This window comes from Ruditapes philippinarum, unplaced genomic scaffold, assembly GCF_026571515.1.
Source record: "Ruditapes philippinarum isolate M1 unplaced genomic scaffold, ASM2657151v2 ctg623_1_1_1_1, whole genome shotgun sequence".
In the NCBI taxonomy this organism is placed as follows: domain Eukaryota; kingdom Metazoa; phylum Mollusca; class Bivalvia; order Venerida; family Veneridae; genus Ruditapes; species Ruditapes philippinarum.
In genome coordinates this window covers 249,012-466,969 of record NW_026856414.1, presented here as the reverse complement: position 1 = coordinate 466,969, position 217,958 = coordinate 249,012, and the positions used below count along the sequence as shown (strand labels likewise).

At 32.2% G+C, this 217,958-nt stretch overlaps 5 protein-coding genes across 13 annotated transcripts; 3 read left to right on the top strand and 2 right to left on the bottom strand.

Moving 5' to 3' along the window:
* Nucleotides 1–877: 877 nt before the first annotated feature.
* On the top strand, nt 878–3,120 carry LOC132746443 (uncharacterized). The gene is made up of 2 exons (XM_060735590.1): nt 878–2,621; nt 2,789–3,120. The coding sequence occupies exons 1-2, from the start codon at nt 878–880 to the stop codon at nt 3,118–3,120; spliced, it is 2,076 nt and encodes a 691-aa protein (XP_060591573.1).
* Nucleotides 3,121–7,661: 4,541 nt separating this feature from the next.
* Nucleotides 7,662–48,353, bottom strand: LOC132746440 (protein fantom-like; the record flags this gene model as incomplete). Of its 5 annotated transcripts, none has more annotated exon segments than XM_060735584.1 (35): nt 7,662–7,735; nt 8,744–8,877; nt 9,552–9,569; nt 9,869–9,953; nt 10,145–10,334; nt 10,832–11,010; nt 11,573–11,645; nt 11,903–11,928; nt 18,732–18,897; nt 19,286–19,468; nt 19,913–20,137; nt 20,538–20,692; nt 21,175–21,334; nt 23,193–23,417; nt 26,322–26,391; nt 26,651–26,844; nt 27,576–27,650; nt 28,035–28,136; nt 28,457–28,575; nt 29,025–29,142; nt 29,726–29,832; nt 30,663–30,802; nt 31,264–31,337; nt 32,069–32,215; nt 34,765–34,870; nt 36,531–36,601; nt 38,891–38,963; nt 40,412–40,489; nt 42,813–42,892; nt 43,825–43,905; nt 44,527–44,624; nt 45,543–45,622; nt 46,132–46,273; nt 46,620–46,693; nt 48,278–48,353. In XM_060735584.1, coding segments are annotated over 34 exon segments (3,894 nt in total), but the record flags the coding sequence as incomplete, so codon positions are not given.
* Nucleotides 48,354–55,584: 7,231 nt separating this feature from the next.
* On the top strand, nt 55,585–70,442 carry LOC132746439 (uncharacterized). Its single transcript, XM_060735583.1, has 3 exons — nt 55,585–55,732; nt 60,894–61,756; nt 66,243–70,442. The coding sequence occupies exons 2-3, from the start codon at nt 60,903–60,905 to the stop codon at nt 68,815–68,817; spliced, it is 3,429 nt and encodes a 1,142-aa protein (XP_060591566.1). The 5' UTR covers nt 55,585–55,732; nt 60,894–60,902; the 3' UTR covers nt 68,818–70,442.
* Nucleotides 70,443–89,474: 19,032 nt separating this feature from the next.
* LOC132746437 (uncharacterized) lies at nt 89,475–103,301 on the bottom strand. Its single transcript, XM_060735576.1, has 4 exons — nt 103,196–103,301; nt 97,426–98,393; nt 90,876–96,460; nt 89,475–90,388 (listed from the first exon to the last, which is right to left on the bottom strand). The coding sequence occupies exons 2-3, from the start codon at nt 98,373–98,375 to the stop codon at nt 92,968–92,970; spliced, it is 4,443 nt and encodes a 1,480-aa protein (XP_060591559.1). The 5' UTR covers nt 98,376–98,393; nt 103,196–103,301; the 3' UTR covers nt 89,475–90,388; nt 90,876–92,967.
* Nucleotides 103,302–103,331: 30 nt separating this feature from the next.
* LOC132746438 (teashirt homolog 2-like) lies at nt 103,332–216,486 on the top strand. 5 transcript variants are annotated; one of them, XM_060735577.1, is made up of 2 exons: nt 103,332–103,476; nt 206,564–216,486. In XM_060735577.1, exons 1-2 carry the CDS (start codon nt 103,437–103,439, stop codon nt 210,202–210,204), a joined length of 3,681 nt encoding a protein of 1,226 aa, XP_060591560.1. In that variant the 5' UTR covers nt 103,332–103,436; the 3' UTR covers nt 210,205–216,486. The 5 variants fall into 5 exon arrangements, with proteins under 5 accessions (XP_060591560.1, XP_060591565.1, XP_060591563.1 ...); XM_060735582.1 differs by lacking the exon at nt 103,332–103,476 and adding an exon at nt 153,257–153,422; XM_060735580.1 differs by lacking the exon at nt 103,332–103,476 and adding an exon at nt 169,144–169,634.
* The last annotated feature ends 1,472 nt before the right edge of the window (nt 216,487–217,958 follow it).

Here is a 217,958-nt window from a genome sequence, read left to right as displayed (position 1 = left end):
TCAGTTTTGTCTTACAATACTGCGGGGAAAAATGTAGTATAAGCGTACATTTTAACAGAAAGTTCTTAGTTTCTTTGTGTCAGTGTTCTTAATGAAAACTTTTGTTTCTCTTTATCTATGGATTTCTACCTGTATATTTCAGACATAGTCATGTGACAAGAGAAGATGATAAAAAGTGGCTGGACTTCCTAGTGAAAGCTAACTCACATAACCTTACAAAACTTACAAGTTTAATGCCCCCTTCTTAAAAAAATGCGCACGCAACTTTCTCTTACGGATGTCTAAATTCTCCAGGACCGTTTTTTTCCCTTATTTCTTTCTTATTTTCCTTCTTGGCTGACCCAGATAGGCACGTAAATACATCAGATAGAGCGTACTAGTGACCTGCCAGAGCGATCTCATAACAAACATCTCCTTCACGTCTAGAACAGCATTTTTCTACATTTTTCAACTACTTACCTACCTTGTACCAAGCTGTAACCTTTTTTAATCTGAATGTCAATATTGAATAATACTGCTTAGAATTATGATAGATCTACCTCATAAGATTGATATCATCCAGAACCAAAAGAGCATTGATCTACATCAGCTTATCTTTTTGATTTAGAGACTGTTTTTTTAGAGAGTATTTCTCTTACCTTGTACCTAGGGTAATGTAAACAAACCTATCTCGTACCCTGCAAAAAGCCAGCAGACGCATGGTCGACAATCAAGGGGAATTAGAGCCAATGTTGTAAGTTTTTATCTACTACCATCGATTGATATATTAAATATATTATTATGCCTACTTGAATAAAAAGGTTGTACTAAAATGATATAAACAAGACTGCATAGACCACATAAGTGACACAACTTGAAATAACTCTTAGTACCTGAAATGAAAATAATTGAAGGCCTACCACTACTTTGGTACACCTGCTTTGTACTTGCTGTTGTATTAAGATATCTTCCACAGAATCCTCATGTATCTGATAGCATTCAAGCTCTGCTCAACATCAAAGCTGACTCCAAGACATGCAGTGACATTACAAACTACCACTCAACACACCTTCTACTGAGTACCTGCAAACAGAAACCTACCAGTACCAGCAATAAACCCTGCAACAAGAAGACCTTCCTGGTATATATAACTCTTTTACTTCTTGCTAATTCAAATGATGTCCAACTAAACCCTGGACCCCCACTAAACGACAGTACTGTCTACCCATGCGGCACCTGTGACCAACCAGTAACATGGGATCACCGGGCAGTTGTCTGCGACACCTGCGACCAATGGTACCACTTAAATTGCCAAGATGTTCATTCTAGAACCTATAGTATTTTAAATGAAGATAGTGCTATACGCTGGGATTGCCTAATCTGCAACAACCCAAACTACAGTACTCTGTGTTTTGACCTTCACTCGCTATCAACGTCAAATCCATTTGAATTACTATCGCTTTCAAGCACAAGTCTACAAAGCCCTAAGACACAGTTAAAACCTCTTCACTCATTAACTCCAGAAAGAAGTGCAAACCCAAAGAAGAAACCACCAAAAAAGCTACCACTTAGAATCCTGAATGTCAACTGCCAGTCCATTAAGAAAAAGCAAGACAGAATAGAGAGCACAAAACCAGATATCATCATTGCCACAGAAACATGGCTGGACCCCTCTATCACCGACAACCAAGTCTTCCCAGACAACTTCAAACTTTGGCGAAATGATCGCAAGACAGGCACAGGCGGAGGAGTACTTATCGCAGTCAAGGATTCAATGTTCAGCACAGACATCCCAGAACTCCAAACAGACTGTGAGATAGTCTGGGCCAAGGTCAACATTGTTGGAGCCAAATCATTGCTTATTTGCTCATTCTACCATCCTAAAACATCAGATGAACACAGCCTACTTCAATTCCAAGAATCTGTTAGCCGTGCAACATCAATTAAAGACTCTGTTCTACTCATTGCGGGAGACTTTAACCTCCCAGGCTGGGACTGGAAATCAAAAACACTGAAAACAGGCACAGCCCATGCACGCCTCCACTATCAGTTCTCAGACTGCCTAGATGACAATGGACTTATCCAAATTGTTGAAGATACAACAAGAAATAACAACACTCTTGACCTTGTAATAACAAACCTCCCTAGCAAAGTACAGCAAGTAACTACAATGCCCGGCATATCTGACCATGACACTGTCTTCGTTGAGCTTGACCTCAGCCCTGTCACCCATACCCAAACACCCCGGAAGATCCCACTGTACAAGAAGGCTAGATGGGATAGCATGAAGGAAGACATGGCAACACTCCACCAAACAATCAAGTCTATGGCGGAAAACAACACCGACATCAACACTATCTGGGACAAATTTACAACTACACTGAAAACAAGTATACAACAACATATCCCCCACAAAACTGCTAGGCCAAGAGAAACATCGCCATGGATTGACAAAAGCATCAAAAGACTTATTCGAAAACGTGACCGTCTTGATAAGAAAATGAAAAAATCTCAAGACAAACAACATCAAAGAAATTACAAGAACTGCAAACACTTAGTGCAGAAGAAACTCCGACAAGCCTACTGGACATATGTTGACAGTATTGTAACACCGCAGCCTTCAGATCCAAACATTCACAGCTGTCAGAAACGTTTCTGGACCTTCATAAAACACAAGAAGAAATGCGCAGGAGAGTAAAGAAGAAAGACAATCAAACAATTACTGGACTAAAAGAACATGGACAACTCCACTCTGATCCTAAGTCCAAAGCTAACATTCTAAATCGGCAATTCAAATCTGTATTCACAGACAACATCAAGAGCACTGCTGATGACTTCAAGAAGGGGGACTACGTCAATCCACAGTCAACACATCCTGTAGCCCCTGAAATATCAATAACCACAAACGGAATCACCAAACTCCTTCTCGCACTGAACCCACATAAAGCTGCAGGACCCGACACCATAAGTCCTCGCATCCTCAAGGAATTGGCAACTGACATCGCTTCAATACTCAACACCATCTCCACTCTGTCACTTGAAAATAGCACCATCCCTAATGACTGGAAGAAAGCCAATGTATCCCCGGTCTACAAGAAAGGCAGCAGATATAACCAGAAAACTATCGCCCTGTCTCCCTAACGTGCATCTGCTGCAAGCTCCTAGAACACATTGTCACCAGCCACATCATGAATCATGCCGAAAAACAGAAGATTCTCTATCCTCTCCAACACGGCTTCAGAAAAGGCAGATCCTGTGAAACACAGCTTCTTGAATTCACAGCAGGGTTGCCAGCGGACTTGAAAAGTCAGGGAAATTGGGTATTTTTTCAAGGTCAGGGAATTGTCAGGGAATTTTGAAATTTGGTCAGTGAAAAATGAAATTCCTGAAAAGTCAGTGAAAAGTCAGGGAAAAATTATTTCAAAGGTCGAGAAATATACGCACTGAAGGTCTATCTTGGCCATGGCAGTCTTTAGGCATTTAATATTTGACTTTATCACTCTTACAGTTAAGCATTAAATTCAAATAACAGTAAACTGTGATATTAAGAAGCATTATATGTTAACTTTGTGATTATAATACCCATTATTTACCTTAGAACATCACTCAGTCTAAAGACTGAAAGGCTTTGCAACCCTTGCTATTTCTGTGCATGATCACTAGAAGTGCTTTTACCTACTAGCAATATCTAGTCACTTCACTGTATTCCGTATTGGTCTAGCTATTTCTGTGCATGATCACTAGAAGGGCTTTTAATTACTAACAAAATCTAGTCAGTATACATGTATACCAAACTACCATATTGGCATATAACCTGCTTTGCTTTTTGCTTTGACACTAAGAAATTGTACAAGAGGATTTGTCTTGCAAACATGATGGAAACTGGTTAAATTATGCAATGCACTAACTTTTTTTCACACTAACTTACTTCACTCATTCAAAGTCTTTAATTTTACAGTGATTATTTCATGATATGCCAAAATGAGCCCTATGTTCTTGTTTTCACAATCAGTGGAGTTTATCATGATGCCTTATACAAGTAACTGTGTTAAATGTTTATTGTTCTTATAGTTTAGAGATGTTTAAATTTTAAGTTTTGTCATACAAGTATTTCTCTTATAGTCTTGGTGTTTTATGTGTTACTACTAGGAAGGAAAGAGTGACTTATGTGATTTCTAATACAGATGCTTTTATATTATGATTCTTCTGATTTTTATGTCATATGTTTCACTGACCAACAGTCACACTGTGTTTGAATAGAAATAGTTAAGAATAGTAGAACACAATGTTTGAATCATTACTTTGATGTAAATGATTTTTGTTTTGGAAAATGAATACAATTTTACATGCAAAAATATAATGGGAGGATTGGACGGGTGTAGGGGAGGTCAGGAGACGATTTTGGTCAGTGAAAAACATGAATTGGTCAGTGAAAAGTCAGGGAAAAGTCAGGGAATTTTATTTCACCAAAGTGCTGGCAACCCTGCACAGATGACATAACCCGGAACATGGAAAATTGCAAACAGACTGATGTTCTCATCATGGACTTCGCCAAGGCCTTCGACAAAGTATGTCACAGCCTTTTATCCCACAAACTGGAGCACTACGGCATCATAGGCAAGACCAACCTGTGGATTCAGGCTTTCTTAAGCAACCGATCCCAATCTGTAGTCTTGGAAGGGGTTACCTCAGATACAGTATCTGTAGAATCCGGCGTCCCACAGGGCTCAGTCCTTGGCCCGAGTCTGTTCCTTTTCTACATAAATGACATCCCAGAGAGTCTCAACGCAGTCGTCCGACTATTTGCAGATGATACGCTGGCCTATCTTGCCATCACAAACAAGTCTGACTGTTCCACCCTACAAGCTGACCTCGACAAACTAGCTGTCTGGGAAGAGAAATGGAAAATGTCATTCCATCCAGACAAATGCCAAGTCCTCACCATCTCCAAGAAAAGAAGCCCCATCTGCCATAACTACACTCTTCATGGTCATACTCTAGAGCACGTCACATCAGCTAAATACCTTGGATGCACCCTGAATAACAACCTAGACTGGGGCCAACATATACATAACATTTGTAACAAAGCCAACCGTACCACCAGCTTCCTGCGAAGAAACCTCAACATCGCCTCTACTTCCACCAAAGAAACGGCCTACAAAGCTCTAGTCCGCCCCACAGTGGAGTATGCGAGCACTGTCTTGGACCTCCACGAGAAGGGAGACATACACCGTCTAGACATAGTCCAACGACGTGCTGCACGGTATGTTAAAAACAAGTACCGCAACAGGTCCAGCGTCACAGACATGCTTGCAGACCTTGAATGGAAATCATTACAAGAACGTCGAAAGGAGGCTAGACTGATCATGCTCTACAAAGTCATCAACAACAAGGTCACTCTAGACAATTCAAAACTCATACCCTCCAATTCTACATCTACAAGAAATTCACACAACCTATCCTACAAGATACCCTACTGCCGTACACAATACCGTCAACAATCCTTCTTCCCACGTACCATCAAAGACTGGAACAGCCTACCTCCGGACGCTACGTCAGCCGGTACAGTTGAGTCATTCCGTACTCATCTGTCCCAACTCTATATCTAAACCACACTCTTGTCCGTTTTTAACCTGCACTGTATATATATTCCTCACTATTTTTACTCTTTCTTTCCGTCTTGCGCATTAACCTGGCAGTAAACTTCAGTTAGTTGAAGGTGGCCAGTATATTGGAAGAAGAAGAAGAAGAAAATCTATTCATTACTTTTAAGTTTTTAAATAAAACAGGAAGTTAACAACTTGTTTTTGTTATGTTTCCAGTACAGGAATTATTTCATGTATAGTGTTTTAGCTTGACTATTGGAAGAAAACTGGGGCTATTCCACTCACTCTGTTGTCAGCCAAATGTTGTGGAGTTTACCCATAAAACTTCACACATAACATGAGCATACTTTAAGGTCACTATCAAAAATTCAAAATTTTAGTACGAATTTATGAATTACATGTATAACATTTTATGAACGAAAAAAAATTCTAAAATTCCTCATTAAATTTTGCATGCAATTTCTGTTCACAACCGTAATGGATATTAACTTTTGCCTTGACATATTTTCTAGGTACTATCCTATACAATTAACACATTTGTTATCACTAAATAATTCCCCTTTACCATTTAAAAAAATCCTCCATTAAATACTAGTAACCCAAGCTCAAGTTTTGACTTTCATAGAGTTCAGTTGGACATGTTGATCAGCTGGTATCTTCTTCACACTGATCTTTTAACAAAGATCCTTAATTACAATACATCAGGAAGAAACTTAACAAATACTTGCCAATTAAAATTTTATCCATTGTCTTCAATGAAGGATGTTCAGCTTCATAATTTTCTTTAGATCTATGTTTCAATAATGACTAATTTAAATATTAAAGAACAATTATATTTTTTTCATCTTTTATTTTTCTACATTAATGTTTACATTTACATACAATGTATATACTTCTTCGTATACCTAAGAAAATACCTGACATATAGTGGCTGCACACATACATTGTAGCAAGCTCATATTACAGGCATTCTATACTAATCATATTTCTACAAATTTTATTATTAATATCACTGGTTCATAATTCCAAGAAATTGACCACAGAAATAAATTAAGTTGATTCCAATATACAATTTTAAATAAATATAAATTTATATTAAGCATGGCTTACTTGCTAGGTAAGCTTGCAGATCAAAACTGAACTAAACAATGATATTTAAGCTCGAGAAATAAACATGGTCACAAAATTGGGTTACAGAATGATTTTTTTTTCATTTTACTTATAGAATCTTAAGACAAAACTTTTGACATGTACACATATGTTAACAATTACACTTGAAATCAACATGAGCCAATATTATTTGCATTTATATTTAAATAAGAGAAAGAGGTATTTGTCTTTCTGTTCACCAATACTGGTAACAGGTTATCTGAGACTGGCAATATTTCCAGTCAGGTCATCTGATAATCTGAGACAAGGAATATTTCCAGTCAAATCATCGGATAATCTTAGTTGAGGAATATTTCAGAGTTAAACAGACTAAGATTAAACATTTCAATAAAATTTTTCACTATAATAAAAACACTATCACAGTCAGCATATAAAACATTGTGTAAAAATTTGTATAAATAATTTATATGATATGTACAATAAAATCATTAAGGGACGGACACTAAGAAATACATATTTTAAGAGAGACACTTTAAAATATATTCTAAGAGTTTTGAGATTACTTTTAAAATATTTGCGTCTTAAGTAAAAGGCACAGTGCTTATACAGTAATGGTTTTAACAAGACCAGAGATATGGTAACTTGACAATCAACTTTTGAACAGTTAACTTTCTTATTTTACTATTTATCAAACAAATATAGAATGGAACATTCATTAGTTTAAAGTACTACATTCTTTGTTCCTCTTTAAATTAACAGTTCTGACCAATTCATTTCTGTAAATTAAGTCATTTTTTCTTTAAAATAGTAAGAAAGCAAAAGTTTGTAAACTTTTTTTTAAAAAGCACATGATTTCTATGCGAACACTTCCCTATTGGCACTGTTTAATATCGTCATATTGTACAATATGTTATGGTATTGACAGAGTTAATATGTGCCTTCTACTTTCATTTCTTTCTCAACTGAATCAAGTGCATTAAGACATTGTACTGTCAGATTCATACTGCCAATAACTGTCTTCTCATCTGCAACATCCAAAACTGAAAAAAATAATGTGACCATGTTAACTTTGTATAGACATTATAAACATTTGTCATATCATATTACAATCATATTTTGTTAGGTATATGCAATGCCAAACTATCAAAACTGAAAGATAATGTGATTATGATTTTGTTGAGTTTTTTTAATAACATTAACTTATATGGTCATCATACTTTGTTTGTTTGACTAAGTTTTATGTTGCACTGTCACAGAATAGGTCTTTTGGCAACTTTCCAGCTTAACCGGAGGAGGAAGACCTCAGGTGCCCTTCCTTGCATTACTTCAGGCACAAATGGGCACCTGAGAAGAACCACCGATGTTGGTAAGCTAGCTGGATAACTTCCCCACATGAAGGAACCTAAAGTCCCAGTTGGTATTCAAACCCAAAGCGGTGAGAGGCAAGTGGTTTAAAGTCAACAACCATAACCACTCGGCCACAAACGCCCCCCTCATCACACTTTGTTAGAAATGATTAGAAACAGTGTCAAAATTGTAGAGAACTGGATATAGATTTTAATAAATGCCAAATAAAGTTACTGCCATAATTGTTCTTTTTTGTCAGACAAACATATTAAAAATAAGTCATTATTTTATATTTTTCAGAGTACAAATTTTTCAGTCCAACTAATCATTTCTGCAATTTTTTTCACACTGAGTTGTTTTGTGATAAGGCTATCTTAAATGAAATTCAGCATTAACTGAGAATGAGAAACTTTAAACCATTCAGGAACGAAATGCCTATTGGTTTATATGTTAACATCTCAACCAAGGCATTGAGGATTGAGACTTTCAGTAAATCATGACCATATTTCATCTTGTGATGCCAATTCTGGTTTGTCCAGAAAACTTCATTATGAATGATTTAAGTATGCTCTAAGTTTTCGCTAGTCAGGTTTTTATCAATATGCCTAATGTAAACAATATACTGAAAATTCAATTTTTATCACCATTCATTTAGTAGATGAAAACCTAATAAAGAAATAGCCGACAAGAATAAAACTTACTGTCTATATCTTCCTCAACAACATCTTTTCTATTACGTAGAATATCTCGAACATTTACGAGAGCAACACCAACATCCTCACAGTCACCGTCTTGTTCATCTTCAGGTGGCTCACTCACTAATGTAAACCGGATTCTGTAACATTTCATTAATAATTTTTACCATAAGTTAATCAATATTTCATGTATATATTTAAGTTAATTGACACATTTTTAACTGCTCAGTAAAACATGTATTCTTTATAGATATTGTATACTTTTTTGTATGGTTTTTAATTTAACGATCAAAAATACAAATATAGATATAAAAAGATTATTCCTTTAACTTCTTTTTCACAGTTGGAACAAATTTTGATTTAAATTATAACCATTGCATAATAACAGTATGCACATAAAGAAGTATATGAGGATTAAATTAATAATATAGTAGTGCAGTTAAACACACATTAAATACATGTACATTTAACTTCATGAACAAAATTCAAACATGCTATGTTTTAACTTGTAACCTTAACATGTGAGCTGATGAAATATTACTTTCATTTTCTTGGTTTAAAGGGTTATCTTTGGTTACCAGATATATATGACAAGCAATTAATTCTTTTTCAACATGATGAATAAATTATTGGTTATACTAGAAATGAGATGAAATAAATAAAAAAAAAAAACTCGTGCAGAATTATTAATTTGTATTAAATTGATTATTGTATAATTACTGATACCGCAAAAACATTTTGTATCACCATGCATGCTATCAACCTTCACATGACAATTAAAAATGATTTTTTTTGTTTTTTAAGAGAAACTTACAAGTTGTGCTCATTGACACTGAAAACATGTAAAAAAAACTTTTAACAGTTATTTTGCAAAAAGTCCAATGATTACATTTTGCAGAAAGTTAAATAGTTCCATTTTGCAAAAATTTCAATACTTTCATATCGCAAAAAAGTCAAATAGTTTCATTTTGAAAAAAGTTTAACAATTTATTATTGCAAAGAAGTCAAATAGTTCCATTGTGCAAAAACTTCAGCATATTTTAAGTACATTTTTACAAAAGTGCTAAGTCACATTAAAATGAATAAAAAATAAGTATGATTTGTTTATACAAATGTAATATAATATCATACCTTCCATCATCAGGATCTGAGGGTAACAACATACTGGCTAGGTACTGTCTTCTCTGATAATTCTTCTCAAAATCTACATGGAATGCTGTAAATATCGAGATTTGTATATATTATAATTTATAAACAAAACAACATGAAACTATATCCTAACTGATATGTTACAGGCAATCTATAAATCATAATAAAAACAAATCCAATTAGTTATCAATTACCATTATCAATAAGGTTCCATTACATACATGTATTATAAAAAAAAACAAATACAGCACAACTTACTTTTACTGAAGTTAAACTGTATATTATGATATGGTTTAGGTTTTGGCAGTGAGAATGGTGTCTCGGTCTCTTGTGGGTCAATACCGAGAAATTTATACTCTACAAATAACTGACGTATACTCGGGTTGTTCATGGCGTCAGCGTCTTCCTCTAGTGACACATGGTTGATGGCAACAGTCACAGAGTTACCCTGTATATATATATACACCTTTACATTATAAAAATAAGTCCAAGAAATATTACAGTACTATCTAAATTTATTCCAAATGTTTAGAAATGTTTAAAGATCACAACTTTCAAGCTTTACTATTGGAGGATGACCTCAGGCATGAGCTTGCACCTCAGAAAAACCACTAACCCTCTGTAAGCTATCTGAATAGCTTCCTCACATGAAAATATCCAAAGTCCAGGGATGGATTTGAACTTACAGCAGCAAGGACCAAGTAGTTTGAAGTCAATGACCTTAACCACTAGACTGCAGACACCACAAGCGATTATATAGAAGTAACAATCTCTTTATGGAAATTAGTTAAAAGCTAAACTGTATAAAAGAATTTGCATAAATCTGTATGTTCTCAACTTCTGTAACTGATACATATAATTATATTCAAACAATATTGCTGGTTGTTAAAACAACAATGTATGGTTGTAGTGTTAAAAACTAAAGTTGCTATTAAAACGACTTACAGGTTTGGACTCTGGTTTCTGTTTACGTTTGGACGGTCTTGGTGCCATTACTAGACCCTCACTATCTGATTCTATGGGCGGAGTTTCAGACTCCTCCTCCTCTGTCTCAGGCCGCACCTCCTCATCTCTAAATGTGCTACGCTGACTTGGTTCTGGTGAAATGTCTTCACTTATCTCCTCTGTAAACAATTAACATATTTATTGTATGTCATTAATTTATAAAATATTAACTTTACCTGAAGTACAATATAAGTCTACAAACATTTTCCTTTACAGCCACTTTTCTAAATGTATTTAACTTACATTCTCCTATCTAACGAAAGGCAATAGATGTATCAAATCAAACCATATAAATACATGTGTGGCAGCATGGCCGAGTGGTTTTCGCGTCAGACCAGTAATATAAGGATTGCTGGCTGCTTGGGTTCAAAACCCTGTCAGGGGCAAGCCCTTGTTTCTATGAGCAAGAAACTTTACACTCCTTGCTTAATTCTGGTTGGTTTCAGGAACGGATTTGACAATGTTCTAATAAGCTTATAGCTTCCAACACAATCAAACTAAAATAAACTAGTACAAACTAAATACAATCATTAATATCTACAAGTACTGTTACTGAAGTAAATTTTTTCCAGAACACAGGAAATTCTAAAACAACAGAATGACCAAAAGTTTCTTACCAATACATTTACTAAACTTCTATATAAAACAAAAATATTAGAAAAACAAATATGACATCATTACCTGTGACAGATTCTCTGGAGGCCTCATCACCAAACATGGTATCAGACTTTACCGTAGATTTTAATGTCTCATCCTGGAAAAAAAGAGAATCAAATAATTAATGTCAATGAAATATTATATAAGCTAATATCAATGAAATATTATACAAGCCCTTTTGATCACATCAAACCTGCAAAGATAACTTGTAACATACTCGTAAATTTATGTGTATATTGACATTTATAACTCCACTATTGTTTATTTGAAAAATATTATATTCAAACAGATAACAATATATTTATATAATGTGAAATGGTTATTTTATTTATTGTTTTTTATTAGTTAACTTACCAGTGTTCCTTTCTGTTCATGTGAACCTGAAATAGCAAAGATAACAATATACTTATAGTATACCTAATGTGTTTCCTATCAAATTACATGTACCATACAAATTTTGTCTGAATATTCAATATTTTAATTAAACCTACTTTGTTAATCAATTATCGTAAACTAGCATATTAGATAAATAATGCCAGCTAATTGTCATCTACTGTAAATTATAAACACATGAATCTATTTACGCAATGAAATTTGTCTGAATTGTTAAACAAGAGAATAATTTAGGGGGAAAAAACAACAGAATAATTATAAGCATAAGATTTGTTTATAATAAGATTAAAACATCTTCTAAAACTTTGCATCAATATTATAGATATATGTATAGAAATAATAACTGCCACAATTCTTATAATATTGATTAATATATTCTATTTCTTAAAACATATCCAAACTTTTATTTTTAATTGTACAGTTCTGAAACTTGACTCATTTTACAAGAAGTAAACATCCTAAGAAATGTATGTAAAATTTCAATAACAAAATAACAATGATAACTGAAATGAACATATTCAAGCTGCATTACTTTATTTTTTATGTCAATTTTTACACATTTTCGGTCATATCTTGGGAGTCAACCCACCTAATTGTCTATCCTGGATATTTAAACAGTAGTTACCAATTTCTTCACAAGTTATGATTTAACAATGAAATTTATAATCCAAAAACACATGCAATTATGGTGAAAACTTGATAAAATACCTGACATGTTACAATTTAAACTGTCAATAATAATGAAGTGGGTAGAACAATCAAAACAAAAACAAAACAAAAGTGGTTGCTGTGCAAGCTTTTTTTAAAAAAGAAAAAAATTCAAACGGACGGCCAATTGTTTGAGGTAAGCAGGCCAATGAAACTGTCAACTGATCTCATCAAACAAACCAAGAACAAACAGCTTAAATGTACATGAAACATATAAACAACAGACACAATGTAAATGTAACATAACTATCTCTCAGCATGTATTGATGCTAGTAGTATAGAAACAGGACAATGTGCACATTTTTGTACAATCTATTTAAATGATATGATAGGTTCAACTTTGATATTGAAATATTGATGGACAGTTCCAAAGTCAAAGTTAGAGTAAGTGGATGAAAAGTTAACCAAAGTTACTGGAAACCACAGGTATGAAGCAGGTATAAAGCAAGAGTAATGCTTTTATCTATGATATAAATGGTTGAAGAAAAAAAACAAATATGACATTTTACAACTCTTACATTACAGTCACTTACACCTACATATACAATATACATGTACAGTGTACAAACAAAAGTTACATTGAGAAATATAAATCATTTGCAATTAAGTGCATCATGTTGGACCAGTAATTTTAGAGTCATAAGAATGTGCTTAACAGTACATGTATGTATTTCCATGATTAATTTTTTAAACTTCTTACTATCCAGGTTTCCTTTTTAAATCTAAAATATTAAGTTATGTGGATGGCATTCCACAACTTTAACGAATGAAAAAATTGAAGTCTCTATGAATCCACAAATTCTGCTGTAACTTAAACCATTATCTGTTTTAAGAGTAAAAGGTATATTTTCATGCTGGGTTAAGTGACACATATGTATATTATTGTTTCATGCAAGGTATAGGATACTGGATTTACACTATTCATTAAGTAAAGCATATATAGTATTCTTCAGCATAATATGTCTCGGACAGGATACAGGTAAAACAAATTGGAGCATTATCATTTATTACAAGTTGCAGTCCATAATTTAAAAATATTCTAAAGTTGCTAAATAACGCTCTAAGGACAGATTGCTGAAACACACCCCTATATTTTAAACATAGAATCACACTTAACCCCGATGTAAATAACTAAAGATAAGGAATTATCATGCTGAAATAAAACTATATACATGTATATGACCTATACCATGCTGTATTGTTAACAGAGGGAGAGGGTGGAGTTATAACCTATTCCAATTACTATATATTCTGTGACTGTAATTTGTGTTTAATTGAAATATAAGAAATGTTCATGATCATTATAACACAGATATATTGACACATGCAAGGTATGAAGTAGGAAATCAGTGCATTCATGTATGTACAAAATATATGCCACGTATTACATATGGTAGTATCATATACATGCCAGTTTTACCTGACCAATCAAATGTGTTTCTCTTTCTAGGTTGGTTTTGGTGACTGATACATATCTACAATATTTTTCATTAAAAATATATTAATTAATTAATTAATTAACTACAAGTTTGTCTAGAACATGTACCTGTTCTTGTATCTGAAGCCATTTTGTTTTCATCTGTAATACAACTTTAATAGAAAATATTCCAGCCGATGCTCTCATTTATTTACAAAACAGCAAAGTTTTGTTCTCGGCATTTACTATAGGCATTGCATATACAAATACACACAATGCTATAAACCTTACCAGTCTGATATTAGGTCTAAATCAAGCATATTTTATGTCTTTTAGTTGTGATTTTCTTTCATTTCAACACAGGTTTTGCAACGTTGATTTTAGTTTTGTATTAAGCTTTTATCTACAAGATAACATTTTTAATTCTATCTAGATTTCTAATACATCACTCAGAAACAGATACAAATATATATAACACACTGGAAAGATACATGTTAGTAAATACAAACAAACGTCATACTTTATAATGCAAACCAATGGTAAATTATAGCGTGTGAAGGCCAAAAAAGTTTTATTGAAGAAGTGAAAAGCCAAACTAAAGATTTTATGTATGTGAGTAAAACACTTCTTTCTTACACTAAGTAAGTTCTTTAATATAATAAATATCTTAAAGTGTTGGTCAAGTTCTTTTATTATAAAAAATATACAAAAAAAGTGTTTTACTGTTAAATATTTATAATTCAAAAATTTCAAACTTAGAATTAAAGTGAAGAGGACAAACTTTTACTGGCATGGCTGAATTTTGAAAAAAAAAAAAATCTCTTTTAAAACATAAAAAAAGGATTTTAATCCATAGCCCTGTGATTGTTTTAAAATAATCATGCTGTTTTTTCCAATCATAATTTTTCATGTTGAAAGATAGCTTATGCAATTAGCCATGCTAATAAAATTTTAGAAACTTTTACATGTAAGAATCATATCTTTTTCACTGTTTTTTTTTAGTTAAGTTACAATTCAAACACCTTGAAAATGAAAACTATATTAGTACAGTGAAATAAGATGAAATGATAAGTGAAGATAACACAGAAAGAGCTAGTGTTTTCTGGAGGGAAGTTGGGATAGGTGTGGAGTGGCAGCTGTACCTCTACGCTGACTGGTTCTGCTTTGCCCTGCTTGCATGACTACTGGCCCTACTGCTGGCCCTAACTGCTGGCCTCTACTGCTGGCTTTACTACTTGGCGTGACTCCCTAACTGAGCCACGATCGGACTGTACTTCTTCCTCGACCTCCTCCGCAATTTCCCTCGTTAATGTTATATTCTGGCTTGGAACTTCTTAAAATCGGGACAATTTGAAATAATTAGATACTGTATAAAAATTGACTCTATTTGCTTCCACTTTATATAAACTATCATACATCTCTGATCTTTTAAAATTTATCACTGTTACTGTTTGTAAAGATTAACAATTTCTAATCCAATATAGCTCCTCTAATTATATTCAAATGCCATTTGAAACCACTGTTTTTCATGGACCGTTTTTGCCAGACATTTAATTTCATTTTAATTTAAACCTGGGCAAACTGAAAACAAATATTTTTCTCAAGCTCACCCAAATGATTCTAATACTAACACCTTCTCATATTACTCCCTGTAGTTTTTTCTTTCTTAAAGGAACTCCACTGAGGTCCAAAAACCCTTACATAAATTTTTGAAATTTTTTTAGCTGAATCATCTGAGGCATTTAAACACACTGAATGATATGTAAAAGATAATTAAAAAAATATACCCTGAAATAAATAAAAAATCATATTTTTGTGCTTTTTTTCCAGCCCTGATAATGATTTTGAAGGTCTTTTTTCACAACTAGAATAATTTATTCTAAAAAAATCTGAGTGAATGAATGATCTGAAATTTTAGATAAATGATCTAGACCTACATCAAATGTAGCATTAATCTCGAAGAATTATTTTCAGTCCTCTCATGTCAAAAGACCTCAGTGGAGTCCCTTTAACAGTTAATGTTTTCGAAACAAATATTTTAATTGCATGTGATCTCCTAGGTGTAATATTAAATGTTCTATGCTCAAATCTTCAGGTGAAGCTGAAATATTTCTTTAACTTCATTTTTATGAAAACATCAGTCTAACAGGCCTTCTGTTTCCCAGATGTAATGAATATATGTATTAGACAGAACAACCAAAATGTGTTACTTTCAAACACAAATATTTAACCAAAGCATTGTTATAACATAAAAATTTTCATTGCCTTACCTTCATCATAGGACTGGTGGTGGCCGTTTGAGTCACATTTTCTTCGGATCTTCCTGAAACTTTGGTGAAGGTAATGAAACAATGATTATGAAGCAAATAGCTAGCAAGTTACAAATAACTGGTACTAATATCATAGCAAAATAAGTCAAACTACTATGTTAAATTCTAACACCTGTACTTTGCCTACGGTCAAGTAAATGCAAAAACCCTTTGAATAGTGATCTCTGTAGGCAAAGAGCTTGTTAATTCAGGGCCAAATAGGGACATAACTGGGGAATTTAAAATGGGTAATTACCATATTTGTGGGGACATTATGCATAAAATGAGATAAAGCTACATGATATACATCTAAGGCCAGATGACTTGTTAAAAATATAGTGCAAATAAAAAGCAATTTGTTGGCCAAAAAGCAATATTTAAAGCATTATTAAGACATTTAAAAGACACTCCCTACCTCCCTATAGTCACACTGGGTGTATCAATTTGAGCCATTTAAACAATAATAATTGCCACTATCTTATAGCCTACGATACAAACAAGAGAAAACCAAACATAACAAGGCAACTTTATACAAACCTTTCCTACGCCTAACTTTTAAAATGCTTTTCATCTTTTTTCCTTTCTTAGCTAGAAGTATTTTCATATATTTTTTTTCAAATACATTTTCAAAGTTGAATTCAAAAGGCGGTTGCTTGATAACATGATTTTTTTACAGTAAAAGTGATTTGCTTGAAATATTAACAGAAAACTAGAAATGTGTCCATAGGACACGGGTGCCCCCACCGCGCCACTGTTCTGTCAATCTTTTTACTAAGTCAAGGGAAATAACTCTACAAATACTGGATAAATCCACAAGTGAAACCCCAGGTGCAAATCTAAATATGCTGAGCAACCTGCCCATAAGGTTTAATGACTATGTCAAATCCTTTTTGAGTTACATGTACATGTACATGCGACACAAGTTGAAAATTGCAAAAAATTCTTAGTCAAGGGCAATAACTCTGAAAATACTAAATAAATCCAGACGAAAATGTTTGGTGCACAACTGCACATCTGATCAATATTCCTGTAAAGTTACATGACTCTAGTCAAATACTTTTTGAGTTACGTGCGACACAATGTTGAAAATTGCAAATTTTACTAAGTCAAGGGCAATAACTCTGAAAATATATCTAAAAACATCCACACGAAAATACCCAGGTGCACAACTACACATGCTGATCAACATTCCTGTAAAGTTTCATGACTCTAGGTCAAATACTTTTTGAGTTACATGGGACACAAGTTGAAAATTGCAAAATTTTACTCAGTCAAGGGCAATAACTCTGAAAATACTAAAAATATCCAGAGGAAAATACCCAGGTGCACAACAACACATGCTGATCAACATTCCTGTAAAGTTTCATGACTCTAGGTCAAATACTTTTTGAGTTACATGCGACACAAGTTAAAAATTGCAAAATTTTACTAAGTCAAGGGCAATAACTCTGAAAATACTAATAATTTCCAGAAAAAAATACCCAGGTGCACAACAACACATGCTGATCAACATTCCTGTAAAGTTTCATGACTCTAGGTCAAATACTTTTTGAGTTACATGCGACACAAGTTGAAAATTGCAAAATTTTACTAAGTCAAGGGCAATTACTCTGAAAATACTAAAAATATCCAGATGAAAATACCCAGGTGCACAACTACACATGCTGATCAACATTCCTGTAAAGTTCCATGACTCTAGGTCAAATACTTTTTGATTTACATGCGACACAGAAGTGAACGGACGGACGGAAGGACGGACGGACAGACGTTCTCACAGGACAGTAATTATGTGGCTACTCTATTGTTCTCTCTATTGTTCTTTTTAGCCACACAAAAGAAAATAGATACATAAAGGCATTACGGAAAGAATGACATCAAAGAGAAAGAACAGTTACCTATTGTCCCTCTAGCCACATAATTACTCTCCTGTGAGTGCGGACAGACGGACGGACGGACAAGGGTAAATCTAAATGCCTGCCACTAACGTGGGGGCACAAAAAACTAATGAATGGTCATGTAATGCCAATTTCCTAAATAAATAAGGTATACTGCATAATAACCAGTACAATCATGTTTTAAATAAAAAAATTATAAGTTCAATTCTGTTCAAATGCAAGGTAAGAGTTATGGCCCTTAAACTTCTAACAAACACAATGAACATATTTATACAAATCTAAAAAAACGGTTAAACATATATTAGGAATACTTCACAAACATCTCAACTACAGCTGCTTAATTTTGTACATGTATTGAGAATGCCTTGTAAAAAAAAATAAACAAAAAACAAAGTTATCTAAAAGTTAATTGCATAGCAGGTGCTAAAAATCACAAAAATTAGCAGAAATTATGTAAATACCTGGTGTTTGAGTCTCGTTTAGTGTTGTCATGGTATCCATTCCAGACGGCATGATGTTAGACACGGCACGTGACACAGCCTCGTGTACCGTGGCATCACGTTGTAACGTGGTAGGTTCAATACTGTCTTCCTCTGCCTCACTGCTTGATGATGGTAGCAACTGTCTCTGTAATATTATAATACATATAATGATTAAAATCTCAAATTAACCAATATGATGCTTGTGATTAGAGTCTTACTTATTACTTAAGCTTAAGAACATATTTATTTAAGCTTGATTGCAAAAACAAGTTCTTGCTGCAACTTACATTAATCACTCTCGAGTCCGGTTCGTGGAACCAACCAGTACTGGTGTTATATGTAGAAACATGGTCACGACCCAATTAGGGCTGGAACCCATGATCCCTGGCTTGAGAGGCAGACACCTTAACCACTAGGCCACTTATTTAAGTCACATAAAAGAAGAAAATTATTTATCGGATTTTCGCTATAGACATAATATTATGTTTTATGAGCTTTAAAGTTTGAATAAACTTCATAATTATCTATTTTACCTTTGGAGGTTGTCTAGGTTGCCGTGGTTTCGGTTCTTCCTGGGATTTTGGCATTGGTGTTGATGTGGCTGAAGGACCTGGGAACCTGGCAGCCAGTCTGGGAGCAGCCTGGGTTTGAACTTGAGTCTCATCTTGGAAGGCTACGAGTTTCTCAGGAGGTTCATGTGGAGCTGCCTCCATCTGCTTTATAAATATAAACAAATTAGTTCATCAAAAATTTATTTCATAATAAAATAAATATTATTTGTATAAGAAACTGACATCAATTTTGTAGATAACACTATAAGTTCTTATGTTTTAAAGTATAAATTCTTATTATAACATCAACAAATCAGTTAAAGAGCATTCTCTCTATTCCAAACGTAAACAACAATACAACTCTGTAAATGAAGATGGTTCTCTATGTGCTCTAAACAATCTTTTAGTTATACAAGTATGTGTATAAAGAAGACATACAGAATTTATAGATGATATTGAATGAGTGTAGGTTCAATACTGAATTTATTGAACGAAACAGTACTGGTGAGATCTATATACTTCAAAGTCAGCATCCAAAATACTAATCAGAAATTGTGTTATTGTAACACTAGGGTAGGAAATAAACAAAAAGAAGTGAATAAAAGATACCTCGTGTCTTTGAGCTGTAGATTTCAATGCTGAAGGTGGCATGTATGTAAACTGCCAGCGTAGTTCCACCTCAATACAGCCGTTTATTCTACCGTTAGCAGCCTTCAGTTCAAATATACCTTGTACACCTTTATCATGAGCTAATGGTATCAATGGAATATCTGCTATACCCAGGTAGGCCGTCTGCTCAGGATCTGTATCGTCAAACACAAATATCTTCAATGGCTGAAAAACAAAAATCATCTCATTAAATTTCACACTAAATTTCAAATTTTACACAGTTGCAGCCAATAAAAATCTCAAACAAGAACAATTCAATCTCCTCACATTGTTAGAGACAAGAATTCTACAATGATTACTTCATCAAAATAAATCACAATCTGTTACATTTTGTAGTATTGTTTAATGTAGTCCCAGGTGTTTATGTTCAGCAATACATCTAAATCACTTACTCTAACAAATACTAGAATCATTTACATTAGTTCAGATTCATATTTGCATATACGTTAGCATAAAAATTTTTTGACAAGTCAAGTAAGTGTTGTTCCAGAAAGATAATACTTTAAATGTGTGTGTGTGAAATAAAAATTTGAATATAAACATGATAGTGTAAGTAAAGTTTTACCATGGTTTTCAGATATTGATCCAGATCGCCTGTCATTGGTACAGGGTATGTCTTGATGTCGTTAAACTCTGGATTATTTGAGCTGTTTATTATCACTGTATCATGATCATTGTAGTCAAAGAACTGGTACACACAATATGGCGACGGCTGTACATCTATAAAATATCACACAAAATCTATATTTAGAAATCATTTCAACTAATTCACTACAAAAATCATAATATCACAATGTTAACATCTGTATTGTCTCTTTATTCAAATGAATAAGCTGGACATGGTTAAATCAACACTTGAAACAATTAGTGATACCTGTTACCAACCATCAACTAATCATACTGTAGTCCAATGACATATTCATGGCCTATACTTCAGATAATAAAACATACATGGTGCCCTTAAATATGCAAGGTAACGCAAATTTACCAAAAGAAAAATAAACACAACAAAATATCTTTACTCTACTTATTCAAAAATACCTATTTAAACAAATAAGATATATGAAATATTAAAGATATAAATAATCAAAATGAATGATAAAATCAAAATCAATACATGAAACTAATAATCAATAAACATCGAAAAGTTTAATTTTCTGATATTCTGAGAATCTAAGATTTACAAAGTTTAAATATCTTACTATCTCTCCTAGCTTTAAGTCCTGAACATCGTGTAATTTTGATATGTAATTCATTAACATTATCTGGTGGTCTTCTAGCAGCCTCCTCATCCATAGCTTGTAAACTCTCGTTTGCTGCCCGAATATTTGTACTCATATATCCTAGAGCTTTTGTTCTCTCCTGTAACAGTATGTATGTATATAAATTTAGTAAGTATACTGTTTAAACAACAATGAAAAATTCACATTCTTCACCTTTCCTGTTGTCAAAACTTGATAAAGTTAAAATGCTACAGGTGTCCAATGAAATTCAAAAAGAATTATTGAACACTATAACAAATTATCTAAAGCTGGAGAACTTGCAATCAATTATATCATGTAATAAACCTTCTAACTAAGAGCATGTGATCACTTTAAACAAGTGTATCCAAGTAAAATAAAGGCCTTCATTATTCATAATTCTAACACAAACTGCATTTTTTCCTTATAAACATATATCACCCTCATGATATAATTCCTCCCATTGAAACTCCAAATAGTGATTTTATTTAGCGATAAAATAAATGTTGGGGATATATTAATTCTTAAATGATTCAAGTAAGTTATGATGAAAAAAAAAAATCTTTGTATTGATATCATTTTTAGTAATCTCTTAGACTCTACATTAATATTACTGTGATTTTATATATTTGTCATAATATATGATAGAACTAACCTTGTAAAGTATAGTAACAATAATATACAAGAAACATGGCAATGCCATGAAACCAGGTTTTCAATTATCACCATTGTAGATAAATATGTTGTATTTGAAATACAAATACAAGCAACAAACAATGTAACTATGTGCAATGTAAAACATGAATAATGTAGGAGGAATTGCCACTGAAGAAGTGTTCACTATAATATTATGTATAAGGAAAAAAACAAAGGGCCATAATTAGGTCAAAAACTATCCAATCACAAAACCCCGACAATATGTGCCAGGGTGCTTGATGACAAAGCTTCTGTGAAAGTTTGAACAAAATCCGTTGAGAAATGTAGGACGAGTTCAGCACAGAAGAATTTGTTCACTATAATTATATTGATAATTCTGTATAATGAAAAACAAGTTACAAAGTAGACATGAAATAATATATCATATCTTTTTTAAATTACCTCCAAAGATGATATGACCTTTGACTGCCAAATCAAGTTAAAATCATGTAAACAGGATTTTCAATGTTAATGTCACTGTGACCTTGACCTTGGAGCCAGCCATGCGGAACATGCGTTCTGCACTGTGACCTTGACCTTGGAGCCAGCCATGCGGAACATGCGTTCTGCACGTCATCTTGATGTGGTAAACATTTGTCTGAAGTTTCATCAAAATTCTTCAAAGGGTTGAAGAGTTACAGAGCGGACAGGATTTTCAATGTTAATGTCACTGTGACCTTGACCTTGGAGCCAGCCATGCGGAACATGCGTTCTGCACGTCATCTTGATGTGGTAAACATTTGTCTGAAGTTTCATCAAAATTCTTCAAAGGGTTGAAGAGTTACAGAGCGGACAGGATTTTCAATGTTAATGTCACTGTGACCTTGACCTTGGAGCCAGCCATGCGGAACATGCGTTCTGCACGTCATCTTGATGTGGTAAACATTTGTCTGAAGTTTCATCAAAATTCTTCAAAGGGTTGAAGAGTTACAGAGCGGACAGGATTTTCAATGTTAATGTCACTGTGACCTTGACCTTGGAGCCAGCCATGCGGAACATGCGTTCTGCACGTCATCTTGATGTGGTAAACATTTGTCTGAAGTTTCATCAAAATTCTTCAAAGGGTTGAAGAGTTACAGAGCGGACACAATTTCGTTTGACGCCCGCCCATCCGCCCAGCCGCCCATCCGCCCATCCGCCCGCCATACCCCAATCTAATAACCAGGATTTTCAAAATTGAAAACCTGGTTAACAAGAGAACTAACCTTGTAAAGTATAGTAACAATAATATACAAGAGAACTAACCTTGTAAAGTATAGTAACAATAATATACCAGAACTAACCTTATATAGTCTAAGAGCCTGATCCATAGGTACCCTCAGTCTTACCCAGTATTCTACAGTACCAAACCCAATACCTGTACCATTACCAGTAACACCTGTCAATGTGGCCGTACCGTGTATACGACCATATGTCTTATCAAATATCTCTCGAAAAACAAGTTGACAAGCTGCAATAGTGTTAAAATCCTGGCCAAATGATTGGTGGAGCTCCAATGTACAGGATTCCTGAAATAAATGAATACAGAATATGTACAACCACTATCATATTATCATTTATTCACCTAGCATAAATTGACTATAGTTTGTATATTATTAACATATCAAACTAGAACTATCACTAAATGTGATTAATACCCCCACAAGTCTGCTTCGGAAATGAGGATGTTACTAGTAACAGAATACCTTGTAAAAGAATTGAAACATAGAGTTATGGTTGTGGGCAATTAAAGATAATTGTGGTTCATGTATGTTGCATTTCCTTTCAATGTGGTTGGCCATTGATGAAGTTTAATTGAATTACTCTGTAATAAGTCCAGAAAGACAAAGAAAAAGAACAAAGGGTAATAACTCTATAAATACTGAAGATAGAGTTATAGTTCTTGTGCACTGCACTTCCTCTTATTGTGCTTGACAATTGTATGAAGTTGTTTTGAATTCCAACCAGTACGTTTTAAGTTATGCTCCGGACAAGGAAAAGTATCAAAGGGCAGTAACTCTGTATTTTGTCAAAATGGAGTTATGGCTCTTGTGCACTGCACTTCCTTTGAATGTCCTTGACAACTGTATGAAGTTGTACTGAATTCCAAACAGTAGTTCTCAAGTTATGCTCTGGACAAGGAAAAGTAACAAAGGGCAATAACTTTGTAATTAGTCAAGATGGAGTTATGGTTCTTGTGCATTGCACTTCCCCTTATTGTGCTTGACCATTGTATTAAGTTGTTTTGAATTCCAACCAGTAGTTTTCAAGTCATGCTCTGGACAAGGAAAAGTAACAAAGGGCAGTAACTCTGTAATTAGTCAAGATGGAGTTATGGTTCTTATGCACTGCACTTCCTCTCAATGTGCTTGTCCACTGTATGAAGTTATAATGAATTCCAACAATAAGTCTTCAAGTTATGGTCCGGACAAAAGAAAGCAATGGAAAAGTAACAAAGGGCAATAACTCTGTAATTAGTCAAGATGGAGTTATGGTTCTTGTGCACTGCACTTACCCTTATTGTGCTTGACCATTGTAAGAAGTTGTTTTGAATTCTAACCAGTAGTTTTAAAGTCATGCTCTGGACAAGGAAAAGAAACAAAGGGCAGTAACTCTGTAATAAGTCAAAATGGAGTTATGGTTCTTGTGCACTGCACTTCCTCTCAATGTGCTGGACCATTGTATGAATTTATAATGAATTCTAACAATTAGTCTTCAAGTTATGGTCCGGACAAAAGAAAACAATGGAAAAGTAATAAAGGGCAATAACTCTGTAATTACTTTAGATAAAGTTATGGTTCTTATGCACTGCACTTCCTCTCAATGTGCTTGACCATTGTATCTAGTTATATTGAATTCCAACCATTAGTCTTCAAGTTATGCTCCGGACAAAAAAAAGAAGGCAATTGAAAATCAACAAAGGGCAATAACTCTGTAATTACTTTAGATAGAGTTATGGTTCTTGTGCACTGCACTTCCCCTTATTGTGTTTGACAATTGTATGAAGTTGTTTTGAATTCCAACCAGTAGTTTTCAAGTTATGCCCCGGACAAGGAAAAGTAACAAAGGGCAATAACTCTGTAATAAGTCAAGATAGAGTTATGTTTCTTACGCACTGCACTTCCTCTCAATGTGCTTGACCATTGTATGTAGTTATATTGAATTCCAACCATAAGTCTTCAAGTTATGCTCCGGACAAGGAAAATGCAACGGACAAAAAAAAAAGCAATGGAAAAGCAACAAAGGGCAATAACTCTGTAATTACTTTAGAAAGAGTTATGGTTCTTGTGCATTGCACTTCCCCTTTTTGTGTTTGACAATTGTATGAAGTTGTTTTGAATTCCAACCAGTAGTTTTCAAGTTATGCCCCGGACAAGGAAAAGTAACAAAGGGCAATAACTCTGTAATTAGTCAAGATAGAGTTATGGTTCTTGTGCACTGCACTTCCTCTCAATGTGCTTGACCATTGTATGTAGTTATATTGAATTCCAACCATAAGTTTTCAAGTTATGCTCCGGACAAGGAAAATGCAACGGACGTCTGGACCGCCCGACCGACCACCGGGTGACTCCTATATACCCCCCCAAACTTCGTTTTTGGGGGTATAAATATATGGCTAAGAAATAGTAAATCCTTGGTACATTTTTTTACCTTAAATGCTTTTATTCTTTAACAAGAGCTGTCGGTAGGACAGCAAAGCTCGACTATTCTTAGTGCTTGATAGTAAAAAAAATGCTTGATACAGTTACCTCCTCCTGTTTACAGGTTGGGGTCATGATGGTGAACAAGTGTGCAAAGTTTCAAAGCCATATGTCAATGGACTTTGAAAATATTTGAACTATTACAAAAACTTTAACGTAAATTCTAAGTCGAAAAAGGGGCATAATTTTGTCAAAATGCTTGATAGAGTTACCTCCTCCTGTCTACAGGTTGGGGTCATGATGGTAAACAAGTGTGCAAAATTTCAAAGCCATATGTCAATGGACTTTGAAAATATTTGAACTATTACAAAAACTTTAACGTAAATTCTAAGTCGAAAAAGGGGCATAATTCTGTCAAAATGCTAGATAGAGTTACCTCCTCCTGTCTACAGGTTGGGGTCTTGATGGTGAACAAGTGTGCAAAGTTTCAAAGCCATATGTCAATGGACTTTGAAAATATTTGAACTATTACAAAAACTTTAACATAAGTGGTTACGCCGACGCAGACGCCGACACTGACGCCGACGCTCGGGTGACTACAATAGCTCTACTTATTCTTATCGAATAGTCGAGCTAAAAATCATATATTGGCATTTTATTTTGTACATGATCATATGCATAAAGAAGAAGAGTTCAAACAGATCTCAAACAAGTTGAAAAATTGAATAAATAAAAGAAGAGATAAGGATTTATTTATCAAGCTATCAATTATAAATGAAATAAACATCGTACCTTTTGTAGATAGTGTAGGAAGAAATCATCCACTTTCACCACATACTGTGAAGTGAAGTCAAATTCTGGACTGAAAAACAACAGAACAATCAATCAGAAATTCAGATTGGTTTAATTTCATGCCATCAAAAAATACAACTATTTTTTATCATACTATAATAAATCTATGACAATGATAATACTTTCATTTAAAAACACAATCACTTTATATTACTTTTATTAATGAAATCTTCCTCTTTTCAAGTCATTGTAAGGCAAATAAAATATAAGAAAACATGAACTTTTAATTTCAAATCCAAATTTTTGTGATATTTATTTTTCATGCTTACTTGCTGCCCCTCATCACTGGGGTACTCTGTATTTCATATTCAAAGAATTCCCAGGTACAGAACAATGATGGTTCTTCATCACCAAGGAGACGGATGGCCTCGGAAGATAATGATAACTTGGTAACATGTATCTCAAACAAGTTCTGACCACGCTCCAGATGAATTGTCTCATCAAACTGTACTACATCATCATCCTTAAATCATAGAAAATATATGAGCCACGTCATGACAAAACCAACATAATGGGTTTGCGACCAGCATGGATCCAGACCAGCCTGCGCATCCGCACAGTCTGATCAAGACCCATGCTGTTCACTATCAGTTTCTCTACTTGTTATAGGGTTTGTAAGCGAACAGCATGGATCCTGATCAGACTGCGCGGATGCGCAGGCTGGTCTGGATCTATGCTGGTCGCAAACCCATTATGTTGGTTTTGTCATGACGCGGCTCAATTATGATCATTAACGTGGCCTTATGTCCATCCAAGTGTAAGTGGTGAGAGCAAATGTAAAAGTCAAAATAACTTTACACTGCCATAATTGTGTTCAATTTGATATTTTACTATACAAATATAATCAATAATCCATGTGACCTACAGACATTTCTATAAATATTGTTAGGAATGTATTGGTATCATTCAATTTTTAGAGTTGGGGATTCTTTGCATTTGTGTTATTCACTCTATATTGTTTGAGTTTTATGTTGCACTAAAACAGTATAGGTCATATGGCGTTCGTTACTAAATACAAATGTTTTTCTACTCCGATCATTCAAATATGTTCCAAAGCAAATTTAAAATTTGTTCCAAAGAAAATTTTAACATCTCTTCAATTAACCAAATTGAAATTTAAATCTGGAGCATTAAGATGTGTGAAAAAAGTACCACCTCTGCTAGGACAATCTATTTAAGTTTTAAAACACATACCATATCATCAGTAGGTGGCATTATCTTGTATTGTTTTGTTCCATAAGCTACATCTCTCAATTGTGACTCCAATTTCTGTAAATAAAAATATTTTACTGAATAACTGTTGATATTTTAGTAAATAACTGTTAGAAATAAGTACTTTGGTCTATAACTTACCTAATCAATCAAAAAAAAAGAAGAAAATTTAACTACATATATTAACTAGAAATGTGTCCAACACAAAATGAATCAATCATCACAAGATGAATCAATCATCACAAGATGAATCAATCATCACAAGATGAATCAATCATCAAAAGATGAATCAATCATCACAAGATGAATCAATCATCAAAAGATGAATCAATCATCAAAAGATGAATCAATCATCTGACAGGAATCCATAGATTTATAGTATAACTATAGAGTACAAAGTTAAACACTCACTGAGTGTATGGTATCTTTAGATATAATTACCTTAATTCTAGCCTGTCTCATGTCCAACATTCTAGCGTATTCATCCAGTCTCAACTCATACTCCTTCTTTACCTCATCTATCTTACCAGTTGCCAGGGTAACCTAGTAGAAATTAAACCAATGTCAGTGTTTAAACAAAATCAAAATAATTATCATATATTGATACAGGCAATGTCATTGAAATAAAACTTTTTTCATAAATTCAAGTAAAAATATAAGTCAAAGATATATCAAGAAAGTCAATTTACAAAATTTTACTTCAAGTTCAAGGTCATAACAAATGAAATAAAAGACTCAAATAAACTTTACATACACACAGGTGAACAGGCAATTTAAATCTATTAAAACTTTCTCAGGTATGCATATATATTGTATATATGATAATAAGTATAAAATGTATGATCAAGAAAACACAAATGTACCTCTTGTTGATAATCTTTGTTTATTTTATGTTGTACAACAAGCATGTTACGTGTTTTCTCCAGCTCATGTACTGTCTCAGCATATTCTGCTTGTAAATCTAATAACCTTCTCTGAGCATCTACAAATACAAAATATATCTCAAATTATCTTACAATACAACCACTTTTACTATACATGTATATCTGCATGTAATTGTAAAACATAGCTTCCAAAAATGTACAAAGATTAAAAGATTGAACACACTCGGTAACTCAGCAGTTGGTCAAAGAATATTGTCATGGTTAACTTACTGTATAAGCGGATATTTCCGTGTTGAAAAGTTAGCGAATTTATAATTCCAGACATTTCGCATAAGAAAATATTAGTGAATAGCCAATTTCAGAGTCGCATGAAAATTGAAAACAGGTTGGTTGATATTTACGCCAGAGGAAATTATAGAAATTGTTGTCAAATCGCGAAATTCACAATTATTTCCACATTGCTATCTTAACCACTTATACAGTATGTAAATTATTTATATAGATACATGTTTCAGACTTAAGTTATATAACAGATAAGTAAACATACCTTTATCTAGCTCATCATCAACTCTCTGTAAGAATTCAGGATGCGCCTGTAGTTGTTGTTTCTTCTGTTTAACTAGCACCAATGCTTCCTCAATTTCTGTGAAATCTACAGCACTCTCCTGTCATAATATAATAATAAATCAGTGTAAAATACTTGCCATTTCATCTCATAACCTTACAAAGAGACAATTTGAGAAGTGTATTACTTGAACTTAGAATTCTCACTATAAATTCATCATCAGCAAAAGACTATATAACAGGCTTTATGTGATTTCTTTTTGGTGTATAGGGGGATCTTGGTCTTATATTTTCCTAAGTCAGGGTCACGGCAGGCACTGAAATACTGAGTGTGACCTGTTATAGTAAAATCCCTGACAGCAAAATACAAGAAATAGGTCTAACAATGATGTATTTATTATGTACATCATTGTATTTATACTAGATATTCAACATTAAGCCAGCAATGTCATTCTGGATCATACTTGTTATCAAAATAGATTTTCTCCCCTTATGGTCTTATATTGTGCATGTGATAAAGGTAACAAAATAAGAAGAAAATGGAGAAGTACAACACGTCAACACCAGAGCTGGTTTAGGTTATGTTATGAAGTTAATAAAAAAAATTTGAATTTACACAAATAAATGTATATTATTTCTTAACCTATGTCATGTAAATCAATGATAATAAGAGTGCCATCTCACCTTTGTAAAGAATTTCATTTTTTCTACTAGATCATCATATTTCTCCTTTAAGGAGTAATGGTTCAGCTGCATTTCTCTATATTCTGCTGCCATGGTGTCATACTGATCTATAAAATAAAGCAAATTAAAGTTTAAATTACTGATACTTGCAGGTAATGTTAAGTAGCCTCTCAACAAAACTTATTTTTATCACATAAGCAATGGCGCAGAAGTGTAACAAAGTCAATTAATAATATTAACAATATTTCACTAGTGTAATAACACTCTGCTGTGACATCATTTGCCATATATACAAACATAGTGTTAAAGCGCATGTTTAGTATTACACTAAAAACGTGTTTCAATGAAAAATGACTTTTTTAAACTCCTAATCGTTTTTTTGGATATGTGATAAATAGAATATTATATTTGTGCAGATTTAATACTAAATTTATTGAATTCATTGAATAAAACAATATTATGCTTGCCAGAGGCTCACATAATATCATTTTATCCAACTAATTCAATAAATTTAGTATTAAATCTACTCTCATTCATTATCTTCTATTTCAGTCAAACTGACCCTTCCATTATTTCAAGTACAAGCTTGCATGTAGGAGGGATACTGATTTTTTCATAGTGGTAATTGTAAGTATATTGTGTTTGTAAAAAAAAACTTGAAGCATACAAGTCTCTACTTCTGATAAAGACTGATACCCAACAAACTTTCCAAAATATTTGTTTAGAAAATTATTAGTAAATGTAAATGATATATAAATGACAAGCATAAAATATTTAAACTTCTATGTCCATGTGATAGTCTTGATTATTTATTTCAAGATTACATTATTAGGAAAAGAAATGGTATCTCCAAAATGTTAGTTTATTATGTTGCAGGAATATCCCATTTATGCTTTACAAAACATTACAAATTCAAGAAATAATATAGAAAAAATACCTTTTTCAATAGCCAGTTTGTCCAGTATTCCACCCTTCTCCCCGAGATCAGCTTTTAGTGTAGCCTCAAGTTGTGCTATCTGAACTTTGAGGGCATTTTCTCTCTGCCTCCACTCTCGTTCTCTCTCCATATCAAATGCACTAAAACACACAATTGAAAAAAAAAATATAATTTTTATCAAAATTCAGAATAAATATTAATATTACATCTGAGAATAAATATTTATATTACAAATTCTTGCATAGATCAAGTGAAGCAGTTTTATGGGATAATCTACAAAGGAAATAAAGAAATAAACTCAGAATTAAATTTGACCATCGATTTTTGTGTGCATTTCTTAGCAACACTTTTCATTTTTATGTCAATTTACGCAATAAAAATGATTATTGTGGAAAAACAGGACAAGAGAATGATCTAAAAATCAGCATACAATTTATTGGTTCGCACCTACATGGCACACAAATCTCGGAAAAATATTTCCAGTCCTGTCATACCAAAAACCCTCAGTTGAGTCCCTTTAAGAAGGTAAGGTGCTACTCAACATTAAGCATTTGATCATTAATCATGTTGGATATTTTTATGTTGGCATACACATACATACCTGCTAACAAGTTTTTCATTGGCATCTTTTAGTACAGCTATCTCTTTGTTTAAACTGCTCACCTGTTCTTGCATCTATAATATAAACAAGGCATGTTTACAAACAAATGTTTCACGACATTGTTTCAAACATTTGAGAGATTATGAAAAGTATATTCAACTAGTATTAAAATCAGGTAAGCCTTTATATAAAGTGTAGTTTGACCAAGGGTTAGAACTAGGGTTCTGTTAGCAGCTTATTTTTACTTTCTTTATATATATTAATATATTCCTAAAATTCAAAGGAAGATAAATACTTCACCCAACTTCAGTTTGTTTGTTTGGGTATTACTTCCCACCAACACAGTATAGATCATATGGCAGCGTTACAGCTTTACTGGTGGAGGAAGACCTCGGGTGCCATTCTGTGCATTATTTCAGGCATGTAAGGGCACCTGAGTAGAACCACCATCGTTCTGTAAGCTAGCTTGATAACTTCCTCACATACAAAAAAATCCGAAGTCCCTATTGGGATTCAAACCCACAGCGGTGAGGAGCAAGTGGTTTGAAGGCAACAACCCTAACTACTCGGCATTGGCCCAACTTCAGCATGAAAAGACTTTACTTTCCACAAAAAACAGAACCTAAGACAAATCTTGTATACTTTATGAATAAAATAGTTAAAGGGAAAGGTCTGTATGCTAAGATTTGCAGAACAAAAACTTAATCTAAGATGCAAAGAATCTGTCCAAACAGAAGTTGAAAACCCTGCATATCACCCTTCTGTTCTGCAAACAATACATACCTCAATATAATGCAATACAAACCTCAATAAGTTTATGTTGGTTACTAGAGCCAAGTTTCAGTTCATTATGTAAAGCTAGATTTCTGTTCTGTTCTTCCTTATACTGCATGTTTATATTCTCCATTTCCATCAATAATGTGTCATGGCTTCTTTTTACACTTCGTAAATTCTAAAATATATCATACACACGATTTGAGAATATTTAACAATTTAACAACATGCACTGAAAAAATCTTATAGTATAAATATGTTACAAAAAAATCACATTTTAGGTAAAAGTTACAAATATTGTTGATGATAAGTTTCTATCATCGTGATAACATTGTTCTTCGACTTTACATGTTTATATTCTTCAGAAAATCTTGAATCAATTTTCCACAAGAGTTAACAGCTAAATGCAATGCCATTGATAAGTTTGCAAGTGTAACTTAATCATTGCTAACTTTTTGGAAAAACATTGTGATTCCATACATTGTAACATATGTGTAAACAATATGTCATGACATAATGTTATACTAGATAGAAAAGGGCATATATAACAAGAGCTGTCGGTAGGACAGCACGCTCGACTATTCTAAGTGCTTGATAGTAAAAGAGCCTTGATAACGTAAAATTTAGAGCTTGATAATGTTAAATTTTCTAAGTTCACAAAAGGGCTAATTTTTTTTTATAAATTCATGTTAAAGGCCTTAGAGACAGTCTAAGTATACAGTATTGGCTTGACTATTCGGAAGGTAATGTCACAAGGGTGTTTCATTGAGTATAATAATACTAATTACCTATGAATACATAAAATTGACAGAAAAGGTAAAAAAGGCATGTTATTAAGATGTTTTATCAAGTAAATCACTGCTTTATTATTATGAATGCATATAATTGTCCCAAAAAAGGCACAAACCCTTCAGTAATTATAGAGATAACAGCTTACAAGCAAAACTTTACCATGAATTTCTAAGTTGAAAAAGGGGAGAAAAATCAGCCTAAATGCAAGATAGAATTATGGATCTTTGTCAGTGACCTACAATTATGACCCTAAATGCATATGTGAAGTTTTAAATAAATATCTTTAATAGTTATTGAGATATGTAAAACTTGCATGTAAACATTAACCAAGAGAATAAGTAGAAAAGGGGATATGAATCAGCCTTAATGCAGGATAGAGTTGTGGAACTTGGTCAGTGACATACAATTATGACCCTCAAATTATGACCCTCAGTACATGTGTAAAGTTTCAAGTAAATACCTTTGAAGACCTTTAACCTTTAACCAAAATTGCTAAGTTTCAAATGGGGCAAATAATTCTGCAAATATTGCAGGCAGAGTTATGCAATTTTGCAAACTGATGTACATTGTTACTATAAAAAAGTATTTTAAATTTCAATTGAATATCTCAAGCAATAATTGAGATATTTGACTTTACAAAAAAACTTTAACCAAAATTTCTAAGTTAAAAAGGGGCATAATTCTGTCAATATTGTAGGCAGAGTTATCCAACTTGTCAATCTGATGTACCTTGTTACTATAAATAAGTATTGTAAGTTTCAATTGAATATCTCAAGAAATAATTGAGATATTTGACTTTACAAAAAACTTTAACCAAAATTTCTAAGTTAAAAAGGGGCATAATTCTGTCAATATTGTAGGCAGAGTTATCCAACTTGTCAATCTGATGTACCTTGTTACTATAAATAAGTATTGTAAGTTTCAATTGAATATCTCAAGCAATAATCGAGATATTTGACTTTACAAAAAACTTTAACCAACGCAGACGCCGACGCGGACGCCGACGCCGGGGCGACTACAATAGCTCTCATATTCTTCGAATGGTCGAGCTAAAAATTTCATGTGCATATATATACAGAAAACACATACATGTAATTGTAACATAAACATTTTACAAAAAAATCAAAGTAACTTATCTTGACATGCAAATAAATAACAATAACATTAGAATAGGGGAGCTGAATGTATCAAAATATAATTTTCCTGTACATTATCAGGAATTCAAACTTGCCTCTGTTATTAAGTCTTTCAATCCGAGTCTAGATATTTGCTGACAAAAACATATGATTTTATCCATGATATGAAGTTATAGTTTATTTTGTTTATATGTTACTAAATTAACTGCTAGGGAGGGCAACTAAGACTGTATTATTTATGCTTAAACCAAATGACTGTATTATCCATGCTTAAACCAAATACAATGTCTATACATAAATTTTAGCTTTATTTCTACACTGTGTATCATACATTACTAGAAAACAATTATTTATATTAACTTCTGGTATAAAATGTGTTGCCTTATTACATAAAACAGGAAGCCAATAAAATAATTTTAATGCTAAACACATCTTTCAAAATAAACTTATATCTTAATATACTGAGGTCAAGCAAGTGAGACCAATATTAAACAACTGCCTGGTTTAAGTCGTGACTTAAGACTTCTCAAATAATCATAATTGAGCCGCGTCACGACAAAACCAACATAGTGGGTTTGCAACCAGCATGGATCCAGACCAGCCTGCGCATCCGCGCAGTCTGATCAGGATCCATGCTGTTCGCTTAAAAACCCTATAACAAGTAGAGAAACTGATAGCGAACAGCATGGATCCTGATCAGACTGAGTGGATGCGCAGGCTGGTCTGGATCCATGCTGGTCGCAAACCAACTATGTTGGTTTTGTCTTGACGCGGCTCATATTAATCTAGACAAACCTACCTCTTCTAACATGCTATATTTCTCTTGTAACATGAGGAACTTCGTTGATTTTTCTTTAACTTCTCTCTGAAGTTTTATCATGTCAATATTTTCCTGAACATTTGTCCTGAAACAAACCACATCATATCAATATAATTAATTTAAAACCCTGGGTAATTGTCATGATAATGGAGTATAGTATCAAGCCAGCCAATACATATATCCAGTTTACTATTGACTGTTAACAGGTACCTTTTGGTTGCTAACATCAACACATGTTATTCTAAATTAAAGACGACCCATGAACAATACAAAATATTAGCAAATATTTGTTGAATATTGAAAAATGCTCTTTTCCACTTTGACTTTTTTGTTTAAATAAAATGACTTGAATTTTTTCGATTGGACTGGTTTTTTTTAAAAGTTAAGACCAGATGTTAGGTAGTTTTAAACATAACTGCACAAAACAATGGACAAAATAACAACTATAAAACTGTTAACATACTAAAATCACCGATTGTAATGTTTGAAACATCTAATATGACAAAGTGCTTTATTAATAACCATCATTAATGTAATCATAAAGACCCAGATATCAAACATAGTACAGGGCTCATGCTGTCGGTCGCCATAGTTGCCATTTGCGATTATTTTATAAGATTGGCGATTATTTTTGCATTTTGGCTACAAAATCTGGCAATTATTTTTTACTTCCAACAGTGTTTATATAAGGTGTAAAAATCAATAAAGAATGCAGTAGACCCAATTAACACCAGCGGGGTGGATTTAATTGAGTGTCAACTTTTTATCGGTCACGTGCTGCTTACCATATTGCCCGAGGTTATAAAAATACATGCAAGATGTAAAAGTGTATTAGTACTTTAAAGATATTGTCCAGCATTATAATAGCCATCAAATATCTGTCAATTAGCCACAAAAAAATCGTCTTAAAATTGATAAACTGGATATTGACCAACCGAAAATTTACCGTAAATTGCAGTAATGGCAAATTTTGATTTTTTTGTTTGTTTTAAGCTGCTTGACTAAATCGCCAGTGGAAAACAATGATAAAATATTTAAAAAGTATTAACTTCCAAACAACTATTTTCACAACAACCAAAATTGTGAATATTTCTTCAGAAAACAGGAAAAAGTCTGATTGTCACATATTTTCGCGACACCGATAATTTTGATATTTTTTAAAGGTGAAAATAGGCTATGTTCTGTTTAAAAATCTTTACTATCATGGCAGAAAAATTGTATTACATTGGTGATGATGACATTTTTCAGTAACTTATTAAGATAAAACGCTGCATTCTGTGACTGAGTTTGCAAGTGTTATTTCTATAGGCTAATATGACCTAAATCTACTCCAGTTCTGTGTGAAATGTGGAAATTGACAGGGGTTATAGCTGACAAAATTTGATTGGAACAAAAAAAAGAAATTGTATGATAATAGCATTATGTAAATTCATAATGGATCTTTAATATTATTGATATACAGTAATTATACTATATGACATTTTTATTCTGTTCTTTAATAACAATTAAAGTTGTGGTATGAGTTTGCAAGTGTTTAAGTTATCAATATACACAAATGACTATCAGTTTATTTGAGAATCCTTCAGTTTTATATGTTATGTTTATTTAATAAACTGCTTATGTTGTTAATCGCTAAATCGTGAATAGTCCGCTTAACTTTTGGCTATTATTATTTTAAGTTAAAAATATTGGCTATTATTTTATTTGAGCCAGTGTGAGCCCCGACAGTATATCACAGGTATTACCTTTGTTCAGCTGTAATTTGATGTTTTATCTTTGTTAAATCTTCCTCATATTCTTTTTCTTTCAGATGTACCTAAAATAAATGTAATGCTTTTTAATCAAATGCTTTCACTGTAATAACCAAACTTCTTTATACTTAATAAGTTTGATATAAACAATAATATTTTCATCGACCCTATGATAAGTCAATGCCTAAATAGCAAATATCATTTTACAAATGGGGGCTCAAAACAGTGAATTCTACAATTTTCTGTTTTTGCTTTATAATTGCATGTGATTATATTTTCCATATCAAACTAGAAATGTGTACATAGGACACGGATGCCCCCACACGCCACTGTTCTGTCAATCTTATGACTCTAGGTCAAATATTTTTTGGACTACATGTGCCGCAAGTTGAAAACTAAAAATCAACAAAGGGCCATGAAAAAATCAACAAAGGGCCATAATTCTGTTAAATTTGGTCGCAGCAAAAATTCCTTCCTTAACTACCATCTACACATTAAGGTTGTTAATCCCTGTAAGTTTAAGCAAAATCTGCCATCCGGTTTAAGAGGAGTTGTGTTCACAAAATTTCTACATAGTATATAATGAAAAAATCAACAAATGGCCATAATTCTGTTAAATTTGGTTGCAGCAAAAATTCCTTCCTTTACTGCCATCTACACAATAAGGTTGTTCATCCCTGTAAGTTTAAGCAAAATCTGCCATCCGGTTTAAGATGAGTTGCATTCACAAAATTTCTACATAGTATATAGTGAAAAAATCAACAAAGGGCAATAATTCTGTAAAATTTGGTCGCAGCGAAAATTCCTTCCTTTACTACCATCTACACCTTAAGGTTGTTCATCCCTGTAAGTTTAAGCAAAATCTGCCATCCGGTTTAAGAGGAGTTGCGTTCACAAAATTTCTACATAGTATATAGTGAAAAAATCAACAAAGGGCCATAATTCTGTAAAATTTGGTCGCAGCAAAAATTCCTTCCTTTACTACCATCTACACATTAAGGTTGTTCATCCCTGTAAGTTTAAGCAAAATCTGCCATCCGGTTTAAGAGGAGTTGCGTTCACAAAATTTCTAAATAGTATATACACTTCAGCCTCATTAAAACGCTCATGTTGGGGTCCAATGTCTCTACACCTCGTTCTAACGAGGCTCTCATTAGAACGCTCATTGCGAAATTACCGCATTACCCCACCCACTGCATATATATTTAACGCTGATTTTTTTACTTACTGTTCAATGAATATCGACATTATCTTTTTCTAAAACCATTCAATGATGTAAACATATATAATATTCACAAATAATACTAATTATATTTAAAAGAAAGGAAAAACTTTCGAAAGAAAATTATAAATCATGAATGTAGTGTAAAACAGGTAGCCATTACTGTAATGACGTTTGATTAACTAGGGGACACAACTGAAGCTGGACTGTAAATAACACTGTAATTTACAGTCCAGCTTTAGTTGTGTCCCCTAGTAAATCAAACGCCAATTACTTCCTGTCATGGCCGCTCTATTTACAGTGCAGGATTTCAAATTGATTTTGGGCTTGTGGGTTATTTAATTCAGCGAGGTTTACATGTCAAAGATATGTGTGTGAATTTTAGTTTATTTATACTCACCACCGAATGCCAATGTAACAGTTATGATATGAATTTGAGATTTTGGAAACAATTTGAAGACAGGTAAAACAACAAAAGAGCGGATAAACGCTTACCTGGGCATGTTTTTCACACCTTTGGCGATCATAAATGTCCTAATAACAATTGTTTATTGTACTTGGCTATCAAATTGAGCAAGCGTTATAGCGCGCTATAAATCTTAGTCTACTTAAAAAAAAAAATTTTTTTGGGGGGAAGTTGTTTTTTTTTTGTTTTTTTTCGGAGCCAAGGTCTATGAGCGCTCTACTGAGATTAGCGTTGATAGTGAAGAGCGAGTTATCGAGGCTACAGTGTAGTGAAAAAATCAACAAAGGGCCATAATTCTGTTAAATTTGGTCGCAGTGAAAATTCCTTCCTTTACTACCATCTACACATTAAGGTTGTTCATCCCTGTAAGTTTAAGCAATATCTGCCATCCGGTTTAAGAGGAGTTGCGTTCACAAGATTTCGGGACGTACGGACGGACTGACGGACTGACTGACGGACAGTCTGATCAGGATCCATGCTGTTCGCTTACAAACCCTATTACAAGTAGAGAAACTGATAGGGAACAGCATGGATCCTGATCAGACTGCGCGGATGCTGGTCGCAAACCCGTTATGTTGGTTTTGTCATGACGCGGCTCATTTGTCTCTTGTTTCAACATAAATATACCAGTTAAATAGAATTTATAATAATGTAATTATAACATACCTGTTCTCTCAGCTGCCTCATTTCTAGCTCATACATATTTAATTGTTCTTGTTGCTGAGCAACCAAGTTCTCTCTGAAACAACACAACAACTTTATTGTCAAATATGAAAATGGAAATAGTAACAGTAAACATACTATAACTTAAAGTATTTCTAATAAAAGCAAAAAAATTACATTGACAATTTAAAATAAGCAACAATTGTTAAGCAAAATGACATTTTTTATATGGCATTATCAACCCTAACAGAAACTAGAAATGTGTCCATAGGACACAGATGCCCCCACACGCCACTGTTCTGTCAATCTTATGACTCTAGGTCAAATATTTTTTGGACTACATGTGCCACAAATTGAAAACTAAAAATCAACAAAGGGCCATAATTCTGTTAAATTTGGTCGCAGCAAAAATTCCTACCTTTACTACCATCTACACATTAAGGTTGTTAATCCCTGGAAGTTTAAGCAAAATCTGCCATCCGGTTTAAGAGGAGTTGTGTTCACAAAATTTCTACATAGTATATAATGAAAAAAACAACAAAGGGCCATAATTCTGTTAAATTTGGTTGCAGCAAAAATTCCTTCCTTTACTGCCATCTACACATAAAGGTTGTTCATCCTTGGAAGTTTAAGCAAAATCTGCCATCCGGTTTAAGAGGAGTTGCATTCACAAAATTTCTATATAGTATATAGTGAAAAAATCAACAAAGGGCCATAATTCTATAAAATTTGGTCGCAGCAAAAATTCCTTCCTTTAATACCATCTTCACCTTAAGGTTGTTCATCCCTGTAAGTTTAAGCAAAATCTGCCATGCGGTTTAAGAGGAGTTGCGTTCACAAAATTTCTACATAGTATATAGTGAAAAAATCAACAAAGGGCCATAATTCTGTTAAATTTGGTCGCAGCAAAAATTCCTTCCTTTACTACCATCTACACATTAAGGTTGTTCATCCCTGTAAGTTTAAGCAAAATCTGCCATGCGGTTTAAGAGGAGTTGCGTTCACAAAATTTCTACATAGTATATAGTGAAAAAATCAACAAAGGGCCATAATTCTGTTAAATTTGGTCGCAGCAAAAATTCCTTCCTTTACTACCATCTACACATTAAGGTTGTTCATCCCTGTAAGTTTAAGCAAAATCTGCCATGCGGTTTAAGAGGAGTTGCGTTCACAAAATTTCTACATAGTATCTAGTGAAAAAATCAACAAAGGGCCATAATTCTGTTAAATTTGGTCGCAGCGAAAATTCCTTCCTTTACTACCATCTACACATTGAGGTTGTTCATCCCTGTAAGTTTAAGCAAAATCTGCCATCCGGTTTAAGAGGAGTTGCGTTCACAAGATTTCGGGACGTACGGACGGACTGACGGACGGACGGACGGACAAGTGCAACGCTATATGCTCCCACATTGTGGGGGCATAAAAATTGGGGCACCTCAAACTGAAACCTCAAAGCTGAAAACAATATCTTGGAATATATCAAAAAATGCCTTCACATACTATAAGCTATACACACAAACTTACAGTTTCTGGTTTTCTATTCTTGTGTCTTCAAATACACTATGATTTTGTCTGTGCATTGTTGGACTAGGGTGGCCTCCCCTGAAACAAGAGAATAATAAAATAATTCTCTATCAATATACATGCTTGAGTTAAGTATCTAACTTCATGTCTCTTTCATACAGTTTATAATTTTAATATCTTATCTCACTGATATATCATTTCTGGGCTAAAATTCATTTGCCTGAATCTAAAATTCATGCTTCAATGTTTTGAATATTTTTATACAACATCTTTAAATTTTATATCAGGCCACTCTTAAAAAATTATCTGTTTGCTATTGCCGGCCGACCCAGCGAGAATGCCCCGACTCAAAAGTTTTTTTCAGCTTAAAAAATCAGATTATTTTTTATTTCCGCCAAATCAGCCAGGGCATTCCACCTAAAAAATTCCCTCGAAAACAAAAATAAAATCGGAGGAAAATCACACATTTAATATGTAAAGTAACGAGTGATCATTCATGAGGGCATTCTGTGCGTTACTATTTAAAGTATTTACATAAATAGCAACCAACCAGGGAAGGATATTTTCCGTACGTCACGCAGTACTGCATGCGCGCGGCAATTAAGTCGAATTAACTAATAATAGAATGTATCAAATTAAGGTGTGGAAACGGGATTAAAAATAATGTTTGTTCAGTTAATGAATATTTGTAAAGCATTTATATGGTCACTAGTTTACCATGTGGTAATTTTAATGTGCTTTGGAGTACATGTTCGTTGTTTATGACTGCCGACACAGATTAAATACTTAGCCCATGCAAATAAAACATTTCTCTGGTAGCAGCGGGGATTCTGTCAGTAAAATTTACCGAAAAAATAATTTTTTGGAAGCTGTGGTCATTTCATATGCATTATTGTTTTTGATAGCAGACACAAGTATTGCAAAATATCTTCAAGATCATAAAAATGTAAATAAAATATCACAATCAAAGTCACAGATTTACATACGTCTAATTAAACTCCATGTCAAAAATGCACTTACGATTAATAATATGTCAATAATTGACACGATAAATATCCAACATTTTTTACTTGAGCAATAATTAAACATGTGTAATCATTCCTTGACAAAAAGAAATGACAGTTTTTTTTCTGATATATAAAAAAGGAGTGGAAGTCAATTGAGTGTCGGCATTTCTTTGATGATTCGGCAACAACTACAGGTGTGTAAACATCAAAGATTCACAGATTCTTCAGAAGAGCCGACCAGTCATTTGTCAGAGGTCATTTCGTGTGTAAATTTTTTGTCAATTTATATTAACAATGGAAACATTATATTCCTTTTATTTATGGATGCTACTTTTTGCGCGAGTGTTTTTGAGTCTTTTAGCGCTATGGAATTTTCAACAATCTGCGATAATTTTCGGTAACTTACAATGAAATATTTTAACGATCCGCCATTCAGAAATTATAGGCAGACAAATCTTGCGTGTGTTATTTTTTTTACAGACGTGTAATAAATTGAGTAATGATCATGCATCCGTAGAACGAAATGTCCTGGTGAACCACTATAATTTTTCCATTTCGTACGGAATTTTACGCAGGATTAGTTTATCACATCGGTAATTTGACCATGCTTGAATTTTATGTCTTACATAGTCATTTTTTTTATTTCATGTTATGATTACTAGTGAACATGTTTTTTATTGTTTTTGACTGTCTTTTACATGTTATTTTTTTTGCCGATGATGATAGTGTAGCCCAAATTTCCACAATCTGTTACAAACGTACTAAGCGTATTAACTTACGTTCAGTAAAAATTATATATCAAAAAAAAAAAAAAAAAAAGCCTAACCTACCGACCCACTCCTTATAAACTCTGGGTCGGCAATAGCAAACATATATATTATTAAGGATGGCCTCATGTAATTATATCTTTTTTTTTTTTTTGGTTTGAGACTTGGCATTTACACTATTCAGGGCATTTACACTGACCAAGAAGGAAAGGAGAAATTTTTTGAGTTGATTTTTACACATTATGAAGGTTTCATGGCAATCGAAAGAACTTCTCATTTCTTATTTCAGGTCCTTAGAGGCACCTGGATAAAACCACATGTTTTTTATAATCTGACTGAAAGCTCCCTCACAGGAAAAGTGTTCAGTGTTTCCACTTCAGATTCCATTGCTATGTGATTACCCTTTTTGTTTTCTATGCATTTTTCTAAATTTATTACAAACTCCAATGTTGTTCATGTATACATGTAAATTGCATAATCTGTTTTGCTCATGTTCTTATTCCTCAATTTAAATGTTTAAATAAAGAATGTGTCACCTTCATCAAAGGAGATTTGAGCAAACAGAATACAGTAAGGCAATAAATAAAAGTTCAGTGACAAGAGGGGGGATATAAATTGGGTACAAACCTTGTTCTCTGTTCATGCGGAGGTCCCATAACTCTCATATTCTTTGCTAGTCTTGTATCTGGCATTGTTTTATGGATTCCCTGTAAAATATATCATATATTCAATACCTTGACAGCATCAATTCATGACTCTAAATCATGAATCTATACGAAAACTTATATAGACAGAAAATTGTTGGAGCATAACCCCCTGAACAAATGCAGTGATAAGAACTAGCCTATGTCACCAGTATAGGGAGGGTCATGTCAATCTAAACCTGCCTATCCATTCAGTTCAATGTTAGTGATTTTATTTTTCTTATTGAAATCGGCCACTGACAAGAGCTTTTTACCTTCTATATAATGGTGGCCTATAAGTAAGGAAGTAAATTTTATTAGAGTGACATTATCTTATGTACGATATAAAAAACATACATATAACAAATTACAACACCCGGCCACATTGGGCCTATAAGTCACTTTAAACTGTATACACTCTATAAAAGGCCCCTTCAAAATCCAAAATTTCACTTATTTTCAGAGGAAAAAAATTCACAATTCCTTGCAGATTTCGCAAATAATCATACTTTGATTTAGATATTAGATTGTTTTTGTATACTTTATAAATCCAATAGGATATGGATAAATGTTTTGACCAATTGAATCAGTGAGTTAAAATATTTAAAGCAATCTTCCCTTTAATTTGTTCAAAATTAACTTTTCACAATTGTCCTGTTTACCGTGCTATTTTTTCACAAAATGACCAGGCCAAGGCCCCTTCACAATTTTGGCAAGAAAGGCCCTGCTGACAATTCTAAATTAAAAGCAAAGTAAGGCTATGTAACATGGTAAAAGTTAAACAAGAGCTGTCAATGAAGTATGTGCTAGCCTGTTTAAAACCTTGAAAAGAGACAATGAGCCTGACTGTTTATATTGATAAAGGCATTGTGCTTGATTACATGATACTTTAATATACAATTATTTTAATATACAATTACACCATTTCATTAAAGCTGAAAAGATATTCTACTTACAGTGTTTATTCTGGAGGTAGCGTGTGGGTACTGTTGAGGCCGCTTACTGGCTGATGATAATTGTTGCTTAGCAAGCACTAACTGTAACACAAATTAAACATTAATTCATTAGCATTATTTTGACCAAGTTCTATAAGACACAGACATGGTTAAGATCATATATATGGTGATAACAAAGTAAACATCACATTTGTTCAGTGTATTATTTCAGTCATATCATAGCACTTGGATAGAAAATCTGCTTCCACAATGACAGAATTCAACATCAAATGTGGAAAATCAACTCCTAGTTCTTCAACATAAAATATGTAAAACAACTATTAAATACCAGTTAAGGTCATTTTTACCTTGTGAAGGCAAATATAAAATTAAATAGTATTTATGTTATCTTAAGACTGATATTTTAGCCATAGACAACAAGTAGCACGGCATTTAACTGAGTAGATAGTTTAAACATAAAACTCTGATGTACCTAACAGACACAAATTTCATATAAAAGCTGAAAGAACAATTGGAATAATATTTATTTTAAATTTAAACTTTACTATGCACTTTGTGAGATGTTTCAAAATTCTCCACAAATACATTTATGATAAAGAAATTCACATCAGTATCACATCAATTATATTAAAGTAAATTTGCAACAACATTAAATAACTTTTGTCTGTATTATATTATATATGTTTAAAATTCCCAGTTTACCTTTTCCCTGTATTGGTGATTCTGCTTTTCAAGGTCTCTAATCTTATCTTGTAATTCTTCCATTTTCTCTTCTGTCTCTACATCTCTAATTCTTTTACCTAACAAATATACAGACAAATTTAATGGTGAATTTTGGTAATTAAGAGTGAATTGTGGTAATTTATTGTTAATTATGATAATAACTTTAGAACTACATGTAGAAGAAATAATGTCCATAAATGGAAGAAGTAAACAAGAATTATGTATTATAAGATAATGAAAAAATATGAATGAATTTCATCAGTATTTCTCTTATGTAATAAAATAAATTTGTAAGCTATCAACTAAAATTACAAACATGTCAACAAGAACCTAACTCATTTACATAATAAATCAAAGCACAGAAGGCACTGAATTTGTTTGGGTCTCAGAATGTCAGAAAGGTGAAGGTTGTGAGATTATTACCCAATTTGTTTTTGTATGCCACCAATGCTTTCCAGCGTTTTAATTGTAGTAAATTGGCTATAAGACTAATTGCAGCACTGATATTCAATCCAATGTTTATTTGACTTAAACAATTTGAAAAAAAAAATGAGTTGCATTAACTGGGATTTGAACTCCAGACCTCTCGCTTCCTAAGCGAGCGCGCAAACCCCTCGGCCACGGTGAATTTATATGTTAACGGCCTGAAGAAAACCATATTATTCTAAATTAGGTTTGTAACGACGCTAACTGTTGTTTAACACAGATGTAAATAATCATGGAGCTTACTATAAGCATGTATACCTATAAAGAATAAAACAATATTAGAAATTTTCGACCATTCAGGAATTATTTTGCATGAAAATTAATGCGCCTGTCATTTGATCATCTTTACGCAGTGATCTCCCCTGAATTTTTCGGCGTTAGTGTGCATATAAAGGGAAGTAACCGCTTCAAAAATGCGGACTACTTTCGGCAATTGCAATTAACAGCATTAGAGTCTGAAATTTCGCTACCATTCTGACGACCCAAACAAATAAAAACAATAAACATACCACCCCCTCCTCCAACATGGCCTTCTGTGTCCGCAGTTTTCTTTTTATCATTTACCAGACGTAACAACTTTGTTGCCATCCTGAAATAAATTCAATATCTTTTGTAAAAGACATTTTTTAAATTTTCTTCATAAACAGCTAACACAGAAAGTGACACAGACATTGAAATTACATTGAATTAACAATGGACAAATAAAGTGCAAGCTGGACACATACATCATAGATTTTCAGTTAAATTAAGACTAGTTACATAATCAAACCGAAATAAAAATAAGAGCTATCTGCAAGCCTTGACAGTAAGTAAAAAGGCATAACTTCTACGAACTATATAGAAAATAATGGCTTTTACCGATTTTCTGCGCAACAGAAATAGGAACACTGCAAAAAATAATTTCTATTGAACTCCTTTTTCTTTTGAAATGATATAACTGATGCTGAATTCACATTTTGTAAAAATATCATGACGTTTTTCTTAGCCAAAGAAAACATACAGTCATACTCCATGATAACACTTGCCTTTACAAATTAAAAACAGTGAATCAATGACTTTTGATCAAACTGGAATAATTTTTCAGTTAGCAAAACATACCTTTTAATTTTATCTTCCTGTTTGCGGGCATGTTTTTTCAGAATGATGTTTTCCTCGGAAAGACGAAGGTATTTATCTTCAAGCTCACTTCTATCCCATTTGCTCACCATCCGTCTTTGCTGGGCAGCCCTCTGTTCCAGACCTAGAAATTAATTCATTATAACACTTACAGTATTATTCTCAACATTCCACAAGCAAATTAACTAATGGGAGAATATTACAGCAAATATCTATAATACAAGTAATCATTTGATAAAGAAAATAGATATTTAAATTAACTATAAAAACTATCCTGATGACTGTCAGAGTATTAAAACAGGCAGTTCAATAAATTAAAACTGTCAAACTTACAATGGTGTCAATTTAAAGTGTAGTTTCACTATTAAAATTTTATTATTGTATTATAGAATATATAGAGGCAAGAAAAATTTTTTTTAGAGACATAATTTCATGTTTTCAAAACTACATGTATGTAAAAAGTTACTTACCACCAATATTGGTGTCCTTCACAGGTATATGGTCTACATCTGTCATACTGGCATTAGGTACATCTGTAAACCACCTGTAACAGGAAAATAAAACTTTGGTTCACATTACAAGAAAAATTTAACACTTCATTAATAATTAATTAATTGATAAATCAGGACAAAGTTGTTTATGTTTGACTGGATAACTGATTAATTCACAAGGCAACTCTGTACAATCAACAAGAAAGGGTGGAAGTTATATGTTTGTCTTTTTTTTTTTTAAAATGCGTTTATTTAAGGTTGCTGCCGGAAAGCCCATATGGGAGACCATACACTCAAGTCGGGCCATCCTAGAGCGTCCCGCCGAGATTTTTCATCGATTTTTTCCTGCTTTATTGGTGGAGGAAGACCCCAGGTGCCCCTCCGGCCATTATTTCAGGCACGAGCGGGCACCTTGGTAGAACCACCGACCTTCCATAAGCCAGCTAAATGGCTTCCTCACATGAAAGATGTCGACCCAAGTGAGGATCGAACCTACAGCGGTGAGGGACCTGTGATCTCAAGTCAGCGACCGATATGTTTGTCTGTTACAATGTTTATTAATTTATAATGGGGTAAAACTTAAATCAAATATAAAATGTAGACATGTTACATCGTAAAATGGATGTGTTACAATTACATTGTAAAATTGATGTGTGAGTTTGTAGATCTTTTATACACAACACAAATCACATCTGATTTTCATTTAATTAACATGCACTAGCTGCATACCATGATAGCATTAAGAAACGGTTCTGTGATTAACTAACAGGGGTTTGATTTCAAACAAAAAAAAATATGGCAGGTGGCCAAAAAAATTTCAAAAATGTACGACAAAAGTTGCTCAACCAAAGCCCTAAGTTGATCTACACAAAATGGTGGTCATGCTTGACAGTTTGAGTTTTAATTTCGACATGATCTACTGCCTTATAAAATTTGTAGAATGTTTCCTCAAACTGCAGAAATTATTGTTTTTACATAGGGAAATCTGATCACACCTTACTATCAAAGGACACTGTTGCCCTCCCAATATCTTTCATTAAAACATATGGCCAATGTTTTTTTAAATTGGCGGGTAAAGTTAAGCTGTGAACTAGATTCTAGTAAAAATTTCAGCCAAACATGTCCACGGACCCGTAAGTGGCAAAAATTATATTTCCACACCCCTGCAAAGAAGTTTGACAAAAAAGGAAAAATGTTTGACAATCATCCTTTCATGTCATAGGAAGAATCTTACTTCTAATGATCATAAACTAAGCTTATCATGAGAACTATGATGAATAAAACATGTTCAAACCTGTTCTTGCATAGAAATAATAATTCAAATAGTACATAATTTCAAAGACAACATGAGTGCAGGAGGAAAAATAGGAATGATATCATAAACGTTATCATACAAGTATCGAAAGTAGTTGCTAAAGCAGCAAAAATAAACCTCAATATTACGAAAACACAATTTTGACAACCGGAAGTAGTTGCTGCTAATGTAAACTAAAACATTTATAGATGATTAATTTCTATTTATATCTTTATATGAAATATTCCTGCCTTGGAAATAGATCTATTATAATGTGCAAAACTTGTGTATTGAAATTATTGCACATCAAACTACACTAAATGCAGTAATTCTATGCATTTACCTTTAAATTTTCAATTTGGAGGAATTGTAAGATGCGCACGCAAAGTGCAGGTAAAGAACCCAACGAAATAATAAAACAATAAAAGTTAAAAATTATCGTAATGTGTGTGTACCTTTCAATTTCTATATGATTTCTGCTCTGTTGGTATATTTTTGCTACGTAACAAAATATTTTTATTAAAAACGGACAATATGGTAACCTGCACAGGTACTCAGGGTGACTTCTGTCGGGGGCTGCGTTCTTTAAATACCTACTTCCTTTCAATCTTAGATAGAGGGTATTGAATGAGTGTAAGATTAATACATGTACAAGTTGAATAAAGTTATGTTATGCGAGCATCTGGCGAGTTCAAAAAATTTAGTAGTGAACTTACACGATAATATTCTATTTATCACATATCTAAGATAAAGAGTGTTTGAAGTGAAAAAGAATCATTTTTCTATGACGCGCCTTTAGTGAATAAATAGAAAAGAATAGAATAACTTTGATTTCTAAACAAACTATGTTACATGACATGTAAATCACAATAATAATAATGAGATCAAAGATCAAATAAAGACGTTAAAGAAACCAAAACTTGATTTGTATTATAGTAACAACAATGATCTTAAAGAAAAACAAAACAAACAAACACAGTAAATGACAGAGTTTCGCTAACTATTAGAATTAAACATCATAATTATATATATATATATATATATATATATATATATATATATATATATATATATATATATATATATATATATATATATATATATATATATATATATATATATATATATATATATATATATATATATATATATATATATACAAAAAATGAAAACAAGTGCCGGAAAAAAAGTCACATATAAATAAAACAAAAAACACAGTCCATGAGTTAACTTATTTAATTATTTGCCAAACCGGTTTCTCTTATGATCATCAGGGCAAATGTGACGTCGTCGCATAGTAACGACGACGTTTTTGTGTACACATGTGTACGCATAATCTAAAAATAGTAACTTCATTATACGTTACTATTTTTAGATTATGCGTACACATGTGTACACAAAAACGTCGTCGTTACTATGCGACGACGTCACATTTGCCTGATGATCATAAGAGAAACCGGTTGGCAAATAATTAAATAAGTTAACTCATGGACTGTGTTTTTTGTTTTATTTATATATATATATATATATATATATATATATATATATATATATATATATATATATATATATATATATATATATATATATATATATATATATATATATATATATATATATATATATGAAAGAAAGAAAGTCATGAGCGTGAAATTATACATAGAAAAATCGCACGAAAAATCGGCACGCCGCAGCCGGGACTCGAACCATACTGGACCGGCAATCCAGAGACCCGTGGTTCGAGTCCCGGCTGCGGCGTGCCGATTTTTCGTGCGATTTTTATATATATATATATATATATATATTATATATATATATATATATATATATATATATATATATATATATATATATATATATATATATATATATATATATATATGTGTGTGTGTGTGTGTGTGTGTGTGTGTGTGTATGAATTAATAATGACATTATGTCTTTAGTATTCTTCCGAATAACATTCAACTAACACAAAAAGTAAGCCTATACCTGTTTTGTAACAACACTTTACAATACACATGTCCCTCAAAAACCACAAATACCAAGTTAAATTAATTTATGTTTTCTCATTATCATTTCTGAGTTTAAAACAAGTAAAAATAAAATCTACAAATTGTTTTATGATTTTTTCATAACCAAATGAAATTGCTTATTTCAGACATTTTTTAGAAGCTTAAATTCTTATGTTTTATTTCATAATATAAAATGCTGCGTTGACTAGTAAAAGCATTGCAAGCAGTAACAAAATGTAGCTCGTCTTCAACTGCATTTGAGTTGCATACTTCACAAAATATTTTATCAGACTTGATTTTTTATATCTCCCGATCTCTATTTGTAATTTGTGAGAACTTATCCTTAACTTTGTAAAACAAGCTCTAATATTTTTATCTTTGATTACTGCTTAATAAAGTTCCCTACAAAAATTTGTTTTAAACAGTGCATAAGTACGTAGTTTTCCATTATTGTCTACCGCATTTTTCAATTTATCCATATATTGAAGTTTAAAAGTACTCAACAGTAGTTTTCGTACAACAAAATATAGATTCTTATCACTATATTGACTTTCGGGTATTTCAAAATATTTTAGTATAAAGAATACAGTGGATAACCAACTATTTTTTTTTTTGTTGTTGTTTTTAATTGTACAAAGTTTCACTTTCAACACGCTAATATATAGCGCGTCTTACAAAGCCATGCAGATTCATTGCTAATTCTACATCTAGCACAACAATTAAACTTTCTATTTTATTAACGTCTTGTTTGACTGCCATTAAAACGCATGTAATTAGATACTGTGATAAAGTGTACGAAAATACCGGTAAACATCTATTTTGGTCCATTAAGAATTCCGGTGAAATTCTGGATAAATTAAAACTTAAGAACTATCAGGCTTCAACTGTCAGTACATACGATTTTTCTACCCTTTACACTACACTGCCACATAATTTAATTAATGATAAATTAATTTCCCTTATTCAGAAAACCTTTGCACGGGAAAAAGTTACATTTCTTGCATGTAACTCTCAAAAAGCCTTCTTTACAAACTGTATTGTAAAACAGTATACTGTGTGGACCTGTGACGAAGTTTGTTGAGCACCCTCTTTTCTTTTAGACAATATTTATGTCAGGTTTGGTAATACCCTATTCAAACAAATAATAGGAATTCCTATGGGTACTAATTGTGCACCCCTGGTCGCTGATTTGTTTTTATATTGCTATGAAAGAGACTTTATGTTGAGTCTCTCTGAAAATACACAACAAGAGGTTATATCAGCATTTAATAACACTTCCAGATACCTTGATGACATTTTTAATTTAGATAATTCTTATTTTGATCAAATAAAATTTATCCTACTGAGCTACAACTTAATAAAACAAATTCTTGAAATTTAACAACATCATTTTTGGATCTTCATATCACTATCAAAAACAATTCTATTCACACGAAAATCTATGATAAAAGAGATGACTTTGATTTTAGTATAGTAAATTATCCTCATTTGGATGGAGACGTACCGAATGCAACATCTTACGGGGTTTATATATCTCAGTTAATTAGATTCGCTAGGGCTTGTAGCAACGTAAGGGATTTTAACTAGCGAAATATTTTCATTACCGGTAAGCTACTCAAACAGGGCTACCGCTATTATAAATTACGTAAATATTTTACAAAATTTTACTATCGTAACTTTGATTTAATTTCAAAATTCAATAGTGATCTAAAAACACTTCTGCGACAAGGGATTAGCCAGCCTGATTTTTACGGGGATGTTGTTTACAAACTTCGTAAAATCTTGGGTCATTGTAATTTTTCTGTTGTGTTTACTAAATTAATTAAACGTTTTATTAAAAGGGGTTATGACCCTACTATTTTAAGACATACCGCATGCTTAGTGTTCATACCATTTACAGTTGGACGCTACGCTTTCCTCTTTTGATTACGGACCAAGTAGGAGACTCTATGATGTACAGTTCTTAAAGCCCTTTGGGACTGAATTGCCTTAATGTTTGTCTTCTGTCTTTCTTCGTCGGGCCCTTGTAGGTGATTTTCTTGTTGCTCTGTCTTCCTTTAAGACATCGAGTACTTTTGTTATGGTCATTGGGTTTACTTTTATATGTTTCTACATGATCATTTTAGTGTTTTACTTATTTAACCTTTTGTAACCATAACAACTGTTAGAATTTCACTTGGCGGGGATTCATTTTATTTACACTGTCTTGTTTATAGGAACATGGTGGGGCTAAGAGCGAGGTTTGGTGCACCATTAACCGGTTTAAACTCCCCAGCAGTATTTATGCTGCTGACCGTTCCAAGGCGGCGCCCCTCTGTGTTCCTTAGATGTCTGTCTATGTTGTTTGATACTGTTTCGGTGACACGTTTGTGTCTCTTGTTGTTTTCTCGTCTACGGTAAGTATCTTCCCCCTTTGCCCCTATTTTTATTTATTCTATTTATACACTATTTATATACTAATCAAGCTAAAATAATATAGGTCATGTCATACAAGATACAAGAGACTTTATTTCAAGTCGGTTTACAAATTACTAGAAACATTAGCTAATAAGCTATTTACCGACAATGACAGAGACATAACATAATTACTAACATATAACAGATTTGAAAAGTAAAAACATTTAAAGCTAGAAGCATCTGTAGGCATGAAATAAAGGTAGCAACATTGAGAAGAACTATACAATAAGATGAAAGATTAAAGCACAGTATGAAGACATGCATAGCACATATTGAATTTCAAGGGACAACAGTTTATACATAATTATAAGATTTTCTAAAATATGACTTACTTAAAAAGTACATAAAAGTTTTGTGATAAAGAAAAAACGTTAAATAAAGCACATACAGGATAACAAACAAAGTTAACTTAAATAAAGTTGCATGCTCAGCATAATGGAAGGAAAATCAGGAATTTTAATAAAAACAAACATATATAAGCCAGACAGCAAGGATACAACTAACATAAAAATACGGGGTTTAAAGGAAAAATAACATACAGCATTTAATCTAAGCAAAATAAAATGGGTGCACAAAAAAAACTAAAAACAAAAGTGAACAATCAAACAAGCATTCTAAGCATACATGCACCCACCTTGCTCCGCCTTTTAAAAAAGTTGCTGTCAATTAATAAAAAATAAAGTTGCCAAGCTCATGATGCAATAGATGACCGAAATGAAATCATGCATCCAAATATTGTTACTTAAGATGAATTGTACGTGATGTTCATGATACTTTTCATGCTATCTGTTTTTTTTTTATTTCTCTTGCTTTTCCCAACATACTATGAAACTATAGGGATATACCAGCTGTCTATCAAATAGATGAATGTCTATGAGTTTAATGCATGTTTTTTATTCAAATTTTGAATGATATTGTATTTGCCATTTTTTCCCTATGATTTTGTTAATGGCAAGTTCTTATTCTTTCCCAGAACAGTTTTCTAATAGAACAGCTACCACCTAACATTTCTTCAATGCCCACATCTAAGAAGTTTAATGTGGCTGTTCGTCTTTTCGAATTGGCTTGATGAGCCAATTGTCTAAATCCCGAAGTCTCGGTGAGGAGTTTGACCATTTGACAGAAAAGGAAAAATGTTAGATGATCATCTTTTCGTACCATAGGAAAAATCTTACTTCAAATCAATATGTGGTTTGACCATAATTACACATCCATGGTTAATATATGATGAACAAAAACAAATGCCGTCATTCTTTCCAACCCGCCGAGGAAATGCATTTATATGTTTTTGACTTGTTTTCAAATCCTCTTCCGAATTTAATTAAATTATAAAGTCATTCAATGTCTTCTGGTTGTAATTTATGAATCTATGTTAGAAATTTTTGGAAATATAAATTGTTTAAACTAACAAAACATGTTCAAACCTGTTCTTGCATAAAAATAATTATTCAAATTGTACATAATTTCAAAGACAACATAAGTGAAGAAGGAAAAACTTTGCCATAGAAGTATCGAAAGTAGCTGCTACACCATCTAGAATATGGGGAAGTATTGTGAAATTGGTAAATGCATGATCTATAGACGACATTTATCATATATTGAAAATATATTAGTTAAGACTTTTATTTACTTTTAAAAAAAGCTCGAATTTACTCATTTTGTAACTTTCGCGAAAATTAATATGAAAATTTTCATATCGTTTGAAGTAGTCTCTGTGACATCATTAAGACTTGATCTTAATTTCAATAAAATATCTTAGTACGTAATTATGATATTTTTTTTAAAAATATTCATAATCTTCCAAAAATTATTTTACTTTGACAAAAGAAAATCAAACGCAGTGAATAGATGAAGTTTCATGATATCTTAATTACAGGTACTTATTTTTATCCGTTCTTTCTATTGTAACAAAAATACATTAACTAAAAGGTATATCTTATGAACAAGAGTGGCACAAACTAAAGGTATACCTTATGAACAAGGGTGGCACAAACTCCTGTTAAAGTGTTACACTTTAAACTACATGTATTTGTCTTGAAAAGACATACAAATATATAAGAATTAATTATTTAACATTTACAGATTCCAGAAATATCCAAACACCATTAAATACTGATTCTAAGAAGCATATTAATATTTTCTTATTAACTTACCTAACTAATGATTTTTTTCCTGGGACTTAATATGGACACTATTCTTATTTGCCTAGTGTTAAAATATTTGAAACCGACAAATTTTGCAATTTCGCCATAAATATGATACCACAGATATACATACACTAATTAATCTCCATGATGATACACAAAATCAACCAGTTCAATGAACGCAATCCGGCAAGGAACGAAGGAGAACCCCAAACAAAAACAGGACAGGACACAACACAGAGCACGAACAGGATAATCACTTAAATGATACTTATGAGGAAATAATAATAACCAACAAGGATATATAAAACGACATTGCATGTAGAGATATAACACAAATTATACATTTTTCAATGGACCTTTTCTAATTGTTCTGACAACATAAAGCATCGTAATTCTCAAAATAGTTTCAGTGCTTCTACATCCAAATATAACTTCTTTATTCTTGATTTTTGTTTCAATGTAATCAATATCAGAAAAAATTATTACATATATAAAGCTCTATGTCAATACTTACAAAAAAGTGGTGACAATAATTGAGGTATATGTGTGTGTCGGGGGTGGGGTCAGGAAAGCTTGTCAGGAAAAAAAAACTGTGTTAAATATAGACATGTACATGTAGATATCAGTTTGCAGACAAAAGAATGCAATATTTTTTTGTGTTTGTTACCTCAGAGGTGATTGTATATTGATGCAATGCCATGGTAACTTCGTGGTAGTTGGCAGTGAATATGGTAAGGTAAGTTTTCCTGGTGATTCTATCCACCTTCCACTTGTCCAGTCTGTGAATTAAAATACATATATGTGATATTGACACTAATTAAAGTGAAATTAAATTTAAATTGAAGGGGCCAGTTAACCTTACAAAATGTAAATTTACATGTGTTCCTTTTATTTCATTCTGGTCATCATATTTGTACTTTTTTAAACCGTAGATAATTATATACACGTTGTTCATGTGAAACACATTACAAATGTAAGTTACACGATTTATCAAATTTATGTAACTTAATCCAACATTACTTAACATTAAAATACTTTCCGTACTTTAGGTTCCGAATGATGCTAGATTGAAACGATATTTTAAAGAAGTTATTCGTGCACGGCATAATATGAATGAACATTTTTAACAATTTGCAATTTAACAATTAGGGCTAATTAATTCCACTGATATTGAACTGTGAAGTAAGTTATATTTGCTCAAACAAAGTAATTGAGGGTTTTGACCAAGTATTGCTGCTTTTTGCATGTATTATTGCAGGTGAAGGAGTCGGCATCCAGATTCCTGTCACTTGCCCAACACTCGCCACCTCATAAATTTCAGCTTTTGTTAGTTCAACACAAATGAGACAATTGTGTCAGTCATAAAATTGTTTGATTCAATTTCCACGTAAATTATTTTTTTAGCATTAACATCTCTGAATTTAGTAAAAATGCATACAAAATTGTCACAACACAACCAAACACCAAGAAACTGCCTCCTCAAGCATTCAAAACAAGATTCAGCATGGCTTCCACTCTTTTAAATGGAAAAGAGTCAACTCGGCCCTATACCAACTCGGCACGGGTCAACTCGGCACGGGTCAACTCGGCCCACTTTACAAAAATATATAGGCCTATAACGCATTTACTTTGCTTTGCATGTTGTTAAGGTAAATGAATAATAAGAAATATATTATTATTATTATATAATTATACATTGTACCTCTGCTGAAATAAAGTATATTTAGAAAAAAAAGTTATTTATTTGTCTTGCAGATTCGATAAAATTAATAAAGACACAGGCAAGATTATCGAACCTGGGAAGAAAAAATATGAACATATTGATAAAATAACTTCATATTTTTTTCTTCCCAGGTCCGATACTTGTGCCTGTGAATATAGATATAATAAAAATGTGTTTCCTTAGACGCATTTTGTTTGTAAAGTAATTTTCAAAAAAATATGAAACAAAAACATGTTTACTTAATAGCATAAGCTTCTAATTAATTGCAGGTGGTCACTAATCAAATTTGAATGAATGAGTCAATCATAATTATCACCTGATTAATCGGTATCTTTAACATACACATTGATTGATAATAATAGCCCGTGACAATAGGAGTCCTTTGATGTCCTTTACCCATTAAAGTGGGCCGAGTTGACCCGTGCCGAGTTGGAATAGGGCCGAGCTGACTCGGGGGCCGAGTATGTTTTAGGGCCGAGCTGACCCGGATTCTTTTAAATTTCCCAACAAACTTTACCACAACACAGAATCAAAAGAAAATTTACTAATTCAGCAATTTCAAGTAAGTCCCCTTCTAATTGGAAAAAAGATTAAATACCACTTTAAATCTAATCTTGACTCATTCTGTAAAATGAATTTCAAGGACATATGTCATCGGGTACCCTAACAGTGATTTTCCTGCTTATATAACAGACTCTGATAAATGGCCTCTTCCCAATTGAAATTTTCTTTAAAATCATGCAGTTTTCCCAAATATCTGAACTTAAACCTGCTTTTTTACTTCCCAAATTAGCAATTTTAGCGATAATTTTTCCCAAAATCAAGTGACTAAGGACTCATCCCCATTAAGTGAGAAAAATCACTGCCAAAATTCATCTCTGCGCTAGACTCAATATCGTAGGGTGCCCTAAATTTGTCCCTGTCCTAGACTAAACACACTGTAATATCGTCGTGGGTGCCCTAAATTTGTCCCTCTCGTAGACTAAACACTACTGTGTATGTCAAAAAGTCTCAACAAATGTTTGTTAAGTAAGAAAACAGTTGGATATTTTTAAACAACAAAGTAAATTTAATGTATCTCCAAATTTCTTCAACATAAAACGCTTGGATCATTACAAATATAGTTTATTTAACTAGCACTGTAAAATGCTTTGGCTATAACGAATCATGGCCACCCATGGTTATGACGCAAATCCTGTGCCACAACCTGAAGTCAAGAAAGAGCAACACTAAAGAATGCCTAACATCTTAATAAGTGCCAATAGCAAAGAAAAACTTATAGTCAACATAACCCCACAAAGCAAGTGCCGGTGAGAAGATAAAGTCAATTATATGTATCCTTAAAACAATGACATCTGAACGTCGCAAATGTAGCCCCAATCTACAAGAAGGCCACAGATCAAACCTAGTTAACTACAAGCCAATTACCCTGACGTGTATGCTGTCAAACTCTCAAACACATTGCTGCCTCATCACTCACAAAGTGACGTACAGACGTAATTTACACACTTACTAATCCATACAAAGTATATGATCTGGGCAAGTTACATAACTATGGCTTCCATTTGCACCAAGTAATGGCCCTTTTCAGCACTTAGAAAATGAATAATGGTTATCAGGTTAACCTAAACCGGCAAGTTGGAAATATCTTATGTTCTTTCTGAACTAATGGCTTAATAATTTTCACACTTACTTATCAATACAATGTACATGATATTGCCAAGTTATATAAATGTGCCATCCATTTTCCCAGTAATTTCCCTTTTTATCACTTTGAAAATAGGGCTTGTATGGTTAACCTATTCCGCCAAGTTGGATTTATCAAAAAAATTCACCTAATTACTTAATTTATTTAATGATATCTTTCATATTTGGTAGGTGGATACCTTTAACGGTCCTCTATTTTTTTGTGGCGTTAGGCATCTCTAGGTCAAGGTCACTTATGTAAAAAAAATAAATCTAAGCATTTCTGCTCATACAGCCATTATTTTTGTGTCGCCTCTACGTAGTAGTGGCGACATTCCGTCGTCTGTCTGTCCGTCACAAAACTTGTCCGGACTACTCCTCATAAACTACTGATGCAATTTCATCCAAACTTTACAGGAATGATCAGTACCAAGTCTAGTTGTGCATATTGTCAGCATTTTCTGGTTCAATGATTTTTGTCAGAGTTATGGCCCTTTAATAATTTTTATTTTTAAAGTTTGTCTGGACTACTTCTCTTATACCACTAATGCAATTTCAATGAAACTTTACAGGATTGATCTGTAGCTCAAGTCCTTGCGCATATTGCACGGGTTTTCCGGTTAAATGATTTTTGGCCGAGTTATGGCCCTTTGATAAAAAGGTGATTTTTTAGCTCACCTGTCACAAAGTGACAGGGTGAGCTTTTGTGATCGCTTTTCGTCCGGCGTCCATCCGGCGTCCGTAAACTTTTACTTTAAATGACATCTCCTCATAAACCATTAAGCCAATTTCATCCAAACTTCACAGGAATGTTCCTTTGGTGGTCACATTTGAAAATTGTTCAAATAATTTAATTCCATGCAGAACACTAGTTGCCATGGCAACCAAAAGAAAAAACTTAAAATATCTTCTTCAAAAAAACCCAAAGAGCTAGAGCTTAGATTTTTGGCATGAAACATCTTCTGATGAATGTCTACCAAGTTTGTTCAAATAAAAGCCCTGGGGTCAAAATTGGCCCCGCCCCAGGGGGTCATTGATTTTCCCTATATACATATAGTAAAAACTTAAAAAATCTTCTTTTAAAGAACCCAAAGAGCTAGAGCTAAGATATTTAGCATGAAACATCTTCTAATGGGTTTCTACGAAGTTTGTTCAAATAAAAGCCCTGGGGTCAAAATTTGCCCGGCCCTGGGGGTCATTGATTTTCCAAATTTCCTTTTATGTGTATAGGAAAAACTTAAAAAATCTTCTTTGGAAAAAACCAAATAGCTAGAGTTTAGATATTAATCATGAAACATCTTCTAGTGATTGTCTACAAAGTTTGTTCAAATAAAAGCCCTGGGGTCAAAATTAGCCCCACCCCGGAGGTCATTCATTTTCCCTATATGTGTAAAACTATAGCAAAAATTGCAAAATCTTCTTTGAAAAAATTCAAATAGCTAGAGTTTAGATATTAAGCACGAGGCATCTTCTAGTGAGTGTCTTCAAAGTTTGTTCAAATAAAAGCCCTGGAGTCAAAATTGGCCCCGCCCCGGGGGACATTGATTTTCCTTATACAAGTATAGCAAAAACTTAAAAATCTTCTTTGAAAAAACCCGAATAGCTAAAGTTTATATATTAAGCATTAAACATTTTCTAGTAAGTGTCTACAAAGATTGTTAAAATAAAAGCCCTGGGGTCAAAACTGGCCCTGCCCCAGGTGTGTCATTGTTTTTAACTATATGTGTAAAGAAAAAACTTTAAAAAATCTTCTTTTAAAAATCCCAACGAGCTAGACCTTAAATGTTTAGCATGAAACATCTTCTAATGGTTGTCTACAAAGTTTGTTCAAATAAAAGCCCCGGGCTTTAAACTGGCCCCGCTCCGGGGGCCTATATACAGGTGAGCGACTTCAGGGCCATCATGGCCCTCTTGTTCTGTGTGTTGCCAGATACACAAAAGCTTGTCCGGACTACTCCTCATAAACTACTTGTGCAATTTCATCCAAACTTTACAGGAATGATCAGTACCAAGTCTAGTTGTGCACTGTCCGTCTGTCTGTCTGTCTGTCACAAAACTTGTCCCAACATGAAATTGGCCATCATGAGGCGACACATGTGATCACTGATCGCTCTTGTTAAGTTAATGTCTTTCATGTTTATAATAGTCATACCAAGGGAAGTCCTCTTCCTTTTCCTTTAGTAAGGGGTCATTTGGGTCAAGGTCACCAATGTCAAAAATAGATTTTTTACACTTTTACAGGTGTATTAACCTTATTCTATCGACAGATGTCTTGTATATTTTGTAGGAACATAAAATTGAGGTATTCTCATTTGGATGGAGGTAGGGGTCTGTTGGGTCAAGGTCACCAGTGCTAAAAATAGATTTTACACTTTTGCTCGTACAGCCTTTACTTATTGACAGATTTGTATTATAATTGGTAGGAAGATAACTTACATGGTATTCTTCCTTTGGATGGAGTAAGGGGTCAGTTGGGTCAAGGTCAACAGTGCTAAAAATAGTTTTTTTACACTTTTGCCCATACAGCCTTTATTTATTGACAGATTTATTTCATATTTGGTAGGAAAATAACTTGCATGATATTCTTCCTATTGATGGAGGTAGGGGTCAGTTGGTCAAGATCAAGGGTGCCAATTACAGATTTCTACACATAATTGGTTTTCTTCCATACAAATTAGCTACTTCACTCTCTAAAGTTAAATTATTGACAACAGTGAGCGCTGGGGCATTTGTGTTTATCAAACACAGATTCTTGTTTAAATTTAGCAACTTGTGTATTTAAGTGTGTGAGATCAAAATTTGAGCATGTATTATTACTATAAATGTGAGCCAGTTAATCAGTTAACAGCTTTTTCTAGGAATTGATCTCAGGAGAGCCATTATGGTCCTCCTGTTTTCATGTATTTATATACATGTATATATTGTTAATTTCAGGACGCTATAATGGATGATGACGATAGGCACCTCTGTATTGTTTGTAACCAGACCATTTCCGGATTACTTAATTATGTACTCCATAGAAAAAGTAACTGCTCCGACCAGAAAATCTCTGGGAACAAGGATTATTCCCCCGAGGAGGCAGTTAAAGTAGAAGTTAAGCATATTGAAGACCAAAGACATAACATCTTTCAAAACAAAGCTAATGAGTCTTTGTTGAATGAACAACAAACTGAAAATCAGACAATAATTCTTCAGGATAACTCATTTGATCAGTTACAGTCTGGGCATTCCAGTGTGTTGATAGAAAATAATGGGAGAACTGGATTAGTTCAAGGAAGACAGAAGGAAACAATAAGACAAGGAGAAACCAGTCTGCTTGGTTCTGGTTATGATTACAATGTTAATGTTGTGCCTAACTCTAACAAAGATGGCTATGTCTATACTGTAGATAGTACAAATGAAGATTACAGTGATGGTGATGATGAAAAGTTAAGTTATGCAGACACTTACAGTGCCCAGTGTAATGACAATACACAGTCTAATAAAATTATTGATGATCGGTCAATTGAACAACCTTGTGCTGAAAATAACAAAGAAACAGCTTTACTTTATTCAGTAGAACCTGGAGTTAAAGAAAGTGGATCTGACAGTAAAGAATGGAAAATTAAAGCTGATTTGAATGGACCAGATGATTCTCCTGTCGTATCTGAATTTGGAATTCTAAGTTTTAATGTGAACGGCTCATCCAAGAAAATTTTGGGCCTTGATATCAAAGAAGGCATAACAGATCCAAATTTTGGGGACAAAATAAAAGAAGAAACTAACGGCAATAATAAAAGAAAAACAGGAAGTAAAAGGTAAATTAACATTAATTCTTTTAAAGGAAAACCTGTCCTTGCTAACAGTGATAATGACACGCTTATGTCTCCAGTGTAAAACCATGTCAGCCTACTTTATAGAGTTTGAGTGGACTGTATTCTGCTTAAAATTGCAATTTGATCATGAAATCTCTTAAAGTAGCAGCAGATATGTTCATTTAGTTTACCAGGGCTACAGATAACATTTTGTGATCTATTGGGTTTTTATGCACCCCGAAAAATTTCGGGGGAGCATATAGTCGCCGCCTTGTCCATCCGTCTTTCCGTCCGTCCCCTTTTCTTGTCCGGGACATAACTTTGAAACAACAAGAGGTATCAACATGAAACTTTGTAGGTAGATAGATCTCATTGAGTAGGGGACAAGAACCGTAACTCTGCCTTGCCTAATTTTTGAATTACAGTGGAACCTGTCTAATCCGAACTCGTCCGGACCAGAAGAAAAGTTCGGATTAGAAAGGTTTCCGGATTAGAAAGGTTTCAGGATTAGAAGGTTTTTTACATGTTTGTTCATGTTATTGGCAGAATAGTTTAAGGAAAGAAAACGGGAATGCATTTGAAATTGCAATAAAATTATTTATTTTTGCAATCTCTTATCGTTCATTTTAATACATGTGAATACAAAAAATAAATAGATAAATAAAAGTAAATAAATAAGCAAAAATGTTATATTCTCAAGGGTAAGTTAATCTACGATGTTAAACAGAAGGCTGAAACATGATTAAATATTTGTACCAGCATTTGTCAATTGTTGTTTACTCTTATCCGATTTAGTGATTATCCGAATTCACTGACATTTCCATCAATTTTCATTACTTAATCACATGTCATTAAATCCATTACAGAAGATAAAAAGATATTTCTATTGCATTATATCAAAATTTTTATTGAAGGTGACGATAAACAATCAATTAAGCAATTATAGTAGATATCAAGGCAAGCTCAGTGTAATTTTCACACCTTCGCAAATAAAACGTTTCACCCATTAATCAAGCAAAATTACTCTTAACAATTTGGTGTTGTTTATACACCTGCACGATGTGCGAGTTTTTGATATTTTGAATGTAGGTGTGACATTTTGCAAAATCTGTTCGGATCCCAGAGGTTAATTTTAGAGTAAAATAAGAACAAAAATTTACAAAATCGTCCGGAATACGGAGTAGACAGGTTCCGGATCCGAAAGGTTTTTTACTATTGAAAATAGAATTAATAAAATCGGGACCGGACACTTTGTTCGGATAAGAAAGGATTCCGGATTAGAAGGGTTCGGATTAGCAAGGCTCCACTGTATTCCCCTTTGTTTATTTTTACACTTTGAACTTTGTCCGGGACATAACTCTTAAAGTATAAGAGGTATCAACATGAAACTTTGTAGGTAGATAGATCTCATTGAGTAGGTGTGCAGTGCACGAGAACTGTAACTCTGCCTTGCCTAGTTTTTGAATTATCCCCCTTTGTTTATTTTACACTTTGAAATTTGACCGGGACATAACTCTAAAACTATAAGAGGTATCAACACGAAACTTTGTAGGTAGATAGATCTCATTGAGTAGGTGTGTAGTGCACAAGAACCGTAACTCTGCTTAGCCTAATTTTTGAATTATCCCCCTTTGTTTATTTTACACTTTGAACATTGTCCAGGACATAACTCTAAAACTATAATAGGTATCAACATCAAACTTTGTTGGTAGATAGATCTCATCGAGTAGGTGTGCAGTGAACAAGAACCTTAACTCTGCCTTGCCTACTTTTTTAATTATCCCCCTTTGTTTATTTTTAGCTCACCTGTCACAAAGTGACAGGGTGAGCTTTTGTGATCGCTTTTCGTCCGTCCGTCGTCCGTCCGTCGTCCGTCCATCGTCTGTCCGTAAACTTTTACTTTAAATGACATCTCCTCATAAACCACTAAGCCAATTTCATCCAAACTTCACAGGAATGTTCCTTTGGTGGTCACCTTTAAAAATTGTTCAAAGAATTTAATTCCATGCAGAACTCTGGTTGCCATGGCAACCGAAAGAAAAAACTTTAAATATCTTCTTTTAAAAAACCATAAGAGCTAGAGCTTAGATATTTGGCATGAAACATCTTCTAGTGAGTGTCTACCAAGTTTGTTCAAATAAAAGCCCTGGGGTCAAAATTGGCCCCGCCCCGGGGGGTCATTGATTTTCCCTATATGCATATAGTAAAAACTTAAAAAATCTTCTTTTAAAGAACCCAAAGAGCTAGAGCTAAGATATTTAGCATGAAACATGTTCTAATGGGTGTCTACCAAGTTTGTTCAAATAAAAGCCCTGGGGTCAAAATTGGCCCCGCCCCAGGGGCTCATTGATTTTCCCTATATGAATATAGTAAAAACTTAAAAAATCTTCTTTTAAAGAACCAAAAGAGTTAGAGCTAAGATATTTAGCATGAAACATGTTCTTATAAGTGTCTACCAAGTTTGTTCAAATAAAAGCCCTGGGGTCAAAATTGGCCCCGCCCCGGGGGGTCATTGATTTTCCCTATATGCATATAGTAAAAACTTAAAAAATCTTCTTTTAAAGAACCCAAAGAGCTAGAGCTAAGATATTTAGCATGAAACATGTTCTAATGGGTGTCTACCAAGTTTGTTCAAATAAAAGCCCTGGGGTCAAAATTGGCCCCGCCCCAGGGGGTCATTGATTTTCCCTATATGAATATAGTAAAAACTTAAAAATCTTCTTTTAAAGAACCAAAAGAGTTAGTGCTAAGATATTTAGCATGAAACATGTTCTAATAAGTGTCTACCAAGTTTGTTCAAATAAAAGCCCTGGGGTCAAAATTGGCCCTGCCCCGGGGGGTCATTGATTTTCCCTATATGCATATAGTAAAAACTTAAAAAATCTTCTTTTAAAAAACTCAAAGAGCTATGGCTAAGATATTGAGCATCAAACATGTTCTAATAAGTGTCTACCAAGTTTGTTCAAATAAAAGCCCTGGGGTCAAAACTGGCCCGGCCCCAGGGGTGTCATTGTTTTTAACTACATGTATATGTGTATAGTAAAAACTTAAAAAAATTCTTCTTTTAAAAAGCCCAATGAGCTAGAGCTTAGATGTTTAGCATGAAACATCTTCTTATGGGTGTCTACCAAGTTTGTGCAAATAGAAGCCCTTGGGTTAAAATTGGCCCTGCAACGTTGGGGGGGGGTGTGGGTGGGGGTTTGGGGGGGGCCTATATACAGGTGAGCGACCTCAGGGCCATCATGGCCCTCTTGTTACACTTTGAACTTTGTCCGGGACATAACTCTAAATGTATAAGAGATATCAACATGAAACTTTGTAGGTAGATAGATCTCATTGAGTAAGTTTGCAGTGCACAACTTACAGTCTCATTGGGTGGAAGTGCAGTGCTTAAGAATCATTACTCTGCCTTGCCTTATTTTGAAGTAATTGCCCTTTGTTTATTTTTACTTTTTGACTTTTGTCTGGGACATAACTTTAAAACTATTAGAGATATCAACATGAAACTTTGTAGGTAGCTAGATATAATTGGATAGAACTGCAATGCTTAAAGAACCTAAACAAAGCCTGGTCTAATTTTGGAGTTATTGCCCTTTGTTCATTTTTACACTTTGAATTTTACCCGGGACATAACTATGATATCATCAGGAAACTTAATAGATAGATAGATCTCATTGAATAGAAGTGCAGTGCAAAAAAACATAACTCCGCTTTGCCTAATTTTGGAGTTTTTGCCCTTTGTTCATTTTTTTATACTTTCCTGTGTCCAGAACCTTCTCGGGGAGCATCGCCCGGTTCAACCGGTTCTTGTTTCAATTTTCTTTGAGTTATTTCTGTATTTTTTACCCTACCCCCTCTAACCAATTTGGGTTATAAAGCACAAGTTCATGTATTTTACCCAAAATTTCTGACCTACATTGTAGACTGTTGTAGGTTTTGTATGGTTATAAAAAAGCTACTTACTACTTTGCTTTATGGTTTATTGGCCTAGGAGATTTCCAAGCTGCCTGATATAATTTAAAGGTTAGAACAGTCTGAAACAGTATGATCTGCCTGATGTACGCGTTAAGTAATAATTTACGTCATTACGCACCAGTTCAAATGTAGTTTGCATAAATAAGAATTCATTTACTTTTTTTTACCCTTAGTTATTATTTCTATTGGGTTTTTAGACATTTTAATTGGGTAATAAAGCAAATACGCATGTTATCTGCAGCCCTGGTTTACTTACTATGATGTGAATGCATGACTGATTTCCACCTTTTATGTATTTTGTTGAAATGTAAAGGAGCCTAAACTGTGTGCTTATTATTTTACAATATAAGATGTCAATTAGTTACATTATCACATGTATGACAATAACAATGTATATCAAGCTTAACTACATGTAAATGTAATTTTTAGTTAAGGTGAATTTCAAACTTGCTTAGAGACTTTTTTTTTGCACTAGTCCCCTGTCTTGACTTACTTGATTTTATGCTTATTTCAGAAATGGTGAAAAGGCTCCCAAACGGAGAAGAAAATCTAAAAAAATTGATGCAGTCCAGACATGCATTGGAGATAAGCAAACAAGGTCTAAAAAAGTCAAAGGAAATACAACAGAAGGAACCAAAACTATTGAGGTTAATATGTTTGTTGATTCAAATGAGGCTGTAGGAAATGATTCATGCCCTAGTGTTAAAGATACAGAGCTTGATGGTGAAGAAGTACATGTAGACTTTAATTCATTGAGAGATAATGGAACTCCTGATAAAGATACAATTGGAGGGAATGTCTTTTCAAGGCATGTTGAACCTGATGAGGGTAGCTTCAGCGTTAATGTTCAGATTGAAAAGAAAGGGTTAGATGATGTTACTAAGTTTGGAAGAGATGGACTTGCAGTTAATGGATCCCATCTTTGTACAGTATGTTATCAATTGTTTCCAAGCAAACAAAAGTTACTGAACCATCTGCTGACAGAATGTCAACAGTCGGGGGCTGGTGATCTGAACGATGAACAGTTTAGTTTAACGGAGACAAACCAGAAGGCCATCATAAGCAAAAGTGCATTCCGCTGTGATATGTGTATGTTTTATTTTAACAGCAGTGTTTATCTTGAACAACATCTAAAAAGCAAAACTCATAGAGAAAATCTGGCAACTGCTGATGGATACGCCATGTGCTCTGTGTGTAAATTTATTGCTAAAAGCAATTTGCAAATGATCAATCATTTTCATGGTCCCAGCCATATGGAGAAAGCCAAACAGAACAATCAGAATTGTGTGATTCAAGTTTGTAAAATGCAGAATAAAAAAATAAAAGTTTGCAAAATATGCCCATCAGAGTTAAGTAAAACCTCTTCATCCAAGCAACACTTTAAAACTGCTGAACATATTAGACGAGAATTAGCATTGAACACTGAGAGCGAATCACTACAAAAGGTTGAAGAAGAAGACTGTGATGAAAATATTAAAGCAGAATTTACTAATGATGATGACCAGGTCAAGAGGAACGAATATTTTGAGCTAGAAACTAACAACCATCATAAAAACATTCAAAATGGGCAAAGTGTAGATTTTGATATTGATGTGATCAAGAAAAATGGAGAACTTGCTGTGAATAATAATTCAACAAATTTGTTGGATGATGATAATAATGAAATGGTAAAGACGAGTACAGATATGCCTGCAAATCAGAAAAAAGTTAGACTATCTGTGTGTAAATTTTGTGCATTTGAGACTAGAAACTACAATGAGATGAGAATGCATTATATGAAAGAACATTCCAAAATGGTAAAAATTTGTGAAGTATGTGACATAGTGTTTCCACATGGAAGAGGTTACAAATTACATATTAACAGCAAGGATCATCAGGAAAATCTTGAAAAGTTTGGTGACAAGAACTTGTATCAGTGTCACGTCTGTCAGAAAAAATTTGCAGAAGAATCGTACGCAAAATTTCATACGGCATACTATCATTACCACCTGAACTCGGAGGAGGGCTTGTTGAGACAGGGTGTGGAAAGTGTAACAAGGACAAAATATGCAGACTTTCTTGAAAGCATAAAGGGAAAGGGAAAAAATTGCCAGGTTTCTTGTCCTGAATGTGGTGTTTCTTTGAGGCAAGTTAACATGATTGGTCATTTACGTTTACATACAGGCGAAAAACCTTTCAAATGCAATCTTTGTTCCGAGATATTTTATAATACCTTTACTTTAAGGAGGCATCTAGTCTTGCATTTTGAGTGTTGGGAAAAATCATGTGAGGTTTGCGGAGAAAGTTTCAAATGTCCAGGAACATATAACTGTCATATGAACATTCACAAGGCAAAGGTCACAGGGTCTGGAAAAACAAATGTATGTCATATATGTGGAGATGCTTTCTACGTTAAAAGGCAACTTCAAGAACATATGGTGAGCCATGTTGAAAAAAGTTTACAGTGTGATTTTCAAGGTTGTTTATGGACTTTCTCAACAAGTAATGCTTTAAAACGACACAAGTTAACACATACAAATGAAAATCCGTTTATCTGTCCAACTTGTGGATATTCAACAAAGTCAGACAAATATTTAAAGAAACATGAACAGATACATACGAAAGAGAAACAGTTTGTTTGTGAACACTGTCCGTACAAGGCCATGACAAGGACTCATTTGAGGCGCCATATGAGAATCCATCTAGGTGTAAAACCTTTTAAATGCCCGTATTGTTCGTATGCTTGTAATACACATGATAATATCCGTAAACATATACTTGAGACCAGTTTTCACAAAGGGTTAAAAGTGTATCCATGTATACTATGTTCATATTCAACAAACTGTACGAAAGATTACCGGACACATATCCTTTTGAACCACAAAGAAATCCCGGAGGAAAATTTACGAGGCAGCTCATTGGCTGCTTTGTCTGGACTCTTCAACAAGGAGGAAGAAACAAAAGCAATTACTGACTGCACGGAAATATTCCCATGTAAAGAGAGAAAACCATCGAAAAAGAAACCTTTGAATGTGGATAATAAAGAAACTCTACAACAGGAAGTTGTTATTGACCAAGAGATTATTTTTGAAGAAGTGGAAAATTTGTAAAGATTACATTTCCAACTTAAGTAATAGAAGCTAATGTATTTATTCAAGAGTTGTGAAAATTAGCTTTGATAATGTTGTGTAATATCTTTACAGGGTTTTAATTGTTAACAGATTGGCAATCCATATCTGATATCATTGGATAAATGCTGTCAGCTGTATTTTCAGCCTGTATGTTAAAATATCACCCTTGACCCTTGGCCAATTAGGCTGTTTTCATTGGCGCATGTTTCATCTCAGATAAAAAGTGAAAACCCTGCATTTATTATCAAAATTCATTGTATTGTGTACTTCAACCTTACACCTGCTGAAGTTGCATAATGGATTTGTCTAGCCTTGAATTTGGAACAATCCATTTGAAATTTAAGGGATTTTGATACCAAAATACAAAAATTAAGCTTTCAGCAGTTAGACTGCACAGATGTTTTCACAGATATATAAATGCAAGCTGGTCTTGCTCTATACTGATGACAGAGGCTAATCATTTCAGTTTCAGTAAGCTAAGGGTTATGATATATTTAAAGCTGCATGCCTCCAGATGAGCCAAAATATTTCAAGAAAATCAAACTTGAGAAAAATGTACTAGAGGTTTTAAGAAAAGTAAAAAGCTCAAGATTCTACAAATGATTTCCACTTTATTATATTTACATTGTATTACCATATTTCTACTGCGTTACTAACGCTGTTACGGGTAATTTTGCATATTTTGACCTCTCTTTGGTAATTAAGTGAATTATAATGGTATTTGCAATGTGCAAAATACTTTCTTTGTTCACTTCACAATATTTTACTTTTAAATACTTTTTCAATATTTCCATAAAAATTATTATGAATTTGGAGGCATGCTGCTTTAATATTGGGGTAATGAAGAATACTGAAATCTCATATACTGTATACTCTGGACAAAGTAGGGAAATATTATCATTGAATACTCATTATCACATTGCCATGCTGCTTTTAGGACTCGCATAAAAGGGTATTGAATAACCATGCATAAATTTGTGTACAAACAGTGTAGATACTACATTTTATCATTGCACTATGAGCATGTTGAATGAAAAATGATTTATTTTTACTATAAACAGTTCTTATTTTATTGTATGAGATCAATGTACAATATTATATATGTAAATGAATTGAACTCATCAAATAAAGTAATATAATAACTTTATTTATCTGGTTTAATAAATTCAGTATTGAACCTACAAAAGTAGTGATCCTGCACTCATTCAATATCTTTTATATATCCTTTATTTATCATTTAGTTTGATGGATTTCCGGGGGGGGTCATGGTTGTGTAATAAAAGACTTTTTTTAAACATATATCATATTACATGTATGTTCTACTGTTATCTATTGTATTGTGAGTGTGGAAAGACTATAGATTCCAGCTCTTATATAACTGTTTCCATGGTAACTTCAAAAATTGTCTAAATATGGGGGAAAATAACTGATACCATGCAAACTGAATATTTTCAGCTAGAAAAATATTAGTAGTTATAACAGTACATGTATATAATTACATTTATTAATATCATTTTACATGTTTGAGCAACAACCAAGCAGTGTCTTCATGTAAAAAGTGTTATGATTTCATTAAAAAGTAAAGAATTAAAAATACACAAAAATTGTATTCTGTTATGATTTATGGCACTTGTCATGATGTTACATTGTAAATAAACATGTAACTACATATTTTTTTGCCCATAGTTAAAAAGTGGGGGCAAATCAATAACTAGAGAAAGATTTGGCCTACAGTCCTAAAATTTAGTATGGATAGTAGATGACCCCTATTGAATTTGAGGTCAAAAGATCAAGGTCACTGTTACCTAGACCACTAAAACCTTAGTACGCTTTGGTCTACTGTCCTAAGATTAAGTGTGGCGTTTGATTATGATAAGTAGATGACCCCTATTGAATTTGAGGTCAAAAGATCAAGGTCATCTTTGATTAGACCACTAAAAATTTGTCCCACCAATAACTAGGGAACACTGGCCTACAGTCGTTCGATTTGGTGTGGAGGATGGTGATACATTGTATGTAAATGACCTTTATTGACCTCTAACCATGGCCTTGACCATTGACCCTCAAAATAGAGGTCATTTACATATGACCATCAGCAGTTTGTCTGATCAAAAACTAGAAAGTACTTTGGCTTACACTACATTTCTAAGTTTTGATTGTGAAGGTTTGTCCTGACTAGTGGATACCAAAAATTGAATTTGAGGTCATTAGGTCACTGTTGCCTTGACCACTTAAGGCTTGTCCTACCTAAACATGTAAATAAAGAATGCATGGAGGTTAGTCATGACTTAAATATGACCCCTAGAATAATTTATTTAAACTGAACGGAGTATAAAATTTTATTTTGCATAGATAATGAAATAAACTGCATTCTGTTTACAAAGGGAGGTAACCAGTTTGCAATTTAATATTTTTAGCTAAATGCATTATCTCCCTTTTAACCAATTTTTTTTTAAAATTGTTCTTTATGTTTTAGTTTATTTTCAGTCATCTGTATCTGTTATAATATATATAGTGGCTCACAGTATATAAACCAGTGTCGCAAGAAAGGTACAAGTTTGGCTCCGAGCTCAGAATGAACTGTGCTTCTAATTGAAAGACAATGACTATAAGCTCACAATACAGGGTACACTGATTTCCTTCATATATAAGAGGCTTGTTTTGGTTACCATCCCACTTATTTTGTTGTTAATCATCAATGTATGCTGATTGTAGAAAAATCTGGAAAAAGTGATCCTTGTTCAGAAGCATTTAAATCACAACAAAACGACATGAAAATTGCAGACTCATTTTGATTGAGTCTGTACTTTAGGGACTATGAAAAAGTGCAACATCTCTCACGCCCCCTAGCACCGGCTTAAGCAATACTCAATGTCAACACTAAAAAGTGTTGGAATCTATGATCACCGAATGACCAGAAAAATATAACAACACTGATAAGTGAAGTAGGGGCAACTATTTACAGCTGCCACACAGCACTTGACACCTGCTGTTGTGAAGTATAAAAATCTGGAAAAAGTGTGATCCCTTGGAAGCATTCATAACAACAAAATAACATTGAAGACTCGTTCAGCACTTGTTCAGATTTATTGTAATGTATTTGTAAAATAGGATCCCTTCTTTGATATTTTATCAAATCTTTGAGGACTTTGGTTTCAACTTTTATATGTCATGCTGGACTTACAGTGATCATGCTTATATGATAAATAGCCTCACCCTGAATTGACTCTAAGGTTTGATAGAGCTTAATTGTTTTGCATTCCTTTTTCTTAAGCTTAAAAGTTAAGTTTTGCTTAGTGCTATACTGATTTCTGAACTTTCTGATAATGTTTGGACAGTATGATTTAGACTATTTTTTATATCTTAGGTCTTAGTTTAGTTTATACAAATTTAATTTAGTTTGATTGTGTTGGAAGTTATAAGCTTATTGAAACACTCTCGAATTCGTTCCTGGAACCAACCAGTACTAAGCAATGACTGTTCAAGTTTCCTGCTCAAGGAAACAACGGCTTGCCCCTGACAGGGTTTGAACCCACGCGGTCAGCAATCCTTAGATTACAAGTCTAACACGTTCACCACTCGGCCACGCCGCCTTAGGTCTGGTCTTTTAATCCATTTTTTTTTAATCCAATTGTCACAGTTTCTGCAGATGGTGTTACTCCAAAATAGTTCATTTTTTACAGTGGATATTTTTTATAGAATAAAACAAGAGAAAATGGAAATGTCATTGATAGATGATTTTATATTTGGAGGCTCATTGATCTGACAGTATCCTCTATGTTGTGATTGAAACATCATTATTCATCAGGTTCCCTGTTAAAAGTTACATTTCACACTTGAAACATGTCACATGCTAGCAACATATCAATCTTAGAGAAAGAATAACAAAAACTTGAAATGTCATCAGTCATGTTTTTTTTAAGTTTCCCTAAAATGGGCACTATCAACTATTCAGAATTTCATAGAGCAATTTTAAGTTAACATTGTCAAGTAAATATGAAGGATTATACAGCACTTTAGCTATTTAGTTGTAATGACCAAAACTCAAATACCTTCCTAACCAGTAAAATATATATATAAATTTGAGTTCTTTTACAAAATAAGACTATGGCAGTATATCTGGAATAAAGATGATAATGCAAGAGTGCAGTGATAATAAGGAATAGTAGGACAATGATAACAAGAATAGTACAATGTTAATTATGTGATAGTGATGATAATAAAAGAACAGTACAGTGATGATAACATGATAGAACAGTGAAGAATGACAAATAGTAACTACCAGCAAGACTTTATAGTCAACTACAAGACTTTATAGTCAGCTATAAGACTTTGTAGTCAACAACAAGACTTTATAGTCAAATACAAGACTTTATAGTAAACTACAAGACTTTGTAGTCAACAACAAGACTTTATAGTCAACTACAAGACTTTATAGTCAACTGCAAGACTTTGTAGTCAACAACAAGACTTTATAGTCAACTACAAGACTTTATAGTCAACTACAAGACTCTATAGTCAACTACAAGACTTTATAGTCAACTACAAGACTAGTCAACTACAAGAATTTATAGTCAACTACAAGACTGAATAGTCAACTACAAGACTTTATAGTCAACTACAAGACTTTATAGTCAACTACAAGACTCTAGTCAACTACAAGACTTTATAGTCAACTTCAAGACTGAATAGTCAACAATAAGACTTAATAGTCATCTACAAGACTTTATAGTCAACTACAAAAAGGAATAGTCAACTACAAAAAGGAATAGTTAACTACAAACTGAACAGTCATGTACAAGACTAACTAGTTAATTACAAGACTGAATAGTCAACTACAAGAATGAATAGTAAACTTCTTGATTGAATTGTCAATTACAAGACTGAATAATTAACTTCTAAACTGAATAGTCAACAAAAAGACTGTGTAGTCAACTACAAAACTTTATTATACAGTAATTCAAGACAGCATTGTCTTGGTGCATAACATCATTAATTTCACTGTCAACGTTTTTTTTGACCAGTTTTGCAATGTCTTAAACAAATGATTATAAAAATTTGAGAGTTAAAACCATAGACTAAAATTTTCACCTGTGTTAACAGTGCAAGTTAGAGATGTTCTCTTTTCTGTTATCAATCATTGTAATGTACTGTAATACATGTATTTCTCATAGTGACAATTTTAATATTTGTCTGGATTTCTTAAAAAAAAGGAAAAAAAACAACAACAACAAAAACAGCTGATAAACATTCAAAATACATTTTACAGTAATTCACTTATGATTGGCTGAAGGACATAATGACTGACTGAATATCATATTTATTGCTTGAGGGAAGTTAAGATTGGCTGAAGATTCTTATAATGTCTTGAAAGTCTAATTCATAATATATTGGCTGAAGATCTTTATAATTGGTTAAAAACCTTTGATTGCTGGAAATGACTGGCTGAAGTTTTATAATTGCTTGAAAGTTGTTCGTATATTTTTGCTGAAGATCTTTACAATAAGGTGAATAGCTGAAGAGCTTTATGATTGGCTGAAGATCTTTATGATTGGCTGAAGATCGTTATGACATAGCAAATAGCTAAATATCAATAAGATTAGCTAAAGGTTATAAAAATTGTTACAACATTGATAGACAGTAATTTCAAAAGGTTGTCAGTATGATTTAAGGTTGAAATTTTATTGTTGAATGAATTTTCTGCATTGCCTTTCTCTTTAAGTCTTCTAATGTAAAATTACAAAGTGTAGAACTTATATAATTTTGTATGCTGTATTGCCAATCATATACATAAATCATGCCCTGGGGTAAAAAAGGCTTTTCCCTTGGAGTCACTTAATTTACATAGTCTTACATGGTAAATATGTCTTATTCTTCTCTTTGAAACTACAATCCCCAGAATGTAGATATTTTTCATGTAGTATTACACTGAGTCCTCTTTTAAATGTTATTTAAATCATGTCCCCGGGGTCTTAATTGGCCACATCCTGGGGGGTCATTCACATTTATAAAATTATATACTTTTTGAGAGAAAAAAAAACATTAAATATTCTCAGGTGAACATTCTGTAGCCACCAGGGCCTTCTATTTTCTGAAGTGATTATTTTTAGACAATCTTTCTTATGAACCAGTTACATTTAAACTAGCATTAATGTATATATGCAAAGAAATTTTAGTAATGGAACATAATCTCTTCTTTTAGACTGTGAATGTGCTTTCATATAAGTCTGTAAAATTGTTTTATAGTTCTTTGGTGCCAACAAATGTCATGTTTTATACTGTTTTGCAATTAATTTGTGATGCATTCTTTTTTAATGCTAGCTAAAAATTAATATGGTAATATTTTAAGATTCTTTAAATCTCATTTTACAGTCTTTATTCACAAAACTTTAATTGGTTAAACATTGTTCTGATATGATGTACAACTGTAAATTGACTAACACAGCTTTTATTTCATCTTGTATATCTGATAAAAGTATTAATTAAACATCTTGTTTTAAATATTGAGCTGGATCATAAATATACCATATTTCAATTAACAAATAATCAGAAAATTCCTTATAGTCTGTCAATTGTTTAATTGCTAGTTGAAGATGAGAATGTTATCAAACTGTAATGTGAGGTGTGATTTATTTCTTAAATTGCAATTAACAATATAGGGTACCGCTTTTCTTGGGTTCAAGCATAATATTCCAAACTTTCTGCCAATAAATAATACAGATAAAAAAACATAGCTTTAATAATTTATTGGTTCAAGTCAATTGATAATTAATATAAAATTATTTTAAACATTGCCTTACAATAAGGGTCAGTAGAAGGTTCTTTGCAAGAGATAGTGCAGCAAATTTCATATATAATCATATAGATATACATGTATAATCATATAGACAAATAATCATACAGATGTACAATAATACAGATATATAATCATACAGATATATAATCATATAGATAAATAATCATACAGACATATAATCATATAAATATATAATCATACTGATATACAATCATATAGTCAATATATAATCATATAGATATATAACCATACAGACATATAATCATATAGATATATAATCATACAAATATACAATCATATAGTCAATATATAATCAATATAACCATACATACATATAATCATATAGATATACAATCATATATCTTTATAATCATATCAATATATAATTATCCAGATATATAATAAATATATAGATATATAATCATATAGATATATAATCATACAGACATATAATTATATAGATAAATAATCATTCAGATATTTAATCATATAGATATATAATTTTACAGATATACAATCATAGAGCTATACAATCATATAACTATATAATCACATACAGATATATAATTACACAGATATATAATCATACAGATATATAATCATACAGATATAAAATCATGTAGATATACATGTATCTCTGAATACAATATATAAATAACATGTCATTTTGAATTTCCATTCAAACAATTTTAATTGAGAAACTGCCCGTTATCAAATAAATGTCACATCTAAATCCTACATTTAACGAAAATGATCAGAAATTTTCAATATTACTTTCTTTTGACGTCTTTAACATTTTGATGATTGAAAATTTTCATAAGGAACAAATACATTGAAAATTGTAACTATTGTTGATAAAGTGTCAGTGACAACCATTTCAATAAGACCCTGAGTTTTGTACAAGAAAATTACTGGTAAATGAAATGCCAATTTTATTGGCAATGAAACCGCATGACTTGGATAAAAGACACAGCAAAAAATTCTAAAAATAGCCCCAATTCAGGTAAATTTTTGTGTCTGGGAATATTTATTTTCAAATCTGTACATATTTTCTTCAATTACAGTGTATAAAGCCCCTACATATGAAGAACTTTTGTCATTTGTTGTTTAATATTATGTAATGTCTCACTCTAATTTTTCATTGTATTTTCCTACTGAATTGTCATTGACTACATTAGTTTGAAAAGTTTATGGTAAATCAAAGAGACTAACAAAGTTGATTATAACTGAAGGAAGTTACTATGTATGCTGAGGTTTATGAATTTTATTTGAAGAAAATCTATTCTGATTGAAAAAAAAAGATATTTACAAAAAAAAAAAACAACAAAAAAAACTATCCTTCCTGCATTGGAGCTATTTTAATATGTTTTCGCTGTGTAAGTCTTTATTAAAAAACATGTGGGTTTACCGGACCATGATTGTATATAATACAAATACATCAATTTTGTTTTCATTATCACTTCAAAAATGAAAATCTATTAATGTGTAAATAATAATAAGATATGAAAGATAGTGTTATAATGAAGACATTAGTTACCAGTTTTATTCTAATTAAATATTATATCCTCGTTATATTTGTAAATTTATAGTTACACTTTAACCATACAGTCATTAAACAGTTATTATTAACAGTATTTTGATTTGTGATGTCTTCTAATTATTGTTCTCATTTCATTTTCTTCTATTTTGTGAAAATTGTTAATTTAAGTGTGAGATTTGAAAGACCTTTCAAAGAAAATTAATTTAAATCATTTTTAACAATTGTCATAAATATCCAAGCCTTTGTTAACTAGATTTGTCCATTGTTATAAAGATTTGTGGGAATTTTTTTTCTAGATGCTGTCCTTTATAAGAAAAGCAATTTAAATAATTAATGAAAACAGGACCATCTTGAAACTTGTTTCAGTGATATATTTCAGGAAACAATTTTAAACCACCAAATGACTAATTTGTCTCTCAGTCTGTCCTTCAGTCTGTCTGTCTGTTACACTAACTATAATTATTGATTCTTATTTCACTTACCCTGAAATAGAGAATATTTGTTTGTTTTGCATGTAAAATTGAAATTTATCACATAAACCGCGGCACAAGAGTTTAATAAAGCCATTTAATAAAAACGATATCACACTAGTGTAATAACACTTTGACGTGACGTCATTTGTGCTATATAGAAACATAGCGTTTAAGTACGCTAATGTTAGTGTTGCACTTAAGGCGCGTCATGAAAAAATACTCATTTTAACAGTTTACTGTTCTGATTTTATATATGTGATAAATAGAATATTATATTCGTGTAGATTGCATACTAAATTTATTGAACGAGTTGAATAAAATTATATTATGCGAGCCAGAGGCTCGCATAATATAATTTTATTCAACTCGTGCAATAAATTTAGTAATGAACTTACACGAATTTAATATTCTATTTATCACACACCCAAAATAGAAGACCGTTTGAAGTGAAATAAGAGTCATTTTTCATTGACGCGCCTATTGTATAACGCTAACATTGAGCGCGTCTTTACACTAAGTTTGTATATCGCTAATGATGTCACGTCAAAATATATGCATGGCCGTCCAATACTATTTTAACGGAGTCGCAACTTCATCTATTTGTTTTAATCATGATTATCTTTAATCATGCAAGTTTCAATAAAATTCTATGAACTGTTAAAAAAATTTGACTTCTCTCAGAAACATTTTTAAATGTTCAAATTGAGAGTATGGAAATATCATTGATAGATGATTTTATATTTGGAGGCTCATTGATCTGACAGTCTCCTCTATGTTGTGATGGAAACATCATTATTCATCAGGTTTCCTGTTAAAAGTTACATTTCACACTTGAAACATGTCACATGCTAGCAACATATCAATCTTTGAGAAAGAATAACAAAAAACTTGAAATGTCATCAGTCATGTTTTTTTTTTATCTTACAAAGGAGCGCCATCAATATGGCTGCAAAGAATGAAACTTTGTCAATATTTAGAGAAATTTAAGATTCACATATAAAACTTTTTATATAATATTTTTCTATATGACCATAAGTTTTGAATGATAAATATGAAAATGAAAAGTGGTCATTCTTAATTGTCTAGTTGTACAATTTCAAGCTGCAAGTTATTTGACTTATGCTGTTATCTTTTTCACCTTAGTCATTATAAAAATGTTCTTGCCAGTTGTTTTTAAACCTTAGAATCGATAATTGTATTTACAGAATAAAAGCAATTATAATTAGGAGCCAGTTCAAACCAACCATTTGAATAATGCATTTTCAAAAGTCAATCCCTGTTATATTGTTATATTTTATCCCTTTTCTGATGAAAAAATGATATTTTCAGAAGGTAGTAGTAAATATTATAATATACTACCAAATATATGAAAGACATTGGAAAAATTGTTTTTTCTGGAAAACATTTTGTTTTGGAAACATCTTTGAAAAACAATAATTGTTTAAGAAATTGAATACACTGCTGCATTAGAATATGGCAATTTTGTTTGTGTCTTATAAATTAATCTTTTGTGAGAAAATATGGCAAAAAAAATTAAATTTCAGAATATGGAAATACATGAATTGTCTGAATAATATGGCAATACATGTTGTTGTTTCTGAATAATATGGCAATTATATGGAAGTGTCTGAAAAATATGTCAATACTGTTGTGTCTGAAGAAAATGGAAACACCATTTGTTTCTAAAGAATATGACAATACATTATGTATCTGAAAGAATATGGCATATTGTTGTGTCGAATAATATATGCAAATTACAATGTTTTGTTTCTGAATAATATGGCAATTTGTTGTGTCTGAAAAATATGTCAATACTTGTTGTGTCTGAAGAATCATGGGCAATACATGTTTGTGTCTGAAAAATATGGCAATACTTGTTGTGGTCTGAAGAATGTGGAATAACTTGTTGGTGCTGAAGAAGTGTGCAATACATTTGGTGTGTCTTGAAGAAAATGGCAATTACATGTTGTTTGTTTCTGAAAGAATATTGGCAATAATTGTTTGCGTCTGAAGAATATGGCAATTACAATGCTGCGTCTGAAGAATATGACAAATTATATGATGGGTCTATGAAATATGGTAGATACTTGTTGTTTGAGAAGAATATGGCAAACATGAATGTATCTCCAAGAATATTGGAAATACATGATGTGTCTGAATAATATTGGCAATACATGATGTTGTTGTTTCTGAATAATATGGCAATATATGTTGTGTCTGAAAAATATGTCAATACTTGTTGTGTCTGAAGAAAATGGAAACACATGTTGTGTCTAAAGAATATGACAATACATATGTATCTGAAGAATATGGCAATACTTGTTGTGTTTGAATAATATGGCAATACATGTTGTTGTTTCTGAGCTGTGTCTGAAGAATATGGCAATAGTTGTTGTGTCTGAATAATATGGCAATAAATGTTGTTTCTGAAGAATATGGCAATACTTGTTGTGTCTGAAGAATATGGCAATACATGTTGTATCTGAAGAATATGGCAATACTTGTTGTGTCTGAATAATATGGCAATACATGTTGTTGTTTCTGAATAATATGGCAATATATGTTGTGTCTGAAAAATATGTCAATACTTGTTGTGTCTGAAGAATATGGCAATACATGTTGTGTCTGAATAATATGGCAATACATTTTGTGTTTGAAAAATATGGCAATACATGTTGGGTCTGAAGAATATGATAATACATGTTGTATCTGAAGAATATAGCAATACATGTTGTGTATGAAGAATATGGCAAAACATGTTGTGTCTGAAGAATATGGCTATACTTGTTGTGTCTGAAGAATATGGAAATACATGTTGTGTCTGAAGAATATGGCAATACATGTTGTGTCTGAAAAATATGGCAATACATGTTGTTGTATGACAATCTGAAGAATATGGTAATACTTGTTGTGTCTGAAGAATATGGCAATACATGCTGTGTCTGAAGAATATGGCAATACATGTTGTGTCTGAAGAATATGGCAATACATGTTGTGTCTGAAGAATATGGTAATACTTGTTGTGTCTGAAGAATATGGCAATACATATTGTGTCTGAAGAATATGGTTACACTTGTTGTGTCTGAATAATATGGTAATACATGTTGTGTCTGAAGAATATGGCAATATATGTTGTGCCTAAAGAATATGGCAATACATGCTGTGTCTGAAGAATATGGCAATACTTGTTGTGTCTGAAGAATATGGCAATACATGTTGTGTCTGAAGAATATGGCAATCAAGAGTATGGAAATACATGCTGTGTCTGAAGAATATGGCAATACATGTTTTTGTTTTTTTTTCTGAAGAATATGGCAACACATGCTCTTTTTGCAGAATATGGCAATATATATTGTGTCTTAAAGTGATGGCAATACATGTTTTCAGAAAAATGGATTTTTGTAATAATTTTAGGAAATCATATGGACTAGATGCATGTGACATGACATGCATGACGGTAAGGTGGAAAGAGGAAAGAACTCATACCAGTATTAAATCAAGGGTAATTAATGACAAAAGCATGATACCAGGTAATTTAGTGTAATGTTTTGTTTAGGAGACCAGGCAGCAATTTTCATCTTGAAAAATGAATATATATATAATAAATATGGGACATAAATAAATATGCCAACTTTGTGATTATGTTTTTATTAAGCTATGGCAGTAGAAAAGATATGCCATTGATTTACCTGACAAGAACAGTTTACTAAACAGGCTGGTGAAAAATTTTGTCATTTTGAAATCAGTTCACAGGTTTTGAAATGTGTTTCCTTACACGATCTGTGGTAAAAGAAATAGTTTTATGACAATCCCTTTTTTTCTTAATTATGATAATTGTTAATATCAAGAAAAAAATCCCACAAATCTTTATAACAATGGACAAATCTAGTTAACAAAGGCTTGGATATTTATGACAATTGTTAAAAATGATTTAAATTAATTTTCTTTGAAAGGTCTTTCAAATCTCACACTTAAATTAACAATTTTCACAAAATAGAAGAAAATGAAATGAGAACAATAATTAGAAGACATCACAAATCAAAATACTGTTAATAATAACTGTTTTATGACTGTATGGTTAAAATGTAACTATAAATTTACAAATATAACGAGGATATAATATTTAATTAGAATAAAACTGGTAACTAACGTCTTCATTATAACACTATCTTTAATGTCTTATTATTATTTACTCACTAATAGATTTCCATTTTAGAAGTGATTATGAAAACAAAATTGATACATTTGTATATAAAATTGCCTTTCTGTAGGTTTCCTTTGACGACAAAATCAGCATCTTATTTATATAGCTTGTCACGATATTTTTTAATAAAGTAACAATTTACAAAGATTTCAATTTTTGTGTATGAAAATCTCGATATTCAAGATGTCAGGTGAAGTTTAAGAAAAAAAAATTAAATACATTTTTGTTGGAGGTATCTTACATACAGATACATTCAGATCTTGTATGTCTCACAAACAGTGCTTGTTTTACTGTCTCATGAACAGTGTTGTTGTGTTGTCTTACAAACAGCTCTTGTCACATCTTTTGTTGTGCCATCTTACGGGGAGCTTTTGTGCTGCCTTACAGACAGTTCTTTTTGTGCTTTCTTACAGACAGTTCTTTGTGCTTTCTTACAGACAGTTCTTTTTGTGCTGCCTTACAGACAGTTCTTTTTGTGCTGTCTTACAGACAGTTCTTTTTGTGCCGCCTTACAGACAGTTCTTTTTGTGCTGCCTTACAGACAGTTCTTTTTGTGCTGCCTTACAGACAGTTCTTTTTGTGCTGTCTTACAGACAGTTCTTTTTGTGCCGCCTTACAGACAGTTCTTTTTGTGCTGCCTTACAGACAGTTCTTTTTGTGCTGCCTTACAAACAGTTCTTTGTGCTGTCTTACAGACAATTCTTTTTGTGCTGTCTTACAGGCAGTTCTTTGTGCTGTCTTACGGAAAGTACTTGTTGTGCTGTCTTATTGACAGTTGTGCTCTCTTATTGACAGCTTTTGTTTGCTGTCTTATGAACAGTGCTTGTTATGCTGTTATGGACAACTCTTGTTGTGCTGTCTTATGAACAAAGCTTTTTGTGCTGTTACACACACATCATGTTATGCTCACAAAGAGTGCTTTTGTTCTGTTATGAACAGCTCTTGTTGTGCTGTCTTATGGAGAGTTTTTGTTGTGCTGTCTTATGGAGAGCTCTTGTTATACTGTGTTATGAACAGCTCTTGTTGCACTGTCTTATGAAAAGCTCTTTTGCTGTCTCATGGACAGCTCATTTTGTGCTGTCTTATGAACAAAGCTTTTTGTTCTGTTACAGAAATCTCATTTTATGCTGTCTCACAAACAGTGCATTTGTTCTGTTATGAACAGTTCTTATTGTCCTGTCTTATGGACACCTCATGGTGTGCTGTCTCACAGAAATTTCTTGTTGTGTGAACTTTGGGACAATTCTTGTTGTGCTGTCTTAATGACAACTCTTGTTCAGTTATTGCAATTAAAGAAATAAATCACTGGCACCTCATATTACAATTTTATCAGCTCCTCATCTTCAACAAAGAGTATAATACTGACTAAAATAAAGGAATGTTTATATCATTTGTTAATTGAAATATGGTATAATTATGTGCCTGTTAAATATTTAAATATGAGATGTTAATTTAAACTTTTAACTGATATATGGGATGAAATAGGATTTTTGCTTTACATATTTCTCAGGAATTATATATTTAAACAATTACTCTTTTAAGAATAAATTTTATGAAAACTGAGAAAGAAACTGATAATTCATATCTAGCATTTAAACCAAGCATTTTATTTCTTTAATAACTGCTAAATATTTTGAAAAGTAATGAGCATTGAACAAATTGTCATACTCAAACAGCTTGATTTACTATGTACATGTATGAAGAAAAAGATTGCTATGAAAAAATTTATTTTTTCAAGGAAGACACTTTATTTTATAAACATTTTTTCTCAAGCTTTCTTTTCTTTAATTGGCAGAGTTCATTTGTTTTCCTGTTATTTTGGCAAACAATTTTTTCTCAAATTTTATTTTGTTTAGTTTGCTGAGTTCAATAGTTTTTCTGTTTTATAAGGCCAAATTTATTACATATTTTGGTCATTATCTTAGTGTTTGATACACCTAACCAGACTTTTGTTAACTAATAAGTATTAATTACCAATTCCTCCACAAGTGAACAGCTACTAAATCCCATGTGATTTCTGAATCAGCGGTGAGAGAAAATAACCATTAGACTAAATGCCTGGGATCAGTTATCAAGGACAAATTACGCCTCAACCAAGGATCAAACTTAAGCAACCCCTAGCTTACTAATCAAATTATCTCCCTGTTGAACTATCTTAACCTTTACCATGCCAAATATCTTAAATGAACTTACATGGAGAAATGGACAATTGACAATACCTCCAAACATATTAGAGGTTATTTTGAATATAATTGAGCCGTGCCATGACAAAACCAACATAGTGCGTTTGCGACCAACATGGATCCAGATCAGCCTGCAATCCATGCTATACGCTATCAGTTTCTCTACTTGTAGTAGGGTTTGTTAGCGAACAGCACGGATCCTGATCAGACTGTGCGGATGCTCAGGCTGGTCTGGAGCCATGCTGGTCGCAAACGCACTATGTTGGTTTTTTTCATGGCATGGCTCATATATCGACTGAATTTGGGAACAGCACAGACCATTATCAGACAGCAGAAGATGGTCTGGGTTGCCAGGTTTAAATATGTTGCCGCAAACAGGCAAAGGGTTTTCTGTTGTTTTTTTTCCCACCCTTGTGGCTGAGGAGTTACCATTACGGGTTTAGGCATCAGAATTGCAGCCACTGTTTATTCTTGCGTGATCACAAGAGGCACATAAATGGGTTCAAATTACTAGAGTCTATGTATCTCTTTGCTTAGGCAGGCAAGGTGGTTTGTAACACCCTTGTTTAGCCAAAATCATCTTCCCTGTTTTGGTGCCATATGACCTAAATTGTGCTGGCGTTCCGTATAACCAAACAAACAAACAAACAAACTATTTTTCCTTGGGTGGTAGGTATGAGGAAACATTGGAACCACACTATAACCGGTCTTGCTGCAAAGTAAAAATTGCAGCAGATCTAAATTGAACTGGTTTTTTTATTTGTTAAATATCATAGTTAATTTGATCACTTAACCAGTAATACTATTTTTAAACTTAAATAAATCTTTGTCAATAAACCAATATGTAAACATAAACTTATGAACGTGATAATAGTACGACAACAAGAAAGTGTTATCATGAAACTGCCATGTCCATATATATCATCACTGAATTATGATGTAATTATCACTGTACTATTGCATTATCATCTCTGAACTATTGCAATATAATCTCTGAACTATTAAGTTTTTTATCATCACTGTCCTATTGTGTAATCATCACTGAACTATCATTTTATTATCATCATAGTAACTATTGCATTATCATCACTGAACTATTGCAATATAATCACTGAAAATCAAGTTATCATCACTGTCCTATTGTATTATCATCACTGAACTATCATTTTATTATCATCATAGTTACTCATCATAGTTACTATTGCATTATCATTACTGAACTATTGCAATATAATCACTGAACTATCAAGTTATCATCACTGTCCTATTGTGTTATCATCACTGAACTATCATTTTATTATCATCATAGTTACTATTGCATAATCATCACTGAACTATTGCATTATAATCACTGAACTATCAAGTAATCATCACTGAACTATCAAGTAGTCATCACTGAACTATTGAGTTATCATCACTGAACTATCATTTTATTATCATCATACTATTGTGTTATCATCACCAAACAATCAAGTTATCATCAGCATATTTATTGCATTATTATCACCATACCATACAATTGTGTTATCATCACCGTTCTATTGTGTTACCATCACCATTCTATTGTTTATTGTCACAGTTTTTTTTTGCTTTTTTTTTCATCATCATCATCAATTTTATCCTGTTATCATCACTATTACATCATCAGCAGTAAACTTTACGAGTTATCATTGTCATACTGCAATGCTTTCCCACCAAAAAAATTCCAAACATCGGCCAAAAACGTATGATTAAATTGATCGTTTCTGGAACATTATTTTTCACAATCTTCAGTACCAATAATTTTTAACCATTTACAACCGGAATTTAGTATATAGCAATAAAGGATGAATGATTTAAATAATCTAATGCCCAATATTTAAAAAAAAATAAAAAATAATAATAATGTTCCGGAAATAACCAATTTGCTATGATATTAGCCGATGTTAGAATTGTTTCGGCGGGAAAGCATTACAGTAAGACTACCTTAACTATTGTGTAATCACTATACCAAATATACTGCCATAGTCTAATTTTGTAAAAGAACTTGTCAATAAAAGCACATTTTTATATATAATTTAGCTGGTTCAGAAACTATTTGAATTTTGATCATGCCTAAAGTGCTGTGTTAAACCTTCATATTAACTTGACAAATGTTAACTTTAATTTCTCTATGAAATTCTGAACAGTTGATGGCTCCCATTTGTAAGAAGCTAAAAAAAACATGACTGATGACATTTCAATTTTTTTGTTATTCTTTCTCAAAGATTGATATGTTGCTAGCATGTGACATGTTTCAAGTGTGAAATGTAACTTTTAACAGGAAACCTGATGAATAATGATGTTTCCATCACAACATAGAGGAGACTGTCAGATCAATGAGCCTCCAAATATAAAATCATCTATCAATGACATTTCCTCTTTCTCTTATTCCATACTCTAAAAAATTTCTCTCCAATATTTCTATTAAGAAACAAAAAGCACATCAAGACAGGAGGAAAAGATAAATTTGAAGTATTCTTTTTTCTTAGTTCTTCTATGCTTGACAAAACTGGTGCGAGATTTTTAATAATGATATACTTCTTAACCTTTATTATAGTAAACCTTTTTAGTTATAAATCTGGAATTGTTACTATTAATGTTAAGCCTGATGGTGAGAACATCAACACATGCTGTCTGATCTCAATCCAGTGATAACATGTTTTTAAATTTTCCCTAAAAATCATGATTGGATATGTGGATAATGCCGAGCTTGAAAGATGGACAAGTACATAAGTGTGGTAAGTAACAGAGCATTGAAACATGAGGCTTTCTGATTTGTACCAGGGGGAGGGGGCGTAGACCAGATACTGCTGGATTAAGTTATTGTATTCAGAGAGTAATTATAATAACACATGCACATGTAAAACATGTGTATCCGACCATATAAAAAAAAAAAAAAAAAAATGTTGAAAGCGCTTTTATTCTTACCAAATATAACATATTCCTATATTAAGGAGTGAAGTTCAGTGAATGAAAGATTCTCTATATACAAACGAAATATAAAATAATACACAAAACAAACGCAAGGTTATCCATGTATATACATCATTTAATACTATTGATTTGATGAACAGACTTAACCATTTAAATCTTACAAAAACATCAAAAAAACTTGAAAGCTTACAATCAATGATAATAAGTACAAAAGAATGGTTTACCTAAAAATGTGTCCATAGGACACAGGTGTCACCACACTCCACTGTTGACCCTAGGTCAAATATCTTTTGTGATACACCTGCTACAAGTTGAAAACTAAAAATCTTTTAATAAGTGCAAGAACTTTACAAATACTGAATAAATCCACAAACAAACCCAATGTGTATAAGTACACATGCTGACCCAACATTCTTGTAAACTTTTAGGCCTACAGGTCAAATTCTTTTTGAGCTATGCATGAACAAGTTGAAAATTGCAAATATTTACTAAGTCAAGGGCAATGACTCTAACAAATCTGAAAAAATCCAGGTGCACAGCTTCACAGTGACTTTGATCATTATTCCTGTAAAGTTGATTGATTCTAACTCTCAAGTTCTCAAGGAAAACATAACCCAACATAATAGAAACGGTTTTTACCAAGTCAAGTGAGATAACTCTAGAAAAATTGGATAAATCCACAATTGAAACCCCAGGTGCACAACTTCACATGCTGACCAATATTCCTGTTAAGTTTCATGACTCTAGGTTAAATACTTTTTGAGCTAGCACAGCACAGTTGAAAACTTTTACTAAGTCAAGGGCAATAATTCTGACAAAACAGAATAAATCCACAAGTAAAACCCAAGGCGCACATGTTCACATGCTGATCAACATTACTGTAAAATTTCATGACCCTAGGTCAAATACTTTTTGATTCCTGTACAGTTTTATGACTCTAGGTCAAATACTTTTTGAGCTATGTGCCACACAAGTTGAAATTTGCAAATTTTTACAAAGTCAAAGACAATAACTCTGACAAAACAGAATAAATCCACAAACAAAACCCCAGGTGCACAACTGCACATGCTGAGCTAAAGTTAAATGTCTCTAGGTCAAACACTTTTTGAGCTAGCTACATGCAACACAAGTTGAAAATTGCAAATTTTTACTAAGTCAAGGGCAGTAACTGTACAAATACTGAATAAATCCATAAGCAAATACCCAGATGCACAACTAGACATGCTGTGCAATGTTCCTGTAAAGTTTCATGACTTTAGGTCAAATACATTATCAGCTATGTGCGACACAAGTTGAAAATTGCAAATTTTTGCTAAATCAAGGGCCGCAGATGGACGAACAAGGGTAAATCTGAATGCCCCCCCTCCTCCCACAGTGGAGGCACAAAAACATCTTAGAATGCATTCTTTAAAACTAATCAATAAACAAAATGCTCAGCAGAACTGCCCCTCTAACCTGCTGAACTTCTTACATGAACTTGCCCAGCTCCCAATTTTTGGAACGGTCCATTATCAATTTTGAGAAAATTAATCAGCCAACAGTAGAAAGATAGAACATTTATTGCAAAACTCTGTAAGTTCACAAAGGGGTAAAACTCAGTCAAAAAGCAATGCTAGAGTTATGGCTGATGAACAGTGACCTACAATTATGAGCCTAAATACACATGTGAAGTTTCAAGTTTAAAAAAAATCATTGGTAATTGAGAATGCAAAACATAAACAAAATGTTTGTAAGTAATCTTCAAATAGTCGCACTTAAAATAATCAAATGATACAGATACTCACACCTATCAGCAAAATGCATGTGTATTTTATATAATAGTATACCATGATATGATTCAAGTACTTAATTATAACAAGAATTTGTAACAGAGTTACCAACGTCCCCCGCCTCGGGGAAGTTTTATATGAAGCATAAAATTGTGCTATTTCAAAAGATTTAGTTATGGATTTCAGGACTTCCAGTCCAAAATTATGATCAATGCTAGATCTGCAAATGCAACAATAAATTTATTAAAGAAATACTAGTAAAATGAAACACGGAATTTAAAATTCTATCATGTTAACCTTTGACCTCTAAGTGTGACCTTGACCTTGGAGGTAGGGGTGCAGGTGTTGTGCATGACATATCGTCTTATTAATATTACTATTTGTGCCAAGTATTTTCAAAATCCCTTGAACTATGTAGAAGTTATAGATCGGACACAAAATATACCCTATAACACACTATGTCAATCTTTGACCTCTAAGTGTGACCTTGGAGGTAGGGACCCATGTTTTGCGCCTGACATATTATCTTATTATTGTGATTATTTGTGCAAAGTATTTTTAAAATCCCAGGTTATGGACTGGACACAAAATATACCCTATATCAGACTATGTAAATCTCTATGTGTGACCTTCACCTTGGAGGTAGGGACACATGTGTAACGCATGACATATCATCATTGTGACTATTTGTACCAAGTATTTTTAAAATCCCTTGATCTATGAAGAAGTAATAGACAGGACACAAAATAAACCATATAACAGACTCTGTTAACCTTTGACCTCTAAGTGTGACCTTGACCTTGGAGGTAGGGGTGCAGGTGTTGTACCTGACATATTGTCTTATTATTGTGACTATTTGTGCCTAGTTATTTCAAAATCCTGAAGAAGTACAAAATATACCCTAAAACAGACTATGTTAACATTTGACATTTGACCTCTAAGTGTGACCTTGAACCTGGAGGTAGGGATGCAGGTGTTGTGCATGACACATTGTCTTATCATAGTGACTATTTGTGGCAAGTATTTACAAAATCCTTTCATCAATAAAAAAGATATGGACCGGACACAAAATATACCCTGTAATAGACTATGTTAATCTTTGACCTCCAAGTGTAACCTTGACCTTGGAGGTAGGTGACCGGTTGTTGCGCATGACACATCGTCTCATTATTGTGAACAATTGTGGCAAGTATTTACAAAATCCCTTCAGAGATAAGAAAGTTATGGACCGGACACAACATATACCATCAAATAGACAATGTTGACCTTGAATGAGCAAGTGCGACCTTGACCCTGGAGGTAGGGGTGTGGTTGTTGCGCATGACACATCGTCTTATTATAACAAACATTTGTGCCAAGTTATTTCAGATTCCTTTGATAAATGAAAAAGTTATGGACCTGACACAAAATATACCCTGTAATAGACTATGTTAATCTTTGACCTCCAAGTGTGACCTTCACCTTTGAGGTAGGTGACCGGTTGTTGTGCATGACACATCGTCTCATTATTGTTACTATTTGTGGCAAGTATTTACAAAATCCTTCGATCTATAAAAATGTTATGGACTGGACACTAAATATACCCTGTAATAGACTATGTTAATCTTTGACCTCCAAGTGTGACCTTGACCTTGCAGGTAGGTAACCGGTTGTTGCTATGACACATCATGTCATTATTGTTACTATTTGTGGCAAGTGTTTACAAAATCCTTCGATCTATAAAAATGTTATGGACCGGACACGAAATATACCCTGTAATAGACTATGTTAATCTTTGACCTCCAAGTGTGACCTTGACCTTGGAGGTAGGTGACCGGTTGTTGCGCATGACACATCGTCTCATTATTGTGAACAATTGTGGCAACTATTTACAAAATCCCTTCAAAGATAAGAAAGTTATGGACCGGACACGACATATACCATCAAATAGACAATGTTGACCTTGAATGAGCAAGTGAGACCTTGACCCTGAAGGAAGGGGTGTGGTTGTTGCGCATGACACATCGTCTTATTATAAAAAACATTTGTGCCAAGTTATTTCAGATTCCTTTGATAAATGAAAAAGTTATGGACCGGACACAAAATATACCCTGTAATAGACTATGTTAATCTTTGACCTTGGAGGTAGGTGACCGGTTGTTGCGCATGACACATCGTCTGATTATTGTGAACAATTATGGCAAGTATTTACAAAATCCCTTCATAGATAAGAAAGTTATGGACCGGACACGACATATATCATCAAATAGACAATGTTGACCTTGAATGAGCAAGTGTGACCTTGACCTTGGAGTTAGGGGTCTGATTGTTGCGCATGACACATCGTCTTATTATAACAAACATTTGTGCCAAGTTATTTCAGATTCCTTTGATAAATGACAAAGTTATGGACCGGACACGAAAGTGTGACGGACGGACGGACAGACGGACAGAGCCTATTACTATATCCCCCTTTTTTCTTCGAAACAGCGGGGGACAAAAATTGTAATATACATTCTTTCATTCAATTAATATAGTCAATTTCAAGATACAGTCAAATGTGTATTATATGACTGTGCAAGGGAAACGCTTAATCCAACGGTCTTTTAAGACGAAGCATGAGATTTAAGTCAAAATTTATTTATGATATCTTTCCCTTGCAAAGGGTGTGTTTTTCAACTACATTTATATAAATTATTATAATTGACTTCCATATTTTGGAACTTATTGGAAGCCCTCAGATTTGCTTAGCTTTAAATTTAGAACAACAGTATGTTTAAAGTTTTATGGATTTCAAAATCACAATACAAAAATGAAGCTACGCACAGTATAGAAGATGATGATGCATAAATAATAAATAACAATATACATGTACAAACTGAAAAAAACCCATAAAATTATATCAAAATGTTAATGGTTTTTGAGTTTCAACAAAAGTTCTGACAAAAACAAAAATACATACAATGTATATCAACAATAATGAAGATCAAATGACTACAAAATTTACATTCTTAGACGCTTCACACTTTTCCCTATTAAACAGATTGATTCATTATTACACGATATATGCATAGCATAAAAAAGGAATGCTTACACGTTATATGACATCAAATATGACTTCAATAAACCAAATGATGTTAGAAAAATTTACAAATTAGGAATATTTATCGATATATCGCCAATATTTGTCATCCGATATCAATGTATCATCAATATGCTTTGTACTTAATCAATGACAGCTCTAACACCAGTACTACCCTTATGTCTGCATGTAACTATCAAATCATACGCTTAACCAAATTGTCAAAGATATACCTTGCAATCTTATTCCTAGGTTTTTTTTTAGATATTTTCTTTTAATTGAAATAAAGAGACCTAACATTTTCATGAGATAATGATGGCAAATATTTTGACACACATGCATTTTCTTATACTTCTTAAAAGCAAAAATAATTAATACAATGATTAAGTGTTCACATAATGTACAAAATTAACAAATTGAATACATTTAATACACTGTTACCATTCTTTAACACTTAATTCCTCAATTTGCATAATCAACTTGCCTTGCTTTTTGTACAGGAGCAGTCCATTCAAAGTTTAGCGCATTTCAAAATCAAAGTTCCTAAGTTGAGCAGTCAACAGTACAGACCCTGGGTTTTGTTGGTTATTGTCTGTTTTTTATGCTGATTTTAACACATTTTTCATGTTTGACTTCAATTGTCACAGAGAATATTCCTCAAGGATAGAACCAGCTTCCCCTTGATTACCAATCTGATGCTCTCCCTATTCAGCTAAGTAGGCAGACCCTGGTCAGATGGCATGGATGTGCTCCACATGAAAGTTGGTATGATCACATATGTATGTTATTATAGCTAAGTGCAAATACATGTAAATTGAGAATATTGAATAAATGTAGGTTCAAAACCGAATTTATTGAACAAGTTGAATAATATTATATTAAGTGAGCCTATAGCCAGCAAAATATTATTTAATTCAACAAGTTCATTAAATTCAGTAATACACCTACACAAATATAATATATGTTATTTAAAAAGCAAAAGAATAATTTTTCATTGACGCGCCTATTGTGTAACGCTATCATTTAGCGCGTCTTTACACTATGTTTGTGTAACACAAATGATGTCACATCAAAATATATGCACTGCCATGCACTTTTACGGACTTGCAAAATCGGCACTGGTATCTGATAAAGAATTTTATTTCTTCTCATTGATGTGACTGGAAGTTCAGGTCAATTACTAGGTTGCCTGATTCTGTATCTTCTCTATTCCTTGACAATCCAAACTTGTTAGAATAATCATGGTACTGCATAATTTCTTCTTGGTTTGCTTTCATAAATTCCTGCTCATGGTATTGTCCAGGTAAACCAGATACTGGGTTTTGAACTTGTTGGGAACCCTGCTGAACATGTCTTATTCCAAGGTCAAGAGCTGAATTCACACCAAGCTGGGCACTTGCACTTACACCAATATGCGCGTTTACAAGTCCTTGATATCTTTGGTAAGGCTCTGAAATGTTCGTTACATATGTTGAACTAGGAGATGGTGTTTGCCTTTGCAGAACTAAACCTGTTGAATAAGGTTGAGTCATTTGGTCAAAATCATTCTTGACAATATCTGGTTGTTGAAAAGACATTCTCCTATCCTTCATTGATAAATCATATGCATGATGAACTTCCTGGTTTTCCATAACATGGTCAGAAGTTTCAAATTTCCTTTTTCCTTTTTCTTTCTTGACGCCAGGCCGATTCCTTCCTGTCCAGTCATCATGATCGCTCACTGAGACTTCATTCAATTTTCCACTTGGTTTTTTCTTTATTTTTCTTTCCTTGCAGGGAAGAACTTTCGTTCCCTCGGCAGGTTTGTCGATATCTTCCTGCTTCTGGAAGAGTCCGGTAAACACGGAAAGGGGCATCTGTCTAGCACCATCATCAGACTCTTTCGGGTGATTGGACATCAAATGACCTCTAAACTCTTTACTTACGTTGGTCCCAAAATCACAAAACTTGCATGGATAAACTTTTAAACCCTCATGCTTTTTTGTTTCTAAAATGTGTTTTCTTATGTTTTCGTGTGTATTACAGGCAAAACTACAGTATGGACATTTAAAGGGTTTCGAACCAATATGAATCCTCATATGGCGTTTTAAATGCGTTCTGTTACCAGCCTTGTACGTGCAATATTCACAGTGAAACTTCCGTTCATTCTTATGAATTTTTTCATGCCTTCGTAGATGATACTTTTCAAATGCAGCAAATCCACATGTGTCACACAAATATTTCCTTTCATTGTTATGGGTGCGTCTATGTGCATTCAACTCGTGCCTAAACGCAAATTTCCAATGACAACCAGGGTGGTCACATTTCATATCCTTCGTTCGATGTCTACGTAAATGAACGGCTAACTGCTTCTCAACATAAAATGCCTGACCACAAACATCACATATGTGAGACTTTTCTTTATTAGCTTTCTGTAAAGCATGAAGCTCCATATGCTCTTCATAGTTAGACGGCTTGTTGAAATGCTTACCACAAATGTCACAATTTCTCTCCAAGCAACCAAAATGCTTCAGCAAATGTTTACGAAGTGTGTAATTTGATTTGAAGGTATTTGGACAAATTTTGCAGAGAAATGGCCTTTCATCAGTATGATTTCTCAAGTGAACCATCAAGTTATTCTTCTTGATAACTGTATCGCATTCTGGACACTGCAATTGTTCTTTATAGCCAACATTTTCTACTGTTTTAAGAAAACCCGCAAACTTCTCTCTTGTAATACTTTTATAACCGTTCTGCTTATATACTTCTTGTTCTGTTGTACTGTGAAAGTGCTGATAAGCTGTATGGAACTTACAGTATTTCTCATCAGTGAATTTCTTTTTACACACATCACACTGAAAATATTGATCAGTACTTGTTTTAGTATCCCCAGACAATTCAATATTAGCTTGATGTTCTTTACTCAACACATGTAACTTTAATGCTTTTTCTGACAAGAAAACTGTATCACAAAGCTCACAAATTCTGATTTTAGCTGAATGTTCCTTCATGTAATGTGGTCTTAAATCATCATAATCTGTCACAGTAAAAGAGCAATGATTACACTTAATACTCTTTTTATCTTTTGGAGAATATCCATATGGATCTGCCTTTTTCCTTGACCTCCGTTCTCTTTTCTTTCTTTCTGTTGTCCTTGACCCCCATTCTTTACCAGTACTGCTATCAAGGTCAGTGACAAGGTGAAGGTTATCTCCCTCAAAGTACTCTTGACGTACATCCAATTCATCAATCTGTACTTGTGAAGATTTTGAATTATCACCTTCATCTCCTGATGTTTCTTTCCTAACATTGTCTAAATCTTTAGGTTCTTCTCTATCACTTTCATCTTTTCTTGTTTTTATTTCATTTTCTGTTCTTTCACTTTCTTTTTTTTCAGCTTCATTTGATTCAAATTTCAGCTTGTTACGGTTGTGCAGTGCAGATTTCAGATGCAATTTGTAGCTATGTTTGTCAGCAAAGGCTCTGCAACAAATGTCGCACTTGTATGGCTTTTCTGCCAGATGCCGACGTCGCATATGAATCAACAGCGAACTTATTGAGGATGATTGGTAATTACATTCAGCACATTTTGGTCTGTTCCTCACACCTATCTCCCTCTTTAGAACTCCTGTAACAACTTTGCCATCAGCATGTTTCAGTTTAATATGCCTCTGTAAACGCTCATAAGAGTGCATCTTTAGTCCACAGAACTTGCAAATGCAACCTGCATGACATTCTTTAATGATACAAATTTTGTTGCGTTTTCCGATTTTTTCGATATGTTCAGTGGAATCAAAATGTTCAGCAATTTCTTCTCTTGAGTGAGTCTTAAAATGACAAAGCGTGCACTGTATCTCCCCTACAAGATCTTCACAATTTTCCTTATGATCTTCACTTTTCAAATGCTTTACAAAATCTTCATTACTATTGAAATAAAAGCGACATATACTGCACTGGAATGGACTTAGACGAACAATACACTTGTGATATTTTTTAACTAACTCATTGTGACCTTCTTTATCGGCTAATGAACGGTTGCTATGAAACTTCGTCAAAAGATGTCGTGCTAACATGTACTTATTATGAAACTTTTTATCACACACAGTACAAATATGAAGCTGAACTGCCACCTCTACATATTTCATTTCCTCTTTTGAATCTGTGTCATTTATATTTGTTGATTTGTCTTTTTCTATATCATCAATATTCATCTTATCATTATGTTCATCAAAGTACTCATCTGTTAGATGACTATCTTCATCATCTTTTACATCTTCTTCCCTGTCTTCTCCAATAACTTCATCATGACTCAAATTTTGCTGACTTTCCAATTCTGGCTCAGCATCAACAACAGTTTTACTATCATTTTCAGGATTTTGTTCAAGATTATCTCTGTTACCAAAAACATTTTCTTTATGGAGTTTTGAGCCACAATGATTGGAATATTGAAAACGATTCACAAATGTAATGTTACAAAAATTACAGATAAAAATCTTGTTTCCTGCACTTTTGTTTGCAGCTTTCTTGTCTTTCTTAATATGCCTAGGTTTATGTCCTGGTATGAGGGCGATGTTCTTCCCCCTGCTTAGTGGGCCTCGCCTACCTCGTATAGCCGTTTGAGGGGGTCTTTCACCTGGCGGCCACTTCCCACGATACCCATGTCTGAAAAATAATAAGACACTACATTGCAAAACATTTAACAACCAACAAAATATAACAAATTGTATTAACAAAATGATTAAATATTTACCCTATCAGCTAATGTATAAAAATTGATGTTTTTGCATTAACTTAAAATAATAAATGTAGGTCACTTAGAGAACATGACAGAATGGTTGTAACTCAGTGACCACCCAGAAAAAGGCTACCAAGTATATCATGTAAAATATGGACTATATATATATAATAATAAATCTATTTATTGACCATAGGCTGTTTTCGTTTTACTGCAGTGGTTATTTACAAGCATCTTCTGCTCTAGGAAAATTCTTTAAAATCCTCGAGTTTTTCCCTGAAATTCAATTTACATCAAGTTTTTACACCTTTTTGAAAAAAATACTGTGCTTTTCCCCTGGAAATTCAAGGGAACTGGTTCTTTTCCTACCAGGTAGAAGCAAAATCATTTTACAATGGTAAAATATAGCATGAAGTAAGAAATTGTTTCAAAAATCAATAAAGTTAAATGATGGCAAATATCCAAAACTTTTCCATTATCTCTGCAAATCAATTTCTGCAAAGTTGTTCCATACATTTGGTGACAAAATAGTTTAACAAAATTAACCTTGACATTTGTTAAATACCTCTGCTTTGCGTCATCATAAAAATATTAAAACTATTTCCATTTGATTAATTCATTTAGGTCATATCAAAATAAAATTTTCTCTAGATTTCTATTTGATGTTATAAAAAAAGAGTCTTGGTTTAATGCATGTCACAGCATCCACATATAAAAAACTACAAAGTATGAAGGCCCTTTTATTTTAAATGAAGATGTTATAGCCATGGATAAGAATTAAACAAACCATAATGAGATGCCAAGGGAAATAAATATAACTATCAATACAGATTGACAAAAAAATAGTCTGGTAAACCTAACTGACCTGGAAATTATATTTTTCTGACCATACCTGTATTTCCTATATGCCAAAGGTTTTTCTCCAGGTTTCCACTTGCCACCAGTATGATTACCAGGTGGCGCTCTAACATCCTCACCATCAGATAAACTATCCAGAGACATGTCATCCCCAAAATCAAAACCCAAATCCTCATCATCACTGAATGTAAGGTTATTCAGTATATTAGATATAGGTAATTGTGTGAAGTTGGAACTCTTGTCCGCTCTTGGATCAGATTTGCTCATAAGTTCCAGTGATTGAAAGAAATCATCTACTTGGTCACAGTCTCCTTTAGTAATTTGATCTTCATTTGGTAATTCATTGACCTTGACCTTATGATGACCTTCAGGCTTGAAATGTCCTTGGACAGGGATATTGTTTCTGTTTCCAGAGACACTTGCGCTTAGCAGACCGAAATCTTCAGTGAGTGATGGTAAATATGAACCTCTTGTATTCCCGGCTGTTGAGAATATTGGACTGAGACTACAAGATAAGGTATTAGTATCTATGGTTACAACAGACGTATCAGGTAAGTTCAACTGTGTTGAAATGAAAATACTCTCTTGATTGGTTGTTTGTGTTGTACAAGTCAAAATGTTCTTATAATCATCAGGGGTTGTCTCAAGTTGATTATCAGCTGTAACAATTGTTCCAGAGCTTAAAAAAGAGCTTTGATCATGAAAGGCAGAACTTGGACTGGTTGTAGTAAAAGCACCATAACTGTCTGTTTGATAAGACTGGTTCAAGTGTTGTTCATCTTGTTTACTCAAATCTGGAAAGGACTGGTTCTCAAATTTATCAGGTCCATCAATGCTGACTGTATTTTGTAAACTGGTATCCGGCTTAACTTTGCTCTTCCTTCCAGGACACTCATTCTTTTTATGGTTTATATAATTAACAAGCCCGGACACAGTTTTGTTGCATATGAGGCAGTAGTGAATATCTTCATCATCATCATCCATTTTGTGTTATGTCACTGTCTGAAATATAGAAAACAGCACTTTAACTTTTTAATATGTAGAAAATGCTGTCATTTTAAGGTCATGAAAGTTTGTATACAACTGTTTTGAATTTATACCAGAACCTGAACATGTTTTCTTTTGAAGCTAAAAAAAGAAAAGAAAAGATTTTGATTTCTTAAATTAATGATTATGACATCTTAAATAAACCAATGAAATACAGTAAACTCTGCTTATATGGATGTTCAGGAGACCACCCAAATTTATATTGTTATATCAAGATATTGCTATATCTGAGAGACAACCAAGGCAACAGCATCGTTATAAGCAGTATATTTTTATAAGTGATACCTTTTTAATAAGTGGAGTTTATTGTATGATGAACAAGGCAGTCTGAAGGACAGCTAAATCCCATTCCACAGTGAACATGAATGTATACTTCTTGACATTTTACCAACCATGACCTTGATGTTGTGCCATGCATATCATAGTTTCACGATGGTGATTATTTGTGCAAAGTTATTTAAAATCTTCCACAAAGTCAAAATGTTATGGAGAACATATTACCTTGACCTAAAGGGTGGCAACTTGGATGTTGTGGTCTGCAGATTGTGTCATGGTGGGGATCATTTGTGCCAAGTAATTTTAAAACCTTCGAATTGTCAATAAGTTATAGAGCCGACATGAAAAAGAGATGTTTTCACATTGGAACTTTGAGTGTGACCCTGTCCTTGAGGGTTGTGCTTATGTGATTATTGTGCTCTGCCAAAAGTGTCATAATAGTGATCATTTCTGCCAAGTTAATTTAAAAACATTGCAGCAGTTTAAATGTTATGGCATGGACTTTGTGTGACTTTGACCTTGGTAGTAGGAACCAAATTATTGTGCTCTGCACATCCTCTCATAATGGTGGTCACTTGTGACGAGATATTTTGAAAACTTTTCAGCGGTTTAAAAGTTACAATGTATAGAGCTGACACAAAACATAGACTTTTTTACATTTGACCTTTAAGTGTGACCTTGACCTTGGGGACAGCAACCTAATTATTGCGCTCTGCACATCACCTCATAATGGTGATCAATTGTGCCAAGTTATTCAAAAATTTTTTTTAAAAATTATTGAGCGAACAAGAATTGTAGAGTTTTTAACATTTGACCTTAAAGTGTGTCCTTGGGGGTTGCAACCAAATTATTGTGCTCTGCACATCGTCTCATAATGGTGATCACTTGTGCCAAGATATTTTGAAAACTTTTTAGTGGTTTAAAAGTTATGGAGTGGACACGACATGTAGACTTTTTAACACCTGACCTTTAATTGTGACCTTGACCTTAGAGGTAGCAACCAACTTATTGGGCTCTGCACATTGTCTCATTATGGTGATCACTTGTGCCAAGTTATTTCAAAATTACTTTTTTTAAGTTATTAAGCGGATACAAAAGTGATAGGACGGACAGACGGATCGACAGACGGAGGCCATTCCTTTAATCCCCTCCCCACTATGCTGAAGAGGATTAAAAAACTGCAGCAGCACATAAGTGAACATGTTAGTCAAATAGGATAATTCAATAACATATTTATTATATGTAGAAACAAAAGTAATGCACATATGTTTGCTAAGATCAGAAAAATAGGTGACAAATGCTTCTTGTTAATATAACAACATTATTATAAAGAGTATTAATTGAATAATTATTTCTTTGTAAGTTATACAAATAGCATTAATTACAATACTAAAAGTAAATTTCTATTTGAGAAAGATATATGGTTTATGTAACATGTACAATATACCAGCAAACACGGCACCTCTTTACTTAGATTTATCTTATCTTTGTTGGACCTTAAGTCCTTTAAGTGTCATGATGCCACTGTTATTCTTGCATATCAGACAGGATTATCTACTGTTTACACCGGTGCTAGAAAAACCTGTCTTACACCCCTCATGTAAGACAAGTTGCGTGTTCTGAATGACGTCATTCCCACGCGCATTTTATGAATGAAGTACATTCTTAGGATGACGTCAATGTGCCGTTAAGAATGAAGCAATATGCAAGAAAAAGAATAAAACACCGTCTTCCGTAACAGACCGGAATATCTAGCTCTAGGGTAACTGTTTAACGGAAACTCTGCAGAGCCTCGTTACTGCAGTAAACAGTTATCCTCGAGCTAGATATTCCGGACTGTACCGGCATCCGGTGTAAGATTGTTAAAAGATCAAATGGCATCAGTTTACTGATGACATACCACAAAAATTTATAAAATTTCACATTTGATGAGAATTGTTTTTATTACAATATACCAATAGAACAATAAACAGAAAACAGATGAAATGATTATCATTGAGGCTCATAGGGAAGACTGGGCTTGCCTAACTATGTTGCCTCTTTAAATAAAGCCTTTATTATTATAATTATTATCATATACATGTATATCTATCAATCTTAGAATAATGTAAAAACCCTGTCATTGGAACTTAAACATGTTTCCCATCTAAAAAAAAAATAACATGAAAGTTAAAAAAATATTGATAAAAAATGATAAAGGAAGTAAAGTTAAGATGTGAGGGCTTGTCAACTATCCCAAGACATGTTCAGTGGTAGATAGTAGTCTTAAGTTGCCATCAATTTAAATTTTAAACAACTGAAATTGCACATATTTGATAAATATTTTAATAGATAACAAGGGGGGGCCATAGATCCCAAGTAGCTCACAAAGCTATCTGTTACCTATAACAAGGTTATTATATTAAAGTTAACAGGACCTACTGTCCCGTGATTCAAATTCACAATGACTGTTCATGAATATCTAATGCAATTGCAAAGATTAGCTAGAATTTGCTATATAAGTTCATGTGCCTCAGGGCAGGGCTGATTTTGACCACAAGGGCTTAACAGTTTAGGTAAAAGACCGATAGATGATACTACATCATACCACTTATGATGGCTTTAAGCCTCATGGTTTTTTAAACTGCAAGAAAAAATTCCCTATCTAAATCTATGTAATTAATTTTGGTATTGGTAATGGACGCTTAGGAATTAGGAAATTAGGAAATTTGATAATGCAAAATTTCCTGAAATAGGATAGGGGCTTCCCCCAAATCATGTTTAAAAATAAAAAGGCGTACAAGATTTTGAAATTCCTGCTTTCTGTTCAGTGAGCTACTTTTGCAATCCATCCAAACCACTTGAACAACTGTGTTACGGGCCCACTAAAAGATCCTTTTACATGAAGTTTGATCAAAATTTAGAATTTGGTTTCAAATAAGATGTTGTTTCAAGATATTTTTGACAAGGGCTCAAAGTAGCTTATCTTTAGCATGGTGCGGTCATGTGAGCTAATATTGTCCAACAATATTGACCTGGCACTTCATTAACTTTCGTAAAGGTCATTTGAATAAACACTGACCAGTATCTATTGAATATATCTATATCGATATATTTCTTAACTTCACTCTTCAGTGAGATGTGGTGTATTGGTATAGATGTCAGACTACCGATCTGAAGGTCTCTGGTTCGATTCCTTACCAACACCATGTTATGATTTTTTTTTAAAAATTACTTGCAAGATTTAATTTCAAATCGTTTATCTACACCTGGTTTTACAATACCTTTTAAGTGGTTTTTTTTATACACAAATGTATTTTTTATTTCATTACAGTATCTTTCAACAGTTCACTTTGTGACATTAGCGTATACACACTATAAAGGCAGTAATTAAAAATGCTACACATATAGTACACACATCAAAAAGGTTTGCAATATTTTCAAGAGAATGGCAATTTCAAAATTAAATTAAAAATGAAATCGCTGATAAAGGATTCGAACCTACCGGTTTACGTCTACATTCTTCAAGGGCAACCCCTTTAGCAACTGTGCTAAGAGGGATGTTTAATTTACACTATTTTAACAATTGGATATTTACATTCGTAGATAGTAATGTTTACGAAATATACTGACTACAGGGTCAAATGCAAGAGTACCAGGTCAATGTTGTTGGACAATAACAAACCTTATTTTTAATGTTTCTTCACCTACAGTAACATATAATATAAATTCCAAACAAATGTGATAACTGTTGAAATAGTTTTATAGATTTCTAATAAAAAATTAAAGATCAGCTGCATTCCTTTAAGCTCCACTGAGATCAAAAGACTCAAAACATAAAGTTTGAAATTCTCCCACAGATCAAGTAATATACTGAAAATGGAAAAATCTGCAAAAGATAATAAGGAAATATACTAAACTGAATTCAATGTTTTTACATGATTTTTAGCCTGGTTTGAGTGAAAACAGGGTCTTTCAATGGTGAAAAGCATTGCAACACTTTCCATTTTTTTGTCATTTTGCAAAATAAAAATAATCATTCAAAGAAAACAGAGAAGTTATTAGTCCAGACTTTTATATAAAAAACCCAATTTTACAATTTCAATGTTGAAATAGATCTATACAGTATCTTATAAGCAATGTTAAAGCAGAATGAAAAATACAAGATCTTTATATTTTAGGTCATTATTTCTTATTTACTATCATGTCATTTGTTTATCATTTATCATGTAGATTCTATATACAGAAGCCAACCAAACATGGAGGGATATTTATTTAGAAGTTTATCCAACTATGTACCTTTAAAGTCTTTAGGTAATCCATTCGCATCAAGGGGGGTAATCCAACTTAAACCTTGCTTCCAAAGTTAGTGCCACTTACAGACCACCATACCACGTCATAATTTTCGTGTATTGCATCGTAATTAGAGTAATTTAACAGATGTGAATTAAGACAGTATAATGTTCGTATATTTATTTAACGCAAGGCATGAATAACATTACCTGTTTAAGCGCAGAAATCCTGAAATTGGAAGATAAAAATCTTTGTTCCTGCTAGTACTTCGTGATTTCCGACACAGGTGCTTGGTGCGAATGCGCATGCGTTAAGTCAGTAACCTCATTGTTATTACTTCCTGTGTCATGTCAAGTAAGAAGCAGAGCAGATGAAAAACAGAAATGTCACGATCAGTTCTCAATTTGATAAACGATAATTAAGAAAGAAAACAAGTTTCTATGTGGAAGAATGACAAGAAGGAAACAGTTCCAACCGAAGCGGTTAACATGTAAGTGCTGTCTTTTGTTATTTTATACTGAAAAAAGAGTTTTAAAACATGTGTATTGGATTTTGTCATGGTCAATTAGGCGCTTGTTTGTTTACAATTTAAATGTAACGGCAAGTTACTGTTTTATTGGGATTTGATTGAGAGGAAATCAAATCTGTAGCATCAATGCACTGGATAAAGTGTTCTATTATTTCTTTTTTTCTTACATTACTGTGTTGCTATAAACAGTTTAACATCTGCTGCATGGTTGAAAACTGGCATCAATCAAGAATTTCATAGCCATACTGTCAATCATTTGTCACCCGGGCTTTGTTCAGTCTAGTACGATCAATCTAGGTGTACATCAATCAAACACGGGTATTATTGTTTGGGCATTTGTTTAAGAAAGCAAACAAAAACCCAGGCAGGCTTTCAGCTGACATTAGCAGAAGATTTATGAATTTATGTCCCCACTGTTCATGGTTATTGAATTCAGGGTGGACTCTAAATGTTTTAGGCTATTGTCCTAAATTTCATCTGAGAAGGTGCTGTGCAACTGTTCACAAGTTCTAATTATATGCCTGAAACAGTTGATTCATGTAATGTTGCACAGAAGCTGCTATTTTTCTTGCATTTGAAGGAATATATTAGTCATACGAATAGTGAAACGAGAGATGCTAATAGATTACTGATTGATGGCTTCTTTTGTAACTCGCAGCACAACGGGAATAATGTCATTTATTACTTGTGTGCCAAGGTATGAAATCCATAAATAACGATTTTAATGGTGAAAACACATCAGACAAACCAAGTGGGGTAGGGTAATGATCGTGTATGTTTAATCAAATAAATTCTTTTATAAAGATTTAGATTGACATATGTTTCATGTTGACACTGAAGGATGGGAAAGGCCGATTTCATGAAAAGAGAAGTTGATGAGATGTAAATTTCACTGAAATTAGAGGTCTTAATATAAGATGCTTATTAAAGTTTAAGCAAGGCCAAACTGATATTAATGTTGAAATTTGATAGATTTGTTAATATTGTTTGAAATATTTTTTATGAGTGCAGATGATATGTATATCATGAAGTTTTTTTTTTTACTAGATTTTTTTTATGTAAAAAAATTAAATACAGTAAAACCCTTTTTAAAAAAAGCTTATGAATGGTATATATTAAGTGAAACTGCTTGTTTTGTCATAAAATAAACAGGTCAACAGTTCAACCTGCATCATTGCATTTATAAATTGAACTTCTTTGCAGTATATATAAATGTACTTGTGGGGGTTTTTGCACCCAAAAATTTATTATAATATGTAATCTTATCATTCATTCCATTGCATTATTAGCTGTCAGGTATCATGTAAAACAATTATTTTGATATTGTTAGTCCTTAATTGAGTTCCCAGTACGACATATTTCAAACATATGTACAGTATAATAGATAAATAGCATTTTTATGCACTCTCCTTTTCATACAAAGCTTATTATCTTATCAGTTGTTCAGTCAGAATTATTTTCAAACTGACTTTGATGTGAGAGCTTAATTTGTTATATCTCTCCCTTATCAAAAGGGTAAGCTGCAAATTTGTAATCCGAGAATGATAATTATTTGCCATTATATAGTGAATAACTCTTGTAACATTTTTTTTGAAAATTATAGCTTATACAGTTTTATCAGAGTAATTGAGATATTTGGTTTAACTTATTGATAATTGTTGTTATGTTTATATAAAAATACAGTGAGACCAACTTATAAAGACCAGTTTTTGAAAAATAAAGATTTCTTTTCTGGGGCATCATCCTTGTTTTGTTTTGTTTTTAATTGGAAGTACAGTTACATGAGCAAGCAATAAATGTACTTTTTACCTTAAAAGACATGTTTGATACAGGATCTATTTGTATATAATGGTCTTAAACTTAGGTTTTACTGTAATTTTAATATGATATCCTCATAAAGTATGAGTCAACTTGCTGAGCGTGAAATATGAATTTTCATCTTATATAGCTTATAAATCAGGTAGTGGTATTTCTAGACATTTTCTGCCTCTGCATGTGAATATTAATGACATATTTTCTTTCATAAAAAAAACATGTAAATTCCTGTAGAGATTGAATTTTACCAGCTGTTTAATATATATTGTAAAATTGTTTAATTTTCTTGTCATGAAATGTCATGACTTGTAGTTCATTTTTCTGTGACATACAATGAATATTTGTTGAACAGATTATGACATTTTAGTTTTAACACTTCTGATTCACACAAACTAATTTACTCTTAAATATCTAAATACTTAATATATGCTTAATTTTTGAGCAAGTAGGCATAAAAAAGAAACAGGATGTTAGATAAGAACTCTATTGAATTTTAGTTAACATGTAATGTAACTATCCTGAGTTTTACATCTTAACTGATATTTTATTTGGGCAGCAGATTGTCAACGCCTCATTTTAAAGGGGCTAAGAATTATATATTGATTTAAAACTGAGAAAGATGACAGTCATCAATTTGATACATATGTGGTAGAAAATCAAGATGATTTTCTTGTTATAATCTAGCCATTCAAATATATTAAACAACTAAGTGTGTCAAATTTGTGTTCATGTTTCTATGGTTTGTGTTGGTGACACTATGCTGGCCATGGAACTTACATGGATTCCCCTCTACTTTTTTTTCTTTCAAGAAAGAAATAATTTATAACAGCAGTAAATAATATGAGAGGAACACACAAAGACATAATTTGTTTAATTTTATATGGAAAGTATCAATAAAGCAAAATTTTTACTTATTTTCCAATAAGTAGGTAATTTAGTTTCCATGAAAAATTTGTGGTTGATTCAGGAATCATTTGTGTGTTTAATATTTATATAAAGTATACAATGATTCTGTGATTGTATAATTTTATAATCACTAGTCACAAAAATTGTCCATACATGTATAATATGATATGATCAGTAATAAGTCATACAAATTATACATATAATTTACAATGTTTACATGATTATATTTATGATGGCTGAATCAATCACAAAGTGATGATTCAGTGACCAAAGACAAACAGTGAACCATGGAACAGTAAACTATTTACCAAGAGTGGGTGGTCCAGTGACCATATCCCATAGATAAACTGTCAACACTTGTCCGAGACATAATGGTCCAGTGACCATAGACAAACAGAAAATCATTGCTGAAGTCAAGGTTGTTCAGTGACCATAGACAAACAGTGAACCATTGATAAAGTCAAGGTTGTCTAGTGACCATAAACAAACAGTGAACCATTGATAAAGTCAAGGTTGTTCAGTGACCACAGACAAACAGTGAACCATTGATAAAGTCAAGGTTGTCAAGTGACCACAGACAAACAGTGAACCATTGATAAAGTCAAGGTTGTTTAGTGACCACAGACAAACAGTGAACCATTGATAAAGTCAAGGTTGTTCAGTGACCACAGACAAACAGTGAACCATTGATAAAGTCAAGGTTGTCAAGTGACCACAGACAAACAGTGAACCATTGATAAAGTCAAGGTTGTTTAGTGACCACAGACAAACAGTGAAAAGTCAAGGTTGTCAAGTGACCAGAGACAAACAGTGAACCATTGATAAAGTCAAGGTTGTCAAGTGACCACAGATAAACAGTGAACCATTGATAAAGTCAAGGTTGTCAAGTGACCACAGATAAACAGTGAACCATTGATAAAGTCAATGTTATTCAGTGACCAGAGACAAACAGTGAACCATTGATAAAGTCAAGGTTGTTCAGTGACCACAGATAAACAGTGAACCATTGATAAAGTCAAGGTTGTCAAGTGACCACAGATAAACAGTGAACCATTGATAAAGTCAATGTTATTCAGTGACCACAGACAAACAGTGAACCATTGATAAAGTCAAGGTTGTCAAGTGACCACAGACAAACAGTGAACCATTGATAAAGTCAAGGTTGTTCAGTGTGACCAAAGATAAACAGTGAACCATTGATAAAGTCAATGTTATTTAGTGACAACAGACAAACAGTGAACCATTGATAAAGTCAAGGTTGTCAAGTGACCACAGACAAACAGTGAACCATTGATAAAGTCAAGGTTGTTCAGTGACCACAGACAAACAGTGAACCATTGATAAAGTCAAGGTTGTTCAGTGACCACAGACAAACAGTGAACCATTGATAAAGTCAAGGTTGTTCAGTGACCACAGACAAACAGTGAACCATTGATAAAGTCAAGGTTGTTCAGTAACCACAGACAAACAGTGAAAAGTCAAGGTTGTCAAGTGACTACAGACAAACAGTGAACCATTGATAAAGTCAAGGTTGTTTAGTGACCACAGACAAACAGTGAAAAGTCAAGGTTGTTTAGTGACAACAGACAAACAGTGAACCATTGATAAAGTCAAGGTTGCTTAGTGAACAAAGAAAAACAGTGAACCATTTAAGAGTCAAGATTATTTAGTAAACAAAGACAAACAGTGATTCATTGTCCAAGACATGGATGTTTAATAACCGTAGACAAACAGTGACCCATTGTATAAGACAAAATGGTTAAGTGATTTATTATAGAAGACATTTTAATTCTGAGCCCATAGACAAGCAGTGACTCATGATTTAAGTTATTAATTGATCATGTGGACAAAAATTATTCATTATTTATTTTCTAAGGCAAAAAAATAATAAAATTGAATAATACTGACTTAAAATAATTCATTGACCAAGATTAATAACATGATATTTTAGCCAAGATTCAAAATGATTAAATAGCTTAAACATTAATAACAGCATAACTTTGCTGAGATTTAATTTATCCTATAGCCAAGAATGGAAATGATATATTTACCAAGATTTAAAATAACAACTGACCAAGATTTTAAATGTACCATTAGACAAGACTTGAAACGATTCATAAGCTTGCCAAGATTTGTATTGATTTATATGCCAAGGTGTACAGTGATTTATAGGACAAGACATACAGTGATTTAAAACCAAAATATACAGTGATTTATAGGCAAAGATGTACAGTGATGTATTGTCAAAAATGTGCAGTGATTTAAAGGCTAAGCTGTACTGTGATTTATAGGTTAAGATGTACAGTGATTTATAGGTCAATCTTTACAGTGGTTTTTATAAACCAATGTTTACAGTGACTTATAGGGCAAACACTGACTTATAGGCCAAGATGTACATAGATTTATAGACCAAGATGTACAGTGATTTACAGGCCAAGATGAACAGTGATTTAGTAACCAGTCAATTACAAAAATAGAATCAAGAAAATTTTTCAGTATACTTGTAAACAAATATTTTCATACAAAAAAAGTTTATGTCCTCATTTAAAAACAACAGCAGTTCATAGTTCATAGTATAGAGGATTGTTCTTTTTTTACAGAGAATTTTTCTGTATCAATAGATGAACAGTGATTCAATGTTTATAGACAAGTTTACAGCATTGAGCCCTATATTATCAATGTTTCACAGTTGGACATGCCCAAATTAAGATATTTACAAGAAATACTGTCTACCCTAACACCATTTAGTCGTGTATTAACAAATAAACATTTGTTTATTACTATTACATGGAATTTAGATATACAGACAAAATTCACTTTGGATTTTATATTTGCAGGATAGAGTTGTTTCCCTTGACATTTCCCCTTATAGGCCATTTAAAATATATTTTAATATTAATAATAACTAAACACAAAGTCTTTTTTTAAAGCAAATTCAGGATGGTTTTAATAAATTTTGCTGTCATATTTATGTCTGGATATATTAATATATTTTAAAAGCTTATTAATTTATATTTGAAATATTTTTGTGTGTATGAACTTACATTATCTAAATTAATGGTACATGTATATCAAAATCAGATATAATATTGTTGAGAGGTGACATTATTCAATTCAATTAATTATTCTATGACCTCAACATCAGGAAATTAGATCTCACTGCAAATTTTAGAGTTTTTTCAGATGTTTTAAGGGCATGCTCCTCTGTTTTCATTACATGATCCATCAGGAATTGTTCCATAAAAAACAGTCACTCACTCAAACCCAGAATATTTCAATATGGAAGTTTTTTTTTTCATTTCAATTTTCAGGATGTTAATTGATTTGTCGCATGTTCTGTAGAAATGAGGCTTTAGGTTCTGAAGAAAAGTCATAAATTGTTGGAACCAGTCTGAAAGATTTGACATAGACTGTGTTTATAGTGTGTTGGGAGTCATTATTTATAAGTCTGTGGACCAGTCTAGGGGGGTATATATCATCATTGTCCAAAACTCCTCATCTTTTTGCAAGTATAGAGAGATGGCAGTTTATCATCTAGTATGTTAGACACAATGATTTCTCTTGTAGAAATAATTACAGAGTATTTGGCTACCATATTTCATGTAAATTCTCCAGTAATCGGAGTAATTCAAGCAAGCAGTAAAATTACGAGAGTGATGAATAGGACAGTTTCTAGCGCCACGATGTCTGTACTTAAAAGTGTTTGCTTCTTGTATTCAACAGTATTGCAATTTATTATATTGTTAATGGGAATCTCGTGCATCAAAAAACACATGCACTAGCATATTGCGTATCAAGGCATCTTCATCAGCGCCACAAACTTGTGAGCCTTTTATTGTTCTATAGAATTGTAATTTATTGATAAGTTAACAGGCAAGAATGGCATTGTAAAATGAATGATTAGACCTCTAAATATGAAAATGAATGATTGATTAGGAAATTACCAGGCTCTGTTTACGTGCCAATAATATTGAAATGATTTTGTCGTCCATTTAACTATAATTTTTTTTTGTATTCTGTGATGGAACTTAGAATGTGTTAGATGTGATGTTGAGAAGAAGTTATGAAATGGAAATATAAATAATAAATGAATACTAGCGATGAAATTAAGGGCTTAACGTCAGCTTATCTGTCAGTTTTAAGGGATAAACTTAACAGTTGTAAGAATTAAGTAACTACTTAACTGAAACATTTTTGGTTAAAACTCCCAATATATGCACATTTTATTGTATACCATTAAAAAACAGTGAATGATAGTTCAGCAAAACAAGCAATTTGGTTTAATAATTCAGTCATGATAATATTTAAGCATGATAATACTTGAGCTAACTTTTTGAAACATCGTTATGCATGAATTGTATGAAATGATAATAGTGAAAGTATATGATTACATTTAGAAAAAGAAATTGTTTTATTAAAAAAGAAAGACAAAGATTTCTTGTTATTTTGCTATTAGAGATTACTGGCACAGTTCTTTATTTAGTTTGGCTATGATTTAATGACATCTTGCTTTGACAAGAAATATGAACTGGGTTTTGGATGATGAGGAATGAAGCTCAATGTCAGTTTTAATTAATGATTAATGAATACAGTATGTCAGTTTATTATGGTTGAGTATTGATTGTAATAAGTATTATCTCTTTGAAACATAACTAGCTAGCTTTCAAAAGGTCAGTAGCTAACTAGTTTTACCCAAGGTGCCTGCTAATGTGCTTGAAATTATGCACAAAGGGGACATCTGAGGTGTTCCTTCTCCATTTGCTGTATATAATGTTAAATTGAAATACAAAAAATATGTTTGTTGTGAGGTATTATCATATAATTCATTGCTCCTGGAAAGAAATAAAAGCGTTTTTATTTTTCAAAATAATGACAAAGACATTTTTTTTTGCACAATGAATGATTAAATGTGATATAGGTGATATCTCACTGGTATGAGATAATATTAATATCACACGAGTAAATTCCAGCATATACATTATTTCATTTTGTAAGCATACAATAAATTTTGTTTCCCATCTTTTATGGTCATTTTTTATATTCTGTTTGTTTACATTTACTTTTTTAATTAAATTTAATAAATTACTAAATTAAACTAAATTTAATAAATTACTAAATTAAACTATCAATTCCTTAAAAAAAAATCTTACATTAAGTAACAAACTTGAAACCCCTACAAGATGCCAACCAGCGCATATACCATCCCATCTAGATAATGTATCTATTGCACTTCCTATTACCCAGCATAACACAAAAAGGGGGTATTTTATTGTTCCAACTGTTATTCATCAAGAAAATTGTCAGAATGATAAACTCTGACAGCCTGATTAGAAAGTGTCTTTTTCTTTTGTTTGAAGAATAACATGCCCTGTTATATGTGATATGGGCACTTATTGCAAGGCCAGACCAATTTAATTGATTTTTTTTTCGAGATTTTATTTATTCGACAGTTTGATGATGTTTAAAGTTTCAAAGACATTTTATTTCGATGTTTTATAACTTGACATGAATAATTTACAGGTTGTTGTTTTTTATGTAATTCTGCTGAAATATACAGTTTTTAATATATAGGTATAATTTAGTAGCTATTTCATGTACATAAATATAAATAATTACATTTTATTCTAAGGATAGAACTGTGTCAGATTTCTTTTTATGTCATGTATCAAAAAAGTAATAAAATAATGCATTCTTTTATGTTTTAAATATGTGTTGGTTTGAAAAGAAAATGTTGCCATAGTTTATTCACTCTGTAACATTAAAACATAACTTATAAGACCAAAGATATAGTTAATTTAAATCCACCTAGAATTTACTTAAAGTATTTCTGGTGAAACTTAGTCATGATCCACAGTATTTCCTCTAATTCTATATACATTTTATATAACCAGGAGTAGATAACTCTGTAACAGAGAATGGCCTTGTATGCCCTTTTGTTCTTTCCTACAAGAAATACAATTACCATCTCTTCTGGAAAAAAATGAAATTTAAATAGAATAATCTAAAATAAAATTTCAATAGAATAATAAAAAAATGAAATTTTAATAGAATAATTATAAAAAAAAAATTGATTAATAATAGAAAAAAAATATTAGAATAATAAAAAAAATCAAATTTCATTAGAATAATGATATTTAAAATTTTAATAGAATAATAAAAAAATCAATTTCAATTTTTAATAATGGAAACAAAATACAATGTAGTAGAATAATGAAAAGATAAAAATTCATTAGAATAATAAAATATAAAATTTTAATAGAATAATAAAAAAAAATAAAATGTTAAGAGAATAATAAAAAATAAAATTTTAAAAGAATAATGAAAAAATGAAATTTTAAAAGAATTAAATTTTTTTTTAAAGTTTTAAAAGAATAATAATAAATAGAAATTTGTATGAATAATATTGAACTGGAGTTGACTTCAGTATTCCTAATTTTTACATTCTAACTCTTCTGACTTTTATGGATACAGTTGCTAGCATGCATGTTTAAATAAAACATATACAAAATATATAAAACAACAGGCATTATAGTATTGCCTTTAATGCTTTATTATTGGTCAGCTTTAAATATGTATTTAGAAAATAATCATACAGAAATGCTTGTATTGTAACTTAATTAACTAAATATTTGATGCTACATTTCTAGAACAGCAGTAACACTTCTCACAATGCATTTCAAAATGTCTGTTTCTTTTGATAAGCTGTCAAGTTTTTTTTCACTGAAAATACAATTATAATATTGCCCTTGCTTTCAAATTTGTTCGTTATTATTTATTGTATTTTGTCTGTGATAAAAAATTGAGGTGAATGTTTTAGGACCTCTACAGCCTTCTTGTATTGTAATTGTATTAAAGTTTCAACTCATCGGAATTACAAGATGCCGCGGTGACGTAATTATACATATTTTTGAAAATTGTAAGTGACTGCTAGCATTGTTTGATAGATCAAAGTTTTTTCTTAAGTTTTCTTACCGTCTGATTGGTTCACACTTAACTCTTGAAAATGCTTGATTAGATTTATTGTGAGGAAGAATTGGACTGAGGCGTTAGAAAAGCCGGGCCTTTAGACTTTTAAGGCATTTTTTGAATAAGAAGACATGGCATATAAATTCTATGAAGATGTCACGTCCTTTCTTGTTTTTCAATTTGTAAAAAATTACGGACTGGTGGAAATTTTTTATTTGATATTGAATTTAAATTTAAGAAAAAATGATGTTGAAGCTTTAGGGGATATTGAAGATGGGTATATTGTGTTTGTACTGAGTTGGAAAGGTTGTGTAAGATTTGAAAATATGGTGTTTTATAAATCATCTTATATATATATATATATATATATATATATATATATATATATATATATATATATATATATATATATATATATATATATATATATATATATATATATATATATATATATAATAATGAAACAAACCAATTAGCTTTAGATTACCCAAGGATATTTCAATTTGAATGCATTAAAAAAACCTAATGTCCATGTTACCTAAATGAATGGTAAAATATTAAATAGCCAGGGCAAAAATATGATGTTAAAAAATATTTATTTGGTTATGATGTAGCATAACAAAAATATCCTTTCATTTTGTGTTAAGTTTCCATTATTCTAAAATCCCTTATTTAGACAATTCACATTTGATCCCAATCTCTCATAATCTCAAACTTAAGGCTTGATGTTATAATTTTGAGAATAATTTTACAATGTCATTACGGCACAGAATGGTGCAAATTGAGTTTTAAAAAAAATTCACTTTTGAAGTGTTGGTCTATTAAGGAAGATTGATTTGAGAAAAGTTCAAAATCTTCAGGTAGGTAAGAACATGATAGAGAGTTTGTATATGACATTACCTACTACATATCATCACTCAAATCTATTTTAAAATGTCAATTGCCCATCCAGATATTCTGTTGTATTTATTAATTCATCTTGACTCTTTAAGCCGGCTGGTGGCAACAGATTCAAACCCATGCAACCAATGCATACCAAGATCAGCTCCCATATCCACTTAATACAGTCAGTACTGAATTGAAATTTTCCAGATTGGCAGGACTATACCATTACGTGGATTGGGGTTAAATTTTTGCCTTTAAAGGCACATTATGCCTCAGAAATAAATATTTTTTTCTTGTTTAGAAAGGTTATATTGTTTAAATGATGGTTTAAGAGCATGTTAGATACTTATGACCTGAAGAAAGTATCGCTGAAGCTGAAATTATTTAAAAATATTAACATAGTAGTAATTAGTAGTGACTTCAAATTACTATAGCTGTACTAATTTCCAAAAATCTATGGAAGCAAAAGATGGTTGGGGGAATTAATCAATGAGTAACCTTTTGAAAACCATTACAGGACATCAACATAAAAAACTTATGAAATAAAAATAACAGCATTTCTTGAGCATAATGGGCATTTTAGATAAAACAAGTTAAACATGCTCGTAAGACTTGCCTTTGCCATAAGTATCGTATATAAATTCAAGGAAAAAATGTACAGATCTGACACTTGTATTTAGGAGGTATTCCTTGTCTGAGTAGTTTAGGTTGGCGACTTTAAATCACTTGCCCCTCACTGCTTCAGGTTTGAATCCCATCAGAGACTTCAGATTCTTTGATACGTGGAAGCTATCCGGCTAGCTTAGGGAATGCCTGTAGTTCTACTCATTAGCCCTCTCATGCCTGAAATAATGCACAAAGTAAAGCTGGAAAGTCATGATCATATGACCGTTACAGTGCCAGTGTGTCTTAAAGGGACTCTACTGAGGTTTAAAAGCCTAAAAACATAACATTTGAATTTCTTACATAAATGAGCTGGGACACTTTTAACAGAAATATAATTATGCTAACAAAGTTAAGAAATATATTATGAAATAAATTTAAAATCATATTTTTATGCTTTTCTTAGCCCGATTTGAGTGAAAACCATTTATCTGGTCATAATTTTACAATTTGAATAATTATTCTGGAAAAACGAAGTGCGAGAATCATATGAAATTTTGCACACAGATTAGTGGTCTAAACCTTCATCAAATGGTACATTTATCCGAAAAAAATATTTTCAGTCCCATCATGTCAAAAAACCTCAGCGGAGTCCCTTTAAAATGTAACAAAACAATTAAACTAAATTTGAGCATTTTGATATCATAACTCCACATTGAAAATTCCAAGGAGGACTACTCTGATATACAGGAGGGCAAGGGTGGTATCTATATAGGGAAAATTATTCACTCCTTCTTAAATGAAATGAAAATTTAAATGAAATTTAATTTGAAAGACTTCCTCAGTTTTTGAACAATAGATAACATTTGATATTAGTCTAGTGTATGTAAATAAATCAGCAAAATATTGTTGTCATCATATTTTGAGACACTGATCTATCAGACAGCATTACAAATGTCTGGCAGAAGTTTAATATTTATTGTTCTAGGTGACCTAGCTTAGACCGTAAAAAAGTATTTCTTGTTTAATCTCAAAGTTAGAAATAGAGAAATTTTAGGAACCTGTATTTTATATTGGAACATTGATTGTTTAAGTGCTTTTTAAAAGTGAATAGTTGAATATTGTCAAAGTTGTTTTTGTATGACTGGACCTTCTTTTATAAATGATCATTATTATGAAGTGTTGTACAGAGCACCATAACCTAGTAACTTTTCTCAAGGTAAAGGTCTCACTAAAAGGTCAAAAGTCCACAATATGTGTTTGGGCAATGATTTTAAATCTGTCTGAAAAGTTTTAAAAATAACTGTGCTGAAGAAATGCGATGGGTGCAGAACACCACAATCTTGTTACTTTGCCCAAGGTCAAGGTCTCATTGTAAGGTCAAATGTTAAAAGGTCTGTATTACTTGTCATTTCTATAACTTTCTATTTGGATGGTTTTAAATTTTTATTGGGACAGTTTATCACTATTATGACAGAGATCAACAACCAGATACCTACATACCTTCCCCAATCACCCCCCTTCCCAATATTTCTGTCCGTCTATTTGCAACCTTTTCTTTTCCACTCCATAGCTTTTAAACTACTAAAACGTTTTTAAAATTATCTGGCACAAATGATCACCATAATGTGCATAGTGCAACAATTAGGTCACTCTCCCAAGGTCAAGGTCAGTCAAAGGTTATAAATTTCTCACATCCATTGTGATAAGGGATATAACTGTCCTAAGAATGCCTTTTTAAAACCGTGTTAAAATTATTGTCCCCCTTGACATCTTTCCTTTATCACAGTAATCTCCCTTAGAACAAGGCAGTTTGCTTCTGCATTATGCTGGTAATTCTAGTTTCAGGCAGCCTCTATAGGAATGGAGCTACAAAGAAAAAACAACATTTGAATAAGATAGTCCGGAAAGTATTCCCAGAGCAAATTAAGATACAGACAAGTTTTGACATATTTTCCTTCGTTTGTTTTTGTCTCTTATTTTCTGTCAATCGTAATCTATCAATCAAGTCAAACAGACACACAGTTACCCAATGCTTTAACAATTTTCCTGAACTTTACTGATATGACAGACAATGTTGCAATGTTTGCCAAAATTTGTGAGTGTATCTATAAATATCGACTGCATTTAAATTGAGTAATAATCTAGTTGTCCTTTGAATTATATAAAAAATTTCAATATTTAAGCAGCTGTTAGTTTAGACTAGACTGTGAGGAAGAAAGGGATGGTCTGGCACTATCCTAATGGCTATTAGTGTTTGAGTTATCATTACAAATGATCATTTAGTTTTTAATTTATATTAATTTCTTAAAAGAAACAGGCAGACATTGTCTTAAGAGACAAAATTCCAATATTTAAGTAGCTTAGCTTTGATGTTTGTAATTTTTATGTTTGTAAATTTATAACCCTCTAAAAGCAAAACTTTAAAGCATGATATGCAAATTGAGAGGAATCATTGTATTGTTATATATAGAATTGAAAAATTCTGATTTAGTAATGGACTAGACGTGTAAGGCAGTATGTGGTGCCATTTTGGTGTCACGTGCTACAGAGTTACCGCGACATATACAGATAATTTCTCCATGTGTAGGTCAATCATAAAACTTGTCCGGGGTCCATCATAAAACTTGTCCGGGTCCATCATAAAACTTGTCCGGGTCCATCATAAAACTTGTCCGGGGTCCATCATAAAACTTGTCCGGGTCCATCATAAAACTTGTCCGGGTCCATCATAAAACTTGTCCGGGGGGGGGTCCATCATAAAACTTGTCCGGGTCCATCATAAAACTTGTCCGGGGTCCATCATAAAACTTGTCCGGGTCCATCATAAAACTTGTCCGGGGTCCATCATTAAACTTGTCCGGGGTCCATCATAAAACTATAAAACTTGTCCGAGTCCATCATAAAACTTGTACGGGTCCATCATAAAACTTGTCCGGGTCCATCATAAAACTTGTCCGGACTACTCCTCAGAAACTTCTGGTGCAATTTCATCCAAATTATACAGGAATGGTCTGAACAAAGTCTAGTTGTGCATATCATTGGCATTTTCCAATGTCAATGATTTTTGTCAGAGTTATGGCCCTTTAATGATTTTTATGCCCCCACAAAGTGGGAAGCATATAGCGTTGCACTTGTACGTCCATACGTCTGTCCTCCACACTACTGAATAGGGATAAGAGGCCATCTAACTGTAAACAAAACAAAAGAGAACAATAGAGTTCATTCCATAACAATAGAATAAGGGGTCATTGGCCCTCTATTAAACAATAGAAAATAACAAAAGAAATGGCCCCTTATTACATTTCAGCCGGACGTCCGTCTGTCTGTCCGTACGTCCCGAAATCTTGTGAACGCAACTCCTCTTAAACAGGATGGCAGATTTTGCTGAAACTTCCAGGGATGAACAACCTTAATGTGTAGATGGTAGTAAAGGAAGGAATTTTCGCTGCGACCAAATTTAACAGAATTATGGCCCATTGTTGATTTTTTCACTATATACTATGTAGAAATTTTGTGAACGCAACTCCTCTTAAACCGGATGGCAGATTTTGCATGAACAACCTTAATGTGTAGATGGAAGTAAAGGAAGGAATTTTAGCTGCGACCAAATTTAACAGAATTATGGCCCTTTGTTGATTTTTTCACTATATACCATATATATGTTGTCAGTGGGGGCATCCGTGTCCTTTGGACACAGTTCTAGTTATTATTTAATGTTTATCCGGACAACTCCTTTTAAATCACTAATGCAATTTTTATGAAACTTGCAATAATCTGCAAAATAAAATAATTGAAATACCATAATTATAATATAGTAATTATAGTTGTGTATAATGTACTATTAACTATTAAAGATTTCATTGGTAAGATATAAAAATAAAATTAGCCAACGTTGCCTGAAACTTTGTCTCAAAATACAACAGCAGTTGCCTTCGAGCCATCAGAAATGACAAAAGTTGATGAAAAAAAATTTGTCTGTGGTGTGTGAGTAACATTGACATGGTAATAGTTTACCTACATCCTGCTAGGATAATTTGTTGGGATAAATGTATATATGTTTAAACAATAGATATATATATATAAGTCTGTTACGGAATATTGATAGATAAATGAAGATTTATCCACCCATTTCTTATTATATACTCGTACACCCAGGGAGATAGGGGGCATAGACGTTTCTTTTATCATTGAAACCTTTTTTGGATGTAATTGATTTATGTATATATATGAATAGATAGACAGATAAAAAGTTCGGAAATAGCTCAAAGAGTATATAATAATTAGCTTTATTAATGTATTAGGAAAAGAAGAAAACAAGATTTGTCTGTGATTCTTATAATCTTAGTGTCAAATAAAATACCGAATGTTTTATGTGCCGCAGACTGACTTAATTCTGTTATGCCATAAGGGAACATAACTCTTGATTAACTAATTTCTTACGTGATGCATTATTGTTTTTCATGTTATTTTATATCTCAATAATTTGAATGTTTGTCTTTTCTTATTTTAACATGCTTTTCAAATTCATATATGAAAATTTGTCACATGGATATAGGATGTAATATTTTTCTCTAGAATTTTACGTCAGATATATTATTGAAAATATAATATAAAATACTTTAAACAATGAATTACCAAAACTTTTGGAGCAAGTCTAAACATTGTGGGAAGATAAGAAAAGTTATTATGCAGAATTAATTTAAAGGATTCTATCAAATAAACCTGACTGTTGTATTTTATTCAAGAATAACCAACCCTGAATTACATTTGCTTGAAGTAAGGTAAAAATCATGAAATATCAACTTGTTAACATTTTATGTTAATTTTTCAGTGAAGGAAAAATATTTTGGTTATCAGTACCTTGCAAATTCAAAAATTATCCGTAAGAATTGATTTACAATATTGATGATTAATGATTATGCAGCAGTAAACAATAGAAGTTTATTATTCAGTAATCAGCTCATTATTTGTACAGTTCTTAAAAGTTTAATTTGTTTTTCACTTTTATATATTACATGTATATGAAACAAAAGTACACTAATTAAATTGTGATAAATATATCTTGTATGAATGCATTTATAAATGACAATAAGTTATTAATTTATTTACTAATTTATTTGTATTTCTCCCTTCCTCTTCTGTTCTGTATTAATATTTAATGGAGTATCTTAAGAGAGAATTATACGTATTGAATTTAGTCTCGCTTCATGGTGGTCATTACTATGAAAAGTCGATATAATATAGCCCCAGTTTTTATTTGTTCGAGACAGATGCTGGTTTGGATCATTTTTTCCACAGGGCTATTGTATTGTAAATGTGAACACCTTAATTAGTTCATCTTTTCTTGAGTTGTTTAACTGTCATCCTGGATCATTACAGACGACACTGTCAGTAGCGCCTCAGGTAAATTGACAGGTCTCGCTGATGACCTTCCGCAAAAAATGACAAAATTTCGATCTTGATTTGTCGCATAATTGAATTTGAAATGCGTCAGCCTGCAAGAAGAGCTAGCGATGAATACTGTGAAAGTCTGTCGGGACTCTGATCGCGACCTCAGGTAATGACGAGTAATTTAGGAAGTGTCGCAGAAATTGACATCGAGTGACATCGTGCCTTAAAGGAACTGTCATTCCCATACAGGATGCAATGGCTTCATGTTAATGAACTATTCAAGATGCTTGCTAGTGTTGTTGGCATATTCTTTTCTTGATGCGTAATAAAAATCTGATTTTCAGAAATCTGCATTGTAGGTTTTTTTTATAAGAAATAACACAGGAAAAAGACTAAATAGAAATTGATTAATGATGTGTCAGTGACTGTGGTAAATATTTATGTTATTATAATTTAGAGAATATTTGTTCTGTCTGTAAATAAATAAGTTCAAGTAGTACCTGGAATAACATTCTCTGTAATCAGTAGTATCTGCTTATTGAAAATAATTACTCTTTAAATTATTCTGTAATACCTTTCTCTTTATGTTAAGAAATTCATTTTGATGAAATTTTACAATTTTTAAATGCAAGAAAGAAGAGCCATCCAATGACTTTATTTTTCATTTGTGGTTATTTTACTTCAAGCTGACTTCCTCACTGCCGTTGGTTGGAATCTATTCAGGGATTTTGGCACCTGAGGTCTTCCTTCTCTAGTTCAGCAGGACAGTTTCCATAATTACCTTACAGTTTTGGTGCAGTGTAAAATCCAACCAAAAAAAAAAAAAAAAGAACAAAAAAAACAATACAAAAACATGCTAAATATTATAAATAAAAGAAAGGCTGAGTGGTTTTGGATGCTGACTTCCAACCACCTTTCACAGTTGTAGGTTAGATTCCTTATAGTCTCTCAATTTAGGAAGTTATCCAGCTAGATCTGTGGTCTTTCTCTAATGATAAAATAAAAATATCTCCATTTTGACATCTTAGCTGTGTTGTGAATTAAAACCCATAAAAAAAATTGCTCTTTTTATAACAAAGAGCAATAAAATCACTTTATTTATACATATTACAATGACTATGAGTGCACACATGTAAAAGTGTACACTGTAGTGTTCTCATGGTGTTGGATATATCATGGAAGATGTCACTAGATGACTGGTAATGTTTTGTAGCGGCTGTAGTTCATCAAACATATTGTGAAAGAGACAGCCTTATCAGCCTGACGGGCTTTCTAATCATGTTTATTGTGACAGCCAAGATCCCTCTTATTAAATATGTAGATTTCAAGTCATTATTTATGACAGCTAATTGTTTCAATTGTTAGGGTTATCAATCGTTACTAATCATTTGGATGGGTGTAAAACAGATAGTGGCCTGCTTGATTGGTACCAGATATTTTCGAGCTGGCACTGGAATGCTGCTGTGCTTGATTTATGTTTGTTGTATATCATACTGATGACATTTTTGACTTGTCTTTGTCATAAAATAATCTCTCTTCAACCTTACAGAATATAGGAAGGGGACATACATTATTTTTATAACTATATATTGAGACATAATACAACAGAACAGAACAACTGCTTTATGTAAGATTACCAGTAATACAATATAAGTAGTGCATGCACAGTAACTGTTTACAATATTAGTTTCATAACATCGTAAACAGAATTTACTAAGATATTTAGTTTGGTATAGCTTATAGACACACCTTTGAATCCATACCTGGAAGCAACCAGTACTGAGTGTGCAAATAATGAAAAGTTTCTTGCTCAAGGAAACAGCGGCTCGCCCCTGAAAGGGTTCGAAGCCCACACAGTGACCGATACTAAGATAACTAGTCTGAAGTGTTAACCACTCCACTTCACATTACATTGTATGTCAATCATTTATCATATGTAGATAAACAGCAATTTGTATGTAACAGTGCAAATTTGATACAAAAAGCTAAAGTTTTCAAAATTTGTTTGTTTGATGATTTTGACAGATCACTAGATCATATATGTTCCATATGTTTTTCTAGAATAATTTAACTTTTCAACTGTTCAACATTTTAATCATGACAACATCAGTTATTTCTTATTTTATTTGTTTCATCAATTTGTATGTCTTTTACTTATGTACATGACTCAAATGTCACATGTCACAGAAATGTTATAAATGTGTGCTTGACTTTATCACAGTTGATGTGACCAAGTTATGCATTGTTGTTTTTTTTCTGGCAAGTTTTCCCTTAGAACTATCAAAGAAAAGTTTTATTTTACTAATTTACTGGAAGCCTTATTTCTGTATGCCAATGTGTATTAGATTTATCATATTTTATATTAGGAATATTTTTTTCATGTTTGAAACAAAATACCATTATTTTCAGTGTTTTAAATTTAATTTACTCCATTTGAACTTCACTCTAAACACTGAATTAGAAAATCGATGGCTGAACGCAACACTGGTCTAACTTGATTTTTACAAAATTTCAAGGAGGCTATAAAAACTTATTAATTCTATAAATTGGACATTTTTGTTATTATTTTTAGATTTTTATATCCATATAAGTTAAAATTTTAGTGTAAAGGAGTTTCATAAATTAATATTGTTAAATAAAAAAGATATTTGAAAAGATATGAGTTAGATCAGTTTTCCATTTATAAATCACCAAATTTCAATGATAAATTTTCAGCAAAACTGGTCTAACTTGACTTAGCCCTATGTTGCATTTACAAAAAGGGTTCAATAAGGCCAAAAGAATAATCAATAAGTGCTATGTTTGAAAAAATAGGATGATATAATAAAAACAGCTGTAACTTTAACCATATTTTAGTATGTTTTTAAAAGAAAACCACTTTTCTATGGAAACCAACATGATGATTTATACAAATTGACAATTATTTGCATAACATACTAGAAATCAGACAGTCCAAAAAGTCACTTGCTTTATCACATAAAAATATTTTTTAAAAATTCTAATTGTAAATTTTCAGTTGGGAATGAATGTTTTGCAGACATGTTGATAAGATTTTTTATATATAGCAATATTCAATCTAACATTAAAAATTGAAGCACATACTCATAACTGAAAAATAGAAGCAATAAATGTATCATTATAAAACTCGAAACTCTAAAAACACAGGCAATTTTATTCAAAATGAACCTTATTTTTGCCTATTGGATCTTCATTTATATTTTCATGTTTATTTATGTAGTCAGAATTTCCAGTAAAATGTTAACTTTAGGAACATTTGCTTAAAGTAAGGTTATCTCTCCAAGTTGCCAAAGAAAAAACTTTTGCCTCTCTTTGTAATTTAACTTGGCATGGCACTTGTATCTATAGCTTTGTCCACCTTCCTTTGTCAACTTCCATTATACTCAATTTTTTGTCAGATTTTAAACATATTTTTTTCCCAATATTCTTATTACAGTAATTCATTACATTTCTCTTTTCTCTTTGTCATTCTTACTTTTTAATCTAATATTTTCCCCATTTATTAACTAGTTCATATTATTTCATAAACTATCATTTTAACCATTCTATTGCCAGCTCTCATAACCAGCATAATCGGGTATCAAAAACCCTAATTTCACTTCACCTTCAAAAAATGATCAACAGCATTTTTATTACCATCATTATCCTTGGCTTTATATATAAACAACATTGTCTCCACTTAGCCCTTTTACCCAACTTTACTTGTGAGTACTCAATCTCACACCCCACTTTCTCCTCACCACCTATTAAGAGCATTGCCAACACAAGGTAGACTCAATACATACAGTTTTGGCTTCATTCCATTTTTTATCACCAGATTGTCATCCCAGCTGACTTAATAACAGCAAATCCCACTTACATAATTTCACTTCACCAATATTGTCCCTATGAACCTTATAATACCAAACATTGTCCCCACTAAAACTATGATATCACCCAGTATTGGTCCCACTTAACCGCTTTAATACCAGCATTGTTTCCCACTAATATAATATCCTAAAACATTGCCGCTACCATTATAATAGCAGCATTGTTTCCCCATTACTATAATATACTAAGCATTGTCCCCTAGAGCCTCTATTCCAGCATTGTCTCCACTAACTATGATATCACGCAGCATTGTCCCAACTAGTTATAATATTATTAGCATTGTCCCCACTAACAATAATATTACCAGCATTGTCCCCACTAACTATAATATCACTAACATTGTCCCCACTAACCCTTATAATACCAGCATTGTCCCCACTAACACTCATATTAATTTACCAGCATAATGTCTCCACTAACTATGATATCACCAGCATTGTCCCAACTAGTTATAATATCACTAACATTGTCCCCACTAACAATAATATCACTAGCATTGTCCCCACTAACACTCATATTAATTTACCAGCATTGTCTCCACTAACTATGATATCACCAGCATTGTCCCAACAGGTTATTATATTACTAGCATTGTCCCCACTAACTATAATATCATCAGCATTGTCCCCACTAACACTCATATTACCAGCATTGTCTCCACTAACTATGATATCACCAGCATTATCCCAACTAGTTATAATATTACTAGCATTGTCCCCATTTACTATGATATCACCAGCATATTTGGCTCATCTATGATTTCGCAAGCATTGTCTCGACTTAGTCTAACGTTAACCCTCTAAATCAGCATTAGCCCCACTAAACATAATATATCACCAGCATTGTCCCCACTTTTTTCTTAAAAATTTCTTTTCTTTTCTTGTTGGGTTTTACACAGTAGAGGTTGTATGGTAAGACCTCAAGTACCAAGTTCTGTTGCTTCAAGTTTGTAACATCCATTTGTTATGGCAAAATGATGTCATCTTTAGAACGTAATTGATTCATAAAAGAAGCTTGGGAATGACATCATTTAAAAACATTGACTTGTCTTACATGGGGGATGTAAGACAGGTTTTTCTAGCACCGGTGTGAACAGTAGATAATATTGTCTGATATGCAAGAAAAAAATCTTTCCTGTTTCAGCTACATAATAATGAGCTCAATTGTGTTGGTGCACTGTAAAACCAAACCAAAAAATTTATTTAAATGATTACAAGCCTTATACATAGAGATACTTATAGACACTTCACTGAGTTCCAAAAGCATAAAAACTTAAGATTTGAATTTCTGAAATAAATCAACTCGGGCCACATAAAGTTACACAAGAGATGAATAGAAATTATACTTAACTTTAAACTAAATTGAAAATTTTATCATGATTCTATTAGTATCTAATTTGAGTTTAAAGCTGCATTAATATGCTTTTTAATATCCGGTCATTTTTATAGTTCACATAATTGCTCTCAAAAAAAGTTAGCAAATGATCTGAAAGTTTAAGCAAAGTTATTTGTCCAGACTTTCATCAAATTGTACATAAATCTCAACTCCAATGATGCCAAAATAGGAGTCCTTTAAGAAGCAAATTGTATTAAATAATTATAAAATGTTGAAATTTTAAGAGGGTTGGAGATCTTGTTTCATCAGTAATAATAGATCACTTTGATTAAAACACAAATTGTCTTGTTCAACAGTGAATTAAATAATTCAATATAATAAATCTTTTCGAAAGGTTAATTTACTTTTATTTTTTATTCAATCTTATATGACTATGTAGAGATAATATAACAATTTAAACTTATAAATGTTCCTTGAAAACAAAATTCAATTAATTAAGAGCCTTGGATTTACAATTCTGCAATTTTGGCAACAAAAATGGGTAAAATGTAGAAATAAGTATTTAAGAATATGCCAGACCTAACTTAATACCTGCAAATATAACAATACTGACTTTTATTGTATTGAAATTTAACAGCAACACTGTGCTAACTGGAGTTAGGACAGTGTTATCATCCAATATGTAAATTTTGATGAATGCAACACAGTTCTAACTTGAGTTAGCTCTCTGTTGCATTTAAGTTATACGCACATTTGAGATAGAGCAAAATGCCAAGTGGTAAATAAAACCCATAAAATTTCACAATTATTTCTAATATTTTATTTACTGATGTATTTCATGCAATTAGGCTAAAAAATGAAAAAAAGTCATTTTTGAAAAAAAATCAAGTTAGACCAGTGTTGCGTTCAGCCATCGAAATGTCAAAAATTGACTTATTTTTTTCCTGGCCTTTTAAAGCATGTCTTAGTCTCTATACATCTGCCTAGATTGTGAAAGAATCAGTCAAAGACTTATAATTAACCCAAAGATTTAAAATGTAAAAAAAACTATAAAGTCAGTTTTAGAAGTGTAATCTACCCAATACATCAGATTGATGGCTGTCTCAATTCTTTCATTGTGATAATAACAAAAATTATAATTTATTTTTGTCTCAGGTAGTAAATAATTCACCTGTTTATTAAATACATAAATCTTCAGGTATGATATGAGATCAAAGTGCTGTGGCCTTTAATCAGGTAGATTGATTATGGTTCATAGTTGAAAATTGACAATACATCATTTAGAAAAACTTCACAGTTTTTTTCATGTTTTTAAGTGGTTTCTTCTGATTTTAAGGAGTATAATAATGAACAAATTTACATTAAAGGCATTCATGTCAACAGGATTTGTCTTGATTTATGGAATGGTTACTTATATGAACTACAATATAGCATAAATTTCAGTTTACTACATATAAACTATGCTTTAAAGTTAACTTTGTTTATTGTAATGGCCCAGTTTGATCATTTAATGAAAAGATTTAATTTGATCTGACATTAAGTCTGTGTGATTAATAGATGTCCTGCAGTCCAGGATGCAGAATAACCAGAATTTATGTCTTAATAACCATTATATTCAATTACAATTAAAGCTGCATGCCTCCAGATGAGAGAAAAATCAAACTTTAGAAAAATGTACTCAGATTTTAAGAAAAGTAAAGCCATTAAAGATTCATGTAATAATTTACAAGCTATGTGTGATTTAAATGACTGTGCAGCATTTATCACCAAATTTCTACTGTGTCACTAATGTTGTAAAGGCTTTTTTTCATATTTTGACCTCTGTTTGGTAATTTATGTGGATTGTAATCAACACCTAGAATGAGTAAATTTCTTTCTACAATATTTTACTTTTAAATAAATTTTCATAAAAATAAGCAAAAATCTGGGAGCATGCTGCTTTAAGTCTTCTGTCATGAAACTTCAATGCTTATGGCTTAGATATATGACTCGTATCATTGCCAAGTTGACCTCTATAAAAATCTACTTAAATCATACCCCCAATGGTCAAAATTGGTCCTGCCCTAGTGGTCAGTTTGATTACATAGACTTGTATAGAAAATATGTTTTCCAAAAACAATTCTCCTCAGAAATCTGGAGGCATGCTGCTTTGACTCTTATATTAATAGAACTGGCTTCCACAGTTATACAGAATCTGCATTTATTTACTTGAAACACTAGCATCCAACATTTTTATGTTATCAATGTACCTGTTGTTGTTTGAGAAGGTGCGTTTCAATTAACATGATATAACATGATAAAAATCAGTTAAAACAGACGTTGACTGGTACCTTATTACACTCGGATTACTTTCATTTTCTGTAGATTGGTACTCTATTATTGACAGTATTTCCATTTTGATTGATAAGAAAATTTGAGATAATGTTCCCTTCAAACTTCAGACAAAACACTGTCTGATGAAAAAACTAGAAAAAAGAATTATTTCACTGAAATTGCATGCTTTGATGTTTATTTTATTGGCCTTCACTTGTGTTTCAGATTTTTGATGGATTAGGTTAGCCTTTCAAGTTATGAAAGACAGACTTGGTGTCTAGAATATTTAATTAGGGAAACTTTGGGTTAGAGATTAGTATGAAGGATTTATGGGACAATTTCTCTTTGATTTCAGACAGGGAGATCCTTTTGCAGCTAGTTCAAAAAAGTAAGTTGAAAGCATTATCTAAAAATGCAATACAATATGTATTTTGTATGAAATATAGATGATGGATGGATGTAATGATGGTAAATTTGAGAAATAATTCATTATATAATGTTTTAAAACAAGATTGAGTGGGATGATCTATAAATATAATAAAAAAAATAGCACTAATGAAAAGTTGAACAGACCACCCTATAAATTTAGCTGTTCTGTATTCACAACTTAAGTTCAATGTACTATATTAGTTATGTAGTCATCATATTAAATTGAAAAAAAAGCATAATAAGTGAAGATATAAAGGCCAAGCAAATTTTGTATTTTATTTTATTGATGATTGATTATAATAAAAATATTCCATTATAAGAAGTGTATGATTCCTTGATGAAAATTGCATAGTTTTTTTAGAGAAAAAAAAAGAGAAAAATATTTGAAATTTTCATTTGAAAAATTTAAATTCTCATTTGAAAAATTTGAAATTTCACTTTACTTCTTGGCACACGTTTTAATGTATTTTCTGTTGAATGATTATATTCTTGCAAATTTTTTTTAATGAAATCTTAAATGGACATTGAATTTATTGATATGATCTATGTGTATACCGTAAAACTCCTATTAAACACCCCCGGGGGCTAAACATTTTCCAAAAGGGGGGCTATTATTACAACACAGTTTTTCCTAAATCCAAAAATCATTGTAAATACATTTAGTGTTAGCAACTGTTGGTAATTATAACATTAAAAAGTGTTAAGATTTTAAAGTTCATACTATAAAATAAAATGGATTCTGAATGATTTGAATGAAATTATGGATTTACTCATGAGTTCAGCACTGATGAGTAGATTGTTTTTCTTAACAAAAGGCCTGGGGGGGCCTTTATTAGGGGAGGGGCTTTTATTAGGAATGTTACGGTATATTCATTTATTTTACAGAAGGTTTGACAGGATTTACCCAGTTAAGGTTCCTGACATGGGCTTCAAACAATGTGTGAATGTGCACCTTTGGTATTTCCATGGACTTTCTAGTAATATGCTAAAGACTTCATTATGACAGCCTATATAAAAAAACTTCCAGACAATACTATATTGTAATTAGTTGAATTCATAATAATATAAAGCTCATCTTGCAAAAAATTGTATGTGTTGATTTCGATTTTCATTAGACTTTAATAGACAATTTTTTCACCATGTGCAACTTTGGGTTAGAAAAATGTCTTCTTTTGTTTCGAAAACAAAATTTGGCATGAAAATTGTTTCTTTTTGCTCATTTTACTTGGCACTTTTTGCAAGACAAATCAAACATTTTCAGCTAATTTTGGAGAAATTGTTTGATTACTTCATCACAAATAAAGACTGGTTTAAATTATCCTCCATTTTAGGAGAGTTCCAGTGAGTGATTCTCATTCTGTACTAAAATGATGCGGTGATTTAGTTTGCCAGCGTGGAAAAGCATAATTAGAGCTAGTTAGCCAAACACTGAGTTATCTATCAATTACATCAATGAGACAATTATAGTGTTCTGTCGGAATTGTGAAAATGCGATGATTAAGAGTAATGTCCCCTGGAATGAGTTATGAGTGTTTCTAGTTTCGAAAGCCAGGACCATGTTAATCATGATTATTTTCTTATGTTTGTCAGACAGGTTTTATTGTGCTCGTTTTTCAAATGTAAAAATGCTCAAAGAAACCATTCATCTTATAAATGTGTTTGGAGAAATTAAGAAATTTTCTCAGTATTCAATCTAACATTTTCTGAGAATTTTTTCCTATCCTCTTTTTGCCTTAGAAATTATTTAAGTGAAATCAAATGAACAAAAACATTTATTGTCCTCCTAGAGTTATATGGTGACCCCCATGTTTTACTTAAGTTTGATAATTTAAGAGTTTCTTTATATATTCGAATAATTACATTTTATTATTTGTTTTGTTAATCTTTGATAGTACACTTTGTACTTGTAATTTCTAGCTGTTTACGTATTTGATTGATTGCTTTGTAAAAGTTGAACCCATCCACAGTTTCCTGGAATTCTGTACCTGAAATATTAAATATTAAACTGTTTCCCTTTAAATGGCTATAATACTAAGTTTTCCGCTTAAAGTTATAATGTGCTTCTTGTGGAAAGGCAAAGTTGATTTAACAAAATCTTTTCCTAATTCATTATTGAGCAAACCAGTTTACTTATAAAAGTTTTCCATAGACAATTCAATGCATTGTAACATGTTCTGACAAGAATAATACTACTTTGTTTAGCTGTTGTCTTTGAAGGGTCTGTTGTTCAGTTTTCAGTGCTTAGATTATACCAACTGACAATATTTGCTTCTTACTTCTCCTGCATTGCAGTTTACAGTTATTTCGTATGTCATTTGGGATAATAGTCAAACTGTTGGCCCGAGGTGGAGGGATTGTGTTTTGAATTGTTGCCCAAAGCCGTAGGCCCAGGGCAACAGTTCAAAACACTATCCCCCACACCGAGGGACAACTGTTTGGCTATTCCAAAATCACAAACGAAATAACTGTTTTATTACCTGTCATCAATAACTGTCTTAACAGTTCTTGCAGAAGAAAAAAGGAACAAGAAAATAGTTTTGCAAGTATGTTAACGCTTAACAGGAATCCTCTATGATGTCAGAGCATGCGAGGGAAACAGTCAAAACTATTGACCGGTCAACAGTTTGCGAATGTGGACGTTTTTAGAATTTCGGAAAACAGTAAAAAATACCAAAGTACATTTATATAAGGTATCAGGTAATAATTTCTGTAATAAATAATTTCTATAATTTCTCAATAAAACATATCCAGGAGTTCATCTTGCAGATCATTTATTTTGACATTTTTGTTGAAATTTCAGTAACCTTCTTAGTATCTTTAATGTGTTTTTTTAGAACTACATGTACAGAATCTTTTACTCTCTAAAAAACTGTAGAACAAGAAATCAATTTGTTGTGGCTTTACTTCATTTTGTGTGAAGGGGCCAGATAACCTTTCATTAAATATGTGACAAGAACAGTAACAGTTATTTCCAATGTTTCCTATTTCTTCTTCACACATTTATTCTAAAGCAAGTTAGATAATATTTTCATAGGTAGCCATCTTTAATGTTCGAGCAAAAAATACAGCATCACAAACACTTTATGACAGGCTTCAAAGTTTCTTATAAAAGGACAATAATTAAATCGATGTGGATTAAAAATTAAACAAAATACTACAATGAAAGCCCTTTGAGTTTTATTGGTCTGCTTGAAACTTTGTCATTAAGTGACATTATCACATCCTTTGTTGTTGCGTTTATTTGAAGACTTCTGTTTTATGCCCATTTAGACAAATATAAATTTACTTGATATTGAAAATTTAGAATTTATGCATCACCCTCTCGATAAATAAGTGTTCATTGTGTATGTTTGAATGGCGATTATTTTCATGATATGATATAATTATTGCCGTTATTTCTCATTCATTTCAATTATTTTCCAGCAGACAATTTGTTACACAAAGGGATAGTTTATAGTAATGTCTCTTGAACAAAACACAAGAAGTGTTGTAGCGATTTATGGGCATATATAATTTCCGAGCATTTCTAAACGGTTCCTTTTGTCATTGTTAAACATTGAAATTTTAACGGCTATGATATTTTAATGATGAGCTAACCAAGGAAAATGGCTTCATAGATTATATGAATTCGAAATTATAGACGTGAATATTGGATCATTTAACTTTGAAGAATATCGTATTTAAAAGATAAGAGAAAATTTAAAAGCAGTTATTAGTATTTGAACAACAGGCTGAATGAAATTTAAATAAAAGTGGTGAAATAAAGCATTTGTTATTAAATACAACAAGTTATTTTATTTGAAAATGTTTTTATGTGGTTGTTACAGTGTAATATTCCCTCCCAACCTACCTCAAAGATACAAATATATGAATTTATTTTAAAACGGTGAAACTATTTAGAGTAAAGGTAAGACTTTCACAAAAGAAAATATTTAAAAAAGCTATATTAAAAAAGCTACAAAACTTTTAAGTCTCTTTTTAACTAACTCAGCCTATCATTACTAATACTAAAGATATTTTCATTTTATGAGATGGATTTCAAGCATACATAATTAAACAGGGTATTTATTATTTAATAGTGCATTCTTTATTAACAATATATCCATAGACTGCATCATAGTTTTATTTTACCTCGTCCTTTCAAAACCAACAACTCATAAATTTTATAAATTTCAATGAAAATTACATATTTTTGCTGCAAAAAGTGCGAGGTACATCTTAAACAGGAATAAAATATAGGAAAGTTTACTGTACAAATAGTTTTTTTCAATTTTAACTTCATGTCATTTGACATTGAAAAGCATTGGCTTGCAACTTGATTGATGGATATAAACATGTCAGGGTGGCTATTGTTCGCTGATTTATTTCATCATTTTGTGAAAAACTTGAATTTCTATCCCATATAATCAAATACCAGGTGTGACTTGCATTTATTTCCCTATGAAAGATTGACAGACACAATGAATCTCTCATGTTTTTTAAGACTTTTTTTTTAACTTTATGGATTATTTTTCATTTAAAAAAGGTTTCATATTATTTTACAAAAAAAAAAGAATACAAGAACGGTTGTGGCTGCATGTCTTACATCATTCTGCTCCATGAATAAGCTTAGTGCAGTTTAACCTTCCTAGATTTTATTAATGCTTTGAATTTTGAAGCAGTCCCTTCAAAGTTTTAGGGATTTCAATATTAGAGTACAAAAATTTAGCGACCACGAGTACAGAACAACCACAAGTACAGAACAACCATGAGTACAGAACATTACCACGAGTACAGAACATAACCACAAGTACAGAACATTACCACGAGTACAGAACATTACCACGAGTACAGAACAACCACGAGTACAGAACAACCACGAGTACAGAACAATCACGAGTACAGAACATTACCACGAGTACAGAACAACCACGAGTACAGAACAACCACGAGTACAGAACAATCATGAGTACAGAACATTACCACGAGTACAGAACAACCACGAGTACAGAACAACCACAAGTACAGAACAACCACGAGTACAGAACAATCACGAGTACAAAACATTACCATGAGTACAGAACAACCACGAGTACAGAACAACCACGAGTACAGAACAATCACGAGTACAGAACATTACCACGAGTACAGAACAACCACGAGTACAGAACAACCACGAGTACAGAACAACCACGAGTACAGAACAATCACGAGTACAGAACATTACCACGAGTACAGAACAATCACGAGTGCAGAACATTACCACGAGTACAGAACAACCACGAGTACAGAACAACCACGAGTACAGAACAATCACGAGTACAGAACATTACCACGAGTACAGAACAACCAGGAGTACAGAACAATCACGAGTACAGATCAACCACGAGTACAGAACAACCACGAGTACAGTACAACCACGAGTACAGAACAACCACGAGTACAGAACAATCACGAGTACAGAACATTACCACGAGTACAGAACAACCACGAGTACAGAACAACCACGAGTACAGAACAACCACGAGTACAGAACGTCAGGGCAGACTACTGGCCTGGACAAAGGCTTATTACTGAGATCAAAGCAGACAATACTTGAAGGACATTCAAAATTTATTTCAATTGAAAGGATTTATTACCTTGTTTGTTTCAAGGAAAATTATGATCACTGCAGTGGGTTCAAGTCGTTATTGTTGTCATGCGAAAACTTTATGTAGCCCATTATTCAAACATTTCAAAAGCCATCAACTTGAAACTTGAAACTTGACAAGGTGCAGTTGCAAGACAATGGTCATAATTCTGAAAGTAATATTTTTGTAGTTTTAAGACAAGCATTTACACTCCATATTACATAGCTAGGCCTTATAAAAATCTGAGAAACGGGCACAGAAGACAACAATAAAATACATATGAAAATTACAGACTTGGTTTGATTGAGTCTGTTCATGAGAGATAATGAAAATGTAAAATTAAAGATTGTCAAATTTCCTTGAACATAAAATTTGTAAATCATTGATATACAGTGTTTGTTATCTTTTCTTAGTAATCTTTCAATTCTGATACTTTATATACACAAAAGAAACTTGGTTCGGAAAAAAATATTGCTGTTTCCGACAGAACAACAAATTTAAACTAATATTCTTCTTTACAAATGTTATTACTGTTATAAAGAAACATCATATTAGATAGAGATGGCCAATTATGTACACCATACTTTTTCCACCCTTAAGCCTCCATAAACTGTGCACATCTATCAAACTAAGGGAGGGAGAAACATTGAAATTTCTGACAGATCTTTTACAAAATGTCAAGATTTTTTTCAGGCTTACCATAATCTATTATTGTGACAGAAGACTTGTTCAAGAAATTTTAGATGGGTAAAGAAAACTGGTATTATTAATCTTGAAATTGAGATTATTTTGGGGCATGACAAGAAAATATTTTGTGAAAATGATTGATATATTCTACAGAGAGGGAAAAAAATACTGTCATAATTTATTTGACTGAAGGATAAAGGATGAAAACATCAATATAACATTTCATACTCCTGGGACACCATCACAATTTTCTCACCATTCTTTTTAATGTTTTGTGTGATTAATTTGCGATAATATTTGGGTGTTGGATAGTGCTATCACTAAAGTCATTTAATGGGCAAAATATTTTTCTAATTCGCTGTAAAAAATTCTTAATATTTAATTGAAACATATTTGTTTTAGTTCCTTTGCAAAATAAGTTCTTGCAACTTATATTTATCACTTTCGAGTCCGCTTCCTGGAACTAACCAGTACTTGTGTCATATGAAGAAACATGATCGTGACTCAAGTAGGTCCTGAACCCATGATCCCTGGTTAATCACTAGGCCACCACTCTAATTCTAAATGCAGGGTAGGGTGGGTGAACTGCAGAGCAGTTTAATTTGCTTTATCCTTATGTGTCCATTTAACTTATAAGCAGATGTCCATTTGTACAGCAATGTGCTCACTTTAGTGTAAGTTGCACACTGGCCTACATTTGTCAAACATCTAACAGTTAGAATGTTTTGACTAGTTAAGTTTTAAATAAGAGCTGTAACTCTACTTGTCTGGTACAATCACTTTTGTTAATCCTATAGGATTATAGGAATGGCCTCTGTCTGCCTGTCCGTCCGTCAGTCTGTCCACTCTCACGGGACAGTAATAATGTGGCTAGAGGGACAATAGGTAACTGTTTTCTTTCTCTTTGATGTCATTTATTCCATAATGCTTTTATGTGGCTAAAAAGAACAATAGAGAGAACAATAGAGTAGTCACGTTATTACTGTATTACTGTGCCGTTAGACCATCCGTACAAACCCAGAGGTACTTGTGTGACTTGGAAAACAATGGGTAACGGTACATTTCCTTTGATCCTATTCATTCCATTTTTACTTGTGTGTCTTTTTTTAGGCCTTGTATGACTAAAAATGGCTGAAAAGATCAAAGGAAAAGTCACATAAGTACCATTTCGTAAGTACATGTCCCTCCATAACTTTTAAACCGCTGAATTTTTTAAAAAATAACTTGGCACAAATGATCATCCTAATGAGACGATGTACAGAGGGCAATAATTTGGTTGCTACCTCCAAGGTCAAGGTCACACAGGGGATTTAGCTGTCCTTCAGACTGCCTTGTTTTTGTTTACATATTATGCATGCTAACCAATTTAGCATAATGCAGAATGACCCTATTATCATAATACATACATGTATGTAACTGACCCCATTTTCACAAAATGGGAAATGATAAAACAAAAAACACCTTTCATGATTATCTGCCACTTAGAAAGAGATAGTATAAACATTAGTACTCTAAGATTAAAGTGAATGTCTTTGAGAAAAGTATAATAACAAAAAGATTAACCAAGAAATCATAAGGTTACCTTCCCTTTAGAAATGCAAAGCAATTTTAAAATAGAACAAGTATTGAAGTGATTAGCTTTGATAGTCTCTGAGAAATTGTCCTTAGCAGAAAAAAAGGTAGAAAGGGGTTAAATCAAGAGTTGACCTCAAAACTGTAGCAGCTTATTTGAAAAAAGGAAGGGCTTACAACAGTTTTGCGGTCAACCCTCAAAATTTACATAAAATAATTTTTGGATTATCTGCCCTTTAGAAAACCCCTATGAAAATTCTAAGGCAAAAGTTAGTTTCAATTTTAACCAAGTAAGCAATAAAAGGGCTTTCATGGCTCTATTGCGATAATCTTAGAATAATAGACTTAGTCCATAGTTAAATGTATTTCGATTATCAGCTAATTCATGTGTGTATGTGGGGGGGGGGGGATGGTTGACCAGTCTGATGTAATGAAGCTAATGGTAAAAATTTTTTTGTACCAAGTGTAGGGGTGGTGGCACACTTGCCAAGCTCTGTATAGTAACTGTTTATTGTACAACACAGATAAATAAAGGATTGAATTGAAGGTCAATAAAATTGGCCATAATATAGTCACCTGTTTCCTTATTCAGAGCTGGCCTGATGGTCTTTAGGAAGAGTTTAACTGTATTCACACCAAGATTTTCATTTAAAATTGTGCTCAAGTGGTTTTAAGTTTTTCGTACCACCCCACTTTATTTCAGAAGTATTACAAGTATGGCTTTGAAACTTACCATACTTGTTCACCATCATAACCTCCATCTACAGACAAGAGTACATAACTCTGTCAAGGTTTTTGACAGAATTATGGCCCTTTTTTGACTTAGAAAGTGTATTGAGCTTGGTTAAGTTTTTTGTACCACCTCACTTTATTTCAAAACCATTGGAGGTATTGCTTTGAAACTGACCATACTTGTTTACCATCACGACCTTCATCAACAGACAAGAGGACATAACTCTGTCAAGGTTTTTGACAGAATTATGCCCCTTTTTGACTTAGAAAATACATTGAATATGGGTAAAATCCACTTATTGCCTTAACCCTTTGAGATATTGCTTTGAAACTTTTAATGCTATTTCACATCATTACCCCCATCTGTACGCAAGAGAAGGTAACTCTGTCAAGGATTTGTTTTAAAAATTAAGGCCTTTTATCGACTTGTTCACTTTAAAAATACAGAGATTCTTGTATTGCCTTTTACTGCAAAAACTTTTTTTATTGGCAAGCAATAAAAAAGTCGAGCGCGCTGTCTTACGGACAGCTCTTGTTTAGAGCTGGCCTGATGGTCTTTAGGAAGAGTTTAACTGTATTCACACCAAGATTTTCATTTAAAATTGTGCTCAAGTGGTTATAAAGATTATAGGCTTGTTTATTGAACTGTGTATTTATTTCAATGATTACATGTGTTATATTCTGACACGATTGATTGATATAAAGCTCTTATGACATTGTAAATCACCTGTCCTATACTTTAATGTTGCATGATAAGGTGCGGCCATCTTGGCAGGTGATTCAGGTCTCATAGTTGAGTTTGATAGCTTTATTAGGTCATTAAATTTGTCTCCAGGATATTGAAATTTGATTGTTTTGTTTGAAAATTTTCTTTCTAATATATTTAGAAATGTAATTGAGTGTCAATTTTTTTCTAACAAGTTTTTACCACTTAATTCAGTTTGTACTCAGCTTGGCATTATTTTTTTACAATGAGCATCAATGATTGAAATAAAGGTCATTTTATAAATAAATATCTGGAAAAAATTGATCCCTCTGAAACATTAAAAACATCAAAATTACATGAAAATTGCAGACTCGGTTTGATTGAGCACCGGCATGATCGTAACTCAATTCTCAACACTAAAGGTACTCACTGGACTCAATGATCCTGAAGGACCATAGTCCTCAGTATCTTTAAATAGAAACATTTCTGTTTCACAGATAATTCTTGTATTTCTGTATATAATTAATATTTCTTGTAAATGAACTGTTAATTATTGACAAATTAGCATCAGTACATTGTTGGTTATCCATGGTATATATTCTATACATTGTTAAACATGTACAAAACCAACAATGGCACAAGTAGGTAATATAAACATCTACAATAAACAATGTTTTGATAATTGTTGATGAATCAACATCAAAGATATAATCATCAGCAATAATAAATAATATTTTTGTTAATGAACCATTACAATCATATTGGTAAATAATTGCAGATAAATTTACATTAATGATATTGAGGTTTTGCTGAATTAGTCATTTTCGTTGTTGCAGATTTATCAACAGTTTTTTAGCATTTTGCTTATCACCGATATAATGTCTTTTAAACTTCTTATTATGTATTATTAATAACTGATGGATCAACAATAATAATAGAATAACAATTGTTATTTGCTTACCAATTAACATCAATTATATAATTTTTATCAGTTGCTAATGAATCGTAAGCAATTATGTTTTGCCAAATGCTAATGAACCATCAGCAATTGTATGACATTTTGCCAATAATTATTGCTTATTAATCAGATTCATTGACAGAAGGGCACCTGAGGTCTTAATCCAACAGTCAAGCTGGAAAGTTGCTGTAGGACCTAACCTTTTGTTGGTGTGACATAAAACCCAACAAAACTAAAAGACAATATTATGTTGCTAATTGCTGTTGAATCATCAGCAGTAATGTGATATTTTTTGGCTTTTGCTGATAAATCATCAGAAACAACATGGCGTTTAGTTTATTGCTGACAGAGTTACATCATCGGTATATTTTGCCAGATGCTAATGAATCAGCTTCATTGACATAATGTGTTGCTAATTACTGATCAATCATTAGCTTTAAAAACACATTTTGCAAATTACTGACATATCAGCATCTTTGAAATACTATTTTGATAATTGCTGATAATCGTCATTCCTCAGCAATAATATGATAAATCATCAGCAATAATATGATTAAATCATCAGCAACAATATGATTAACCATCAGCAATAATATTACATTTTGCTTATTGCTGACAGATCAGCATCATTGGTACAATATTATGCATATTGCTGATTGATCATCAGCAATAATAATGATTTAATCATTAGCAATAATATGATTAATCATCAACAATAATATGATTAATCATCAGCAGTAATATCACATTTTGCTAATTGCTGACAAATCAACATTTTTGATACAGTATATATTTTGCTAATTGCTGATTAATCATCAGCAATAATATAAGTAATCATCAGCAATAATGTTATTAATCATCATCAATGATATAACATTTTGCTAATTGCTGACAGATCAGCATCATTGATGTAATATTTTGATAATTGCTGATTTATCATCGGCAATAATACAGTTAATCAGCAATAATATGATTAATCATCAGCAATAATATTATCAATCATCAGCAGTTATATCACATTTTACTGACAAATCAATATTTTTCATAAAATATTTTACTTATTGCTGATTAATCATCAGCAATAACCTCTCATTTTGTTTATTATCATTGATATAATATTTTATTTATTTATTTCTAATAAATCATCAGGCATATCATGTAATGTTTTGTGAATAGGAGATGAATCATCTGTTATATATAACATTATGATTTTGTTGTTGCTAATGTTAACAATATTTGATAAGTAAAATGAAGTAATAATGTTGTTTTGATAACAAAGGATCAAAACAAATAATTTATATTTTTGTCTATGTGTTGTTTACTTAATTAAAAAAAAACATATTATTGTATTGATAAATATCAACAAACTTATTTTGTGCTGATTAATTTTCAGTAATTAAAAGAAATAAATGAATGGCATTGGTCAGTTGGTAAACCTAATTGTGTTTAAAAGTTTAATTAGTGCTAATATCTTAGAATGTTATTATTTCTAAAATACTGTGATTTAACGGCCAGAGGAATGTTATAATAGCTTGAATTAGAATAAGGGTAACTTGCAACATTACTTACAGATAAAATGACAAAAAGCACTAGAACTTGTAGAAATCTGTACTAATTTAAACACCTTTATTTTAAAAACCATAAAAATTTGTAAGTCTTTTTATAATTGTTTATTAAAAATTGTGTCGTGGCGACAAGTTATATTGTAATATTGAGATTTATCTGTTCGTATAATAAGAAAACATCATGTTTATGCTTCCAAATCTTGAGGTGTTAAATCTAAAACTTTGTACATTATTAAATAAAAATCTGTGACCTTCTTTTTCATTTTTGTCCTATTTTTATATAAGAATGTCAAAACTGATATATCCATTGATGTATGGGTCTAATATTGATGATTTATACCACTCCTGGTGTCGTCAGAATAACATTATAGAAAACAAATTAGTACCATAGATACATATTTCATTTTGAGATTCATTTAATGCAGGCTTTCTTAGCTCGTAATTTATATGCTCCTGTCATAATCTGGGTGTGATATTGCACACATAAATCACTCTACAAGGCCTGGGTTTTTTCTTACGATGTCAACAAAAATTAAAGTAGGTAAATCATTTCAACAGTAAATACAGGTTCCATGCTTTAATTAGAATCTGTGAATTAGGCAAAGTGTCATGGCGATTCTTTACAAGACACACTTTACTTAGATAAACTTTTTAAACTTCACAATCTATACAGTACAGGTTAAATAATTTTCAGAAATTTTTCCAATTACTCAAAATCAAATTTAAGTTGTTTATGTCATAACAAGTCATTTCGAGAAAGATTAGAAATAATTTCTTAATAAAATTAGGGTGGTTTTCAGAATTTTAAGTAAAAATATATGAAATTGTCTTTATTGTAACATAATTATTTGTTTATTAAAGAATAGTAGTTAAAGTAAGTAGAAATAAGTATATACTGGACATGAGTCCTCAGATTTAAGACCAGTAAAAAATTGAATTGTTATTCTAAGGATTGATTAAATTTTAATTATTTTTATTAAAAAAAAAACACATTATGTAGTAGACTCATTTGAGCTGTATTTCCTGCATATAGAAAATTTGACTTAGAAGGTCAAGGTCATTCAGGGGTCAAGTTAATATTTTAATATTGAAAATTTCAAGAGAACCTGTCGTCCATAGGTACATGTATAAAGAAGTTATTCTTGTCAAGATATAAATTGTCTGATGACAGACAAACAGACAGACAAACAGATAGACAAACAAGACAAAAACAAAATGGTGTCAGATCTGTTAATCAATTTGTCAACTTATAAAAAACAACACTCAAAAAAAAATATTTTTATGGGGCAGATAATTATGACCATACTTATTATAGTGTTATCTGATTTGTCTCCCTTTTGTTATACAGTATTACAATGTTATTTTCTTCCTTTCTTCCACAGGAATTCCAAAATTATGATAGATTTCCTTTACTGAACCAAAGACAGACAAAGTGAGCTGAAAATATTCCATGAATCATAAATAAATGACAGAAATTTGGGATGGTAATAGATGCGTAAAGGGTGCCATGGTAAAAATTATATGACGATGAATAAAATTGTCTATTTCACCTTTATATTCCTGAAAATCATTTTTGTTCATTTTGACTGGCACAAGTCATTTTTCATTCAATAATTAAGATAAAGCTGACGGTTTTGGAGCCTTAGAAATTTCTCAAATCACATTTATAAAGCTTCAGTGTTTGGCAGAATCGTGATAGATGTTTCATTTAATACATCTGTCAAAGTTTCTGAGGCAACATAAGATGCAGAACTCAGCGTAAAAAAATGCCTCCAGCATGACCTAACCTTAATATCGTTTGCCAAATGTATTCTTTTTCATGGTGATGTAATTACATTTATTTTACATTTTTCAAATTTGTCAGAAAATAATAATGTTTTCTACTCCAAATACTGATATTTTGATGTGTTATGATATAACAGTAGTGTTAGCTTTAAATTTATAAGTAAGTTTAAATGTGTACTTCTTATGTATATACCAATAATATATAAAACAGGCTGTGAAGGTATTTACAGTGATAATTTCTAGTTATAACATTTTGAGTGTTTGAATTAGTTCACTTTAAGTGGAACACTTCATAAGAGGCTATTTATGAGCACTTTTAAATATCAATTACTATATTTGTAGTTTCAGGTATGAATAGCTCTTTTTTGGGTGCATTCTTAGCTAGACTCCCAAGACAAAATATTGAGCTATCTGGCATGGATGCTTAGGTGTAACACATTGTTTAGGTCTTCATCAGGCATTACACTTGTCTCAATCATGATTTAAGGTCACAGTCCAAGACCCATAACTGTAGCATGCATTTTGACCAATTCATGAACTAAGGAAATTCCTGGTTATTTTTTATGTGCAAGATCTACAAAACAAATATTTAATAGTTCTCTATTACTTCTAAATACCTGATGAAAATTCCAAGTATAAATAACTCAATAGGATTGTAGCAATAGAAAATTTGAGTTTTAGTTTTTAGTTGACTTTAGTTAGTTCCCCTGATAAAGAGAAAAGATTATTTGCCTTACTTTTAATACAAGATAAATGAAAGTCAATTACTCAGGGCTTTCTTTAAACAAGAAGCAATCCTATCCTATCAATATATATAGAGACAATATTTGTGGAAAAAGTCATTAATTTGAAAAAGCAATAATATGATACTATCTAATTACATTTAAACAAAGTGCCTATGTTTTTTAGCTATAAATTCTAGACAGTAAGCTATGTAATAGCTATATAATATAAAATGTTCTGTTAGAAACATAAGGTGCCTATAATGTAGCATCAGACATAGGATATGGTAAAATTGGCTGGAAGCACGAATAACTAATGCAAGCTAACTGCATGTTTCAATTTTAATATGAAATACTTCAGTGACCTTCAAATACATGTTGACCTTCAAATACATGTAATAGCCAATTGACTTGAAACATAACATAATATAACAAGTGGCAAGTCAGTCACTGAAAATTTAATTTTTAAAGCCATTTTAAAGTGAGGGACTCTGATTTGAACCACTTTTCTACAAAAGTGACTTTGCTACAAAAGTTGCTTTGAAATTTTGTTTCTTATATATCATTTTAAAGAATTGTTGAGGTTGCTGTAATTTTGGTGGTAAAGTCCTTGCCAGTCTGTACCATCACCTTGTCAGTCAAACATGTGACATAAAATGTCGACATGTTTCAGCTTAGTTCACTGAAAGTACCAACATTTCTCATTCCTGGCCATAATAGTCAGTATTGTTGAGAAGTTTTGTCTGTGTTTTTGTCTTGAAAAATGACCTGTCTCTTTTAAATAATGGTCATTTTGTACGAACATGATAGAAGTCAAGGTAATATAATGTGAGAATATAATATTATACTTTAATTAAAATGTAGCATTGCTTATTCTTTTTTTTTTTGCAAAGTCAATTCATTGTCAACAGCATTTCGAATTGCAAGGGGAAAATGATTCCACCATTATAATATGCACTTAGAAGAAGCTTTGAATTAGGAAGGTCCTTGGCATTTAGTGTACACTAATTAAAAGTGGTTATTTGATGGCTAAATGTAAGAATTATTTATTTAATTGGTTTTACACCAATTTTAACACATGTTTGGTCATATCTGGTGGGTCAGTCCATCTTACTGGCTTTCCTGGATAATTAACCAGTAATAACCAATTTCCCTCCTGGATAACTAATCGGTAATTACCAATTCTCTCCTGGATAACTAACCAGTAATTACCAATTTCTCTCCTGGAAAACTAATAAGTAATTACCATTTTCTCTCCTGGATAATTAACCAGTAATTACCAATATCTCTGCAAGTGACTGACTGCTTATCATTATAATTTATTGATAAGCTTAAAACAAGTCTGTCATGTGGGATTTGTAGTTGATCAGTTGCAAAGAAATTGGTAATTACTGGCCAGTTATCCAGGAGAATTGGTAAGGGTCCTTACCTGGATCAGCTGCAGGGATATGACCTAAAGATGTGCTAAAATTGGCATAAAAACCAAAAAAAGAAAGAAACCAATAGTGGTTTTTATAAAAAGTTTTTCCATTTTAAATTTGAAAACTGAACAGTTGACAGTTTAGAGCCTGGTCTGATGATGTAAATGTCCAGGTTGGCCTTACTATATTGATGGCATGGGCGGGCATTAAACAATATCACCAGTTGTGTTCATCAAACCGTTTACAATCCTAAAACTTTGAAGAGTTGATGCTCCCTCAATTGATATATAAACTGTAGGGTGAAAGTTACAGCATTAAACAAGTCTGTTATATTTTGAAACCAATAAATAATGCTGAGAGCTGAACATTTGTTGATTTTGGGGTACCCCCATGAGAAATATATGTCTAGTTCATATGCAAATGAGATAGAAATATATGTCTTATATTATTGTATATTATTTCACTTTTTTTTATCGGATGATTGTTTTATATGATTAGATTGTTGAGTCTCAATAGGAAAAAAAGGTTTTAGTTATAACTTGTTCAATTGTTTCATATTATATAGATACAAATGTATCTACAGATGTTTGTGCCATACATTGCCCATCCCCATTTTAATCTCAAAACATTTTTATACCCCCGCACAACAAAGTTGTAAGGGGGGTATACTGGAATCAGCTTGTCCGTCCGTCCGTCCGGCTGTCCGGCCGTCCGTCGGTTTTTTCTTGTCCGCCCAATAACTTAAGATTCCTTTGACCCTTAGTCTTCATATTTGGCATGGAGGTTAGTCATGATTAGTAGATGACCCCTATTGATTTTGAGGTCACTAGGTCAAAGGTCAAGGTCACAGGGGCCTTGACTTCAAAAAGCTTGTCCGCCCAATAACTTAAGATTCCTTTGACCTACAGTCGTCATATTTGGCATGGAGGTTAGTCATGATTAGTAGATGACCCCTATTGATTTTGAGGTCACCAGGTCAAAGGTCAAGGTCACAGGGGCCGTCCGCCCAATAACTTAAGATTCCTTTGACCCACAGTCTTCATATTTGGCATGGAGGTAAGTCGTGATTAGTAAATGACCCCTTTTTGATTTTGAGGTCACCAGGTCAAAGGTCAAGGTCACAGGGGCCTTGACTTCAAAAAAGCTTGTCCGCCCAATAACTTAAGATTCCTTTGACCCATAGTCTTCATATTTGGCATAGAGGTTAGTCATGATTAGTAGATGACCCCTATTGACTTTGAGGTCACCAGGTCAAAGGTCAAGGTCACAGGGGCCTTGACTTCAAAAAGCTTGTCCGACCAATAACTTAAGATTCCTTTGACCCACAGTCTTCATATTTGGCATGGAAGCTAGTCATGATAAGTAGATGACCTCTATTGACTTTGAGGTCACCAGGTCAAAGGTCAAGGTCACAGGGGCCTTGACTTCAAAAAGCTTGTCCGCCCAATAACTTAAGATTCCTTTGACCCACAGTCTTCATATTTGGCATGGAGCTTAGTCATGATTAGTAGATAACCCCTATTGACTTTGAGGTCACCAGGTCAAAGGTCAAGGTCACAGGGGCCTTGACTTCAAAAAGCTTGTCCGCCCTATAACTTAAGATTCCTTTGACCCACAGTCTTCATATTTGGCATGGAGGTTAGTCATGATTAGTAGATGACCCCTATTGATTTTGAGGTCACCAGGTCAAAGGTCAAGGTCACAGGGGCCTTGACTTCAAAAAGCTTGTCCGCCCAATAACTTAAGATTCCTATGACCCTTAGTCTTCATATTTAGAATGGAGGTTAGTCATGATTAGTAGATGACCCCTTTTGATTTTGAGGTCACTGGATCAAAGGTCAAGGTCATAGGGACTTTGACTTCAAAAAGTTTGTCCACCCATTAACTTAAGATTCCTTTAACCCACAGTCTTCATATTTGGCATGGATGTTGATCATGACTATAAGGTGACCCCTATTGATTTTGAGGTCTCTGGGTCAAAGGTCAAGGTCACAGGGACCTTGACAAAAAAAAGCTTTTCTTCTCAATTGCTAAAGAATGTCGTGTCCGCAATGTATTGATTTTGACATTTTCACATTTGAAGCATGTAGAATACATAACTTAGCAATGCACTGGCTTAGTAACCTCAGATTTGGCAGGGAGGTTGTCCTTGAGCTCTAAATGGCCACTGTTGATTCTGACAAAGTGGTATGCGGGGGTATTCACGCCATCATAGTGGCAGTTCTAGTTTCTTCTGTTAAATATATACAATTAAACTTTTTTTTTTAGAAGAAATGTTTAGATTATACTTTATTGAACTTGAAAATTAATGATTATGATTTCTATGTTATAAAACTTAAGATTTGTTACTGTTCACAAAGGGAAATAAACAAAATGTTACCTTAAGAATAGCAAGATCACTTGTCTTTAAACTAGAGTTTTACAACAATATATCTTCAAATTTCAGCATTGACAGTAACAGAGGAGATGAAATAAAAAAAAATATGTTCACCCACTTTTCTGCATTTAAATCCACATAGATTTTAGACAAGTCAAACTTCTCTGTGAAATATTTAAATGGAATCAAGATTTCTTAGAAAATTTTAAGTATGTTTTATGTTGTCTCCCTCTCTGGGCTTAATTTAACGCTAATTGATGCATGTGACAAGATGTGTCAATGGCACCAAATCTTTACATGATGGATCAGCAATTAACTGATAAGCCCTTTAAATGGAGGAGAAGTGAGAAATTGCTTATTTCAAAACAGAAAAAACTTGATAAATGCTTTGACTGCTCTCTCACTTTTTTTGCCTCATTTTTTTGGGAAGTGATATTCAATATATCAATAAAGATAGCATGTTTAGATAGAAAATTTTCTTTTGGAGTGATATTAAAATACACCAATAAAGATAACATTTTAGATTTATTGTGTTTTTAGTGATATGATGTATTATGTATGAATTTAGAAGTATATTATGATAAGAAATTTAAGTTTATATCAGTATTTTATGATGATTATGAACATTTTGTTTTATGATGATGATATGATAGTACATGAATTTTAAATAATAAAGTTCTGGAAATAGACTACGCCCTCTTGAAAGGGAAAGTTTCATTATATCTGGTGATAAGGTAAAATAGAAAAACATCTAACTGACTGACCAGTGTGGCACTTGTTTAGAAAGATATGCTGTTATATTCAAGTTTCAAGTTTATTTTAAGGTATGTTTGGGATTGAACTTGGGACTCCTGAAGTTCTAATATATAACTAGTCTTCAAGCCAGCAGGTCACCTGCCTACATTGACCTTGACCTTGCAAATATTGTACAACATGTACCAAGCAAGTCCAACACACATTAATGTAGCAATAGTAACTTACAATGCCACTGCTATCTCATGGTATTGTTTCAGGTAATAAAATATGTTTTAATGTTGGAAAAAGTAGTGCAGCATTAAAATACTAATGTATTGGGTCTTCTTGACAAAAGATTTAGGTCATGATATTAAAATTGCTTGATATTTAAAGTTTGATTTCTACTATGGTGGCATTTAATGATTCATGTAATTAAGTTATCATGACAGTTTAAATGAAGGTTAGTGCATATTCTTACACATGTATCTTCCAATCAATGTTAGAGACAAAGTCCTTATACACCAGCTGGAAACTTAACAACATAAGTGTATGATAAAAATGTTGACCTTGATGAGGTAATTCCTAGACTATAGAATATTGTCTCATCTAGATGACATCACTAATTAAGATGGCATCATTATTGCTGAATGGGATTACTTTTGCTGATGGCATAAATACTGCATATAGGGCTTTGTGATAACCTTGAAATTGAGTACCAACATGAAGGTGGTCTATATTTTTTCTCCTCCCACCCTAGGCTGTAAGAACAAAGAACGCTCATTGATTTCTTACCTGTCTGAACTTATCTTGGAATATTGATGGATTACAATGACATTATGTGTCACTCTTTCTTTAGTCTGTGCCTGTAACCTGATAGAACATTTTGACAGATCAGAAATTAAAAGCTTGTCAAACATGGCCTGCAGACTTGCTTTGTCTGGCATTAAAATTTGATTGACAAACTCTATTATAATACTTCAAGCTATCTTTTGTTTATATTTAAAAAACAAAAAAACAAAAAAAAAGAACAACAACAAGGAAACTTAAATATTTTTTGAAATTTCCAAATGATCTGGACTTTTATTTTCTATATATCAATTGATTTATTTTCAGGAAATGTCAGAACAATATGTTCTGACATTTTTAAGTGAGTGAGTGAGTATGAGTATGTAGTAAGGAAGGAAAGGGAAAGAAAGGGAAGGGAAGCAAATGGCAAAGGGAATGGAAGGACAGGGAAGGGAAGGAAAGGGGAGGAGAGGGGTGGGGGGCACTGAAGAGCTGGGCACTGGGCATTAAGGAAGGAAATTTAGACTTCAAATTTGGATTCCCAATCTTCCATGTAGGCCTCTAAGAAAAACATTCTTAAAAAAGATACTACTGTACAACAGGTAAGCAATGTGATACAATGTACAGGGAAATTGTCAGAATTTGAAATGTATTTATATATTTCTAACAGTGTGGCCTTATTCATTTCTTTCAATATCATTTACTTAATAACATACTTTGGTCCATTTGCTTGTTTCCTAATTTATCATATTATGTGCAGTATTGCACAGATTCTGCTTAATTATTGCACAATATCTGTGTTATTTTCAAATACCTGCTTTAGGGATATACACAGTTTTTATGTATTTGTCGAGTTAAACATTAAGTGACGGAAAGCTGCTTTATCTGTACCTCAGTACTTTGATTATCTAAAGGGACTTGCAGTACTTTGATTATTTAAAGGGACTGCAGTACTTTGATTATTTAAAGGGACTGCTGGCAATATCAGGTGTTGAGAGGACTAAAGTGATGTGCAGGCTTGGCTTGATTTTAGTAGCATAAAGCCTTGCAATTCATCAAAGTATTTATTGCCCTTTTAAGTTAAGTGTCCAATAATAAGGTTTCAACAAATTCAAGAAAATGGCTTATTCTAGTGCAGTCATCTTATTATTTGAAAGACTTGCTGTGATATACTAATGTATTGCTGGATTTATCTCTTTTCACATTAGATGTATGTAAATAGAACCCATACAAATAAGATAAATGAGAAATGTGTGAGCAAAAGTGAAAGACAAATGTTGACAATCAATCAAAAAGAAAAGGGGGATTGGGAACCGGTCTTGATCTGAGTCTACCTATCAATCTCTGTCAGCCGGGACTCAGCAACTATATCCCAACATGCATTGTGGTGATTTAGAACATATTTATCACACTTTTTTGTTTTTGTAATAGCTTTTTTGTCTTAGAAACAATATTGTCTTACTTTGTCACTTTCAAACATTACTAAAACTTTAGATGGAACAACACATTAGGAGAAGGCAAAGTTTTGTATGGTGGATGAATAGGGCCATTAATCTAGTTTGTCTGTTCTTGGACATGTTAGGAGATGGCAAAGTTTTGTATGGTGGCTATATATGGCCATTACTCTAGTTTGTCTGTTCTTGAACATGTTAGATGATGATGAAGTTATGTATGGTGGATGAATAGGGCCATTTCTTTAGTCTGTCTGTTCTTGAACATGTTAGGATATGAGGAAGTTTTGTATGGTGGATGAACGGGCCATTACTTTAGTTTATCTGTTTTTGAACTTGTTATGAGATGGCAAAGTTTTGTATGGTGGATGAACAGGACCATAACTCTATTTTGTCTGTTTTTGGAAACATTAGGGAATGGTGAAGTTTTGTATGGTGGCTGAATGGAGCCATTACTCTAGTTTGTCTGTTCTTGAACATATTAGATATTTTATGTAAAATTATTGAAGTAGAGCAATGCTAAATTTATTCTCTGAATGCCAGCAACTTGAGAAATGTGGCATCAATATACAGACAACTTAAATTAGCAGTGGACAATTCCACATTCATAGCAATAGAAGTCCATTCATTATCAGAAAGGGGTGTGGTAAATAGAAAAGTAAAGGGCAATAACTCAAGCTGAGTCTTGTTAACTTCTTGTACTGAATGAAAATTAGAAATGCTGTTATTAGAGGATGCATTTTTCCACTATATAAATAGTAACATCAAGTGGCAATGGACATTTTTCAATCAGCTTTTTTTTACAGTAGTTAAATCAGGTAAAAAAATACGCATAAGGAATAAATTACTACGGACAGTAAATAAGTACTCCATATTTAAAATAAACAACAACAACAACAAAAAACAAAGAAAAAAACAAATAAAAAAAAAAAATCCCCCCACTCCCTCAAGAAATTCTGATTTCCCATATGTTTCATGATATATCAAATATAACTAAACAAGACTGATACTGTATGAGCAGGAACAGAGAATATTGACTGAAATCTTTTGATTGATTGGTTTCATACAGTGAAAGATTCTAGGGACATCTTAATTGTCTTTTCAGAATTTTTTTTCTGTAAAAACGAATGTTCAATTTGTCATCAGATGGAAGGGAAAGATGAGGAGTCAGAATGTTGGTGCCAGAATAACGGATGCTCTCTCCATCTGATTTGTTGATGTAATGTATCTTGTGAAAATGATGACAATTTTCTTCCCGAGGATTAAAAATCGAGACATATTCCATTGATGGGTTGAAAAATTTAAGAATTTGAGTATGAAATTGATATAGTTAGACAGTTTTATCATGGGAGAATGAAAACTCAGGAGGCAGACAGTATTATGTGCTCTATAATCAGAAGACTTAGAGTGCATTCATAATAAGATATTTTTTACTTACATGTACATTATTTTAATTTAACCTTAGTTATAAATAAAAATTAACAACATATTTTACATCAATAGATATTGAAGATTTAAATGATGCAAATATACAGGTTTTTAAGAAAATGTAGTTCATACTCGTATCACTATAAAATAGAAAAACTCCAAAAAACAATGTAATAAAAATATAAAGTAGTTCCATAAATTAATAAAGTAAAAAGTAGTTCCATAAATCAATACATAAAAAGCAGTTCCATAAATCAATAAATCTTCATAAAGGTAAATGCTTGTCAGGTAAGAAATAAGATTCTGTAAATTAATAAAGCTGCAGATTAAAGAAACATATAAAGGTAAATTCTCATTAAGTCATGAAGGTTTTTATATACAAAAGATTAACCAGACCTGAAATTAGAGAGGGAAGAAGAAAATGAAGTAAAAAAAAAAAGTGGTAATAACTCACAAAGAGCTCCAGAAACTTTTGCGATTTATCTTGTATATTTTTTGTAGGCTTTTTCCAATTACATAATCATATTTTATTTGCAAATAGCTGTTTTATCACAACCATTTGGCAGACTGGTTCCAATATATTTTCATTACTGTTATTAATTTATGACACTTGGAATGGTAACCGTCAGTGATGAACAGTTGCCTGTCGACAGACATTTTTGACAGTTTTTGGCAACAAGTTGATTTATGTCACTGTTGATAACAATAATCATACACCTTATTGTATGAGCAATGTAGACACAATATTCAAAAATTCCAAACTTTCTGTCTTTTATTGCTTTGGTATCTAATATAAATGTATAAATGTTTTCTCAATTGTTTTAGTTAATTTTTTTTTTGGCCCCGACTTAGAGCCAGGGCATACATAGGTTTTCCCATGTTGGTCCCTCTCGCTTTTAGTCTGTAGACTTTACTGTGGAATCTGAGAGCATTCATGTTCTATAAACATATTTCTAGTTTACTAAACATTTCATTTTGTCTTGAATTAATATAATAAATTACTAACCTATTGTTTACACACAGTATTAAATATGAAATAGCTTAAATTTTCATTCAAATCTTACATTTGTATACTGTATTAGAATTTGTTATAAAGGGAGATAATCTAAAGAATTGTCTTCCCTGGCATTTGTCAGAAATTACTCTTTGCTCAGTCTTACTGTAAAATATCCATGTCACATTCAGAAGTTACCCCCACTTGTAAATGTTATCATTAATTCTAGACACTGTTGTTTCTTGATCTTTAATGCCATGTATTTATACTGAGGTACAGCCTTTCTAAAACTTTTGAGACTCTCCACATACAGGTATTTATGTGTTAAATCAGGACAGTAAAGATTCATGAATATTATATAACAATGCTTTTTTTCCCTTATAATGTATTATATCTGTGTTTAAACATGATTCACTGTGACCATATCCCTCCATTTTGTCTTTTCAACATCAATTTTCCAGCCAATGATTTGATCAAGAAATGCCATATAAAATCCTGTGCTTACCATTTATTTGTTCTTATTGATTGATTGAATGCCTGATTCAGCTAATTTCAGACCTTCCTTTGACTCGAAATCATTTGTTTTCCAGTTGAGGTACTCAGAATGGCTTAAACCAGTGATAAATTTTGGGTTCTTGTCAGACAGAGAATTAAGTTTATGAGTTTTTCTAGGCAGAAAGTTGTTGAGGTATCAATCATGGTAAATCTATCAAAAGTTCCACTTATTGAGTTTGTTTAAGGGAGATTATTGGAAATAAAAATCGACACTGAATGAGAATAAAAAATTGAAGCAGAATGACATCTCACAAGGTAAGATTGTTTTCTAAATCCAATATAAATATTTAGGCAATGTTGTTTTTTTCAACGGCAGATAATGAAAGTTTTATATTTATACAGGTAAAAAGTTTAATTTGCCATTTTGGGTTTGTTTTTGCAAGTGATCAAATTCCGTAAACATTTTACCTTACTTATTGTTTCTCTTATTGAAATAATACTGTAAGTGAACATTGTTGATCTGTCAGCCTATACCATTTTCTATTCCTGCAGTTCTTTAAATTTTCTTTAATTATTTTCTACATTGGGTCAAACTGTTGAATTAATGCTTAAAATTAAACATTTCTATATGGCTGCTCAGAAGCTACAAAACTGACTTGTGTTATTTTTTAAAATATGCAAATTCATTCTATTTGCTTATGGAATATTGGAAAATTTGGCATGGATCTAAAAATATACTTTTATAGCATTCTTGAGTTGTTCCTTTTACTTAAATTTGATGTATTTTCAACTTTGTTTACTTTTTTCTGCCCTCCATAAACACTTGGCGCTTTATTCTAGACTGTATCCACACATGACTGTAGCTGTACTCAAGGCTAGGAAATAAATATTGGAAGGATATTCCAGTCCAGACAAGGAAAAAGTTGCACACAACACCCTGTCCTAGATCATTATTGTAATCCTGAAAGATTTATTATAATTCTCTTGTCAAATACTGCCTAATGTTTTCCCTGATCAACCCATAACTCAATGTCAGCCAGGAGACAGTCTGGTTCCAATAAAAATGATCCGAATCCCTCAGGAGACTGGATGCTTCTTTGGTTGCTATGGTGGCATCATTCACTGATGCCATCAATGTCAATCAACTGCTTGTCAAGAATAAAACTTCTGTAGAAACTGAAGAAATATGTGAGGAAGGTTAACTATGTGAAAGTAATTTTCTGTAGAAATCTTTTGTAATTTTCATTATTGACTACCACATAAAACACAATCTGGTTTTGTTAAGAGTTGATACATGATGAATATTTGTTGTAGCAGAGATACAACAGAATTGGAGTAATGTCCATTAAGGTAAATATAGAAGCAATTTAGCTTCTCTTTATAACATTTTATGAGTTATAAGAAATGATTTATTGGTGTGTAAGATGATATTTTGATATGTCCTTTCATGTTAATCATTATTAGAAGCTGATAATAAGATGTTTATTAGGGCTAATATTGAAGATATATTTGTTCATAGCTGTCTATAAAAGTATAGATTTTATTTTTAATAAATCCAGAAAAAAAACAACAACAATTTCATACTTGATTAAAAGCTGTGTTTACTTAAATAGTATTGTATATTTGTTATACTCTATTTTAATTAATTTGTATCAGTGAAAAATCTATACATATTATTTTCAGTTTTGTGCCAAATTAACTACCCTATGTGCATGGGCTTATTCTTATTTATAGTTAAGGAAATTCAAATGGGGGACTCACTCCAGAAGACTATCAGTTATTTTATTTTGATACAGAAATTTCATTATTCAGGGCAGAAACAAATGGTTCTTTTATGTGCATAGTGTATCACTCTTGAAGACAAAGAGTAATATTGTTAGCTCGACTTTTTCGAAGACAAAAAGAGCTATTTTACATACAGTTATGTTGGTGTTGCTGTTGCCGTACAAAATCTTTAACATTGGTCATGATTTTTTCATTTCTCAAGGATTGCCTTTATATTTGGACACAACAACCCTTTGGACAAGACTTTTAAGTTGCCTAGACTGAACTAAACCTTCACTCATAAATGACCCATACCTTCAAGGTCAAATATTTGAATTTTTCTTGAATTAAGCCATATTTGGCTATAATTTTGTTATTCATAAATAGATTGTCTTTGACATATCAAATCCTTAGGACAAGACATTTATGTAGATCAAATTCATTATGACCTGTACTCATCAATGATCTTGACCTTGAAGGCCAAATTATTGAATTTTGCTTATTTTTTCTATAATGGGCTAGAAAATTGTCATTTATGAATGAATTGTCTTCAAACTTGGTTAAAATAATATGGATTTCTCTTCAAACTTTGGTATTACAATCTATGGGCCAAGACATAAAAGAAGATTAAATTGACCTTGACCTTAATTTGATGTTGACACTAAAAATCAAATTATTGAATTTCACAACAAGTGGCCATATCTTTCTCATTAATATTTAGATTTGATTTATACTCTGGCAAAAGAACACTTACGGTATAACAAATTTGACAGGTAAAGTCTTTGACCTTTATGTGACATAAACTGTCAAGGTCAAATATTGAATTTAGCTTCGATTTATGAATTTGATTTATACTTGGCCAAAACAACAATAAAATTTCACAAAAAACAGTTTAGTGACAAAATCACCCTTGTTTTTTTTATTTAAAAAGATAAACTGTTTAAGAAAATCAAACACATAAAATCTGATCTAGTCTAGACTGAAGTCCTACAGATCATTTATTCTCTAAAAGGAAGTACCTGGCGATATTTTTCCATGAAATGCAGGAAATACTTTCATTAGACATTTGCGGCTTATAATGAGGAACGGGGATTGAGGATCGAGGACAAGTTATATAAAGGGATATTCTCAAAATTATCGAACAATGTAATAAACGCAGTTTTTAGCTCGACTTTTCTATGAAAAGGGGAGCTATCCTACTCACCCCGGCGTCGGCGTCGGCGTCGGCGTTAGCGTTGGCGTCACACCTTGGTTAAGTTTTTCGTACCACCCCACTTTATTTCAGAAGTATTACAAGTATGGCTTTGAAACTTACCATACTTGTTCACCATCATAACCTCCATCTACAGACAGGAGTACATAACTCTGTCAAGGTTTTTGACAGAATTATGGCCCTTTTTTGACTTAGAAAGTGTATTGAGCTTGGTTAAGTTTTTTGTACCACCTCACTTTATTTCAAAACCATTGGAGGTATTGCTTTGAAACTGACCATACTTGTTTACCATCACGACCTTCATCAACAGACAAGAGGACATAACTCTGTCAAGGTTTTTGACAGAATTATGCCCCTTTTTGACTTAGAAAATACATTGAATATGGGTAAAATCCACTTATTGCCTTAACCCTTTGAGATATTGCTTTGAAACTTTTAATGCTATTTCACATCATTACCCCCATCTGTACGCAAGAGAAGGTAACTCTGTCAGGGATTTGTTTTAAAAATTAAGGCCTTTTATCGACTTAGAATCTTGGTTAACTTTTTTGTACCAGTCAACTTTTTGACTGAACTGGTTGAGATATTAAATTGAAAGTTGGAATACTTGTTTACCATCATGGTCCCAAAACATGGGCAGGAGAAGGTAATTCTGTTAAGGATTTTATTTGAATTATGGCCCTTTTTGACTTAGAAACTCAGTTAAAATTTTCATTCTTGTCCACTTGTTGACTTAACCATTTGAGATATTACTTTGGAAGTTGGAGTTCTTATGTGCCATCATGAGACCTATCTGTAAGCAAGAGAAGATAACTCTGTGAAAATGTTTCTTGATTTGTACTTAGAAATTCCTAGTTAAAGTCTTGTGTGCCCTTAACTGTCAAAGTTTTGTTTTATAGGCAAGCACTAAAAAAGTCGAGCGCGCTGTCCTTCTGACAGCTCTTGTTAAGTAACGGATAACATGGGCATTGTCCACGAAATAATTTTTGATTGTATAACGTGATATTATCTTTGTCCTGAATAATATAATTCTTGTGGCTCTACTATAGATCGGTATATTCTACGAGATGTGCCATCAATAGCCGTGACCGCTATATGTACTCGCATTTGTTCCATAAGTACATAGCTTCAGTAAACCATTTTATTTATCTTTTTATTTAAAAGAATTATGTAAGTGTTTCGGCTGTCTCACAACTCAACTCGGAGAACTTGTATCTATGTGTGCATTTGAAATACGTTTCTGCTATTTCATTTAGAATCGTGGTGGGATTATAAGCAAAAGTTATACCGAAATAAATGATCAAGATATTAAATAAGCATGATTAAGAAAAAACGATAAACTACATAAGTAATAAGTATTTACATCGTAAATCAGTAACCCTTAATCTGCACCAAATTCTTATATATTTTGGCATCGTGTAAACAATAGGTTCAAACCCTGAATTAAATGCAATAAAATTTATCAGTGTCTATCTAAATGACGTATTTTATCATTATGCTGTAGCATTATGCTGATGTATTTATAATATTCCATATACAATTTAAATCCTCCACTTTTAGTAGAGCGTGCCTCGACTACAGAAGGTTATTAGCTCAAGCCACGTGATGCCAAATACATGAAAAATGGTACCAACAGCTTCTGGCTTGGCGCTCAGCATTTAAACAGTAGTGAAAAATTTTAATATATCAAAAGCAAGCAATAGCCAAATATGATCTAAAAAGTGTTGAAATATCTGCGGAAGCACAGCAAAAAATCACGAAAATTGCAGACTCGGTTTGATTAATTCTGTACATGAGGGAAAATAAAAAGTGCAACATCCCTCACGCCCCTAGCATCGGCTTAAGCGGTACACTTAAAAATGCTGGACTCAATTATCCCGAAGGACTAGAAGTGAAGTACGGGGCATTTTTTGTTTATGACTGCCACTCGACACTTGACACATTTAGGCCGTACAGCGTTTTGAATGAAGGTTATAGTGATAAAAAGAACAACAACAAAAAACAAAAATAAATACAGGTGCAGTTCCTATCGAAAGGACGGACATCTAAATCAAGTGCAAGCTAAAGCGGCTCACATGCAGCAGTCATTGTTAAGTCAAGCTCTGATAGATCTTAACTGATGTAAAAATGGAGACCAACACGGACAGCTGACCAGCAGCTTCGCTCCCGCCTAATCCCGAGACAACTTCAACCCGGTCCAGACCCAAGTGAACAGCGCAACCGAGGCCGTAATCAAGACGTCAAGATGATCGTGCTAAATCTGTTAAACGCTTTGGCATCATCAAAATGCACGTCAGCGCACTAGACAAAACGACCGTCAACGCAAACGACCAATGGCTGAGCTTATAAAAAAAGTTCCGAATTTACTTAGAGAACTTGGCATTAGATCGTCTTGTAGTTACTAAAAATGAAAATTACGATGTAACAAAAGAAACACAATAAAACATCCTGGTCTTATTCTAAAGTGTACATAATATGTGTTGAGATGACCCCTCAATATTAGCGTAACTGTTCCTCGGTAATCTTACCCGATATTATGTCGCAAATGTCTATTAGGAAAAGCTGGCAAGATAATACGTAATAAATGATATTTTTTCACATCACATTGGCTATATTATTGAGTTTTTAATTTATTGTTTTATTTTTGAAAAACAGTGGTAGTAATTAATTCCTTATAATAACAACATTATTATATCTAAGACATGTGGGAACGTCTTGTACTTGAAGGCTTAACCATATCAAAAATGAACCTTTCCATATTTCAGTCTGTACATAAATTATCTCCATTCATCCTTTTTTAGAGAAAATTTCATAAAAAAGTATTGATAGAATAGCAAACAGTACAAACCATGATCATGCAGCAGAATTGTGTCACCTCATCTTGGTCAGCACTGGTGGCATTGATATATTCACAATGTCTCCCTCGGCCTGAGAGTTAACTCAGTTGAAATAAAAAGAGCAGTTATAGATAATTTTCTTTCCTATAAGTACACTTTTAGCCCATGTCAAATGAGGTGTGAAGATAAAACATAAAGACATGGTAACCTTGATTTTAGCACTGATGTGGAAATGATCTATTGATGTTTTTACTAACACAAAAAGAATTCAAGCTATTATTAATGCAAAAAAGATGGCCTACCACCCCTGTAGCTAATTAGAAGGTATTGCTACAGAGAGGTTTTTAATGCTTGAATTATGGGATGTGTCAAATGTGATATTTGACATAATTTTGCCAAGATTACAATAAGTCACTCACACCTATATGCCTCTCTGCCATGCATCAGGCTGGACAGAAAAGATAAATCCTTCAAGATTTATTGCTGGCCTCTGTTTGGCATTTGGTGCAAATGTTTATTATATTTTTTTATCTACATCATAGCAAGATTTTGATTTTTTTTGTGCCTTTAGGTTGTTTAACATCTGTTTAAGTATGGACACTTTATAAAGAACAAGAGATTGTTGTTTTTAGCATAGTTAATTTATATTAAACATCTTTTAATTGATAATAGATCATCAGTGTTACAGTGACTTTAGTCAACATCTCTTTAAGAAATAATTCTTGGAAAAATAACTGATAATAACTGATAATTCTTAGAAAAACAAGTGAAGTTCTTCGAGTCAAACTCATACTTATATGTTCATTATACATGTATGTTCAGATACTTATATTTATTGTTCAAATATATTAAAATTTGGCTTTTGGTATAGTTGGGGAATTTTAAAGTGACAAGGTTCGGGCAAAAACTATTGTTTGGCTGTTGTCAATATTATTGGCATGTCCAGTTTCAGTGATTGCCCAGAGAGTTTGCACATATAGTGAGGGCTCTGCAAGAGTAAATTTGTGACTTCATTATAGTCTAACAATTTACCAGAGCACAGTTCTGAGCCTCCCATTGTTCCTGTGTAAGCTGTCAAGCAATTTACTAGTACTATTGGCCTTCACTTTTGCAAGGAAATGTAAACTTCTGTACATGCCAAGGCAGAGGTACAGTGGGAATGACTGTTGAAAGGATTTCATAATTAATCACAATTAAAAGTGACCTGCACTGTCTAGGAATCGAACCCTGGTTGCCTGATTCACAGTCCAACGCGCTACTAATTGAGCTAACCGGATGACTTCTAAAGATTTTAGGGATCATTCTAGTTATATATATGTACCCAATAATGTTAAGCTTGTAGTAGAACAAGGTTTTATGAATCATATCTGATGATGAAATTATGAGGTTGATTTATACAACAAATCTGTTACAACTAATTAAATTGATGATTATTTTGTTCCTTTCTTGTATGAAAAATGATTGCACATCCTTATAATAAACGTTCTGTCAGAAAAACATCCGAATGAAAAATTGTACGCGATCAAGTTAATATGATTGACTGATGCTGTATAAAAAAGTGGACGAGGCATCCATCAGTGGCGGGCGAAGATAAAAACTGTTCTTATACATCTCCCACCTGAGGGTGATGAAAGTACGGCAAAAAATAATGTGTCAACATTTTTCTTCATGTTTGTTGCTAATTTACAACACAGAGGCTGTCAGGGATTACATTAGTTGCCGTCAAAGTTGACAAAATCTTGATTAACGGTGGATCACAAATTATAGCACCTAATGGGCACCAGGGAGAGGTTCATTATTTGTCTATGCTAGGTGTCACTGGACAATGATAACTAATTGTTATATACTATATGATGTAGGATGATGTATATTATTAATTTACTTATCACTTTTCTCACCTTTATTTGTATGTGGTAGCTTAAAATACCTTGTTGATTGGGTAATTTGTCTTTTTCTTGGGGTCATTTTATAAAAGTTCATGACCAGGCTTTTGCTGAAGTTGGATTTGACATTTGAAGTTTGTTGAACATTGTATGTTGTTCTTCAGGGTGATAATTAAGTCATTTTAAGTGAAAGAATTTAAGCTGTTTATATCCTTAGAATGGCAGTCACTTTTGCAAGCATGTTCATCAGGAGACCCCAACCTTCAAGTATCTTTCATTCAGAATGGGCACTAAACATGGATCTTTCAACAATTAGAAATTGTGATTTATTTGGGTGTTACATAAATGCATGCGTCAGAGAATATGATTCTAGGAAGATATGCCATGTAAAGGGCATCATGAGAATGTATGCGCAGCCAACAAAAAGCAGTGCAGGTGTCTCCTACATGCATAACCTTGTTTCTGTTTCTTACTTTGAAATTTAACTTTTTGAAAAATATATCACTTTGCTGAGAAACATGACTTGTGTTCGCGGTAGACCTCAAATTTTGCCACATTTGCACGTAAATATGTTTTAGAATAGACATGACATGTTTGAAATGGTTTCTTTACCTTAATCGTGTTTCATCCTGTATTATGCCATGTAATTATGATCCAATTCAAAAATGAGAAATTAATATAGAATCTTCAGAAGCCTAGCTAAAGATGTCACCATCGTACTTTTGTTTATTAAGTTATGGAAGTTGAAAGGATATAAGACTATATATTTTTTTATAAGATGAACTTTCATTTAGAGGCATTTAGCGAATTTCATTTAAGCATCATTACCTATTTACTTTTAACATGAGCGGAAGGTTTCTGGTGGGCTAAGTCTTTTGGATAGACAGATGCTGCTTTGCTAGCATCAAAAGCTAGTCATGTCTCAGAATGCAGACCAACCCTGTCTCCAAAAACTTTTTCAGAATGCAGACCAACCCTGTCTCCAATGACTTTTTCAAAATGCAGACCAACCCTGTCACCAAAAACTTTTTCAGAATGCAGACCAACCCTGTCACCAAAGACTTTTTTAGAATGCAGACCAACCCTGTCTCAAATGACTTTTTCAGAATGCAGACCGACCCTGTCTCCAAAGACTTTTTCAGAATGCAGACCAACCCTGTCTCAAATGACTTTTTCAGAATGCAGACCAACCCTGTCTCCAAAGACTATTTCAGAATGCAGACCAACCCTGTCACCAAAGACTATTTCAGAATGCAGACCAACCCTGTCACCAAAGACTATTTCAGAATGCAGACCAACCCTGTCACCAAAGACTATTTCAGAATGCAGACCAACCCTGTCTCCAAAGACTTTTTCAGAATGCAGACCAACCCTGTCTCCAAAGACTATTTTAGAATGCAGACCAACCCTGTCACCAAAGACTATTTTAGAATGCAGACCAACCCTGTCCCCAAAGACTATTTCTGAATGCAGACAACCCTGTCTCTCCAAAGACATTTTCAGAATGCAGACCAACCCTGTCTCCAAAGACTATTCCAGAATGCAGACTACCCTGTCTCCAAAGACTATTTCAGAAGCCTAGCTAAAGATGTCTCCAAAGACTATTTCAGAATGCAGACCAACCCTGTCACCAAAGACTTTTTCAGAATGCAGACCAACCCTGTCTCCAAAGACTATTTCAGAATGCAGACCAACCCTGTCACCAAAGACTATTTTAGAATGCAGACCAACCCTGTCTCCAAAGACTATTTCAGAATGCAGACTACCCTGTCTCCAAAGACTTTTTCAGAATGCAGACCAACCCTGTCACCAAAGACTATTTTAGAATGCAGACCAACCCTGTCTCCAAAGACTATTTCAGAATGCAGACCAACCATGTCCAAAGACTATTTCAGAATGCAGACTAACCCTGTCTCCAAAGACTATTTTAGAATGCAGACCAACCCTGTCTCCAAAGACTATTTTAGAATGCAGACCAACCCTGTCTCCAAAGACTATTTTAGAATGCAGACCAACCCTGTCACCAAAGACTATTTTAGAATGCAGACCAACCCTGTCTCCAAAGACTATTTCAGAATGCAGACAACCCTGTCTCCAAAGACATTTTCAGAATGCAGACCAACCCTGTCTCCAAAGACTATTCCAGAATGCAGACTACCCTGTCTCCAAAGACTATTTCAGAAGCCTAGCTAAAGATGTCTCCAATGACTATTTCAGAATGCAGACCAACCCTGTCTCCAAAGACTTTTTCAGAATGCAGACCAACCCTGTCACCAAAGACTATTTTAGAATGCAGACCAACCCTGTCTCCAAAGACTATTTCAGAATGCAGACTACCCTGTCTCCAAAGACTTTTTCAGAATGCAGACCAACCCTGTCTCCAAAGACTATTTCAGAATGCAGACTACCCTGTCTCCAAAGACTTTTTCAGAATGCAGACCAACCCTGTCTCCAAACTATATCTGAATGCATTCGAACAGTGTCGCAAAAACCTACATTAGAATGCAGATCAAAGCTGTCTTTAAAACTACTTCAGAATGCAGACCAAAGCTATCTTCAAAAGCTATTTCAGAATGCAGCCCAACCATGTCTCAAAAAGCTTTTTCAGAATGCAGATAAAATATGTCTCCAAAAACTACTTCAGAATGCAGACAAAACCTGTCTCTGACTTCTTCAGAATAAATATTTACTCTGCCTCAGAAGAAATATCAGTCCTGTCTTTAAATATCACACAGAGTAAATATCAACACTGTCTCTAAAGTCTACCTTAGAAATGAGACCAGCATTGTTTTTAAAGACCACCTGAGAGTAAAGACCAACCCTGTCTCTAATGATTACCATTATCATTTAGTAAACACATTGACGAAGGCAAGTCAATTGAAGTGCAAAATAACCTTTTTTTCTGGAGGCCACTTGTCTTGTCTTAAAAAATGATTTTTTACATTCCTGTATTTTAGTTGCCATTGACAGATTTGGTTATAATTAAGGTGTACCAAAAGTACTAAGAGTGACTTTGTATACGATTTATATATACCTTGTATATGTGAGTAAAGGTATATTAGTATATATTGTGACAGAAGGATAAAAGTTTCACCACCATTTAAACATTGTGGTCATTAAGATGTAAATTGTTCTGTTAATTGGTTCATTGAAACAGTTTGTGTGATTTTCATTATAGTTAATTGTTTTATAACAATGAGTGATTGATAACTGCTAATTAGATGCAAGTTATAATTTATAGTTGAGACATGGTGAGAAGTTTATTGATGAAATATCGTAAAATACAATCAGTGGAATATCAACAATTATACTTATTCAGAACAGGTAGGACTTTATCTATTTAATAATTTCAATCTAATTTAATTTGAAAGTAAAAAAAAGCACCATAAAATGTATCATATGACTTTCTTTTTTAGCTCCACTATTCGATAAGAATAAGTAGAGCTATTGCAGTCACCCGAGCGTCGGCGTCAGTGTCGGCGTCTGCGTCGGCGTAACCACTTATGTTAAAGTTTTTGTAATAGTTCAAATATTTTCAAAGTCCATTGACATATGGCTTTGAAACTTTGCACACTTGTTCACCATCATGACCCCAACCTGTAGACAGGAGGAGGTAACTCTATCAAGCATTTTGACAGAATTATGCCCCTTTTTCGACTTAGAATTTATGTTAAAGTTTTTGTAATACCTTAAATATTTTCCAAGTCCATTGACATATGGCTTTGAAACTTTGCACACTTGTTCACCATCATGACCCCAACTTGTAGACAGGAGGAGGTAACTCTATCAAGCATTTTGACAGAATTATTCCCCTTTTTCGACTTAGAATTTATGTTAAAGTTTTTGTAATACCTTAAATATTTTCAAAGTTCATTGACATATGGCTTTGAAACTTTGCACACTTGTTCACCATCATTACCCCAACCTGTAAACAGGAGGAGGTAACTGTATCAAGCATTTTTTTTTACTATCAAGCACTAAGAATAGTCGAGCGTTGCTGTCCTACCGACAGCTCTTGTTAATTGAAAATTCACTGATATTTTGGAATTAGATGTACCAAGTGTGGACTGTAAATGACCAGATAGAAAATTTGACTGTATCAGCTAATAACAAAGTGATACTGGTACTGTGTCCAGGGTGTGGCATGGCTCAGTGAAGCTGGCCTTTAGGCCTAAATATTTTCTGATGTCATATAATGCAGTTTTTTTTATCCTGCAAATTATATATTTTAATATTTATATTGGATACCTCAATGCCAATTAATGAGAGAAAAAAATCTATTTTCAAGAATAATCTTTAAACATTTAAGTTTACACAAGGTCTAAAAGTTGATCCATTTTCATTTTATATGCATTACTTTGTCTATTTTATCCCTAGAATATTACCTGACAAAAAACCATCATCCCTGTGCTGTTCTCAAGTGTAAATTTTACTTGCAGAATTGATGGCACTTGATTTTTTTACCTCATAAGAAAGATGGCTTAATGGAAATAGGGCAAAAGCATTGCTTCTCAAAGACCCCTTGAGGCATATTTCAATCTGTCATGAAAATCAAGCCATGTTTTTGTATTTAACTAATCAAGATACTGAACATTTATAATTCGATGCCAGGATGACAAAAAAAAAAAATTGCAACTGTGATTTCAAATGAGAATTTCAATTTTAATTGCACCAAATTGTCCCCAGAAAAGTGGATACCATAATATCTCCTGTAAACATGGTCATACAAATATTTTATATGGACTTTTTTTATGTTACCGTATAGGTAATATACTGGCTGTGGTTAGTTTGGATTTTGCAACAAATTGCTACAGTAAATCACACATAGGGTATTTGTAGATGAAATCCTTATCCTGTTATGTATAAAAATTTATATGTATATTGTTGGTTTACCATTGGAACATATTATGACATAATAAGTCCTGCATCAAAATCCTTGTTCTTTTTCAGAGAAATACTTAACATATGTATACTATCACAATTTGAATTTATATGTTTTGATGACCTTTCAGTATTTTCAGACATATATTTTGGATCTTGTTGCGAATTATAAATTGAGAAATATCAAAGCAGGAAAAATAATGTTTTAAGGATGCTATTTATTTCCTTGTTTATTTGAAGCTATAAATAAATAAGAATGTTATAGTATCTATGTTTATATCATAATGAATATTTGAGATATGCTTTGAACACACTTTTCTTAACAGATGCATGTCATGTGACCTTTCCTGGCAAAATGCTTTATTTTTTTGCAAAGTTGTGCTATGGAATGGAAGCAAAGATATGTATGCAGGAGACACTTATACAGCAGTCATTCTAGCAGTCATTCTTATGATATTCTCTTAAGCCATTCCTTGTATGGTAATGACTGTTGACATCAATGTTAATGTCTGTAAGTTCCCCATATAGCTTACAGGAAGTGAATGTATCACCAATCTATGCAGGTGCCTGAAATAATAAATTACATTTTGATAATTATACATGAATAATAATAATTATACATGAATAATAATAATTATACATGCAAGGATATCTTTTTTCTTCCCATCAGTGACAATCTGGCCTGTCATGATTAACATTGTAAGTATATTTCTTAAAACCCAGCCTTGAACATTTAGTTGGGAATAATCCTTAATCTGTTGAAAAATTGTTTGCAATTTCAATTATTAGCTGATGAGCAAAAACAATACAAAACAATACATTCCAAATTGATTTGAGAATAGCAACATTTTGGAACAATTTCACTCATCGAATCAGTGATGGCAAATATGAAATTAAACAAAGGACTTCTTGTCTAAAATTTGAATTTATTATGATATTCAGGAGAAATTAAAAAAATGATGTTAATTTCTCTTTTACCGTTTTTGTTCAGCCATTATTTTCTTTATCCATTGAAATTATTCCTCAGAGTCACTGTTGCAATTAGAAAAAAGTTTTTGATCAACTGAAGTTTTGTAAAATCACCTTGACAATTTTTTTTCTTCCACAGTCGTGATTCTAAAAAAGTTATACAAATGACTTGTTTGTTTTGTTAAAACAATTTGTTTCCTTATATGGAGTGATTAGCAGAAAATTGCTTCTGTTTGTTTTACAAACATGTTCTAAATTCTATCATTTCTTGTTTTTACTCTATTGATGATTGGTTAACTGTTAATAAATCAGATAATTTTGGTAATCTTGATATGAATTAAATAAAAACTGAAAGTGATGATTCCAATTTTTATTTCAATCTCATTTATGATTGTACAAACATTAAAATATTCCGAGAACAAAGGTATGCAAAATTAAAGTACATCGCCACTCCAATGTTGACTTACAAAAGGCATATATTTGGCCATTTCCATGTTAGGTATATTGGACTTGTCCATCTTTCAATCTGGACAAAACCATTCATAATTTATATGGAAGAATTTTAAAATAAAGTTCAACCTCTATTATTTTAAGTGCCGGGAACTGAAAATTTACTTTGAATTATCAATGGGTTTTAATAATCAAAATCCGAATTTAGTGATAGACAAAGATCATCTCAACTTTGACTATATATACGCCAATCATAGCTGTAGTGTGTATGTTACTGATTGAATATCCAAAAGTGCAGACGTCAGGATCATTTGGCATAGATGTGCTGACTGATCTTGGTCTGCACTAGAGGCTTGTTTGAAATCAGTTGCCCCAGTTGTAGCCAGCAGGCTGAAAGGTCAAACTTACATAAAATATAAATTTCTACTGATGAACAACTTATATATTATTTATCCTTATAATGAAGAGATATGAAAGTTAACGAGGTTTAAGCATTGAATAGGAGGAAAAAAGGCAATTTGTGTATATTTTTATCTGTTGAAGAGTATTAATAAAACAGATGTACTGTTGATAAATTCTGATTTATTGTTGTCATAATGTTAATCGCCTATGTCCTGTTCTGATTGACAACACCCTCTTATCAATTAATATAAAATATTTCTCTATTTTTTTATCATGTCCATCTATTAATTAAATCATTTGTTACTATTAGAAAAGTGTCCATCTGTCAGCAGAAAATATTTTTATGTTTTAATTGGGAAAAATATTTCATTACCATTTATATAGCCTTTAGGGTGCTTGATTTATACTGAGATAAATTAATTAATTCATAGAAAAAAAATGTACACATGTGTTATGCTGTCATTAATTTGAGGTTCATTTTATGTATACATTGGTAGCATTTGGCACTTTGACAGCAATTTATTTCGACAGACTGAAATGTTACATGTTCAATTAAAAAGAAACACAGGAAAATGTTGCAGGTACTATGTATGTAAATCTAATTATATATTTATTAATTAGTAGAATTTAATTGTTTCAGAAAAAAATGTACTTTTTGCTTCACCTGAACACTTCTCCGATTTAGTCAACACCCTTAAAGGGAGGTAATAAAAAAGAGGGAATCATCAAATGTGTTACAGGGAGGATGACTATTTTTATAAAAGTTTGTAATATAAAATATCTGTAACTTGTGTCACTATCTGTCTGTTTCAACAAATTATTAAGAATTACAGTCCTTAGTGAGTGTCAGTGATATTTCATGCAGATGTTATAAAAAATTGTCACAAATTTTCTTTAAACTACAAAACATGTAATTGAAAATAATTAAAATGCTCTGTCCATTTATTGAACACTTTTACTTTATGTTGCCTTAGATTCTGCGTCTAAAGATAATACATAATATGTATAAATAATTAACTTTTGTCAATATTTAGTAAGTATATTTAATTAGTGATAACTATTTTGATATATATTTTTGTAAATTCTAAGGAACTTTGATGATTTTGAAGCATTTTAATTTTTATATACTTTGTTACTGGTAATATAAAAGGAAATATAAACCGTTCATCCCTTCAGGCTCTGGCAGCCTACCATACAAGTGTAATGACATTGTACACATGTTAAGTTTGGAAGTAAATTTGTTTTGTAATGGTCCATCAATCATCCGGTTATCAGTCGGTTCATTTATGAACCTGTCAATATTCCAATACAAACTTTTGATGATTATCTGGAAAAATTACGAGCATACCCTGTAGATGAAAACAGGACAATAAACTTGGGCATATTGTCATTGGACATTCTTGCTTTGATCCACCACTTCAATAACCATCTGTTCACTACTATTATATATTATAATTTGTGACAGTTATAACTCACAATAGTTTAATAGGTTTAACAGCTTTAATTTTCATTTTATTTACTTTTTGATTTAAAAAAAAAATACCACATTTATAATTATGATATAGTCTTATTAATGTGACAAAGATGTTGTAAGCAAAATAACATAATGTCCTGATTATAGAATATATTTTATGAAGAAGAGTTTATTTTTGACATTATACTTCAGCTATTATTTTCTGTTGGAAAAACAATTCTGTGTATTCTGTCATATCACTGTTAAAACAGCGTCCCAAGAGCTATTTATATCACTTCAGTGATGTTTGTTTCTAAAAATAGAAGATCGGGAAACAAGTCGCTGCTTTACTTATTTGAATATATTAAAAGAACCGACTGGTAAATTAGAGGTATCAAAGGGTTTCCTTACTGTTTATGTATTTTATCATCGGCAAATTTCATTTTCCACATTAATTCTTTTGGTTTAACAATTATATGAAACGATTCATATAAAAATAATAGATGATACCTTTTGAAAAGCTGAAGGCGGCGGCTTTAAAAATACGCATATTTTATTACATTATACCAAAGAAAAAATATATGTAGAAAAAAAATATATTTTGTGATATTATACCAAGCAAAAATTTCATATTGTGAAATATATTTGTAAGGAAGAATATACTTGTGATAATGTACTAAAAGAGGACACTGCTATTCATAAATCAATTTTGTGAATCATTATCCTTAACAATGGGTTTTTGACAATGATTTTATAAAAGAGAAATTTTTAAGACATTTTCCTTGGAATTTTCTTGCACTGTATTATCCTATTTTGTTGGTGACAATATGACAATAGATTGTCTACGTGGCACATGGTCAGCTGCCAATCTTAGGTAAATAAAAGATAAAATGATATATACACATCCATTAAGTAAATTAAATCAAGCAATAAATTGTTATAAAATGGGCATAATAAGAGTGCCATAATTCTCTTTTTAAGTAGACAAAATGCTCAGTGCAACTGCAAATTATTCCCCATAATGCATTTTATGGCTTCCTGTTTGTATTATTGCATAAAATCATTCTTATACGAATATAAAAATGTTGATATTGTAAATTAGGGACAAATAGCTGATAAAACTCTATCTGTTTTGTCAAAAACTGAGACAAAATCGGTATATCTCCCTTTGTTATTCGACATAAATGAATGATAGGAGACTGATGCTTGTCGTTCCCAATTTTGCCGAGGCCTTCCGATAGATCTTTGATTAATAATTTGTGTAATTCACCAGACATTTGTGACTGAACTCAGCTGTTATGTTACGTTATGTCAAAATTGTTCCTACCTTTGTAACTAAACAGGTGCCCCCATTGTGATAACAGTGCGTTTGATTGACAGATTGAGTCCAGGTGAAATCAACATGGAGTGAAAAACAGAGCTCCTAGTTTGACAACTTTATAATTTGACATAACATTGAGCCGTGTAAACAAAATGGTGAACAGTACAGAGGTGGAAGGATATTACCATTGAGTCATTTAAAATAAAGTACAGTATTTACAGAGACACACAATTAAAACTGTTAACAGGGGAATTAAAATCGAGGAAATAAAAAAGTCGATGAAATTCAAGATATTTTTACTGTTGGTGAGCAAAAGTGAGATTGAGGAAATTTTATATAACATACAAGTGAAATCTGTTTTCACATCTGGAAGTTTTAATGGTTATCAGGTGAGTTTAAATTAAATTTTAAAACAAAGGAATTGTTGATAAAGCTGTTGATAAAATGATCTTGAATTTGAATGTAGAGTGTGATGAGTTTTTCGATATATAATTTTATGATGATATATAAATTTATATTTAATGCTTGAAAGGTGTTGTTAATATAATGTTATGAAAAAACTTAATGAGTTTTTGTTAAATTGTTTTATTTTTAAATTAGAGATATGTTTTTTATATTGTTAAATGATGTACTTATTTTATTATTTGGGTATTAATTAAATTATAAATTAGAAAAACAAGATGTAAAAAAAATCCTATAAAAGTCTACCTGTAGATTTGAATGAAATATGTTGATGTTGTTTATGAAAAAAAATATATATGACATGGCATTTTTAACAGATATTTAAATTAAACAGTATATTTATACATTAGTTACCTACTGTATTTAATATTGACATTTTTACTTTATAGTTAATTAAGCAGGTAATTTTTATTAATAAAACAGTAAAACTCTTATTATAGAATTTCATGAAAATTTGTTGAAATTAATATATTGTTAGATGGATCAGATGAGATCATATATTTTTTTGTGATTTTTTGGTTTAAATAATTTATTTGATTGACAACAGCTCCTCGTTAAATACTGCCCCTAGCACCCCTGCCCCGCTAAATCAGCATATCATACTGAACTATGTAAAAAATTAAAAACATGATTTAAACCACTAAGTAGGTAAGTGTTTGTTAAGTCATCATAAATTTCATAAAATTTGTTGTGCTGCTTGGTTCCGCCATGCAGATTTATTTCCATTAATGCTTACAAACACTAACCTATACAAAAAAATGTTGTCATTTTTTTTTCAGCTTGATCATGTATCATTATAGCAACTTAATGATTGTAAATGAGCCTGCTTGAACAACTCAGTTCAGAGGAATTGTGGTTGTGACCCAAGTAAGACTCAAACACACAACTCCTGGGTTGAGAGGCAGACACCTTAACCACTTGAAATCACCACTCCTATTTTTTTGACATTTTGACATTTTTTGTCAGTTAATTCTTAGCAAAGATTAAAAATATTCTGTACAAAAGTCATTACACTGAAGGGTATTTTAACGGAACTATTACTGTAGATACTGAATTGTAGAATCCTTGACAATGTTTTGCAAATTAGTAAATAATTATAATACCAGTGGTGTAAGATTTTTGCAAGTTTCACTAGAAGCACGAAACTTGATCAGGAGGCAGGAATGCAAGATGTTGACAATGAGTGACAGTTTTTGTCACATTTGATTTGGAAATAAAAGCGATGTAATTAAATTAGTTAAGACAGGAGTGACTGACAGATATAATTGAAGGTGATTTGTATTTGACGTCTGCAATGATTATGTACTAATACTGCTTTCAGTGTGTGGGGCTCAAGTGTTCCCCTGTCAGCTCATGTTCATCAATTCATTGACTTGTTTTGTGAAAAAAAAATCTGTGTGCTTCAGGAGCTTGATTGTTCTTGTGAGAGAGGAAATTTATTGTTGTTGATTGATCAATGTGTTCAAGAAGACTGCTTCTGTAGGTTTTTATGAAGGTCACAAGCTGTCAGGTGCTGTCAGTTTAGTGAAAAAAAGTACAACAGAAATGTAAGGAAGAAATTGATAGAAATTGATATAGAAAATATCAAAAAAAGTACTTATGCCAGGTAAGGTTAAAAGCATAAAGATAGGTTTATTCAAATATTCTTTAGAATTTATACAAATTTTATTGTCAGAATTTAGGATTATAATATTGAAAATAGAAAATTGACAGCTAAACTCAACAATGATTTAATAAAGAAATTTTACAACATTTACACATAATGATTTGTTTTAACTTCCTCATATGATGTTTAAATAATTCATGGCTGAATTTGAAAATGGCTGCTGAAATATGTTATTCACAGAGAGAGACTTTATGTGGCTAAATTGCATAACTTTTAACAAGTGAGTGATTTTATATAGAACCACAATATAATAAAATATGATAAAACAAGTTAGATCATTTTTGCATGGATTATTGTACTCAGTCAACATGGACAGCCTTCCCCTACCTTTATTTTAACTCAATAATCACCTGTCAGGCGTTGATTGATTTACGACCATCAAGAAATATCAGCCTGTATTAGAAGTGCTTTACACCACACTCCCCTCTGCTTTAATAATATTTTAAAATCACTTTGTCAAACTACGAAGATTTGACATGAAAATAAATGGAGGTGAATAAATCTGTCATAGGAGAAAAGTGACAAATAATGTAAATATAGGGGCAGATGGTGCTAATAGATTTTCATGTGTGTATGTTGTGAGTGTGTTTTTTTTTGTTCTGAGTATATTTTTTCCTCCTTCTGTTTGCTTTGATAGAATGATATTTATGTTTGTTTTAACTGCTTTTTGAAGTTAAACAGATGCACTTTATAAACAATAGTGCATTTTCTTATGTAATAGTTGTGTTGCCTTAAGGATTCATCATTTGTAAAGCTAAGTTTTAACAGGTAATAAACATGGAAAAAAATCCATAATTTATGTTTAAGGGTCTTAAAAAAAGCCTTATGTTTGTTATAAATAAGACATTGAAATATGACATTGTTTAATCTGAAACTGATTTACAAAAAAAATTATTGAAAGTTTCTGTTTTAAAATTTGAACATTTATGAAACTATTGTAAAATTGTTTTGCTATATAAATAATACTAGTTAATATAATTATGAACATGTTTAAACATTTCAGAATTTGTATTTTAAATAAGCCCCTTGGGAGTAGCAAAGGCTGGTCACTTTCAGTTCAAGCAGGTTAAAGGTGGTAGAGTTACATCCCTTTGTAGCTTTTAAATCTGAGTATTACATGTACTCGGGTTGCAATATTCCTTTAAATACCAACTATACAACTTCTTAACATGAATTTGTTGAGGATAAAAAAAATCCAAAGTGCTTTTTGTTTAATCAAACTGTAATGCTTCAGAAGTGATTTGAAAAAAACAACCTATATTATATATAAGCTTACAGACAACATTAAATCTTTCCATTCAGAAAAGGCAATTTTAGACTTGTAGCCTTAAAACTTTCCTTGTATCAATTCCAATGAATGTCTAGGTTTTAAGAGAAGAATTTAATGCTCATATCAGTTTTTGCCAATCTGGAGATAAATTATTTCAAAATTGACAGTTTACAATATAAACTACAAAACAAGAGTCATTCAGTTTCAATCAGATCACTTGAAGTGTGGCAACCATCAGATGGCCTCCTATATATTATGAAATTTGTTTTAATTTAACGCAGGTGTATTTTCGCAGACTTGATTTAATTCCTTTTGAGAGAAGTCAGTTTTTCACGTTAAGTTCCTGTTTCAAAGTAGTGTATATTATTTAATACTTAATCTCACTAAGTTAAATATATTGACTGAGACAATGTTTAACTTTTCTTGAGTGACATGTCTAAGTGAACTAAACAAATAGAATTTTTTTTGTGATAAAAATTTTTTTTATGAATATTGTGTAGTCATATTTTAACAAGAATTTCTTTTTAAATCTCATGTACTCGTAGTTTTTGTTTTTTTTTGAAAAGAAATTGGAGTTTGAACTGTAAATTATGTACAGGCGTTACAATCATTATCTGGAAATCGCTTATCGATTTTTCGCCATCTTTAAGTCCTGATTACCTCCCTTCCATATTTATACATGTATGTAAACTCAACTTTTTAACCTTGGCTTATTCAGTATTTCAAAGTAAAATTTCAATCCCAAAATTTCTTTTATTATACTAAAATCCTTTGTTTATCTTGACTAATATATTAATGTCTGCCACCAGCAGAGGTTTGAAAATCACAAAGCAGACGGTTAATCACTCAATTAGTGCATACGGACAGGTGAAAAAGTGCATTGACAAATTACAACACCATGATTATTAGACAATAAGCTTGGCAACAACCTTGATTTGTGAACAAAATGTGCGAATTCTTCTCTGATTGCATTTAAATCAAACAGACACACAATAACTAATGTCTTTGATAATTACAACTGTAAATTTTAATCTGAGCAGTTGGTGAAACATGCCGGATATCGAACTATAAGATATGTACAGCCATGTTAAACATCATTACTATGCATGTTTATCATACATATTTGAGACGCGTCATGACAAAACCAACATTCTGTGCAGTCTGATCAGGATCCATGCTGTTCGCTTACCAACCCTACTCGAGGTAGAGAAACTGATAGCGAACAGCATGGATCCTGATCAGACTGCGCGGATATGCAGGCTGGTCAAGATCAATGCTGGTCGCAAACGCACTATGTTGGTTTTGTCTTGACGCGGCTCAAAATTTTATTATACGGCTCCTTCATCATATTGGTCACAAGCAAACCTTTTGCTGCAAAATGCAAATATCTTATTAAACCAACAAATAGAGAGTCTTTACCATTGAAAACATTAAAATAATATTGTTATTAGGAAAACTTACCAGGGGTACAAACAAACTTTTACTGGCGCATTACAGGTTGACTAATCTATTCTGTACGGTAGAACACCCTGAAGGTGCAGCAGTAAAAGATTGCTTGTAATGAGGGGGATTAGCTTGGAAAAGCCAATATTTGCATATATGTAAAATGCATATATGTAAAATGCACCTCTGTATGTCAAATTTGATAACTCTTAAGTTATATTTAAATATAATTGTTCCCCTTTTTCTCTTATAGAATATATATATCAAGTTTTTGATTTATATTTATGTTATAATTTCTTATTTCTTACATCTCATATAACTTTCATCATTAAAGGTGTATTCTTAATTAAGTAAGGGCAACTGATATTTGGACTATATTTTCTACCTTTTTAAGGGATAGCCCATGTTATTATGATGTAGTGAAATATAACAGATGAAATAGTCCAGTGTTTATTATGTAAATTAAGGAGGGCAGTTATTCTTTCATTTATTCAGTCACTCATCTACAATATCAGTTCAATCAGTCAATCAAGAAACAAGGTCTGTAAATGGAGAAAACATTTCCCCAAATGTGCGGAATATAAGATCATGTCAGTCTATGTAATGATAAGAAAGTTTGAAGTAATACTGCAAGATTTTGCATTAAGTCTCTCTAGGGTAGCTTTTGTTCGGGCATCTGTAGCCTTTACCAAATTTACCAGTGTAAAACTGTTCTAAATCATCCTGGAATATTTAGTGAGTTACGTAGGTTTTGCTGCTCAAACCCTCTCAGTCTTATGTTGTCAGTTCTGTTATAGGGTTCATCAATAAAAGGCCTGTCTGTCACACACTGGTTACAAATTACTGCAAGACTCCTCACCATTCCTGTCAAGGCTAATGTTTTTCTAATTTTACTGTTGCAACCATTGAAAGTTCAATATTTCAATCTTAAAATTGAAAGATTCAATAAAATGTTCATCAGTCTGGTACACCACATGTTAATGTGTAGAAATATACCAACATAACCAGTCTTCTTGTACTGTGACTTAACCAGCAAATCACAAATGATATGATAGCATAACAAACATGAATTAGAATCAAATTTTGATTGATTTTAATGTTTAATAAGACTTGTTTTCTTCAGCAGTGTAACAACTGTTTCAAACTACAAGGGAAGGACATGCAGGACAGACAGACATATGGACAGACGCACAGTTAAACACACAACCTGTTTTGTTTTGTTTTTTACTAATTCCCTATAATGAGACATACTCAATTATTTCCTAATTATTTCCTAATTTGTCATTAACTTTTAACCTGTTGTAACTAAAGGTTATTTGCCTTTGCCACCAGTATAGAGCCAGGCCAACATGCAAATCTGTGCAGTCTGTCCATTTCTTGATACTGTTGATAGCATAACTTGTATTTTTGAAAATCTCTAAAAATTTGATAGGACTTTTTATAATTCGAAGTTTAACAAGTCCATTTTAGAAATTCAGTTGCGTAAGGATTAATTTGTGACGGATAATATCCAAATCATAAAATCCTGTTGATTAGAGTTAGGGTTGTTTTAGAAAACACCACATGCCCAAAAGGACATAAACATATCCTAGAAACAGTTCAGGAAAAAAACAAAAACAACAACAACAACACCCCAAAGAATTAGATAAAAACACTCATTCCATATCTGACATTGAGTCTTGATAATATGACAGTGTAGTCAAAATCAATTAAGCCAACTCGGGACAACTTGTTTGATTTAATGTCGCAATTATTGTCATAAATCTCATCAATGTGATGGCCAATATGGCAGCTATCAGAACTTGTTGCCAGGCCTTTTATCTTCACCAATATTAAAAAAAAAAGATAATCTGAAATTGGACATCAATCAGTCTCTCTTCTTTTTTTTCTCCATGCAGGATTATATTTAGCAGTACAATGAAGCTTAATTGGATTGTTTAGTGTATTTGTGTGGAATATCAGGTAAATATATTTCATAGTGATTCTTTTATTTCAATTCATTAGTCTTTGAATCTTTGAAACTGAGACTGTGTCAACAATATGCTTTAACTGGAAATTATTTAAGGCTTTGAGAGCCTTTGACTCTAGATTAGCTTTGTATATGCATCTTTTGCTCAGCTTTGAAATGTATAATGTGCTTACAAAACTTCAACAGAAAAAGTTTGTGTACAGAATGCCCAATGCATTTCCTGACAAATGCACAACATGCTCCCCTTTTGATGTAGTAATAATATCGATTAAATACTCGCATCTTATAGAATACTCACAATTTACAGAAAATTCACTTTAAAAAAAGTACTCACTTTTCATAGATACTCACTAGTAATAGAAAAACTCACTTTTGACTTTTGATAGAATACTCACTTAGAATAAAATGCTCACTATAATTGTTATCATTTTCTCCCTTTTAACAGAATACTCACTATTTAATATAATACTCACTTTTGATGGAATACTCACTTTTGATGGAATACTCACTTTTGATGGAATACTCACTTTTGATAGAATACTCACTATTTAATAGAACACTCACAATAAAATGCTCACTTTTAAGGGAATTCTCACTATTAAAAGAATACTCACTTTTGATAAAATGCGCACTTTTGAAGAATTACTATGAAAATAGAATACTCACTTTTGATAAAATGCTCACTTTTGAGGGAATACTCACTATTAATAGAACACTCACTTTTGATACAATACTTACTTCTGAGGAAATACTCACTATTAATAGAATACTTACTTCTGGGGGAATACTCACTATAAATAGAATACTCACTTTTGAGGGAATACTCACTATTAATAGAATACTCACTTTTGAGGGAATACTCACTATTATTGGAACACTCACTTTTGATACAATACTTACTTCTGAGGGAATACTCACTTTTAATAGAATACTTACTTCTGAGGGAATACTCACTATTAATAGAATACTCACTTTGGAGGGAATACTCACTATTAATAGAATACTCACTTTGGAGGGAATACTCACTATTATTGGAACACTCACTTTTGAGGGAATACTCACTTTTAATAGAGTACTCACTTTTGCTGGAATACTCACTATAAATAGATTATACTCACTTTTGAGGGAATACTCACTACAGTGTAACTTCCGAATTCCGGAACTTCTGAAATCCGGAAACTTCTAAAAACCGAACAATTTTTTCGGTCCCGATTTTTTCCCTTCTATTTTCTATTAATATAATACGTCTGTATTCCGGAACTTCTAAATTCTGAATTCCGGACGATATTTTCGTAAAATTAGAGTCAAATCAATGCAATTTTACCTCCAAAAACCGGAAATATCCAAAGGTGTGAAATACATTGTAAATTGAGAATGTTTACCCTGCAGGAAGATTTAAACTCCCTATCGATTGTTTACTAATTAGCGGTGATCGTGTAATTTGACACACTTTAAAATCACAAACTGTGAAATGGTATGTTTGAAGTGATGCGGTTAATCAAAGTAATTTACGGCTGTCAGTTAATTTGAAGTGTTTATTAGCGGATTAAATGACAATTAATTGGACAATGTATGCATCAAACGTCTTTAGGGATTTTATCGCATTTGATGTAATAATTAATTAACTAGCATCGGACAATATGTAAGTTTATGCAATTAACAACATTTCTACAAACTGATTTTGCAGGTAAGATAAAAATGTATTATTTTCATTTACATCTTTATCTTGATTTAACAACTATTATATATGATATTACAGTAATGGCCACATCTTCCTTGACATCTAACATTTAGTGATATTAAGTGGCGTAGTCTTGTCCACATTATCATAAACCTCTGAATTCCGGAAACCTCTGAAATCCGAACTTTTTGACAAGTCCCATGGGTGTTCGGTTTTCGGAAGTTACACTGTATTAATAGAATACTCACTTTTGAGGGAATACTCACTATAAATAGAATACTCACTATTAAAAGAATACTCACTTTTGAGGAAATACTCACTATGAATAGAATACTCACTATTAATAGAATACTCACTTTTGAGGGAATACTCACTATTAATAAAATACTCACTTTTGAGGGAATACTCACAATTAATAGAATACTCACTTTTGAGGGAATACTCACTATTAATAAAATACTCACTATAAATAGAATACTCACTATAAATAGAATACTCACTTTTGAGGGAATACTCACTATTAATAAAATACTCACTTTTGAGGGAATACTCACTATTAATAGAATACTCGCTTTTTAAGGAATACTCACTATTTTATAGAATACTCACTATTAATAGAATAATCACTATTAATTTAAAATACTCACAGTTAATAGATTTCTCACTTTTAATGTATACTCACTTTTCACAGACAACTCACTATTCATAAAATGGTGTTTAAAAGAATAATTGCTGTCAACAGAACTGTCACTGTTGATAAAAAAGTAAAACAAAGAATTTTCATTACAATATACTTATATTTATATATTCTATTTGTATATCAGTGTCCTTTTCATATCAATTTACATTATTTTTCGTCAGAAAATATTGCAATTTACTTCTTTATTCCTCATTTTATCATTATTAAAGATCCTATCCTAATTTAACTGTTCTCTGTGGGTGGTATAATGTTTTTTATGACATAACTTTTTTTTTCTCACTCAGATTAAAACTTTGTGAATATTGTCACTTCTCCTTGTTAATGTTTTAAAACAGTCTTTAATTAGTGCATGATATATAATATATCATCAAACCATCATAAATCATGTTCTTAAACCTTACAGAACTGTTGTAATTTAATTTTTTTTAATTAATTAAGTGATATTTATAATAGAAATAATAACTGTAATGAGCACGTAGAGAGACTAATTCTATCAGGATGTGACTGATTTATTTCCATTGCCTGCTTAAAGTTTTGCTATTACTTATAAATGTATATAGGAAAAATATGGCCTTTAATAATTAAGGAGACCGTGAGGAAATCCGCAGAAGAAGATATATGGGAGTAACATATGTCCTCAATTGTTCATTTTGATCAGTATGCAAACAGCTTAATTTACAAAATTGAGCTCGTAAACTATTGTGTTTGTAGCTGGTTCCCAATGATAACCCATATTTATCTGCATTTAAAGCATTTATTTCATGAAGCCGGTAATAAACAACAATGGTAAATCATGCTGTGTTGACACAAACAATCACTTGCACATTTTACGAACCCTGCATTGCAGGCGTACTTGGTGACAACTGACAAGCCCTGGGATACTATTTATACTGAAATCAATTCATAACAACACCCCTCAGCATTTAAATGAATGTTGATGAACATTGATTGCCTGATTATCGTAAAAGATGCATTAATTATTACTCTGATTTACAAACTTTTATATTATAATAATGGTTTTCTGGCCAGGGAGCTGTTATAAGATGGAGGGGTGTGTTAATCAGGGAATGACAGATTTACAGCTGTCAATAGAGATGATCGTGGTGATAGTGTTAGTTGGTATACCTGGACTGCACTAACACAAGAACTAGTTGGTATACCTGGACTAAACTAACACAAAAACTAGTTGGTATACCTGGACTAAACTAACACAAGAACTAGTTTGTATAACTGGACTAAACTAACACAAGAACTAGTTGGTATACCTGGACTAAACTAACACAAGAACTAGTTGGTATACCTGGACTAAACTAACACAAAAACTAGTTGGTATACCTGGACTGCACTAACACAAGAACTAGTTGGTATACCTGGACTAAACTAACACAAAAACTAGTTGGTATACCTGGACTAAACTAACACAAGAACTAGTTTGTATAACTGGACTAAACTAACACAAGAACTAGTTGTTATACCTGGACGCAAGAACTTAGTTACCACACAACAGTGTTATATCTGGACTGCACTAACGCAAGTACTTAGTTACAACACAACAGTTGTTTCCACATGTCCAAGTGTTGTTTCCACTTACGGTCCCTCATCAAGATATGATAATAATTCTGACGGACGCTCACAGCACATTAAGTGTCAGTATATTATGAATTGTAACATAGTAACACATCTGTCAAATAAGTGAGCCTGTCATAATATGTACTCACCTGAAAGTGTTTGACCCATTGTTTTAATGGTTTAAATGATAATTACATGACAAATACAATGTTAATTTTTTTGTGTAATTTTTTCTATCACAGATAATGACTATATTAGTAAAGTGACAGTTCAGCATGTGTAATACTGATGTATATTGTTGTGTATAATGATTGTGTTATGACAGTATTGCCCTTTAATGATGCACTAATAGAGAAAAATATGTCTAAATTAAAAATGTTGTCCTAGACATACTGGCAGATTAATATTTTTTGACAAAGATTGATATTAAAGATATTTTAAGTTTTTTGTGGGTTTTTTTTGGTGACATTTGCCCGATTTCTTAATAAACAATAGGGCATTACTCTATTGCTATTTTGTGCTTTATGTTCAATTAAATGAAGTTGGTGCAACATAAAACCCAACCCCCCAAAAATCTTCATATGGACACAGGATGTGTTGGTTCAAGTTTATTGGTTCATGATTTTCAGATGTTTGATCCAAGAGTTGAATAAGTAAAGACCAGGCATTTTCCATTTTGGGTTCCTTTAGTAAAAAATGTTATGGCACCAAATTCACAAAAGCTGATTTTAAATTTGGCTGAGAATTTATTTCTAAACTAGTCTTATAATACGTAAAGAAACTTTCAAAGTTGATTGTTAAATTGGATACATACCAACCTTTAAGGCACTGACTTGTAAATTCTCCTAATTTAAAGTTAAGTTGCATCACTGATATGACGCAAGCCGTGGCATTATTGTAATAAACTGCACGAAAATATTAAATATATATACTTGTATATAAATAAATCAAAGGGAAACAACTGATGGTCATTTATCGTTGAGATATTTTTAGTGTTGCGGGGGTCTCATCTGGATATTTATTACTTGGTAAATGGTACATAATTAAATCTAATATTCATCTGTTCCAGCCATCGAGTGGACACTTTTAAATCCTCATAATTATATACTTTCGCAGATGAGTGACTAAAACCGCCCATATTTGATTAAAATAGAGAGACTGGTCATTTTATGGCAGTTTACCTCCATCTTTCATAGAGGCTCATCGTAAACAAACCGTTTTAACGTGCAAAAATGATAGACAATTGTTGCGGCTGTTTTATTTTCGAATCAAGAAGCTTCGTTGATTTACATATGAAACAAGGTAATTGTAAGTCTCCGTAGAGTGGTAGACAATTATTTTGCATACAATAGGTATTTAGGTGCCGTGAGATAATGTTTTATTGTCTTTAACTGAGCTAATGTCATTGCAAATGTCAGCTGTTTGTTGATTTGAAGGACGAGAACTGTAATGGCCCAAAGTCATGAAAACTTGCTGAACATAATCAATACATTCATTTGCATGTCTTTTTTTTTCTTTCTTTAAAAAAAAAACCAACACACACACACCAGAAAACTTCAGGACAGCTGTGCGAACTGGTATATAATAATGTGCTGTGGTAAAATGCAGTTTTGTAAAATGATTTAATGAAATGTTTGAAATTTATTGATACTATTTATGACAAAAAATAGAGTCAAATAATTGTGACTTTATAATTATGTCTTTAAAGATGATATATCTATAAATTATACTATATAAAATGTTTTCACTGCACCCAAACACTATTTTTTTCACCCCGAAATTGATAACAATATATTTTTATTTAGATGATAATGGGCCATTTTTAATCTCTAATGTTTTCATTTGATGACATTTTAGATAAATTACAATAAATAAAAACTCCAGCAGCAGCTGAGGGGACTATTAAAATAATTCTAGTGCTGGTCTTTTTATTGTCATTAACATTTTAAAGGATAATTTCAACAAGAAACCATCAAATCTTTACAAAATCTTTTCGTCAAATTTTTTCGTCACTTTTTTCCAAACCCAGTAATTACAATGTATTGGCAGGGGCTTTTCTCTCATCAGAGTGTTAGAATTGTTTTGTTTTGTTTTGGGAGAAACTTTCAATTTGAAATCTTTCCAAAATTTGAAGAATAAAAAATGAATTGACACCAGTGTGTTGACAGTTTATATTGTAACGTATTTTGACAATTTTAGCAGGCAATGAGTGACAGCTGCTGCTGCTGCTACTACTGGAAATATTGTTTTATTTTTAAACAGGCACCTGGTTACGTTGTTGTGAAGAGTCTAAAAGGTCGTGTAAGAGTCTAAAAGGTCATCTCGCATATTATTAAACTTTCTCATTATCAAACTTTCTCATAACCTAATGTTTGTAGAAAGTGTAACATTGTGATATAGCATTTGGGAAAAGAACAAATGAAATAATTGCAAAGAGCCTTGCTGGAAAATATTGTCGTACATGTAGAATGGTTTGAAAGGTGATTTTAGAAAGTGTGAGGGCTGGGATGGTTTTGTGAGGGCTGGGGTGGTGGGTGGGGAATGGTGACTTTTGGGAATGGATTGAAACTTTATTTATTTGATATGTGTCTATGTTGTCTACAAATTAATCAAATAGCAGAATATATGTCTCAGTGATGGTATAACTGAAGATATAATGTTGCAGGTTAATATGTCTAGATATTGTTATATTGTCTGCTAGTAATTCATTCCAATAATACAATAAATATATTTATCACCCTACCAATTGGTGCAAAACAATCGAAATACAAATGATATACATAATTCACAAGATATAATAATTATAACTCCATTATCTTCCTGGTGAGGTTATTGAATGGAATTGTCCTATGTTGAACTTGAAAGATTGTCCCTTGTATTTTTCAAGAATATTAAGATAACGGTGTATATTAATATTATAGTATAATTGGACTATCTGGTGGGTGCAGACGAAGCCTTGGAACTGTTGGTTATAACTGTTGGTTGTTTTAGCCATCATCATTAAAGCTTCGGAGATGTCTTAAATGGACTTGTCCATTTTTCAATCCTGAATAAACCCTTCAAGATCCTTATAAAACCATTCATGATTTTTAGGCAAAATGTCCAAATAAGTTCTGACTGAATAGCAAACAGTGGGGACGGTGATCATATGGCACTGAAAGCATGGGTATATTCTCTTGCTGTTATAGGATTTTAAGGATTAAAGGTATATTAGAAATAAAATCAAATACTTCTTTGCTGATTGTTCAATTTGACTTTGTATCAATTTATAAAAGGTGTTTTTTTATCATCAGCATTGTTTTCATATTAATCGTGTTTGAATCCCTCTGAAGTTGTACAATAGAAAGAATTGGATTTCGTTACATCTATATTTTACTTTCCTATATACTTCCTAAATTTCTATGTTTAAATTACAATTGATTGTTAGATAAACTAATGGTTTAATTCTTATAAAAAAAAGACATTACAAGCAATTCAACCTTAAGTTTTTCCCAGTTTTTTCTTGTAAATATTAGCTTTTAGAAAATGAACTAATTTAAATGGTTTTTGCCTAGGAATTTTTTTTTAAGGGGGGTCTTATTTTGTCAGTTGAAAATTGAGACTAGTAATTTTGAAATATGTAGCACTTAAATGAAGATATATGAGATATGGAGAGTTTTTTTATACTGAGAGCATTACTACACCGTCATATATCATCGTTTATAATTGTGATGAATGTAAACAAGCAGACAAATAGACAAAGATTAGTGCCCAAATTTTTACGGAAATGGCAGAACTAAGAAATATAGATATGTTACGGTTTTCAAGTCATCATAATTATTATTACAACTACAAGAGTCAGCCATAAAAACAATAAGTAACTCTGTATAAAGTCTTTAGAGAGGAGGAAAGGAGGAAGGGGGAGATGGGAAAGAATAGATTTGAAGAATTACGTCTGTTTACTTCACAGATGATCAGTTGAAATGTAGACAATTTTAAAGCAGTTTTCTTATAAGTCTATGTGGTGAAACATGTTTAAAGAGCATCTGTGTCATAGATTTTCTGATTCTTTTTTATCTGGTCAGTGTTTTAACCCTTTACCACTAGGGCTGTGCATTGCCATTTTTTCTGTCACGATACATATCTCAATACTTGCAATTCCAAACAATGCGATTCACAATATGTATTGCATACTTTGATAAAATGCAATGCATATTGCAATTCTTATGTTTCAATGCAATATGTATCACAATACTGACTTTCAGACTTTATCTATATAAAAAACTTGGTCATTTGTTCACAACATAATTACGAATGTAATATAAAACTATTACAATAACAAAACAATAAACACTTCAACTTGTTATTATAACTTATTTTCAAGTTTTGATCTTTCAACAATTTACATTACTTATTACTTAAGGATTTTTACTTTTTACTTAAGGATTAAAGGCATTTTTCATTATACCATAACTATTAGTGTATTGCGATACTTTCCCGCTATATCGATGCATCGGGTGGTGAAATATGTATTGCATCCTGATATATTGGAATTTATAAATTCATTACAATGCATACATCGAGGACAGGGCAGATCGCGATGTATCGATGCATTGATGAATCGTTACACCTCTATTTACCACAATTCATGGACACATGTTTAAACGTATGTGCGATCAGTGCAGATGCAGATCATACAGTCTGATCAGGATCTCTACTGTTCTCTTTTAACTTCATAAAATAAGTTCTGACTGAAAAGCGAACAGTGGGGATCCAGATCAGACTGCACAGAGGTGACTACAGGCTGATCTTGATCTGCACTGGACGCACATGTGCTAGAACATGTATACACATGGTAAAACGTTAAGCACTTTGCTAAGTTTTCAGTAGTAATAATAATAATAATAATTATAAATTTTTATTTATAGAAGGTAACATACAAAGTTTACACAGTAAGAAGTATACTTATTTTAAGTAGTGTTATATAAGGCAATTTCTAACTTGTAATAATTTTATTAATATTTTTTTTATTTCTTAACAATTATTCCTTCTATTTGATGACTCAGTATTTTAGGGAAGAACATGTTTAAATCTTGAAGTGTCATGTTGAGCGTTTAGTGATTAAGTTATTGTATAAACTTCTGTTTTTCTTTGACAATCGTACAATGGCAGTTGATATGAAAGTTTGGATCATAATTATTTTCTAATCATGTTATGTTTTGAAATACCCACAAAAAATGATATGCTATTAAAATATTTACTTTTCTTTGATGTTGACCTGTAGAGTCCATAGTGTATGAAGAATTTCTGGTATGAAATTGTTAAATTGTTATGCAGTAGTTAGTTGTCGTTTTGATTAATAAAGTCACTTTGACAGCAATCCACCAACCGTGGTACATTAAATAACATTCTTAAATAAATTCTGAAATGTGATACACTGCAAGTGTACAATATATTCAAAAATAATTTGATTTTGTTTGTGTGTGTTTTGATTTATTTGCATCAAAAATAATGATCAGACATATTAAAATGAAATTTATTTTTCATGCAAATTGCCTGATAATTTGTCAAAACCTTTTTCATCTGAATTACTTCAATGGATTTTTTGGCACATTTTTTTTTATAATATAACATCATTGTCATTATTGTAATCAAAATGTGCAATCTTTGAAACTTTGTGTTATAGCGTTAGGTCTGTCCTCAAGCTTTGTATTTTGAAAGAATAAGAAAATAAAGGGGCCAGCAATGTTACGGATTCCGGTCATAATGTTCAGATAGGTTTCCTCATTAATATTCAGGCAGGCTTCCTCATTAATATTCAGGCAGGTTTCCTCATTAATATTCAGGCAGGTTTCCTCATTAATATTCAGGCAGGCTTCCTCATTAATATTCAGGCAGGTTTCCTCATTAATATTCAGGCAGGCCTCCTCATTTATATTCGAGCATGCCTCTTCATTAATATTCAGGCAGGCTTCCTTATTATTATTCAGACAGGCCATCTCATTAATATTCAGACAGGCCTCCTTATTAATATTCAGGCAGGCTTCCTCAATAATATTTAGGCAAGCCGCCTAATTAATATTCAGGCAGGCCTCCTAATTAATATTCAGGCAGGCCTCCTAATTAATATTCAATTAGGCCTCCTCATTAACATTAAGGCATGTTTCCTCATTAATATTCAGGCAGGCTTCCTAACGATCACTTTACAGGTGGTGTAGATATTTTCATTATGGAACACAGAGTTGCGATTGGATCTGTATCAAATGTCTCGGTATAATATAGTGTCTCTTTTTCTGTATCACTTCCATGATTATCATTTTATGTATTTTAAATATTTGTTCAACATGTTTTTGTTTTATGAGCTAGCATATTAATTCCATGAAAAACTTTTTGTTATATGTGAGACTAATCGACATGCTTATTATTAAAGAATGTTAATATGACACCTTAGTAAATTATATAAATCATGAATACTTTCATTATTTATAATTGATTAAAAAAAACTTGTTTTATAAATTTTATACAGAATTGTATTTTATTTCATTCTGTATGTTTTACCATGTTTAACAGGCCACCAAGGGATATTCCGAATAACTTAACCTTACGATTAAATACAATGTACCTATTTACCATTACCCTGACTGGAGACGAGGTTTAAAGCAAGAAATGAAATCGAAAATTTTCCAGTACCGGTAATTAGCAATTGTTACCAATTTTTCAAGAAAGACAAAGAAATTACAATAAAAATGAATAATAAATGGTGATATTTAGATATGTATTAATGGCAGGTTTAAACTGTCTCCAACGGCTCCGGTTACGAGGGCATGATGATAAATCGCTGTTTAATTGTATTGATCACAAAGGAGAGTTTCATTTTCAATGTTTCTATAATTATGTCTTGTCTACTATTGTAAGTGGTAGAAGAAACAATGAAATTGAGATTTTAAAGAAATATTTTTTCGCTTGACTATTTGAAGAATAATTAAGGAGAGCCAGCATTGGCGTCACAATTTTACTCAATATTTTGATAGCATAATCGGAGGTTACTGTTGAAGATGCATAACTTTAATTTGAATCTTAACAGATAAATGGACCTTTTTGAACTTATAACAGGCTCTTGTTTTAAGGACGAGTATATTTCAGCATGCTGTCCTTTTGACAATTGTATTGTTCCGACCATTACAGTGCATTCTATGTATTGTTACAACCATGACCCAGCATTCTATGTGTTGTTCCAACCATGAACGAGCATTCTGTGTGTTGTTCCAACCATGAACGAGCATTCTGTGCATTGTTCTGACCATAACAGTGCATTCTGTGTATTGTTCCAACCATGAACGAGCATTATGTGTATTGTTCCAACTATGACCAAGCATTCTGTGTATTGTTCCAACCATGACCCAGCATTCTATGTATTGTTCCAACCATGAACGAGCATTCTGTGTATTGTTCCAATCATGAACGAGCATTCTTTGTATTGTTCCAACCTTGAATGAGCATTCTTTGTATTGTTCCAACCATGAACGAGCATTCTGTGTGTTGTTCCATCCATGAACGAGCATTCTGTGTGTTGTTCCAATCATGAACGAGCATTCTGTGTGTTGTTCCAACCATGAAAGAGCATTCTATGTATTGTTCCGACCATTACAGTGCATTCTATGTATTGTTACAACCATGAACGAGCATTATGTGTATTGTTCCAACTATGACCAAGCATTCTGTGTATTGTTCCAACCATGAACGAGCATTCTGTGTATTGTTCCAATCATGAACGAGCATTCTTTGTATTGTTCCAACCTTGAATGAGCATTCTTTGTATTGTTCCAACCATGAACGAGCATTCTGTGTGTTGTTCCATCCATGAACGAGCATTCTGTGTGTTGTTCCAATCATGAACGAGCATTCTGTGTGTTGTTCCAACCATGAAAGAGCATTCTATGTATTGTTCCGACCATTACAGTGCATTCTATGTATTGTTACAACCATGAACGAGCATTCTGTGTGTTGTTCCATCCATGAACGAGCATTCTGTGTGTTGTTCCAACCATGAACGAGCATTCTGTGTGTTGTTCCAACCATGACCCAGCATTCTTTGTATTTTTCCAACCATGAACGAGCATTCTGTGTTTTGTTCCAACCATGAACGAGCATTCTGTGTGTTATTCCAACCATGACCCAGCATTCTGTGTATTGTTCCAACTAAGAACGAGCATTCTGTGTGTTGTTCCAACCATGAACGAGCATTCTGTGTATTTGTTCCAACCATGAATGAGCATTCTGTGTATTGTTCTAACCATGAACGAGCATTCTGTGTATTGTTCCAACCATGAACGAGCATTCTGTGTATTGTTCCAACCATGAATGAGCATTCTGTGCATTGTTCCAACCATGACCATTGGGCATTCTATGTATTGTTCTAACCATGACCCAGCATTCTGTATATTGTTCCAACCATGACCCAGCTACTGTATATTGTTCCAACCATGACCCAGCATTCTGTATATTATTCTAACCATGACCCAGCATTCTGTGTATTGTTCCAACCATGACCCAGCATTCTGTGTATTGTTCCAACCATAACCCAGCATTCTGTGTATTGTTTCAACCATGAACAAGCATTCTGTGTATTGTTACAACCATGAACGAGCATTATGTGTATTGTTCCAACTATGACCAAGCATTCTGTGTATTGTTCCAACCATGAACGAGCATTCTGTGTATTGTTCCAATCATGAACGAGCATTCTTTGTATTGTTCCAACCTTGAATGAGCATTCTTTGTATTGTTCCAACCATGAACGAGCATTCTGTGTGTTGTTCCATCCATGAACGAGCATTCTGTGTGTTGTTCCAATCATGAACGAGCATTCTGTGTGTTGTTCCAACCATGAAAGAGCATTCTATGTATTGTTCCGACCATTACAGTGCATTCTATGTATTGTTACAACCATGAACGAGCATTCTGTGTGTTGTTCCATCCATGAACGAGCATTCTGTGTGTTGTTCCAACCATGAACGAGCATTCTGTGTGTTGTTCCAACCATGACCCAGCATTCTTTGTATTTTTTCCAACCATGAACGAGCATTCTGTGTTTTGTTCCAACCATGAACGAGCATTCTGTGTGTTATTCCAACCATGACCCAGCATTCTGTGTATTGTTCCAACTAAGAACGAGCATTCTGTGTGTTGTTCCAACCATGAACGAGCATTCTGTGTATTGTTCCAACCATGAATGAGCATTCTGTGTATTGTTCTAACCATGAACGAGCATTCTGTGTATTGTTCCAACCATGAACGAGCATTCTGTGTATTGTTCCAACCATGAATGAGCATTCTGTGCATTGTTCCAACCATGACCATTGGGCATTCTATGTATTGTTCTAACCATGACCCAGCATTCTGTATATTGTTCCAACCATGACCCAGCTACTGTATATTGTTCCAACCATGACCCAGCATTCTGTATATTATTCTAACCATGACCCAGCATTCTGTGTATTGTTCCAACCATGACCCAGCATTCTGTGTATTGTTCCAACCATAACCCAGCATTCTGTGTATTGTTTCAACCATGAACAAGCATTCTGTGTATTGTTCCAACCATGAACGAGCATTCTGTGCATTGTTCCAACCATGAACGAGCATTTTGTGTATTGTTTCAACCATGAACGAGCATTTTGTGTATTATTCTAACCATGAACCAGCATTTTGTGTATTGTTCCAACCATGAACGAGCATTCTGTGTATTATTCTAACCATGAACCAGCATTTTGTGTATTGTTTCAACCATGAACGAGCATTTTGTGTATTGTTTCAACCCTGAACGAGCATTCTGTGTATTGTTCCAACCATGAACGAGCATTCTATGTATTGTTCCAACCATGAACGAGCATTCTGTGTATTGTTCCAACCATGACCCAGCATTCTGTGTATTGTTCCAACCATGAACGAGCATTCTGTGTATTGTTCCAACCATGACCCAGCATTCTGTGTATTGTTCCAACCATGAACGAGCATTCTGTGTATTGTTCCAACCATGACCCAGCATTCTATGTATTGTTCCAACCATGAACGAGCATTTTGTGAATTGTTCCAACCATGACCCAGCATTCTGTGTATTGTTCCAACCATGATTTGGCATGTACTTGGAGGATAGTTTCCTCTTATGAAAAAGATTGTAAGATATTTTAACTGAAAACATGATACCCTTTTTTTTTTTAAAGAATCCCACACACATTTTAACTTAAATGTTAAAGGTCTCTCAATTTTATTAAAGCCATATATATTTTTATGTTTCTTTAACATGGTGTTTTTTGTTTGTTTAAATTACTATAATGTCTTTTTTATATATATAAATATCTGTCTGTCTTTGTATATAAAAGTTGTATTGATTACCGGGTCTTCCAATTGTCTAATAATCAAATCTCATAAGAATTGATGGCATCAAAGTATGTGGTAATGTCGGAGTCATAAAATATATGTGGACACATTGATACTTTGATTTGTATGGCTTTTGTCCATTATAGGCACTGATTTATAGCGGTTTCGGAGAGATTGAAATGACTGAAACATCCAATATACAGGGTAATAAGTCAAAATAAGGTTTTCATTACTTGTTTTGAGAGATATCACTCAAGATGTTATCACTCCCTGGTACATTAAATATGTGGGAGAAAACAATGTTGACATACAGATTTTTAATATAAAAAAAGAAGGGGGGGGGGAAATTCATTAGGTAGGAGAAGTGGTAAACATTGTCGTAAATCATTTAACTACACAAATGTTTAAATAATGTTGATGTTGATTATTTAGGCAATTTTTTTTTGTTGTTGCTTATTTTAATGTTCCTTAAACTTGTTACACACACCAAATGTTAGATAAAAAATGTGACATATTATTTTGTTTGTTGTTGGTATCTTACTACATGATGAATTTAGACACCTTCTGTTGTATTACTTGTATTAGTGTTGAATATAGTAGTTACAATGGCCTAATGTTGAATATATATCACCTTTGTTAATTTTTCACTCTGACTCAGTAGTCTATAGTGTTGTAACTTTTCTTGTAAGTGGGAGATCGCAAGTTTATATATCAGCTATGAGGGAGACCATTTCTGATGCATTTTCATCTTTTCTGTTACAAACTTAAATTGTTTTCAAGATTGAACTTTGTCTTGAGATGCCTAGCTCCTGGACTTTGTTTGAAGACCGAAATGGTTTCTGATTTAAATCTGAAACTCGGATTACAGAGTAAGTCAGTAATTTACTGTTGACATCTTACAATGAATGGAAATGCAGATTGTTTTTGTATCTTAAAAGACTTTGAAGCGTGCTGTTAGTGCATCTACAAACATAAAAATAATTGCGGAAGTGCTGGGGCGTAATTCATGAGTTTTTGTTACTTTATTACATCATCTATTTATCGTGTCAGTTTGTTGTAAGTAAATGTTGTGTAATTCCTACATGCTATTTTATGTTGAAAGTAACCATTTTAACCATCCCAGCATCTTGAGTGGAATGTAAAATCCATTTAGCGTTCTGCAAAAACTGTGCATTTAATGCAGGCTATATGACAATGTTATGATAACTGAATGATGCTTTATGTCTGAAGAGGGGAAAATCTCGCACAAATTAGTGCAGAATTGATGATGATTATTGTTTGATTTATTTGATACATGATAAATGGCGTATTGTCCCCATCCAATGAACACATCCATTATTTCTGCGGTAATCTCTCATGCACGATAATTTGTCTTCATTTTGTTAACTGTCAGTCTCCCCATAGTGACACTACATCTTGATTTTTCGATTCCAGAATTCCAAAGTTTCCGAGTAAAACATGAAATGTGGAGACAAAGTTTAACGCTTTTAAAATTTGAACAAATTATTTAAGATTATCATAGTGCTGCTAGCTCTATGTTTTATTCTAGCGTCTTTTAAATTGAGGTCCAAATTTTCTGTTATTCATTGAAATTTGATTATGACAAAATTAAATAATTGTAGTATAGTACTTAAGCTGAACATTCTTATATTATTAATGCTATCATCTTGAGGTTTTAAAAGCTGGAGCATGAAATTGAACAATTGACAACCTCGCATCCTCTTGCTCTTTGCAGTAATGCTTCCTTGATTTTTTATTTCTTTTGCAAACACAGTTACAGCCCTTGTTCTTAATAAAACTCTATTTATAGCATGGCGTGCCTCCAGGTGTTATGTGTCACTGACTCTGAATGAATTGTCTCCCTACCACTTTTGAGGAAGTTTTCGAATCTTTCATTTTAGAAAACAATTATGCCAGATTACAGAATGTTGATGGTTCTACAAGAGTGCCCTGACTTTTGCCTTAATAAGGAGATGGGCGCATAAGGTTGAATAAGTACATAGATGTGCGCTGGACATAAAATAAATGCATCTGAGGTTGAATAAGCCAAGTTGGGCATCTGAGATTGAATTAGTGAGCATTAGGTTATCTGAGATTTTATAAGTGCACAGAGGGACATCTGAGGTTGAAATGATGCACAAAGGGACATTTGCGGTTGAATAATTGCACATAGGGGTTTCTAAGGTTTAATAAGTAATATAAGGTGGAATAAGTGCACAGAGGGTCGGACATCTGAGGTTAAATAAATGCACATAGGGGTATCTGAGGTTTGATAAGTAATCTTAGGTGGAATAATTGCACAGAGGGACATCTAGGTCTTTCTCCAAAGATTGGGCAAGAGTGTAATTTACTTGAATATAAGATTAAGTTTTTGTAATGTTTTACACAATCTATGATAATATCAAATATTGTAAATCTAAATGTTGTAAATTTTTGATATTGTAAAATATTGTCCTTAAGAAAAATTACATTATTGATTAAATTACAGGTACTGTAAATCATTATGATATTATATGTTTAGTATGATAGAGTTTTAAACTGATGTATTTTGATTGGTAAATAAATGTTTTAAACATTCATCAATAAATCCACTGAGTGCATTCCTTATATCAAAGATGGTAACTTTTTAAACTATTGATAACTATGCTGGGTGTATTTGTTACATTTTATTCTTTAAAATTTAAATCATTATTGTTATGACATTATAGTTACCAAGAAAATAGGGTGTTTTTATTAGGGTAAATACGGTACAGTTTCAATGTGTGATATCATATTGGAGCATTTGTTAGAGTAAATATGGTAGAGTTTTAAACCGGTGGTATCATACTGGAGCATTTGTTAGAGTAAATATGGTAGAGTTTTAAACCAGTGGTATCATATTGGTATTGGCGATTAAATTGACAATGTTTACCAGCATTATTGTAGGATCATCATCATATTCGCTCTTCCTTAAGAGGTGTCACGACAGACTGTTAATGCTCGCGATTGGTGACTGTCGTATATCAGCCATACGCAAAGGGATTTCATAATAAAATGTGACAAAAACGGTGTTTATCGTTTACACTTTTCAATAAAGATTATTGGAATTTTAAGAAAAATTCTGTTCTGTGCACAGTGAGTATTAAAGATATTAAACAAATTGCTGTATTTAAATTATGTTTTTTTTTAATTGTTTAAATTTTTAATAGTTTTGAAAATTTGAATACAACTGACTAATTAGCATGTAGGTTTAATTAAGTGATAGGTGATGAATGAAACTTTGACATGCATGTTTTAGTAAATTGAATCCTGATGAAAATTTAATGATATTTGTATGAGCAACAGTTGTTTATTATGGACGGTTGATTTAAAATGTGCTCATTAAATTTGATACAGATCATCTCACATCGTTCCTCTTGATTTACTTTTCAAGTGAATTTTTTTTTTTAAAATATTATCTTGGAAACATGGAAACATCTTTTGTGAGTAAATCTTTATTTTCAGATTTGAAATAATTTTTTAACATATAACTGTCAGAATTATTATTGTTTATATTTTTCTCTAAGCAAAATGCTTTTAAGTGAAACAAACAAGCATGTAAAGATCTTCTTGAGTCATGTAATATTCATGATGTTTTTTTTTAAATTCTTGTTTTATATTATATTTCAGTGAAATACTATTGATATAAATATCACTCACTGGATATTACTAGCTATGAAAACTTAACTGTTTTTTTAAAAGAAATCTTTTGGATTTTAAAAGAAAAATTGATTTTTGGCAGATCAGTAAATATATCGCCCTCATCTTACTGGAAGTTGAAAACATGTAGAATATGATTAATTAAAAGGTTTGTTTCTGATTACGTTACATTTCATTTCATTACGTTATGCTACGTTACATTACATTGCATTATGTTACATTACATTGCATTGCATTACATTTTATTACATTTCATTACATTACATTACATTTTATAATGTTCTGTTACATTACATTACATTACATAACATTACATTACTCCTTTCTTAATCATTATCTTAATATTATATTCTCTATATATCTATATTTTTACTTCCATTTATTATTCCCATTTTTCAGAAATGAATATTTTTCGTAGTGAATTTGTGAAGTACGTTTTGTCCATAATGATTCATGTACAATTTGGTTTTAAACACCAGAACTTCTACAGTTCTTAGTTCATGTGCGTACCTTTAAGATACGATTTTACTTTAAACTTAATATTTTATCACTTTTGTATTCTGCAGTGTCACAATTAACAGATTATTTTTAAATATTTTCATTTTCATTCTTCAAGTAGTTTTTTAAAATAAAATAATTATATAATCATATAAAAAAACCAATGAAAAATTTCAGACAACCTAAAACTTCCAACAGATACCGATAAAGATATTAAAGTTTATAATCAGATCAGTGATGTAGATTTATGATCTAATTAAGTAACAGATTTGTTTTGTCAGATTTATATAGAAAAAAAAAGATGTAAAATGTGGATTAAACCCCAGTGAGGGAAGTTATCTTTATATTTTATAGACTTAACAAGTGTTTTACATAAATAAATGATTTCTTTATTACAGCAAATTATTTCATTTATTCTGTTTATATTGAAGTTTGAAATTTTCTGAAGTGGATGCTATTTTGATGATGTTCATGTTTATTTCATCACTCTCAGAGAGGTTACTCAGGCTAGATGTATTAGTGGAGGACCTTAATTAATTAATTGTCTTAAATATCTAGGTAAAATCATTGACTTTTCAGGAAACATAAAATTTCAAACTCCCAAAGATAAGGTTTTATGCATCTTTTGAAAGGTTACAAGTTGGAAAAAAAATTTTGGCATTACTAGCAAAATTTCTTTTATCTAACAAGTATAATACACAGCTTATGATTTAATACTATATAAAATAAGCTTGAAAAAAAGGTAGCATTTTTCATAAAAATTTAAAATTACGTACGTGTAGATCTACCTTAATTATTTTAGTAAACTAATTATTAAAGTAGATCAAAAGGTATTTCAAGGTTATGTGTGGTTTTGAACAAATTAGTCCTTTTATCATTTAATATTCTGTCAAAATCACAATAGTGATTGATAACTCAGTAATATTGGTATCAAATAACGTATTTCCAAATAGTGAAGTAATTAATTATGACCGATAGATTGTGATCGGCCAACATGGGTTTAATTGTTTTTGGTTTTTTTAGTCCGACAAAGAACGGGTTTTAATGATTTTATTCATTTAATAACATTCAATCATTCAGCTAATCATCCTTGAGGTATTGTGATTGAACTTTATTGTTTTTCGGACATTTCTAATATTAATTCTAATACCAAACAAATACGCGTGTTACGGTGGCATTGTACACTATATTGATGACCGATATTTATAATTGGTTTTAATTAGATAAGCTGTTTACCTACTCTGAAATTTACAACCTGAAATATGCCTTAACACAATGAAAAGTAGTATGTGAAGCAAATGGGGAAAATAATTAAGCTAAGGCCAAATGAAAAAGGGACTTCAATTGTTTGTTTACAGTCAGGACAATTGTGAGCAAATTTGTGCTTGTGGCGTGACAAAAAAGACATTTTGAATAGTTCATGTTTTAAATCATTTTTTAATTATATTTACATTAAAAAAAGACTATTCCTAAAAACTACCTGTAATTAAAAACTGCCTGGTATTAAAAACTACCTGTTAAAATGACTGCTATAACTTTACACATGTAGGTGCTTTAAATAACTGTCCAGGTAGCTCAGTAGGTAGTGTTGGACTGTGAGGCAACCTTGGTTAGATTCCTGGACAGTGAAGGTTATTTTCATTGTGATTGATCTTGAAATCCTTTCTATGGTCATTGGCACTGTACCTCTGCTGTGACATGTACAGAAGTTATCAGTTCCTTGTGAAAAGTTCAGGCAACTAAGTACTGGTTGAACTGTGCTCTTGTGAATTCAAAATTGCTTACTGCCATGAACAAGAGGGTTTAATTACCAACACCTACACTATGTTGATGCTCAGTCTATGACAGTCTGTAACTATGATAGAAATGTGAAAGCACATAAATGTTTCAATGTTAAAGTACTGACATATTATACATGTTGCATTACTGAGTAGGAGTGTAAATTTTATCTTTAGAAAGTTAATGTTGTCACTTAAGGTATGTTTAAAGTACATTATACTAACATTAAGATAATGTTCAAACAGGGAAATTAAAATGCCATCAAAGTTTTACAGTTGATGTAAATAAAACAAATTTTGTGCATCTCTTTTTACATGAATGGAAGACAAGATTTTTAGCTCATCTGTTCTTGAAGAAAAAGTCAACTTATTGCTGCGGTGATGTCCTTGTTTTCGCCATGCAAAAACTTTAATGCAGCCTAATTATTCAAATGTTTTAAAAGTTACCAACATTGAAACTTGGAATATTTGCATATCATATCAAGGTGCAGTTGTTAGACAAGGAAGCAATATTTTTGGAGTTGTGCCTCTTTTCAATTAAGAATTTTTACAGACAACCGTTAAGCACCGCATGTGTAAGAATTAAGTAACATCTAAGTAATGTTAACCATCTTAACTTACTTATTAGAATTTGTGTTATGGATAAACTATTAAAGCTTTGTATATGGGGAAGACAATTCTAAGTTAAAGTGATTTAAAGAAAAATATTTAAGCTGACCTACAGTATAGAGTCAAGTTGTTTAAACTGCATGAAAGTGGTAAGTGGTGGTGTTAGTAGTTTTTTACTCCAGATCACAGGCAATACATTTTGTAAGCCACATTGTATTTACCAGAGCACAGGTCCTGGGCAGGCTGTCAAGCTGTTAACCAGTAGAAGTTGCCTCCACTTTCGCAAGGAACTTAAAATTCTGTAAATGCCAGAGCTGAGTCACAGGTACAGTGTAAATGACCATAGAAAAGATTTCATGATCAATCACAACAAATGTGACCTGCACTGTACGGCAATTGAACTCTGGTCACCAGATTCACAGTCCAACGCTCTACCTATTGAGCTAACTGAACGGCTTACTCTGTAATACAATTTAGCCAGACTTCATATACTGGTGGAAATGGCTTGAAGTTTTAAACAGGTAAAGCTTGAAGGTTTTAGGGTTAACATTATATTTTATATTATATGATTTTTTATTGACAATATAAAAATATGTAAAACTTAATTGAAATGCAGACAAGTTTAAGATTATGATTGTCATACTAATAATTTAGATAAAATTAATCAGAAATGGCACTCCTGTTAATTTCTGATGCTCTAAAAATATTGCAGGAAATTTATGCTGACAGAAAGGATATATTTAAATTTAATCAGACTGTATAACTGTAGGTATAAATCTATATCTTATGAAATATTTTTATAAAATTAATCAACAGTAAAATTATATTGGTTCCATTCTTATATGGTTGATTCCCGAAAAAGTAGTAACATAGAATGTCTCTGTTATTTAACATACATGAATAATGAACGTAAACAGAAAAAATTTTTGGGAACAAAATATAATTTGGCTATTTTAAGTAGGGTTTTATCCGTTTAGCAATGACTTTGCGCCTGCGCCACTCATTTTAAGGCAATTTATTGCCATTTTATTTCACACAAGCATTTTGGAAGCATTCTTTTTTAAAATCCAAACAATAATTTTTGCATAAAATATATAGCTTTATACACTTAAGCCGGTTATTCTTTTATTTAACTGATATATAAATAGCAAAATTGTTTTGTATTATTTTTTTTGGTTCATCCCTTGTTTAAGTGACATCGATAACTATTTGAGGATCAATTAATTTTTTTTTAGTTTAAAACAAAATATAGAATTTCACTTCCTGTTCTATGTTGTAATGAATTAAAGAAATCTACAATATTTGCTATATTTTTTAAACCCTTGAAGAAAGAAAATATCAAAAAGTAGGAAAATAGAAGGAATTTCAAACTTACTGAGCACAAAAACAATGGAGAGACAAATCGATATAAATGAAATCATTAATGAAAAAAGAAGAGAAAATAAAACATCTACGGTATTTTATCTGCGATATTATCTCTTAAAGAGGTTTTGTTTAATTGTATGAATAGATTTAAAAATCTTGTCGCGAATGATGAGATACTTTCTATCTTGTGTTACGTTTTCGACATATTTCATATGGAAACGTCAGAAGTTTTATGATTTATAGAGCTCTACACTTTAATTGGTGTGAATTATCTATCTTCAACATGGCTTCTGATCAACACTTTGATATAACGCTTCATTAAAATCGCGGAAAATTTGATTTAATCAAAATGCGAGAAGTTTTGTGGCATATTTACAACCAAAAAAGGAGCATAAATTTCACATCATAACAATTTCTAAAATGTCAGGTTTCTAAGCTGTCTTCATCACAAGATTTTCTATAATTTCAAGATATTGCTGGCATAATAAAACAAAATTTAACTTTAATCAAATTCTTAAAATTTTGATCTATTAATATAGAAGAAATATTAGCTAGATCCAAAATAGAAGACATTAAAAAAGGTGTCTAGTTCTGTGCAATATAATTCTTTCTTCTTTTTTTTCATATTACTTTTTAGATGTCATTTTTTTTTTTGGTTTAATTAAATGCAATACTTTGAAATGTTTTTTTTCAAATGTTGCGACTTAAGAGTGGACATAAATTTTATCATTGAATTGTATATATATAAAGAAAACATTTTTATATAACAGGCATGTCCCATATCTGGAACTTCTTGTCTGAGATAATATCACACAACTCAATTTAATATTAATTTTTAAAAAAATGGTTTTGATAAAAATTTGCTGATTAAATTTAGTTTAAGTTTAAAAAAAAAAGAAGAATGAAATTGTGGGTGCAGTTTAATCAATTATTGTTGTCCTATCAAAGTTATGTCAAAGTTTTGGAACGTATTAACTTCTAACACAAAATTACAAGTAAATTCTAATCAAGCAATTTTTACTATTTTGTTAAAATTATCATCTTATTGATATACTAAAACAAAAAATAAATGTATGACAACATGTCATTATTTAAATATAGAATATAATTACAAAATATCATTATGTATATAACTTAGTGTTATTTTATGCAAATTGTAAGTGAAAATAATTGCGACATGCTAATTATTGCATTTTTACAGTGTCAAATCAACAAGGAATATCCAACACATCACATATATACATTTTGTAAGAAAACAAAACTAAATTACAATATACCGGTACTGTCCTTATTTTGCTGTACATATGAGAAATGTATTATTTTTACATACATATACATGTTTATATACATGTTTTTCTGAGACAGGCAGTTGGTTTGTTTTAATTTAATTTGTATTAGGATGAAAGCAGGTTCCTGTAAAGAAAGCTTATTTCTATATAAAAGGTTTTTATCTATTTTAATCACTGAACTTAATTGATGTATGGCCTTCATTTACTCCAGATTTATCTAAGGTGGGGCTTGCTAAGTAATTTTCTCTAATTATAGATTCCATTTCAATTGGTGAAACAAAACATTTGTCAACTTCTGCCTACATATGCCTTTGATGAAATGATTTTGCAGTAGAAATTTGGCTAACTCTTACTTCACTGAATTTGATAAATTGACTTGCTCAGATTTAAGTTTGTGATTTGCTGTATAGAGTCTTATCAAACTGCCAATATTTTCAGGGTGGCCTGGCTATATACATGCGGCATAGACAGTTTAGTACCAAGGAGTTAAAACCCTTACCATTTTGTGGTAGGTTTGTTAAAAATGACACATACCGGAATTCCCCTGGTCTGTATTTGAAACTGCATTGTTAATAGATTTACTCTGGAATTAAGAATATTTTGGGGTTTTTCCAGCTATTCCAGGGGTACAAACAATTTTTTACAACTACAGCTTTGAAAATAAGCCCAACAGGTTGATTTATCCATTGTGCACCATGAAGTTATAACAGTTAAAAAAATTGTTTGTACCTGTGGAAAAACCCACATTTGCATTTACAGTTTTGCATTACATCTATTTAGGTGCATAATTTAGTTAGGCAAGGTGGCTTGGCATTCAAACATTTCTGTGAAAGCCACTGATCAGTGCATGGCGCTCAAAGGTTTGAGAGTGACGTAAAATTATCCTCTTTCTTTTTTTTTTACAGTTAAGTATGATACAAAGTTACTATTGACATTTTCTATATTTAATCTTAAAGATTGATATCAAATAAATGAACACAAGGTGATTTTATGTCATACAATTTGTCATTGTTTTGTTCTAGAATATCAAGCTGAGATTAGCTGCAATATTGACAATAAATTTTCCATCTACTTAAAAGTTTTTTTATCTGTCAGTGAAAGTTATTTGACTGAATCATTTATTATAGTTTGACACTTACAAGAGGAGGTTTGAGTAAACAAAAATTTGTCAGTTTTAGACAAGTTTTTTGTTTTTTTTTTTTTTTTTGTTTTCTGTCAGAAAAATGAAAGGTGCATACAAAGAAAATAAATGCACATGATTCTAAATGTAGTATATGAAGGATATTACCTTTACAGTGTTGGTGCCACAAAAAACCTTACCCCTCCAAACTCCCAAGTTTAAGAAAAAAAAATTCTAGACCAAGTCTTTGGCTGGCAAGATCTCTGGGACAAGTTTAATGTTTTATCTATTTGCCTGACGAAATTCTTAAATGGACCTGACCAACTTCCATATTTAGAACTGTCCATTATCAATTTAAGGGATATCAAGGGATTAAATAAACCTTGGTTATATTTAATTAATAGAAATGAATGAACAAATGAAATGAGTCGCGTCACGACAAAACCAACATAATGGGTTTGCGACCAGCATGGATCCAGACCAGCCTGCGCATCCGCACAGTCTGATCAGGATCCATGCTGTTCGCTTACAAACCCTATTACAAGTACAGAAACTGATAGCGAACAGCATGGATGCAGATGCGCAGGCTGGTCTGGATCCATGCTGGTCGCAAACGCACTATGTTGGTTTTGTCGTGACGCGGCACAAATATGTTCCTTGAAATGTTCAATTTTAAATTTTTTGTATGATTTTGGTTTTGAAACGCTGCAAAATAAATAAATAAATAAAAAGATAAAGAATTTATTCTACTCACATTTGTAAACAGAAGATTGAGTGATAGTTAAGAATGATGAATTATATAATTATAAACAACTGCTTCTAATGTTATAAATGATTACAGCTATTCTTACATATTTGATAAGTTTGAATTTATCTTTATTAACATTTTATGTGTGATTAATTAAACGTTACTACAATCATGCTTAAATATGACAGTTGCACATGGCCTTGGATTTGATAAGTAATTTTTTAATTATCAAAATTTTTATTTTATTAAAGATTTTTATTTCAACATATTGCTTTTAAAGATGAATAAAATAAATCTTGTAAAAAATAAGTCTTAAAAAAAACAACTGAAACTTAAGAGGAATTTCGTACTTTTAAATTATACATGTATGTAATTTCTGTGTACACTAAATATGTAAATTTGACAACATTTTATTCTTTAAAAAAGTTTTTCATAAATAGAATAACACAAATCCATAGTCATTAGTAAGTAAGTTAGTAACTACTTTATTTCATGAGGCTAACACATTCAGTTTCCTGATCTTCCATGCGGGCCTCATTTAAAGTAAAGTATTAAATAATGATTTATGAAATTTTATTTAAATGTGTTTCCCTACTATCCACAAATGGACAAAATCTGGACAAAACCATTCATCATTTTTATAGAAAATCTCACAATTTCACAAGGATAAGCCGGCTGATCTGGGACTGCACTGGCAATGCATGGGTAAACTCTGTCTCCACCAGCAGACGCCACCAGGTTAACTGGTAAAATTCAAAAGGAGCAGTTTATAATGATAATATATTACATAAATAAGTTAAGAAACATGCACCATTTAATACTATGAAAAGCACAAAAAAAATGCAAATTTTAATATATTAGCCCATTTACAGGTATATTTGATTTTATAATCTGGTTAATACAATAATAGATCGATCGAAGAGTATGACATGACAAATTGTCTGTCACAGTCAAGAGTAGGATTGTGTACATTGTCTTTCCGACCCATCAAGATTTATCCAGGTTTCGGAAGATTAATCATTATTGAAAATGTAAATTAATTACTAATCTCTTTCGGTGTCAGGTTACGTCATTCCGCCTAATGTCTCTATATAAAATTACATATGAAAAATATGAAAACTATTAATGACGGCGGAAAAATTTATGAAAAAGGATTAATAATTTGTGATCGTTTCTGATTTTAATATTTATGGCAGATATTTATGCTGTGAAATATGATTATAAATGGTGTTATGTTGTTATTTTAATTTGTATATGCAATGTCTCCTGCTTAGAAAATGTATATGTAGAATTGATGAATAAATAACGAAAAATGTTTAAGTTGCAAATTTTGCAGAGCTGACATATATTATTGTTTCAATGAAAGAGATTGTTTTACATACAGTATTAAATTTTATGAAATTAGGAATATTAGAAGAAGAAAGATAAGATATTAGATGAAATGTTTAGGGAAAAAAATAAGAATGATACAGTTTTAATATGAGAGTACATTGCGACTGCTTGGTGCGAAAGGGTTGTAACTCCTTCTTTTGTCATTAGAGTTCGCACCAAGCCCTAATTTAATTTGGTTGAAACCTTGAATTATATTGCATCATTTTAACTCTTTAAATGCTACAAAAAATAAGGTGATAATCATAAAGAGCAATAAAAACAAAATGAAATACAACATGTTTGTATCGGCAAGTGCCGCCAAAAAATGTCATTGAGAAAGTCATTAAGATCTTAACTTTGCTATGTGAATAACAGCTTTAATTTAAACGACTTTTCCACTTAATTTTAGAGCGCAATTCTCTTGAGATTTACGCAGTTATCCTTCTTTAAGAATCGTCAAATAAATGTCAAGATTCCGAGGTCTAAAGTTGCATTAAAATACTGATTATGTAATCGTTAAAGCCGTTATATATAACCCACGTTAACTGCAGCATTTCTATTGTTCCATCAGAAGCTATAGTTGGACGTTCTTTTTATATGTTTAGTTGGTTTTTTTTTTCGAAAAAATATATGCGTAGAATTGAAACGAATTAGTTTGTCTAAGTTTTTGACAAGCATTCATCAGTTGGGATGTATAAATTGTTTATTCATGAATGTTGAACGTGGAAATCTATTGTGGGACAGCAGTTTATTAGGGATATATGATCGTGACATTAATCGTGCAAGCTCGTAATATTATATTGCATAAAAATTGATGGCTTTCGAATGGACAAGTGTCAGTTAACACTTGAATTATGGGATTGAATGATCATCAAAATAAGACTGGAGCCAGATCTTTATGTAATAACTAGTTATAGAATATTAAAAAATAGAACAGAATTAATAAAGCAATCTTTCATCCCCCCATTTTTCAATTTCAATTTATTGAACAGAGTTTTTTTTCCTCAGTTAATTGAATGGTTTAGGAAGCTGTCAAGATATAAATGCCATTAAGGTGATGTTAATCATCATGAAATACATGTGAATACAAGGGGCATAACTCTAACTTTTCTCATACATTCAAGATGATTATGTCTTATAGAATTACTCTGCCTGGATTTTGGCAATATCTATTGGTCATTTAAAGGATAATAATTTCAGGAAACTAAAAATTGACCAATCAACTGATATAATAGCTTGGATAGGTTAAATAGCTACACTTGTAGAATTTGACAGTCATTGTTGCCACTAGTTACCAGTGGTCTTAGAATAAACATGATTTAACATTCAGAGATCATCTTCTTTAACCTCTATGGCATAAATTTTAAAGTTAATAAAGTAATATAATAATGTCTTGATTTTGTTATCCTGTTTAAATTTTCCTTGATCTTAAATCCTTCATTCTAATATTAATGTAATAGGTACACTAGCACTTAAATTAGTAATTACTATGAAAGCAAAAAATGTAAAAGTTAAACAATTATGATTTCAGATAGTATAATCTCCATGTCGTTCATATTCTATATTTCAATAATTAATACATTTAAGAAATATAGGACCTATCATTTAATTCTCCTACTAAACAGTTAAATGCAGTGTATTTAAAGAATTTATTACATTAGAGCTGTCACAGTGTAACAACTAACAAATTAATAGAGTACCCCTGTGTAACACTGTCAAGAAATATATCAGTAGATAATACTCGGCTTTGACTGTTTTATATCGGGTAGATTTTCATTTTGATTGATAAATGATGATGACACTGTATATTTTTTATGAAATCTGTAATAAATTGTGATGGTATAAAAACATTAATCATTCTGAAAAGGTTTGTTCAATAGTGTAACTGGTTGACTAGGGAGGCTCATTAATTCTGATTCATACCAGGATTTGTTGGGATATTTTTGGCCATTAATTCTTTCATTAATGTAAATAATTTATGTGAAAGAGCCAAGGGAAAAAAATCCAAAAGATTATCTTCAAGACTATGACAGATGAATTTGCATGCATTTTGATGTGTTTTATATGTGATGTAAGTTTTATTATTTCTGTTCAAGGTTTATTTTGTGATTTTGTTATGAATAAAGACAGACAGTCGGCTATGAATGAAAGTTGTAAAACATCATTGTTTGCTTCAGGATTGGGATAAAAATTCCAGTTCTTTCTCTTTCTAGTATAAAGTTACTCATATAAATGAAATGGTGTTTATATTATAGCTTGTCAGTGGCTCGGTCATAAATTATATTGCTTTTTTCAGTGTCTCTGATTGTATGATATCTTTGGTTCAGTATCTACTAGTATTTAGAACACTTTAACCATAGTCATTGCTTCATGTATATACCGGTACATGTATATGATTTGTTTGTCTGGTTATTACACTGATTTCAATACATTATTGTTCGTATCTTGGTGGACGGGTCCGGTCCACCTAACCAACTTTCCTGGATAACTGTCCAATAATTATCAATATCTCAGCGACCACCCGGCTATTAATCCAACATCATTTTCTGAATCACCAGTAAGAGACAAATGACCATTAGATTTAATGTCTGACATCAGTGGTTATGGAGAAATTTCAGTAAGTTGTCATGGAAAAATTTCAGTCAGTTGTCATGGAAAAATTTCAGTCAGTTGTCATGGAGAAATATCAGTCAGTTGTCATGGAGAAATTTCAGTCAGTTGTCATGGAAAATTTCAGTCAGTTGTCATGGAGAAATTTCAGTCAGTTGTCATGGAGAAATATCAGTCAGTTGTCATGGAGAAATATCAGTCAGTTGTCATGGAGAAATTTCAGTCAGTTGTCATGGAGATATTTCAGTCAGTTGTCATGGAGATATTTCAACTGACCTGAGGATTTAACAAGTGACCCCTGGATTACAAAGCTGATGCTCTCCCTATCAAGCTAATAGCAGGCATTTATATGAACTGCATCTCTTTCAAAATTTCATAATGCTTCATTGAAGTGTACTATTATATCTACCATTTTGTATTTAAGCTGATGTAAACGATATTTTATAATAATTAATGAGAATTACTCAAAATAAGAAATTTGAAGATGATGTAATATATTAATGTTGACATGTCTATTCAAACAAGATGTGGCTAATGGAAAGGGATGATAAGCGTTTCCCATGAACATAATGTTATTGTGGTTTGTTCTATGACGTCTTGTGGCTTTGCAAAAAAAAAAAAAAGTTGTGCAGGCTGTATAAAACAAACAAATTTTGAGTGATTTAATTGGATGATAAATATAATAATCAGTGATATGTTCTTGAACCAGGATGTGTTGACAGGCTGCACATGCACTCACTAATTGATGAAATTGTAACTAATATACTAGTTATTCAGAAGTATTACCAAATTTTTAAAGCTTATAATGGAACTTTCGGTAATTGTTTAGAAATCAAAATAAAGGTACTTTATTTAATTTTTTTTTTATTACAGATAAAACTGTCTTCTGATTAATGCTGTAAGGTTGTAAAAAATTTCCAGATAATTATTCTATTTTGTTTTCAGGCCATTTCCAATAATTCATATGTATACATGATTATTTCAGCCAGTAACATGTTAATGATAATGGTGTTGAATAGTTCTGAAAAAAAAGATTATGGGTAATAAATACCTCCTAATGGATATATGTTAGGAAAATTTTTGTAATGTTTGTGTTCTATGTCTTCTAAACATTATTATCTTTCTACTTTCAGCATCAGGTGATGATGAAGATGATGATGACAAAGATAAAAACACAGGAAACATGCAGATAGAGAATTTGACCAAACCCAGTTGCTTTGACAACAAATTGAATGAACTTGACTTGAAGGAAAACCAGGTAGATGACATTGAAGTGAATCATACAGATTTAAAGATGGAGAGTGAAAATATTGAAAAAGATGTGGTGAAATGTGAAAAAATAAATGGCTGTCAGAATGATGAAAATGAAAATATGACTGTTGAAGACAAGAAAACCAAATCTGTGAAACATGAAAATGATGAAAAAGAAAATATTGTTGAAGAAACTGATTCTGATATCACTGAGAAGGAGAATCTTTTTGTCAAGAAAGAAAACAATATGGATGAAATAGATATTGAAAAAGAAATAAAGAAAGAACTTAAAGAAGCTGTTGAAATAAGAATTCCAAAAATTAAGCACAAGTTAGATTTAGAAGATTATAAATGGATGTCGGGTTGTCTTGAAAAGTCAAACAAGAGGCCAGAGACTCCGCCTCTTCAGAAACTAATGAGACAAGATTTCTCTCCCCTGAAGTCAGGTAGTTTATCATCTCCATCTCCTCCAAAAAAGTTCAAAGAAAGTTTGTCAAGTAAAGAAGGTTTTACATCAAAACTAGCATCAGTAATCATACCTAGTACAAGTATGAGTGTTCCCCCAAAGACTGCCTCCCATCCAAAACAACTCTTATCACATTCAATAGCTAACCTAAGAACATCTAGCATGAAACAATCAAGTTTTTCTAAATCTGCATTTTCACACAGTTCTTACCTTTCAAGGTCATTTCCGTTGAGTCAATCATTTTTCACATCAGCGGAAGAAGAGCAGCCTTTAGACCTTTCTAAAAAACCTTCTTCTAAAACCTCACATGAGCCTAAAGCTAGCCCAAAGAAAAATGGAAATTCCAGATCAGAATTGCGTAAACATGAAAATGGACTCTCGTCAACTAGTTTGCAAAGTTTACAACAGAAATTTGGCGGGGATTTTCATCTGCGTGGATTAAGAAAACCATTGAATTACATGTTGTATGGACCAGAGATTCCCGCTCTTCATCAAGCATTACTTCATTCAGCATCTATGTCACTACCTCATTTCGCTCTACCAATGACAAATGGTCAACCTAAAATAACACCAGAGAAGATATATCCTTCTAGACATCGAAATTTGACCCCATCACCTTCCCACAAAAGTAGGAGTGATGAAAGTGTTAAAAGTATAAAGAGGGAAGATGTTGCACCAGTCGAGAAATCAATCAAAAGGGAATTGGAAAAGGTTGATGTTGAAAGTGATCCTAGTCTTGAAGAAAAACAAGGTGAAAATTACACAAATCATCTATGTACATGTGGAAAATGGTTTGATGGCCTGTACTCACTGAGCCTGCACTTACAGGAAACAGGACATCTTCCAGCCAGGAACAAGTCTGTTAGTTTGTTAGAGTATCCCAAACTTGTTAGGGGTCAAGATATGTGGTTGAATCAGGAATCTGAACAAACTCGTAGAATTCTTCGCTGTATTCAATGTGGGGAGTCATTTAAAACACTGCCAATGTTAACAGTACATATGATGAAGACTCAGCACTACACAAAGATTGTAAGTTCTGAGCATGCTCGAAGAGCTCACAAATGTTCAGCTTACTGTGACAAAGAACAGGACAAGGAATGTGTGTTCAAGTGTAAAGTATGTCAGGAATCATTCTCCGACATGGAAGGCTTAGCCAATCACATGATCATGTCTGGTCATCATAAAAAACAATCACCCAGACCACCACAGTCATTCAGTGAACTTCAATTTAAGAAAAGGAAGCGTTATAGTTTTGATGAATCATTAAATCCATATGGAAATCCAAGCATGGCAGCTATGTATGACTACAAAAGGCATTTAGCTGGTGGCTCAGCTAGTCCGGACCTTTCAACAGAAGAAAGTGATGATAGTAGAATTAACTGTGAGAACTGTAATTGTAAAATTGAAACTAAGTCATTTGTAGAACATGTTAGAGCATGTCTAGGACAGAAACTAAGAGAAGATGCTGCTAGAATAGAGAAAGAAAATGCTAAAAAGGCAAGTAAAGATAAGAGAAATTTTGACAAAGCAAATGACGAGGACTCTGATCATTTTAGATCGTCTGAGAAAAAGAGAAAATTAGAAAATGGTTCGAGTAAATCTAATAGTGATAGTGAAGATGAAGAAGTAAAGTCTGATGTAGATGTAGAATCATTAGATGATGATAAAGATAGTAAAAGTATGCTAGATACCACAGACAGTTTAGATAAATCCAAATTTGATAAATCTAGGGACACAAAAGAATCTGAAAAATCCATTAAAGTTGAAAGTGATAGTGATGAATTAGAACTAGGCGAGATCAGAGACAATAGTAAAAATATTCTTAAAGAAATCCAAACTCTTGTAGATAGTAAAAGCTCTAAACGTGAGAGAATAGAAAATATAGATAAAACTGAAGTTGCTAAAAATGAGGGTGAGAAGAGATCAGAAGGGAGTGGTTCAAAGAAAGTTTCTCTTGGTAAAAAACTGGATATCATTGATCCTGATCATGCTAAGGAAGCAAGTGAAGGATCAGCATTGTCCGCAATGGAATCATTTATCAAAAAGAGTTTCAGTAACAAGTTTGACTATAAAAAGGGTAACATAATCATAAGTCCACATAGTAGTTCAGATGCCACAATTCATACTAGACCAATTAATAGTGCAATGAGTTTTGATACAACAGATTATTTAAGTCGTTATAAGAACTTCTATGCAGCGCTCAATTTAAACTTGGGTAATGGTTTTAAACAAGGACATAATGAAAGAGAAGGGAGTAAGTCAAAAGTTAATAGTCATGATGTAGTAAAGAAGGAAATAAGATCAAAGTTGGAAAAAGGGAAAGAGAGGTTGGAAAAATCAGGATCTCCTAAATCTGAAGGAAGTGAAGAAAAAGATGATGGGAGGAGTAGCGTGAAGTCAGGTATATCTGATGCTTCTAGTCAATTGGACAAAAATGAAAACTTAGAAACTAAGTATTTGAATATGGATGAAAATGAGGAAGAGAGTAAGGTAGACAAAGAAAAATCCTCTGCATTAGACAATCTAAGTAGTTTTGTATATGGTCAGAACTTAACAAGTGAACATCCATTGGATAGTTTACAAAGACTGATCACAAAATCAGACATTCCAAAGTTAATGGGTACGGCAGCAGCTTCCCATGGTTTTAAATACCTCCCTCCTCATTTAGCGTTACATCAATCCAGTTTAGACCTTAGCGTGCCTCTAAATTTAAGTGTAAAATCTCAAAATGGCGACAGCGATGAGGATGAAACTAAATCGCGACCAGACGAAGATAGCCTGTCAGATTACGAAGCGCTTAATTCACCTACAAATAGCGACGGCGAACCTATGGAATATCGTTGTGCTGCTTGTAGTCGAAAGTTTGCGTCAAAAGGGTCGTACAGGTATCATCTAAGTCGATGTCATCTCTCAAGTGTGAAACGGTACGGGATCAAGGAGGCATTTAACATGAGTCCATATGTGTATTTACCATTGGATCATACTGCCAAATTCTCAAAATATTATGAGATGGCAAAGGAACTTGCTAATAAGGCAAAAGAAAATAGAACTAAATGAGAATCTCATAACCTGGTAAACTGACTTATATCACAGTACTGTAAACAGTTTGTTAATATAATATACTATACTCTTAGTTATCACATTCTTGACAACGGTATTTTTTCTTGTCGTAATGACCACACTACAAAATGATGCATTTCTCTATATTATAGTTATCTCAAAACTTTCCGAATACTATACTTTAAAGTGGCATTTTTTCCATGTTTACAAATTGCCTTTCACCAGTATGTTTAATTCATTTTAAGTGCATAAAAATAGGTATTGAAAGTAGATTTATGAGCACATAAAATATATTTGTACATTATATTTTCTATTCCAAACTGAAATTTGCATTTTATTGAGAAAACGAAAATGAGTGTTAAAAAATGTTTCATAAAGTTTTGTGAAACTTTTGAATTATGATCTTCAGAATGATTCATCAAATATTTATACTCCTTCAATTATATATGATATATATTATACATTTCTAAAATCAAGAACCACTTAAAGTATTATCGCAAAGAAGAAATATTCATTTTTTTGCTGTATGAATTTTTATATAGACAAAAAAACAACAACAATATTTAGAAGAAAAACAAATCATTGTAAGTAAAAAAAAATGAATTGTTGATAAAGAAGTCTTGTTTACCAGGTGTTGAAAAAGAATTAGAAAAGAATTCCAAGTATTTGAGTATCCTATATGGGTTGTGAACTGTTATTTGTTATGAAATTCTTTATAATTGATATTTTACATAGCTTTATATATGTCATATGTCATAAGCTTTCTTCATGTCTTTTATTTGTTGTTGTTTTTTTCTTTTTTCACATTATTATTAATGCTGTCTATGTATATTTAGATTGCGCAACAAGTTTTGGTGCTTTATAAGAAATTAATTTGCATTTATTCTGACTGCTGTCTTCATTAAGTAACACTTTATCTTATTGAACTTAACACTGTCATTTTTTTATTCATTTTTTTTTTTACTTTTAAAGAACAATTTTCCTCAATTTTCCTGCTTGTCAGGTCTTATAGGTCTAAGAGCTGATTGGTCTGTCATTTGAACCAGTGAATTTTTTCACTTAATTGGGAAGAGGCCTTAGCCTTTTGATTTTGGGAAAAATTATCGCTAAAACTGCTTATTTGGGAAGTAAAAAAGCAGGTTTAAGTTACGATTTTTGGGAAAACTGCATGATTTTAAAGAAATTTTTAGTTGGTAAGAGGCCTTTATATAAACAGGAAAGTCACTGTGACCAATAACATGCACTCTTTCAAAGATTCCTCCCACAATATTTTCTTATCTTAAATAATTATTAAAGTAAAAGTGCATTTACATTTACTTAATAGTGAGGTGGTTAAATAATAGCTTAGTAAATTTTGATACCATGGTAACTGTTGTATGTTCTGAATTTATTAGGAGGTATTTTAGATTTAATCAGCCCCCCACACCTTTTTTTGAAAGAGACTCAGGCTTGCGTACCTCACGAGACATTTTTGTTTTTTATTAGAAAATTTGATCTATTTTGATCTAACATTCTTAATGGCATTTATTGGTATGTGTTCTAAGCCATGTCCTCAGAATAGCATTTTTTTTGGATATCTCTTAAATATACAAGAATTCCAGATGTTAAGACTTTACTTTGATTTTCCATGGTCATGTAGGCATAAAATTTTCTATGTAAAAACAGTTGACAAAATTTGTCCATTCTTTTAAACATTTGGTATACAATTCCGTTTTTTCTGCAAGAATTGTGACTGTCTGTGTCATGTTTTGTTAAGCAACTGTTGTTGTTAGTTTTGGAAATTTTGTTATTATTGTTTGTAAGTTATGAATGTGTTAAGGGTAGTAGTGAATATTATTGTTTGTAAGTTATGGACATTTTAAGGGTAGTGAATATTATTGTTTGTGAGTTATGAACGTGTTACGGGGAGTGAACCTCAACAAAACTTTGTAAATATTAAAAGATATTCATTAAATGAATGGTACAGCATTGACAATCAATGTAGAATTTTTTTAAAGCCTATCTTCCTTACATTATTTTACTATATTATACATGTATATTACTTATTGTAAGAAAACAAGAGATATTGTACAGTTTTAATTTTGTGATTTATACACAGCCTCTCTTTTTCCCCCTTTGCAATTCTTAAATAAGTTAGACATTAATTAAAATTTTACTGGAAATATAGCATTATTTAGAATTTATAAATTTCTAAGAATTTCTTTGCACATTTATGTGCGGTTATAAAAACAAATTGTGATACAGTTGCTATTTAGAATCTTAACACTTTATTATGGACAACATCATATAAATCAGAAAGTGCTGATCCCCATAGCTGCTTGTATAAAAAGTTATCAATAAATTAAAGCTATAAAGTAATGGCAGCACATAACTGAATGTTTCTGGGTTTTTTACTCGACTTTTACTTGTACTTAGAAATTAATGACAGTCAGATCATAATTATACTTCCTCCTGTTAGAAAAATAAAGTTGATGTTTCTTTTTGCAGGATTTGTTTATCTGCCATACAAGTAAATTTTTTTTGGCAAGGAAATATATCTGTTTAAGAAAATTAATTAGACTCAACATTGGATATTATTTATATCAATAGATGATATCCCATTGACGACTAATAAAGCAAAAATTGAAAAATTTGTGGGAACATGGAATCCTATAAAATGCTAGAAAAAGTTTTTAGTTTCAAATTCATAATGTCTTCCTGTCAGACCCATTTAGAGGTCACAGGGTCAAGGTTATTAAGACTTCCAAGTTCAAACCATAAAACAAGAAATTCTTCCATCCATAACTTCACAGATATTGTATCTTCATGCACTCTACCCACAAGACCCCCTCAAAGGTCATGGGGTCGAAGGTCAAATAAACAGGGTCAAGGTCGTCAGGGGAGCATTGGGATCATTCAAAATTAACTTGGTTATATACCTTTTTTCCTTCATTTTTTTTTTATTTGGCTATTTTAAAACGCAAATAACAAATGCAAGATTAGAAACAAGTTCTAAGAAAAGATAAAAACAAAGATTGCATTTTAAAATGTCCCTGCAAGCAGACTGTCTAGTTCACGACTGTCATAAAAAATGATCAGTCGAGACTAGCTTTTACCAAGTTGATAGATAGCTGATGTGATGATGAATTTGTTTATTTCATGTTTTATATAAGGGAGGAAAATTAAGTGATTATTCATAGTTATGTATGATGGAAGCAGTGTTTTTGCAGAATGACAAACAAAATGGCAACAATCCGTCACAATTACGTGCTTTCCATCAAAATGACGGATTTTTCTGCGGGTTATAATGGCTACAAGCATGAAATAGTATATTATAAAAATTTATGAACAGATTTTCTTGTCAAAGACAGATTGCTGCGTTTTAGAATATAACGCATTGTGTTAAAGTAAAAATATGACTAGAAGTCATGTAAATGGATATTTGAAACTGTTCACATTATTTTTAATGAAATGGTGCATTTTTGGTATAGCAGTAATTTATTATGAAATTCTAGACTTTGAATTTCAGTCAGATTTATCACTCTTATGTTGTTTTTTTTGTTACATTCATCTTAAGTTGTAATCGTGATAGAAATAATGTATGCTGCATAACAAATTAATAAAATATTATCACCTTAGTGCAGTAACGGGTTAACTCCTTATATAATTTAATAGGAGATAACCTGTTACTGCAGAAACCTGACAGTATCTAAAGTTGACTTTCACAGTCCTGTACTTTCAGACAGTAAAACTGGCCTAATTCATTCAGTAAAGATATTCCATGTTTACTTCACTTACAAATGTACTAAGCTTTGCTTTTACTTTTTTTTTCTACATAAGTGTTCAAAATCTGTTTTTGTGCAGTGGACAAATATTAAGGGAAATTTTTATTGCATTTATGAAGGTTTATTGAAGAATATCAAAACATTGAACCCAAAGAGTTATAGGTACAACACTGATAGATCTATATTATAGATATTGAGACAGCATATATAGACAAATAAGCTGATCAGTTTTATATGCACAATAAGTGTTAAAAATGAAAAAAAATCATCTTGTAGAAAGGGGAAGATGTGTTTTATAATGTTGAAATAATGGGCTAAGAGCATGTTAGATACTTATCACTTGATAAAAATGGCACCAAATGAAAAAAAAATTATCATATAAGTAGCAAAATGTGAAAATAGAGTGGTATTTTGACTTCCATACAAAATTACTATAAGTATACTTATTCCCCCCTCCCCCCAAGAAAAAAAATGGCTCAGCTTTATGGCCAATAAGTAACATTTGGAAATGGTAACAAGACACCCAAAACAAAAGCCTTTGAAATATTGAAAATTATAATGAAAATTTTTGAGGCTTCATGGGCTTTTAATTATCTTTTTAAATATTAGTAGACATCCCTAAAACTTAAAACTAATTAGAAGCAAGTTGGAGTTTAGTACATTATTCAATTACAGCAAAGTAGGAATTAAAACAGTATAACCTATTAGTCCTGTGTATATATTATGTTGGAGAGAGAGAGAGAGATTTTTTATTCCTGATATTTTTTCATTGTAATCCAATTACATATCACACTTGTTTTTCTTTTGCTGCTGTGTTCAGTTTTGTACAGTTGTGTACCTTTGTTGTTTTCTTGTATTACTTATTTATTACAGACTTACTTTTGATGATACATTTTAAGAATTTATTAAGATTTATTTAACACATTTGTATTCATATTTTAATAGCTAAAACAGGTAGGAAAAAGAAAGAACTTGCATTTGTATGTTTTTTTATAGTACAGAAATTTGAAATTATTTGTCTGGTTACAAAACGAACATGTGCAATTTAGTGTTCTGCATGCATGAAAAATCCATGCAGATATCATAAAGTACATGTATATTTATTGACATTAATAAGTTCTGACAATACGCCATTTTTTGCCACTTTCCTTGTTTTATTAAAATGAATTAAACTTTGGATATGATAAGGAATAACAAAATGTTAATTTATAACTGATGACTGAAAAAATATAAGGTCTAGCAGATGACAAATTTGTCTGAATTAAATCAAGACAATTCTGGACAGAATACCTTAATTATTATAATGTATATTTGCTGAAACAAAAATTGACACAAACATTTTATTGGTGTTTAAATTTGTTTTTTAACCTGTGTGTAACTGATGTTTATTTGTTTCTATTTTATTACTAAGAAATCCTTATTATTATACCGTTTTTTCTTTCAACACCAGGGTTTATTTTATCATCAATACCCAAAAATATTTCAAAATTGCCATATCATAAAAATCCTGTAGATGTTGTTTTATTTGCTATGCCACTCATTTTGTTTGTACACGATGTCTACTTTTTAACTTAAGGTTATTGAAATCAGTCTATCTTAACTATATAATTAATTATATAAGTGAAGAAGATTTTCTTTTATAAATACTTTCCTTCAAAGCCAAAACCAAAGTTACTATGTAACAAATTCAAATATCCAAAGATGATTTTACTTTACAAAGCTAAAAAGGTTGCTTGTGTTAAATACATTTTAAGAAATTTCATGTAAATTTATCATCCATTTGTTTTGAAATTCCAGTAAAGAGAATTTTATCTTTAAAATATCCATTTAATATGTCAGCACAAAAATTGTTGCATGTAGTTTTTTTTCTAATTAATGAAAATTGATAGAAAAAAAACCCTACAAAAATAAATAACTAATGCTTCAAAACGAACATATTTTCTTATTTTAATATTTTACCAACATTCTACAAATAATAGGTTGTATGTATAGCAATTTTCTGAATTGTTTTTACAAATATTTGTAAATTGATATTTTATTTTACTTCTTTTGAAATGAAATAAAGGCATGCATACTTTATCTTAATTTTACAACATATCCCCATTTATGTTGCATTTCAAGTTTTCTTGGTAAACCTCATAGAATGGAAATGCTTTAAATTTTAAAATCTTACATTATGATCTTGAAAACATTGAATCTTGTAAAACAATATTTTACCTTTTTAATGAGGAATTAATCTGTATACATGTTTTTTTTTACAATTCATCATCTCCCCAATGCCATGTATGATTATACATGTATACCATTTTAATTTCATATCTTACATTTTATAGATTTGACATTTTACCTGTTAGCTTTATACTTATATATTTGGCTTACCTTTTTTGGCTTTATTACCATCCTTAATTCATTATATACCTGTATTACATCACTTTTTGCCTTTTTGATGTTCTGTGAATTTCCATGGTTGAAAATATGTTTATTACTATAATACAAACAAATATGAAAAAAAGAATGAGAATGAGTTGTTTTATTTTACTTTTCCATGAAAACTTACTGCAGTTAACACAGCCATCTCTTTGACTTTGGTGACCAACCTGCTGATCTTCCTGAAGCCTAATATTAATGTTGATATTTGTAGTATGTAAGAACAAGTTGACGATCTGGATTTAAAATCATACAAAGCCCTAGAATTAGAACATAGGCATGAAATAAGGTTTCCATAGAGCAAAGTGACATACTATATAAATATCACTACCTACGGAGGATTATTGAAGGAAATGTTCACCTTAGACAAGTGATGTCAACAGATGTCAATGGAAGAATTATGACATGATAACTTAAATCCAGCACCCCATGTGCACAGTTTGGTAATGCTGTCATATTATGTAACAGGTTGTTACTGGTACCTTCTGATTAAATACATAATTTCAGACTATAAAGTAAATAAATCACATGAGGTGTTACATGATTTGTTATAATTATAGGAATTTAAAAACTTACATGCAGGAGACACTGCTTCTGTTGTGCCATACCATAACAATTGTGCAAAATTAAGGCAGTGGCTCCATCTTGACTGTTACAATCATACAAGAGTAAGGCTGTGGCTCCTAGTTTACTGTTACAGACATACACGACTGAGTCTGTGGCACCTTGCTGACTGCTGATCATACAAGAGTCAGGCTCTGTGGCCCCTTGCTGACTGTTACATTCATACAAGAGTAAGACTGTGGCTGCTAGTGTACTGTTACAATCATACAAGAGTAAGACTGGCCCCAAGTTGACTGTTACAATCATACAAGAGTAAGGATGTGGCTCCTAGTTGACTGTTACAATCATACAGGACTCAGGCTGTGGCACCTAGTTGACTGTTACAATCATACAAGACTCAGGCTGTGGTACCTAGTTAACTGTTTCAATCATACAAGAGTAAGGATGTGGCTCCTAGTTGACTGTTACAATCATGCAAGAGTAAGGCTGTGGCACCTAGTTGACTGTTCCAATCATACAAGACTCAGGCTGTGGCACCTAGTTGACTGTTACAGACATACATGACTCCAGCTGTGGCACCTTGCTGACTGTTACAATCATACAAGACTCAGGCTGTGGCTCCTAGTTGATTGTTACAATCATACAAGAGTAAGGCTGTGGCTCCTTGCTGATTGTTGCAATCATACAACAGTAAGACTGTGGCTCCTAGTTGAATGTTACAATCATACAAGACTCAGGCTGTGGCACCTTGCTGAATGTTACAATCATAGAAGACTTGGGCTGTGGCACCTTGCTGATTGTTGCAATCATACAAGAGTAAGACTGTGGCACCTAGTTGTTTCTTACAATCATACAAGAGTAAGACTGTGGCTCCTAGTTGACTGTTACAATCAGACAAGACTCAGGCTGTGGCACCTTGCTGACTGTTACAATCATACAAGAGACAGGCTGTGGCTCCTAGTTGTTTCTTACAATCATACAAGAGTAAGACTGTGG

Excerpts from the sequence above, each read along its gene's own strand:
- LOC132746443 (XM_060735590.1), top strand. The coding sequence starts at position 878 with ATGAAAATAATTGAAGGCCTACCACTACTTTGGTACACCTGCTTTGTA. Across the intron at positions 2,622-2,788 it reads AGATCCAAACATTCACAGCT|ACAACATCAAGAGCACTGCT; the intron begins GTCAGAAACGTT and ends CTGTATTCACAG.
- LOC132746439 (XM_060735583.1), top strand. The coding sequence starts at position 60,903 with ATGGATGATGACGATAGGCACCTCTGTATTGTTTGTAACCAGACCATT. Across the intron at positions 61,757-66,242 it reads AGAAAAACAGGAAGTAAAAG|AAATGGTGAAAAGGCTCCCA; the intron begins GTAAATTAACAT and ends TGCTTATTTCAG.
- LOC132746437 (XM_060735576.1), bottom strand. The coding sequence starts at position 98,375 with ATGGATGATGATGATGAAGATATTCACTACTGCCTCATATGCAACAAA. Across the intron at positions 96,461-97,425 it reads TTGGCATATAGGAAATACAG|ACATGGGTATCGTGGGAAGT; the intron begins GTATGGTCAGAA and ends ATTATTTTTCAG.
- LOC132746438 (XM_060735577.1), top strand. The coding sequence starts at position 103,437 with ATGACAAGAAGGAAACAGTTCCAACCGAAGCGGTTAACAT. Across the intron at positions 103,477-206,563 it reads CCAACCGAAGCGGTTAACAT|CATCAGGTGATGATGAAGAT; the intron begins GTAAGTGCTGTC and ends TTCTACTTTCAG.